Source organism: Eleginops maclovinus, chromosome 23 (assembly GCF_036324505.1).
Source record: "Eleginops maclovinus isolate JMC-PN-2008 ecotype Puerto Natales chromosome 23, JC_Emac_rtc_rv5, whole genome shotgun sequence".
Lineage (NCBI taxonomy): Eukaryota > Metazoa > Chordata > Actinopteri > Perciformes > Eleginopidae > Eleginops > Eleginops maclovinus.
In genome coordinates this window covers 19,523,606-19,763,876 of record NC_086371.1, presented here as the reverse complement: position 1 = coordinate 19,763,876, position 240,271 = coordinate 19,523,606, and the positions used below count along the sequence as shown (strand labels likewise).

Genomic DNA, 240,271 nt, shown 5'->3' with positions numbered 1-240,271 from the left:
TTATAGACGAGTACGCCTACAAATGATTATCCACGTACGTATGTTCGTATATCCCAAATCTACAACTGAATAATTAGATTTTTTTCATAACAATTTGTTGTTTTTGTTTAAATAAAATGTTTTCTTTTTTCAAGATTGTCATTTTTTTCTTTAGCAGCGAACTATGATTTACAACATGATTAGGCATGTAAAGGGTTTGCATGTTAATTGGTACATTTTTCATATTTTCTTTCTTTCCCACCATATTTTCCCCTCTTTTGTGAGGCCATAATGTGTTTCTACCTCGTCTACATGTGTATATATATATTTTTTTTTCTATTTACTTTGTCTCTGCCTGGCCTTTTTGAAAAACAATGCACAAATAAAAGTTAAAACATATTTAAGTTGTTTCAACTCCCTAACAAATTATCAATCTATTGGAAACCGACACAATTTCTGTGAACCAGGGACTTATTAGAGTCCGTTGTGTCTGGGGGCCCTGTGAACCTGTTTTGCCTTGCCCATAATAAACCACTGCACATCATGTACAATTGCTTTACATGTGGAACTGCAGTGACAGTTAAATCCTTTAAAATGTCTTTTAAAATGTTAATAAAAACGAAATGTGATATATTGCGTTTTAATTGCACAAACGTTTACAAAACAACATTCAAACCCATACTGTGAGTTTGAGAACACCAATGTGACCATGTCTGCTGGATGAGATCACTGGGGTACAGGGGCCTCTGATGCCCGGCAGGAGGCAGTAGTACCCGGGTTTTGGAGCTGCGTCTCAGCCTGCAGAAGAAGGAGGAACGCTGTCATGGCGGCCAAGGTGAATGCTTGACATATTCCTCTTCGTCAAAGTATATTTTGCAATACATTAGCAGGTGTTAGGTAAACGTTAACTGTCCCGGAGTCGTTAACGCAAGCTTGAGCTGAGTGTCACTTTAAAACCTTTAAAGCTGCGCTGCATGGACACATAGTTGCTAACTGTGCTAGCCTCGCTGAATGAGTCAATGCTAACTAGACAGCGTTTATTAACGTTAGCAGACACCAATTTGAGCAGTCACGCTATTTATATTACCTACGCATGTTTTACATCTAATATGTGTCAGCCGTGACTTTGTTTGCAATGTAAAAGGTGTTAACTAAGAACGAGAAACAAGTAACATCAGCTAGCTTAGTAGGACGCAGTTTGCAAGTTATCAGTGTTGTAATGTAACTTAGAATCAGAAGTACTCTATGTATCCCAAACTGGGAAATGTTTGCGTTGCAGCAGCGAAATACATAAAGACATTTGCTCAAGTACTGTACTTGAGTACAATTTTGAGAGACTTTTACTTTGTACTTTGAATTAATTCATGCTAAAATAAGATGTACCTTATTGATCCCAAATAGGGATTTTTTTTTAATGCAGCAGCATAAAAAAACAAGGCAGTGCACATAATTAGAAATGAAGAGTATAAATAAAAAATTCTAAAATAGAAATAGAAATAAATCAGCATTAGAGAGTAGAAAAGATGAAGATGACGTGAAGTTAAAAATCTATCTGACAAATAAAACACTATTGAAGGGCCAATTTTCAGTTAACACAATATAAAGCAGGATATTATTAACATTAAGGGTGTAAGAAATGGAATATGAAATTAAATATAAATATGAAATGTACAGGGAGAAGAGCGGAGCTGGAGCAGTCTGTTGGAGAAGGAACTCTGCTGTCTGTCCAGCTGCTGGTGGAGAGGGTGGGTGGGGTTACCTGGAGTAAAGTTCACAACCCACCCTACAGCATACAAAGTAGCTGTGTCTTTGCCAGCTTTGATAAACACATTAATGCAACACTACCTATAAATAAAACATATTATTTAGGTTAAACTAAGATGGTCCAATTTGCAAAACGAGTCTCCTACTTTTGTTACTTTAAGTATATTTTGATGCCAATACTTTTGTACTTTTACATGAGTAGCATTTTGAATTCAGGACTTTTACTCATAAAAGAGTATTCCTGAACTCTGATAGTTCTACTTTTACTTAGGTACGAAATCTGAGTCCTTCTTCCACCTCTGCAAGTTATCCACAATAATGTAGTTTAACTTGGGTGTAACGAAAGCTGTCATCTGCATCAAACTGGACAATTTTGAGGCTGTGGTGGAGAGGAGGACACTCAACAAACTGTTGTCCATCAAGGATAACCCCACCCACCCTCTCCACCTGCAGCTGGACAGACAGCGGAGCTCCTTCTCCAACAGACTGCTCCAGCTCCGTTGTTACATGGACAGATACAGGAGAACATTCCTGCCTACTGCCATAACCCTGTACAATAAATCACCTCTGGCTGACAGATAACTCTCTGCTCCATAGCCTCTCTTGTGAACTGGACTTAACATGCACACCTTCACACTTAACATTGTACATTTACATTATACTGATTTAATATTTTTGTTTCATTGCCCTATTTGTACATTTGTATGTTTCTCATTTTTATTTTTTAGTTCTAATTATTTGTAATTTGTTTTGCTTCTTTTGTATTTGGCTGCTGCAACAACAATTTATTTCCCAGTTTGGGATACATAAAGTATTTCTGATTCTGATTCCATTATACCCATGTTACCTTAACTCAAGTTAACTAAACACTGACTTTTAAAAGTATTGAATGCACGCAAGTAGTTCAAATGCATCTTACGCGTCAATGCTTCTAAAGTAATAGTCCTAAAATATGAAATCTGTGGTTTAACTATTTTAACACATGTGAATAATTCCTTCCACTTTTCTATATCAGTCATCTGTCAATGAGGGATTAGTGTCTGCCCGTTGTTTGTACGGCTCTGTTGAAATATTTTAAGGTTAGATGTAAACTTTCATTGTCCCCTAGGTGGTGATGCTGGCCGTCCCAACGGTGATGGGCATAGCCTCCATCCGTGTGTATACTGTAAGCGAAGCGCCCTCTGATGGACTGGTAACTCGAGAAAAGGTATGCTGTTGTAAAGAGAATCAGATGATTTGATACGAGACCGCTAAACTGTTGAAATTCACATTGAAATACTGACTGTTCCTCTTTCCCTAGCTGAACATCTACACCCCGCTGCCAACGTCTGCTCAGACCCTATTTGTCCCAGAGAGTCCTGGTGTTATACAGAATGGGTTAACTTCAGCAAGAGAGGGCATACAACCCTTTGTACAGGCTGTGAAGGTATTTCCATTTTGTTGTGTACAGCTACAGCCATACTTGAGAACATATTCCAATTCCTACACAACACCTGCAACTGAATGAACTCAAACTTTCACATCCTGTCTAACACTCAACACCCCAAAAAAGAACAACCCTTCGCAAATAAGTCTTTTATAAATGGAAAATCAGCTACAATACTTTGTAAAAGGCCTTATCTTGCACGTGCAGAGTTAGTCTCCTGATTTTTGCTCCTCTTGCGGTTACACAGCACAATCCCACATGCTGCAAGTGCTCTACGCACATACGACTCTGCAGGCAGCAAAGTTCAGGAGTCAGACAGGAAGTAGTGTTTGTGCAGTTAACTCAGCAGCAGCAAGTTCTACTTCAAAGAGATCTGGCTGTTTGATACTGTGGAAGATGGGGAAAAACCTCTTCACACTGACTCAGATGTAGTTTTGTTCTTCATGGCCTGTTGTAGTGGTTTATTTCAGCATTTTCCTTTGTTCCCTGCAGGGTGCCTGCATCTCTGTGAAAACAACAAGTGTAAATCTATACCATAAAGGAGAGGGTGAGTCAACAGGAAAACTTGATGGTGTCATATGTGATATACATTAAATAATATTCTCCCTTCCTGAAACTTAAAACATAACTTTTAGTGCCCTTAACTCATCTTTGGTTCTGACGCCCTTAGAACACAAATCCGACATTTCTAACTAACTATTTATGGCCTTATCAAATCAAATCTCTATTTATTGATGTCACAGTATATAATTTTACTTTTTTATTATCACACACAGCTTACTGTGATGGGACAGCACATGATTTTCTGTGGGATTCATACCAGTATGTATCTAACCTAAGAAAAGATACAGTATAGTAGGGGTGTAAACGGTATACGTATTCGTACCGAAAATATTTGGTCTGGGCCCTTCGGTTCAGTACACCGAACTAATATGTGTCGAAATCAGTCGGAAGTCGCAACAGCTCATTTCCAGATAGATGTGGATTTGAGAAAAAAACTTGGGTTCAGGTGTTTTGTCTGATTTTAAATAAACAAAGTCTTGGCTTTCAGAATATGAAACTTTTATTGCCAAATTCGCAGGATAAATACATTTTTGAAGCTTGTAAAGGGAAGATGACAAGCGTCTGTCAACTCGCAATCTGCTACTACTCAGCGCCGCTATAATTTGCCGCTACACCCCGTTGCCAAGCACTGTTTATTGTGTAGGTGTCCTTTGATAAGCAGGCACTCATACCATTAGCTATAACTAGTTAGATCTGATCGCTATGGACATAAACGCGAGTGAAGTTTAATCTGACGTGAGAGAGAGAGAGATCAGTGATCAGAATCAGCTGCTGCTGACGGAGAACACGCAGCTCTGCCCGGATCACCTGCAGCTCCACCCCGGTACGGACACTTCCAGTTAGAGCATACACATGTTGCTATTTTAGCTACCTCTCCAACAAAATGAACTAGTTATGAATACATTTATTCTTTGTTGTCTGTCGGGTCACTCAGTACTGGATTAGCGAGCTACATGACCGACAGTTATTTAACAGTAGCGGCGCACTACATTACACCCAACTGCCACTGGAACATGCAAAGCCACATCCTGCAAAACCCCCTCCCCATTTATGAACAGCACACAAGCATACATCTGGCAGAGGTACTGAAGGACGTAGTGTCAGAATGGAAGTTGGAGAGGCCAGGAAACACAATTCCAGTCACAACAGATATCTGCCCTTTTCTGCTAGCAATGTGGAAGTTAATTTTTCTGAAAAAAAATATGAAAATACAATGACTGTACAAGCTGACAAGCAAGTCCTCATGTCAAGCTGCTGATGTGAATAGTACAGTACAGATAATTTTCGAAATGCTGCACCTTAATGTTTATTTTGTTACATTTTGTATTTATTTGAGAGAATATTCACAGTTTATTAATAATTAAAAACCCCAAGAAATATTTTATGTTTTGTGATAATTTTTTCCGCTGTACCAAAAACGTACCGAACCGAAATGTTTGTGAACCGTTACACCCCTACTAGATATAAATATTACTGTTAATATTATTATTTATGTTGCAAATCACAATGTTACCACAGCTTGTATTATATTATACAAGCAGCGGTAACAGTGTCGCTCTTAAAAAAATATTTTAATCTCAATGAGACTTTTACCTGGTTAAATAAAGGATATATATATTATGCTATATTTTTTTATTATAATATGTTATATTAGAGTATATTTTAATATAATATCTTCTACTTATTTATTTAATATAATATTTTATTATATAATAGAACAATGTGCACATTTTATTTCTCATGTTTATATTCATCTTTTCATATTCTTTAATCTTTATATGAGCTTTTTACGTTACTTTCTTAAATACATTTCTTTATTCTGTTGTTTTTTTTTCTGTTGCGCATTCTTACTTTAACTTGTTATGTTCACATACATATATTCAGTTATTATTTTTCATATATCTATCATTCTTAAATGGAGCAACTGTCACAAAGTAGCAGTAAATCACACAGGCGTTCAGAATTGTGAAATCTAAGGAATGTTTATCCCCATGTTCACTGTCTTCTGTGTCTCCCAGATGCGTACTATTATTTGAAAGACCCTCCCCCGGAATTTCTTCCCAGATTTGGCACCATCACCATGGCCGGCGTGCTGGGCATGTTCTTGGCACGGAAAGGTAATACGACCCCGAGAGACTCTCAAAGAAATTCTTAAAGCCTACTCGGAACGATTGTTATGTAATCTATAAATCTGTCTGTGTATTAGTGGGTACTGAAATATTACATATAATAAACAAACCACAGTTACCACATTGTTTTCCTTTTGTAGGCAACCATGTGATATATTTATTATTTTGATATTTGTACCAAGATTAACTGGGAAACAATACCTGAGTCTGTAAGAATTTTCTTTACCAAAAATCTATACTGTTATTATGTAGCGTTTATATATTTCTTGTATTTGAAACTATTTTACATGGATAAAATAATATAACTGCCTTGCATTATAGAAGTTATTTGCAAGCTTAATGCCTCATAGCTTAGAATGAAATGTTCCCCATACAGCTGTGTGATGACGTAACAGCTTTACATAACAAATCATCAAAATTATCCACCATGCCATCCTGAATACGGACACGTGAATATAAGATTTTATAAATAATTATTACCTTGTTTATTTCGCTTACAAGTCTTGGATTTAATCTCAATCAATGTGAGAAAACATAACGCCTCTTTCATACAGCGGGTGCATCCATGACACAATCTTTACTTGATGCACATTGACCTTTGTTTGACTCGGCAGTTTATTTATTATATATATACATGACTCACATGAGCTCTGCCTGTGCTGCAGCACCTTCTTTCACCCTCCGTCTGAAACCAGAGCCTAAACTGCTTTGATTGGTCAACTGCAACTGTCAGATGTCCCGCCCCTTAGCCCTAGCACATACTATTTGTTAGCGCTAGCCAGTAGAAGCGCGAGTGTTACATAGTGATGTTACACTATGTGTAACATGTTATGTTATGGTAATAAACAAATGAGTTCAATGGAGGGGTTTCCAGCTAGGGGGAGTGTGTGGTAAAGAAACATGGCTTCTGCAGACCATTTAAATGCCAATGTTGTAGTCAAGTCACTATGCTTTGAGTCCAAGTCCAGCTTCAAGTCTCCATTGTTCAAGTCCAAGTCATTAAAAAAATGTCCAAGTCGAGTCCGAGTCGAGTCCACTACTTATCCAAGTCAAGTCCGAGTCGAGTCCCTATCGATCAGGAGGCGTAGAGCGAGGAGATCAATGTCCACTAGTTAGTCGATCGCGGATGGATAAAACTAAATGGGTCGCGAAATACACTTGGGCGGCCGTTGATATACGTGGGCGGCCCGCCCAAATAAAGTCTATGTGTGGGAAACCCTGTGTTGTTAAACTTAAAAAAAACACAACTGTGGTGTGCTTGTGTTTGTTTATTCCCGCAGCTCATAGGCGTGTTCTAATGGCGGGCGCTATGAGCTTTCATATGCATTGAAAGGGCGAATAAGAGAGCTTGACACACACATCATTCACAATGATGTGTGTGTCAAGCTCTATCTACTGGTTCCGCTAACATTTCTACGCTGTATTATGGCATAAATATGAATAGAAACACATCAAAAACGCGCCAGCGCGTTCGTTGACCTCAGGGTTTCAATGACAAAGTCGAGTCCTTTCGAGTCATCGCGAGTCCGAATGCACGAGTCCAAATCCGAGTTCAAGTCATTAGTGCTCAAGTCCAAGTCAAGTCACGAGTCTCTAAATTTAGCTCACGAGTCGGACTCGAGTACTACAACACTGTTACATGCATAAAAACATATATAATGCCCTACAGGAGAGAGGAAAACCCAAAAAGCATAATACTGCCTCTTTAAGTAAGTTGGGCCATGCTTTAAATTAAGTTAGGTTTTCCATGTGTTAAGTTACATTGATTGAATTGTTCACTGTATTTCAGGCTCTCAACTCAAGAAGGTAGCCGTTCCTCTGGGTCTGATGACTGCCGGAGCTTCAGTGTGTTACCCCGCTCAAACTGTGGCTGTTTTTAAGGTAACACTCAAGTTGCTCACACAGTGACGGCCAAACGGCATTACAAAAACTCATTGTTTCCTAAGTTTAACACAGTTGTTGTTGTGTTCTTGCTCTCAAGATCACGGGTAAGAAGGTATATTCTGCAGGTAGGTGGACCAGCGCTTCGGTGTCTTCACTGTTTGCCTCCCAGCCGACCTCGGAGCCTGTTGCCAAGGAGATTGCTGTTTCACAACCACAGGTTAGCAGTCATAAGGAGATATTTCACATGTTTTTTCTTTATATTATTGTGGTGGAAACATCTGAAGCAATGGAGACGAAACTCTGTTGGGTTTATTCGGAGTTACGGCCGGGGAATTGACAAGATATCTACTGTAGACACGAGTTGCCACAGCGGTTGCCAAACCAATTCTGAAGATCTCAGGGATAGGAAGTGGTTTTATCTAGTTCCAAACGGATAATCAACATTCTCAGAGCAGCAGACTAAACAATCTAGGACATTACGTCTAACTTAAACTGTCATCTAGGTCACAAATAAGGTGTTTACCGGAGCATAGTGGGCCAGATAAACTGGCGCTAGCTGTCCCTAAACAATAAAGCCGATCTTAGGTCAGGCTTGTACCCACTGTGGGATCAACAAGGCTTTGGAAGCCCAGGCTGCCCCTCCTTCATGAAGATAACAGCACCTGCAAGGCCTATGCCAGAGGAGCACAGAGAGAAGAGATGCAAATGAACTACAGATTTACAAGCTAGATAGATTTAAATAGTAAGTTCTTTAAAGCTGTTTTTAGTGTGTGGTTAAAACCAAAACCATATAATGGTATCTCTATATCTACTGATGTGAGTTCCGCTTTTCTTTACTTTTTCGGAAAATCCCTCATACCTGCTCAAAACGTTGTGTTTCGTTTCTCAGCACACTGTAATTAAGATAAAACTTATACTGCTATTAAAATGAATGCAAGTCAATCCTTGCTGTCAGCTGAATTCCTGGATTTTGAATGCTAATGTATTGAAGAAAAGTGCCTTATTCTGTTCATACTTTAACTGTGTTTCTGTCAGTAAAATCCAGTTCAAGTATAACCAATCAAATTGAGAAATTCATATGAATCATTTAATATTCATGAATCAATGCATGTCTTGGTGAAACAGATTAAAATGTTGCTCTTTATCCACATGTTAGACACCTACAGTGCCAAGTCCAGAGTCTGCAGCCCACAGCGCTTTGATCCCAGAGACAGAAGTGGAGTCAGTGGAGTCTGTTCCTCTCTCTGATGAGCCCGCTGCCTCTGTCATATCAGAGGAGGCGTCATCACTAACAATCACAGAGATTTCCCCCGACCAGACCCCCACAGAGACCAACACAGGTACCGTAGATATTGATCTGTCTACCTGTTTCTTTGTCGACATTGCTTCACACTTAATTAAACTGCTACTGAGGCTTTGCTGTGTATCCTCTCCTCTCCAGATCCAGTAGGGCATTCAGTGGCAGCAGAGACAGAGGTCACCACCACCTCTGAGGAAATACCTGCACCTTTTGAAAGTGAGGAAACAAAACAAGCAGCAAAGGAGGTGTCCACTGACGTAGCCAGCCCCGCCGAGCCCACACCAAGTTTAGAACCGACGCTTGAAGCCGCTCCAGTAGAGGTTGCCGAAGTAGAAGCCGCTCCTGTAGAAGCTACTCTGGTACAGGAGGCTCTAGAAGAAGCTGCTCCAGTAGAGGTTTCTCCTGTAGAAGCTGCTCCAGTGGAGGTTTCTCCAGTAGAAGCTGCTCCTGTAGAGGCTGCCATAGAAGAAGCTACTCCAGTAGAGGAAGCTCCAGTAGAAGCTGCTCTAGAAGAAGCTGTTCCAGTAGAGGTCGTTCCAGTAGAGGCTGTTCCAGTAGAGGCTGTTCCAGTAGAGGCTGTTCCAGTAGAGGCTGTTCCATTAAGACCTGTCCAGTAGAGGCCGTTCCAGTAGAGGCCGCTCCAGTAGAGGCCGCTCCAGTAGAGGCCGCTCCAGTAGAGGCTGCTCCAGTAGAAGCTGTTGCAGCCGAATCCGTCCCTTCCCCTGAAGAACCACCTGCTCCAATTCCCTTAGATGACCCCGCAGGTACCAACCACAGCTGTCACCAACAGTTTTCTGAGACCTTCTGAAAGTTATTACCATTAATCAAATTCATCAATCATTAAATTCATAAATGTGGAAACACATCAGTCCATGTCCCTGCTGCTTACATGTGTTGTATTTTGACTAATTCGCAGTGCTAGTTATCGAATCAGCTGAGCTCAAACTCGCTGCTGAGCCAGAGTTGGCCAATGCAACAGAAGATGCTGCTGTGGAGGAGACACTCACACCACCACCACTTCCTCAACAGCCTGAAGCAGAAATCAGCAAAGGTACTGTGAACACTACTGCACCACTGCCTGTTTGAAGGTTGGGCATCAAATCAAAACGAAGTCAAATCCAATTTTAGTTACATAGCTCAATATCACAAATTACACATTTGTCTTTGGGGGCTTCACTGTCAGAACAGATCCAAAAACATGAAGGACAGGAAGAAAAAACATAAAATAATAACTGAAATTACTTTAAAGATCATGTAAACGTATATAATTAAAGGATCAAGGCGGATGGTCATGTGAAGCTCGAGCCAGCCCTGACAATAAGCTTTATCGAAAAGGAACATCTTAGCTTACTCTCAAATGTCGAGAGGGTGTCTGACTCAACACAAACTGGTAGCTGATTCAACAGGAGAGGAGCTTAAAAGCTGGAGCCTCTGGTTATTAAACTTTGATCTTCTTTACTCAAACACATCGACTCACTCAAGCACACACAGCTTCTTTTCTGAGAATTACCTGAACTGAAAGCACATAATCTCTTTGGGCTTGACATGTGATCATGCTATTGTCTCTGTAGGACCCAAAATGCTGAGGTAGCGTATGTTTATAGCTATATTATCTTCCTTATTTGTTAACAAACTTGTAATTGGTTGTTTCCAATAATTGTCACATGGGTGTGTTTAATGGTATTTAGGGCACCTGGTGTATGTGGAGGTCTTGGTAGTAGTACAATGGGGGTGAGCTTAAGACCGTATCATTCTGTTTGTTTATTGTATTGATTTACAATATTAAACGGCTTTAAAACGTTTACCTCAGTACAGACATTATTATTTATACGCATCACATCAATTAGCAAAGTTTAGCCTCTTAGCGTCCGTGTTCAATGGGAATATAGCTGCCATTTTTAAATTTGAAAAGCAATCATGTTTGAGAAATTGAAGCTATAAAATAAACCAGTAATGCCATGAAGTCACTCTCAAACGTGTATTCCAGAGAGATCCAGAAAGCTTCATATATGCTGTTGACCTTCTCATTCTAAATCAACATTCAAATGCTGCACAGCTCGTTTTTTGGTCTGTCTTTTTTATGAGTTTTATACTGTTAATAGAATGAGATTCCAGTGCTGGCTGCGTAGGATTGTTTTCCCTGCGTGAGGAAAAACATTTCCAATTCCTCCAGAGCACTGTAAAGTTCAACAGTCAAAATGTATTGTGAAAATGTGGATGCTGTCTTTTCAAGACATGTTCTCATATTCAAACAAATCGACTTAAAGGTGCCATAGAATGGAAAACTGTATTTACCTTGGCATAGTTGAATAAGGAGAGTTCGGTACATTGAACTGACATACTGTGAACCTCAAACACCATTGTTTCCTCCTTCACGTGCAAATCATGAATATGCATATCACAGCGTTAAAACGGACGAATTACAACAATCCCTGTGTGTGATGTCACACACAGTAGTCCAGCCCCAACATTTGCATTCACCAGCTGCTGGAAACACTAACACTTACCACTCCATAACGTTGCTCTCCAATCTCCGACCAACTGGCTGTTCTTCAAATTCATCGGTTTCCTCCTCCGATAAAGGCTCAAACATGTAAGGTTGGAGGCCCATAGGCTCCATGGTTCATCTCTCACAGTTTTGTGAACTTCACTTACCTCTGTGGGCTCTGAGGCAGCCGTGGATTGATCCTTGTAAACCAGCCAATCAGAGCAGAGCTCGTCATAATTATTTAAATGAGCCCCCAAATAAGGCAATTCAGCTTGTTTCATTCTAGGACCAAAACATAGGGTTTAAAATGGGTCTGTAAAACCACATCTGGAGATGTTTTGGATCAATCAAAGTCATATACCTTCTTTGTAGACATCAGAGAACAATTTTAAAATACCAGATAGATGCTTTCTATGGCCCCTTTAAATATATGTTAGTTGGTATTTAACATTTAGTTTGCTCAGCCAGTTGCTGTGCAAAAAAGGACAAATGTGTATCACGTTTATATAACCACAATAACAATTTATATACTTGACTTACTCTTCCCTTCTTTTGAGTGTAAAAAAGTATGACAACAGACATTTGAAGCTTCAGTCAGAAAGGTATTAGTGGCATTGTACTTTTATCTTTTGTTGTTGGTTTGAATCTACTGATGGTTTTTTTGTCAGCCTGGACCAGTTTAATCACTTACATTTAAGCATCTAATATTTCTGTGCTGTTGACTGACTGATCTTTTTTTTGCATTTCTCCTGCTGCCCTCCAGGGGGCCCCAGCTTCAAGCCAGACCCTTCTCTATTGGACTTTGGCCAGTCCAGCTCGGAGGATGAAGACCTGTACACTACACGCAGCTGAGAGACAGCAGGAGAGAGTTCGATATCACACTGCCATCTCCTTGAGATTAACAGACTCTGTTTCAATATGCATTATGTAAAAAGTCCATTTTGCAAGCAACTGAGTGTTTAGTCATTTTCTTCCTTATTTCTCTGGGCTACATACATAGATACTTTATTATTGCAACACAGCATCATTTATATTATCACAGTAAATCCACAGTACATATGGTTTACGACAGCAAAACAGCAATTCCTTTACCCAAAACTGAGTCGTTTTGCATAGGAGAGAAGCATGGAAAAAATGCACCCACATAATTCTATTCATCCACAGATGGCAGATTGTGTTTCTCTCAGTATGTGTCATTTAACAATTATTTGCTTTTGTGCTACAGCTTTTACAATCATGAGTGTCACAGTAATTTATTTATTGTAATTTAGCCCACTGCATTGGTATGCTGGGAACACTGCACGTGTTCTGATGGGATTACAGAGGGACGTTTGCTGTTCATTTTCTTACATCAAAAAATGTCCTCAGTTTAAAACCAAAAATAAATCTATTTTCATGATGTGTTTTATCCACTTCTGAACACTTACTTGTCAATATAAGTTAGTGTTGTTATTTATTGTCATGCACAAACTGACAAACCTCAAGGTTCAATGTTAAATCTTGTCAGAGAAGCAGATTACTTCTTCTTTTCATATACAAGCCTGCAAATATAATCAGACACAGAAAAGGTGCATTCCTAAAACAATCTGTCCCTCACCCTAACCATATTTTTGAACTGTCCAACTCAAAATTAAATGAACTACTTAATGAAAGATATTTTCAAGTTTAAAAAAAGTATTTCTTAAGATATCGACACCTAAATCACATTAACGAAACTTGACTTCAGGAAATCCCACTTGTTTCGGCCACTAATGCTAACCACAACTTCACACACGCATTCATATCATCCTCCACTGTGGACTGGTTTGTGTTTAGTAGCATATATTAGCATGCTAACACTGAACTGAACACCGTAAACACAATACCTGCTAAACAATAGCATGTTAGCATTGTGAGCATGTTAGCTTTTAGCTAAAGAGCACCACTTAGCCTCTCAGTTTTGTAATATGATGCGCTACAGTTCACTCCTTGGGCTGAACCAAGTTGTGTCAAGTTTGAAATTGCGTCATGAGAACTGTTTCCTTGGTCAGTGGAATAGTCATTGTTTCCCGAAACAAAAGCTAGGACATTGAAATCAGTAAAGTTCACTTAACATCAGTACAGTTCAAAATGACAAATCATGAAAATTAAAAAAACGTATGTACTGTAATGAAAGCTGGGAATGCTACTTGAAAGCATTTTTCTTGCAATATGTTTTTCATTATTTGTGCGCTCATGCAGTTTGTAGTGGTAGACCATGATATCTGTTTACATCTTTATAGCTTCTATACTGCTCCTTAGAGGAACCGGAGCTCCCTGCCTGGACCTCATAAACTCTGCATGAGGTCGACCAGAGTCATGACCCTGGGGACTCTGTGTGTGTGTGTGTGTGTGTGTGTGTGTGTGTGTGTGTGTGTGTGTGTGTGTGTGTGTGTGTGTGTGAGAGTGGAAAAGGAGATGTCAGATCAATTACATGTCGATACTTTCTTATCCTTGTTCCTGTTATACATGGGAGAGAAACACATATGGTAACCAGGCTTCCTGTGGCATTGCAGCTACAATTTGTGCTTTGAGTCAAGGGGTTATGGGACTTGTGAGTTTTTTAAACACATGATTCTATAAAATAACACTCCGGAAAAAACTCTGTGTCCTGGCTTTAATAAAGCCACATGGAACATATTGACTCAAAATAGAACAGAGCAGACAGAGTGGGAAATGTGTGAAATGCTTTTTTCTCTCATGGCTGGCATAGGGGCCAGTGTTAGAGGCAGGATCTGATGCTAATTATATCATCTCACCTCTCGGGTCCCACTGCACATATGGGCCCCCGCTTCCCTTCCTTACAGTGTCCCACACAAGCAGTAGCTATGATTATGTTATGAGAACAAATGTTTGACTGGACTCTGTCATGTAGTCCAGAGCTTTCTCCACCAGTGGAGAGGAAGTAGGGCTCAAAACCTCGACCTCTCACCTTTCACCCCCCCATGAGCCAGATTTTCCACTTGGGACTTTGCGACAGTGTGCGGTGGTAATCTTCCCAGGATCTGGCCAGTGAGGCAGACACCCCATCTCAAATAAACACATAACACAGCGAAATACATACACATAAACATTGTGTAATTAATTTAAGGGTGTTTGTGGATACGGCAGCCTAAATGTTTACTTGTGCATGTCATCTTCTGTTTTATTTGTAAGGGTCAGTGTGTGTACACAGTCACGTGTGCGCATGATCTTTTGCACACAGCTTCAAATATTTGTATTAATGTATGGAGATAAAATCACATGTTGGCAGTTCATTCTGTGCAGCGGAAACACTGTGTCTGCATTATGTGCACACACACATATCAATGAATCTTTTGTTTGTTTGCAGACGGCTGCAGAACCTTTATTTACCGTATATTAAACAAATCTTGTTACTCAGAGCAGAAGCAAGAGAAAGCAACTTTTGACAAAGTTGAGTAGCACAGAAAAAAGAAAAAAAATCCAAGTCACGCTTTTTAACCGAGAAAAAATAAAAAGCGAAGAAATAATTGGCTGTTAGATTGATGTCCAGTCAGGGTAGTGATGTAAGTTGAGGTTTGATGCTCTCTGCTCCATTTCTCTCCTTATCTGCTGCCTGTACGGACACTGCCTTTTGGATGATCAGACAAAACCCCACAGACACACACTCCCACACATGTTCAGACTATAAAACACTTTGTGCAAACAATGTAATACAAAAAGACAAGATTGAATATTCAGAAACAGGCATTGTTGGCATTGTTCTCACACTTAGATTGACAAGATCTTTAAAAGTGTCATGATAATATCTTTGGAGACTTATACCTTTTGGAACATGTAGTATTTTTCTTTCTTCCTGAAACCTAAGAAAAAAAGCCAAAATAATGTTTTCACAGATTTTAATTTAACAATAAGAAGAAATCTTCTATTTGTTTTCATGAATAATGTTAGGCAATATTTGAAACTAGATGAAAGGCTATCAGGAAACCTAGATATATAATTTTGCTGTTTAATGTGTTATATTCCTCAACCCACTGTAGGCTGCTGAATCTGTATTATGCACAGACTTAAAGTAAACAGGTTTTTACATGCCATGAATGCAATAAAAAGTGAAACCTATTGACATGTGCACTATAGACCAACTAAATTGATTGTCTGAAGGTATAGGATAAAGTGATTGAGATTGTTCCTTAAAATGTTATCAACGGTCAAAGAATGTCAAATAGAAGCCAATATGAGATAAAATAAGTGAAAGTAAGATCAACTAAGCGTGTATGTGTCTAAAGAGCAGTACGAAAACGTATTTTAAATGTCTTAAATGTTGTATTCTGGAGGGATATACCTGTATCAGTGGTAGAACAAGTGCTATCCTCCTTTATTTCAGCAAATAGTAATATAATATCATAAAACATGTAATGCAATCTTTAATTGTCTATATATTATAATAAAATACTTAAAATGTGTCTTCAGCTATGCTAGCAGCTCTGTGAGGCTGTGCTTCGTGATAACACTAGTGTGCTAACATGCTCATGCTAACATGCTAATGTTAAAAGTAGGTAATATTTACTATATTTGTTATATAGTTATTTGTTAGTGCAGCTGATGTAGGGAATTTAATTAGTTTTCCAAGTATTTTTAAGTAGGTATTATTGTATTATCCAGGTACTTTTATATACTAGTATTGTATAGTATTTGTTGAGTTGTGTCTTTGCTGCTAGCATCACTTCAAATTTACTTCAGTCATTTCAAAATAGGCAAGTATCATAGTATTATCACCAAAATACTCTTAATGTGGAACTAACATGCAGAATAGCTTCTCTCAGAGTGGTACTTTGTTGTACTAAATAACTTGATTACTATCCTGGTACATGTCACTATTTTTTTAAATTCAAACTACTCCGTTTCATCTTGCATTACCTCTTAGCTTTATTTTATTATTTCTATTTTATTATTATTTTGTCTTATGTCCTTTTATAATATGTTGCATTGTTGGAGGAGCTCGAGACCTTTGATTTTATTTCCATAACTACACTATAGCTACTGTGCACATGATAATAAAAACCCTCGAACCTTGAACAAGGTGTATCTGGAGGAGGCTACTGCTATTCGGTGGTCGCTCCTTGATGGTGCATCATGTTTTATAAACTCTATATGTTTTTTTCTATTTAAATCCCTCTGAAATGTAGTGGAATTGAACCATGAAGAAGCAGTATACAGTCCAGTGAATGGGCTTTTCACCATTGCATAAGAGTGGAACTGCTGGGAGACATATTTCAGATTGTTTCTGTTAACTTCTATATTTCTGTTGGCCAGCATACCACCATAAATTTCAGTTTTCAGTTGTTCCATGTTATGACTAAGGACTCTTGGCTTCTCTGTGTGTATTTGTGAGAACAACTGTGCATACCCAGCATGCCACTGTAAGAACACTGCATTATTAAGTTTCCATTTTGGAAAGCCTTGTCGTAGCATACAGTGGATTCTCAATTTTTCATATCCTCCAAGAAGGCAACCACGAAGCTCTCCATTTGCGGCCCCCCGAAATCTTGCCTTCATCTGTCATTCTCACTGTCACCTTCCCACGGCTATTAGAACATGTCACATCCTAATAGATACTCAATGGAGCAGAGTGCACACATGCATCGCAACACGCATGTAAACAGCGGCGAGTGCATTGCGTCGATGCGTGCATGCCAGGCTAAGATTAAGTACATCCAGTTGCACAAGTATTGAAGCATAGACGCACACGTGCAAGTGTTAAATGCACGTGCATACATGGGGAGATGTACCCTCACACCGTTGATCAAAGGAATTGTGATGTAATCAGTCTCAGAGCTTTGCGAAGCATCCCTCATTAACTTTCACCAGAGGCTTTAATGAAAAACCACTGGAGGGAATCTCCGCTTTCTCTCCTTTTCCCACTCCTCTTCCTCCCTCTCTTCCCTTCTCATCTCCTTGTTCACTCCCTGCAGTATCTGCTCGTCCTCCTCCTCATTCATCTTCCAAACTGTGCCCCCCCCCCCACCCCCTCTGCCCCAGTGGCTGGCTTGACTTCCGCTGAGACAGAGTAAATATTTCCCATGGCTTATCTGACCGCTGGCAGGACGAATATGACACAAAGTGCGTGGCTCTGCTAATTAACACACAGCCTCCATTTCTCGGGTCAGAGGCCTCTGCAGGGACAGTGAGGGTTTTAAGTTTGACACCCCAAACACACTGGTGTCCTATTAATTATGATCAGGTATGACACACAAACGCGTGTCTGCAGTCACCGGAGACGCTGTCCTTACACAACCACATCTTGACTTGATTTTCTTATTTTTCTTTTAAAAAATCTGGAAGGGAGGAAAAGAAAGGAATTAAAAACAGACAGCATGATTCTGTAATGTTCTCCCTCTCTGCAGGCTGGCTTGTGTCCAGGTACAGTCCAGCCCCTTGGTAATGGTGAAGGTGTGACGTGTAAGCAACTTCCCTGTTGTGCAATCATCAAGAGGCTCTTGGGGGCTATAAGATCGCCAACCTCATCTGGTTTTCAGCACACATACAGAGACACACAAAAACACAGAGGCATGATATGGTCCGGGGTACTCAGCTGTGCAGATTTCTCTTAGGGAGGTTGAGGAGTACTTGTCAAGACGTGGACTTTAGTCAAAAGAGGCATTGAAAACTGCTTCACCGCTTGGACTGGACACTCTATCACTCACAGGTAACTTAACGTATTTAAATACATGCATAGAGTATGATTGGACTGGATATAACCTTAATTTGTATTTGATAATACTACTTTGAGTTTATTTCCATTTTTTCCAAGTGTCTAAACATAATTACCAGTTGTTGTTTTGTTATTGGACAAAGTTATTCAAATATGCAATCTCCTTATTTTACTGCATGCCTTCTTTAAACACTGTGTTGTTATTTTTGGTTGTTATTACTGCATTCCTCTGGTGAACCGGACCGTATTACTATCACTTTCAGTCGCTTTTAAGATTCCTGTAAGCCTATTAAATCTCAAATTAAGATGCCACTTTTCCATGAATGTTCCATAAAGAGATTAATACAAAATGACTGTTTCTGAGGAACCCATTAATCCGGCAGATTAATACAACCCCTTCATATGTATTTAATTACTGCCCAACATCAGGAGTGGTGTAATGTATTTTCCTTGTGATTAGTTATCAACTGGGACAGCTAATAAACACTGGAGCCAACTTAAAATGACTGTGTCTTACTGTGTCCATAAAAGGCGAATAGAATTTGAATGCCCTCTGTTTTGTTTTATTCCCAGCTGACCTTGGAAAACTAAAAGGGGAAAGAGGATTTTTTTATGCTGCATCCAGTTCAATGATGGCATTGCCAAATGACTTCACCCTTTTCAACTCCACCTCGTCCCCCTATTCGACGACAGAGATCTATTTGAACACCTCTGTAGTGCCCTCGGCTCTTCCCTGCACAGACTGGCCTCCTTTACCCACGACCACGATAATCCCTGCCATTTACAGCATCATCTGCGTGCTGGGCATCGTAGGCAACACCCTTGCAATTTGGGTGTTGGCCCATTCCAACACCTCAAGGAGAACTGTGGCTAACACCTTCATGCTGAACCTGTGTGTGTCCGACCTGCTGTTCCTGCTGTCCCTCCCAATGTGGGCCGTCTATTACTCCCATGGCTACAACTGGCCCTTTGGTAGCGCTGCCTGCAAAGTGTGCGGAGCACTCCTCATCCTCAACCTCTACGCGTCCATCTTTTTCATCACCTCCATGAGCGTGGACCGCTATCTTGCCATTGTGCGTCCGCTGCGCTCCCAGAGTTCACGGTACCCCAAACGTGCTCGGTTCACGTGCATCGTGGTGTGGGTGCTTGCGTGTGCTTGCTCAGCACCCACCTTTTATCTGAGGCGCACCCACTACATAGAGGAGGTTGGTGTGGAGGTCTGTGGGATTATCCATCCTGATCGTGCCTGGTACCTGACCCTGGCCTGGATGAAGATTGCTTTGGCCTTTCTGCTGCCACTGTTTGTCATCTCTTGCTGTTACTTGGCAATCGGCAGGCATCTGTTGGCTGATACGGGACTGGGAAGAATGCGGTCAACGTCGCAGCCCTTTAACATGCCCTCTTTTAAATCACTCGAGTCCAAGGAGAACTGCAATAAACCAGAGAGACCCCCGACCCCTTGCGTGAATCCCAGCTCCAGCGGGGGCAGACCCCTGGAGGGCAGGGGGCTGGAGCGGGTGTTGTGGACAGTAGCTGCGGTGGTCCTGGCCTTCTTCATCTGCTGGTTCCCCTTCCACTGTGTGACCTTCTTAGGAGTGCTGTATAACGAGGGCTGGTTGAAATGCTGCTGGGTGCAATGGACAATCGACAACCTCACCCCCCTCACCCTCTGCCTGGGATTCTCCAACTCGGCCATAAATCCTGTGCTCTACTGCTTCATCGGAAACCATTTCCGGGGCCGTCTCGGGGGGCTCTGCAAGGGCCTGTGTGCTTGTCTGGAGGCCCGCGGGGACGATCACAGCCAGAACAGAGGATCGTTCAGCACCAGGCTGAGCTCCTTCTCCCGAAAACTCAGTGACCTGAAAGACCTGCCGATTGTTGAGCATTCAGGTCACACCTAACAAACTGAAAGGGAGGAAGAGGCTCTCCACTTCCCTCCACTGGCTTCACACTAAAAGCAGTGAACCCAACTTCAAAAATGTAAATGACGGCTGAATTCCCAAAAATCATGGATGTGTTCCACAGGGCTGTTGCTACAAAGACAGAAAGAAGTCACGAAGCAAATGATAAAGCTGCGAAGAAGGGTTTAAAGTTTTAAAGCTAGTTAGCCAAGCTGTTCAACAACCCGATCAGTTATACATGTCATGCCTTTAATGCCAGCAGGTAGCTGTTATCAGCTAGAACATTTTTAAAAATACACTGAAGGCTACACAACTTGCTCAGGACCAAACTGCGGAGAGTTAGCAGCTAGCTTGTGATCATAATATAACGGCTAATGAAACAGATATTTACCTCAAGAGTAGGTAAAGACCAACAGATAGAGGGTTGTTGGACAAAAACAGACTCCAAATGATTGATTATGTTGCTCCATATCTGCTAGGTGTGTAAATATGCAACAGTTTGCTAACAACAGCTAGCTGTCGGCTTTCACAAAGTTTTCTCATTTGAGTGAAAAAATAATCTGTTACTACAAGTTTAAAGGTGTAAAAAAAACCTGTTCGGAGTCAGTATTTACATTAACTCTGCTAAGCTAAGTCTAACTCTATTTCTGCAACACAAGTTTAGTTTCTCTGTTTCAGATTGGTTGGATTTAGCTTCTGCCTCATCAATATGAAATTAAACACTAGATAAGTTGCTGTATACAAGGAAACAGGAAAGTATGAAAGAGGTAATGTATCATAGGCTTTTAACTGTGGTTATCTCAACAACTATCTCTCTAACAAGCTCTATTTTATAGTTCTGCTAACTATGAGGTTTTCTCTGAAATGATCCAATGGCTTAAAAATATTTTATACGGTAAATACATTTTGAGCAAATGTGTGGGTACTGTGTTGCATGGAAGGGCAGAAACATAATGAGATATGCCTACAGATGTATTGGTTAATTATTAAACCAGTCAAAATAAAGCTGTTTTTTTCTTTCTTTTTTTATCAAACCAAGATATTAAGTGTAATCATGTTGTATTGCTATAGTATTGTTCTGTAATGACAGTGTATGAAAATAACTTTATTGCATTAACTAAAAATTAAAGTGTCCAATATTTGCCAAAAATGTCATTTGTTGATTTGAATTCTCCAAAATACGGGTCTTTTACTAACATGGGATATTATCAGGGTAATTTCAGCCACTTATTACACATACACAGATTTAGTGAAAGTGCTTCTTTCGACTGTAATTTCTACTTTCTTTTACCCCAAATTGACCGTCCAACAGCTGCGACTCCAGAGACCCCCCTACCTGGGAATGAGAGTGGTGCGATTACTGTCGGCTGTGGCAGATGGACATTCAGGCTCCCCATTTTTTTCCCCTCTCCTCCCAGAATGCCTCACTCAGATTCCGTACATATCAAGGCCAGATATCATAATCTCATATGAATGTCCCTATGATGCATTCCAGTCCAGTCAGGGGGTTTGGTGGAGGGAGCTGATGGCTGATCAATGATAAATCTCTGTCTGCTATTTGTGTCCAGTATAGATCCAATACATTATGCATTGACCCTGGACTGCCTGTCTGTGAACTGAGAGCCAGGGGAAAGTGGTTAAATGTTGTTTTGTATTGAAGGACCGTGGGGTAACACACACATGAATGTTAAGTGGATAATGCTAGAAACATTTTTGTTAGAAGTGTTTTTGCTTTTTTTCTATTGTAGATTCACAACCAAGATAATCTTGACATTTTCACAGATTAATATGGCACCCAAAAAGAAAGAAAAGGCATTCATTCCTTACTCTGGCCGTACATGCAGTACATCATCCCTCATTAAACTCCCAAAGTTTGCCACTGGATGGCGTCAAAGTGCTGTAGAAGCATTCGATAACATGCCAGTGGCTGCTTACCCAGACAGAGCCCCAAAGTCCCAGCGCTCATGATCTTTCTGAGCCGAAGGGAAGATGGCTCTGACACAGACTGATGACTCATGTAGGATACAGTTCTGAATGCATGAAAACAACAAATACTGCATTTAAAGAGAGCTGCCAGGCTCAAAGCATGTAGTGAGTGGTACTGTTGACCTTTCTGAAGGGTCATTGGCTGGAGCATACAGGGAATAAAGACCATTAAAAACTGGAATAATACACATCTCAATGATGAGCTTATAAAACCAGATGCTGTGCTTTCAAACCGGTAAAATTAAGCTAGGCATGTTTAATATTTTAATCAACAGCATCTTTAATTTGACACAACAGAACTTTCCGAGTGACAGCACAGATTGCAAGAGGAGTTTGTCGCAGTATGTTCATGCACACAGCTCTGTGAGCTGATGGCTCACCACTCTGCGGAGCAGGTGTGAGTTTCCCCGACAAACGTCTTAAAGAAGACAGATCAGTGACATGTGACTGAGAATATGTGCCATACGCTATGGATGTTTCATGGGGAAATAGGAGGGGAGAAGTCTGCAAACAATATCTTATGTTATATTTGACATCTTTGTGAATTACTCTTAGCTTTACTACAAGTTTAAGAATTATGCCACTGGTAGAAAGTAACTAAATACATCTACTATCGAAAATGTCCCAGTTTGGGATTAAAAAAGTTATTATTTTACGCAAGCTGTACTTAAGAAAAGTTTTGAGGTACTTTCTATTTTTACTCCAGTTTTACTGTGTCAACTAGTAAACCGCCAACCAGTAGCCAAATATCATGAACACTATGTGAATAGGTCCAATTACATCACACTACATCAGAGGGAAATATTTCAATTTATATATTTTAATGTAAATCCATGAGGACAGCTGCCGTACTGTGACTAGCTACTTTCAGAGAGCCCTAAGTCCTGCAATTAGCAAAAGTACAAAAGTATAAGCATCAAATATATTTAAAGTACCAAACGTAGAAGTACTTATTGTGTGTAATGTCCCATTTTAGAATCATTTATATAAATATACTGGATTTTAATTATTGATACATTAAAGTGTCAAACCTAATGAATGTGCAGCTAATTTAAATTCATTTGTATACTGCAGGGTAGCTCCAGGTGCTACTGAAGTCTTATTTAAGTGTTGATTGTATTTTTCATCATTAATCCAAATCTGCAAAGTTAATACATCAATGTAGTGGTATAAAATAATATTATTTACCATTGAATTGTAGTTGAATAATAAAAAGGTAAATCAGTCAACAAATCATTCTTCAATCACATGGATAAATACTTGTTTTCCCCTTTTTGCAGATAATTATTTAGCATTAGTATGATTTTTAATGCAAAACCTTTACTTGTTTACCAGTATATATGTGAATATTTCCTGTTAATGTATTAATACACAAACTCAATGTAACTTCAAGATAAACATACTTGTTCCGCTTTTGAACTGAGATATACGCCACATCATTATTCTTAGAAACAGACAGGGAAAGCAAACTTCTGCTAATATGGAAACTAAGCAATGCCTCAAGATCGTTTTGCTGAAAACAGTAGAAGTCACAGAACACCACAGTACACCTTCTCTCATGTGCAAAGAGCTATGTTGCTTCTTTCTCATTCCTCTCTTGTGCTTTCTATTGTTGAGGAATTATTCAGTTAGAATCTTTAATGTTATTTCCTGTCGAGAAAAAAATACAATCATTTCCTGAGAGATAAACAAACCCACATCTCAGTGTGTGTGCACACATGTGTGGAGGAGGAGGCACTGCAACAAGCCATAAAGGTTAGAGGTTAGAAAGAGCTGCCATCAGTCTGGGTGAGACGCTGAAAAAAAACCCAGAAAGCTGCTTTTGCCAGAGCTCCCAAACGGACATTTTGAACCAACAAGAAGCAGGTATCAAATGAGAAGCTGGACAGCTGCCTTACCTGTGTTCCCGGTGCAGAGGAAACAACAAGAAGAGCAAAAAAGGCCTGCAGTGAAAAGTTAAAAGTGAGAAAGAGGGAGGGAGAGGAGAGCTGGCAATTGGGAGCAGGAATACAGAAGTAGATCGGGAGAGGAGATGGAAAACCTGTCTGTGTACCACGGGCCCATCGGAAAGGAGGAGGGGGAGAGGCGGCTGGGACAGGACGGCCGGGACGGATCCTACCTGTTGCGCAACAGTGACTCTGTGCCCGGCGTCTACTGCCTGTGTGTGCTGTGAGTACAGACAGAGGTTGATAAAGTACTAAGATCCTGTACTTATGTAAAAGTAGAAATGCTAGATAGAAAGTAATTATCCTAAATTCAAAATTCTACGTTATAAAAAGTACTGGTATCAAAATGTAATTTAAAGTACTCATTCTGCACTATGACCCGTTTCAGTTACATAAAGTACAGTATAATCAGACACGTATACTTAAAGTATCAATAATGAAAGTACGCATAATAGCTCTTTAGCTCTTTCTAATGAATATTTTCCCATTTTATCACTTGAACAAGTATTTTAATCTTCTAGTTTTTCAATTTAGACTTCGTAACACATGATTGATAAGTACTGCATCATGTCATATGAGCTGATTGTGTTGTTATTTACAAAAAGTATCTGAGTGTAGTAAAAAGTACAATACTGCCTCTGAAAATGTAGTTGAGTCGAAGTATAAAGTAGCAGAAAATAGAAATACAAGTAAAGTAAAAGTATGTCAATATAAGTACGGTACATAAGTTACGTACTTCATTACAATCCACCACTGAGTACAAAAACACAGCTCTGCTTCTTCACTGAGGAATCACACCGACACATAATCCAATCTTCTTCTATTATAGAGAGTATTGATCTCCTCACATTGAAGAAAACAGCAGTATCAACTGAAACAATGGAACAGGGTGGCCAATAATTGAGTGTGACCCTCTCATAAGAGAAATAATGAACACGATAATGAAAGTAAAGCAAATACTTGTTCTCAACAGGAGCTCACCTCAATGTACAAAAGTATTAGCAGTAAAATATACTTAAGTACCAAATCTTACTCCATCCAAAGTGATGCACTCAGGTGTCTATCATTTTTGATGTCGCAGCTGGTAAAGAAGGACATAACATTAACCTTTTGTGCTGCCAGCTATCTCCATCCATAATTAAATAGTATATGTTATGTACATGTTTGTATTTATATAATAAACCTGCAAATTTAACTAGAAGTTATGTCATGAAATAAATGTAGTGGACTAAAAAGTACACTATTTGCTGCCAAAATGTAATGAAGACGAAGTATAAAGTAGTATAAAATGAAAATTCTTAAACACAAGTACCTTAAACATGTACCTTAGTACAGTACTTGAGTAAATTTACTTTAACCTCTGATGATAAACAGTAGAAATACTAAGTTCCTGCATGAACAATTAAGTATCAGTAAGCAGAAACATATACTTAAAGACTTACTAAAAAGTAAAAGTATTCATATTGTAATAGGGCTCGTCTGAAAATCATATTAAAGCATGGTTTTGTATTTATTGATGCAATAATGTGTTCCTCACTCCACTGTTGCACTCAGTAAGGGTGGGGTTAATTTAATCACAATTCATGCGTTGGTTGTATTTAGTAATAACCCACATCTAGAAGATGCTAAGAACTAGCACTATGTAGAAAGTAAAAGTAACCTATGGAAATATTAATTATATTACAAGTTTATTGATGTTATTGGTATAAAATGTATTGGTGTACGAAGTTTGCCTACAAAATATAACAGTATAAAGCAGCAGGAGGTGAAACTGCTCTATTGAAGTTCAAGTATGTTAAGTTTTTACTAAATTGTATGAATGCAAAGGTTACATGTGTCAATGTGTGTGTGTGCAGGTGCAGTGGATTCGTGTACACGTACAGGCTCCACAAGGACGACGCGGGCTCCTGGGCTGCTGAAGTGAGACATTTTTATCTTCTTACTTCTCTTCCTTCCGCACAAAATAGCTGCACATCCGCCTCGCTCTGGTTGCTGTTTATTAGTTCTAGAGGTTGTTTTGGTGCCAGCCTAATTCCACAAGCTGTGAATTTGAGGCAAACACGAGCACGTGCTTCTTTTTTTTTGCGGAGTGACAGCGCTGAGAAAATTGGTTCTTCTTTTTCCTTTGGCAATAACCCCCCCCCCCCCCCCCACACACACACACACACACACACACCTCAACACACCCAACACCACAAATGTACGACGCCACAGCATCAGCATACATTCCAGAGATGGGGAAACGTAGAATTGCATTTGACAGGATTTCTGATGGGATATGTAATTGAGCGCTGAGAATTGAACCCAGAGATGTGATCGTATGGAAACATCTGAAGCCTGTGTCTCTGGCTGATGACTGAAAGCCACGTGCTGTTGTAACTACATTTTACCCCCCCCCCCCCCCCCCCCCCCCCACGGACAACATGAAGCCAACAGATAGGGGGGAGATAGGACTCAAATTAAACGGATTTCACTGCAAGCTCAATAACAGGTTTACATTATTCATGCACAATATCAGTCACTTTAATGAAATATCCCCGGGAACAGAGGTAACACTTGTGGCCGGAGACAGAAACAGCCAAAGTGCTTTGCGGGACAAAAGTGCTCCTCTGCGTTTGATTGATTTCCAAATGCATTCGAGGGGGTTTTCACCATTTGCTTACAGCATGATTGATTACACAAATATATTTCTTCTTTTAAAATCCTTACTTGACAAAATTACAATACTTTAAATGTTTTATAGTTTGGAGATACAAGTGACAGTTGTGTGCAAAGTGGAACCTTTATGGGGATTATCAGGAACTTGAATTTCACTAAAGCCAAATGAAACAGGTCATAAATGTAACACCTTTTGTTTTATTTTATTTATATCTAGTCATGTTGTGTTGTGTCAGTTTTATTCAGTAAAGCTTACGAGACACTCAGATGTCAAAATTAATGCTTTTTGTCGACTCACAAGATATGAAAAAAGCCCAGGGGGGTGAACGCTTGAAGCAGGAACTTCAACCGTAACGTTCTTAATTTAGCGTAAACCCTGTGAGTATCGTTTCCATGCTTCCAGAGCAGTTTTTGCAGCTATTACATATTTAATTTCTCTGGCATCATCTTATTTGTTTACTTTAAAGTGTGTATCAGATATTTGAGAATATAACTCCTGATTCTTTGCTCACATGTGTGTGTGCTTCGACCTCCAGCGTATTTGATGTGTTTGTGTAAAATGAATCAGTGTGAGCTCATTTCGAGTCGATCCCTTCCTATCCTTTCTCTGAAGTGGAGACACTGATTCCCCCCCCCCCCCGCCTCTTTGCCTCTCTCTTATGTTTTCAGACCACTCCCGGTGTGCAGAAGCGATATTTTCGGAAAATCAAGAACTTGATATCAGCTTTCGAGAAACCCGGACAAGGGATTGCCATTCCTCTGCTCTTCCCTGTCACAGCTCAGAGACGGGCACACACACACACGGGGGCGCAGACGGCCGGTAATAGCCTGTCGACGACACACAGCGGCCCAGACTCTTACCTCCAGCAGCAGCCGCCTCGCGCTGCTCAGGGACAAAAAAACAGGAACAAGAAGGAAGTGCAGCAAGCTTTGGGTTAGGGGTTAACCCACAGTTTACTGATTATAGCCTAAGCCAAAAATGGTCTTCCATGATGTCTTACTGTTGCATTTTGCACGCTGTTTGTGTGAAGTAAATGTCATTTCACCCCAATTAACCAGTTTGTTAAATCAGGTCATTCATCATCTGGCTGTGACTCAGATCTCAGCATCCTTCCTCTCCTTTTTATTTCTTCTTCTGCATATGTGGCACATCACACGGCTTTCAGGGATGTGATGTAAAATATTCAGCTGCTGAAACATTAATATCCATCACTGCATACGCAAGATGACAACAAATATTGTGCTGTGTTTTCTTAATGCAATTCGGTGATGTGGATGGCAAAGAAAATAAATGATATTGGTTGAAATAAACTTTGTTTAAATGAGGTAGTGCACAAAGCCACAGCCACACACACACATACACAGCCACACACACACACACACCTCCGAGTGACATATAATGCGGAACAAAAATTCAATTTGACATATTGAAGTACTGATTTCCTCCGTGGAGAGAATGCTGACTGCTGGAGAGAGGAGGGGGGAGGGATCTGTCATTCATCTGATTGACATTACTGACTTCCTATGAAAAAAAAAGAGAGCGAGAGAGAGAGCGAGAGCGAGAGAGGAACCATTCAGCCCAGGCGATTCTTCAATGCAGCAGTCTCCTAGCAACCGGACCCTCCATCTTTTCAGCAGCGAGATGAGGTTGGACAGTATCTATCGGAGCATATGGTGTAGAAAGAGAGGTGCATCGCAGCCGATCGGCGCGGTGCTAGTGAGGAACGTATATCACCTGCTCACAGTCACAACATATGCATTGTGGGGCTTTGTCATCCGCAGCCCAGGGAGAGAAACACAAACAATTAATGGTGGGCAGATGGTGGAGTGACGGCGTGGACGGGAGAGGCAGACGGACGGGGAGGTGGATTAGTGGTAGCTAGATTAAGAAGAAAAAAAAAAGGAAAGAAAAACAAACTTTCACTTTTTTTTGTTTTGTTGTGGCTTTGGAAGTGGTTCACATGCAGTCTGATTGGCATTTCCTAATGAGAGGAGACAAGCTGTAGAGAACGGCTCAGCCAACTCCAGGTCCTGCCCCTTCTGCACTCACCACCCACTCGCTGAGCTTCAGCTGTCACATTTCTTTTTCCCTTTCTCTGTTGCTTCCTCTGCTTCTTCATCCGGCAGACGCAGGTTTCTCATGCATATCTCGGTGTGAGCTGTAATGATGGGTGATAATGACAGCACAGATTTGAAAGTTACAAAGTCCCAGAAAAGAGAACAAAGAGCGCACAACGAATGTGTGGCGAGGAGGCAAGAGGAACCGCCAGCCAGAGGAAGAGATAATAAGCAACAATGCTGCGAGAAATCCCAGGATGCAATCTGGTAATTCACACATAATAACTTTAATCAGCATTGTAACCCAATAAAGTCAGATTTTTCAGCGAGAATATTTACTATAGCCATGTATAATTCTTTGCAAAAATGTAACTGTTTTTCTATTGATTAACAATACTGACACTTACTTATGAACAACAGAATTTCCAGTTGAGCACTTTTTTCCGTGTGAAAGCACTGGCTATGTACATTCTTGATTTTTAGTATACACACTCATACAAACTACTGTTGGAGCACACCAGAGGCAGGAAAACCGGGAGAGGTTTCCCTTCTCTAAAGGGGAGTGTCAGAGTTGACAAGGCCTCTCTTACACAATATGTAAACGATAGTATATCCGAGGTAAACCATGTGGGAACTCAAATGGCAACCGGAGAGCTCTTGATTTGGAGTCATGAAAAGGATTGTTCACTGGCAAATCCTAAAAAGTCTTCATCTCTACAGTTCAGTGAATCAGAGTCCAAGAAACGATGAACAGTGTTGAAACAGCAAGATGACAGACAGTCAGTCCGTCGGTCCGTCAGTGAGTTGGTCAGTCGGTCAGTCGGTCAGTCCCGGATACAAAAAGCAAAGCCACAGCCAAACCACACTGCTTGTGCCACTGTTAGAAATTGGAGAACTGGACGATAATAATAAAATACCATCATTTTGTCACAATTAAAGGCATTTGGAAACAATTTTTTCCCCCGATCTCTCTTCTTGTTCTTCTTTGTCGTCGTCTTCTTCCTTTTTTTTTGATACGGTATAGAAACATTAGAACAAATCAGAGTAGAGTAGAAACAGGCAGTCTTTGGTGGGGTGGGGGGCTGCTCACGTGTCTCTGTTACCTGCCCCCCACCTCGCTTAGTGTCATAAAGTGGATGTTGGCAGGGCAGTCGGACAGCTCCGGCTGCTGCTCTATAGGCAGGGAGTAGTAGCCGTCGTAACCCGGAACCAGTCCTGCAGACAGCAGCTGCTGCTTCTCTGCCTCGCTCCACGCCCTGCTCCCCACGTCCCCTGAATCCAACCTCTTCCTCTCCCGCTCCCACGCCCCCTCCACCGCTCTCTTCCTCGCCTCCTCCTTCACACGTGCCCTCTCCTCCTCCTCACTCCCACCGTAGCGCACGCACAGACACAGCGCCCCCTGCTGGAGGGTGATATCGGCAAATCGTCGAGTCCTGCCATTCACCGTGGCGCTCATCTGAGACACGCTCACGTTCACCCCGCTCTCCAGGACGCGCCCGCCGACGCCCAACCCCAGAGCGAGGTCTTCCTCGATGGGCCGAGACTGCAGGAAGTGGTGGGTGTCGCAGCCATGCACGGTGAAGCTCAGCCCACTCAGGTGGACAGCGCCGTTTAAAATGGCGGCCACGCGACGGCTGTCCTCGCTGGCGACGCCGATGACTTCAGCGCTGACACGGCCGTGGGAGACGGCAAAGCGGATGCTGGGTCCGAGAAGAGAGGGCCGTGAGCCAAAGGGGGGAGGGCGAGTGGGTCTGTGGCAGGAGGAGCCTACGGGCTCCGAGACCAGAGGCAGCCTTTGCAGGGAGATGAAGCTCCTCAGCTGTCGGCGCAGCTCACACTGGATCCCCAACACCACCTGGGACACAAGTATAACCGGTTAACACAACATACTACTATGAGGGGTCGTACAGGCCGCAATTCATACTGGTCCTCTAACACACATACATTTGCCTTTCACATATATATACATTTTCACTCTCACCTACATACATTTGCAATCTAATATTCATATATTTTGACTAACACATTCATACATTTTGCTCTCATAAAATACATTTTTCATTCACACATTCATACATTTTGCTCTCATATTCATATGCTGACGCACATATTTATACATTTTGCTCTCATGCACATTCATTCAATGTTTACATTTAATACTATAAATAATATACGCATGTCTGGAGACAATATATGTATGCAAGAGAAGAATGTATGTGTGAGAGAAAGTGTAGTGGAAAGGGAAGGAGTATAGTAGAAACCGAATCCAGGTCATTATCATGCGTTGGTTTATGGGGGTCCTCCCCCAGTAGATGTGATTTCCTGCATTCTGGTGCATTTTAGGGTGACCAGCTGGAGATCCCAAATCATTCACAATAATAAATTATCTAACACACACAGTCTCTGTCGCTCACTCACTCACTCACTCACCATGTTTCACACATATTTGCCATTAAAATAGTGATCTCAATAACTGCATGTAACTGTATGTTTACTTTGCTTTTTTTGTTGTTTCTAAATTCTGAGCTGGATTAATGTGTTTCATACTAGTTAAAATCATCTTTCTTCTCACACTTGGTGTTCACTTCAAGAATGTTGTCCCACCCTCTCTTCGAGAGCCTTCTCTCTCTGTCTTTCTCTAGTATCAACACAGACTGTTATCCATTATCTAATTGCCAATTTGTGTACAGTGAACTTTAATCAACCCCCAGCTGTTGACTACATATCTTTAAAGAACTAGATTGTTGTATTCCTTATTAAAATTGGCCGTTATGCATTTGCACTTTCTATCTGGACACGGAGCATAATAAACATGCAACTACCGCAGCATCCGGACCAAGACTACCAGACTCAGAGACAGTTTTATACCACAGGCTATAAGACTGCTGAACTCCTGAGCTGTGTGAATGTCTACTCACATCTTTTTATAGTACACACATACATATATATATATATATATATTATACACATCTGCCATACATATCTGTTTATAGTACACATATCTATATATCATACATATCTGCCATATACATCTGCTATACATAATATATGCATCTGCTCATACCTCCTCATTCAACAGTGTAAAGTGTTTAAATACTTTCAATGTATTCCACATATGTACAGTGGGGCAAAAAAGTATTTAGTCAGCCACCAATTGTGCAAGTTACAAGGCCTGTCATTTTTATCATAGGTATACCTCAACTATGAGAGACAGAATGGGGAAATAAATCCAGAAATCACATTGTAGGATTTTTAAAGAATTGATTTTCTAATGATTGTGGAAAATAAGTATTTGGTCAATAACAAAAGTTCATCTCAATACTTTGTTATATACCCTTTGTTGGCAATGACAGAGGTCAAACGTTTTCTGTAAGTCTTCACAAGGTTTTCACACACTGTTGCTGGTATTTTGGCCCATTCCTCCATGCAGATCTCCTCTAAAGCAGTGATGTTTTGGGGCTGTCGCTGGGCAACACGGACTTTCAACTCCCTCCAAAGATTTTCTATGGGGTTGAGATCTGGAGACTGGCTAGGCCACTCCAGGACCTTGAAATGCTTCTTACGAAGCCACTCCTTCGTTGCCCTGGCGGTGTGTTTGGGATCATTGTCATGCTGAAAGACCCAGCCACGCTTCATCTTCAGTGCCCTTGCTGATGGAAGGAGGTTTTCACTCAAAATCTCACGATACATGGCCCCATTCATTCTTTCATTTACACGGATCAGAGGTCCTGGTCCCTTTGCAGAAAAACAGCCCCAAAGCATGATGTTTCCACCCCCATGCTTCACAGTAGGTATGGTGTTCTTTGGATGCAACTCTGCATTCTTTCTCCTCCAAACACGACGAGTTGAGTTTTTACCAAAAAGTTCTATTTTGGTTTCATCTGACCATATGACATTCTCCCAATCCTCTTCTGGATCATCCAAATGCCCTCTAGCAAACTTCAGACGGGCCTGGACATGTACTGGCTTAAGCAGGGGGACGCGTCTGGAACTGCAGGATTTAAGTCCCTGGCGGCGTAGTGTGTTACTGATGGTAGCCTCTGTTACTTTGGTCCCAGCTCTCTGCTGGTCATTCACTAGGTCCCCCCGTGTGGTTCTGGGATTTTTGCTCACCGTCTTGTGATCATTTTGACCCCACGGGGTGAGATCTTGCGTGGAGCCCCAGATCGAGGGAGATTAGCAGTGGTCTTGTATGTCTTCCATTTTCTAATAATTGCTCCCACAGTTGATTTCTTCACACCAAGCTGCTTACCTATTGCAGGTTCAGTTTTCCCAGCCTGGTGCAGGTCTACAATCTGGTCTCTGGTCTCCTTTGACAGCTCTTTGGTCTTGGCCATAGTGGAGTTTGGAGTATGACTGTTTGAGGTTGTGGACAGGTGTCTTTTATACTGATAACGAGTTCAAAAAGGTGCCATTAATACAGGTAACGAGTGGAGGACAGAGGAGCCTCTTAAAGAAGAAGTTACAGGTCTGTGGGAGCCAGAAATCTTGCTTGTTTGTAGGTGACCAAATACTTATTTTACAGAGGAATTTACCAATTAATTCATTAAAAATCCTACAATGTGATTTCCTGGATTGTTTCCCCCATTCTGTCTCTCATAGTTGAAGTGTACCTATGATAAAAAATTACAGGCATCTCTCATCTTTTTAAATGGGAGAACGTGCACAATTGGTGGCTGACTAAATACTTTTTTGCCCCACTGTATGTATTTCACATCCTCAAATCTTTATTGTTGTTATTGTAAATATTCTTCTCTCTTTTTGCACTATTTTATTTATCTTATTTGCACCATGTATGTGGAGTTGTTGGAGGAGCACGCGACATAAGATTGTCATTGCCAACATATACGTTGTATCTGCTGTGCATATGACAAATAAAACCTTGAAACCTTGAAACTTGATCATTACGTGTGAAACGTGTAGGCCGAACTACCTGTGCGTCACCTGTCTGGCTGTCTGTTTTAAAACTGAGCAGCGCCCCTTTGCATCAACAGCTCACAACGTCTCGTTTTTAATTGATTGGCCTACATAAAATAGCGAACAACTAATATGAATATGTGTGAAACATTGAAATTTACCTCAAAATATGCCGATTCCTGTACACCTCGTTGTGCCTTCTTATGGCAATGCGGTGTCCCTCATCTAGCTGTGTGGCTATGCTAATTCGGCCTAGCATGGCTAGCTTCACACAGTTGTCCATACACTCTTGCCCGCTCATGTTTCTTAATGCATTCTGACATATGTTTCAGGTCTGTCACCCCTGTCTGTGTCTACGAAATATCACAAGCACTTGTTTTAAAAAGTAAGCAAGGGAAGCAAAAGATTGCATTAGCGTACCCACAGCTGGTTAGCCAAGGCTTTCGATCTAACCAACCTCTCGCAAAGCTTCTCTTGTAGGTTTTCTCCTTTTCCCGTGCCTGTTGGGTTATATTCACTTCTGGCTTGTCTAGTCCGAGTTCTTTTACAATTAGTTTTTCGCTAATGTTATTCTTTCGAAGGGATACAGGTGTAGAGATTTAACTGAATTTGAGGCAAGCTGAACTACATTAGTGCTACTAATGCCATGCTGCGCTAGCCTAGAAATCTAGACGCCCCTAGCGACCGCAAATTGAATTTGCTGCTGGGGCGGTCTAGTCAACCCTCGTCAGTTAGCAAGGCTGCTCGGGCCACGGTGGTTCGGACCAATCAAATCGTGAGGAGCGAGATCGGGGGCCGGGCTACCTAGTGACGACAGAGGTGCGACGTTTCAGTGTGTAGTTTTAGAGAGAGGTAAACTGGCTTATCCCAATGGCTAATCCTAGCGAATTCCTAGCGTCTTTCGATTTGGCTTTGGCAGCGACTCTTGAACATTTGAATATTCAATTTACTTTGCGAGACGAGCAGATAACGGCACTGAAGTGTTTTCTGGAGAAAAGGGACGTTTTCGGAGTTTTGCCCACTGGATACGGTAAAAGTTTGATTTACCAGCTTGCTCCGCTGGTGGGGCGACGCATGGACCTCGACAACCCGCTGGTGGTTGTCGTGTCACCCCTTTTGGCACTTATGGATGACCAGCTACAAGAGGCCGAAAAAGCACGCCAGATATTCTCAAGTTTTTTTTGCAAAAACGGCAACAATCACTCAGTTCCATGTTTCACAAAGTTCGGTTTACTAGTGACTACACTCCACCATGTACTTCCCGTCGCGCGGACTACGTAATCCTTCTTCATAGCTCTGATTGGTTGTTCGCCATCCTATTGCGTGGCGTTGAGTGCAGAGGCAACTTGACAGACAACCGTTGATCCCGCCCACACTGCCTTCGAGCTAGACTAGACCCCGGTACAGCTTTTTGCTGTAGGGGTTTAGCTTGCTAGGCTAATGCTGCGCCTCTCTGAGATAAATGTCCGTAACGTGCGGTGGTGCACTGCTCTAATCTTGGTACTACGGGCGATACCCCAAACCATAAAATTTGAAGACGCTGATTGGCGAAATATTTAGTTTTTTGCGTAGCAACCGGGGAACCATTGGCTTAAATTCCAGCACAGTAGTGCTGGAAGCCTTTTGGCTACCAAAATGATAAACGAACGGGGAAGTGAATGCAAAATATCATTCTGGAGAGTTCTAAACACATTCTAAAGTAAAATCATTATTAGCATGTAATTAACACAGATTATTTTTCAAAATGAAAAAGATTATAAAAAACTAAAATAAAAGCAGGCAGGTCGGCGGGAGGTCGGTCGGCGCCCCAGCGCCCTCTATGGGCGAGCCGCGGCTGCTCAGTGGGTCTCAAACGGTTTGGTCATCATCTATGTAGACAAGCATTTTCAAGGCACACCTTTATCTATATAATATAGTTGTAAAAAATAAAGTAAGGAATCATTTGAATGTGTACTATAGGGCAGTAAAAATAATTTAAAGAAAAGTTTAAAAGGGGAGTGGTAGTAAAATATGAAAAAAGGGAATGCTAACTAGGTAAAATAAGATTAAGATAAGAGAGTAGGGAGAGAGGAGTTTATAAAATGAACAAGTTTAAACAATTTGTTATTGTTTGAAGTCATATTCTAATGATTCTTTGATTAGTGAAATGTATACAGTTCTGTATCATATTGGTGTTGAGAGATGTATCCTCTCTTCATTTCGCTCCCAAAGTGCACCGGATTGATGCATTTAACTTCAACATTTAAACAAAATCTGCATTCCCCCAGAGCCCCTTAGAGGATGTCTGGTCCACACCCAAATAAAACTGGTTAATATGGATAGGATATTAGATACGTTTGCACCCTCACTATATACATTACAATTTGGTATTTGATTTTTTTTAACACCATAGTCCCTAAATGTTCGCAGAAATGCAGGAAATGGGATTCAAATCGATGACATTTTTCAGTTTTGTGTCCCCCCCCCCCACACACACACTTCTCAAACCAAAATTACACCCTAGGCAACTTGTCAGTGGATGAACGCCAAAGCTGCTGTCTGTGCCTGTAGAGAGTCCGACAGCGTACTCCTAAGCATGTTGCAATGCTTTTCCAGTTCATTCCAAGGGATACTAAATGAGAGATTTGCTCTCCTGAAATGGTGTATCAAGGTCTGCCTTGATGTCTAGTCATGACAGGTGGAGAGAACAGGGCTAAACCATTCGCAGACCTGGTTCTTTGTCTGATTTCATAAGCTGTCAGAGAAAATGACCACATCCATGCAGTGTTAATTTTGGCAGCTATTTTAGATTTAGCCTTAGTCTTTGGACAAAAATGGTTATTAGTTTTAGTCACATTTTAGTCCTTTTTATCCTTCATAGTTTTAGTCGACGACAACTCAAAACGTTTTAGCCCAGTTTTAGTCCATGAAAAATCATTACATTTTAGTCAACTTTTAGTCAAAAAAGGTTTCTCTCTATAAACTAATTCAGTTAGGCAAATAAAGGTATCTGAACTTGGAATCAAGGTGATAGTATTAAGTGTTGAAATTCGTAAAGCAACATTTCACTCTCTTAACACTTAGTGTAATTTCTGGTGTTCTGCTATAAGGGTCATACAGAGGCAGATCCCTTTAAGAGGAGAGAGAGAGGGGCGTGGCGATGCATGTGTGTGTGCATGGTAGAACGAGCGAGAGTGAGGGCGTGTATGTGTCTGGAGAAGTGAGCGGAACAGCAACAACAAAAGCATGTAACAGGTTTTAATGAATACAACGGCCTCCAAAAGAAGAGCTTGCCTGTCTACCAATTTGGACAAAGTGGGTTATTGAACCCGAAGCCGGAAGGGGAAAATAAAATATCCTTCATTTTGAATGTCCGACAGTCTACCATTAACACTTTAGTCTCGTCTCGTCTCGTCAACGAAAACAAAACATAGATTTCGTCATAGTTTTTATTATCAAAAATCTATTTTTATCTCGTCATCGTCTCGTCTTAGTCATGTAAAAAAGGTCGTTTACGAACATTTTTCCTCATAGTTACGAAATTAACACTGCATCCATGCAAGGACTCTAATGTATAGGCTACCTCTCTTGAGTCTTCAGCAAATCTTGAGATTGACAGAAATCTAGATTAGGTTTCAATGTGGTAACGAAGTTCTCCATACATCCTTTCATGAACAAAATAATCTGTAGCTTCTCTTTGTATTCAAACAAAATATTGTGTTCAATACAGTATGGCAGCCATCCCATTGTGTTTTGAATTTCAAAACAGAGAAAAAATGCCAGTGAAACCCGATAGAATCGGAAGGATGAAACCCTCTTTATTAGTCACATACATGCATGCAGCAGAGCACACACAGTGAAAGTGGTCCTCTGCATTTAACCCATTCTAGTACTAGGAGCAGTGGGCAGCTATTGTGCAGAGCCTGGGGAGCAATGGGGAGGGGGGATTGGAGGTGTCCGGTGCCTTGCTCAAGGGCACCACAGCAGGGCCTAGGAGGTGAACTGGGACCTCTCCAAGTAGCAGTCCACTTTCCATATTTCAAGTCTGTTCGGGGACTTGAACCGGCGACCCTACGATTCCCAGTCCAAGCCCCTACTTACTGGGCCACTGCTGGACAGTAGTTTATAGAATACAATAACAAAAGAAACAACAACATTTAACTCAAGAGACGTACCTATACAAAATAAAACAAGAGAAACTGATAATGCTGAAGTGGTCTCTTAATTTTTTCCGGGGCTGTATATGTAAAAATGAGAACTTATTTATGTGAGAGGAGAGAATACCTACTGTATATATGTGGAGGTGTATATATATTTAAGTAAGAGTGAAAATACATGTATGTGTTGAAATGTAAATTGTATATATATATGTGAGTAGAAATACATGCATGTGAAAGGAGAATGTATGTGTTTAGGAGTGAAGATATATACAGTGGGGCAAAAAAGTATTTAGTCAGCCACCAATTGTGCAAGTTCTCCCATTTAAAAAGATGAGAGAGGCCTGTAATTTTTATCATAGGTATACCTCAACTATGAGAGACAGAATGAGAAAAAAAAATCCAGAAAATCACATTGTAGGATTTTTAAAGAATTTATTTCAAATTATTGTGAAAAATAAGTATTTGGTCAATAACAAAAGTTCATCTCAATACTTTGTTATTTACCCTTTGTTGGCAATGACAGAGGTCAAACGTTTTCTGTAAGTCTTCACAAGGTTTTCACACACTGTTGCTGGTATTTTGGCCCATTCCTCCATGCAGATCTCCTCTAAAGCAGTGATGTTTTGGGGCTGTCGCTGGGCAACACGGACTTTCAACTCCCTCCAAAGATTTTCTATGGGGTTGAGATCTGGAGACTGGCTAGGCCACTCCAGGACCTTGAAATGCTTCTTACGAAGCCACTCCTTCGTTGCCCTGGCGGTGTGTTTGGGATCATTGTCATGCTGAAAGACCCAGCCACGCTTCATCTTCAGTGCCCTTGCTGATGGAAGGAGGTTTTCACTCAAAATCTCACGATACATGGCCCCATTCATTCTTTCCTTTACACGGATCAGTCATCCTGGTCCCTTTGCAGAAAAACAGCCCCAAAACATGATGTTTCCACCCCCATGCTTCACAGTAGGTATGGTGTTCTTTGGATGCAACTCTGCATTCTTTCTCCTCCAAACACGACGAGTTGAGTTTTTACCAAAAAGTTCTATTTTGGTTTCATCTGACCATATGACATTCTCCCAATCCTCTTCTGGATCATCCAAATGCCCTCTAGCAAACTTCAGACGGGCCTGGACATGTACTGGCTTAAGCAGGGGGACACGTCTGGAACTGCAGGATTTAAGTCCCTGGCGGCGTAGTGTGTTACTGATGGTAGCCTCTGTTACTTTGTTCCCAGCTCTCTGCAGGTCATTCACTAGGTCCCCCCGTGTGGTTCTGGGATTTTTGCTCACCGTTCTTGTGATCATTTTGACCCCACGGGGTGAGATCTTGCGTGGAGCCCCAGATCGAGGGAGATTAGCAGTGGTCTTGTATGTCTTCCATTTTCTAATAATTGCTCCCACAGTTGATTTCTTCACACCAAGCTGCTTACCTATTGCAGATTCAGTTTTCCCAGCCTGGTGCAGGTCTACAATTTTGTCTCTGGTCTCCTTTGACAGCTCTTTGGTCTTGGCCATAGTGGAGTTTGGAGTATGACTGTTTGAGGTTGTGGACAGGTGTCTTTTATACTGATAACGAGTTCAAAAAGGTGCCATTAATACAGGTAACGAGTGGAGGACAGAGGAGCCTCTTAAAGAAGAAGTTACAGGTCTGTGAGAGCCAGAAATCTTGCTTGTTTGTAGGTGACCAAATACTTATTTTACCGAGGAATTTACCAATTAATTCATTAAAAATCCTACAATGTGATTTCCTGGATTTTTTTTCTCATTCTGTCTCTCATAGTTGAGGTATACCTATGATAAAAATTACAGGCCTCTCTCATCTTTTTAAATGGGAGAACTTGCACAATTGGTGGCTGACTAAATACTTTTTTGCCCCACTGTATATGTGTGTAGGAGGCAAATTATATGTATGTCTTTAAGAGTGAAAATATATGTAAGTACAAGGAGAATGTACGTGTGTGAGAGGGCCAGAATGAATTACGGCCTTTACGCTCCCTCATATACTATAGAGGCCCGAATGCACCTACATACAGAAATCGTGATCCATTTTAAAAGTCTACATTTTTTCCCCTCTTGTGTCAGAATTCTGAGAAAGAACTCATCATAATCAGAATAAAAAATAATAAATCACCTGGCCAATAAAACCTAGTACTCAGATGATGAAACTTTTTTTTAATTGTTTTTCTTTTTTTTTAAGATTAAAACATATTTTGATTAGACTTTAAAGAAAAAAAAGGACCAGAATGTTTGTATTGCCTCTCAGGGCTTACATATACTGTATGTGTGACATCTGCAATAAAAGAATATTTCACAACACAAGTTTCTGAATTAACCACAAAAAGAAAATGAATAATGGCTGCATTTGTGTTGTAAAGTGTTAATGGACACATGCACAATGGCTCTTTTTCACAGCAGATATTTGACTTGTCACCGTGGGTGTATAAACCGACACTGGCATTGACAGAGTCATCATTAGCGTTATGAGCAACACCTGCTCCTTTCTTACTTTGACAAGTTAAAATGTGTGCTGTGGATAAAAGGTGTACAACGGGACCCTGAAAGCGGTAAAGCTAAGTGTAATGGAGCTAAAATGAATGTTATTCTTTCTCCTGACATCCCTTGTCAAACTGGCAATAGCTAAAATAAACACCTTTGAGGTTTGGACACTCGTACGCTGATAAAATGATCATGTTATGTCGTTAAAAAGTAAATAAACAAATTATTCAAGCCGAGCAAATAAGTAACACATTTACAAAATAAGTGATTGTTTTTCCTATTTGCAGATGTTATCCTCTGTAATGCAATAATGGAATAGATAGAACATTTATTTCTTTGATTTATAGGTGACTTTCAAATCAATCGCTCATGTTGTGATGCATATGGTTGCTACTAAAGAGCTTTTTAATAATCAATTAATGTGACAACATTCTTTAATTGATTAACAGTCCAATTTGTCAAGATACTACATTAAAAATGATGTGAAACGGATAAAAAACAGCAAATCTTCACATTGAAGAAGCTGGAACAAGGACTAAAGTGATTGAAATGAGAATGTATGAATCGTCAAGTGTTTATTTTCTGACTGTTGACTAAGTGGTTGTTTGACTAATGCCTCATGAATATAAACATATTTCTTGATATACTTGGCATGCATCGACAGATAACCATACTCTTAAAACATATGAAATGACTTTTAGATCTCACCTTGCTGGAATCCCAGTCCTGCGTCTTGGTCTGGGTCTTCATCAGTTCGTATGTTTGTTCCATTCTGCCCACTTCAGGCTTCGGAAAGCCAGGGACAACATTATGAAGCTGGAAACCAAATAGCTGCAGCCAGCTACCAATGTCTGCACACACACACACACACACACACACACACACACACACACACACACACACACACACACACACACACACACACACACACACACACACACACACACACACAAACAAAAGAAAGAGAGACAATTGCAAGGGGGGTTAGAATATAGTGTTTACCGTGGAGCCAACATAAAGTCATAAGGCCAGGTAAACAATACCTCGTACAGGAAATCACACAATATCTGAGCATAATATGTGGCAGGGACGTTCGCGCTGGTGTTTCCCTGACAAACAGATCCAGTAATAAACAATCCTGCTGCAGGGAAACGTGACAGGCCAAATGAATGTTCTATTAACCAGAAGGACATATGCACCCACCCACATCCCTTATTCATTCTCCTGCTCTGCTTTTCCATCTCTTTCCCTTGTGCGAGTTTTCTATTTGGTCTCTCGGGGAAACAGTGTGTTCTTGACAGACAGAGGGAACAGAACATAACAAGCCTGTGTTCAAAAAACGAGCTGATCAGAGGCATGGCTGTCCTTTCTGTTGCCAGTACATTGTGTCTGTCATATCCTTTCCTCCTGCCACACAACTCACCTGTGGTTAGCTATGTGCCCTGTTCACTCAGTCTGGATGGCAGATGTTTCCTATGTAGGTGTGTCTGTGCGGGAGTGGGTGCTACTATCAGAGATACCTTCCTGCCTATATCTGTGTGAGAGCAGGCAGGCTGATTGTGTGTCTTAGTGTGTGAAACTCACCTGTAGTAAACTCCGTCACCTCCTCCACTCTTCCGACTGGGCAGTTGTTCTTAAAGGCGTACACGTTGCATGGCTTCGGCTCTTTGCTCAGCTCCCCCCACAGTTCGTGATTGGGTGAGGTCCATCGCCCTGCTAGCGTGTCGTAGTCCCGCCTCCCCAGATGGACTAGCCGTGTGAGAGGATCGTACAAGCCACCGTGGAATCCGATGACGAGCTGGAAGTCGGGGTTGGTGTCCTGGTAGACCTCTCCGTATGGGGTGTACAGGATCTCCTTCACTAGTCGGCCCTTGTTTGAGAAAACTGCCCTGGGGGTCCCCACGCTGTCACAGGCGACGTAGTACTCCTCGCCGCTGCTCAGCTCCATGGCGATGAGATGGCCCTGCAGGTCGTAGTACAGCGACGTGATCAGGTTACTGCTGTGGTTGTACAGGTGGCTCACCCTGGTGGGGTGCGACAGGTCGGCGTAGAAGAACTGCAGCTGCTCGCCGCCGCTGCTCTTGGTGGCCACGCGCCGCCCCAGCCCATCGTAGCGGTACCACACGGTGCGCTCCGTCACTCGGTTGAAGACACGCGTCAGCAGGCCATTGGAGTTGTAGTCAAACAGATCGTTGGCTCGCTGGCGGAGGAAGCCATCGTCGTCCACGCTGTACTGTAACTCTCCGAGGTGTGTGATGCGGTCCCTCTGGTCGTAACGCAGCGGTGTCAGTCTAGAGTTAAACCCAACAGGTAGAGATATTAATGCCGGTGCACAGTAGAAAATGTCTAACATGAATACATCAACATACAGTCATGCTAGCTGTTTAGCGAGGCTGCACTTTATAATTTATCTATTGGCCAATCAATCAGGTGCCATTTTGATATCATCGCCTGAGGTTATGATGCAGATTATTTATTCATTACAGTATTTCACTGAGCCGGAGAAGGCCATTACACTGACATTGTTTATTATATTTTATTCAAGTAAGTTCATGCATTTTCATTGCCCCGAAGAAACAAGGAGATGCTGCTTCCTGCTGATTTTCTTTACAGTTTAGTTCATAACATTCAGATTCAGTTTATATATTTTTTTATTTTAAAATAGCTGCACTGCAGACAGAAAGCAGATCTAGTTAAACAAGAGAGAGACATTACAAACAGTTAAAAAAGTAATCATTAAAGTTTAACAATTTTCTTTTGTAATTTCTCATTATTAGACATTATAAGTGCCTATTAACCATTGAAAAACACACATTGGTGGACCTATAGCAAAACACAGTGCTAATGTTAGCATGCTATAATTCATGCATTTTAGCAGGTATAGTGTTTACCATCTTAGTTTAGCTATTTATTATGCACATATGATCACATAATACAGCTAAGGCTGATCACCACAGTAGTTAGAAGTCATCGTCTGGCCACCATGAGAATTTCGTAGCAATCCATCTAATAATTCTGGAGATAAAATGTCTAAACAATAGTTGGCTGGTTAAAATTGCTCTCTATATTGTTCGTTTTTACACACTAATGACACATGTACTGCTGTATAATATCCAGTGTACTGACTCACCTAGCGCTGGTGCCGTGGCTGAGCAGGTTGATGTTCCCGTTGAGGTCGTAGCTGTAGCGCCACTGAGGCCGCTCGTTAACAGAGGCACTTTGCAGCTGGCTGTCCGCGTCGTACTCGTAGGTGTAGCGCGTCACATTGTTGTCCACTCCCACCCTGATGTCACAGGTCGTCGTGCGGCCCGCAGAGTCATACTGGATGGTCATCCAGTAGGCAATAGATTTAAGGATCTCGTACTGGACTTCGACTACCTGGCCGTAGGAGTTGAATACCTTGGTGTGCTTCATCAAATGCGTAGTGATCACCTAGAGGATTGCAGATGAGATGCGTTAGCCATGCACCTGAAAACACACATGTAGGCTGAGGTGCTTTATGCAGCTGTACATCTTGTTTTAAAGCTGTATTAAACCTTACTAGTACACAAGTATTATGGTGAACAAGTGAGCAAACAGTTTTCAATGCATATCTAGCAGTCATGAAGAACCTTTTTTTTTTAACTGTACAAACGTATCTGTTTTGGTCACCACCACCTTTTGAGAGAAATATCTCTTTAGGCCTTTAGAACATAGGGTGAATACGTTTTTTGTCAATAAAATTCTCATGCCAATATATTTTTCTGATAATTGCTTTTATCATGAGCATCTTTACACAGCGCACTAGATTATATACTGAAAAAAATCAAAATGTTTTGGTTGTTCTTGTTCTTTGAGATTTGTGCTGAGTATAAAGTTGCCAAATCATTTTGCAGTTGGTTACTTCTGCGAGGACAACCTTGCCAAAAGCAGGGTATACTGTATTTACTCATTATAATCGTACCTTTCACGTTAAAAACCCTATTCTCAGGTTAGTATTTCACTTTTTTTTGTGTCCATTTGTCATGCTCATGTTGTTCAAGGCCTTGAAGCTGCTAACTGTCTGTTATTTTCACCAGTTAGTTGCAAAATTCATCTGTCTACGGTTTAATGCTTGTTAACCAAGTTTCCGGATAAGCATTTGAGTTTATTGCAGTTTTACCAAAACATGGAAGTTGTGGGCCATAAAACCAAAACAATGAGCTGAGAGACGCTAAACTGCCGGGATAATTTTCAGTCGTTTTTTACTTTTATATCACAACCTCATTTGATTCATAGCTAATGTTGATTAATACAGCCTTAAGACAACATAAAATCCACATTTGTTGCAAATGTATCCTTATTCATGATCTTAATAGCTTAGTTGACTGTTTTCCACCTACCTGGTTGAGGTCGTAAAAGATGACACTAAATTTGCCAAACTGTTCCACCCGTCCCGATACGTCTACGTAGCGGTACAGATCGATGGGAAGGGGGGTCTCATTGATGACGGCCTGCATGCTAGTCACTCTGAAGTTGTTGTAGCTATAGTCAAACCTGGCGTTGACCAAGCCTTCTTCGCTAAAGCGGAAGATCTGTCGACTTGTTAAGGGACCTGTGAAAGAAATCATAAGAGAAATGTACCCTTTAAGCTTTCAGATTAGCATGTGCGTAAACTATTCACACACCACATATGCATTTGCACACACGGCCCTCACAGCTGGCCATCACGCCTCCCTATAAAAGCCTTCCTAATTAATTCAAATCAAGGACTGATTCAACATCATTAACACAGACACACGCAGTGCAATCCATTCCATCTTAACTATCCCCACACCTCTATGGCATTTCCAGTGCTGACCTTTAATATGGGGGGATAATGAAATCTAAAGACAATAGCCATGATGTGCCAATGTGCTGCTTAATGTCAGAACATCAACTTTAACAACACCATTCTTCTCCTCCGCGGCTCGCTACCAAAGCTCTTCCTCAATTTTGAAAAAAACGGCCTGCTAATGAAACACCATTACGGTGCTATTGGCGATGACTCTAATTGCAGTTAAGATGACTAAGTGTCTAGCTTTGGCGAATGTAGAGAGCTGGATAAGCATTACATCTTCTATTTTTATTTTCCGTGGAATGTTGCTTCTAAACCTGCGCTAATGGGGAAATGGCAGAAGCTCTGAGAGAGAGGTGCAGGCTTTTTTTGCCGCCCTGGGGAACTCTCTCACAGTCTGCACGTCTCGCTTCTGTAGCTGTCACTTCCCCAAGCTGTCATGTTTCCTTGTTTTCAGTCCTTTTTTCTCAAAAAAAAAGAAGTAGTAGGCACCCGCCCCTCCTTGTCTCCTCTCAAAGGACAATTACCACTATCTCCCCTTTCGCCGAGGCTTCCGTTTTTTCTGCTGAAATGAGATCAGTTAAAGGAAGGTGAGAGTCTATTCACAGTGAGGGGCAAAGCGATAAACACACGCACACACACACAGCTGTGCCTCGCAGATACGTGACACCTGATCGCGAAGAGCAATCACAGAGTCACGTGAAGTGAACCGGGAGCAGAGATGTGAGCTCTCAATGACCCTGGGAAGACTCCGTAACTTGAGGGAATTGTTGAACTGCATTAACAACGAATGTGTGCGAACATATTTGCAGCTAAAGGGGCCGATTGGTGATAATACCATTTCTGAGGTAATAATACTGCAATTTCTGAAGTACAAATTCTTTATAGCTAATTTTCAGAATCAGAAGTGAATTGTCACGTTATTAGGGGTATAATGGATAGCTTCCGGTAAGATTTCCTGACCTAAATAGGAGTACAAAAAGCAACACATATGTATATTCTAGTTCACTTTGATGAGGCAGCTTGGTTTGCAGAGGTGGGGAAGAGATCGTGCTGCTGTGAGACCAGGGGGTGGTCTCGTATTTACATCTGTGGTAGACCACAGTCATTTCCACTCTCGCATGCTCGGCCCTATTCACACCTCTAACTGTCTCAGATGAAACGGCAACACGGCTGACTCAAACCCAGTCTCAAAGTTTGATGCCTCTCAACAAATTTCAAATCAGAATCGTAGCAGTGCACACGTGATCGATCCTTTTACATTATGATTCAGTACACATTGTATCAGGGTTTTCTCTAAACCCGGGTAACAGGGGCGCTGCTCCCTCTTACCTTCGGCATGCACCATCATACCAAAGTGCAGATTTTCCCCGTTTAATTTAAAGTGATGTCCAAATTGTATAATTACTCCCCAAATATGAAAACCAAGTCAAAGAGACCGTCAGACGGCATAGACAGCTTTTTTTTTACGGAGCTCAGAAGTTGCGTTCTCGCGAGAACTGATATATACAGTATACAGTATAAATATAAGATCAGCACCACAGTATTGCCCTATTTTCTAGAAAAACCCTGTTAATAATTCTAATTTGTGGCCATCGGTCCCCTTAAGTTCGATGTGCAGTGAGCGCTTGTGTATACGTACCGGTCTGTCTGTAGCGTATTGAGCTGACAAAGCCGTTATGGGTGAGATGAATGGTTTTGACAGTGCCGGAGGACTCGTCGTAAGTAAAGGTCACCAGGGTGGAGTCATAAACCACCTCCGCCAGCCGCGCTGCAGGTGTATATCTGGGAAAAAAACAAGTGCAATGAAGAAAAGAACAATTCAATGATTAGATCAGAAGTTGAAGTCCCATCAGACAAAACTTGGAAAAAGACGCCCCCTCACTCCTCCTTTGTTTTCTTGCTGAGTTGTTTTCTTGCCTATTGGAGTATGATCAAGATATTTGATCCCATAGACACTCAACTTTTGAGCCAAGACAGTAAATATTGCTGTTTGACAACTTCACACACCAAATATATAGAAACAAGTTCAGTCCTAAGGCATTTATGAATTTCTGATTGAGAAATGTTATCCTACAAACTACTGTTTCTCTGTCAACGGAATCATTTAGATTTAGGCTAGTCTATGTGATCCTTTTTTGATAACTAAAAACAAACGTAATATTTTTGCACTTCAAATCACTGAGCATCCCCTGAATCTGTTCGAGGCCCCCTTGGGAGGCCCTCTTTCCACTTCGAAAGCCACTTAAATAGATGGTAAATGACTGAGTTATGAATAGATAATTAAAATGTTCAGTTGAATCTGCACTAAAATGTAAGTAAACATGCTATATACCTCATGAATAATACAATGACCCTTGGGGCACATTAAGAAAAAAAGTTTCATCATCCGTTAACATTTCTTTAAAATCAAAACCAGCAGCAGCAGCATTTATGGCCTTTCAAATCTTGAAAAAAGGGCCGTTTATTATAGTCTCTACGTTTAGCACATGAGCATTAAAACAGTTAATGGCTGCACGAATCAATCCTCAAGAATTTTGTGGAAATCAGATCAGTGGGTCTGATCATCTGGTATGATGATAAAAAACAAGAAATGTAATCAGTCTCCGCATTAGTCCAATCAGGGTGATTTGTAACGATGGCTGATGGTAAGGCACGTGCTGTGTCAGCGAGACTCAGAGGATGTAATAAAGCTTTTAAACATCTGAGATTAGCCTTTAATTATGGGACCTTCATCAAGCCAATCAGTGTTATGTTTTACGTTGCGCCAAGATACATAATGCCTCATCAAAATCAAAGCGGCAGAGTTGTCAATGTCACCTCTTCAACACTGCGCTGCCTCCTCGAATTAAGCGATAAAACCAACAGCCATTTAACCCTTTAATGGGTATTTACATCAAAATGTGGGGAAATTAAATGATTGCTATTTTCTACATTTCACCCATATTACACATTAATACACCCTACTACACTCCTGTTATACAGTTATGACACCTGTAATATACCCATATTACTCTGTTATTCCAACCATCTTACACCATTGTTACACCCATATTACACCCTTGTTATACCCATGTTACATCCATATTACACTGTTACTAGTCCCATATTGCACCCAAGTAACAGCAATATAACACCCATATGACACCATTGTCTCTTCCCCTCACACCAATGTTACACTATACACACCCGTAATACGCCCATATCATACCCACATTACACCCAGGTTATTACAACTTTATTACACTGTTATTACACCCATTTTACACATGGACACATCATGTCAAATGTCTGTATCCTGAGGTAAACCATTTAAGGGTTATCGACATACCTGTAGATTACACTGCGTCCTGTTCCCAGGTACTGAGTCCTCAGCAGCCGCCCGTCCAGGGTGTAGTCCTGCATGAAGGAGGCCTGGCTGTCGGGAGGAGTGTATATGTTCCTGTAGTAGCCGATGGAAAGGAGCGACTGCAGGGTGTGCTTCACCATGCTGGGCATCGTCACGGCCACCAGACGGTCTGTTTGGTCGTACTCGAAGACGTAACGCCGCTGGCTGTGCAGCAACAGCATAATGGACTGCAGGAACACAGACAGATGCTGAGTTATCACACTGTCTCTCTGCAGTGGGATGAACATTTCCTTCATTTTTTATTTCAATGTCAGACAGAGAAAATGTCTGCACTTCAGAGGCAACCTTGGTTTAAGCTTGAGGAACATTTTTCATGAAGTCATTGAAGGCTTATTCTTAAAACAAAAAGGGGGGGGGGGGTTCAAAATCACCATAAAGCCTTGTTTTTTTATATAAATTGTGTTTACCTTTGAGGTTTTATTTTACTTTTCAGGCAAGCTTTAAAAACCCTGTGCCCTCAGCCCTGTGGATAACTGAACAATGCGAGCTCCACTAAAAACAATGTTGTGTAAAAATACTCATCTAATTTAACCGTGAGGTATAATATTAAGGTATTAATAATACATGCAGGTATTATTCATTTCTACATGGTTCTGTAATATAAGCTCATTTACGCTCTAATTTTGTCTTAGACCAGAAGCTGACAGAAAAATGTATTTCAGGCCGAATATCACTTCATTAAATATTTCAATTAATTCTCTAGGACGGAAATTATAGCTTCCGGTAGCTTTCAGTTCTGTCACACTTTTGAAGGAACATACATTTTTAGCATGTTTAATTTCATCAAAAATACGACATATGGCGCACATTATTTCTAACCCTTTTTCAAAGCTTTTTTTCTCTGTAAATCTCACTCTCTGGAAACCACAGGTTCAGTGAAGTTACAGAGCCTTGAAACTCGATTTATGTAACTCCTCACAATGAACAACTCGTCTGCCTTAGCAGCTCTCAAAGCTATAGCGCGGATATGTAGACATGAGGGCATCAAGTGCAGACTTCTTTTAAAAAATCTCCACAATTACTGAACTCTGACATAATCTTCTCTCTGCAAATTGATTTTCATAGTTAGGTGAAATGAATAGAACCCAATGGCTGCCTCAAAGGGAGGGGGAAAAAACGGTTGAAAGAACAGTCTTGACTGTATGTGTGAATTTGTTACTTTCATTTCACACCGAAGTACAAACAGAAGTACTTTTCATACAATTAGTGTTAGACCTGCTTTCAACTGCGACAGCCTTGAAGCGGCAAAGGAAAGTGAGAGCAGATGTGTTTGATTTCTGCAAAGAAAAAGAGGACTGAAGCTCAACCAATCTCAGCATGAAATATTAGAGGGGCACTGTTTTGCTAATTTTCAGGTACTATTTTTATTTTGTGCCTCTAATGTTCAAAAAGGTGTTTATTTTTCTTATGTCTGTGCTGCAGCACCTATTTTCAGCCCAGTCTGCTCTGATTGGTTAGCTGGCCAGCTTTGGTAACCCCCTAGCCTATCATGTACATTGTGTTGGACCACTAGCCAACAGAAGTGCAAATGTCACTATGTTACGGAAGGTACAGTAACAAAGGAGTTCAATGTTCGGAGTTCAGTTTTAGGCGGTGGGCAGGAGAGAAACTCCATCTGGAGGAAACAGGGATTTTAGCCTTTGCAGACCATTTACATGCACCACAACCTATACAAAACACTATAGGAAAGGGAAAACACCCAAAAGCATAATAGAAACTTTAAGAAACTGTTGATCACATCCACCCCCTGCCACACATGACTCTGTAGCATGCTCTCACTTTGTCTGCGTATGTGTAGCTCCAGATCTTGCCGTTGACCCAGGCTCTTGACACCACTCTTTCGTTTTCGTACTCCAGCCGCTCAGACCAGTCTCCGCGGTGAATGGATGACAGCAGCCCTCCGCCCGAGTAGCTGATGTTCACCTCAGTGTATTTGCTGCTGGGGGACCAGACCACGGGCCGCCCCAGCGAGTCATACTGTATGTGGAGGGTGAATTTCCTGTGGTCGTCATAGATCTTTCCCACTCTTGTGTTCTGATCAAAGTCTATAGACAGCAGGTTCCTGTTATGAGCCTGAGAAAATTAGTAAAGATGTCAGCCACACTGAGAACAAAATGTACCTTGTTTATACATTTTACTGCTTTATAATCATTATCAATTATAAATAGGGACATGGACATGCAAATATAAATGTAAAGGCACGTCTGGGACGAGCAGAGATTTCATTAGTTTGGAAAAATTAGTCGTGACATTTAGAACAAACTGGACCAGCATAATAACAATCAATTGGCTTGTGAACAAGTGAGGAACCGAGGCCTAGAGGGACTGCTAATTAATTAGTACACCTCAGATAAAATGTCCTTATGTAATATTCTGTTTGTGCTGTGTACTTTCTGCGGAAAAAGAGAAGAGGAGTTGCAGTCGGTGTGTGTTTCGAGTCAATCAATCTATCAGCTCCTGGTGATGAAATTAATCTCTCAGAACATCTATAGTGTTGTGGTTCGAGAAGTCGTAGCCCAGCTCAAACTGCTCCACAGTGTGGCTCTAAACAAATGAAAGAGTCACTGAGTGGATTGCACCTACAGGTGATATTTCTTTGTCATTTCTGAAGGGAGTGTGTAAAGGTCAGATTGCACAACTTTTGGTTCAATCAGCACTTCTAAAATGTGTGATGTTATTTGACCTATTCACTCAGTTTCCATGATATTTGGCTGGTGGTAGTGGTTAACTGGTTGACGCAGTGATGGATACTGTGTAGTAATGCATTTACGTATACCACAAGGGAATACAGTTAACTACCATTGCGTAAAGGGATAAACCTAGACTTATTTATTTATAGATCTGACATTTTTTAAGACATAGAATGTATAGCAATAACAAACTGCACAATAAACTAAAAGTTTGTGTAACTGACTATTTCCTCTTACTATTGTGTGCGTTATATTTAGTTTGCTTTTTAAAACTCTCTCTGTATGCATTATTATTAGGTTTTTTTCAGGTACAATAGGATTCTTTTTTCAATCCATTTATTGTTAGCTTCTGCTTGAAAACATCTGCAAATGTTTCTATTTTTGATTTTTAATAGGTGATTTCCTGTGACTGTTGTGTAAATGTTCCTGATCTATATTTAATTATGCAACAATACCCTGTCTGTATCACTATTATTTTTTTATACGGGAAAACAACATTTTAACAAATTCAGTGCAAACTAAGTGTTCTATAAGCTCTTCAGTACATTATCCTTAACAATAATCCAATCTATAATCCGTTACAGAAATGTATAAGCCCAAAAATGAAATAAAGTAGGATAAACTAAAGAAGGCATTTGAACCCATTATGAATCCTTAACGATCCCTACGTTGAGGTTGGGAACCAATGATTTAGAGGACTGGATTTTCTATATTAAGAATATGTTTGTGCTTTAGAATGTTTACCCTGAGCCTGCGTTCGTAAGTGCTGTAGTTGGTCTTGCTCTGCTCCTTCCTCTGCCTCCACTCAATCAGGCTGGGGGCATGGTCTCCGGGCAGGCTGATGTTACAGCGGCTGGCCGTTGGACTGACTCCGCCCCCTGCTCCTCCAGGGAGGAGGGGCTCCGTGATGAGTGACAGCTCCATCCCGCTGGCTAGGGTCACCAGGAAGGACCCGTCGGCACTGACTCTGTATGAACTCTGAGCATGATCTGGGGGTCCATGGCAAAGAGATACAGAGACACGCACACGAAAACACAACCAAGGATTAAAAAAAAGTGTTAACAACATCAGCAATGATGTGAGAAAAACCTATGAGACTGAGCAGCAGACCACATCAATGCACTGAATAGAAACCAAACTATTCATATGGCACTTTTATTTAAATTGATTGCAAAATCCTTCAAGTCTTTTTATAATTTTCACAGCAACTTTAGCTGTACTGTATCAGCTATTGTAGCTTTGGAAAAATGTAACCTATTCAAATAGAGAACAGTAGAAAGATATAGGCAGACAGAGAGAATAAAGGGAGAGAGAAAGTAAGAAAGAGAGAAAAGGGGGACGTAAGGTAAGGGTGAGAGCTGTGACAGTTTTTCACACATTGCAAAGGTTTCTCAGAAACTGTTTTTTCATTTTTATGTGCCCTGAGAAAGATTTCACACACATCAACATCACCTTGTCGCATGCCTTAACCATTTCTGAAACACACATTTCAAAAAAATTGCTAAAATAATCATAAAACGATATTTTTACTATTAAATTTAATGCAGCTATTAAACTGGGTAGTAACGTCAACTCCCTGTATCGCTATAAACCTCTTACTGTACATATGGTTATTGTTGCCTTAGAGGCAGGAAGACTCACCGTGAGAGTTTGTGGTTTGGAGTAAAGGGGGGGGGGGGGGCACTAAATTGGGGGTCATTTCAACGTATGCCTGGCAGCTCTGTCAAACTGTAGCACGGCGAACATGTCGTGTCTGCGCGTGTGTTTGTGTGTGTGGGAGCAGCTTTTCTTTCCCTGCAGTGCTGTCATTGTGACAACTGCTAGAAAGCAATTAAAGGAATGACATGAGAGGAAACTGCTCCCATGAGTGCCTTCTCCACTCCACTCTCATTTTCTCCCCCTCTCATCTCTGCCCTCTATCCATTTTATCCCGCGGACGTTAAGGCGTTAAGTAACCTTCTGGATCCGCCATATTTTTTTTGTGGTTAAGAGTTCATGTCGAATGCATATGTAAAAAATTAAGAGAGAGGGATGCATGTGTGAATCTCACGCGCACACATCCAGTGCAGTCGGTGGAGAAGGAGAAAAAAATAGTCAGGTCAGTGTGTCTGACATGACCAGAATATCAGCCACGTTATTACAGTTTGCCAGTCATACATTTTTAAACATCACTTTGACCTCATGTGTCGCCCTGCTTATACATCAGTGTATGTTGTCCCCTCTAGATGAGTCACAAATGGCCTTTCTTTATGTTGCTGGTGAGCTAGATTGGGGGTAGATACATTGTGGTGAATCTATAATGTTTCCTGCATCTCAACCAGTGACTACATGACAACATTACATCTGTGCCCCAGGATTATTGTAAACTCCTCTCTACCTTTAGCTTACTAATACTGACCTATGAGGAATAATAAGAACATTTAAAAAGTCCTCTCACCTTGTCTGAATGTGTAGATGGTGTCGCTGGCAGACAGGTTGGTACTGGTGACAAAGTTCTCCCGGTTAGACGCCTCGACCTCCACCCGAGACCAGCGTTCGAGGTTACCATGGAAACCACTCACCTCGCCGGTGGGGAGGGTAATGTTGGTCAAGCGACCTTCGCTGTTGTACCTTGGGAGAATAAACACAAAGGTGATGATGTACAAGTGGAAAAAAACACACATACACAGATAACTGTCGCACTTGGACAAATGAAGCACAGTCGTATGCACACACAAACGCACATACACACAATTTGCGTATTCACCATCACTCCATTCCCCGTGTCATCCGCAAACATCGGCACAGAGTAAGTGTCAACTGTGATTTATATGTGTAATTATCCAGCTGTGGAATTTGAGACAGAGACTCGGTCGGCAGTGGTGAATAATTCAGACGGATGTGTTTGTGTGTGTGTGTGTGTGTGTACTATCTGTGATACTAAACATGTGTGTGATGAAAGTGTTGCAGAGACGGCCTTCAGCTAATCAGTCACTTAAGCAAAGATGAAATGGGGAAAAAAAGCCTCTCCAGCTTTGTAAAGTGATGGCCGACCACCAGATGGCACTCATATTTCACACTGTAAACATAAGCTGTCTCATATTTAAACATATGCACATTCATGCAATCACCTCCATACACAACATTCATAGTCAAGCAACAGAGAGAGGGTGAAATAAAAGATAAAAACGGGATGGGGAGGAAGAGAAAAATGGAAAAGAAAAGAAAAATAAGGTAATAAAAAAAAGGCACAATAAGAGAGAAAAAGAAACATACTCATAAACAGTGGTCCAACTGTTTTCATCACTCTTGGTTGCTAGGAGACCGGTGTTGCCATGGTAAGTGATGTGGGCGATGTCATGGCCTTGGGCTGACACCTTCCGCAGTGTTCCACTGTTGCTAAGAGACAGCCAGTACACCTGTCCTCCAGGTAGGGCCAGCCAGAGTGGCACTCCGTGAGCGTCCCTCCGCACCTGCAGCCCGTGGCCGTCGCGGTTCGTCAGCCCCGACAGTTGGCCGTCCATGCCGTAAGAGAAGTTGTACAGGTAGTGGCCGGTGATCAGGTGTTTGGTGTGCATGTGGGAACCGTTCTGTCGGGACAAAGAAGAGATGCGCAGTCGTCAGGGTCGGGTTGCACCTTCTTTCATCACAGTTTAAAGCTGTCGGTTTTTAGTCACTAATAAGTAAAACAAAAGTTATTTGCCGAACTGCGTTATGTGATTGAAACTTCACCATTAAGTATAAGTAAGGACATTTTTAGTTATTATTTTCACTTGGTTAATGCACTTTGCATACATTTTTGCAAGGGCGTACGTTTTTCCCCCAAAGAACCTCAAGAACCTCAACTCCAATAATAAGTGTATAATACTGTGGCACCACAATACAGACACTCAGTCCCTTAAGGACAAAATGATCCCCATTGAAAGCCAATACAACCACAGTTTTTGATCCCACAGCCATTAAAGAACAAAACCCTGCATTCTATTGTATCACACTTTTTATCTAGAGCCGTGGCTTCAAAATAGTTTTTAGTAATGTCAGGTCAGATACAGTATGTGCAATATACTAATGTTACCTTTACTCTGGCTTAAATGCAGCTAGTTATTGTCAGTCAGTAGTATCCGAAAGGTTACTTAATGCGTTCTGTTTAATCTGTTATGATGTCAAACTCAGCAACCATAGTGGTCTCAGCACATAATAGTGAAGTACCCAGACTTTTAACAGTAACATCCTACACATTTATTCAATTCACATAAGAATAAAATGCAAGTGAGCATTATACCTGTAAAGTAGCTCTGGATACCAAAAGAAGTGACTCTTCCAGGCTGGCAGAGCTGTATAGGCTGCAGCTCTGATCGGATGTTGCCCAGTAAAAAATGTTACACAGTAAAAATGATAAATATTGTAATATCTTTTAACTTAGGCAAGGGGCTAAGGACAGCAATATACAGGGTGCCGTTTGGGGCCACGGCCAGAGAGGAAGGTGCTTTGAGACGAGCATCACGTGCGTAGCCTCCATCTCCTGATGAAAGAAAATAATACACTATTTAGACAAGGACCCACTCTTTGTCGACAAAATAGCAAGAATAAAAGTACCCTCAGATATTAGCACACTGAGCAATTCAGATTAATCTTCAGTGAAAGAGATCTTCGCAGCTTAAGCGTTTATCAGTTTAGCTCAGGACTTGGACTTGTTGTGATGCTGTAGCTTCCCAATGGAGTTGATATGACCACCTTGATAGTGACCTCAGCGTTATCAGAAGGTGGTTGTGGGTGACTGAATGCATTCAGAAGTCTTTGGTAGCACAGCGGGATAACAGCCGGGTGAGGCCCTTTAGATGGTGTCAGCAGTAGGCCCGGGGCCTCTGATGGGGCTGCAGGCGGCAGGATAGCAGTTTATCTTTTGACAGCATGCGCATTACTTGTGTTTGTGTCTGTGTGTGTGTGTGTGTGTGTGTGTGTGTGTGTGTGTGTGTGTGTGTGTGTGTGTGTGTGTGTGTGTGTGTGTGTGTGTGTGTGTGTTTGTGTGTGCGCATTCATGTCTGTTTGTATTTGTGCATTTGTTCTGTATGTGTGCATGTTCAAAGACACTGTGTGACAGTCTACGGTGACGGGATGGAAACGGAAAACCTCTGAAGAGAGTAATCATCTGTTAACAGCAAGACATGATTGAAAATATGCAAAGTACAACCCAAGAAAAAGGGATGGTTACAACCCATTGGCTTGTGGCATGGGAGAGACTCTTCCGCTCCCTTTTGAATCAAAAAAGAGACGGATTTTATGAGCAGAATTAAATGATAAAATCGCATACTCTGACACTTACAATGAAAGCATGGCCTAACTGTCAAAAGAACATCGTCTTATTTGTTTGGTCCTTTCCCTCTTCCGTTTATTTCATTTCAGGTGCCCTTACATGAGACACCCAGCAGTGAAAACCTTCAGCGGCTAGATGAGAGCTTTTCTCTTTCAGCAGCTGTAATTTGAATGGATTTAAAAGGTTTCTCTCAAGCTGGTTCCTGCTGAAAATTAGCTGGAGTCTCCCCATGAATACCAATACATTCCCTTCATACACACAAACACACACACATTCACAAAGTCAAATTACATTCACTTACTCTTCCATTATGTCATTATAGATAGTCATTGCTTTTGTGTGTATTGTCATTATTTACACACACATCATCATCATAATTTGTTCCTTTATTCTTTTGGAGGAGAGTCAAAACAGTGTTCTAAGATTGTGAAATATCTGAAATAAATAATTCAGACACATTCAAGTGTGCAGAGAACAGTGAGAGAGACAGTCATGAGAGATACAAGGTTCCTCTCAAGCTAATAAAATCATCAGGGACAAAGATGCAGTGAGATTTAATTACTCTGCATCAAGAAAATGACTGTTGCAATTTATTTATGTTACGTCATAGCTTTTAAAATGCTCGTATTGTTTCCCTCGATACCACGCCAGAACAAGGCCAAGTATGATATGATCTAATAAGCTTCTAAAGTGCAGTTACATGTTGTTTTTAGTACTGTGTAATCCTATAAGACGTGATCTAATAGTTTCACATTACTTAATTATACACATCTGCGTGCATGTGAGGACCCACCAGAGAAGCAGTCACAGTTGGGGTCTATCTTACAGTCACAGTCCGTCGGGGCTCCAGAGATAATCGATATCTCCCCGTTGGTTGACACCTGTGAAGTGTTCAAAAACGTCAGAAAGTATAAAATACAGGGAGATCACGGTTAAAAAACATGATAATGTTCACCAGTTTTTTTTTTCATGTCAAATTTCTCTGACAAACAAGATAATGATGGCATTTCATGAAAGCCTGAGCTGGAATGCAGATTAATGATTTGGAAATGGTGACGATGTATTTTCTCTGCAGGTGCTTCAACCAAACAATCTCAGATGATATCTCAGGTGCCTCTTTTTAATTTCCGAAAAAGAATTAGAATTGTATATCCTCGCTGTTCAGAATAAATGGGGCTTTGCTTGCTGACAGATTGATAAATCTTCGCAACTTGAAATCCAGCTCTCCAAACAAATACAATTAATTGTCTTGATGGAGAGTGCTGCTGAATATATAAGGGGGTACGGCGCTACACCAACAGATTGATTTTGATTCATCTTGTAGGGGTAATGTTTCTTAAGTAGTCCTCGGAGAGCATGCTAACTTATTTGGCTTATTCACTTTAGAGTTAAATGAGAATATCCCTCTCAGGTCTGTAGTACCTCTGAAGTTATTATCTTGGTTATTTGAAAAAAGTTAAATAGAGGACTTGTAGGTTGGTAGGCACATTGTGTTCCAGTTGCTAGCATAGCCGGCTAAGCTTAGCTAGCTGCTGCTGCAATTACACATGGAGGGACGATTCAAATAACGTTGTGAATTGAAACAAATCAAAACAAATTTAGGTTTTTAAATATTGTCATGGTTTGGCTTAAAAAAATATGTTCGTAACGTAATTTATACAGGTCAATTAAGATTTCATTGTTGTTGATTTCCGTCATTCGTGCTTTGCTAGATTTTTTATAAAACAGCATTATCTCACAGAAAGTATATCTAAAAAATTGATGGACGGTGCAGTTTTTTTGGTATGGGAAATACATTTTTAGGGGACCAGGATGTGAGAGAGATACATGAGAGATGTTGTAAGATGCAGAAAAATCATAAAAGTGTAATACCAAAAATGTTGAAATATTCCTTTAAATTTTGATGACATGATGAGTAGAAAATCAATCTTAACTAGGCTTAGTAAAGACCTAAAAGTGTCCTGCTCTAGAAATATAATTATATATATATATATGTATATAATTATATATATATATATATAATTATATATAATTATATACATATATATATATAATTATATATATATATATATAATATATATATGTATATAATTATATATAATTATATACATATATATATATATAATTATATATATATATATATATAATTATATACATATATATATATATATATAATTATATATATGTATATATATATATAATTATATATATATATATATATACACAGTAAATAGTACTGTATGTATAAAGAAGAGCTTGTGGATTAAAATAATGAACAACCTCTGGCATGAATTTCAAAGTCTTGTGACTGGTTCGCGAAAAAAACATCCAACTTCCAAACACCGGGCTTCACACAAAACAATTTCTTGCAATTTTTGATTGATTGAAAACAAACAAACACAGCCGCAACCAAGTTAATTTGGAATGCAATTTGATTTTAATGCACCTCAAAGCTCCAATATCATGCACATTCAACAACTCTCCTGCCTCTATTCAAGATTAAAAACAAAATTCACCACATATTGGTTGTGGATTTGAGGTCCTTGATGTTATGCCCAACAGTTCTGGGGGTGGCGTGAGACAGAATGACTCGCCTGGACCTTGAGAGCAGACCAGCAGTGGTGCCAAAGCCTTGCCCAAAGACTGGTGCCAAGCCACGTTCACATTTAATCAGGCTTATTATACTGAGGAAGAAATACTTGCTGGCTTAACAGTACAAGATGCAGCTGGTGTAGCCATTTAAGATGAAATGTAGCAGTTAATTTGCGTATCATTTTATTTAATCAGCTTTAAATATATTGTCAGTCAGTACCTGTACGCAGATAGTCTGTCTTACAAGTGACACAATTTTCTGGCTTTAATTGAGTTTTTCTTGCATCACAGTGTATCTGCGTCAGCCTGTCAGCTTCATGAATTTGTTGATTGTACATCACAACCGCTGCGAAAGTCTGCAACACATCATCGGTAATTTATTTCACGGTTCATTATGATAAATTTACTCTCAAAGGAGAACTTGTACTTGCTGCTAAGGCTCTGGGTAGGAACCTTCATAAATATGTGTGAAAGTTGGGATGCTTGCATAATATAGGCTTTTAGAAATAAGTCTACCATACATAATATAAGAGTGATAAATACAGTTAAAAATATTTCAAACGACTTGATTTCCCTATCCAACACGGCGGCCCAGTCTCGATCAAAAAGGGATCTGAGGCGTTTTAAGTTCCTGTCTGCCTTTACATGAACTCAGCGTGGTGCTGCTGACCACAAAGAGACTATTGATCGAGTCCAGCAGGCAATATCTTTGTGCTGCTGCTGCCCACATGCTGCGGGGCTCTTAAAGCATGCTGCTAGCTAATGGAGCTAATGGACAAAAAAGCATTATTTCCAAAAGTGAAAACAGGCTTTTGAGTTTGTTTGTTGGATGAGGTTTGGTATGTGCATTTTTAAAGAGGCGGATTCTGAACACTTTTCTTGCTGTGCAGCTTCTGCAAACACAGCAAACAGTGTGACCACAGTAATGCAACAAGTGTAACAAGTGTGTGGTTAAAAACGTGTCAAGAGGCCAGATGGATGGCTGGTTGTAACTGAGAAGTTTTCCTGTTTGACAGTTTGCCATGTAAACACATTGTTGCAGGAACCGTGCTCTGTGATCATCAACAGAGGCTTGCACGACACAAGAGGATAAATATATTTGTATTCTCTTCGTAAACTCATTTTCTATATTCTATATATAATTTGGTGTATTCCATAGATGCTTTTCATATATATAAATATCTTTCGACTGTCTGTATTTATGTATTTAATGTCTATGTTTATTTCATTCTTTCATTGTATTTTTTTTTTTTTAACATCAGGTGCAATGCCTATGCCGGCATGCTGCTATAAAAAACAAAATTCCCAATTTGGGATCAATAAAGAACATATAATCAAATGTAATCTAATGCAATCCAACCTAATCTAATTTAAAGGATGGCAATATTTTATTATGTTGAATAAGTGATAGGTGAATCTTCCGTAACCTGATAATTAACACATGGTAAACATCACTTTAACATGAGGAAAGTAAGGGCTTTAAGTTTGTATTATGAAACGCTATCTGTACAAATTGGAACCTTATGGCTAGCATCAGATCAGTAGATTTAACTGACATTATTATTAACAGGTGCCATTGCTCTGTGATTGCACAGAGGCTTGCATAGGTTTAAACTCTGCAAATAGTACACACAAGTTGGTAAAAATGGTAAGGCAATATGTTAAAAAGTTGGATTAGAATCCTCTGTAACTTGATGAAAATCACATGGGTGACCAAACTCCAACATGAATGAGGTAGTGGATTTAAAGGTGTCCTATTATGCTCATTCTCAGCTTCATGTGTGGGAGAGAACTATGGAATTTTAGCGTTTGCAGACCTTTTACATGCACACAAACCTGTACAACACTGCAGGAAAGAGAAACCCCCCTAAAGTATAATAGGGCCCCTTTAAGGATGTCTTGCGCATCCTCTTGGCGTGAAAATGTTTAAGAATTGGAAAGTGATGGCTGGTATTAGATAAGCAGATTTAACTGTCATGATGGTAGCTGCTCTATGATGACCAATCATAGCATCTCTAGCTTAAATAACATGAATGTATCGGTACTTTTAGCGACCTGTTGGATGCGGTTGATGCGCCTCTCGTCGGTCTCAGCGATGTACAGCGTGCCGAGGTGGGACAGGGCGATGGCCTTGGCTGCCTCCAGGGTCGCGCGCACCGCTGCCCATCTCACCAGGTGGTGGTCGATACCGGGAACTTGACAGTGGATGGGGCGGCCCGCCACAATACGCACCTGGAGATTTTCTGATACCTGACATGGAAGAAAAAAAATACACGTTTTGGCTTTGGACAGAAAGCTAATAGTCGCAGTAATTATTTTTTGGTTAATGATATCAAATGACATCATCTTTGTTGCAGCAATGGACAAAATCTCCACACCTGGATCTAGCACATCCGACAACTCATTAAGGTTTCACAAGATCTAAGGTAATAAGCTTAACCAGAGGGACATTTCCTCAAAAAGTATTTGTTTAATATTTATGGAGGTGATATTTTCCTTTCTTTCATGTTAGCTGACTCACACTTACCCTACATGCACCTTAAGTGACAACTGCAAATTGTGAGGATTATTTAATTATTCTTTCTTTACATGTATATTTGCCAATGTATACAAATATTTCAAATTCACTCTCTGGATAACTTTCAAAATGTAATGAATTTATTACGGTTGCAAATTCACTACTTTTATATCTTCCTATAGTTTAATTTATTCCCATTGATGTGTATTTGTTTGATTTTGCTTTATTTAAAACTAGAATAAAAACTAGAATTTGTCTTTCTGTCTCTTGGCTGTCACAATGTACATTTCTGAACATGTTGATTTTGTGTGTTTGGGTGGCTTTTCTACCTGCAGGACGATGTTGTTGTCCAGGATGTAGAGGGAGTTGTCCAGCGGGTTAATGGCGAGGTCTGTCGGCCACTCCAGACGCACCTGTAGAAAGACACACGTGGGTAAACACAGACTGAACATACAGTGAGGGTAATTCTAACAAAAATGGAGAACAAGGAAGCAGTGTTTGGCTATTGCCCACCAGAGTCAGCTACAGGTGGCTCCTTAATAACACAGCATTAGGCCTCCTGACCCTCCCTGTTCATGCAAAGGTCAGTGGCGGGCAGGGAGCCTTCCCCGTGTTTATTCAAGACTCGCCTCGGCACTGTCGCAAATGTCAGCCAATAACCATGATCGCCGCGGCTCAAATAGCACTCCCTGCCCGCCAACACTGTGGGGGTCAAAGACAGACAAACCTACACCCGCTCACTGTGCAGACGCCCACATCCCTGTCGATCCCCTCTCACACACACACACAAACACACACACACACACACACACACACACACACACACACACACACACACACACACACACACACACACACACACACACACACACACACACACACACACACACACACACACACACACACACACACACACACACACACACACACACTAAGACGGTGCATCTGCGGGATCAGCGAGGTGATTGATGACCCTGAGGATGAATTGGTAAATAAATGGATCATGTTAAATTGCCACTGACATGTCCAATTATAGGCACTGTCAAATGAGAGAGGAGAGGGTTCACTTTGAAATCCCATTTTAAGAGGTAGAGAGATTCATCAAGCAGGACTCGAGCTGTCCTTAGCTGAAGAAGAAACGCATCAAATCTGGTGGTATTGAACTTTGCGGTGCTGGCAGTCACTTTCACAAGTTGAGTTGAACTCCAGAGCTGGAGCCCCCTCAATTAAAATCAAACTGAAGCGAAAATAAAAACATTTGCTAGAAATCAATATTCCTTGTGTTTGTTTTTGATTTCTGCGTGATTGCGCATCGGGTGTTCTGGAGGAGTTTTTGGTGCGATATCTGTGTAGGCACGAAAAATAGTTCTGAATACAACAGCCACACATATAGTTAACCAGCAGGGAGTGGGGGGGTTTGATTAGTGAGTATTGTGTGTGATTTGGATCTAAATGAATACGGGACTCTGTACATTAGTGTTAAGATTGAGGTCTGGGTTTCACCCGAGTTTTGACAGGCTGGTCTTTTGCCATCACCACAACTGATCCATTACATTTGACTAACACTACTATAGTAGCTGCACAGGATGGAGTAGAAGTAGAAACAACACTAGAGAAAAAATATTTCACACTTATTTCATAACAATTGCTGTATTATTGTCTACTTTCCAAGGAGATTTCATATTGTTATAGCTACATTTCTTTGGTTAATTTTAATAAAAAAATGAATTTTATTTTGAATGTCTTGTAATATTTGATGTATTCCTTTTATGTTCTATCCTCATTATATAATGTGAGAATAATTCATATTACCTCTTCTTTTATTAATTGAAAGGAATAGGCTGAATAAAAAAACGAAAGTAAGAAAAAGTCCTGAGAGAAATGAGTGTTGAAAAAAAAGTTAGCTCAGCTTGCTAACTTCCATTTTCCCAGGGAATTGCAAACTTACCAGCACAGGGTGTGTGTGTGTGTGTTTGTGTGCGTGCGTGTGTGTGCGTGTGTGTGTGTGTGTGTGGGGGGGGGGGTCATGTATCAACAATCATAAGATATACAGCACTAGTCAGTAGTGCACCACAGGAGTTGGAACTTAGAAGCTGCCATCAAAAATATGTCCAAAAAGCTGCAGCATCAGTACAAATTATGCTTCCTTATACAGTGGGGCAAAAAAGTATTTAGTCAGCCACCAATTGTGCAAGTTCTCCCATTTAAAAAGATGAGAGAGGCCTGTAATTTTTATCATAGGTATACCTCAACTATGAGAGACAGAATGAGAAAAAAAATCCAGAAAATCACATTGTCTGATTTTTAAAGAATTTATTTCAAATTATTGTGGAAAATAAGTATTTGGTCAATAACAAAAGTTCATCTCAATACTTTGTTTTATACCCTTTGTTGGCAATGACAGAGGTCAAACGTTTTCTGTAAGTCTTCACAAGGTTTTCACACACTGTTGCTGGTATTTTGGCCCATTCCTCCATGCAGATCTCCTCTAAAGCAGTGATGTTTTGGGGCTGTCGCTGGGCAACACAGACTTTCAACTCCCTCCAAAGATTTTCTATGGGGTTGAGATCTGGAGACTGGCTAGGCCACTCCAGGACCTTGAAATGCTTCTTACGAAGCCACTCCTTCGTTGCCCTGGCGGTGTGTTTGGGATCATTGTCATGCTGAAAGACCCAGCCACGCTTCATCTTCAGTGCCCTTGCTGATGGAAGGAGGTTTTCACTCAAAATCTCACGATACATGGCCCCATTCATTCTTTCCTTTACACCAGGGGTCTCAAGCTCGCGGCCCGCGGGCCAACTGCGGCCCTCGAGATGATAGTTTGCGGCCCCCACCTCAATATGAAAGTTTAATGTTATTGCGGCCCGCGAGTTTGATATGAATGGCACTTTTCAGTGTTGTGTGCAGAGCTGAACGAACCTACCAATCACGGTGGGGTATATTGCTCTCGGGGGCGGGGCTCAGAAGCGGAGGCGGCCGCGGAAATTGCTGCTCAGCGGGACAGAAAAAGAAGCGGGAAAGACGTATCAGCTAAACACTGAAACTTCAACGCGACAGTGACACCAAGTGGAAATATATATTACACAGCCCCAAACATGTCTTTTTCAAAGCCTGCAGTGAAGAGAAAGGTTGGTGATGAGCACAGACAATTTCAGGAAAAGTGGGAAGTGCAATATTTCTTCGTTGAACACAGGGGCATCCCGACGTGTCTTATTTGCACAGAGAAAGTTGCAGTGCACAAAGAATACAATTTGAAACGTCATTACACAACTAGACATGCTGAGGAGTATGCAAAATACCAGGGAGATGAGAGAGCCAACCGGGTTGCTAATCTTAAAACATATCTACTGAGGCAACAAGATTTCTTTAAGAAAGCAACCAAAGAGAATGATGCAGCAGTCGAAGCTAGCTACGTGGTTAGTGAGATGATTGCTAAAGCAGGAAAGCCATTCACAGAAGGTGAATTTGTCAAAAAGTGCATATTACAGGCTGCAAGTATTGTCTGTCCAGAAAATAAAGGTCGGTTTAGCAACATCAGCCTTTCTGCCAACACCGTGGCAGAGCGCATTTCTGACCTGTCAAGTGACATTTATGATCAACTGTGTGAGAAAGCAAAATGTTTCAGTGTATACTCAGTCGCTCTTGATGAGACCACAGACATCACCGACACTGCCCAGCTCGCAATCTATGTCCGTGGTGTTGATGACAATTTTGAAGTCATAGAGGAGTTGCTCACAGTGATTCCAATGCATGGTCAGACCACCGCTCAGGAGATATTTCACCAGCTGTGTGATGCCATTGAGAATGCCGGTTTGCCATGGAAGAGGTTTGTTGGAATAACAACCGATGGAGCGCCATCAATGACAGGGAGGAAAAATGGACTGGTGGCACTTGTTAAAAAAAAACTGGAAGAGGAAGGTGTGGAGGAGGCCATTGCTCTGCACTGCATTATCCATCAGCAGGCTCTTTGCAGCAAATGCATGAAGTTTGACAATGTGATGTCTTTCGTTGTGAAATGCATCAACCAAATCAGATCCAGGGGCTTAAAGCACAGAAGGTTCCGTGCTTTTTTAGAGGAAATGGAATCAGAATATGGGGATGTGCTCTACTTCACCGAGGTACGTTGGCTCAGCAGGGGAAACATGTTGAAGAGATTTTTTGAGTTGAGAGCGGAAGTGAAAGCCTTCATGGAGAAAGATGGGGTTGCTGTTCCTGTGCTAAGTGATCCCAAATGGCTCATGGACTCACACATGAGCTTAATGTACTGAACAAGAAGTTACAAGGCCAGGGGCAACTTGTTAGTGCTGCCTATGACAATGTGAGAGCATTCTGTACAAAACTTATGTTATGGAAAGCCCAGCTTTCTCAGACAAACCTTTGCCATTTTCCAGCATGCAAGGCACTCATGGATGCAGGCACACCATTCAGTGGTGAGGAGTATGTGGATGTCATTTTGAAGCTACAGGAGGAATTTGATCACAGATTTGCAGACTTCAAGACGCACAGAGCCACATTTCAAATTTTTGCGGACCCCTTCTCCTTTGATGTGCAAGATGCCCCCCCTGTGCTTCAAATGCAACTCTGAACTCAAAGCCAAGTTCAGGGAGGTGAGTGGAAAAGCAGACAAGCTCGGGCAATTTTTGAGAGAATTGCCCCCCAGCTTCCCTGAGCTTTCACGAATGTTCAAGCGGACCATGTGTCTTTTTGGGAGCACATACTTGTGCGAAAAGCTGTTCTCTACGTTGAACTTCAATAAGTCCAAGTACAGGTCCAGACTTACTGATGAGCATCTTCAAGCCCTACTGAGGGTCTCAACTGCTTCATCCCTGCTTAAGCCAAATGTGGCTCGGCTATGCGAGAGGAAGCGCTGCCAGATCTCTAGCAGCAAGAAGTAGGCAGAAGAAGCCATGTTCAGAACAGTTTATGTTCAATGTTCCATTCATGTTCAGAAAGTTAAACGTTAAAGAACTGTTAATACAGATATTTGAATCTGAATAATAATAATTACATTTCTCTAGTCAGCAACTATATGTGGTTTCTTCAGTCTTCTATATCTGCTGTATTATTATTATTTTCATTTTATTTATTTATTACTGATTGATTTGTTTTTTCCTTATGAATTTGTTCATTTATTTTTTCATCTTATTTTGTGTTAAAAAATAAAAATAAAGACATTTGATAACATTGGAATGTTTTTTAGTACTTTTGTTGTGGGGAACCTGATGCGGCCCAGCCTCACCCAGACTCTACCTCTAACGGCCCCCGGGTAAATTGAGTTTGAGACCCCTGCTTTACACGGATCAGTCGTCCTGGTCCCTTTGCAGAAAAACAGCCCCAAAGCATGATGTTTCCACCCCCATGCTTCACAGTAGGTATGGTGTTCTTTGGATGCAACTCTGCATTCTTTCTCCTCCAAACACGACGAGTTGAGTTTTTACCAAAAAGTTCTATTTTGGTTTCATCTGACCATATGACATTCTCCCAATCCTCTTCTGGATCATCCAAATGCCCTCTGGCAAACTTCAGACGGGCCTGGACATGTACTGGCTTAAGCAGGGGGACACGTCTGGAACTGCAGGATTTAAGTCCCTGGCGGCGTAGTGTGTTACTGATGGTAGCCTCTCTTACTTTGGTCCCAGCTCTCTGCAGGTCATTCACTAGGTCCCCCCGTGTGGTTCTGGGATTTTTGCTCACCGTTCTTGTGATCATTTTGACCCCACGGGGTGAGATCTTGCGTGGAGCCCCAGATCGAGGGAGATTAGCAGTGGTCTTGTATGTCTTCCATTTTCTAATAATTGCTCCCACAGTTGATTTCTTCACACCAAGCTGCTTACCTATTGCAGATTCAGTTTTCCCAGCCTGATGCAGGTCTACAATTTTGTCTCTGGTCTCCTTTGACAGCTCTTTGGTCTTGGCCATAGTGGAGTTTGGAGTATGACTGTTTGAGGTTGTGGACAGGTGTCTTTTATACTGATAACGAGTTCAAAAAGGTGCCATTAATACAGGTAACGAGTGGAGGACAGAGGAGCCTCTTAAAGAAGAAGTTACAGGCCTGTGAGAGCCAGAAATCTTGCTTGTTTGTAGGTGACCAAATACTTATTTTACCGAGGAATTTACCAATTAATTCTTTAAAAATCCTACAATGTGATTTCCTGGATTTTATTTTCTCATTCTGTCTCTCATAGTTGAGGTATACCTATGATAAAAATTACAGGCCTCTCTCATCTTTTTAAATGGGAGAACTTGCACAATTGGTGGCTGACTAAATACTTTTTTGCCCCACTGTATATAAAGTGAGACTTCAACTTTCATTTGGACTTCAAGCTACAGCCAACTCTCGGCTTGTTTATTCTGCATAAATTACAGACGTGTTGTTTGTCTAGCCGAAGCTATAGAAGCCAGTTTCCATCAATACTGATGCCACACTGAGGTCACAGCGGTTTATGAGAACAAACACAGATGGAGGCTGAATGAGACTGGACGCGCTGCAGGGCCCGATAACCAACCAACAGAAGGATTGTGAGGTAACACGGGCCCCTTTAAAAGACATATAAGAGCACCTCTGGGAACTCACCCTGGTTGTTCACGCGTATTCACACACACACAGACACACACAGACACACACAGACACACACAGACACACACACACACACGCATTGACGCGCATTCACAGGCACTTGCCTCCCCTATGTGTGGGCAGAGATCCCTCTATAGAGCCAGCAGTTCATCTATAATTCATCTTCTGCTCTAATAGGCCTGATATAAGTCAGCAGTGTGATCTGAGGGCTGGCTGATCAAATCTGTGCAGTGGCTGTCTGCTCTCTATCTCACACAGACAAACACACACACACACACACACACACAAACACACACACCTTTAACAAGACAAACCAATTTAGGGTCGGTCAATTGAGATTGACAAAACAATCACTGACTGTAGGAGAACAACAAAAAAATAGCGGTAATCTATAACCTTTTTTTGGGTTAATTACTTTAATTAGGGGCCACAAAACACACAAATTAGTCTTATTTTTAAATGGATTAGAAGTTAATTCGGACAGAAAGACGCGGCTCTCGCTCTTCCCCAGTGAACTGGACAGCCCTTTTAGCTTACCTGGCTGATGTCCATGCGTGCATCACAGCTGAGCGGCTGCGTCGACATCAGTCCGTTTGAGCCAATCACGGTGGAGAGCAAACCCCTCTCATTAATCTTCTGAATGGTGGTGCCATCTACGAAGTAGACAACACCTCTTTTATCCACTGCAATACCTGGGCGGGTGAGAAAGAGAAAGGCAGAATGAGCTTTTTTGAAGCGCCAGGGTGGGAGAGCGTGGGGTTGAGAGAACAAAAAAAGAGAGTATAAGAGAGAGGGAGATTGAAGAGATGGAGAGGAGTGAGTCAGGGGGAAAAGTAAAGTGGAGAGGGCTTTGGAGAGGCGTCCAACTCGGTTAAACATTCAGCTCAGCAAGCGGCTGTCTTATCAAAGGCACTGCACCACGGAAATGTAATTATATTTCCATTCCGCAGCCCACTAAAGGGATTAGAACAATACAACCGGAGGAAGAAGTTATTTGTCACATTAGATGTGAGCAGGGTGCCGCAGTGAACTTTTGACATGATGCGCACGCAAATGTGCATTATAAATATGCATCCATGAATCAAACATGCAGGTGGACGTCCACATGTGTGCATACAATCCTGTGTGTTTGCACAGCGTGTTTTGACTATGAACGGCGTACATTTGAACTCTACTTGCATCAGAGGGAGTAAGCAGAAAGGTAAGTCCACTGGTATTAAAGGTCAGGGCAGACTGTGAATCATCTGTTATGGATGAGGAGCGACCTTCATCCCCGTCTCATCTCCATACAGACAATAGCCCTCAACTCCTTCAGCAATAATGTTCCTCAACCCTCAACTCTCGTACCTTATGCCGTCCAATTCTCTGTGATTGCTTTCACTTAGCGGCCACGACAATAAGCCATATTTCACTATTCCTACCTGCCATCTCCAATGCGTTTGGCTCACTGATGTGCCATTTAAATATACACTGTGTTTATGGTTTTTCATTAAGCCGTGTCAAGTTTATGTGTATATGCCTTTATCTCAAGCATGCCTCAAAGGATAATGGAGACAAAGCCTTCTTCTAGTGAATATAACCACAATCAATCACACAACTAAATGGCAATACAATATGCAACAAAGGAAACCATAAAAACAATCACATGGAGCAAAGTAGCATCTGTAAAAGATAAAAATAGGGATAGAATTCACTATTGTTGATTTATCGGTCTTTTTTTCACCCAATATTTCCCACAAAGGGGCTACATTCGTTTGAATTTGTGTCTCTGGCCGCTCTCTCTTTTGCTCAGTTTTTGGTCCCCACCAACTCTGGAGGGAAATATTTGTCTCTTTAGCCACTCATTTATCTACATTCTTCACCAGCTAGTTGTTAACTTTGTTCGTCTAACTAAAAACGCTGTTCTGCCGCTTGTGGTTGATGAGGGCTGGAAGTGTTAACCAAAATACTACAGTTGCAGGATATATATAAAAAAAAGACTTCCTACCTCTCAGGGAAACTTCAGAATCAAAGATCATTCTCAGTGGATTCATCACCACCATCACAGTTAGACAATAAGCCATTGTTTATATAAAAGTAATGATGAGTGCAGTTTCAAAATGTCAGAAAATGATAGACAAATCTAAATCTCACAGAGCAGAAGGTGATGTCTTCAGATTATGTTTGCTTTTATTATTACCCAAGCCAAGGAGTTTATGGTTTTGGGTTGGTATGTCTGAAGGAAAATGAAAAACATACTGGCTCAATTTTAATGAAACTTGGTGGAAGAGTGTAGCATGAGATTTGGACTAACCTCCTAAATGTTGTTGCGAATAAAACATTATTTTCACTCTATTTTCATTCTAAAACTATGATACCAGAGCAGAGGAGAGGAGAAAATAACCAGTATGATACTTTTTTTAAAACTACTTACTCAACTTACTTACTATTGATCATATTTCAGTCAATCAAGTAAACAATTTTGGGTCTAGATAGAGAGGACTAACATTCCCATTTAGCTGCCTTCCATGCAGCAACCCAGAGAGAATGAAACTTCTGAAAAAGGGTTCAAAGAGGGATCTGACCGCGCAGACAAGCCGGCACACCATAGTGAAAATGGACAATGAAGCGACACCATCAGTATGCAGCACGCCTCCAACTATCCTTTCTCATTCAGTCATCTTGGACCAATTTTCCCTTGATTTCCATTTGGGTTCTGTCAGTCTTTCTCCTCTCAAACTCTGTCATGTGGGATTGCGCGTGGATGTGCCTGTGCTCACTTTCTGAGCCCTAGATAAAAATCACTACTGCCCTTTTCCCCAGGCAGCACTAAGGTCTCATCCTCCTTGACATACAACGGCTTGCTTCACACAACGCGATTCCATTCACACACACACACACACACACACACACACACACACACACACACACACACACGCAAACACAGCGTACCGACACCACAACTAGATTCACAAATGTCCTTAAAGCGAGCAACCCTGGATCGACCCTGCCTGTCATAAATCGCGCAGGTGGAGGGGAGGTGGGAAGGGGGGAGAGCCAGGGTCAGTGTGTTTCCTCCAGGGGCCAGAAGGTGAACTACAGAGCTCTCCCTCCTGGCCCCCTTCATCATCCCTGTGACACAGATATATTACACCACCCACCTAGCCTCACCCTCCCCAACATCCACCTACACCTTTCTTCTCCTCTTCCAGCGTTCCGTCGCTCTCCATCCTCCCTAACTTGATCTTCATCTGCTCCCTCATCCCTCCACCTTCTTGTCCTTTGCTTTGTTTTCTGCAGCTCCGCTTCCCCTACCTTGACCTGTATGTTATAAGTGCTAATCAAATCAACGCCCTTTGCTCCTTCAATGATGTCTGGGCTCTGTTTCCCTCTGTTCGGCCCTTTTTTTCTATTTCTTCCTTTTGTTCCTCTCTGTCTTCCCATTTCTCCTCTTGTCACCTGGCATTACGCGGGAGCGACGTCTCAACCCACAGCGCGGTCTTAACCTACTTTAGCTGTGTAGATTTGCACATTCTCTCCGCTCTAACGCCATCCTTGGATCCTTCCTTGCTTTCCTTTCGCTTTTCCAAACGTTCATACAGCTAGCACCCTAAACCTGTCCCTGATCTTAGAGCCCATAAATCCTGCACAAGGACATGACGAGGTAGCAAGGACTATCTCACAATACTGATTCCTCCTCTCTCCCTCTCTGTCCCTGGATATTACTCTTTCTACTCGTCTCTTTTGGTTCTATTGACTTACGTCCTAAATTCCCTCCATTCTCTCTTCCTCCCCATTGTTTCTGCTTCTCAGACACCTTCAGTATGCATACTCAGACATGTCTTATGTTTCGACACGCAGCCTCTTAATTAGCTGCCAATCTATCATCAACAATGAATACAGGCCTTATTCATCCTCACACAAGAACAACAATAGTGAGCGATTGCTATTATAGCTCGGCATAGGCAAAAGGATTTACTCCAGTTTACGTGCTGTTTAAGGGTATTGCACCATGTTTATTGAAAAAGTGGCAGATTAGTCCACATTGTCCTTGTCAGGGGCTGGATTTCCTGCTGTCGTGGATAAAGCTGTTCAGCCGCGTTCAGGGAATTTACAGCCCGTCCGTATAGCCGATAGACGCTCACAAGACATCAAAAGATTTACCATGTCTCCCTAGGTGGACCTGGCACTCTGATGCTCATGTTTAAGAGCTGGCAGACACAGTGGTGGGGAAATAATTGAGATAAATCTCCAGAGGTAGACGGACATTTGGCTAAAGTTGGGAGTGGATTTTATCATGAAAGAAAAGTGAATTAGATGGAGTTGTATTGACCTTGGAAACGCAGAGGGAGGGGAGAGGAGTGAAGGACAGGATGATAAAGTATTGCTATTCGCATTCCACACAGATTTAGGGAGAAATTCAGCTAAGTACGAAAAAACAGACAGCACCAAAAAGGGGAGAGGTGGCGACGAGACAAAAGCACATGATGAGGAATAGCTGCAATTAACGATTACAGCCCAATCACTTTCAATCAAGGAATGTCTTTATTCTCTGTCCTTGTCAAAAGAATATCAGTTATAACGGCCCCCTGTGGCATTGCAATACAATACAATCTGATGAATGCCTTGGAGAGGGGTCTAACAGAGCATCAGCGCTGATTACAGATATTTGACGAGAATGAGCCACCGGGATTTTCCGAGCAGAGAGCGAAGAGCAGGTGATCAGATGTGTAAGGTGAGAAATATGAAGAAGTAAGAAGGGCATTATAACAGGAGTTGATAATGCATCATATTCAGCATTGAAAGTCAACAGCCCTGATGGCGTGGCCTACAATTACTCCAGGATGTGGTGTGGTTTTATGTGTGTGTGTGTGTGTGTGTGTGTGTGTGTGTGTGTGTGTGTGTGTGTGTGTTTGTGCTGCATACTGACTGCTAACACCTGAGCCCTCAAGAGTGCAGGAAGTCAGCCTTCTGGTGTTGTTCAAGTTTTCCTTCTACGGTACTTTCACCCTTCAAATGTTGACAGCAAAGCTGCCAAAAGAGCAGCCTCAGTGGATCAAAAACAGAGGAATTGTAAAATCGTATCGAAAACAAACACATCAGTGTCTGTCAGCTTCGGAACAACCACCTAAGTGCAAAATAAGCACATATTCTGCAAAGGGAACCTATTTCAAGGATCTGTTTATGGAGGGGAAACGCATAATGTGGGCATGTATGGGAGATGCATTCATTTTTGAAAACTTTTGTAGGGGTGAGTCACACACACACACACAAACACAAACACATACACACACACACATACTCACACCACCTAGCTCAGGGTGCCTTAGGAGTCAGTCATTCAATCTGCTCTCACGTATCCCCAGGCTCAGCAGGTGTTAATGATATGGACTGACACATTATTACAGCATCTAAATGATCCTAGCTGCAGCTGATTTCAGCCCTCGGCACCTCTGTACAAAGTAACTGTGTGTGACTGACAACTGAATGTAGACAGATGGACAGTTTCACCTGAACAACTGGCCCCAGTGAGGGACTCGGGCCATAAATAAAGACACCAAAATTAGCTGGGGAAAGCCTGGAGGGCTTCACTAACTGCTACAGTCCAACTGTAAGTGAAGCTGAAGAAGAACACACTGTTTCAGAGACTCTTTATCTTGCTCTGTGGCTAAATGTGCCTTTCCATCATTGATACTTTAAAAAGCACAATGCTGTTGGCCCACGAACATGTGCACACGTCGACCTGTGTGAGCTTGTGTGGCGGTGCGTGTGTGTGAGTGAATGTTTGCGTGTGGTGAAGTCGCTAGGCAAAAAGACAAGGCATGGTGGTTAATCATATTGTGCGCATATGCAAATACAGAGCGGATAAATCAAAGGGTCTGCAGATGAGAAATCCACACTCCCACACACACACACTCAAAAAAACTTTCTTGAGGTTACCCATGTGCACTAAAGGGCGGGAAATAAACCTGTTCATTCAATCTCATGACTGTGAAATGGCCGTGTGCACTATAATGATGTTGTGTGTGCACCATTTTCAGGAGTGTGTCTCATGATTACACACCTGTGTTACAAAAATGACCGTCACGACTAGTAATTGACTAGTAGGGATTCTGTATATATATATATATATATATATATATACAGAATCACTTAACACTTAAACACTGCTCTTTTATCTGTGACATTCACATCTATGAACTGCAGTGTTGTAGCACAAGAGTTTCTTTTATTTTCCTCAATCCAAAACGTGTCATCAATCAATAGATAGCACCACAAACAGGGACGGGTGTGCGTTTCTGCAGGATCTTTGGTAAGCACTAATAATTCATGCTTCTTATAATTAATTATTCATTAAAGCCCCACAGAACAGACAGTGGCTTAGTAATTAAGTCTGAATCAGACACTGTGGCTCATCTAATTATCAACCACTATAAGTTTGTTAACATATTAACCCGCATTAATTAATTATTGAAAGCTGCCATCTTTTTTTTAGCTGTTAGTTCCCGACTACACATTTATGACGAGGCGAGACATCACCGATATACCGAGAACTGGAAGGAGATTTTGAAATAGTTGCATGCTAATTTTGGGGTGTTTTGGGTTTTTTTAGGGGGAGAAAATACACGACTTGGGAGTAATTGCCTTGTTTGATAGCAAAATAGAGATCCAAAGCAATCACAGAGGCAGCAGACAAACTCAATTATAAAAGCAATTGAAATGCTTTGGACTAGAAAGCTTCTGAAAGGCTGAGGGGTTTGGATCAGAGCGGAGCGTCTGCAGATTATGTCACACTGTTTAGAACATCAAACAAACACAAGGAGGTCTATCAATAGAGGCTCTATTTTACCAAGCACACCAGCAACCCTGCATTGGTAGTGAAGGAAAAGGGATCAGAAGATAGGAAACAAATGTTTTCATGACTGAAAAAGTGGCGAAGAGGGACTAAACTACTATATTCAAATCTCTTCCCGCGCCCTCCACCCATAAAAAAATTCCAGCATACCATATGAAGACATCACAGTCACTCAACAGGAGGTAACTTCACTACAGTGTTCATCGCTCAGATGATTGTCAAATTTGTGATTTCAAATTCCATCCTTGAGAGGATTTCTGGCTACTGGTCTCTTGGATCGCTGCAGGTGATAATGGTCCACAGGTGCAAACATTTACTCCCTCCGTTTTCCCATCCTCCCCTTCCCCACACTCACACAGGCATGTTCAATGGGCCTGCCAAGCTGAACTGTGCCTGCTGCCATCAGTCCACTTATTCATCTTTGCCGTGCATTTCAGAGAGTAAAGGTAGAAACAACCTGATGGGCATGAGTTCTTTATTTTCTCCCTCATCAGAGGCCTTCTCACATCCCAGGCGGAGACAAACGCTTCCAAGAGAATGTCCGCGCGTGTATTGGTCATTCACGTCGAGTAAATGCAATTTTTTCCTCCACAGTGGCAAGGCTCCACTCCTCCTGACAGCTTGCCAGGTTCCCAGTGGAGGCTGACAGGCCGGCTGCCAGCAGTGGCCATCTCGACCAGTTAAAGTGACACGGATGTCACATTTCCCAAGATGGCGCCGATGTAGCCAACCTGACATACCTTTAACAAGGTATGGCCATAACAAACTCTGTGTCCCTTACAGGGAGAGGCAGATTAGTTCCAGGGACCAACTGGCTGTCAATCAAACGAGAGCATGCCCAGGCACACTGACACGCAGCAATGTTGCACCTTTGATGCACAGGCTCAGCCTTTGGCCTTAAGCCCGCATCTGTTATTGACTCAGGGCTTCATTACACACACAGTGAGCTTCAGTAATCTCTCTGAAGATACCCTACACACTCCGACTACAAACAAGGTAGCTGTCAGTCTGCATAGTGTTCTACATAATACATTACTTGAATAACCGGCGTTTTACAGGTAGAGCCTTGTTTTAAGTCAGCATAGATTTGACTCTACTAAGCCCATTGACTATATTTTCTTAGCAAATCTTGGCAGCAGGCTGACTATTTCCTCCCAGAATATCTAAGCGTCCTCCTATGACCCAAGCTGATTAGGATGTAGTACAGCTACTTGTTGAGATGGATCCCTGTTTTCCTAAGTAGCCCCAGACAAGTCTTATCCATTTATATGGACAATGAAAATCAAGCCACATGGCATTGCATGACATTGGGCTCAATTCAGTAATCAATCTAGCACAGCTTTCAGGCTGTCACTTTTTGGTTAGATAATAAAATCATTTCGGGTTTTTAGATTTTTGACTCAAAATGTTTAAATAAAGTCTGATCTATGTCCAATAAAATGCAACGGTTGACATTGGTCAGACTATGTTTAGTCCTCTCGAGCCAGTGAACGTTTGGTTATACATCAAGTAGATGAGTTGAGTGCCAGAAAGCAGCACTAGAAAAATCACTGCAATCAGCCAAATGTCATATGGCTAGAAATATGTATAAGTAATAAATCATCGTAGAAATATTTATTATATATAATATATATTGAATTGTTTATTTTACCAGGAAGTTTATTGCTTTTCCAAATCATTGTCAAAAATCTGAAGTACACAGTTTTAAAGATTTGATAGATTTCAACTAATCTTTTGAAATTATACTTAGTGCTGTGACAGAATCTGACCACAGCACAACAACAACACAACATCTAATGAGTCTGTAATGTAGGTCAACAGAAAGTCCAGTGTTGTTGTGTCCCTGACCCTTAAGAAGCAGCTGTCTTATATTTCAGACTTGATGTTTTTTGAAAGAAAACCAACAACATCTGTACCAATTCTGAAAAGATAGGATAACAAAGAAGTACTGTGACCTTGTTATAGAGCTGAACAGAACTTTTACAGAGCTTTCCCGAAAAAAAGTCTACAGCAGATATGATTTCATTTTTGGCGGACAGAGTAGCTTTGCTCTCCTGGCAAGCTGAGAAACCCAGGGATTTTAGTCTTAGCAGAACATTTACATGCACAAAAACACAATAACACACTACAGTAAAGCCCCTAATAGGGCCTCTTTAAGCCAAGGCTCTTTCACCTCAGCATCATCAGTAATGCAAACTTATTTTGGAAACCGAATTCAAAATATAAAAAAATCTTAAAGGGGACCTTCCACTTTTTCTGGTACTGTGACAACTGGTACGGCACAACAAGCGATGCCTTTTTTTTCAGTTTTTTTCAGGGGTGGAACATTTGACAAATCTCTAAACGGTTGACCAATCACAACAGAGTCGCCAGCTAACCAATCAAAGCAGAGTGCGCTTTTGCAAAGGTGGGGGCATGGGCTCTTCAGAGCATTTTCAGACGGAGCGAAAAGTAGTACTTTATGTACAGGCAGTGTGAGGAAAATAAAGCACTTTTTCAACATTGAAGCATGAAAACATGTCATAGTGGAGCAATAAAATACACATATGGACCTGAAAGGTAGCATGATAGGGGACCTTTAATTTATTGTGTGTTTAGAGAATATGGCACTTTTATCAGTTTTATAGATACAGTAACTTTACACAATCAAGAGCATGCATTAACAGAGCATTTTGAATATGAACGTTTCCACTAAACTGAGTGTACAGTATGCAATCTTTACCAAAAGTGACTTCCTGTGACAATGCAATACAGTCGAATAGGTTACCTATAGTAGGGAGTCAAATTATTGCAGTTCTGTCAGGAACTCTTACATCACATACTGCAGATGGTTTGGCTGTGACGGAGTCAGCAGTAAATATGCAAACAGGACATCGGCCACATCGCGGCAATTCTTTCTCCAATCACGTACAAATTGCTCACTGCCTGGACAAGTCGTGGATGTACCTGCGTGCTGTTTGCTGTGTTTAATTTTTTATTTTTTGCCCTGTGGGGTTTGCCACTGGCAGCTATATTCTCAGCATTAGTGTTGGAAGAAAATGAATCTCTGGCACAACTTCTTATTGTGGCTGCTCGGTGATGCATGCATGTCGCACGAAATGATTGCAGATCGTCTAATTATCATGGATGCTGCAGCGAGAAAACAAGCTGTGGTAGAAATAGCATGACCCAATGGCGTTGCTCTAATTTGCATTATCATAGAGTATGCTGCTGTTTGCCTTGCTGTGTGATTAATTCATGTGTGTATCATTAATGCAGGAATGTCCAGGGGCAAAGACAAAAGCTCGGTCAATGTGAAATGAAATACAGGAGCCGGCTGTTAAAAATGGTGCGCACATATGCACGGTGGCTCACACACAAACGGAATCTAAGAGCGTAAAAAACAACTGTGTGACTTATCTGATGCCCTTGTTTCGTGAGGCAGTGCTCTGTTTAAACCAACAGAAACAATGATAGTTGACCCTTTGAGAGAGAAGGCAGCCACGGGGCCAGTTTAATATGCAGATGAGGTGTGGGACTGCTACACACTGCAGGATTTAGAGGCAAAACACTGAGTTCTCTTTCTCACTCTATCTTTTTTCATTACATTTACTCTGTTGTCCCCTTTTTTCCTCCATTCTCTCCTTAAATTCCACATTATTTTGTTGCACTCCCTTTCTCTCTCTATCCTAGCACACTCTATTTCTCTATCAATTTAATCTGCTCTCCCTCCCTCTCTCCCTTCCTCACAATCATTCTGTGCTAAATGCTATGGGAGCCAGAGGTAGAATAACAATGGCGTATTCATTCCAAAGTTATAACACAGAGCAGCTGGCATCATGGCTACATAGCCCTAGGAGATCTTCCAACTTCACTGCAGCAGCCAGCGAATACATTTCTGGAAGTGGAAGATTCCAGAGAAAGTGAAACGCAGGCTGTGGTGATTAGAGCTGTGCAATTGCAGGACACCACCACTCATACGACTCCACTGCTGGAGTGGAAGCAGGGGACTGGTGTTTGCTGAGTTAATGGTTTGAGTACGGGCTTGCTGACAGCATCGAATGCTTGATTCACACTGATGAAACAAAACTGGGAAACGCTCCCCTGCACACTGCCATGTTTCCAGCCATTTCTGTAAATGAGACCGGCGCGCAATTTGTGTGAAGATATTCATCCGCATAAGCTGCTTAAATGTCAACCGCCGGCCAAGACAGATACAGTTCAGCATGAAGCCTGGCTGTTGTGGTCTGAGGTTGGTGATTTTGCCACGTGAAGCGTATTTATTTACCCCTGGCTGTGGCTTTTTTTCCCCCCCATAACTCCCTAGCTGTTCAACATGCTAATAACCGCAACCGGTTTAAACCCTGCTGCTTCATTCTGTGACCCGGGCCCTGCTATCTCGACTCAGATGGCATGCCTTACAGCTGCAGAGCTGAGTGAGATGGGGACAAATGTGTTGTGTTGGGTTTGTGTGAGGAAAAAGAGAGACGGGGAGAAAGAGGGTGTAAGAAAGAGGAGGAGGAGAGAAAGGCAGACGGGGGGAGAGAAAGTCAGACGGGGGCAAAAGGGAGGAATGTGGTGGCAGCATGTCAGCTTCTGATAAGGGCATTAGTCTGCCCCCTGTGGGTCGGAGGGAGAGACTGACAAGCACTCACACTGCCATGTGCGCACACATACATCCACACACACTTCTCTCTGTGGATATCAGCTTTACTGTGTGGGACTAGTCAACAAATAACAGATAAGACCTGCACATGGCAAACAAGACCACTCTCAATCACTGGAGTCTGAACTCTTCTGTCCAAACATTCACATGAAACACAGACGCGGTTATTTTTACATACACGCAACCATTGTTTACGGAAAGTACCCCTTCTAGTTGTGAACAGAAGAGGCCCGTAGATGTGAGCCAAGGCTGTCGGGTCCTTAGGGAGCGACGCCTCTTTCATGTCAGACATGGGATCCATCCTAAATGGAGCAAGGCCTTTTATTTACCAAGCTAATTGACTGCAGTAAGGCATGTGGAGCCAACTCTAAACAATGCCCTAGATCTTGTATTCATAAGTGACTGTTTGAAGGACACAAGATAATCCCTGCAGTTTACACTATGGAGTGACTATACATTTGGCAATGTGCTGCAACATCGCTCGCTGAATTACAATTATGGATTACTTGTTAACAACTGTTTGGTGTGGCGTACCGATATAGTGTGTTGCAGTGGGCTTACTGCTGAAAGAAAAAGGGACATCGAGGTTGGAAAAAAAAAAGAAGGAAGGAAGGCTCTAATTTGGAGCTACAGAAGAAGCTCACCAAAGGACATAACACAAGATCAATGGCAGAGAATCAGCTTCAAAAAAAAAGAAAAGAAGTAACCGAGAGATATTTCTCTGTGAAGTCTACCACTCATTATCATTGGTAAGAGGGTGAGGGGAGGAGGGAGAGTGTGGGCCTTGGCAGATGGATGACAGGGAGCTAGGGGCAGAAATCTCCAGGGCCATTGTAAGAGCTGGTTTTTCGGAGCACAATGACCACGGAAGAGTCTGTGAAGTGCAGCGAGTCAAAGAGTATAAAATACCTGAGCGGGCGGGAACAGGAGGAGTCTGGGGACAGAATATTCTATTACTGTACAAAGACAGAGATAGAGCATGTTCTGAGGTAGAAGGGGGCACGCAGCCTGAGAATAACAGTCTTCAGATCATCTGTCAGATTGAAGCAGGAATCAGCTCCAATCTGGTTTTTCTCTTATCATCTGCCTTTGCTTTTCATCATCCTTTCCCTCTCTTATCGGTATGAACTCAGGAAGTTAGGGGTAATAAAAAGTTCTGCTATGAAGTGTTGGAACCGATTTGTGTTTAAAAATCCGGTGGCATTTGAAGAACAGGGACACTCGTGCGCTATATTTGTTTACTCAGCTTCATATCGACTGGCTGTCTGACTTCCGACGTTGCAGGCACGCGCTGAGAGTGACAGACAGAAGAGGCCGCGCAGGACTGTGGGTGTAGCTTGATTGACAGCTCCACCGCTTAATGTCCCGTGTGACCCGGGGACTAAAGGTGGCCAGGTGTGTGGGTGTGATTGTTGAGGGCAGCGAGCAGATTATTTCTCCTTCCTGGCTGCACAAGCTGTTTGTGCAGAGGTAGCCCACACAAGACCAATCTACTGCTATTAAAGCCTTCCCAGCCCTCAATACATAAAATCCATATAATGACCTCAAGCAAAACCATCTGTCAAACATATTATTTTCATTATTACGTATCATTCAGCTGAAGCCTTTATCCAAAGAAACTTCAATGCCATATACATACCAAGGAAAATAATGTTATGGTTAACGTGCGCAAGGACGCTTCGACATGTTGTTTGAAAAGGATGGAGATGAAATCACTGACCCTGATTGATTAAAGGTCCATTTATCTCCTGAGCCACATACATCTAAGCATGTTTTTGTTCCATTGTTCGTGTGTGTGATAACTCTGGATGCAAGATTGATTGCATCTCTGGTGAGTTCGGTGACACATGGCAATCAGAGCTACGGACTTCATGTTTTTGTTCAGCCTAAGCAGTTGAAAAGTAGTTAAATTATGATTAATAGTAATTATCACTAACTCCTACCATAACTCACTACCCAATTTATAGACATCTGCAAGACATTGATGGATGATAGGTAATATTGCTCTCTCTTCCTCTGCATTGTGCTCAATTCGCCCCCCTTTTTTCTCATTGATATTCACTGGAATGAGTCAGATATTTACAGAATATTCTGTAAATTAAATGTTAAACCAAAAGGAATTATATCTACGATGAATTATAAGCATGAAACTTCACAACTATTACAAATATGAACGTGTGGTGATCCATTTTAAAAGTGTGATCTGGAAAAAAAAGTGATTTTCTTTGATTTGTAAACATGTGAAAAATGTTTCGCCAGAGTAATGGCGAAGTTCATTTTGTTCAGAAGTGAATTAGGAAAAGTAAGAAGTGCCAGGGGCAAGAAAACATTTTTTGTAGGTTTTATTTGCCTTTGTATTTTTATTTTTAATACTAATGTCAGCCACAAGGGGTTGAAGTTCACCACTACCCCATGCTCTAAATATAACTAAAGGAGTTAATGACATGGCAGTATTGTCGTCGTAGTATTGTTACATCACTAGCTAACAACATTTTATTTTTTTGACTCTTTTATAAATAAAGCTTCAAATAAATAAATTCAGAAAGCACTAAAAAATATATATTTATGATTATTTTAAGGTTGCAGCATATATACAGGAACAACAAAGTGTTCCTCTACTGTAACTGGAATATAGGATACCACACAAACAGAGAGACACAACAGAATGTTCTTTAAAAAACATTATCAAATGTATTCTTACCAGTTATGGGCAAAACATGAGCATGTATGGTACTAACTGGCTATATTACAAACATTGATTTTGGTGCTTACTGATATAAAATGAACAATACAATGCACAAGTTGCATCAAACTATTTTATATCATTATTTCCAATGAACCAATATATATTTGAAGTTGCGGTTGCAGTATTGGTGTCGTCAGGTAAAGAGTTGTTTGTAATTCAAACCATTACAAATCCGTGCAAAATTGTTGAATACACTGTATGTAAGGAAAATATCTAAATAATTAAGTATACAGCCGAATGAAACAGTGTCCATGTCTTGACAGTTTAGCCATGTTGCTGTTGGTGTCAGTTTCCAAACTGTTGCACTTTGAGTAGACCCAGTTTTATGCTAGTTCAGATGAGTGCAAAGGCAAAGAAAAACCCTCCCTAGCTCAATATTCTCTGTGGGTGACAGTGCTTTATTGATGACAGAAGTCACAAAAATCCAGTGAGACTTGTTCTGGCTAAAAGGCAGGGGGTGTCGAGAGGAAATTAAAATGTAGTACTGCAGCGAAGACAAATTGCTGGAATCCACTCCTGTCAGCTAATAACTAAGGGTACAGTGATTAACCGCTTTAAATCGACACTCTGGGCTTAATGTCTCAAATATATGTGCAATGATTCAAATAGCTTGAACTGGGCTTAAGCTGGAAGGGAATCAAAGCTGAATCTGCAGATTTCTCCCTTTTAGAGAAGTTTATTACGACAAGCAGATTTTGGTTGTAGTTTAGTGCCTACAAGTGCCATATTCTTCTGTAAATCAAAGTAAGCCATTCTTACAATATTAGTCAGGCTGTTAATGTTATTTTAAATCAAAGGTCAAGTGAAATTAGTACTGCATTTCTATCTTGTGGCCAGCTATTACCAATTTGTACTCACAGTTTCCTCAAATTACATCAACAAACATCATCCCTCTGGATTTCCAATGGTGCAATTCTTGGTCATTTTATAGGAGGAAGAAGTGTACTGAGCTGCTGCGGGCATTTATGCTTGTTAAAGTTGGGGGAAGTTGGCAGAACTGTGTGGGTGTGTGGACACTGCTTGACTGACATCTCCCTGACTGTTTTGTTACCTTTTTTGCATCAACCATAATGGGTCAAATTATATCCATCAGTCTTAACGGTAAAGTAAAGTAAACTTCGCTGTGTGAGAGGGAATGACAACATAGTGTTTTACTATTTGAATTTTAATACAGGCACGATATGAGGAGCCATGTCGATTTCAGATATATCGTAGCTTTTAGAAAAGGTTTTTTGTAACTATGAAGAAAAGAAAGGAGTGATAGGTGGAGAATATTCATTTGTGAGTTTGATTAAGAATGATTTTCTCATTTTGAGAAAGGCTGAGTCACAGAAGTATGTGGAAGCAAACGTAGGGAGGATGTCATTTTGAAACGAAAAACACATTTCGGGATTATATTGACCAGGAAGTGACAGGGTCAGAGTGAGCTTCCAGCAGCAACAGTTTTTTCCCGAGTAATTCAAGATAGCAGAGCAGCTGGGACCGAATCTCCGTCCATAAATCTAGAATTCGGTGACATTTCTGACAACAAAACGGGTTTTCAATGCACTGTGGAACTTTGTTTTCCCAAGCAAGAGTCCTCAAAGGGGCTTTGGACATTTTAGATAAGCTACTCCAGGAACTCAGCAGGTTTTCTTTGCTTTTGGTTTGCTCCAAAAACTTTGGAGTGCAGCATGCCCTCTTGTCCTGTATGTCATGTTTAAACACCTCCAGCTGCCCTCTGAAACGCATGCACCACAGACATGAGGTCACTGTGTTGTGTCTTCCCTGAAGCTTGACCTTAAAGTCCTAGAGTTGAGGTGTCATATCCGTCAGAAATGCAACAACAACCCTTTTCTTTTCATTTTTCAGGGAACACATTTTAAGTCTGCATTTTGTTGGTAATAGAGAATGGTTTAAAGCTCTGTGAGAATGGGCCGAAAAAGCTATCTGTCTCTGCTGAGCCTCCTGACATTGTTGTGTGGGAGAAAAATCATCAAAAGTTGCGCCGACCTTTGTCAGAAATGTGTCTCATCACAGAGTTGTCGTGACTTCTGAGTACATTTCCCCCAGAGGCGCACACAGAAACATTATACAGTGATATATCAAACCGTGGTGGTGAGTTTCTAAGCGCTGCACCACTCTCTCTCTCTGTCATAAAGGTGCTCCGTACATGCTGATTCATCCGTGACAAGTGAGATGAATTGTTCCTTTTTTATGCCATCACAAAGTTGCTGAAGCAAATCTTTAGCAAGGATCTCTTGTGCGTCTTGAAGCAGAGAAACCTGAGAGAAGTATCTGATTTATTTTCTCTTGCATTTCATCTATTTTGCTTTTCCTTCTGGCATGGCCTCTATCACGTCACTCACACACTGTTTCATTAGTTCAGAGTCCAAAAAGAGCTCCTTGTGGTTATCCAGGACTCATGCTTCTCTCAGTTAAGCCTCCGTTGCTCTTGCTTTATCATGGATTTTACACTTATTCTGCTGTGGCATTGATATGGCGACGTCAACTGGTTCCAGCTTTGTTGTACTTAACTCCGTTTTAGAAGATTGACTTGCTCAAGATGGGTGTTTGGCGTCGTATTCTATGTAACCACACTTCATTGTTGCTACTGTTTTATTCTTAAAAATCATACTGGACACGTTCGCCCCTAGAGCGGAACAAAAAAGTGTTTCCCTCAGTCTGCTCATCCTTAAATTCACACATTTTGGCTGTCAACCTTTCTTTCAGAGATTGAGCATGCCATTTTACCTCTAAAACCAGAGCTTCTTTCATGTGATCTGTCAACAACCCTGCTCACCGTGGCGACTAGCTGAAACGGCTGAATGATGACAGGTGAGCTGATGTGATGTGAGCGTCAATCAGAAGCTGTATGGATCAGATTCCAATTCATACGAGATCAAGCGCAGTGCAGCTTATACAAGGGGGTTATATGATCTTTTCCCCCCAGTTTTTGTCAAAACACGGGTCAATGGATGTCAAGGGATGCTTTGGGACATCATGATTATAGGAAATTGCAGTAATCCAGCCTTGAGCCAACAATTGAATGGACAAGTTTTACTGGAACATTTTAAGGCAGGATATGCCCGATGTTTGCGATGTTATGTAGATGAAATGATGCATTCCTAAAAATCTGTGTTACTTGGGAAATACCCCGAACAAAGATAAGTCAAGATTCCTGACGATGTTCCTTTAGTTTGTTCAGAAATCCTTTCCTACCGGCCTCAAATAAAATCTATTTCTGTCTGGATGTGGATTGGAGTCAGCCTGTTGAGTATTTTTTGTTATTGTAAGAATAGCACAGGTGCAGCTTGTAACACTAATGATGGCTTCATTCCAATACGGTGTCCCAGTAAATACTGCGAGTGTCCTGAAACTAGAACACCTGAATGGACTGCTGCCACATTTACAAGTTTACACCTGTGTTTTTCCAGCTGTGACTTGGCAAAATGTCTACTGTTGGAAAGCTTTAGCAGTGTTTTGGCACGTCACGCAGACCGTTCCTTTTTGTAAACAGCCATTTTCAAACAATTATTATTTTCATTATTAAGGTAAATCACATAAATAAAGTAATTGCCTTCAACCAACAATAATAATCGCTTAAATTGGATGACTAAAGAGTTGGAACATTAGCGTTGCCTTGTTTAATCAATTCAAATGTAAATAATGCTGGTGGCAGGGCACAACCAGCGTGAATCCATCAATCTGTCCTCGCTGGTGTTGACACTGCTCGTAGGGATGTGGGGCGGCGTTTTTGTGTTACAGCGCAGTAGGGCCTTTAAACCAATTAAGCATCATTTTTAATACCCAGCATATTTGAATATATGAGGGCTTACTGTGAAAGTGCCATTTCACAAATGTTATGAGAACCAGCGATTTTAATGATTTTCTCTTTAGTGAAAACATAACACAGAAACCAGTCATATCATTAAATTGTGTGCAGGGATTACGCTTCAGAAAACTGATGTCCTATATAAACATAGTTACATTTTACAGGGAAAGACAAATCAGCATTATAATTTAGTGAATAAATCTAATCACAATGGAGTTGTATGGCAATTATCTTTTGTCTGAGAAAATAAAACATTAGTTCACTCTGTCTGTTATCTGAAAATTAATCATTTATGCGCAGTTACAATGTGGGGAGTCAATTCAGAATTAAATAATTGTTCTGAACAAGGCCATCTACAGGTTTTTTAATTCATATAAAACAGCATCCACCCTGTGGCGACCGCCCCGAGGCATGTTAAAGTTGATTTCCTTCAGCTCTTTAGTTAACATCCAGATACACAGGCACATGTTTAGGCCCACTTTTTTTCCTAGATTGAGTGCATGCATTCAAGGTAAATTCAGTTAGGTGTTGATGTAAAGAGCTCACAACTTCCTGTCAGTGTCCTGTAGCCAATCTTCTTCTTGCTAAAGACTGAGCAGCTGCAGGAGATGGCCTGGGATAATTGGACTGCACCATTCTGCTACAGCCACACCTTTTTAAGAAGAATAATGTCTTCTCTCCCCTGCAATTTACCATCGGCTGGCCAGTGTAGCATATATAATCCTGCAGTAAGGTGATAAAGGCAGACAATATGTACACACTTTGCTATTAGTCTTTGCCAGTTCTGTGGGCTTGTTTCAGTTCTATTTATAGTACACTTAGTTTTATCAGTTTTTTGTTTTACTCTGATTTTGTGTGTATTTTTTATCATTAACAGCAAATAATTAAGGCATATTAGGGTCTATTCCAGGTTTCATATTTGCATTTCTTGCCTCTACTGTGACATGTTTACATGCTTCAAGGTTTGAAAAGGTCTTTATCAACGGATTGCAGATGTCCCGCCCCTTGGCATATTCCGTACAATGTGTCGCAAGTGTTACATAGTGATGTCACTATGTCAGTGAAGTAAACAAAGGCAGGGGGATTTGGGGATTTCAATCTATGTGTACCATTTACATGCACAAAAAACGATATACCAGAATACAGGAAAGGTAAAAACCCCAAAAATCATTTAAGCAGGGGTGTCCAAACTATGGCCCGGGGGCCAAATGAGGCCCGCAGGCCATTTTGAATCGGCCCTCTGCAAATTCTAAAGTATAATGCAATATGGCCCACAAATTAAACTTTTGCTTGTCTTATATTGTACTTCTCAAATCTATTAATGAGCCCAATTTCAAATAAATGTAGTCATTTAAAATGTAAAACATTTTCTAACTAATCTTAGTTGATAAAAAAAAAACAATCACTTATTTCTATAACAAGCTTGATATTGAACCTTCATATCTACTCTTATTATCAGCAATCTGAGGCTTCTGTTTTAAGGAATGAGCTGCCAACAAAATAAATGAAACCCAAAACACAGATGGGATGTAGGCTGTTTTTTTCTGAAAGCGTTTTCAGTATTGTGCATTATTCACTTACATTTGATTTGTTTTGCTAACTTATAACTTCACTTTCGAGACAATATTCACCTCTATAAGTGGCCCAGCTCTCCGTATATTTTTCTGTATGTGGCCCTCGGTGAAAAAAGTTTGGACACCCCTGCATTAAAGGGTCCCTTTAAAATAAAGATTGAACCTAGGGTTCACCATTGCCTTTGTCCATTGCTACCTCCATACCATTAGAGTGGGTCCCTTCGAAAAGCTTGGTATCAAATGATATAAGGATAGAAAAAAGCAAAGCATAATCACGACAATACAAGAAAAGAAACAAGTTGTAATATGAAAGTTGGAGTAACCCAATGACAAAAAGGCTAATAAAAGGAATCCTACCTTACCATAAAGACAGCAACATAAATACTACAGATACTGCTAACTAACTAATGAAGTGCTTCTTTGTCAGAGAAGAAAACACTATGTTTCTTGAACTATGTTTTTCTAAATGTATCCTTTTGGCTTGGAGTTTTATGCTTACACTGGTTCTTTATGGGTGCAGATATATCCTCTAGCATTATATATTTCATAACCAAGCATTCTGAAAAGCAAGGACTGATGGATGTGCTAATGAAACCAATTTAAATATATCACAATATTGCCGTGTGACACAAAAAATAAATCACCCTCCCATGCGGATTTTCATTTTTCAAATACTTCCAGGAGAAAGATAGATCTGGGATTATCAAAGTGACTTTTGATGAGATTGTGACAGCAGCTTGTGTGTGTCCCATGATGATTACAATACTGATTCTGAACATATTGCACGCCAAGTATGAAATGATTAGATGTGATGAAATACATGCTGACTGCCAGATTCTTTTCTCATGAAATAAGGATATAAATTCCAAATGTTGGTGGGATGAGCTGCTCTCAGAAAAATAGCCACAGACCAAGAATCAGTAAATGCTGATGTGTTGGAGGGGTGATTAATGCAATCTAAGCTCACAGCGACAGTGTGTAATAGCTGTGAGCTGTCAGAGAAAGCGTGTTTTTTTTACCGTAAATGTATAGGCTCCTACCTCGAGGGTTATTGAGTGCAGCGTCAGCGGCCTTCCTGCCCTCTCCACAGTGGCTCTGGTCAAAAGGTAGACACTGCTCCCCTGTCCCGGCCACCACCTCCAGGTTACGAGAGGGGTCTTTTGGCTGCCCCAGGTTCCTGACCCGGTACACTCTGCGGCTGCTCGTGTCCGACACGTAAAGAACCTCCCCCATCGGATCCATGGCCAGGTAATACTTATGAGCAGGGCTGGTGCTAGTAGAGAAAGAGTATGGAGTTAATGGAGATACATATTGCCAAAAACTCTAATATACTGTGTATTCCAAACTACACAGCTCTTACATTACACATGGATTGATTTCTAGAATTATTCTTATAAACTGTAATACTTATTTATTTAATTTCTTATAAAGATTTCATTTTTCTATATTTTACATAGTTTTTAATAATAATTCTAGAATTCTCTAACACGTTCTCTTCTTTCATTCTCTAATCTTGCACATCCACTTGTTTATTGTCCACATGTTTGTTCAGTATCATCGCTGTTAAAACTGCACAGCTCCCCCACCTTAAATGATGGTATAATATAAAAGTATTATTTTATAAATCATGTTTTTTAGTTTCTGGTTGAACTCACTTTATCTTTTGTATTGATACATTTAAACGGTGCTTCTAATAAAAAATAAATAATAAATAAATAATTTTAAATTGTTTTATAATAGTACTATTTGCTCCTAAACCTGATTCTGACTCATCTTTTGAAAGTGCAAGTATTTTTTCCAGTGGCATTCAAAAGAGCATTTAGTTTAGTTTTCACAAAAACATATTGTTTTCTTACTGAATAACCCAAAGTGACACAGTTTAGGAAATAATAACAGACATCATTCATCATGACTAGACAACAACATCGATTGAAGTAAAACATGTTTAGAGGCAATCAGGGCGTCCCAGTGAAAAGCATTCCTACGCGAGACTCTGGCAGTAAATGTGTGCCTGTGCTGGAAGACTAATGTCTTCCAATTTAAATGGCACAGATGCCCACAGAGATAATCCGATTTTCAGCATTTTGTATCAGCATGTTTGTTAAGAAAAAAAATGTAATGGGGCTATGAAGTATTCAGCCAAAGATTGATGTGTTCCTTGGATGTCACTGCTAACTAATAATCCAATTCAGCAGAGCCAACCTGAGCCAATTTTCAACACAAATTCAAAGTAATACGAGAAAAAAAACACGCATTTTGTCACATTTTGTTTGAGTAACAAAATACCCCCTAAAGCTAGGGATGATATGGATTTTTTTCATCTGATTACTGATAATCATCTGCTTATCATGGCCGATAATGATGATCGTTTCACTCTTTTTTATTTAAAAATAAGTTCATAACCTGTATTTTATGCAGAACCTAAACACAATTGTACATCACTACTGTTACAAACTAAACAACTCCCGCCTTTCAGACCCATATTCAACAACTGGTTGAAAAAATGCTTTTATTTCAAGGCCAGAGAGACAAAAGATTTGCTGCAACCTTTCTGTCTGTGCCAGACTAAGGTTAATGCATCTTCTACATTCCTACACTCTCTGGATACCGTCTACCACAAGGCACTGATGTTCAATACAAATCTTTAAACCCTTGAGCATCATTGTGCCTTGTTCATGCTCGGGTTGGAGGGTCTGGTCTGACCACCCATAAAAAAACCCAGTGGCACATCCTTATTCACAAGACTGTTCTTGGTGCTCTTCCATCATATTTGTCAGAAAAAGTAAGAGAACCTATCAGCTTCTGGCGTTTAGTTCGGGGCTTTTAGTTACGCTGCTCCATTTGCTTAGAACCAGTTGCAACATGAACTTAAACTCAGCAGGTCTCTCTGTACAGTTCGAAAGTGACTCGAATGATTAAATAAAATAAAAACAGTTCGGACTCAAACATGTTTTTTTCTAGTGAAGCACAACAACAAAAAATCATATGCAGTTTTGTTTTTTTAGCTCTTAAGCTATATATAAAATGTCCATAACATTTGACTGCTTCTTTGGCTTTCAGGTTTTTAGTGTGCTGTCTTCTTGTTTTTTTTGGCGGATCTCTCAAGGTGCATACAGTCCTACTTTACCAGGAGTATTTGTTCCACTTGTTTAGTCAATGAAAGCAATTTGGCTCCCAATTATCGGCCGTTCATTTATCGGCTGTAGTTGAATTAACGGAATAGTACATAATAACATTAAGTACCCAATATAAATCATGCATCTCTACCTTAACATCTCTAAAGCATCCTTTACAGAAGCAGTAACCTTGTAAAAAAGAAAAATAGTGCCCCTGGATCACAAAGCCTAATGTTGTTCTGGACCTTTTCTTCATTCCTCGTATACCCAAAGAACGGACTGTATACTGCACTGACTTAATGGCAGTTTTTAAGCAACCTTGAATATGAAGCCCTAGTCAAGGAGAACATTAACTTATCATTAGGGTGCATCTCTCTAACTCAGCCATAAAGCATCATGTATTCAAAATGAAATCCGTTTAACTTCCTACTTACATGACTTTTGTCTTGTGCTTTACGTGAGAATAGTGATGTCATAACTTGAAACTGTGAAGAAGTACACGTTTAATCTCATTTATAATGATTTTCTTTTATTTGATAAGGAAATAAAAGAGAGCTTAATGTCAGGGGAAGTTCAAGGTAGTGTGTGCCTCTGTAAATCTCCTCTTTAGTATTAGGACAAAAGCAGCGGTACTGTAGGGTAAGCTACAATGCTAATAGTAATGCCAGGAAAATGCTGTCGTTTGAGGTAGGATTTTAAAGTGCTGGTCACATGTTGGTCAGCACAGATAATTCCACATGTCTGGCAGAGATAAGGACCCTTGTGGATAAATGCATGTGCATACTATATAACAGCATAATTCATGCATTCATAAACCCTGTCAAAAGCTGCATCCTCATACAATATTTCTGTGACATGATACCACTGTCTGAGTCGAGAGATGCATACTGAGAATGGGTGCGGCGTATAAGTTGTACGTCTTTCCGTTTAAGATTTTCATGTTTTATTATATGTGCAGTGGTGGAACATAACTAAGAACATTTACTATGGTATTTTCCTTAAGTACCTTTTGGACGTATTTGTACTTTACTTAAGTAAAAATACGTTCTACTTCTACTCCACTACATTTCAGATGCAAACATAGGTGTTTTTACTTCACTCTCAGTTTCCAGGTCATTTGTACATATAAAAACAAATGATAGGCTGGTATGGTACAACGCAGTACTGTACTTCTAATCATCACAATATTTGAAGAATCTTAATTTGGTTCACATTGTCTAACTACAATATTACAATACTCTCATATCTATAAAACAGGATAAAATACAAAATATAATAATAAAATACTGCAATTACATCCATTCTGCATAACGAGTACTTTTAATACTTGAAATAAATGTAGCTGATAATACTTCTGTACTTCTGAATTGGATCTTTGTACAGAATAAGTACTTTTACTTTTCGTTCTTTGAGTACTATTCAATGCTAATGCTTTTTTTAACTTTTAAGTAACATCTTGCATTCAGAACTTTTACTGGTGGTGGAGTTTTTAAAAACCATGTATTTGTACTTCTACTGAAGTAAAGGACCTGATTACTTCTTCCAACACGGTATATGCCAGGGGTTTTCCTAGCGCTAACGCCCCTCAGGCCAAAATAATAGTTTCATCATGTCTTAAAGCTGCTGAGTCATATATTGCACCTCAAACAACAAATGCATCTTGAGTTACAGTTTCTTTACTTCCTCTACAGTAAAAAGGACAGTAAAATAAACGATCTGATTCAGAAATCAGTTTCAGTGTGAGCCTGCTGCCTGCCACTTGTCCACCGGCAGACTGACCGGACATCCATCCCCTATTTATTCAGAGCTCTGTAGAAACAAAGCTGTCCATGCCGTCTGTTGTCTATTTGATACAATTTTCATATTTTTGGAGTAATTATACCGTTTTTAACAAACATAAATATTGTTTTCTGGTATCACTTTAACATTTTTGGGGGGGGGGATCAGCATTTTAGTACGAGGGCAGAACCGCAGTTCCCCAGTTTAGACAAAACCCTGTGATTGTTTTAAATTGTTGACCCTAATGCTAAATCTTGTATCTTTTTCTACTACGGAACACAGTCCAGAAAAGTAATAGGCAAACTAAACTTGAGGAAACTGGAAGAGGCAATAACAGGAAGAGTGGAAAACATGCAACAAAAGGTCCAGAACCACAATGAAGCCCAGCAGTGTTCATGTATTTATAGTCGTCCTAAGCCAAATGAGGCACATGGACACACAATTGTCTATTGTTCTAGCTGCTATTGTTACTTTATGAGAGGTACGAGTGGACAAAAGATTTCAGCGTAAGGCTCCACAATACCGTATGTTGTGGTGAGAACAGGCCACAGTACTGTTCTTTTCATAATGCGTTAATAAAACTGTCTTTTGTCCTGAGTGTAAGCCTGAGGCTTTAGAAACACTATGAACAACTGACTTCATTTACCCTTCCATTGACCATGAACTGTATGTTGTACTGTGTAGGAGGAGCGGCAACTCGGTACGTATTGATTGCTGTTCATTTATCACAGAATAAACATGTTGATATTGTCAGGTTATTGTGGTGTATGATTGAGACCTAGAGAAGGCTGTCCTTGAAAAAAAACAAAAAAACATGCTCTCAATGGCCTCCTTTGTTTAAATACATGTTATACTTATAATAAATGAGTGAAACTTTGAGAATTTGTACTTTGTAACTAACCAAGATCCAAGGCATTACTTAACAGAGTGAAATCCAATATATGGTCTAAAGTTTTCTGCCGTTAAACTCAAAAACACTTTGCTTCTTTTTTCAATAAAACAAAGGTAAATTCTCTTGTGTCATGCTTCTGCGGACCTACAGACCTTTTTCATTGTAACTTAACATTTACCCGCTGGTTACAAATCGATTGTAGTCATTTTTTAAGGATGTATGATCAAATAATTTTTGCATATATCAGAGTTTCGTTTCCAACTCATTTTTTGCCGATGGCCAATTCTGATATAGGCACATGTTTTTTCCCGCCTACTTGCAGAGAGCATCAAGTTTCTCCAGAAGTAGAAATTAACATTCGCCCACTGGCAAATGCAGACTTAAAACACCACGCTTTTCAAAATCTTAAAATGTACTGGGCAAAATAAGAACAAGCCATCTTTATTTTTATGTAACATATTTAATGGAATGTTATTCTCTGGCAGCCTTATATTATTTGAAAGCCTTTATCAGCCCTAACCAATGACATGCTGATGTTTAAATACAGCCCTTATCATTATTAGGTTATAAGTTATTATTATTTATTTTATTTAAAGAACTTTTTGGGCAACCATTGCCTTTAATACAGTGACAGTGAGATGACACAAGGCAAAGGAACTCAGGCCGGCATCGAACCTGGAGAGCTTAAAAGAGAGCTCTTTTATCCACCGCATGGGGAGCAAATCCCAGTATATGGCCACCAGACAGTTATTAGTTTTTTTGTTTATGTCTTCTCTTTATTCCCTTTTTCTTTCTTCTATTTGTCTTATTTGTGGATTGTTATGTAGTTGTTTAATGTATCCAAGTGTTACATTTGTAATGTATGCTTTGTAACCAAATAATTTACTTAAAATGCAAATAAATGAATACAAAAATAAATACATTCCTTATCATTTTTTCATTCTCAGCAGTTGTACACTCTAAGACTCTTCTGCCCCCGCAACCCTAACTCCCAGAAGAGAAAACTCACTTTAGATTTTGTCCAGAACCTTCTCCTAACTGAGAAAAAAGAAAACACTGGCACATAGGCGAGGTTGCTGTCAGTCATCTAGTCCATTAAGTGCATAACTGTTTACAGAGCTCTGCACTGAACTGCACATACATAATTTAAACTCGATCCTAAGAGACTTGTTCACAGAGTTTCAAAGTGTGCCAATGCTCCGCGCAGAATATCATATTTGTTGGGCCTCTTGAAGCCGCCACGAGCAAATCATGGTGCATATAACCGATAACAAAAGATTTTACTTGTCTTTTGTTCTCAATTAGATGCTCACAGATCCAAAATACAGTCATCCAGTGGAAGGGAAATGAACAATAACAAATACGAAACCAAAATATATTTTTTTCCCCCACTTAAAATAACAAAAGAGTGATCGGAACTGATTTTGTTTCTGACTGTCTATCCGAATCAACCGTCTGGGCTCCCCCACTGTTTGCTCTACTCCTCGCTCCAGCTCTCAAAGAGGAAAAATAGACTGTGGTTTTTACAGTGAGTACATCCCATATTGTATCCACCAGGAGAACACCTTGTTTTGTAGCCCCGTAGGCTGATAGGCACTTTGCTGGAAAAGAATGTGGAGTGAAAAGCCTTGAATGCTGAATCTGGATGAATAATTAATGCATTTGACTTTAGAGAACAATAGTATAGAATAAAAAGAGGAACACTAACAGGCTGCTAAGAGTAAAAAGCTGGTGCGGCAAAAAAGAGGAAGCAGGAACTAAAGCAGAAAGCTCCAGGGTGAGAAAAGGGTATCTTAAGTGCCTTAAGAAGAATCTACTTCCTCGCCTAACATCTTTGTTTCCTAACCTTATCTGAGGAACACCCACTGCCGCACCCAGTACCTTCACTGACACCAGCTGTCATCTTCCAGGTGTGATCCTCCTTATATAAAAGGGATATAATAGTTGTTAAAATAACTTCTTCATTGAAGTGAGGATTTTACTTAAAGTGGCAGGATGTAGGTGTCTAGCCATTACTTGAGAATTCACGAGTAGAATTGAAAAAAATGACTAACCTCGTACAAAATAATGACTCTCAATCATCTTATAAGTGCCACTAACAGTGTGTGGAGGTGTCTAAGATCCTCAAAGCTTCTGTCTGAATTGTCTCTTTTTTCCCCCCACTTTTGCTCAGGAAGTTTCTGGGTGTCGATCTTGGTGGTAACGTAGAGACAAGGTGCCAGATCTTAAGAAAATATCCAATAGGATGAAATAAAATGCTTTGTTGGGTAAAGGTCTGGAAAATTGCAAATATAGCAAGGTGTAACTCAATAGCAAATCTAGGATTCCTTTCATTCGCTATGAGAACCTTAACCCTTGTAAAGTCCGGGAGGTCAGGCAAACTTCTACTCACTGTGCCTTTAATGAGCAGTTCACACATAACGATCAAACGCCGACTTCTGAGCGCCGATTTAGCGCCGATTCATCCCCGAGCTCCAAAATCCGTCTGGGAGCGGCCGATTGGTCTAACAATCGTGCAGTGTGAACTTGGCATAAGTTAACTACTGTATTTTCAACACTTTTACTTTTAAGCTGCGTTCACATGATATGCCGTAAAGCGTTGTCGTTGTGTTTCTATGGAGAGTGCTGCGCTCAAAGTTCAATTTATTTCAACTTTGACCTAGCTTCCGCTGACATTTTGATGCACAATCAATCAGATGACAGCTGTATGTAGCGGCGCAAGCTAACAGAGAAGGTAACCATAGTACAAAATGTAACTGGCTGTTCACCACACCACACGCAATGTTTGCTATTAACTATAATCCATGCATTCATATTCAATTGTTTATCCATATATTTAATCTTTTCTTTAACTGTTTACCTGAAAGATATCTATTTCAATAATGTATCCACACTTTAAGCTAACTGTTTAAACTGTTTTTAATATTAGCATTATTAGCTAACATCCGTCTATTACTTTTACCCAGCTGCTTCAAGTTGTTCAGGCATGCCAACCGGTTTTCATCCACTCAGAAAGACATTCAGTGTGTGTGTGTGTGTGTGTGTGTGTGTGTGTGTGTGTGTGTGTGTGTGTGTGTGTGTGTGTGTGTGTGTGTGTGTGTGTGTGTGTGTGTGTGTGTGTGTGTGTGTGTGTGTGTTGGAAAGCTTACCCTGGCTGGCTACATTTATCTAGCTTGGTTTCTATTTCATGTAATTAGTTGAGCTACTCCACAATCTCTGCACATCTTCCCCCCTGGCATCTGCTGAAGTACGCCCAGAGGTACAAGTAGCACTGGTTGGAAATCACTGGTTTAGGCTATACAGAAGACATTTTATCACGCCTTGTGCATCTCAGGCACATTTGCATTTTCACACTTGCAGACATATGTACACACCCACCCACAAAGCCAGGTTATCCTTTTTGCATGGTTTGAAACTTTGGCATGCTGGAGATATGGCATCTTGAAAAATCCTCTTGGATAAATCGTCTCTGTCTCCCTCTCACAAACACCCACATGCACACACACACGCTCAGCTTGATATAACCCCTGATAGTGACACACACACACACACACACACACACACACACACACAACCTATAACATCTGTCTAATCTCCTGTCGAACATGGTGTATAGAGCTCATACCACCATCAAGGCTCGGGGCCAGGGACGATGTCGAGGCCATGTGAGGCCCCGGGCTTTTATTCCGGCTCAGGAAGCGGGTGAATGCTGCATCCACCAAACGGAGTATCAGTAATCCTCTGGAACACGAAATCCTTGACATTTTGGCCGATTTCCAATTTATAAATGTAATATCGTGGTGAAATTTAAATGTGGATTTGATAGATCTGCCTGCAACATGCAGATGTTGGGTATGGTGTGTGTGTGTGTGTGTGTGAAAAGAGGGAAAGTCAGGTCAACGCAATTTTTGCAACATTAGACAAAGAAACCAAGGTTAAGTGCTGCGAGGCATTTTGCACCATGTCTTGTTCTTCACACATAATTTGTGTGTTTGTCAGTGTGTTATGAAAGGATATAAAAGGAGGTGTTAATCACTAGTTCTCACCTGTGTCTGGTGTCCCGGTTCCTGATAATAAGCCATAAAGAAGCATTTAACAAAAAAGGAGAGAAGAGAAGGTAAAAACAGCAGTCATTAATGATGCTAACCGAGTCACTTACAATTTCATAGGCTACAATCAGTCAATTTTCTCCCCATAAAGAGAGATTAGGGTTGATTTAGACGGCTGTATTGTTGCACATTAAATATTAACATAAACAGGACGCTATTTGGCATTTCCTCCCGGAGGATGGGGAAGTATCAAGTACAGACTCTCTGAAAACCTCCGTCTGAACCAGAAATATTAGTCGGAGATACAATAATAATAGAGAATGAGAGAGTAAAGTTACATAAGGAGAAGACTTTACAGGACAAATGACTGTGCAATCCCATTGAGATTCTACGCTTGAGAAAATACAGAAATAGAGAATGTAGTGCCTGAAGCTATGTAGTAGATATCATCGTCATAATCCACAGGAAAAAAAAAATCTTTGTTTCGCAGCAAAGAGCTTCTCTCAAATCCTTAAGAGGTAGATTAGTGTGTGTGATGTCTAAACCTCACACACACTGCTTTTGCATGAAAATAAACTTCAGAATGTTTTCTGTTGAGATCAAACAGATCACAGGCGCAGATGCCAACCAGAGCTAATGCCATGCTAACACATATCAGCCGAGCTAATTCTGGTCTAATTGTGTTCGACTCAATCCGATGCTGAGAATCCCACTGTGAGAGATCCCTATCAGGACCGCTACTCTTATCACACGCAACAAGATCATTTCTCTCACTTCAGTTCCAGTATGGTCCTGGTGTATCCGTCGGGGTGGACCCTGCGGATGAAGTTGAAGTCCCCCACGTAGAGGGAGCCGTCGGGGCCGCTGGCCAGAGCCACGGGGGCGAACAGCATCATGTCCCGGGCGGCGCCGCTACAGCTCGGGCTGCAGGGGACGCTCCGGTAAAAGCCGTTCCCCATCACGGTACCGATGACAGGAGGCTGCTGCGAGAGGAAGACGTTCTCGCCGTTTCCCTTGTGGAGGATTCCTGTGGAGGTAAATACATAAAAGGCTCTGGAAACACATTTTCTCAATCTGCTCCTGGTGGGATCCTGCAACATTTTTCTGCCAAAGTTTGAACAGTTTCTTAGCTATTTTATACAACAGATGTTCTGTATTGGTTATAAGTGTGCATGAGCAGTTTGGCAGAAGAATTAAAGCCTTGCGGTTGTATCCGCCAACCAGACATACTGCAGTTTATATTAGCATAATAATGATTGAGCTACATCTAAAAGCAAGTGTTATGATGTCACAGTGACTTCGGCCTGAGGCAGAACCCCTCTGCTGCTCAGTTTGATTTGAATATTAGGTGTATTGTTTCTCACCACTGCGTATGTTGAGGGCGTGGTGTTTGTCCAGAGACCAGCCCCCGAGGTTTGAGGGGACCAGTTCAAATCCCTGCATCAGAGCAGTCCTCCTCTCCCATTGGATGATGCCCGGACATGACTCATACTCGTAGCCGACGGATACTGAAATGCAAACACACAGACGTGATGTTATTCACTGTAATAGCTATGTGCTGTGGACCTGCTGCGTCTAACACTACAGTGTGTTCAGCGAAATGTGCTGATATTTGCACAGAAGTGACAGCCAGCCTTTAAGCAAAAGCGCTCCAACATTTCTCTCCAAACTATACTGCATTGAGTGTTGAGACAGATGAAAGGCCTGTGGCGAGACCTCATCAGCGTGTGTGTGTGTTTGAGAGGGATCAGGGAGAAGTGGAGGCGTAATCAGGAGGAGCCCGTCTTCATGAAGGAGCCCTAGAATTAGCTGCTGGCCTCTTAGTTGTAATGATACGCTGTGAAGCTTTCCACTAAGACTCACAATCGACGACAGCTTTTTTTTTTGGGCTTGGCATGATTAAACATGTTTCAACAGTAATTTGCCCACTCAGCGCTCGGATGCGTTTGAAGGTGACAAAGCCGGTAAGTTCAAGAATACATGTAAACACAAAAACACGCTTCCTAACATGTCATTCTGAAACACAAAATCACAAGTCCAAACACAAAGAAACATAGGCACCAAGTCATCAGGCTTTTTGAAGTAAAAAAAATAGTTCAAGTACAACTTTAAAAGATTTCTATTTTTACTTTACTTTGAGAGCTTCATTCATTTTGCAGTAGCAGATTTTGGAACCAATCAGAATTAGAAACAGGTTTATTGCCAAGTGGGTTAACACATACAAGGAATTTGACTTGGTGTTATGCTGCATACATATACACATATAAAAATAAAACAAAAATTTGGAATGTAATAAAAAACTATTATAAGATAACTATGATACCATTATAGCAATATTTACACTGAAATATGGGTGAAATTAAATTAAAATTGGAATGAAATAAGTGCATTTCCAATGTTTTGAAATCATATGTTGAGCACATGAAGTACTTTATGTTATTATAGATGAGATTAACCCACAACCAGTATTTAAATCAGCTCTACCTCAATCCCTCATGAATATCTTCCCAAAACACTTGCTTTTATTTGGCAAACTTTGAAAACGTTTTCTGTAGTATGTCATACTTTGATATAATGTATTATACCGGTGCATCATTTATTTATTTGAGACTTGTTGGCAAACAGTTGCTTACTAAAAGGGGTCTTAGATTGCTGATTTCCAGGTTCAAATTTGTATTTTGTGCCGCTACTGTGAAAGGTTTACCTGCTTTATTGTTCAAAAAGTGCACAGTCTGCTCTGATTGGTTAGCTGGCTGGCTCTGTTGGGATTGGTCAACCGCTTAGAGAAATCCCGCCTCTTGGCCTTATCATAGACAATTTGTTGGAGCTCTAGCCGTTGAAGCTTGCATTTTATGTAGTGATGTTACCGAAAAAAAAACTAAGGAGTGCAATGGAGGTGTTTCAGGCACAGGGGAGATTGTGGGAGAGAAACTCCCTCTGGAGGGAACACAGGGATATTAGCCTTTGAACACCATTTACATGCACTAAAACCTATGCAACACACTACAGGAGAGAGAAACCCCCACAATATAAGAGGGCCCTTTAAAATTAAAACAGACCCAGAGCAACCGTAGCATTTTTTATTCCTTTTGGAAACCAAAACAATGAGTTGAAAGACGCTAACACATTTCCATGACTGTTTTTGGAAATAAACCTGGTGTAAAGACAATTTTTTTATGGATGAAATATTGATAATACAGCTTTAGGTGAAGCATTTATTTTTATTACATGCAGTTTTATATTTACAGTGAGCAAGCCTTTAATTAAAAGTAACATCCACTGTAGGAGAGTCAACTTCAACTAAGAAGTCATTACAAATATCCTGAGGCTGTTCCTCATGTTTATGCATGTTTTCCAGATATTTGGGTGTAGACATGCTCATTTATTTGAAATACATTCTGTCCTTTCTTCCCTCTCTTTTGTTTTCAAGGTAAAGTATAAAAACGGTTGTTTAACATAGTGTTTAACTAAAGGAGTAGGAGTTTAATATTTAAGCTAAACAACATTGCTTAAATACAGATAATGATATACTGTACAGTGGAGGCAGCTTGCTGTGTTTGACACAGCTGTTGTGGAAGAAGTGTTGTAGCTGTCAATCACTGCTGGCAATGATCTCTCGTAGCTGTGCTTCACTGTAAACCAACATGGCTGTGAAGTGATGGGCACCCAAGGGAAACTGGAAAGCAAAGCCGGCAGAAAGAAAGGTAGAGATGGTGGAATACTTAAGTAGTGGCGTTCGTACAAAGTCAGGAGATTCACTTTGAGAGGAACTCTCTGCAGACACACAAGGCCAACTTAAATCTCCACCTCAATCGTGAAATCGATAGAGTGATTGGGGATGGAAAATAATGGGTCAGTTGGGACACTCGAGATTGTGAAAGAGAAAAGAATCCGTAAGGTGTTCAACAAAAGTTCCTAGTCCAGGAACAATCGCTTAAGTTCATTCAAGAGGTTCATTTGTTTCAATTTGTGTTTGTCATAAGCTCCGATAGGCTTGTGTTCTTGTTTTTAAGGACAAAAGTAGCACTGAGAGGCATTGGTTGTACATTTACAATTCAAGGTTTTAAATGGTTACATACTGTGCAATTCCCAGCCCTTAAAGTCACATTGCACCCCCCTTGAAGAAACTATTTCATGGCCTGGAAACCAATCCATCCTAATGAAAATGCATCAAAGGTTGCCATAAATACATTGCCTTCAGCAGGGACATTGTCCCTGTTTTTAGAAGAAGAAAAAAACTACAATAAAAGTGATTTCATTTGAGGAACAAGGCTTTCACAGGACAAAACGGGCAAAGCAATCTCAAAGGGAAAGTGTCAGTGTTTTGAGAACTGCTTCACAACCAATATTGCTGTACCTATATTACAAGCAACGACACACACACTCGCAAAAAAACAAGCTAGCACACTTTAGTACATAAAAAGCACACTCAATATCTCACAGGTGAAAGCTTTCATTCCCCTCTGCTGAGGCCTCGGGCAATGTGTTCACCCCGGCAAACAGAGCATGATCTCCCTTTCTGTTGTTCTCTCTGGCTATGTGTGAACTCATGGACGCACACACAGGGGGGCCGATGTGTGTGTTGTTGTGGGAGAAGGTCCTGTAGGAGCTTTTATACATAGTGAAAAAATACGGTAAACTTGAAGGAGATATTATGCGCAAGTATCCTCAGGTGACTGTGTGCCTTCGCTGAGCCTAAAGTTAAGAGGCATTGCTCAACATAAACTGGCCATTAGGAAATATCAGCGCAGGAAACACCATAAAAATGGCATATTTCTTCACCTGGACTAGGCTCTAAGGACAAACAGGGATAAAACATCCAGAAGTGGGACTGAGGCTGAGTTATATCTATATATTAGAGCTGCACACCAAGGCATATCTTTTTACAATCATCAACTTGCGTATCCTTGTGTGTATATTTGGTAATGACTTTTTTGGGTGAAGACACATCCATTAAATGTTCTCTTAAATGACACAATCTTTTTTTATGTTTTCTTTGTCTTTTTATACCAGCTGATGAGGTAAGATAGCAATAAAAAAGTGCTTTTAACAAACTCTATCATACAGTATTTGTTAGTGGCTTGTACTGAAGGCTTTTTCTTATAGTTCCGTTGCTCTCTTTGCAGCCATCCAGGGGCAGTAAGTATCTGTAGTCTCTAACTGGAGTCAGTGATTATGCCAAAATGTGCTTCAGACTGGTGCATAACAGCCATGGAAACTTCTTTGCTTAGGTTCACATTAAAACATTTTGTTTTGATTTAACTATTTTACAATCTCTGCAAAAAATCAACAGATGTACTGGAGTCAGAGGCTAACCCCAATGAAGTTCAAAGAACACTTGTGGATTACTTAAAAGATCTCAAAAACAAGGAAGATTTTTTTACAGATGTTTTGTATTATAATATTACAGGCCAACATGAAGCTATGATGAAATATGTGATACTAAGAGAATCTTTCATAGGAAAAGAGTGTGTTACTTTGAAAACTGATTTGAGGCTCATAACAAGAAACCAATAAAGTTTATGAGGCAATATGAAGATTAAAGAGAAAACAACCTGTTCCCAGTAATAATTTAACTTTCCAAAGCTCTTGGCAGTATAATTGAGCTGCTGGGGTCTAAAAGTCTGAATGACCCAGACAACAAAGGGATCCTCTGAGGAAAAGACTCCACAGGATTCCCAAACAGAAATTAGTCAATATTATTGCCAATGATTGTCGAAGCTTCCAATGCAGCGACCGATAATGTATGATAATGTATTCTTTCTGATCCGACCTCATGCCAAAGCGCACCACAGGTGTGCCGAGAAGCTTGGCCGAGAAATTAGCAAAAGGGCGTTTGGCATGCTCCCGATGGGCAGGGCGTATTCGACTGTGATCTGGGCACTGCTGGGTCCTAGAAAAACAAGTCCTCAGTGTACTGTATTTCAGACAGAACAACAACAAACCCACCATGAAAAAAAATTCAGATATTTATCCTGCCGTGATAATATTTCCTTGCGAACATCAGACTGTACCACAGAGAACGTACATCTGTCAGTAGTTTTGTTTAAACATTAATGCATAAGCTGTTGCGCAAATGCACGTATCCTGCATATGCCGGGAAGTATAAAGAGGGAAAGATCAGGGGGAAACACGGGCTGAGAAGAGAGAGAACAAGGGAGGGCAGGGGGAAGACAGGACAGGAGCAATGAGGGAGATCAGAGAGGATGGGGGATATAAGCAAGCAGGGAAGAGAAGTAAAGAGTTCAGTGGAGGACAGGAATCGCTGGGAGGAGAGAGGAAGATATGGAAGGGGGTAGGAGGGAGGGAGAGCAAAGCATGGTAAATAAAATAAAAAAACAGGATCATAAGAGTTGAGGAAAGGTAAAAGATCAGGCGACAGCCGGAGCAGATGAAGTGCAGCTCTAACAGATAAGGGGAGAGGAGGGGATGGATCAGGAGGAGAGAGAAAGGCGAGGGATGGAGAGATGCAATCTTTGCGCGAGTCCGTACACTCGAGTGGACAAAGCTTCTGGTATGCCGGCGATATCTCAGTGCTTATGAAAAAGCTCTCTCCCTCGCAGCTCCACTGTTTGTCTACAAGCCTCCACAAAAGACAGTTAAAGAATAACTTCGGCAGCAGAAGCATTATCTCTCAAATTACCTATAGAAAGATCGACGGTTTTAGCTTCTATGGCGCCTTGGAATGGCCATAATGAACATTTACAGTATATCTCTTTCTGCACAGGCGAAAAAGGACGTTAGGGAACAAAGCATGATGAGCCACGTGTTGAACGCCTTCCATGTATTTTGAAAAATGCACTTTTTTCCACAGAAGTCAAAGTTCTGTCAAAGAAGGCTATTTCCCTGGCACTGCCGAGGATGTCTTCACTCTGCAGTATATTCACCTCTCTCTTCTGAAAACAGCTCGAGTTTTCTCTGCTGTCTGAATGTCTTGGAAATGTGGTACTCACTCTGAAGTCCTCACTTTTTATCTATTCACAAGATCCACTTCCAAATGCAGTTATTACATAATGAGTGTTTAGTTGAAAGGAGTCATTATATTATATTTGTACTAATAAAAATAATGTACTGGTATTTATATGTTGATCCGTTTTTAGGTCTGAATGTATAAATGCTCATCTAATAAAGACTAGGTTATGGTTTGGGTGTTTTTGTTAAAAGTTATAAATCTTGCCAAAATCTTCTCTTCTCTTTTTGGGATCAATATATTGTATGCATCTTCATTTGATAAAGACATAAATAAATTAATAAATCCTGTCTAATGCAATATGAACATAGTGGACACGTTTGCCTTCTGCTAAATCTGCAGAGACCAAACTAAATTGTAGACATTGCTATAATTACATATTATAAAGCAATCTCAGATCTCTCCTTTCCCAGTGTGACACTGTCTATTAACAACTGGTTGATTACGCTCTGAATGGTTGATCATTTACAAGACGACTTCTAATGATCTTACGCAGGATGATATCTGCTCTGGAATTGTTGGATTTGAGCATTTGACACTGTACAACACGTCTTATATCGAAGGGTTTAAAAGTGGTACAGTAGACCGTCTTTTTTTTCATTTACTTAAAAACATTACCCTGTATCTCTCAGCAGTTAAATGCCTGGCGATACAATACCAATGAGACTAAGCTGTACAAATCCATTCTCATATAGAAACATAAGCCCTGCTTTAAAGGAGTAGTTCAATACTTGTGGGCTTATTTGGTGTTTCGTTGAATAGGGATGTCCCTGGGTAAGAATTTACATAGACAAATCTGATTGGTCAACTCTTGAATAGTCTTGTCGTGTTTTTTTGTTGTGTGTAAGGGCGGCACAGTCCATACTGAAACAGGAGGAGGCGATAGATTAAAAAAAAACAGACGGAAAGCCTAAAAGACATCTGAGCCTGCTTGCTTTTCGAGGTTATATTTTGTCTTTCATTCCGTTCTCCCCTATCTCGGCGTGAGTGAGATAGACGTGCTGCTTCTTGCTGATTTAATAGAGAATCACTCATAAATTCCAAATATATTTATTGCTCTGAAAGTATTATGTTCTTTCATGAGGGCTCTGATTAATAAATGTATTAACTGCTTTTGAAACAGCAGCCCTATGTTGTTGTTATTTAGCCTTCCTGAGGCTAGTGCCAAGAAGCTGCTCCTACAGTCCTGCAAATAATCATGGGGATTTATTCAAGCACAGTAAGGAGATTGCAAACGACAGCACATTAGCTATTTAAATGTATTAACAGTATTATTAATAGGCTGGTATTTACAAAAAAACGGGGTATACAATATGATTTATTGGGGGAACCAAGCAATTTGACAATTGATAAGGTCGGAATTTTGACTATTCAGTTTCCCCAATTGTTGGTCATTCGAAGAAGATTGACAACACTTCGTCTGTTCGTGCAATCAGCAAGCAGAACGTTAGCTTAGCTTAGCATGAAGATCGCAAACAAGGGGAAACAGCTAGACTGTCTCTTTTCAAAGTTTGCATATCTGCCTATTAGCTATTCTAAAAACTCAGCAATTAGTAATGAACACAGTACGTCCTGTTTGTTTAATGAGAAATATAAAAAGGAGAGACAGCAGAGAAAGTGTGGGTGGATAAAATGGGAACCGCAGACCTTTGACGCACATTGTTCATGTCTTAAACCCTCGGGACGCCCCAGATGTTTGCTTTTAGATTGGTGTAGTGATGACGTAATTTAATATTTTATCATTTAGCATCGCATGGGCACCATAATCACAAAGCAATGTGATTTTTCTATGTGATGTTATACAATAGCAGGAAAAAAAGCTTTGTGATAACACAAGATCATGATACTTACTCCTTCTGTTCAGCAAGATAATCTCCACATAGGAATTCCCCCTGTTATAATAGTTGTATAAAGTGTACTTTAAACAAACTCCATCACTTCTATTACTTCACCTCACCAACGCTAAGCTAAAGGCGGGTAACGTTTGACGTAATTACATTTTGTTGCCTAATTTAGTCAATTGTTAGAAACTGCCTTTTTTTAAATACATTTAAGTCATATTTCAGGCATCTGAACAAAATAGCATTCGAAAAACCACTGACTTCTAGACATGACATCACGTAAGTGCTATACGCCAACTCATTTCCGGGTTTAGGACTCATTCCTGCACCACTTTATGTCCCTCTTATTTGAAATAAAATAGCTTTTTAAAATGGTATATTCTACTCACCAGTAGCATGAGTGAGGCCCCACACTTCCTGTCCATAAACGTCAGTCTTGTTCCACACCAGCCTGTGGACCAGGCCGGGCCCCGCGGGATACCAGCGCTGGTACAACCTCCCCTGGACTGAGGCGCGGACATGCACCTTAGACAGACCGCCCAGCGGGGAGATGGGGGACAACAGGGAGGGCGGGGTGAGGAGGATTCTCAGCAGCGAGAGGTAGCCTGCGGCGCGGGTGCTCAAATAGTTCAGCTTCAAAAAGGCCCCGGGGATCGAAACTTCTTCCTGCACCGCCTGGGGAATACAAGATGGGGAACCGAGTTAGAAAAGAGACGGAAAGGGAAGAAACAAGAGTAAAATGAAAAGTGTATTTGTATTATGAGCTGACATAATGAGGGCTTTAAGCAGGTACAGGATGAGTTGCTCACACAGTCAGGAGCACAACGATCATGTGTTAGCTATGTTACGCAATAATCACAGAGCAGAACATAACGCCTTTGTTTTAGGTATTGTCGGATTTAAAAAGTTAAAATAAAAAAATAAAACTGATATTTATACCTTAGAGACTAACAAATAAAAAGCCAAGCTAATCTCTCAGATACACATTGAATCAGCTGCAGCAGCGCACAATTATTCATCTGCTCCAACATTTTTCTTGGCTTAATCAGATACTGTTTTAATCAGTGATTACCTTAAATCAAATTAACTCGGAGACGACTGCCTCGCACACATTTTCATCCCGAGTCTAAAAAGGCTTTGATTCCGTTTCTTAACAGAGGTGAACACAGTGGGTGTTTCTAAGCTCCCCTGGAATACTAAGTACTGTTCTTTCAATTTACTTTGTCGCCTCCTGTTTGTCCTGACTGAGGTGTTATTTGTCATGAGGATAAAATGTTCCTTCATTTTGACAATCTGTTCATCTCATCTGATTCTGTTAAATGAACTTGGGGGGGTGGCGTGTTGTGGACGTGAATGACAATATTTAGAAGCAAAAAACATCTTGTTCTCCTGCCTCAAAAGAATTGTGACCGTTGGATATGACATATTGCAATCTATCATGTGTCCAAAACAAACAAACAAACAACTCTCTTTGTACCAATATATTTCGGTTGAACTGAAATGAGGTCAGGATGAGGTTTTGGTTAAAAAAAAAAAAAATCACTGGAGTCACGTCGGAGGTTAAATGTATAATCACCAGTCTGACCTCCACACCGACTTTCATCCACCTAATTTGCCTATGTGGTGGGGAAGTATATGGATGGAGTAAACATTTGCATTTAGCTCATTTTCCTTATTTGCATGATGCAAATGGAGCTAAATTTGCAACATCCTGTGAGAGCAGGTTGGTTTGCTGCTCAGCTGTAACAAATTGAGTTCTTACTGCCTGTCATCCTTACACAGGAAGCAGTGCATTGTTATGTTTCATACCAGGGCCGCACAATAAATAACATTTCATTGAAATAGCAACAGTGTAATTTTGAAAAGCAGGAACATTTTAAAACGCTAAATATGTGTTGAAATTCCTTGCTCAGTGTTTTTTTTTGTGGAATTGAAGAGATACTTTGTGCAGTCAGTCTTTTCCTGTCGGGCAGCACTGTACCCACAGGAATAAGTAACATACAGAGGTGAACAAAGTATCCTACACTGCACTGTAACTTTTAGTCATGTATTTTATACCGTATATTTTATAGCTGCACTCGTCACCGGCTTGACTTTCAAAACAGGATACATGTATTTATTATCCTTGCAAGAATACGAAGCTCATTCAAAGCAGTATACAACGTTTTGTTCAGATAAACTGAGGCCAACGTCAGAAATGATCATGATCGACATATGCCTATCTCCATGGAGGCTGAATCATCGTTGTAGCTTATCATATGACCTAAAACAGTGTGTCGAGCTACTTCTAGGTAATCATACATCCTGCCATACACACTGTTATACACTCGGGCCTTCGTTATCATGTGCACCTCTGTCTTTGAGAGAGTACAGTATTTTCCAAACACTGAATGATTCTATATTTGCTTGTTTTCAATTGTTTTTAGATGTCATTTTATAATGTGATTCTGCTTTACTTTTTCTGAATGCTCCTAATGTTTTTTATTTTTGATAGCACTTTGAATTACCTTGTGTTGAAAGGTGCTATATAAATACATTTGCCTTGATACTTTATATAGTTTTTTATAATGATACTGTGAATAAAGATGCATACTAATCAATCTCTCTAATACGATATCACTATAGCAAAGTCCGTCAAAATAATAGCAATTAGCAATTTTTTCCAAGTCTTGTAGCTCTATTTCATACAGACTTTCTGATTCCATAGGCTTGTTGTAACTAATACATAATCGCCTTATGGCGATAATTTGAGCCGACAGCAGTCATTTTGCATAATTGTTAGATTCCATAATCAAGGAAATATAAAGCCAAAGGGAAGTAGTGAAGTAGTGCGTTTCCATTGGCTGGGTAAATAAAGTGTCTACCTGAGCACCAAAGATCCAACGGCAGGGACAAAAAAAGGAGTTTAGATCATACTGCTGCAATTTCTTCTCTTTCAGCTCATGTAAGAACGTGTTTGTTGCTTCTGAAGCGAGATGATGACAGAGAGGTGCTGATAATGGGTCTCTTTATTTTTAGCGGTGAGTCTCCCCTACGGCGGCAGCAATGTGTTTGACAGCTCTATAGAAACTTATGCTGAGGTTGTTGCTTCCAATCCAGCTTTCCTAATGAGATAATTCACATAAAAATGTTTGGATAGAAAGACGGTGTTAGGACATTGGTGTGGGCGGGTGGATGAACTCAGAGCAGACAGGTGTTGGTGATCCGAGCAGGGAGGAAATGAACAGCTAAAATCACTGGTGGTAGTAAATGTAAAGTGTAGCCTTCAGTTGATCCATTTATAAACGCTGCAGCTTTCCAAAACCCAGATGAAGATCCTGAATCCCCCGGCTGCTGTTTAAGTGGGATTGGTTAACACTGGCTTTGTGTTTCTTTGTTGCATTTTAACTGTTGAAAATAAGGCCATATAAATGCACAAAGGACCCCTACCCTACTTGTAACAAGCCTTTGCAATCTGTGAACTCTCATCCCCCCAGGTCATAACTCCACCTTACTGCTTCTGCCTATTTTATTCTCTCTAAATTCATTTCATCACATCTTGTTTTTTCACTAATGTAGACCTACAGTATGTATGATTGTTGTATGCTTGTCTGACTGTATTTAGAAAAGTGTTATATTTTAAACAAATATTATTATTATTATTAATAATAATAATGTCTAAAATGGCCTATTTATAAACCACATTTTGTTATATTATAGTATAAGATTTATTTATATTTAAACCTTAAACATTTAAAGTTTTTAAATGTGCTTGTATTAAACAGTTTTGTTACATAACATTTTGAGAACTTGCTTTTTTTCTTTTTCTTTTAAATATTAGAGATGAAACACAGAGTAGACAGTTAGCCGAGCCAGGAATGGAACCGGGCACTCAGGACTTTGGCTCCCATGTGGTATGTACCCTAACCACTAAGACATGGGACCGCCCTACAGCACGTTTTTTTAATAAATCTATTCAGCAGAGCGACAGGTAAAACTTGGTTTGCAAAAACTATTTCAGGATTGATTGACAAATTGAAATTATATGCATGGAAATGAGTCATCAACTATAATTTCATTTCCTGAGAGCCTTGTGATTGAAGTTTGATGGTAGCGTACCTGTAGCTCAGGTACTGCGGGCCCCTTCTCTGCACATGCTCCCATGTATCTGGGAAGCGGGTATGGCAGCACCAGCGGGTAGGGACTCAAAACGCTCCTGATGTCACATTTGGAAAGCGGAGCTTCCTCCCTGGACATGGTCACCTGATCCAGAACCAGGAAGTTGTTGTTTGGCGTCCATATGGTGCGTGTTTGTGGCAGGAAGGGTGGACGCTGGAACATCAGGGTCATGGACATGGCGCCCAAGGTCACCAGGTCAAAACTAAAGTTAGAAGACAGTAGGACAATACGTTTGGAGGATGACATGGAAAAACAAAAAGTGGATTTTGTAACTCAACTTCTGTACCTCCCATCCTGCCTGCTGATTGTGTAACCATACTCTGGATGCTGCGGGAAGGTGATGTTGACGCCGACCAGAGAAGAGCCGTCCTGCAATGCCACACTGCCTCGAATCACAGCTACCCGACTGGAAAAACAAAGGGGAGCAGAGTGGCAGCATGACATACACAATGAAAAGAGAAGACAGGACTGGTTTACAATGATGGAGAATGTAATGATTGTTTGCAGAGAGCCATATTGTGCTGGACGACCTTGTGCCTGAAGAGAAAAAAGCAACTGCATTTATTCCTCTCGCTACAGTTCCCTCCTTTACAGAGAAGTCTGCCAGAGATTGCCAGGATACAAGGGCCGTAAATATAGCTTCACCCACAGTAAAACCTTTCAACACCCTGTCATATAAAAAAACCCAACGTCCACATCATGTTTATATCACGGTGACAGTGTTACCTGCAGCAGAAGCGGCTGCTCTTTAAATAGACCCTAAACTATCAGTCACATCCACACTATTTTGAAATATTCATCTTGTTTTGCAGGGTGAAATACACTGCTTAAATCTGGAATAATGGCAGAACTGGTCAAAGGAAGACAGATGAGGACGGACACATGTGTTGCACGCACACATGCATTAATGGAGCCTATCTGTTACTCAGGGAAGAGGGATAAATGAAGGATGGCGAGGTTTCTCCGGGTGGCTGCATCTCCCCGTTTGTTACCGCTGTCCTGAAAAATGCCATAGATTTCCCCTCTGAAGAACCTGCCACATAATTAATGTATTTGTTTATTCGATAAGTGAACGGGAGAGGGGGAGAAAAATGCACTTAGCCATTTTTCACAGAGGCATCACTGCTTGTTTTTCAAACTTTCTAGGTCATCCTGTTGACGACGATATGTATTTCTTCTCTCAAATTGTAGCACTGAAACATTAATGGGGACACCTTTATGACTGGTGTAACTATATGGTACATTAATGTGCAACAAGCAAATGCAGTTGTGGTGGCTCGACAGTGAGACTTGGAGAACGATGCGCTGCCGTGTGACTGCTAATCTCCATGGGAACGCAATCGCTGAGTTGTGTGCACAGGCGTTTAAACACGGGAGGAAAAAAAGAAGCCTCATTTACATGCAAACACACACGCTGTCATTAAACAAATAACAGGGAAAAATGGATGATTCAATGCATTAACACGGATGTATTTTCTTCATTATCCACTTCTCATGGCTTTACATGCTATACAGGAGGATACCTGAAGGGCATGGAGAAAAACAAATACATGAAGGCATGCAAACGCAGGTCCAGGCAAACAAGAGCACATACCTGGTATCAAAGGGCACGTCACCGGGGAGAGTGTGTGTGGCCGATTTGCCGAGAAGGAAGCGTATGCGACGGTAAAAGCTGTGGGTGTGTGTACCGACGGGCGAGGGGGGCGCGGTGGCGGTCAGTGGGCTCTGCTGTAGCAGGGCCAAGGGGTCCGTGGAGCCGTGGCACAGTGGGTCGGAGCCGCAACTCAGCTGCTCGCAACAATCCGGGTCCACGCAGTCCATGAGGCCATCTGAAATTAACGGGAGGTTTAAAAAGTGCACTTAACACACTAATAGAATGTGAGGAGGTGGTGGTTTCGGGGGGGATTTACAGAGTCAATACAGGCGAGATCTCTATTGTGCGCACTTTATAAAAGGCTTTAATAGAATTAAGTGACCAAAGTGCTGAGAACACATTTCTACTCTAAAGGCCAATGTATGGTAGGCCTATATATCTGCAATGAAAACACATAAAAAACCATAAAACCTCAAACCCTGCCAAGAAATGATTCTGTTGGCCTGAGAGGAAGTAATCTACAACAATGAAGTGTGCATGTATCGCCATTATCACAAGTGTCAATCAAATACGATTCAATAGGGGCCCATCAGTGTACAATTATAGCATCTATTGTTATGAATCAGTCGGGTATTATTCCAATGTCATCCGAAAAAGTCTGGGGTAAACAATGAGCCGCGGATATAAACCAAGGCGGCAGGTAATAGGAGCTGGGATGGCATTTGTGTTTCCCATTTCAAGTGTGTTTCTGAAAAGGCAGGAAGCAGTGGTGACATTTAAATGCATCTGACCACGGAGCAGAGAGCGAAAGGCCAACAATATTCTATTATAGCCTCGTAGAAAGCTAGCCTACTACAATGGTTGATTTCCATAAGACTCCCTACTTCAACTTGAAAGAACGGCATTAATTGAAATTCTAATATCATTGTCATTACACACGTTTGTTGCCTATTATGCGGGCATTGTTGTTTACCCGTTACATACAGAGAAGCGCAGCGAATGTGGATTTTGAACATGTGTAATATAAATATGTATGATTTCTCTGTGTGTGGAGAAAGGATGTTTTTTTCCAAGTGGAAGAACAATAGGAGCGCTCGCCTCTCCCATCCAGGCGGAATAATTGGAACTCTCTCTTCAAAGTTCCTCTTTATTCTCTGATTACTTATGATAGCATCTTTCCATCTCTGTCTATCTTCAGAGACAAAAAGATTGCAGCCAGAGAAGGCTATGAGAGCCTACAGTATATCTGCCAATTAAGGGGAGATGGCTGAATTGTAGGGTACAAAATTATGGTCTCTCAAGCTGTGCAGAGAGGTGCAAGGATAGAAAGATAAGAGAAGTGTAAGTGGTCTCCATGAGGCTTTGTTAGTGAGTCTTTCTCCAGCGTAATCATTCTTAAACTCAACGGTTTGATACCTACAGTACAGGCGCCTCATCAATATTCATATGGCATTATAAAAACCGTTTAATGTCATATAGGGCGTTTTGCATATAGTGCAATTTATGGTAATGCAGTTAGAAACACGTCACTTCCTCCACCTAATCTCCACCTCCACCTCCCTGCTCATACAGAGAGAAAGAGAAGTCAAAACATATTGTTTTTATTCAACAGGACAGTCCAGCAATTTAGTTGCATAATGTGGAATGTGTGTGATAACAAAAATAAAGTAAAAGAAGCAGTAGAGGCTGAGCTATCCTGACTTTTAGTCCTAATTCGTGTCAAACTACATAAAAACAGGATCCTACATTTTACAAAATTCAACAAATATCACCTGACCATGCCTAAGACTTTCAAAGAAACAGCAGACATTTTGGGAAAATAAGCATATTGTTTTTTTGTGCAGATGTGTTTGAGAAGATCAGTATTGCCATCATATCTGTCCATTGAATCTAAGTCTACAGCTAGCAGTTAGCTTAGCACTTAAATCAGGGGGCAATGACTGATGCCTAGCTCTGTTCAAAGGTAATACAATCTCAAATAAGGATCTCCAAAGTGATTCAAATCCTTTTTGTTTCTATACAAAAACTGGGGCAATGACTTCCTACAAACCTCGCAGTCTCAGAATGACCACAAGACTTTACTTCTCCTCATACATAACCTTGATCGATTGTATCCCTGTTAATATTTAACTCCCAGCTAGTTTGTAACGCATAACCCAGAATTCCTCACCTAAATCTTGGTTCCAACTTAACTTTCGTGCTCTAAAAAAGGCAAAATGATTGAATTATTTGAGTCTAGTTGAGTCTAAAAGAACATATGTTGAACGACTGTCAGACTTGTTAATGTCAAAGTTAAGTCAGGAATCAGTTTTGAGACCATTTCCATTTTTTTTAATGGCAGCATGTCTATTGATTGAAGTAAAACACATATAATTAAATAAAACTATTTATATATATTTTTTGATGAACAAACAAGATTAAATAACCTGTTGACACAAAAACCTCAGAGACGAGTCAAAGTTGTCCCTTGTTTTTTACCCTATCATATGAAAGATCTTTTAATAACCAAATAAAATAGGAAAAAATGACGTAATCCATGAATTCAATACGAAAACCATCAGTGCCTACATTGTAAGCAGAACGCAGTCCTGCTGTGACTTGTTTCTTTTATTTAACCGCACTACAACACATTTCTTTTATATTGAGTTTATAATCCAGGCAGAGTGAAAACCTGTATTTCATGTTTGGAGCAGACATCTGACTGACTTTCTGAAGTCTTGACTCAGTCAGTCATGCAGCTTTGGTAAACAATGTGAAGGTTACATTGTTGCTTTTAGCTTCCGAAAACAGGAGCACAAAAAGTATGTTACGCGTTTGAGGTTCCCCACTGCTGTGCGCACTGACTCAACCCCCACTTCTGATAAAAAAACATGGAACCATGCACAAAACAACAACAACAACAACAGCAACCGGGAAGCTTTTCCTCCACACAAAAGAGACATTGCCTTGTTTGCAACGATGGATTACAATTACTTAAAAGGCATGTCCGGAATGGATATTTGATGTTTCAAAATGAACTGGCAAAGGTTAAAGGAATGTATACACTCAAAAAACATATTAAGAAGGGACTAAAATAGGGAGAAAATTATGGAATTGAGCAGAGATTGCGATTCTTCCTTTCCTGAATCCTTACCTGAGGCGAGAACAACACAGCTCTGAGGCTGAGTGACACACACCTCTCACCTGTCAACAAACACCCCCTAACCAGAGAGCTGTTTTCTGCATGGGTTGCTGTATTAGGACTTGAGAAAAAATTCTCTGAGAGCCTTTTTATCCCTGCAGGAGGTATGCATATTAGACATTTAGCTGTGATAAGACGAAAAACACACACACAATTTCATATTCAATGTAATAATGACCAGCGGGACTCTACAGGAGTCTCCGCAGGACTGGGACAGCGCAGAGGGGGAGGCAGGGGAGGAACAAAGATTTTCCATCTGGAGAAAAAGGAGTAAGTAAATGGGAGCGGACAATGTGCCTCAGAGACAGAAATGAAAGAGGTGAGAAAAGAGAAGAGATAGAAAATGATAGATGGAGTTAGAATGTCACCTCCGTCGTTGTCTGTTCCATCACTGCAGTCAGTTTCCATGACAACGCTGCATCCGGGCCCACTCCATCCCGCCTGGCAGACGCAGCGCCAGCCGCTCTGCTCCAGGGTGCAGCGCCCGTGCCCGCTGCACAACCCCGGGCAACCGTCTGAAAAAGGTGTGTCCCCACGTGCAGACACACACACACACACACACACACACAAAGAAAAAGAAGAGATTTCAGCATTTGTGAGTATGTTTGAGAAGCACAAAGTGATGTATTTTTCCCGGGGGGGAAATCAATTAAAAGTTAAATAGGGAAAATATAAAGAATATATTTATATCCACATAAGAAGTTAAAGTAAGAATTTGCAATAAAAAGATACAATTCAATCAATTAAAACAAATGATGTAAACATGTATAAAGACATTCAATTAAATCTAATAAAAAAATATGTATCCAAACGTGAAACGAAAGCAAAAATGTGCATTTGAAAGTGTAAAAATACGTATATAAACAAAGAATATGATTTAGGTAAAAATGTGGAAGAAATATCAAATTAAATAAAGTGAAATACTTTAAAAAAAGTAATTATTTGAAAAAAAGTGTAATAGAAAGCAAATATTTATATCAACCAAACATTTTTTTTAATGAAATAAAGTTAATTTAAATACAATAAAAACATGCAATATAAATTTAAATAAAACAGATAAAAAATATTCATAGAAACATAAAAAAATGAGTGTTAAAATAAGATCATTGTATTACAATATATTTATTTTAGATAAGAATATATTACCTTTCACAACAACGTCCAAATCATGAGTAACTGTAAGGAAGACAAGGTGACAATTGGATGAGAGAATGCAAATACAAACACTTTTTTTAGCTGTTAATCATACTCATCAAAATATCACAAGGAATAATTAAACACTCCCACACACACACACACACACACACACACACACACACACACACTGGGCTCACCGATGTTGCAGTGCTCTCCCTCCCAGCCCGGCTGGCAGATGCAGGTCCCGTCGTGGCACTGGCCGTGTTCCTCACAGCGGGGATGGCACGCTCTCTGGTCGCACGCAGCGCCGATCCAACCCTCCTCGCACTGGCACTGGCCCTCCGAGCAAACGCCATGGCTGCCACATGGCACCGGGCACAGCTCTGCAGAACAGGTGGGTGGGGGATAGGCGTGAGAAAAAAAGATGTGTGAGAAGGAGAGTGAATGAGAAGGAGGAAGCAGATGGAGGAACCAAGTGTTGGAAGGTAGGAAAAAACGTAAAAGAGGCACAAGGGAGACGAGGAGAGGAGAATAATTCTAAATTGGGGGTGAGCGTTCGGATAGGTGAGAGGATAACCTCAGAGACTCAAAAGTCTACTTTCTCACAATACGTAATCTTCCCACCTCTAATAGCTGAGCTCCCTGAAGGAGCTGAAGAGTGAATAGACTCATAATAACAGCCAAATGATTCCTATTTGCAGCGCATATTTAAACTACAGGGACTCCAATTCAGCCCTATTATTCTTCTCTGACATTTTGATCAGATTTGGAGGCTACGTTAATACCCTCTCCTTTCCCTCATCCCTCCATCTTAGTTTTTGTCAGCTTTCTGTTGCCAGTATCCCTTTCTCGCTTTTGCTACATCCCTAAAATGATTCTTTTTTTGTCTCTCTTCTCTCCTCACCATCTCACTTTCTCTCTCTCTTGCAGCAGGAGCTTCATCCATCAGTAAAGAGAGCAAAAGTGCTGGAGGCACACAAAGACTACTTATCCGGCTGCAGTAAAAACTTATTTCAATTTAAATATACATAGCATGGAGAGGGGAGTAAAGAAGTGGATTATAGTTGGAGAGTTTTTCAGCTCTCTATTAGAATTACATTAGCTTAGCTATGCTTCAACAAGACCAAGACGTAGAATCGCGGGGTCTTTTTTGATTAAAAGCCCGGCAGGTAGAGTGAGGTTGCTCATATCTTGGATACTCAGCCATGGTCTATCATTATCATCGACTATAATGAGGCCTGCACACACCTGAGAGCAGAAGCTAATGCCAATTGCCTTCAAATCACTCGTGTGCATGGTGGGACAGGTCCTTTCCAACCCTACAGTTAAGCTGGTGTTGTGGAAACAGAGGGAAGTCAGAGCTATAATAGCTTTTTTCCTCTCCCTCTGTCAGTTCAAACCTCAAGGACAAGGACTCTTTTCTCTCTGACTGCTGTGTTCTATAGAGTCCAGTGCTTGATTTGTCTCATGGCTTATTCCCTGGGTTTTCTTCACTCGCAGTGGTTGTTTAGTTAAGCAAGCTGAGAGCAGAGAAAGTTCAGGTGGGCGTAGATGTAAAGAATCTTTCACCAGGATATCTAACAACCGATGTAAACGGGTCTGCAATAAACCAGCTTTTTAAATGCCACACTGAGCGCTCCTCAGAGTCTCTCAAAGGCTTTCCAGCTAAACTAGAATCTTGTTTTTTCTCGCCTGCTTTTTATTTTACCTCAATTAGCTGAAGGGGAGTATGTGTGTGTAGGTGTGTGTGGGTAAGTATATGTACTGTACGTTTCACTGTAAGAGTGCTGTTGCAATAGGGGAGGGGGGGATGGGTAACCAGAGTGCTGCCGTCATAGTCATGATGGGAAATCTCATTTACGACCAGCATGAAGAGAGAGTGCGTAACACACACACACACACACACACACAAACACACACACACACACACACACACACACACACACACACACACACACACACGTTTCACAGAGTGACTCCAACCCATATTTCTCTATCATGTCTATACAAATCCCCAGAAAATAGTATCTGGCAAGACCCGCTTGCTTCAAGAACACCAGAGGAAACTAGAGATGTGTGCTTATAATTTTTAATGTTTTCCTTACATGGGTGGATATTATGAGTCCTCTCTCCTCTCCTCTTAGCTCAGGTGTTCAAGATGTGTTCTTATCTCCTAGATATAAGAAAGGCTGAAGAAGAAGAAAGCTTTCTCACACTTTTTTCTTTGCAGCGTGACTAAGGAGTCCTCAGTCGACTATTTCATTTTAGTTTGAGGATGGAGATAGTCCAGTTTTCAGGGCTTCGTATGCAGGTTTACTTTATGGGGGGGGGGGGAAGCTGTGGCTGGCCCCCAGGAAGTGACCTAGGCGCTGAAGCTAATTTCTGTAGTGGCCAAACTGCAGTACCACACCTAAGTCAATGACTCACTCAAAAACGTTTTCCCTCTGACTGTCATTGGAGAAGAGACGTCTTTAAATCAGCTTTTATCTTTCCAAGTCAATACACTTTACAGAATGAACATGAGGATAACATCGTTTAAAGCCAAATCTCAAGCTGAGTTTTTTACCTGCTCCATTCATTTGGCCGATTCCGGGTTATGAGGCGGCGGATTAGAGGCGGGGCTTTAGGAAAATGCAAGTGCACATGCTCTTTGAGCCCAAGTCCTCATATGATCCAGGTACTTTTTGTACTTACAGTCAGGCTGTTTGGCTGCAACTTAAATAGGAATGAACGAAGCCCTACCTTCAAAACTGTATCCAGTTCTCTTTTTATATTCAAGCTCTGTACAGCTCTACTTCTCATGGTGTTCTAACCTAAGAGTGCTACAGAGGTTCACTATCACCTCTTCATCTATATATATATCAAACTATGTGAGTCTGGAGGACGGTATGTATAAATATATATATATATATATATATATATATATATATACCGTCCTCCAGACTCACATAGTTTTATTTAAATGTTGTCATACTCTAAATAAAATAAGTATTTCCTGTAAATGTTCTTTTGGGTTTGGCAACTCAATTACGATTTGCGGATCACAAGTTGAGCCATGAAAGGTTGTATTTATTTTTTGGCCAGAAGCAGCTGACAATTATCCTCAGGTCTTACCGTTGTAGCAGTCAGGTCCCGTCCAGTTTGGCTGGCAGGCGCAGGTGTCTGACTCGGGGAGATAGGTGCCATGTCCCGAGCACTGCTCCTGACAGGCTGGCAGCGGGTCATCACAGCTCACTCCTGCCCAGCCCGCCGAGCAAACGCACTCGCCCCGCACGCACACGCCATGACCGCCACATTGAGGGTCCGCGCAGTCCACTGCAGAGCCGGGGGAGGACGGAAAGAGAAAAAACTGAATGAGTCAGAGGTTTCGTGGAGGGAGTGAAAGGGGGGGTTGGAGTGAATAGGGGGAGGGTTAGTTGGGGGGCGCCAGCCTCATTATAATCATCAGCTCACCGAGTATGAAAGCAGTGTTCTTTGCATCCCATCCAGGAGTTAACCACCCTCGCTACAATCCCTGTATCTGTTCCACAACATTACACTTCATAGGACACTTAGAACTGAGGCTTTGATAAGGGCCGCAATGGGCTGTGTGTGTGTGTGTGTGTGTGTGTGTGTGTGTGTGTGTGTGTGTGTGTGTGTGTGTGTGTGTGTGTGTGTGTGTGTGTGTGTGTGTGTGTCATGGTGTTCCTCACGACGCAGTGCTAGTGTGTGTAATTACAGCTCTGAGCACCAAGTCAAAGCTCAGCAGAGTCAGGCTCAAACTCAGCTCAGCCGCTCAAGGTCAAACTGCTGAATGGGTCTCCTCCAGGCGGAGGTTGTGGGGGCAGCAGCGGGGCGGGCTTTGGGACAGCTTTGTTGTCAGTTAATCATCAAGTGGACCATCATAATTTATTCGGAGAGCACGGCTGTGTTTGCTTGTTTTTGCTAATTTATTGGTTGGTTTTACAACGGTAGGGTGTAATTTGGGCCCTAGGGCTGGTTTCCTGTCTGACTGTAAGGTGACCCGGCTACCTATATCATTTGTAATCCTTTTATTTATCCATAGGGAATATTTTACTTTACTTTACTTATGGGTTTAATTGTCGGTTAGAATTGTTTAACATTATGTCATTCAGGCATTCAGGGGTACAAACCCATCTGGAATAAAAAAGGTCACAAAGATGCAAACCCCCTATGGATGTCTGGGCATGTTGAAGCAGTGTAACCTTTGCAATTTTTCAACCATGCAATACCAAGAACACTTAGGATTATTGCTGCATTTCACCGGCCATTGAGCAGAAATGTCCTTTTAATTATTAATATTTCTATTAATGCTTATACATCACATATTGTAACATACACATTTTTACATATTTATTGGTAAATGTTGTAGTTCAATGTGCAAATTGTTACTTAACCTCTTATGTTGGAATTAATACAAATGTATAATTATTTATGTTGTGACATTTTATTTAATATTATTTTTGCACATTTCTAACTTGAATCACCTGTGGTATTATTTATATATTTTTTAACATTTTATTTTTAATGATGTTTGTATTTGTAAAATAGAGCAGCTCTCACAAACCTAGTGTACCTCCAGAAAAAATCAAGTATTCCCAGTCATATGCTGGTTAAAAATAAATATAAGATGTAAAATGTGGATATACAGTTGACTTAATCAGGCGATGCTTTGGACCAAACATTATGGTATATTGTAGACATCAAAAGTAAATAGTTTTTCTTAAAGGGTTCTCCGGATGCTGTAAAGATGGATATGCTGACAACAATGACTCATATTGCGTTTGATACTGCAAAAAGAGTCTACATTTGATGTGTAAGGATTGTGGTAAGATCTGATGATATAAGAGGTGTGTTGAAGGAGAAACATCTCAAGATTCCAGTATGATTAATGTGCATTTTAGACAAACAATGTCAAAATATATCACTGACACGTAGATGATGTGCAATTTAAAGGAAATGGATGATTTTGTGAAGAAATCAGCACTAAAGCAGCATTAATTGGCCACTTGGGGCAAGGGATAAGTATGGAAACCTCTTATTAAATGGGCCCAGGGGAAATGTTTTCAAAGCCCTTAGTATTGACAAGCTCTTATGTAACCAGTCTGCCAGAAAAACTGATTTCCTATTATTTTAGGCTACATAAACGTTACTGTATATAGCAGCTATTGTCTTATCAACTACATGTATAATATATAATTGGACCAACCCAGGAAATCTTCAAACGTAAAGTAAAGTCAACTCAAAAAATCATTATAGAATGCTTTATAACAGGTAAACATTGCCATGAAGCATTATGATTCAATATAAGTGCTTATTACTGTAATTCAGTTCCATAAGCAGATTATAATGCATTAGAATTAAGTTTAGAATAAGTTTTACAGAGGGTTTTCCTGATTTGAATTGATGATTTAAGAATAGACAGCGTTGTACAGTATAGCCCTTTAAGGCTCATTTGTGATCACTTCACTTGATTCACACAGTCCTTAGAGCTGATGGAGTCTGCAGTAATTATCTGTGGGTCTGACACTAAGGGGGCCCCTTGTCAAATTACACACAGTCATTTGATCCATCGTCAATATCGAAATATCGATATGTGCTGCTTTGAATGAAATGCTTATCTAAAAAATAGCAAGGTCACTCATTTGAATATGTGGGGCCACCTTTGTTGTGACATAATACGTTGAGTATCTCGGCAGTTGAGAGGGTGACACATCTTACCTTGTTCACAGTTAACCCCCTTGTAGGCGGGGCTACAGATGCAGATTCCCTGGATGCAGGAGCCGTGGTTGGAGCAGGTGGGGTCAATGCACTGACCTTCCTCCACATTACACTCCGCCCCCTTCCACCCCGCCAGGCACACACACCTTCCTTTCTCGTACACGCCGTTACCGCTGCACAACACCGGGCACGAATCTGCAATGGGGGGGAGGGGGGAACAAACACAGATTACAGCCACGTACTTGGGGTTAGTACACACATGCACACACACACACACACACACACACACACACACACACACACACACACACACACACACACACACACACACACACACACACACACACACACACACACACACACACAGGCGGAGTGCTGCAGTATATTAGCCGGGAGACCGCAGTAACCTACCGTGAGTGGGGCTACGCTCTCTTATCTCGGCGAGTGCGCGGATTCAGCAAATCCTCAAGCATCCTCTGACTCCTCTCTTTCTCTTCCTTACACGCGCACATACACACACACATTACAGCTTATCCCTCACGCTGTTTCAATTTACTCAAGCACCACCTGAGCCCCGGCTACCGCAGCAACCCAGGAATTGTAGAAAATCCCCCCAAACGTCACCTCGCTCGCTCTGAACAGGCCGTGAAAACAATCGTGAAAGCGGCAGATTAGGAAGGAGAGCATTAGTCGGGGTTTATAGAATGAGGCTGGAGAAGTGGAGCTATGCAGAGAGGGAGAGCAGTGTGGTAATGACAGCCAGGTATAATAAGTTAGCGTGTGATGACGCATTGACAGTAACATCCCCCCCCCCCACGTCTCCTCGTTGCAGCTGCAGGATGTGTGGCAGCTCCTGACTTCAAATGGATTAGAATGACGATACAGAACCACCGTTGTAAAAAAAAATGTTCGGGATAATTTGCAGTGAAGGCCCCTGCGCGCTCTTTCGTGCGGGCATGTGTTACGTGTTTGTTTGATCCTTTTGTTAAATCTAACACGCTGTACCCCGCAGTAATACATTTCACACTTCACTTTTTTTACAACTCTTTGCCAAAACTCGCTGTCTAACTTTTCAAAAGGGGAGAATATTATAACGCCGGCAAATGAGCGAGGATGAGAGAGGGATGAATAAATGATGAGCGTAAATAAATCATAGAATGTGATATCATATCAGCTGTTTCTACACAATGAGACAGATACGACTACAATGATTTTACATAGAAGGACAGAGGAGGGGAATGAATGTGAAAAAGAATGGAGAGGAAAGACACAGAGACTGAAGGAGTAACTAATTCGCAATAAATACACTAATTTTTCTTTTACCGGATCTTATTTCTCTGTGCCATTAAAAAACTCCATTCCTTTTCCATCAGTTGCTGTCCAAAATAGTCAACACCTCCTGTAAATGTTTCAAATTAGCATCTGCAGTTGCATCCGAGTCCCGGAAGGCTTTTAATGGGTAACATATGTGCAAGAAGTGTTAGTTTTATTGACAGTGGCTTAACGGCACCTGAAAAACAACCCTAATGGAAGTGAAATGACGGGAAAAGTAGGTGGTGGATGAAAAAAGGAAGAAGATGAAGTCAGAGATGCAGAGTGGTGATTATACCTGATTTGGTAGGTGTGTTAATGGGAGTGGTGCAGTGGAAATGGGCATTATATTGAGTATACATCCACACTAATAGGTTTTATTTAACAGTACACAACTTGTGTTATGCTTAGTGTCCACACTTTTGAACAAGACTTTTTGTAAGCCCTGCAGAGCCACGTTTTAGTTGAAAAAGTGTCTTATGGAACTGAGACTTTTTGATGATGCTGACACCCACGTCAGGTTCCTAATTTGGTCACCTTCCCCTTGTTCCTCATGTCCCTATCATATACCTCTGTCTTTCTGGAAAAAATCCAACCACATCACCCTTAGTCCTGCTGTTCCCAACTCCTGCCAGTGCACTAAAGGCCTATACACCCCAGTCAATAGTGCTTCACAAATGCACTATTTACTCCGATTTGAGAAACCAGTGACAATAAAGTGTAGGGCTGCATGATGTTGAAAATTAAGAGGTGATTTAACCAATAAGTTATTGGAGGGATGGATCATATTTGTAACATAATTGTAATTATCCTTGATTGTTACATTTGTTTTAAAGGATCTTTCCCAAACAACTATGTTTTGTTAAAGAGGCCTTATAATGTTTTTGGGGAATTTTCTGTGGTGTGTTATATAGGCGTTTGTGCATGTTAATGGACTGAAATGCCTCGATTGGATTCGTTTATACTTCTTAACATAATGACATCACTGTGTAACACTTCTATTGGCTAGTGCTCCAACACATTGTATCTGATAGGCTGGGCTCTGGTTTTAGACAGAAGGCGAAAAGAGGTACAGGCAGGATCAGAAAAATAAAGAGCTTTTTGAACATTAAAACATGTAAACATGTCACAGGAGAGGAACAAAACACAAATATGAAATCTGGAAATGAGCAAAAAGGCCCCTTTAGTTCTTTATAATACTATTTGTAGGGCGGGATATCCTGCTGCTCTACAATACATCATTTAAAACTGTATTTCACAGCATATTTAGCCTTTAACAAATATTTAGCTTCCCTCAATTTGATTATTGCAACTAATCCATAATGCAATTTCAATTAAACATGCAGCCTTAGTTGAATGTCAGAAAGTATTGACAGCATAATGGGGAAGAGATGTTCATTTTCAGGTTTACCCTTGCACTTTGGGTTTCTAAAAGAACATGCTTACATGCTCAATTTTGACACTAGCCTGACTTGCTTGCGAGAAAAACTGCAAAGATAGTTCACAAGCTGAGGGTGGAGAAACTCAGATGGGTTGTGGTATATCCTAATGAGCCTTAATGTGGCATAAGAAGAGTAGTCAAATTGAATTACTTATTGGTAGGCACCCAAGATACTAAGAGAAGTTTGTGAACTGACAATGAAAAAGTGTGTATTACATAGTATGTCCCGTTTAATCCCTTATCAGAACTTATCTTACCTTTGGCACAGTCTGGACCCAGGAATCCAGCGAAGCAGTGACAGTGTCCGGCCACGCACTCTCCGTTTCCATTACAGTCTGTTGAGCAGCCATCCATCGAGTCTGCATGGCCAACACACAGTCACAGACACACAGTTACAAATCAGACACAAAAGGAAAAAGAAAAGAAAACTTGAATATATTCCTTTTATAACTCTGTGAGCTGGCATGGCTCGCTGTTATTGAATGAGAGATCTGATAAGCAATGGATGGCTCCCCAGACTCGGGGGCTATATTAGATTAGTCTGATCCAGCTGCTATCACTCTCTGGGGAATGGCCAAGCACTCACTTACACTCAGTAGCACTAAGCACATTATACTGCATTACAGGTTGGAAACACACAACGCGCAAATTTACGAACATCAAGGCTTAATCAACAAACTGTTTACAAGGGCGCAGTTTGGAACGAGATTGAAAAACATCGAATCTGACATCGTGAATGCACAAGTTAGTGGAGAATGGCTAATGCTGCGTCGCTACACTGGCGGCATGGCGAGATCAATGTGATGCTTGTTCCTTTTGTCTCATCTGGATGCGTGTTTCATCATATCCCTCTTTAAGATGTACGCATTTCATCATATTCCTCCATCGAACTTCAATTAGCCGCCTTCCTTTTTACCATTCCTCCTTTCCTCCCATTGATACGTCCGTCATGTCACATCTCATTCTCTGGGAACAGACAGAATGGCAAAGGATGATAAAGGGGGGTGAGCACTTGCTGTTAGAGCATTATATAAGACTGCTGACTCCCAGATGGAAGATTCTGCGGGAGAAGGGTCTTGCAACAAGACATTTAAACTGTGCTGCTGATTGTTGTGTGCCAGGCGAGCTCTATCTAAGCAAGATAGAGTAATTAAAGCGGGCGTCATTCTTTGTTTGACCCTGCTCTGCTCCTCTGAAAGGGGATCGACTCCAGAATCAAACCACTGCAGTCTCCTGGCACGACAAATCCTTCCGAGGCAGGGCTCGTGCACACGCACATTTACAACACACACGCGCAGTTATTACGTGACGCCCGCCTCGAGCCGCGTGTGACACATGCTAATGAGACGGTCCATGCCAGTACCCAGCAGCGTGGCGTTATCCTCCACGGCAGCGCATCACCAAAGAAAGCAAAGTCATTTTCACCTCTGTCATCGTCAGTGTGATGGAGAGAAGGAATGGCAATCATGGTTTTCTCCCACACAGTCACAAACCTTTTTCCCCATGTGTTTCTTTCTCTCTCTTACAAAAAAGCTTTGCATACAAATTCTGTTGGAAGATGAGGAGTCCTCATCTGGGCCAGTTTTAAGTAAGGATCTCTTTATCTTTTATTTGTGGTTATCCCAGGTTTAAAAAAAAAAAAACTGGAGATTGTCTAAGTATTCAAAAAGGATGTTTATTTTTTTTGAAAGACAAAAGGGAACACAAGCCCTGTTAATATCCTGTTTATATACTATAGAACCGCTTTCCTGTCCAAGTAACATATATCACATTTTGACATTGTTGACTCGAGTTTCGTAGATTCAAGTGGTGTTACAGATACTCTACTGCTTTCATTCCAGCCTCAGCTGTTTCCTTACCATCCTCGGGCCTCATATGGGAACACTTACGTCCTTTACTTGACCCTACACACACATTTTCCTTGCTCATCCTAGTGTATATCTGAAGCACTCTGGGCAGGCACAATACATCTTGACACTGCATTTATTTTTTACTGAATAGAGAGGTGCAGTGATGACGTATTTATGAAGGCCAATCCCGAAGTTAGCATCGCAATGGCTCCCTTTGCAAGTTTTTAAATTGTATTTTTGACTATTATTTGTGGGTAACACACATTTATGATATGTAAACAGTTTGTTCAGCAGAATAACTCCAAATATTAACATCCATCCATCCATCCATCCATCCATCCATCCATCCATCCATCCATCCATCCATCCATCCATCCATCCATCCATTCATCCATCCAAAAGCTAACCGAATGCTATAAACAGACTATATAGCGGTTGAAGGGCTCCGCATCAACGCCACTAAGCTATAGGCTGTCTCGTGTCGGCATGATGACGTCTCATTTAGTCACTTGTTTTTTATGGCACATACAGGCTTTGGACTTTTTATTTGTTTACCACAGACCTTATTTCAGGCTCTTTGACATACACAAAAACATTTCATTTCCGGACAAGGGAACCTGAAGTGCTAATATGCTAAGTAATTTCCAGGTTTTAGGATTCATTACTGCACCACTCTTTTTAGTCAGTTGTTAGCAATTGTTGTGTTTATGACACATAAACACTTCAGACATTCACAAGTGGGGTAATTACTGGCATATTTTATGTTGTAGAACAAAATGTGAAAATCTCTTAAACTTGTTTTAGGCTTCTAACAACAAACATGTTAAAAAAAAAACGTAGAATGCAAGAAGAGGGAATTGCTGGGTTTTAGGAGTCGTTTCTGCACTGCCTTATACAGTGGATTTTATTATGAAAAGCACTTCTATGAAAAAGTATTGTACTCAAATTCCAAATGTCGTGTCAAGCACCTTGACATGTAATGAAAAAAAACTCCTCTGCAGGGCACGGAGTTCCTTCCGACCAGCGGGAGATGATTGATCCGTCAGTACGCTCACAAGGATGCAAGCTGTTAGAGCTGTAACAATTATATAACCGCGATGTCTTTCAGGTCAATGCTTCAACTATAAAAATCTGCAGGCAATTAACAGGTAATGTATGGAGAGCCATGTCTTTATTTGTTATAGTATATATATTCTGCGTGCATGTGTGTGGGCATCCGTGAGACAACCACTCTGATCTTTCCACCCGCTAAACCCTTCCCAGTTAGAAATCACTCAGGCCATAAGTTATTGCAGTTAAATGCTATTATAAAATGGGTGCTCCCATCCAAGTGATCTGATTGGTCAAATAAGCATTGCAATTGTGCTTTATGAGCCTGTAAACTTTCAGCCATTCTTTACGACCTTTGGGCTTTATGAATTTATGAAGAAAAATGGCTGCTCAGCTAAGTAGAAGCAACCAGCCGTAAGCCGATCACTTTTGTTTTGCTTTTAATCTTATTTTGCTAAAAGTTCCGGGTATCTAACATGAAACTTTTTATTTTATTTTGTCGGTCATTGTCTAAAAGATATAATATTCAAGAGGTTGTGTGATGACAGCTGAAGTGGAGCAATTATGCATAATTAATAGCCCTGCAGGAGGAAGCTCCACTCTCTGCCTTTGTGCGGGCTGAAGAGAATTAAAAGAGAGGAAAATAGAAGAAGACGGGGCAGGAGTGGAGGTGGCGAAATGGCAGATATCATTACGCCGGAGAACAGTGGGTCACATGTAAATGTCAATAACGGTGGAGAAGGAAAAAAAAAATAAAAATGAGGAAACGATTTTCTCTTCAGCTGTTTTTCGGCACCGAGTGGAGAAAAACCCACTTGACAATTCCATTTGAATCCGCATAATGAAGCCTATTTTCAAATCAGCAGGTGTTCTTCACACCTTTTTATTATTTCTTTCTACAATTTATACGTGAGGCGTTTATACATTATGGTCCAGATCAATGAGACATGACTGTAGAGTATAGTGTATACGCATATCAGCATATATTATTGTTCATGTTTAGACATACACAGCAGCGTGCGTGCCGGCAATTTCATATTTTGCATCCTCCTCTGCAGTGGCACCTGGATGTGTGTGTGTGTGTGTGTGTGTGTGTGTGTGTGTGTGTGTGTGTGTGTGTGTGTGTGTGTGTGTGTGTGTGTGTGTGCGTGCGTGCGTGCGTGCGTGTGTGTGTCAGTGCACAGATCACAGACAATGTAATGTCTTCTCACTGATACAGGTCAACTGACCAAACGCATGCAGCTTTGATTGTTCTCCCACAAGCTACTTCTTTTAAACTTAATGGAAATGATGATTATAGTGATTATCTATAAAAGCCCCATTACTCTTTTAAGCAAGCTTTATTTCCAGCAGCATGCTTACATAAAACATGTCCCTTTTTTGTGAGAACAAGCATCCTTTGGCATCATTTTATGTATTGTTTTGCCATTCTTTATGATCTCATATTTCCCTTCTCGTCATACACTCAATTGATTAGATTTTTTTTTAAGATGGTCTATTCTCTTATTTATACTCTGTTTCTTTGTTGTATCCGGTTACTTTTCACTGCGGAAAAGCTCGATTTCCCGACAGAGATCATTTAATTTCTCCCTCGTCGTTTCCCCATAAAGCTCCACTGTGAGCTACGGCATACTGTGTTTCTTATTAGAATTTATTGTGCTGTAGCTCAATGGTTTTGATTTTCTGCCTCCAAAGCAACACAGTGTTTGTAGCCCTCGTTAGAGGTGTAAATGGCCAGTGAAATGAACTTTGACATCAATCCATTAATATTATTTTCCTCTTACAAGCCAAATCACTTGATTAATTATTTGGAAAACCTAAGTGGACGAAAAAAGGGCTGCTATTCTGAGTCCATCTGTCGTGTCTATATTTGTTTTGATTATCCGAGAGGAAAGAGGAAACCGTTTGTAAACGTTTTTTTTCCTGCTTAGCTCGAAATGTGGGGCTGAAAGTAGGTCTGGTATATTCCACACTTTTTAGATGCCACACGTGTCGACAAATGTTTGACAGCACTGAAATAAAATCTGTGTTTAGCAGTGGCATGCTGTCAATCATTAGATAAAGGACTGTGTCAATATGAAGATGAAAGATGTTGATAGTGCAATGTTTTTGCATAATCATGCTGTTTAATGATTGGCTTACAGCTTTTTAAAGGTAGCTGATATATATATATATTTATCTTATAGGCATTGAGAAAGCTCTGTGTTGTGTTCTTGATTGTGATCTGAATAACATAAATACTAACGAAAATATAGCCATTTACAAAAATCCCAAAATAGAATCCGAAAGAGACTTTCTCATAACATCTGTTCATGGAATTCTACGTAATGTAATCTCACCTGTGTGACACATTTAAATAACCAAGTCCCCCCACAATGTTAATGTGCTAAAAGATGTCCCAACACCTTTTTTTGTTATTTCAACACTGTATTCTCTTAAGGACTACTGGACAAAGTGGGAGTGAAGAAAACTGCCCTGGTAATTATCCACTTGTCTATATTCAGCCACGTACTCTTGCATTATTCACATCCTTCAATTTACTCTGGCATCCGTGTGTGTCATAGCAATGAGCTGCAGTTAGCCAGCCCTGTCATTACCACAGGAGCTGTCCTCCCTTTTCCAACGACTGTTTTTGCCATGCCAAGCTCCCTCTTATAATAGGAAAAAGTTCCCTTCAAATGTCAATGACTCTCGAACTACTCTTGGCCATGTCCTGTCTGTCTGCAGATGAAAGGCAAGGAAGGACAAGAGTGAAGTAACCCTGAGACACAAGCGTGAAAAACATTGCAATTATATAACCCACTCAGGTTCAATGTAAAGAAAAAGGAGTGTGTGCAGGATGTGTTTTTTTTCCACAAAAGGAACCTGATAAAGTACTTTTATTTGGTTTAAAGGGATGTTTTTTTTCATCTGAGCTTACAGTATATGAGGGACTTATACAAAGTCAGTGTGTCACCTACAGTTGATGTAGGTCTAAACTGTGTTAACTAAAGGCAGTGGAAGGCGGGCAAGTTGTTCTGCGAGTCATATCCTTTTATTTTTAAGTTTCTTTTTACTTTTTAAATTGAGTCTGGTTGCTTTGAAGAGAGTATAGATATATATTTCATAGATTCAGTTCCCTGTCGCAAAGGGTTGTCTGACAGCAAGATAAAATATTATAGCCAATAGAATCACGCCTGCTGCACAGTGATGTCACCATGTCACGGAAGTAAACAAAGGAGTCCAATGGAGGTGTTTCAGACTGAGGTGGAGAGAAATTCCCTCTTGAGGGCCCTTCAAGCTTCTGTGCTGGTACTGCTGTCAAAAAAAGGGATTGGCGGACTATGGATAAGTACCTCATACAAATCGAACTTAAAAGAACAAACTATTCTCTTAAGCAGCACAGATGAGAGGTCATATTGTAGATTTAGGAAAATAAAGGATAAATAATGAGAATTATAGTGTATATCATTTATATAAAACATAAAGAGGCTTATGTGTCCAGCCAACAGATGAATGTGGATAATGTGCTGTTTGACGGATATAGAAAATGGGCTTCACTTTATTTCTCCTGACCTTTTATAAAGGAATGTGCAATATTTTGTTTAGTAAGCTAAAAACAGATATTGATTGTGTCAATATGGATGATGCACATATCTGGTTGGCTGTTCACATGAAATATTTAGATTAGTTACTTGGACAAAGCCTTGGAGATGAGGACACAATCCAATCCATTTCAGTTCACAGTTCATTTGAAACACATTATTTCAAAAACACTATTTGAAAGGATATCATCTTCTTTTATAATATAGTGATGTAGTTCAGCTCTTATATTTCTTAGCAGAAGATGTAAATTGAAGTTGTCTTACATCTGTTAAACAGCTTAAGCTATCATTATTTCATTTAAATACAAAATTAGAGTCATGTCATTTTATAATATGTGGAGTAAAAGTATAAACTAGCATAACATAATCAAGTCAAGTATAGCACCTCAAAATGTAAGTTTCAGAAAAGTGGTCAGGTTCTTTCCAACATTGCTAACTATAAGGAAAACATATAGTATCAATGCCATCAATGCAATAGTGAATGACTCATGGCCAATTCAAAATTAAAATACAATGATGAAAAAAACTAATAAATAATTGCATTTTAAACGCTTCTCCTAATGTGCATAGCGCCGTTATAAATAGCTAATATATTTCTTGCTTTTTAAAGTTTGTATCTCCATGTTTGAATGCACTTATTGTAGGTCTCTTGGAATTAAAGCATCAGCTAAATGAGGCTTAATTATGTAGAAGAGGAATGGGAAGAAAGGCTACCAACTTAGGTGAATCCGTAATAATGACATAATCATGATAACTCTCCTCACCTATGGGAGTGCTGTGCAGCAACACTTGCTCCAGGTTGCGTCCGTCGTTGTAGAGCGCCAGGTGCCAGGTGCCGGGGTCCATGTACTCTATGAAGCCCGTTTCTTGGAGGCCGCTCAGCAGCAGGCCTTTGGGAGCTTTGGCAGTCAGGAAGGGATCAGTCAAAGACCTGGGCAGTGCCTTCCCGTCCAACAGCTTCACAAAGTCGAACTGGAACACAATACACATAGAACAAAATCAGAATATTGGAATTGGAGCAAGATGGGAAATCACCAAACCCGCATAAATGCAACCGAAATTTGCAAGCCAAACGTTGTCCAGCGATGTGGGGCGATGTGGGTGTGTGAGCTTTGAGAAAACTGCCAATTGAATGCTATGTGGAAATGGCATGAATACGAGAATCTGGGGAAAAGCATTACATGTGGATATCAGATGTGAAAAGGGAATCCGAAAAAAAGGAGGATGAAATCATCGTCCATGGCAACTCGGTCCTCCACCAGACGTGTTCCCCAGCAGTCGCTTCGACAACTTGACATGCTGCTAATAGCGTGGGCAGACTTTACCACACAAGCTTTCAAATGGAACAGACTATTATTTCATTTGTCTAAACCTCCCCGTGCTTCTTTCTCACCCTCTTTAACTTTACAACCACCCTCGTCGCTACCTCCCCTTCCTCTCCATCCTTAAACCTCCTTGAACTCGCGATCTCTCGCTGAGTCTTATTCCCCCTGAGGGCTGTGTGTCACACTAGTGTCAAAAACAGCTAATTAGACCTCTTCATGCAGGCGAGAGCAGGGGCGCAGTGATGTTAAAGAGCAGAGGACTCAGTGTGTGTTGTATTCTTGTCCGTATACGTGCCTCTCGCATGGAAAATGATGCTCTACAGGGTGTACAACAAGCGTGTGTGTGTGTATTTTGTTTCTGGAAATGTGTCTGAGACGCCACACAAAGCTAAATAGATCAGCAATTGTTGTTTCTTTGACGTGTCCACACTTTCCATTTTTTTTAAAGATCTCTGTGTAGGAAAAACAGCAACATGACTTCTCCCTCTTCTGGTTTTGACATGAAATTTGACATCGCAGTGAACATTTAGATGAAGCCAGATTATATTGTGACTCAGTTTTCCATCGTCTTGTCCGCTGTGTTTCACTAAAACATAACTTCCATTTGATTTGTCTTCATTTACATATTGTTCTGTTCATGTTTTCAGAATGAGAGTAAAAACAGTGATTTGTTACCTGGCTCATAAATGCTACCTGTTACACAGACAGACAGCCCTTCCTGCTCTGCTGATCTCAATCGTTATTTTGTCTGACAAAACAAGCGTAAACACAGTTTATTGACACCCGTGCTGTGTGATTGGCTTTACTGGTGCTTAAAATGGGTGATCACGGTTGGAGTGGCAACAAGGTTAGATGTGACAGGAAGTTGTCACTCTTCCTTACTTCTTGTTGCTACACAACCCCTGACCTGTCTGAGCAGGCATATTTATATGGAATTAAATGTGATGGCAAAGGTACCTACCAAGACAACAGCGGGGGGGGCTGTTTGCTATTCAGCCATCATTGCATCCCCACTTCTAGACGTGTCCAGTACATTTAATATTTAATATTTAGGCAAGGGGAGGGTGCCTTGCATTTTGTCTTTGCTATTATGTTTAATTTGTTTATCTGTATGTTTTGTGCCACGTTGGGAGGATGGCGTGGAATATTTAAAAACAAGTTGTTCTCAAAATGAATAACAAATGTTTAACACTAAATCTGACAATACCGAATCTAGTGTCAGTGACTAAAATCAGTATTCCCTCATTATTTTATAATGATATAGTATGTACATTTGTGTAGCCCTAGTTTTTTAAACTGAACTCAATGTAACAGCTTTAAAGCAACATTAGCAACTCACGGCTGAACTGAAGAAGAAGAGAATCGCTGAACGTGACTGCGTCGCCATGCGTTAACTTTCTCTTGTATGTACCGATGTATACTTTATAGAGGCCCTTAAATGCTTGCTTTGGTTTTCCCTGTGTGTTATATCATTTAGTGTGCATGTAAATTGTCTGCAAAACCAAGTTATCCCAAGAGGCCTTTTGTCTCCCACACAATCCCCCGCTGCCTGAAACTCCTCCATTGGACTCCTTTGTTTACTTCTGTAACATAGTGACATCACAATGTAACAGATGCATTCTTATTGGCTACACCCCAACACATTGTACGTGATAGGTTAAGGGGCGGGACATTTACAAAAAATCTCAGCCAACTAACCGATCATAGCAGACTGGGCTGCGGTTTCAGAAAGAAAGAAAAACAGAAAACACTTTTTGAACTAAAATGATCCCAAAAATGAGCATATGTCCTCTTTGAAGGTGGATCAATCACTTGTGTTTGAAAAAAAAAAAAAAAAAAATGGAATTTTTTAACAAAACTAATTTGATCAGCAAAGTGATTTGCAATTACTACCCGTTTACAGATTCTAATAAAGGCAATCTCAGTAATGAAAAAAAAACAGCCAATCAAAAATGATCTTCTACGATCTTCATATTTGCTGTAATTTTGGGCACCATAATAAGTATGCAAGGAAAGTAATTACAACTAAGATTCTGGGCACATAATATATTTATTTGCCCCTAATTAATGAATTTTTACATGATAAGATTTTCTCTTCAAAATACAAAGCCTGTACATAATTGTCTTTAGCGAAGCACTTAACGTGAGGCCAGACATTTCGAGAGTAATCCGATTTTTTGTGAAGCCTGCTCATTTATAAAGCTTTGATGACAGACCAGAGGGACAAATGTGCTATAGTGTATATGGGTTACTTCAGCGAGAAAAAGCCCATCTGGGGGACCAGCAGGCTACAACAGAAGCCTCCTTTACCTGAGTGTGTGTAGGCGGTATGTTCCTGCGTCCGTAGACCCCCAGCAGTGCATTGTGGGAGAGGGACAGGTTGAACTTGATGTAGGTCGGATGGTGCACCGTCATATGAAATCTCCAGAAAAGTCCCGGTGGGATCGCCTGGCTCTGCATGGTTCCGACGTCGACCTCGCCACGGTCGATGGCCCGGCCTCGCACCCATTTCTCTGCAGGTAAAAAACAGACAGGTGATACTGTGAGATTTATCAAAGGAGACAGGGAGTTCTATTCAGTATCCGAGGCAGCAATTTATAACAAGCTTGATGTGATACAACATCAGTGTGATCAGCCGCCCTGGTAATAAAGTGAGACTGAAGAGACTTCAGGAATGACTGAGCGCTGGTGAAAATCCTGCTTTTCAACAGAATCCTGCTTTGGCAATCCTTTGGATAGGCTGTGCATAAAGATGAACTGCTTAAGAAAGGAAGTGTTTTTGTTTAAGAGCTGTCTTGTGGGGCTTTGTCATGTGCTGTATTAGCATCTCCAAACAAGAAAGAAAGAAAGAGTGTGTGAAAAGAGAAAGGCAGACAGGCGGATGAGGGGAAAGTGAAGAGGGCAGGGGCACGCACACATTCACAAACAGCGTCACGGCGCACAGATAGTGTCTTGAGTGAGAGCTTGTCTTTGTGTGTGAAGAGAATAGGTCTTTCCAACAGTCCCCTGGCCATCAGCTCCTCTCCTCGCCATAAGCCTTTATCAACCACCAGGCCCGGCTCTTTTGTGTAGGGGAGCGGGCGAGCCTCTCCAGCCCTCTTTGTGTCGCTCTTTATGGCAAGATATATCTCTGCTTCTAAACTAAGATGGAGAAAATATGGTGACAGAGGGGAGCCAGCCGATCGTTACGGCAACAAAGGCAGAAGAACAGTTAGGGGCAGATTCATGGACCAGGCCGCTCGCTCTCAATCTATAATGCCGGCAGCTTTACCACTCCATTATGGCGACACTATGCCCACCCACAGACGTATATCACATATACCGTCACACAGATAGGAAGGTAGATAGCGCTAGTAAGTAGCCCCCGTTTCCTCATCCTTTTTAACGATGGAAATGTCTGTTGTTGTTTCAGTACATCACTTCGGCCCAGACTGAAATGTCTGTACAACAATTTGATGGCTTCCAGAGGGCCTTTGAACAGTGCATTGACATTCATGCTAACGAAAAGAATAATCCGAATTACTTTGGTGATCTAACTGACTTTTTATCCAGCACAACCATGAGGTCGTTGTTTGTAGTTTCGAATCAAAGGTCTTCACAAATATCAGAAGGATTGTCATTAAATTTGGTACTGGCATTACATTTCCCCTCAGGATATATTGTTATTACTTTGGGGATCCATTAACTTTTACTTCACGTGCAATCATCAGGTCAGAATTTATAGGAACTCTCTCTGGAGGGAACTTTGGGATTCAAGCCGTTGAAGACCATTTACATGCAAAAAAACCCTAAGTAACACACTTTAGGAAAGAGGAAAGCCCGACAAAGCATAAAACGGACTCATTAATGTATTTTTAGAACATATAAAGATGCTAACATAGGAGAGTTAACATCAGCTGCTCTACAGCAGCATGTCAGCACACATATAGTTTTAACGCTGGATGAAGCTAATTGCATATTTACATCCTCACATAGATGCTAGCATGGCTCTAAACTCTTGATGTTGTCTAACCACAATTATTACTTCTGAGAGCTTCGCTCACAAAATGTCAAATATCATGGTAATATATATCTCAAAGCTTTGGATTTTCATACATCTCATATCCCCTTTTTCTTCCTCCATGGACTACGGAATTGGGAAAATAAGGAAATTGACTAATTGGTTAATTGATTGAACTAGACTGATCTGGGACAAGAGAGCTTGATAGAGGAAAGGGGAATAAGACAAAGGGAGGGAAACATGAGAGGGGGAAGGGAACAAAAAGAGAGTTTAAAAAGGTTTATAATGAAAGAAAACACGAGACAGGTGTCCTGTGTGAGGCATAAATTGTTCCAGTACTAAAAAGCTCTACTGAAACAGAATATAAGCAGCTTGGCAGAACTGAGGTATATGCACTGGTGCATTCCTGCCGAGTCTACCTCAGCAGTCTATTCCTTTTAATGCTAATCCTCGCTCCTGTGCCTCCCCACAAAAAAAATAATAAAAAGGCCAGCAGAGGGATGGATGTCCCGAGGAAAGCAGCCTTTTATTCAACAATAGATGAATGGGACATGAATAGGGCATGGCAGTTGGCAGAACACTGGCAGGCATACAGGCGTGAAGGCGAGCCGACGAGCGGGCTGACTGGCAAGCTGGCGGGCAGATGAGCAGGCAGGTCCCTCTGATGCTTATTACTGTGCAGCGGCCCTCATACTGATGCAACACGGGGACAGAAAGTAACGCTCAGGGTAGGGAATGGGGGCGTTGTAGAGACGGGTGCTGTAAAAGTAAAGAGGAGGGCAAAGAGAGGAGACGGGTGGACGATGTCCAAACAGGAGTTGGCCGTGTCAAGTTACAGCTGCTGACGCAAGAAAGAAGAAACAGCTTTCTTGCGTTTCTTTTTCTGTCTCAGCAGCAGAGCGTACGGCTGCTCCAGTAAAAGGAGGGGGGAGGTTCGAGGCATTTTGGGAGTCCCGCTGAAACTAGACGGATCACAGGGATCCTCTAGGCCTCCCCAGCTGCTCAGATTACTGCTGTCAATCAACGTACTCCACTGGCACCGCAGCCGCGTGTTTCTCACCACCTAACCTGAGACCATTCTTTGAGAATATCTTTTAAAATAGAGCGTAACCGTTTGAGTTTACTTGGCAGGCAAAATGTGTGCTTAAATGGAAGGAGAAGCCACTCAATTATCCCACAAGAGGAATTCAGATTTTTCCCTCTGTTAGTGCACATACTTCAGGGTTTTGTCCATCCGGGGCACAGGGGCGCTGCACCCTCTTTTACTTTTGGAGTATTCGATCATAAGAAAATGCAGATTTTCTCCTTTAAATCTTAAATTGATGCCAGAAAACATTAGTTCTCCTCATCATAAACGGTATAATTACTCAGAAATTATGAAATCGTGTCGAATAGACTGTCAGACGGCAGAGACCGCTTTGTTTCTAAGGAGTTCTGAATAAATAGGGGATCGATGTCCAGACGGTCTGCCGGGGAACAAGCGGCAGGCAGCAGGCTTACACTAGACTGTGATTTCTGAATTACACAGTAGCACCCTCATACTACATTTTTCTAGAAAACCCCCTGTACTGTATATGTCCAAATACATACATTGAACATTAAAGCATGTAAACATGTCACAGTAGAGGCACAAATTACAAAAATGATCCTGAAAATTAGCATATGTCCTCTTTAATGCTGGATCAATCACTTCTGTTTGAAAAAAAAAACTAAAACATTAGTGACTTTAAATGTTTGAACAAAATGTATTTGATCAGCAAAGTGATTTGCAATTACTACCTGTTTACAGATAATAATAATAATAATAATAATAATAATAATAATAATAATAATAATAATAATAATAATAATAATAATAATAATAAAGGAAATCTCAGTAATGAAAATAAAACATATGTCTTCATATGTTTTTGTCCCCCCCATGTGACCTGACCACGGATGATCATGAGCCAAGGACATCACTTTAGAAGGATGGGCTGTTGGCACAACAACCTGATAAGTTGCGGGGGTGTCTGAATCCTCACAGGCATCACTAACCCAGCGACGCATCAATAGGCCATGTTCCATAATGAGAAATGATCTTTTATGATCTTCTTATTTACTGTAATTTTGGGCACCATAATAAGTATGCAAGCAAAGTAATTACAACTAATATTATGGGTACATAATACATTTATTTGCCCCTAATTAATGAATTTTTACATGATAATATTTTCTCTTCAAAATACAAAGCCTGTACATAATTGTCTTTACGTACATGCACAGGGCCTTTAGGTCTGAACACACACATGGTTTAATAGTGTCAGAGCAATAGGCTGTCATGTTTTACAGCGGCAGGGATCAGTTGGGGGCTGGTGACTTGATCAACTGTATGTATTCTGGTCTGATTGGGACTTTTACATTTCCCCTCTGTGGGACGAATAAAGGGATTCTGATTCTGAACCAGTGAACATTTGGTTCTTATGCAAAGTCTCTACCACTGCTACCGTCAACTTGCATGCACATAGTTAAATTCCTTGACACCATGCTATCTTGTGGCTTTAATAAGCAAGAAACTGCTTGAAATTCATTGGTTTCTTATAATAAACAATAAAAATAAATGGCACCACATAAATCTTCTCTTGTGCTTTTCATCATTAGTTGGCAGCAGAAGTAAGTTGTAAGCAAAACAAAAAATGTGTTAAGGTTTGTTTAAGCACAAAAAATGTTGAGCTTTAAAGGGCTGATGAAAGTGTTATTCATGTCTGCCATCATGCACAGCGTACCCTTGATGGGTACGCTGTTGATGATTGAGGGTTAGTGGGCAGGTCTTCTTAGAAGCAACATACTGCATGGTATAATAATGATGCTGCCTCAGCCAATTATAGTGGTAGCACAGGCATGGTGTGCACATAACACAGCTAATGCCCTCGTTGACACCGCTCACCCGCAATGTTCGACACATACTGCACAGACATCTGCAATCATCCCCCCTAAATGAGCCATCGAAAGTCCCCCATGTTACAGGACATCTGGTTGTAGATTGGAAGCTCTCACGTTTCTAATGACCAGCTTACATCTTTATATTGTCATCCATCATCCTTCATTTAAAGTGCTGGAATCTCAAAGTCAGTCAATCTGTGTCCCGTGTGTGTGACTAGTGTGTGTGTGTGTGCCAGGCCAGTGAAAGAAATTAGCTACATTAGGACTTTGGACACAAGGTCTAATTAATTTCTCTTGCCTACGGGTTATTCAGGTAAAACAATTACACCTGTAATCTATTTTCTAAGGAACTAAACTGTCTTTGCAATTAATGTTATTATCCCTCAGATTCTAATGAAGCAGGAACAGACTCAAAAGTGCAGCAGGGGTCTTGGTGATGGGACATGTCTTGGGGGAGCGGAACTGTGTGGGTATCTGTGTCGAGTGTGTGGCAGTGTTAGTCGATGCTGAGGTGCGGGCCTGTGTGTGAATCTCACACACATTGGCGCAGACAACATTAATAGTGTTCCGAATGCAAGAGAGATTGAGTTTGCCGCAGGATGAATAAAAATATCACAATGGGCAAGGTCTCTATAATTACTTGGATTCAATTAAGGGCCTTTTGAGCAGTTGGTTTAATAAGCTTTCAGCCTCCTCTCTACACTGTGCAGCCTAATGAGTGTCAGTCAGAGTCAGGCGGAGATAATGCTGTTGGCCTCAGGCCCTTCCATTACTCTCTCGTCCTCACCTTCTACCGTCAGGCCTCGGGCTACGTCTTTGACAGACGAGTTAGCCTGTTCACAAACTTATCCCCTTCATAACACTCTGAGTGCACTTACATCGTAACACCGGTAATGCGTGTTGTACGAAATGACACATGGAGAAAGCACAAGTTTTTATAGCCTGTAACTTGTACTAATCTGGTGAAGGTAAGGACCTGAAGGGAGCAAATGCTGCTAATAATTTTGCCCTCTGCTAACCGTAGGGAAAGGCTCATGGCTACGGTTAGCAGAAGGGTAAACTATTAGCAAGAAACTGCTCCAATTTTGCAGCTGAAGCATCAAATAAGAGTTAGTAATCTCAAAAAGCTTTACATGACCACAAGTTTGCCAAGTAACTCTCATCTTTAACAAGGTCAAAATCTCATTCACGATCCAGATAAAGTTCTATTTTAAGTAGTTGTTGCCTTTCCAGAAAACTTTCCAGCATGGGGTAACAATAAAAGTACAATATGTACAAATATTTATATGGAATTTTTCCCATATGATGCCAAAAATCTCTGTCTATCCCAGCTTCAAGGGCCTTAAAAAGTTATCTCAAGTAGTCGGATCAAAAATGAATGCTCAGAGTTCAATATAAAAAATGTTCAACTTTCTTTCTCTTTAATCTTCTTACTAGTGTTAAGTGGGCTGGTCTTGTTAGAATAAAGGTAACATTTATATGATAAATTATGCCTTATTGCCTTGACCTGAGAGCATTTTTACCACAGAATGTTCTAACTCGTAGACTGTTTTATTTCATGGATTTTTAAAAGATGGGCTCTTCTCAAAATAAGACGTTATTGAAAAGTCATACACCATCTTGTGACTACTTAACTAATATTGGGACTCCACAAATAAGTTAAGGATAACTGTCCAAAGGAAATAATTGTAAAAAATAAACTAAAACACATGCAATTCAAATCCATCTCAAGTACACGTACAGTATTATCAGTAAAATGTCTGATAAAGAGGGATATTAGGATGAGCTTCATAATGACATAGTGTAATACTGATGTGAACATAACACATTTCATCTACTTGATGTCCTATCAGATGGTTCAATCCAAAACAATCTGTTGTGTTGTCTGTACTTATGTGATTGTATGGAAAACATTCATAGTATTAATGTAACGAGGAACTACAGCTGCAAGTATTGGAGAAAGACATTTTTAAGAGAGTATCATAATGTAGAAGCATAAAATGAAAAAAATCCCAAATATATTGCAAATGTCCTAAAACGCTGTGAAACCCCTTTGGCAAAACTGTGGCAAACGTAAAGTACATTTGAATCAAACTGAAAGTCTAGTTTGTTTACTAAGAAACACTTAAAAGTGACTTTGATTTATTTTCGTTTTTTTTGCCTTTTACATCAGAGCCTGAGACATCAATGTATTACTCTCAAATGCCAACAGTGAGCACTACAAAGCCCCCTGCCCGCCACAAAATGTGTCATCTAAACTGTAAATACTGACTGCCGCTTGAAAAAATGTTTAATTTCTTCAGCTGGAGAGATCTTTTGAATGCAGGCTGAGTAAGACACAGACAGAAATGCTGCTGCTTTCTCAACTTGAGGAGCTCGAGCAGGGGGTTCACTGAATGATCTATACTTTCACTGCCTGCCTGCGTGCTTGCATGTCTATGTGTGTGGCTGAGTGTGTTACATCCCGAGACTGTATCCCAGCGTGAGAAAATCAATGAGACCTGTGTAACAGGGAGCAGTCCATCAGCATTTGCACACATGCGCTAGCGCGTACGCACACATTCATCTCACCCGCAGACATGTCTCCTTTTCCCACATACATGCATGCGATATGCACACTGCGCGGCCTCTCTCTCCCCTGCGCTCTCTCCGCACGCAGGCTAGAATATTGATGTGCTCTTTAAGAGCCCTCCTCTCTGTCTGTGTCACATTCCATCCATCCACACACCATTCCCAACCACACCGTCGGATGGAGTGAAAACAATTCGCCGCTAACTCTCGTTTCATAAACAGGCTTTATATACATCTCATAGGCTCAGATGGCAATCCCAAAGCCCGACGTTTCATCATCTCCTCATTATAATGAGGCAATATGCCGCTCTACTGTATGTCAGTTTGTATCATTTCATATCATTAATACATCCGGCGTTTCCACGTTGAGTGAAATATTATTCTCAGACTTCAATGTACTTCATTAAGGCAGGGGAATCCACTGACAGAAAAAAAAAAAAAAAACTGTACTCTGGGCACTTTTGCTTTCATCTGCACAGGAGGAGTTTCTATATGTGTGGGCATGTGAATGCATGTTGGATATAGAAGAGAAGCACGTGCACCTTAGCGCATGCACGCCAGCCTGAGGTTGATTATCATGGGGTGAGTGGCAATTAATGTAGCACTAATTAGAGAGGCTTTTATGTGTGGAGGACTAAGAAGTGGCTCCTGGTGATCTCTGTAACTGCAGGAGAGATAGCCCCAAGAAGATAAAACACAGCACGCACTGCTTGGCAAGACACTAGCCATACGCGGATGACACAACATGTCAATTAGCATCTAGCGCCGTGCCGCAGGCTGAAAGGTAGATTACAATTCTGCTGATCCGGTAGTGATGTCGGCATCGGGTCAACAAATCAAACAGAGAGCCTCTATCTTTATGGCATTGAAGTTGACATAAAAACAACAACACTAAAAATACATGAACGGGAATACAAGCAGATTACTAGCTTCCAATCATTCTGCCGAGCTCGTTTCATCTCTCCCCTCTGTGTCATCGGTTTATATCAAAACAAGCAGGAACTGATAACTATCCTACAATCAATCTCCTCGGGTATCTTTATGCTCCCACTGCTGTGTTGTAATTTATGTTTATAGCAGCGCATCAGAAATAAAACCATTTATTAGTGATTTTTAAAAAAGGAACATGTCGCGACCTGGTTTTTTCCGTTGTTGACAAATAATGCAAATGATATTTAATGTCATTTTGAGCCACTTTGATGATCAATATCTCAAACATCCTTAAAGCAGATTGTCAGATTTTCCTCTCCTGCCGTCACCCTCCCTGTATCCTCTCCCTTCCTAGTCTTATTTTTCTATCATTCCCATTCCCTGCAGCCTCCTCTCACCATCCTTCCCCGTGTAATCTAGGGGATTGTGTGGTCTCTTGGTGTGAGAGGTGATGGGTACAGCGGGATGAGCGTGATAATCTGCCACACTGGATTACAGCCTAATCTCTAATCTCTGTGGCCCTCCTCTGCCCGGGGACCACCTCCACCGTGCCAATTTTATTAATCTGAGCCCCCTGCATCAACGGCTTAGCTTTGCCCATTTTGATTTCCCAGCTTCCATCAGGCATTTAGAGCAATAGGAGTTGAAACAATAGATTGTTGTGACGCAACACTCATGGAAGCGAATTCCATGACCCCTGCATGCTCTATTGGAGGATTTAGCTACTGATGAGAGCGTTAATCCTCCGAATGTGAGGATTCATCAAGAATAGTTGCTTAAGGGATGTCCCAGGTTGCCTAAATTGCAACGGGTAGCAGTTTGGCTCGCACAGTCTCCGTAAGTGCTGAACATGGAATCTGACGGCATCCGATGTAATATCCATCAGAGTCTGTCCGAGCGTGAAGGTTGCTGTGTCCTGCCTGACTTCATGACCTGGAACACTCACAATTAATGTCCCATGTCACAGGGTTAAATTGGTGTTAGTAATTCCTCTGGCTAGTTGAGAGATGGGCAAGTGGAGGGTGTTTATTCCAGTCACGTAGCGGCTAAGAGGGAACATGATTAACCAATTACCTTGCCTTTCTAATAAATGAGTAATCAGTTCAAGGCTGATCTCTGGACTGATGTGTCTCCATCGTATTGGAACAATCATCGTGCCGAATGTGACACCTATGCAACCCAGTGGGGGCTAATGCAATACAAGCTAAATGGTATTCATGCCAACAGCTGTAAAGTTAGCCTAAAGATGTTTCAATCATTATGTTGAAATGCTATGGAATACGTTTCAATACAAAAATTCATCCTTTAATTCCAATAATCTGTTAAATCCTTTTGCAAAAATAATTATTGTCCTAGTAGGATTGTATAATGTGTGCAGATAGAGAAAGAACTGAAGAACAATGAGATTAATATTCTGGGAAATGTACAGAAATGAATGTAGCATGTACCCTGTGTCTAAGCCTTTCTGAGTGAGTTGATTTGGGGTTGGGGTGTTTACTAATGGTGGCTCAGAATAGCAGAGCTTGTTGTGAAAAGTATATTTAATACAGCCTACTTGTAGAGAAAGTGAGCAGACAACTTCTGGTTTATTTAATGCCTTCGGAAAGCAGACCTTTGATATCAACACTGATCATATTGTTCACAGCAAACAAATCACAATCCTTAAGTTCATCCTGAGTGACACATACTGTATTAATTGGTGTACATGGGACATAACAGCCGCCATGGAGGGAAATAAATGTTGTCGGTTAGCAGAATGAATGGCTGTCTGACCCAGTTGTGTTTTTTTAGGTATTCGTTGTGATTTGCCTATATATTGTGTAGAAAAATAGGATTTATAAATAAAAAGCATTCCTTTCACTTTAATTAAAGGGGATTTAAAGAAGATGAGAAATTGTAAACATATTGGCTACCGGTGTGTGTGAACTTTATTGGTTTTCTGTACATAAACTGCTCTTATTTCAATGCAGCACTTGCTTTGCAATCTAAGAGCATTTTCAGCAGACGAATTAAAAGAACGAAAAAAGACTTCACGTAAACCAGTAACAACAATCTTTTTTGTTCCCACATATTTCTCCGTTGTAAAAACCTTGAACCTATATTACTCACAATGCAACTCAACTCAGAGGTGCCTGTTAACACACTTCAATATATAAGGAAACCCTTTAAGTCGGATATGTCCTTGGATTTAAATTAAAGTAAAAAAAACAAATGTCAGCCTGCCTGCGGGTACAATCTCCAGGGAAAACGACAGCTAAATTTACCGGACCAAAGAAGTGCGTGAACCATTGCATAACCACAACAGGAAGATTATAACTGCATGTACGTTCTTTGTCAGCCAGTTTAACCAGTAGAGGGAAATGGGTGTAATAAAACTGAAAATTGTTATAACTGAGTTTGCAGCAAACTGTCTACTCCCATTTTGTGTGTGATACATTTGAGGTGTACTACATAAAGTCTGACGTAATGCTAAGCATTAAAACAATGCAGAACCAGGACCAAGCTACTCTAAAGGGCTGAGTTACCATTGAGGTTGGACTTATTTAAACCTCCCTTGTTTTAACAGATTGTCCTAAATACACGCCTGACTTACTATAAGCAGCCTGGTTTAGCAGTTAATCTTGCTTTATAAAACACTGCACTGGTTCCTTTTAAAATGTCACATAAATACAGAAAAGCAGTTAAAGTTTGTGGATCGCTTTAAGCCAGTGTTCATTCAATACAATTACAAAGCTGCAGTTGGCTGTATCACATTGGCTTGGTTGCTACTGACGGGCAAATCCTGTCAATAGTTGAGTGTGGAACATCTGTTATGGTGGTGTAATACTGAACGCATGTCAGCTTACCTCTGTCTCCTGCGTGAGCGTTCTCGGGGTTGAGTGTGTCCAGCAGGTGGATGGAGCTGGTGGGTCGGGTTTTGCTGCGGTCCTCCTGTTGATGATCCGCCGAGCTCACGCCGTTCTCATACAGCTGGCTCTCGCCGTGCCGCAGATGCCAGGTCAGACCTAACAGGTGGACCGCTATGCGCACACCCACATACACAGTGACAGGAAAAGGGAGAGGAGAAGCAGATAGAAAAGATCATTAGTCAAGGCATACAGAGAGGTGTGTCTGAATCTTCTTTAGTGCCCGTCTTAGAGTTCTCACTCAGTTTATGTGCTTATTAGTTTCTGGCAAGGCAGTGGACAATTAGCGATAAACACAAAGAACACACTGACATAAACGCTCGCACACACGCACATATGCGTTAAAAAGACGCAGACTGTGGCAGGGGTGGGCAATTAAGACAGATCTTCAGAGCCGGAGCCCTGGGCTGGTATTAAAGCGCTAATACAGTCTTTTATGCATGACTAATGATGCTTTGAAAGCTGCTGCCGATTCACAATCCATATGGGCCTTTTAAACAACAAAGGGGTATGGGAGGATGGGAGGATACCAGATTCCTCCTCCCACTTATAAAACAGTTTACTAGGACAACAATCCTGCATGCTGTTAAATAAAAAACACAACTAACACCTGGCCATTAAGGAAATTAATTAGCGCCTTGCAAGGCTGTCAATAAAACGTTCAGTAAAACATCCACCTTCCGCTGACCATCATCAGGTACCATTCATGTGAGATTGTACTCCCAACACCGCTTTGGTTTTTGACTTTAAAAAAGGTAATGTCCCTTTGCTGATGTGAAGAACAAAGCAAACAAAATAAATCACTGCAGTTTTTTTTGGTTTTTTTTCCTCCTTTGACACATTCCAAACATCAAACAAAAGCAAAGACTCAAATCACAAAGTTACTATGCAGCGGTGGCAGTCGGAGGATGGCTGCTGAATGCAGATCAAGGTAAGGAACTTCTAACGACTTCAAACGTCTTCGCTGTCTGTCTTCTGTCGGGATGATTTGCCGACACCCAGAAAAAGCACTTGACACACGCTCTCTAACTCTCGCACAAAATGGCTGCTTAGAAAGACAAATCCACAATTACACGGCGTGACCAACACAATCGCACAGGTACCACACAAATGTTCTTGCTAGTTTCATGTGTGCACGCTCACACCTACATGCTTCCCCACACTTGATCCCCAGCTGATGAGGAATACCTAATTAAAACTCCAGATAGTTCAAAGCCATTAGCAGTCAGATAGGAACTATTTTTTCTCTGCAAAGCAAATTCATGATGAGCTCTGAGAGTTGAAGCCGATTCGGTCCCATGCTCCACTCTGGCATCTAAAGGGGATCGGCAAATAATACATTTCAACTTCCTTGACTAGCCCCGGCCACTGTTGGTTTAGCTATCTACTCATGCACAATATGAGCTCCTTTGAGCAGAACACTGACGATTACCAGGGCCGTGAGGGATACGTCATGCATCATTTAATTCAGACTAATTGAACTGTCAGCCTGTGACGGGACCAGACACGGACGCGTGCAGATTATTTACGTCAGTGCGGGTACCATTTGAAAAACATCTTCTTCTCCTCTTTTCTGTATTTTATTTCAATAAAGACGCAGTGTGGGGGATTTTCTCACTAACACATCGCTGTGAAATTAATGTGATGACTCATTCTGATGATGGGGAGAAATACAAAAGTATGACAGTGACCCAAGTGATCTGCGCAGTACATTCAATTTCATGGGTTTAGTCTTAAGCAAATTCATTTCAGGTTGTCAAGTACTTTATCTTTAAACAGACAGGTTGTGGAGAAACACACAGAAAAAACATGTTGATGATGGTCTGAATTACATTTTGTCTAACAACGATAGATAAAGAGACAATTCCTCAGAGATTCTCACCCCATTGTCAAGACTGTTCTATTAGAAATAAACATGAAATATGGCGTTGTGCTAACAAATGTAGGTTTGTATGCATCACCACTGTTTGCACTGCATTATATTACGCAGTGGAGTGGAACAACCTATCACAGTTTCATAAATTAGTCTGTACGAGTGCTCAGTGAAGGATGACGAGTCACTCCCAAACCGAAACATTTAGCATTTCCACCGTTCAATCTCGCGTGCTTTTCTTTCTCCTTGTTCTTAGGTGCCCCACCCACCTACCCATCCATCTACACACACACCTCTGTTTGCCAAGTGTTTCCCACTCCAGTAATGACTCTGCAGCAACAGTCCTCACCGACTCTTCTATCTTATCCTCCTCACCACTCCATTCCTCCTCGAAAGGCCCTCAGACCCCTACTTCTCATGCTCTTTCTCATCAGCCTCTCTCCGTTTTCTTTTCCCTCACCCTCTTGCTTTATGGCTGTTGACCTTTTGCTAGAACACTTAGCATCTAGGGCCACAGAGCACGCACACACACATACACACTGAAGCGAGGAGGGATAAGGACCTAGGAATGTGATGAGAGTTGTGTGTGAATGCTCTTGTACTTTTGAGGACCTGATGTCTTCACGGCAATATTAAGACTGGTGATAACATGTTTGTTGTTCTGCACTTGACCAGGTTAATTCTGGGCTCTTAAAAATGTAGCACTCGAGGCGCGACATGCAAGGACAGGACTAAGTCTGAAAGAGTAATTGTTTTTTTAAACTATTTTCCCATGTTTTTAAGTTGAAGTGACTAATGGCAACAATTTATTTCAGGGAGAATGTGCAATTTAATTTTACGAGGCAACTTAAACTTAATGTTTTTCTTGGCTAAGATTGTTTGTATGGGTGCTAAAAAATAAGAAAGGAGTTTGATCCTTTCAAACACTAAATCTAAATATAAGAATTGATTTTCTTTCAAGTCAAATAATTGTTGCAGCTTTACTGAAGGGTCATTTTTGCATGACAACATTATAAAAAACGATGGAAGGGTAGTCATGGCCAAAATGTTAGACTATCGCTTTAAGTCAAATTTCTGTCAGCACTTATGCCACACAGTGCTTTGTTCCAAATTGCAAAAACAAAGTGTGTGTAAATTTGCCACAGCTCTGTTTCTTGCTACAGACTAGCTTCTTTTCCCCATAGCAATGGTGGCTGAGGCTCATGGGTATGGTAGTATTTAAAGCCATCTGTTATACCAAAACAACAGAGGAAATGTGATTTTCAATCGAAACTAATTTGGATATTGCAGAAGGGTGTTCTTAAAATATCCAGGGGGTTCTGTTGTTTATATGTTTTGTTTGTTACCATAAATTATTTATTGGTCATCTGATTTTATAGAAACAGACAGGAAACTAGCGGAGAAAGAGGGTATTACTAAGTCCCCGGATGAAGTCAAACTGGGGGCGTTTCAGTTAAGTGACTTGTGTTGAGCCTTAAAATCATGTGTGTTGCTATGTTTAGGAACATTCAGGACTTTAGACGAAAATTGTGAGTAAAACAGAGAATATTTAGTATTAAAAAGATCCAGCGGTTCTAACCACTTCTTAACTCTTTTGCTTATAGGGTTTTAAACATTTTTGATCCTTGGTGTTGGCAAAAAAGTACATACACACTCACACAGACACACACTCCGACACAGTATGCAGTCGGTTATGTGAGCAGCATGTGCTCAGCGTGAACTTTCACTCTGACTCCCTTTTCCCCCTGTCTGTCTATCCATCTCTCCCTCTCTCTTTGTCCATCTTTCTCTCCTGGGCTCTTCATAAAACGCACATAACCGTCACAAGTTAGAGAGAGTTTTCCGGGCGAGTCCAGTCATTATAATGGGAGCGACGGCAGCAGAGTGGCGACGGCGAGCAGCAGCGCGGTGAGCTAACAGGCCGAGGCCCTCGCACACATGAATCATTGATCAGTGTGACAGTGAGACGACTGCCAGAGGTAATAGGACAACGCAGCTGTGAGGGGGTTTCTGCGCTGTACCCTCGCTGTCGGCTACCCCGCCGAGATGCATGCCGAAGATGTGGCAGGCTGAGGAGAGCGGGGTGTTGGGAGACAGTTAAGTAGTAGGAGGAAGAGAAGCTTGATGTAGCTTTCTTTCAGAGTTACTCAAAACTACCGTGGAGAGAAACACGTTGGTGGAAGAGTGAGGATAAAGTTAGCAATGCTGCTGAGATAACAACCTCTCCATTACGGGCCTTGCACACAAACAGCTGGAATTGCAAATATGTACGGATATTGTGATCGTAAAAACTGGCAACCTTGACCTACTAAATTCTCCCCTCCATTATTTTCCAGAGTTTATATGAAGCAGCAGTGTGTGCGCTGCTAGGAGCAGAGATAGTGCTAGCTTGCTGCTGCAGTTCCTGCTATTGTTGTTGTCAGGCATGTGTGTCTCTCCAGATTAGATAGAAATGATTGTGGGCTCCAGTGATGATTAGATTTCACACTCCTGGTGGGAGGATGGTAGAGAGAAAATTGTGTGCGTTAGTGTGTGAGCATTCCTATTTAATGCCTGTGTTACACGCATGCAGTTATCAGGCGTTAGTAACAGTGCCAGCTTGGGCAGAGAGACACAATGGGTAAGATTGACTGTGAATATACTGCCTTATCGATAACCATTAGGGCCAAGGTAGCACTGCAGTCAGTTAAAAATGATTTATCAATATTCTCGCACAAGCAGAAACACACCCTGGCTTTATTGCCAAGTTGTTTTGCACTCATACGCGGAGCAAACCACCAACCATATTCCGACTGACAACCCCAAAGACTACAGCCGGCTCTGCCCGGCAGCAAACACTTTCAAGAGCATCAGTCATTCGATTTAGCGTGTAGTTTAGCATGTACAGTAAAAGCAATTCTTCATCCGAGTTCTGCATGGTTGTGTCAGCCTCTAGCTAAGCCACAACTTCTGAGGGATGGGAAGAAAAATGCAGGGAGGGAAAAGAAGGGCAGAGAGGGAGATAAAAGACACAGGGGAGGTGGAGAGAGGGTAGTACGGAAGAAGGAGAGAAGACAAATGGGGAAAACAAGTGTGAAGGAGAGTGAAGGAGAGCGACTTCAGAGCCAATAAAACAAATCTGTGTCTAAGACGACGTTAGAGTTGAGAGAATGGGAGCCCGGGGGTCCGCCTGCCCTCCCGCCTTCTCGCATGTCGGCCCTCGCTCCTCTTTGACAGACAAGAGCTGCTAAAGTGTTTTTCTTACTCCCCTCCACCAACCCCTTAAAAGCGACTAATACCACTGTCATGAGAGTTTAACTGTGTATGTTTGCTCCTGCTGACATTTGCGTGTGTGTGTGTGTGTGTGTGGTGTGTGTGTGTGTGTGTGTCCTCGCTCCGCCGTGTGTTGTCTGGTGTGACCCTGGCAGACTCATCAGCGGCATGACCTCTGGAATGGGAAGTCCTGTTTGGATAAAGGGATGAAATGTTGGATAAATGAAGAGTGGAGGTGGGCGACACACTCCTTGCATCTTGAATGATGAGATTTGCCGTGTATCTTGGTGTTTATTTACCAGTAAAACTTGCTGTCACTGTCATCTGGTTAGTCACGGTACAGCGAGTCCAACAGATCAAAGCTTTACCGCGTCTCTGTTTTCCATTCTTTCGTATCTAATCATGCCTCCTCTCTGCCTTTCTGTCAGCGTGCCCCCACTCTCCCTGTCTGTCTCCCACTTGCTGTCTTACTGATCTGGTCCCTTTTTTTCTGAAAGCTGAGTCATGTTACAACAGACAGAATAGTGTTGAATGAGCAGTGGGATCGGCGCCATGTTAAGATTCCCCTCCGGCAGTCGCCACCAACTGCCACTGAGAAATAAAACACTGCAGACAAACAGCGGCTCACAACTCCGTCACATCAATCCCTGAGTGTTTGTGCGTGGGCGTGTGACTGCATTTGTGTGTGTGTCACAGAGAGGATGAGAAAGTAAAGTGAGTCAGTGGTTGTGCACGTCAGTGGTCGTGCACGTCCGTGTGCGACGCGCGTGAGCCTGCAGTTGCCTGTTGAACTATTGGAGCTATTGAGGCTATTGCATTGCAGCCTTGCTGACCTTCTGGAGACATTTTACCAAAGGGCTCTCTCGCCATTCAGAGCTTTCAGACCGGAGTCTGTCTGGCCATTTAAAGCAATTTTACCGAAGGCTCCTGTAGCTGTTAGGGCAGTTTTAGCAAAGGCCAGCGGGTTTCTTAGAGCTGCATCAGATGACCAAAATAGAGGGCCGAAAACAAAGAGAAACTGGACCAATCAATACAGACCCCAATGAGGCATGAAGCAGCTGGCTGAAAGATGCTGGGAGTGAGGAGTACACAAACACAAACACACACACACACACACACACACACACACACACACACACACACACACACACACACACACACACACACACAATGGCAAAAACCATCCCAATAACAAAGTGGTGCCTGCACACACTGACACAGGTATGCAAGGCTTCCTGTTTGTTTGTTTTTTAAAGATTTTGTAAAAAGAGCAGAACAGTTCAAACCAATGTTCTGTCCTGTTGCATCAAAAACATGTTGTTGTCTTGCTGCAAGAACAACATTACAGTTTACAGTAAAAAAGATCAGCAAATACTTTCATGAATAAAAAACTGAGGGACGAACACAAATGTGTTGCTGGTTGCGAACCAAAATCAACAAACAAAACATTATTTATTTATTCTATCTGGTGTTCCAATTTAAAGACACCAAAAAATCATCGAATTGTGTTTTTGTTTGTGAAAAACCACAAAACTGAACCCTTAGTATATAATACATAAACACACATACAGTACCCTTAAAACCAGTGTTGGGAAGTTACATTAGAAAAGCAATAGGGCATAGATTACTAAATACCCTTTAAAGGTAAAGTTATAATTGTATACATATTATTTTATTTATTTTTATTTAAATACATAATGTTAGTCTGTGTGAAATAAATGTAGGCTTGACTATTGGAGCTTTCACATAGTATATACTCAATAAAAAGTTCTATAAATAATCATTATTTTTGTGGATATGATATTACGATATCAGAAATCTAAGACAATATCTAGTCTCTTGTCAGGATATCAATAAAATATTGAAATACAGCCCTGGATGTAAGGAGATACAAAACAAAGAAAGACAACTAGACCCATGTGACACAAAGGTAAGCTACCTCTGTTTGAGCTATGATTATGGAACAGATTGAAAACATCTGTCGAGACGTAGAGAAAACGGCAGTACACAATGCAGAAAGCAGCAGCAATGCTGTACTGTGATTGAGTCACTGCGTGTGACAGCGTTTCTGTGTCCAACTGAACTGTGCTGAGCCATTGCACTCCTGATAGAATGGGTTGTACAGTAGTTTCCAGGCCCTACTGGAAACAAGTTGTAGAAGCCAATCTTTCCCACTCAGCATTGCTGAGTAGATAATTGGTTGCCAGTTGCCCTCCTTGACAGAGCTGCACAATGAAGAGGACTGCTGCTGATCCCAGACAAACTGGGGACCACCTGTTCAAAAACCAGACTCTGTGAGAAGGTAACACTTAATTTGGACTAGCCCGACACAAAACCTCAACAGCTTCGATCTGACAGCCGTCATTGGATAGAGCTGCCCCCCTGACTTTACCTCTGCACACAACCTATGGCCTCCTGCCCACCACCTGCTATCAGAACAGACTGCAGCTCCACTGTTACTGTTCTCTCCACCGAGGCCATCATCATCTCAGTCTGTTAGTTTCCACAATTTGCATTCAGCACATTATGCTCCACACCACCCACCTTAAACTTCAGAAAAAAGGATGGCCTTTAATGATTATTTTGTGGAGGTTCTTCTGAGTGTAGCCATCACAATGTGCATTACTGTGCATGTGCGATGGTCTGCAGATTGGGCTGTCTGCCGGCACAGCCCAGACTGAATAAAAGTAGCACATCTTCAGCAGAGTGAATCAGCACATTTAAGCTTTTCCAATTTAGACTTGGACTATCCTTTTATGTTGGGCATGTCTTTCACACAGATTCTTTCAAAGTCTTTGCTGCTTGGTTCTGCTCAAAATTCTAGCCAAGCAGTGGATATATTTTCCTAATTACTTTTCACATAAAAAGACTGAGTCTCACTTGAAAAAAATGTGTTTAATAAAAAATACAACACAACAATGTACTAAATCTGATGCTACTTCTTTACCAAGTTACTGTAATTGCAATGTTCCTCATAGCAACAGCACATAAATCCTGATTTGCTGTCAGTGCCTTTAGCTGAAAAGAAAAAAACCCACTATTCCGAAGAAAGTTTTATTGCTGTAGTATGTGTGTTTACTAAAACACTATAATGAGAGCTGGGAGCACTGGTGCTGAAGATGGACAGAGCTAGGGGGCTATTTGGGAAGTGAGAAGCAGTGCTGGATCACCACCAACCGCAGACCATGGAAGGCAATATCCCCTTATGCCTGACAAAAGGGATGAGGAATATGACAATATATACAGCGAGACAAAATATATTTGTCCACAGTAAGAGAGATGGCAAAGTACACTATGAAAGCAACTCCCTATTGCAATACTGCGTTGTTATTGTAAATCAATGCGCACGTTTCTTGAAAACACTGGAGTCTTATGAATATTTTGAACGTGAGTTACTAAGATTTATCAGGTATTTAATTGTCTACAATAGCAAAAACACATAACCTGTCATTTATATGAATGTATATCCATGCATATTTAAAACCAAGGATGAAGGATTTTGGTTGACACCCTAAATCTGTGGTTCGGACTGTATCAAATAAAAAGTGCGTTTCTTCTGTCTAAAAATGTCCAAAAACGACTGTTTCTCTGAACTATCTCCAACCAAATCACACACATCACACTGTTCTATATGATCCTCTTTGCAGAACTCATGTTATATTTTTTCCCACTTCTATTCACTGAGTCTTCCCTGAAACTTTGGGAAGCCCTCCTGGGGAGGCCCGCCTCTCACTTTGAAAACCTCTGTGATAAGTGATGCTTACTCTTTGTTCGCCTGTCACAAAGACAGTAGGCATTTTTTTTTTTTTTACTGTATGTTAGCAGACATTTTGACATCCCATGAAAGAAAATTAGAGTGGTTACTAATAGTGGTTAAAAAATGAATAAGTATCGAGCTAGCACTCAGCCCCAGCATCCGGAAACAGAAGCAGATAAAAGCTATTTTATATGTTCAACTGTTTTTTCTATTAGTCAAAATATCTTATGAGAAAAAGGTCTCTTACACAATTGCTGAATTGTTATCTCCAGTTATTTTGATGCTTTTTAATCTGATGCTAAACTCTGCTAAGGACAATGAGTCAACTACATCAGGATGTAAGCTTATTTTGTTAGCTTATAAAAGGTCATCTACTTAATCAAAATAGTCAAAGTCACACTTGTAATGGATTAAAAGGAGCCATTAGGCTGTATCCATATGTCTTATGTTGGTACCAGTACTCATATATGTGGTAATGTATCACATTTTCTCACATTATACATTTAGTCTAAGGTAGACATTTCACAACATCACTTTTTGTAAAAATGTGTACCACAAAATATATTCAGCTTATTTTCCAGACAAGCTCAGCTCAGCTCTCTGCTCTTCTCTGGTGTTTACAACTTTGTTGCTAGATTTAAAAAGTTTCCCGTTTTCCAGGGGCCCTGAGCACTCTATTTTCAAAGAGGAGCCTGTGCATCGTATCTAGCAGCCCTTAAAGCAGGCATCAGCTACTTTCCTCAGGTGCTTTCATCAGCTAACAGCTCTCCATTTCACATAACAGCTGCTACCTCCTCCACCCCCACACAACAGCGATTCAAGGGCTTTCTTAGCTATATTTAGAAGTAATTAAAAGCTAATTGTTTGTGTTTTCACTCCTTTTTTGGTTTCTAAAACAGCTTACTGGGCTTCCTTACTGGGTTTCCACTGTTAACAAAACGAGCACACAACAACTGTTAAGTACTACTGCTAGCTTAAAGAACATGGAAATAGGATGTAGCTAGCTTAGCTAGTGAATCACCTTTCTTCTGACAAAAAAAGTCCCTCCGTTGCTTTTTGTTTCTCTCTTACTTTAGCTCTTTGCCTGCTAACTAGCCATCTTTAATGTAGGGTAAGTCTAATGTAATATGCTGTGTGGTTAACACTAGCTAACACGCAAAAATATGCACAGCAGTTTAAAGTGAAATTAAACCTTAGCGCAGGTGTGGACTGACCCATTTGCACTATTGGGGGTACCGTTATGTGCCGGCAGCCAAAACACACATATATAGTCTACATTGGCCACTCATTTAGTTTGTCACCTATTTATATTTTCAGCTGATGTATGCTTATTAAATACAATAACTACTCGTGAATCTGAAAGTACTGAGAAAACTAGCATAGGTATTTAAGGTCATCCTACACCTTGGAAGCAGTGCCACAAACATGTTTCCAGTAAAAATCATTGTTGGGCCATTGAGATTGTAACTCAAACCTATGGAAGCCAATTTCTGCCACTGACAGGGAAAATAATGCATCATGAAAGACATTATTATGACTTACTATCTTATTATTATGACTTACTACACTATTCCATTTTCATACTGATCAACTGAACTTAGAAGCTAAGCAGGGTCAGGCTGGGTCAGAACTTCAATGGGAGACCGCCTGTGAAGACCTGGCGCTGTAAGCTTTTACTTTATTTAGTAGCAAGTGTAAGCTTTTTATTTTGTTTAGTAAGTCATGATAGCGAAACAGTAAGTCATGATACTGACTCTATGGAACAGCTTACTGGGACCCTTAATTTAACTGAGCCATTGCTAATGGTATAAATTGAATCTGTTCTTATCCTACTACACTATGACAAGTCAATATGTCTGCTCTGAAAAAGGTCTATTGATATAAATTTAGAATTGAGAGTAAAAGTCTGTTGCTCCTGTCCTTAGTTGTAAGACAAGATCTTACTTAATAGTCTTTTTTCACATTACACATGTTAAATATCAGGCTATTATAAATCATCCGTCCTCCTCACAACTTATTAATTATAGTCAAGATGATTTTAAATCCATCACTGCCAATAGCCAGTAGGCTAACTCTGGCTCACATTAGCGCTGCAATAGTGACAGCAGGCTCTAGCAAACGTGGAAACACCAGTGTTTACACCATAACCTCTAGTGTGACAGCAGCAGAAAGAGTTCAAAGTTACACTTCCCATCATGTTGCAAAGGTGCTGTCTGTGGTCAAACATTTTTGATTCTCTTGGAAAAAGAATACAACAGCTAACGGTGGCTTACAGGTTTTTTTATCTTTAGCATTGGACTTGTTGAGTTACTGTCTGGATGTTTTGGTTTATTGCCAATGAACACAACATTAGACACATAGCTCTATTATTCTGTTTCTATCAATGTAACTATTCTTAGAGCTCCTGAATGGAAATGGAAAGCTAAGTAAAAGGAGGAATCCTTTGTAATAATGATGCTCCAAGGTCTCCGCAGCTCGTTACAGGCATATAGCAACATAACGTTTTCAGATGTAAGTGTATGACTCAAAGTAAATGACTTCTTGCTGTAATGTATGGTTGGCATTATGTGCTTCGGAGCTATCAGTAGTATATTTTTGCCACTTGCTTGCCATGGTGGTCAACAGCATTGAATAGAACAAGCACTTTATTCATGATAAGCTATAATCAGCCTGGTGCTTTGAGACAGACCAGGCCAGCGAGGACGTTTGGAGGAGAAACACAGATCAAGAGGGAGTGACTTACAGTAAGTACTCTTAGCATTCAAGCATATAGTTGGTTATAAGTAGGGCTGCAATTAAAAACATATTTCGATAATCAATCATTTTAGATCATTTCTAAAATGCTGAAAAAAATCCTTCTTCAAAACATTTCCTTGCTTGTTTTGTCCAACAGACATAACAGTGAAAAGTAGTTCATTAAAACCAACACAATTAGCCGATTAGTGACAAAATGTGTCCAAAGAAATATAAATGCAATTATCTTGATAATCCATTAGTGTTTTGTGTGCTTTACTATTTTATGAAAACTCACTATCTTTGGCTCATGTTGGACAAAACAGGGCATTTGAAGGCATCACCTCAGGCTCTGAGAAACCAAATCAAGGCAATAATCTTCACATTGATTGATAATGGAAATAAAGTTGTAGCTTCAATAAACACAGAGACTTTTTTTCTGGAGACTGCTCCCTGTTTGACCCCTGTTAATAATGGCTAACTTTAAGGGAAATGCTCTAAATTGCCATCAAACTGTGAAAGCAGATTTACTGAAAGAAATAGCATGAAAGTAATGAACTTAGAGCCACTAACGACTCATTTGGTTCTTTATGGAACCGCCAGGACCCCTGAAGCAGCACGTATTGCACAACAGAACTATAAAGAAGATCTCAGCTTAACACTGTCTGTGTCCCTGTGTGTGTGTGACTGAAATGTGATTTGGAGGTGATTATTTGATTGCCAGTTGCTTCCATTTTGCTCATTTCAATTGCATCAGAGGCTTCTCCCTGTTGCCATGGAAATTATTATCTTTCATAACTGACACATCCCGCCTCCTCCTCATATTTGATTCAACAACTAGGGCTTGTAACTGTTTAAAACAGCAAGACATTCATTAATGCAGAAAATACTCTAATTAGCTTTTTTTTTGACAGCATGATAGAGCAATAGTCGGTAGGTTTTTTTACGGAGGCAGAACTTAGAATAGGAAATGAGTTACTGGTGCCGTTGTCGGTAGCAATATTCTTCAAGATGCAATCTTTATCTGTCCTCTATCTCTCCTTAAATGCCCCGTTTGCTATCATAATGCCTGTTTCTCATATCTGATGGCCGTGTTGTGCTTAATAACAAGCTACGACTGCAGGAGGGAGGGGTACGTTGGGAGATAAACAAATTAACAAAGCTATTCGCAGCCCCTGCAACACCAGGGGGCATGGGAGGGGAGGAGAGAGGGCAGTGAAGAAAGAGAAGAGGACTGCCTTAGCTAATCACAACAGGGGGCATACAGTACGCTGCAATCACTTAGGCACAGCATTATCTCCACAATCATGCATCCTCCTATTATACTGCTAATTGGAAACCTTAATTTCACACATAATATTATGGCCTCATTATTTGCCAGACTTACTCTTACCCAATGTAATAAGAACGAGTCGGTGAGGTGATAACTGGATCCAAACTGTCAAAAGGAATTGCTACAAATCATCAATGTATTTTTTGAGTTATTACAGCAAGAGTTCTGCTGCAAGGACCCCACTGTTACACTACCGTCACACAGACCCTCCACTTAGCACGTAAGATCAGCACCGTTACCTGCTGAGCCACGGATGACTGCAGCAAGGAGTGTAAAGTTTGGCTGAGCGTCATGAAAAGAGGTGAAGATTCAGCCAAATGTAACAGCTGCGCGAAGATGATTTACAACAAGGAGGAGAAGCATCTCCAGCAATCTGAAATGTTTGGCTCCAGCCTGGCAAGACTGTAAAGGAATATGTCATTTCAATTTTGTATGTTGCCAAATATGTCTTAATTTATTCAGCAATATATGCAGTATCATGCAGTACAATACAGGGAGAAAGGGATAAGGGTTGTGGCTTTAATGGGAGTATTGCCTTGGTTCATCATTTGAATCTACTAACCTATCTATAATTGATTTAATCATTCATCATTTGGTCTTTTAATGTATAGATATGTAAAAAAAATGGCCATTACCAAAAAAATGCAATCATTTATTTTTTTGTCTGGCCAAAGACAAAGGAAAATAACACATTCTCATAATTGAGGTTCTGGAAACAAGGTCATAATTGGTATTTTTGCCTGAAAATGAATCATTTCTTTTGATTTTCTATTCTATTTTTACCTTTAATGTAAATTCAGGGTCAATCACATGAAAAATGTATAAGAAACATGAACAATGATATAAGAGAAACAGTATCATTAAAAATATAATATTAAATATGTACACTATAACAACTGCTTGAGTAAGTACAATAGAATTCCAGGAGCAGGAGCTGATTATATTTGGAATAAAGAGTCCTTTATTATCATATTCATTATCATATTTTAAAGACTTTAAATATGATAATTAATTCAGGGTCTTATTATACTTTTTATGATAATAGGAATTAATATTCAAAAGGAACCAGATTTAATGAGAGACGGACTCAAATCAATAAATATCAGCATGGTTATAATTTGTTGAAGAGATGGAAAAGCGCAAAACTATTGGGGAAGATTCTTTTTTCCCTCGCTCCTCCTATGTGAGAGTGGGTTAATTAATTTCTTAAAATGACTGAATCATTATGTAATGAGAGGACCTAATCATTTGGTGGCCTGTCTCAACCTCTCCCACCAGACAAAGACATTAAGTCCATGACCGCTTTAATCTTTAAATTTGAATATCTTTGATTTACAGGCGAACATATCATCCGTGCTTACATCCCATACGTCTTGGCCCCGTTACCATGGTGATGTCAACACGGAGATCGATCATTGCCAAGCAGGAGTGGAGCATGACACCAATTAAAAGGTGATGTCGTCTCCGAGTCATCACTCACACTCCTCACTAATGCACTAATTACCGGGGCCGGGACATTAATGGAATAGCATGGTTCAGCCTGGGGATTAATCTGCATGGATTCGCCAGTGTGTGCCGGTGTGTGTGATGTCTGCCTGTGATGAGTGTGTATGTGTGTGTATGTGATTAATGCGAAACCCCGCCTGCTCCGCCGTGACCTTGAGCACCACCATGGGAGGGAAATGAAGCGGCTGGGTGGAGGGTTGGGATATCTGCTCTTGGGGCAGAGGAGGGAAAACGATGTGCCGAGGTGGAGGGCCCGGCCAAGGTTGAGGGTGGAAAGGAAATTCTAAGGGGATCGATGAATAAATTTGGGGCTTGACATTGACAGACTCAGCTGATGATCTTTCAGATAACTCTAGAAATGTTCTAGATTTTCAAGATCTACGTTAATTCACAAATTAGTTTGACCCGTAAGAACTGATCAGAGGATTTACTTGAGTAAAAGTATCAATACAGCTAGCAATAAAATTTAAAGTGTTAAACAAACTAGTTTTTAATAAAAGATCAAAAAATAAGCTCATTAACTTGGAAAAACCTGGATGAAAAATCATGAAAAACATGAATAATTAAATATAAAAAAGGCTAAAAAAGTTAGAAAAAGTAATAAAGAGTGAGCTTGTGTAGCCGTGGGGGTGTGACATAAAAACCCTGCATGACTTAGGACTTACTGGATGTGGGTATTCATCATGGAATAATTACCATTTTTGTGCGCTTTAGTCCAGGACAGCTCATTTAAAATGTGGACTGTATACATACAGTGGTACACATTTAGAATACATAGCCTGCTTTGTTTTAAAGCCAACAACTTCAGAGTAAGAGTGTTATATTTACAGCAGTCCTGCTCAGATCCATATCGATTTTCTTTTCTGTTTTTGTTTTTACTTTATTACCCTTTGAAGCCTGGAACATTTTGAATTTGTAAAAATCCCTGAGTTTTTGTTCTTTTTCTTTTCTTATTGATTCCTTTTTTGGTTTAATTAGGCAGTGTCTTGACAAGCCTCCCAAATTCCGAGCCCCTCTAGCGATCTGTTTTGAAAATGTTGATTTCAGAGCAAACAAAAAGCATATCTCCCTGTTCAGCTATGCACGGAGACAATCTTGAGGACTCGATGGTTGATATGTGCGCTGTAACTCACCGATGACGTATGTGAGCAGCAGGGCCAGGGTGAGGGTGAGGAGCGACGCAGACAGGGCTGTGCACTTCCAGTTGCAGCAGCGGTGAGGCTTGTTGAAGGTAAACAGTGGTCTGGTCACGCTGCTGCGAGGGAGGGGCCTGGGTGGGGGGGAGTACACAGTCCCAGAGGTCAGGGGGTAACCCTGCCCCGCCCCGGACAGTAGAGCTGAAGAACCAGAGCCCTGCTTGAACAGGAAGTGTCTGTGGGAGAAAAACAAAAAAGAAATGTCATTCTTCTCTATACAACTGTCCAGAAAATAGGAGAAATGCCACTGTGTGGAAGAATATGACTGGGTCTATTTAAAGATCATCCAACACAAGATACACTGAGACCCTGTTGGAACAAGAAGCGAAGAGGAACAAAAAGTACTGCATTGAATGCTTAGCAGAAAGCAATATAACCATACATAAAAATAAGTTACCATTCTCAGGAAAAGCATAGATACTTCCGGAACCTTTTGCATAATTCTCAATGTGTGTGGTAAGGATTCATATATGCTATACATTTTCTTGCATGTGTTATGTGTTTTCATGCACAATAATCACTTATGCAGCATAGATTATTTTAAATGTATGCAAATGCATTACTCTTTACTTACCACCAACAATGAAAGGTTATGAAGAAGCAGCAGTAGGAACTTCACTTTACTTATCACATACAATGGTAACTTAAAAAAAGGGACCTCATTTCTTTGTACAGGTAATGGCGTGTAAACCCCATCAGAAAACCTTTACTTTATAACTAGTCAAAAGCATCCATAAGATACATTTATTTCATGGGTCAATTATTGTTTTATAGTGTTGTATGACTCTTGATATATATTGATATAGTCAGAAAGCATTCTGTGTTTTCATGAACGGTGTCATGAATGCATGATACTTCAATATGAATGCCCTTAAAAATACACAACAGATGTGAGATTTATAGATATAGATTTATAGATTTATATTTTGTTTTGTCAAAGATATTGTACTGTGTCACCAGCCAGCTAATATAAAAGTTAAAACATTATTTTTTTTTAATTTAGTTTCTGTTGAAATGTATATTAACACAAATTTCTATATTTCCTTGCAAGATTATATTTTAGTGGCCAGTAACATTTACGTAAACATTTTAAATGACATGTCTATTTTCACTTAGAAATGTAAATAAAAGACTGAGATGAAAATAATCGGAAGCTCTGCTTGGGGAAAGGAAGAATAGAAAAGAGGACACAGTGAAAAAAAGACAGAAAGATGGTGATGAAGATGGGAGGGAGAGCAGCTGCTGCTCGACCTGCTTTTCAACACAAATTAAACCCAACCAGATTTAATCTAAACAATATAATTAGATGTTAACAGTGGGTCCCCACTAAATAAAAAACAAACACTTAACATAATTACGATGTAAGGATATTGTAATAATGTATCAATATACTATTGTAGAAAACACATTTTGGGTTTCTATACTATTTCATACACATTTCTAGCAGGCAAATGTGATGCAAACTCATACAAAAGGATGAAATACAGATACAGAAGGTGCAAATCATTTACTGAACTGTCTTTCTCAAGTGAGGATTCAGAGAGAGAAGACAGGCAGGGAATACAGAGAAAGAACAAAGAGTAGAGAGACGAACAAAAAGAATGTAATGTTAAAGGAGTGACAGAGGATATGAGGGAGAGGGAGCAGGTTGTGGAAAAGTAATGCAATCTTTTATTACAGTGTAGTGCTGCTGTCTTATATATAAGGAAAAAAAGTGTACGATTGTTATTTCGCTCCCTGCCTGGGTGTTTGGCTTAGGTTTTCAAAAAGCATGCTTTGGCTTTTAACGGTACAAGAGAAAAGGCTCAGATGATGATGTGTTTGGCAAACGTAACACTATCTGGGGGTGTTGGCCGGGCTTTTTGGAGAACAAACTTCCCCCGATCCAATATAAAGCAGGATAAAGCAGCTAATTATACCCTAACTCTGTAATACTACAAAGTGGATTTGCTAGATCGGGAGAGTGCTTTTAACTCATTTAATAATGACACCATGCTTGTTACTCCCAAAGTTCCTTGGTAGCAGCACTGTTGCTAGTTAGCATGCTAGCATGCAACTGATATTCAAGCATCAACACACATTAATGAACTCCATAAAATGTTTTTCCAGCATTATATGTTGACACTACACTAAAGTACTAAAGTATAGGCTCTTAATTATTTGATTGCCAAGTATGACTCAGATAGCATACAGATTACAGCACGTGCCAACCACTGTTGCTGTTCGATATAGAAATACAATTAATTTAGTTTACTACCATGATGTGTATCAGCGCTCAGTTTTATCAAATAAATACACTATAATAAGTGTGTTATAGGCTACTTCGTCGGACAGATGCCAGGAAATGCTAGGAAACTGAATATGTCCGCTCCTTACAGCGAGTTTCACAAATATTACAGGACGTAAATACTGACAAAATAATGGCAGAGGATTTGGTTTAAAAGCGTGTCGGATTCAAACAACATGATTATTACACTTGACAGATAATGAGGCATTCTGTTGACCTCTGCTGTGAATCCATGCACAGCTTGTCATTACAGAATAAGTTCTTGTGTAATTGATAACACTGTTGTAACAACTTGATATACCTGTTGGGAATTCTCCTCATTGTAGCTTCCATAATGTGTAGGAATCCAAACACTTTCAATCAGCAAACTATGATTAGTCTATCACTATTTAAGGCCGGGGTTGAGTGAGAGGCCAGTTAATTGCTGTCCTAATCCTATGAGGAGGAAGCCGCTTCGTATTGTGTGTCCTACAAACTACCTGCCACCAGTGGGACCCCTGTTATTGTCTTTTTAAGTAGATTAGAGTGTGAATTCGGAAACAATATCTGGGACAGTGGTTCAATCTTTCACCAATTAGCTTAGCACAGCACGGACATCCTCTTTTCTCAGCTATCTAGTATCTTACTCTGATTCTATTTATAATAATCTGCACTCAGTGGGATTCAGCCTCACGCTGCAGCACGCCTGGCTGAAACTCATTTAACGGGCCCCCGAGGTGGGGGATTTTAAAGGAGACCCCTCTCCTGCTAGTTTCTAAATGACACACTCAGCTTGGCTCAGGATTGAAATGTGACTCAGGACAGAGTGTTACTTTGCCTCTGTGTGAAAATACAGTCCTCTCAAAACTAACCTGTTGCAAAAAGCTCTCAGTACCGTCTAAAACCACGCAACTCAGTAAAGCCTTTAATATCCCACATGTGTTGCTGCATTTGTGTGCTTTTAATTTAAGTGGTCTCCTAAAGTTGCGAGTAATGCATCATCAAAGATTAATCCGGAAAGCTAAAATCGAGGAAGAAAAGTAGCCCAAGAAAATCCCTAAGTGCTACGACTCTTTCAATTTATTTTTACGCTCGACCATAAATTCTTCTTGTGGGTAAGCAATATATGTGACAAATGTAAAACACGGACATTATTCACACAGTGAAGTGTAACCAGTTAAACAATAGAAGGCAACCTTGCCACAAACTGCTTTGTGTATGCCCACAGCACACTATAAGACTCAGAATATGAAATTAAAAGCCCTTATCCAATCCGAGTCCTTCATCAGAGAGCACGCCCAAATTTGTGCCTCTCTGGTGCAACATTATGAGCAGCTACTGTAATGCAGCGCAGCGCTGATATGAAAGAGAATAAAAAAGCCCTGGCTGCCAAGGATCAATGACTTACCTAGTTCTTTTTTGACTCATCAAAGTGACTACTTTAGTTCTATGGCTCTATTAGTTAACAGAAGAGGAGGTTCATTTTCATTATGAAAAAGAGCATGCTAGATGGAAGACGATGATAGCCAAAGTAAGCTGAAGGGCAATTAATCTAGGTAGCATTTCATCTATATTGTGTTTGGATAATGGAGGGCGAGGGGTGTCAAATGAGGAAGGAGAAATATTGGGGTTAGGAAATCAAGCAATTTGGAAAAGTGGATCTAGGCAGGCAATTATAAGCGGTTGCAGCTTGTTCTGGCTGCTGGTGTGGGGAGACAAAGAACAGGCTTCATATTGGATAAAAACATCAGAGGCAAAAAACAACCAGTCTGTTTTATTTTACTCTGCACTGTCTGTGTATTTCCACGAGAAAATATATCCTGGAGCCTGTAATTCTCAGACAAGCTATGATTGCCCCAGGTGCTCTCCGAAGGTTAATACCGGCAGAAAGTGCGATGTTTCGGGGCAGACGCGAAGCCTTGCCAGAGTGTTATTCTATATGTGCACCAAAGGGTGTAAGGTCACAGGCTGCTGCTAGAAGTGTGGTCTCTGAAGGGCCCTCAGAGGACAGGCCATTAAAGTGGGGCCAGACAGCAGACTGACAGTGTCGCTGGACAACAGACTACATCCAGCCCGCACCTCAGCCATTCGCCCTCACACACGGCAGAAACACATCCATCTTCTGACGTCTTTGACTCTCCTATGCAGGCTTGAAGATGGATTTTACTTTAAGAACAAGGGCAAAAGTCTGCCGGTGGGGTGAATGTTTTTAGAAATGAGTTTCCCTATCATGCTGCATGACAGAATAAAGCAGAGCACAGCCCTTGTGTCATGCAAATTACAAGAACATTCTTTAAACATAATGATTTGCCTATAGGAACTGCTGGAACTATCTCAAGGCAGGGCGAGACAGAGTTATTTCTATAGGAGTGTAGACGCTAATTAAGGTGCTTTACATAAGGGAAAACATGCATTAGAGCATCACAAAAAGAGGAAAATGTATTAAATCAAAGTACATATAACAAAAGCAGGGAAAAAGATAGACATTGAGGAATGTTTCAGCGCATTAAAAACATCTCACATTTTTTCTGCATTCTGATAATGACCGCAAAATGTAGAGAATAACGTTCCATACCATTTCGAGAAAGTCAGAATAAATCAACATATTTGCTAGTGAAAGTTTAACACTATTCTTAACATTTAAACTTTTTGGAATGACGATATAAAATAAAATCAACCCCCTCTCCTTTTCGTTTCCATATTCCTTACTGAAATAATCTATTTGTTCATATATCAAGCCATTCAGTCTCTATCTTTCTATTTCTTCCCATGTGTCTATAATGCGACCCTTTAACTTGAGTCAGATGACATCCATCCTTCACTGTCCACCCCCTCCCTCCGCCCACCCATCAAGCGTCTGCTCAAAGCGGTGAGTCAGATGGGGGACACAGCAGGATGCACATGGAGCAACAACACACCTAAGGGTCAATGGCAGTTCAACTCTGTAAAGGCCAGAGATAAACTTAGGACACAACACGCACACACATAGAGGAAAATAGCTTGGCTCAGAGTTTGCCCACACAAGACACACGCATACACGCAAAGATGTCAAATACGGGTGAGCATTTTCACATTTGTGAGGCCAGTACACAGGTTGGGTCCACTGAGGTGCTTTTATTGCTCTGCTGAAGGCGGATCCGAGCAAAAGGGATCAGAATCCAGCTGAAGAAATTGTATTTGTCAACGCGTGTGGAACTCCATTCTTCTTGTGTGATGCTTTTTAAAAATGCTTCACTGTTCTTCCTGGCTGCCTGCCTTTGATCTTCTCAGACAATATCCAGGGGCGACACCCAGGAAGCTCTGATTTCATATCAGAGGGCAGATTTCCCCCGAGACAGGAAGAAAATGAGAGTTCCCTCTCTCCGGGAGGTCGAAGTCTACGGCCCAGAGGCTGTCTCTACCTGGATATGTGTTTGTGTGTGTTCAGGTGGAGGCCTACGTGCACAGGAAACAGGGGAATGCAGATATTCCGTACTTGTGTGTATAGACGTTTATTTTAGATGTGTAGCAGCACCAATGGTGGAAAAAGTACCCCACTTTTATACTTAAGTATCAGTAGCGATACTTAATGGTAAAAAACTGTAATTTGCATTCTGTGAATAAAAGCTAAATGTTGAGTAGTAGCAATACTACAATGTAAAACTACTCTTACAAGTAAAAAGTCCTGCATTCAATTCTTACTTAAGTGAAAGTAAGTAGTCATTAAGCGTAACGGCCCAGTTCAGAGAAATAAATGGCTAGATTATAACTACTGATGTATCTATATGTGTCTATCACAGCTGGTAAAGTATTTATGCATCATATTTTGTATTAGCTTTTCTAAATGTGTAAAGTGAATAAAGTTGTCAGATGAAGCAGCAGAGTAAAAAGTACAATATTGGCTTACAAAATATATTGAAGAAATGTATGAAGTGAAAAACTAATATGTACATCAAGTACAAGTACCTCAAAGTTGTACTTAAGTTCAATATTTGAATAAATGTACTTTATACATTACATTCTACAACTGAGTGTGGTTCAAATATTCTCCCTTCTAAGCAATAGGAGGAAGGGGAACAAGGCTGTTCTCCGGTCAATTTATTACAGTCCCAAACATTTGTTACGCCTCTTAACACACCCAGTATGCGACCCGGTTAGATATATTGAATATCCATATCTGCATCCTTCCCCTCACACAGGCTGGCCTCTCCAGAAACATAACAGATATGCAGCTGAAAAGGAAATCCATGCACACTTCAAACAATCTTAATCTCTGCTGACGCATCGTCAATACGTTTCAATACGGATTTATCAAATGCGCTTCGAGGAAAATAGAAGTGCGCTTGACAACGAGAGATGTTGTACACATTTTCTTTGAGGTCACAGAATCACTTGTAATTCCATGCGCACGATCCCCCGTGTCAAGTTTGTAAATACATGATAAATCTTTAATCTCACACGCCTGAGATTGAGCTGATAGCAGCAGCAGCATCATGGTGAGAGCAAAAAATATGAATCATTAGATTAATAGTGTATCTGGGAATGTGACAGAGGAGAGAGGAGGGCGCATGCATATTAAATACTACCCAAAACAGTTAAGCCATGAAGACTTAGTCATTTTTGGTGTGTTCCCCACTGCCAGAAGCTAGATAGAAAAGAGCCAATAATGTCTGAATTATAGTATGAGGGGACAATTATTCTATTGACTATGAATGTGATTACATTTCTTGTTTCAGAACTAATAGCACACTATCAAACGAAACCTATTTGTCTTTAAAGTCCCAATCGCAGATATGTATTACTTCAAGCAACTGCGGAAATTATGTTTTATAATCACATCTCTCTTTGACTGAGACTTCTTTATTTTTTGCCACATTTTGGCAGTTCTTTTGCTTGCTGGCTTGATCAAAAAACATGGCATTAAACGCCCTTCCTTGGATACATGCATGCTAATTATAATATACTTAACATCTGAACATCGCCCCCCATTAGATACCTATGCTTTGGTGCACCATATTTTCCATGCTAGCCAATTAGAGCAGACTTTGCTTTTTAATATTAGCTTGGTTAAATACAAGTATATTCAAACAGAAAGTATGAGAACATTCAAAGGTCCCCTATTATGCAAAATGTACTTTTTAATGTATTGAATATATATATTCTAGTCTACCCTATGTGTTAAGAGACTCAAAAAGTGTCAGCAAAATATGTTATATCTCTTTCCCTCCTGATCCAAATATGTGAAAGCTGCTCAAAAACATGTTGAGTTAGGTTTTCGGGTTCATACGTTACAAAAATTCATCTTTGAGGTCCTTTGTGGGTTGTACCACATTAGCAACAAACCAAGCACGGTAAGCCCCTGCCCACCCTCTTACCTGATTCCCCTCCCGCAGCACCTGTGTGTGTCTATGTATTTTTGGCCACCGGTTTCAGCAGGATGTCTCAGAAGACTAGTCGGAGACATTGAGCTGCATGCGCAAAGTTCTAACTTCAGCCTCTGGCTTTTGCTGTTGCTCAGGGTCGGATTCAGGATCATAAATTAACCCTTGCACCGCTAAGTTTCTAACGGTGGACATTGTGAAACAAGAGCCAGAAACAATTCTGCAAAGGGGCGTGGCCCGCAGCAGCACATTAGCATTTAAAGCTACAGACACTGAATCAGTACTTCTGGAGAAGGGCTGAAACAGAGGGGTTTATGGCATGCTATAATTCATGATCTGTTTGGTATTTTGAGCGAAAAACTTCAGAGATATTTTGTATATATCTGAGACCTATGATATATTCTTGAAATACAGTATAAGACGTGACCTTTAGGTGTTAAGGAAACCTGACTATATGTATGAATAATAAGCATGATATGTTCGTGAACACACTTCCTCTCTGAGCAATATAATGCAACTGTAGAAATTCTGTTTTATAATCACATCTCTCTTTCGTGACACTTCTGTACAGTATGTTTGGCAAATTTTGTTTTGAAACGTGTGAATTGCATTTAAAGCAAATATAACACATAGATTTTCTCTGTAATTACGACACACTTCTGACAGGTCGCTTACATTGATAGTCATGTCTGGTCAGTGATGAATTTAAATTGTCACTGAATCTAATTTTATTCTTCCTTTCCTTTAAATGAGGTAAGATCTAATTATGGCCTAATGCATAACTTATTAAATCCTCTTCTTCTGGTGTGGCAGCCTGCCAATCTCATAACCACTCATAATACCAGAATTCAGCTGGCACACCGAGATCTCATTAAACATGCAAACTTATTCTTTTGCACCTTGCTGCTTCCTCTCCAAATCAGCCTCACAAATGAGGATCTCCTAAATAATTCTCTGATCAATTATTACTTATGCAGCAAGCAGATGCTTAATTCAGTTTGATAGGGATGAAATTCCAGCAGCTCTTCGCCAAGCATTTAGAGGGGGAAAAAACAACTCTTGGGTACAACAACTGGAAGTGGAGTCTCAAGGTGTTCCTGAAAAGAGGATTTCAGCTAACTTATATTCTAGGTAGTAGAAACTCAGATACTGGTCCTTTGGTAAATCAGCTGGCAGTGGGTGGTTAGAAAAATGAGAGGAATAAAAAAAACCTGAGGGATGCGTTACGACTTTGATGGTTTGCAAAGTCCTGTAATAATACCCCAGAGGCCTTTGTGGTGTTCCACTTTCTGCTCTCTAACAGAAAAACACGTCCACAATATCAAATCCTTTAGTTAAACATTCATTCCTCAACATTAAGCTCAGATTTTCTAAAAACATTTTGAAAGTGTGCCAGCTCCTGCAGAAATTATTTGATTTAATCTAATGAGCCTCATAATGTCACTTGATTAAAGACATTTCTTTAATCAAGTGACATTATGTTGCATTATGCCTTGAAGATATTTTTTGTTTGAAGGGTTTTCTTTGCAAAATCCCACAGCTTGAGCTGAAAGCTTTTGGAATGAAGCCCTATTTGTTGCTAACTCGTTTTAAAAGAAACTGAAAAATAACCTTTACGGGACATGTGTTGCATTCTCTTACCTGGTCTCTAGGGGAATGTTGCTGTTGAGCACCCAGCTGTTGTGAAGCTGTGCCTGATCTGTGCCCGAGCTTGTGTCTGCCCCCTGGCCACCCTGACTGGCCTGGCAGCGCGTCGGCATGGTCTTCCTCTGCAGGCTGACTTGAGTGTATGGCGCCGGGCGGGCACAAGTGCAGGCGTGGGGCGGGGGTGGAGGCGGGGGCAGCGGGCGAAATGTGAACTGACCACCTGGACTGTTGGGCAGCTCTGCGCGGAGACAAGAAGACAAGAAGGAGGAGGGAGGAGAGGAGGGAAGGGAAGGGAGGCGACAGGGGAGAAATAAACACAGCTTTATTAGGAGAGCCATACCATAAATTACAAATAAAAGTGGCGTGTTAGTTGACAGTTTATTGTTATTACACTGATTGAGGGACATAAATCAGCTTGAAAACTGTTCCTGTCCAGTGCCTTCCCTTCCTACCTGCTTTGATACACTTCCAGCAGCCCTATAAATAGGCTCTTGGCTGTCTGCAACACTGAGCAGTCTTTAAAGAGCTAACAGCTCCGGCTTAATCTGCAGCCGCCAGCCCAAACTACCCATGTGATGTTTATTATGAGATCTGTAGCTCCACGAAATGAGCTAGCCAGCTGTAACTCCCTCACACTGCTAACCTCGGGGTCTAGCTGGAGCTCTCTCGATCCATCATTTATCATTCCCTTCCCCTATAACTCTCCCTTGCCCCTTCTCCTCCTCCCTCCTGCTATCTCTCTCCGTTCAGAGAGTATTCCAACAGCGAGAACGGGCTAATTACAGTTTTGCCGACTGCAATGAGCGTGCATATGTTTGTTTGATGTGTGAATGTGCGTCTGTGTGTGTGACTGCAGATTCAGCTGCTTTATTGCATTTATTTCCATGCATCCGTATACATCCATGAGTGTACATCAAAGATCCTGGGACATCAGTTATCAGTGCTTAGGCGGGCAGCCCACGCCATATGTTTGCAGCGCGGTTCTACCAGCGCGGTAAATCCTGTCGTCCCCAAAGACCAACTGCCCAGCTGTATTGACAATGAATGTAACGTTAGCCTTGAACCTTTTGTAAGGGAATCCAGAATATGGTAGACAGACAGTATTGGCCCACAAGTCTATTTGCTGCCAAAATGTCAGCAATAATTTAGCATCTTGAAATGCAACCCACCTGGGAGATTACCACACTCTTCCCAATTCAAGTGTAAGTCTTACTGAGACAAAACCAGAGAACACATTTCATGTTTCTTGCCAAAATTGAGGAAAAATAAGGAATTAAATAATAGCTCTCTACAGTGTCTTCTGCCAGCATAACACCTGCATGCTCCTGCACTTCAATTACCATTACAACTAAAATTGAGGCAACATCTTTTCTAAATACTGACGGGAAACAGTTATAGAACTTGTTATCACCAACATATTCATAATACTAAATCTGCGCACATGCAGTGACATTTTAAGCAATGTTCAAAGTCATATTCCTTTGAGCTCTTCACACTCAATTATTGTCGCTATTTGCACACAGACATGTGAGCAACTGCACTATGTATCATATCCGCCAATGTTTCATTGACATACCACATAGCACATCAGGTTTTATGACTCTCAGTTGTTGGAAATTCACATTTACAAGATGTATATTGTGGCGGTGTTGTAGGAAAGCTTCGGCAGGGCAGGAATAGTTCTGTAAATAGGCCTATAAACATTTCCACAGTAATTTATCCATGATGCCATCTGTCCGGCTCAAATGGCCTTCTGAACAATTTTAAAGTAGCAGTTATGACGTTTCCTCTGCGTGTGTGTCTGTGTTTATATATCTGCATATTTGACAGTAGTATTTCCAAAATGACTGTGTAAACCCTGTCAAAATGCTCTTTGAGCAAATGACACGTTTTTCATCTTCCAAGAACACATTGCCGCTTATTGATCTTCCAACATGGCTAAATTGTCTTTGTCACATTCCCATAGTATGTAATAAAAATATATTTGCCTCCTTCTCTGCATGCTGACACAATGAAATTATCTCTTCTTTACTCGTGACAAGCCATTACTCACAACATCATATATTTATTTTATGATTCCAAAGAAACATGCAGGGAGTTCCAACTAAATGTACTCCTCCTGCCATTGGTGTTTATTGTTCTGGGACTCCTGCAAAGATGCACATTTCCCACTTGCGCATAAGTGTGATATGTTTAAGCACAGTCATGATGTTTCTGTTAAAGAATAACTGAAACGTGTTGTTTGTGGATGTGTCAAATTTATACTCTGCGTTAAATACGTCTTAAAGGGGACATTTAATGAAAAACTCACTCTTCCAGTGCATGTGCATATACATTTTGAGCGCCTAATAATCCAGAAACTGGGACATACGCATGCTAATGATAATATACTGAACATCTTCCCCCACGGTTTGAGAAATACCTTTGCTTTGTTGCACCATATTTTTCCCGCTAGCCCTTAAAGAGACATGTGCTAAAACTGAGTGTTTTGGACAAACGTTGACTACAAGTATACACACACAGAAAGTATGTTAAAAATAACGTGTTTATTTCACAGTGAAGCATGTAAACATGTTCTAACAGAAACACAGACTTCAGGCATGAACCTTAAAATAAGCACGATATGTCCCCTTTAATAAGTGACTTCCCCCCTGAGAGATATAATGCATTGTAATATAGAGAAACACAACCTGTCTCCGCCACACAGCATCAAACGGCTTTCACAGCACATCAGTGTGCTGTTGCTGCCTACATAAAGACCTAGTAAAATGACAGGAAATGTATTGGTGTCATCACCTGGAGGTGCTATTTAGTCTAAACTAATGGATGTAGAGTTATAATTATATTATTAAGTTATTTTTGTCTTAACCACCTCTGAGTTAAAAATTACATGCTTAGGGATAACTGACAGAACATATTTAGAGCACTACTACATCGTGTGTCATTGAATCGCACCAGGAGCTTTAAGTGGCGCTTCCCCTTTTTCGCAGTCTGATTCATCAGTAGCCGAACTGGGAGTCCTCAGAGTCCAAACAGAAATCCCTTGCTTACAGCATTTTTTTCCTAGACACTGCAAGTGTATGTTTTTAGCATTTGTTACAAAAGACATGTTCTTTTTCATCTAAAAAACTACCATGCAGTGCATCCCCAGAGCCAGGCACTCAACTTGGAAACTTTCACTTTGCGCTTGAGGCATGAAATCAACTTTAGACTTGTACTGAATGCAACTTTGTTGACCTCAACTTGACTCCGTTTCTTTTATTTAAAAAATTGTAAATGACTGTGAACATTTCTGCAAAAGCATTTTTTTGTTTCTACAACGCTGACAAATTCTCTTGTCACACCACAGCGTTCACCTGCCAGCCTGAGGTGTGTCATTTAATCAAAACACATCAACATTATTGAAAACTCATTTTAGATATTAATGGCAACACTCAGCACATTTTTCTTTCATAAAAGTTTCAATATCACCATTAAAAAACGTTTGAGTCAGTATAGGTGAGGCCACACACCTGCAATTTTGGTAATGGAGTCAAAATAACCCAAATGACATCATTAGGGTTAGTTTCTGAAATGGTTTATAACAATGTTTTCACATGAGCATGTTGAAAACAGTTTTGTTATAAATTAGGATGTTATTAATGTGTCTGGAGAAATGTACAAATATAGCTATAAATCTATTTGAACGTCTCTGCATTCCAAAAACTCATACAATGCGAAGAGATTGGGAAAAATAAGAAATGCATTTTAACCTCGCAATTGTATTTAGTCCAAAATAATAACTCCAAAGTATTTCTACCTGTAGTTCCTTTTAATTCTGACTTTTTAAGTTAACCGGAAATCTTACAGCTCTAGGGATACAATCCCCGCAACTTTACTTGCTAAGTTTGTGTTTCCTGGCGACGGAAAAAGTGGAGAGAGCATAAAGTGGACAGGTTGGGAGGGAAAAAGACAGGGATCGAGTGCCAGGGGAGAATGTAATCTTGGTGAGTAGGGTGACACAGGGGCCCGGGCTGCCAGATGGTGCTTTAGAAGGCTTAGCTGAGGCAGCTTTGGGTCTCCGGCACTCCCAAAGATCCACAAACTGACTCAATTGCTCTCATCTCGCACAAACGCACAATTGGCAGAGAAACACTTGCTAACTCTCTCTTCCTCTCTCATTTTCGCACAAAGTCACATCACAACACGCAAGTTGTGATGTTGTGTTAAATAGTAGATGTAACCCAAATAGGCATGGCAATGTAGGGCAGGGGCCGTGCAAAATTTGGCGAGCCAGCCAGGAGTTCAAAACATCAAATCAACTCTGTGGGGGGTAGATAGGGGCCAGGGAAGGGGCCATTACAGCTCCAGGTGACATCCTCTGTCCTGAAATTCCTCCAGGACTTAGCTCTCGAAAAAAGACACATTTGGAAAGTCGCTTATGAGATATTTTTCCTGGAATCGTCAGCTTTTGGTTACATAATCGAAATAAGATGAAAAGCGTTTTGCAGCCAGCGGAAGGGAGATCTGGGGGGATTTAATGGGAAATGTAAAAGGTAACCGGTATAAGGGCCAAGTATTAAAAATGCATTACTATAGGTGAGATGGAACCAAATATAGCACAGATATGAAGTATTTATAGCAATTTAGACATTTAAAGCCAAGTCATACTAATGCAATAAGAGAAGAAAAAATGACTCATCACACACACACACACACACACACACACACACACACACACACACACACACACACACACACACACACACACACACACACACACACACTCGCAAACACACACAAACACACACACACACACACACTCACAAACACACACAAACACACACAAACACACACACACACACACACACACACACACACACACACACACACACACACCCCCACAAATGACTGAGCTGTCTTCATGGTGGGACTCTCTCAAAAAGGGATATTAACAAGCATGAAGCTGTAAAAATGAATCATGTTGGTAAAATAGTCGTGTTCATGAACGCCCGTCACGCTTGTCATTAAATTGTTCTACTTTCAGTCTGGATGTGCCTGCCAGATGTTCGGCATTACCTGCAAATGTCCTTGAAGTTGAAAATGCAAGAAATATAAAGTGATAAAGTTTAGTAATGATGGATAATAAGGGACAGTATGAAAGGTGCAAGGGGTGAGAAAAGGAGAGAGGAGTCTTTGTTTTTGGGAGTTCTTTCCGGAGAACGTGTATGTTTATTAAAAAAGATATACGACACAAATGGGACATATTTTGTGTGCTACTGCTATATTCTTTGGCCATGTGCAGAAGACAGCCATCCACATTTCCAGGGTTTATTTTCTCATCAAAATCAGCCTGTTTCTCTCTGCAGTCACCTGATGGCTGTAATTACTGTTTTTAGCAACGAAAGTAGCTGTATTTTCACAATTCTGTCATATTTGTTATTCATTTTTATATCGTTTTGGATGTTTATGTGAGAGTTTTCTTGACTTTAGGGGAGGGTCCAATAAAAATATGTGTAATCCTGCAAAGGGACTATAACATAACAAGTTCTCTGCAATCCTCAATACTTTTTGTCCGGTTCGTAAAGTGTGAAAGCTGCAACAATGCAATGTATAGCTCCTTTAATAAGAACAGACCTTTACATTAGCTGTGTACTAGACCACAAAAAGATGAGCCCCAATAATATGAAAGCCTAATATTTACCAGGCCTTCTCCTATTGTTCACTCCCTGTGTGTTTCCTAACACACACTTCCCCTCTCTTTGTTATTGTGCCCCGCGCTCTAGTGCAGAGTTAATTTCTTATTACAGGGAAGCCGTATAAAATCCATAGAGCCTGACCTCGACAATATCAAACCTGCCTGTCTGACAGAGGAATGTGATCGCTTTAGAAAACATTTAACAGTATTGTTGGACAGGTCCCAGCGAAAAAAAAAACCCACATCATCCACCCCACTCTAAAAATAAAAGCTTAATAATTTCCCCCAGGATAGCTTTTCATCTATCTCGCTTCTTAATTGACTTGCATTAAATTGCCACAAAGTTTATTCCACTGTGCTTCGATGAAATAAATAATTAACCCCATAAAAAGGTCAGACAACTGAAATTAGAACTCACTGGGTTTTGTTCTTCTTTTCTGCAGTAATGAGATGGGATCCTTACCCTAGCTGACCATCTGTCTTTGTCTTAACAGAGTTCCTGTCCAGGAGATAACACATTATCTTCATCAGACATAATAAGTTCTAATATGACTCCTTTCATTGGCTGGCCGCTAATGAATTTGGTGCGAAGGATGGTAATACCGATAATAACAATAGTGAATGTACGATAACGGGGAGTAATATTGCTAATGATCCTGGCCCCTCACGATGACATGAATAAAAAGTTACTGATAATAGCGCCGGTGGGGATGAAAATAACAAAGATAATGGCGATAGCATCGGTAATAACTGTGGTAACAATGATGATGAAAATAGCAGCGATGGCAGCAGAAATGCTGATAATCACGTTGATGACACCGGACCCTGAGACAGCAATTAGAATTTTAAAAAGCCAATGATTCATCTCTTCAGACACAGGGATAAACGGTAGGTTCTCCTTTTGACAAAGTAACACAATCATGTTATACAATTGAAGCAAAAGAAAAGTACAAATGAAGAAACCAAGGCTTTAAAAGCTTTTCCCTATCATAATGTCGATTTTCAGAGCCTAATAATTAGCAGCCATGCATCATTGGGCTTCTTCATACCGCAGGACTCTCTGAATGTGTATTGGCATGTGCGTCTATATCGAGTGTATATCTATGTGCATATTTGTGTAATTGCTTGTTTGTTTCCACATCTTCAAAAACAACTCCGGAGCAACTCCACAATCATGTTTAGGCTGCAGGTGATTCTGAAAGTAGCATTTCCCTGGAGATGGCGTGAAACCTCCTGAGCTCTACAGCGAGAGGCTTACCAACACTTCACTGCAGGGGCCCGCGCTCAAATTACATTTTCAGAAGAGCACCCTCCTTCGGTTCTGCGCTACAAATGATCTGTTAAAAACGTGTAATTAATCCGCAGATGTCTCACAGACAGGAGGTACCACAGCAAAGTTTTGGAATCTAAATGAGTTTTGGATGCTTTGCAAAAGACTGCTGCAGTGATGAAGTGTAGGCTGACCTGGAAATACTCATAACAACCTGCACTGTGATGACACAGTTAGACTCGCACTTTCACACTTACAAGTATATATTTAACATTTCATAGTTATTTATATAATATTTATATAATTTATGTAAATATGCAGAATTGGAAGAAGTACTCAGATCTTGTACTTGAATAACAGTAGAAGTACCAGAGTAAGTAAAGTCCTGCTTTCAAAATGTTAGTTAAATAAAAGTAAAAAAGCATTGGCACCAAAATCTACTTAAATTACCAAAAGTATAACTACCCATTATGCAGATTGGCCCATTTCAGAATAATATATATGATTTTATTTATTGATGCATTACAAATCAATGGGATCTTTCCATTGTTTTAGGACTATATGATGGCGTTTAGTATTATAATTCTGTTATTGTAGAGAACATGAGTATGACACATATAAGCCTTAGACATTCACAAGTGGGTGTTCATTGATGTTTCTGATGTCCTTGAACAAAATGTGAAAATCTCTTCAGCTTATTAACCACAGATCCTAGTTTAGGAGTCTGACTAAAAACACCTTTAAAAACATGTTGACTCTGAGAGAACCAGAAGATGTAAAAGGTTCATTCTTTTTGGAGTTTTAGGACTCAATCCTGCACCACTTTATGAGACCGATGCAGGTTTGCTGTATATGTAGTGAAACAGCAGCTAGCTGAGCTCAGCTCATCTCTTGTGAGAGCACAGCAGTGTCCTGATCCTTCCTGACCTTGTCACTGCTGCAGGGTGCCCGGTCATTGCCACCTACCATGGAGCTCTGCAGGTGTTGGTGAGTGTGCGTTGGTGCATGTCATATCTCCATGTGTGCACATGAGTAGATGGAAAAGCTTTGGAGCATGCCCAAGCGTGGCGGTGTGATGTCATGTGAGTTATTAGTCCTGGTAAGAATTTGCATTACCAGGAAGAAGGCGTGACAAGGTGTTAGAGACTCAGGAGGTGAAGCACCACAACGGCCATTACGGAGATTAGTGCGCACATTCATCTTCTACAAGAGCTGTGATTCTTTTCCACTTTGCTTCCTTGCTCTCTCTCCTCCACAGTATGCAAGTCCCTCAACCCCGAAACAATCACAACAAGCACACACAGAATATGTAGGTTTTTCGCTTGCCCACACATGCATGCACTATATTTCCTGCGACTCCGTCACTAAAACAGGAGAAAGTGCCTGGGCTTGACAGCAAGCAAAGCAACATGAAGAGATTCCTGGCAGGCTAAAGAGAGACTAGTATCAAAGCTACAGGAATGCACCACCAGCAGCCCATTTTTTCACCCAGGGAGAGAGAGGGAGAGTATGCGCAGTGTTGTAGCAGACCTGAGCTGCTGGTAATTAGAATGGGCTCTGAGGAGAGACAGGCGCTGGAATGAATGCAAATGAATTCACTGACTCCGGCACTGGGCTTCTCAACCTCACTTTTCATATAGCATGCCTTACAGACATGGCGCTACTGACATAAACAGAGCAGGTCCACACAGTAAACACTGAGTGACATGACTGTGGAAATGCACGTGCCAACACACACACACACACACACACACACACACACACACACACACACACACACACACACACACACACACACACACACACACACACACACACACACATATAAGTGTGCAAATAAACGCAAATCCGCAGGCGCCAGACAAATACGAACCCCGCAGTGCACGAGGAAGCACACACAGATACACATTATCCTAATCCCTGCCACAGTGTTGCTCGTGAGAAGAAGAAAAAAAGGGGTGAAAATGCTTGTTCCCATCCACAGCATGTCCCACAGCGGAATAAACAAACCCTTCTTAATTGGTGTCGATTTGGAACAGAATGATGATTCATCATGCAGAACTCCCCAGTAGAGTATTGGAAACCCAATCATTTCTAATCCATATGACCTTGACAGAGGGCCAGAGTCAGCCTCCAACTCCTGCCACGTGCATTGTCCGACAGACAAAGTCAAGGCATGGCAACTGACTTTGCAACTCGTTGAGAACTGTAATCCACCAAAGTCAGATCACTTCACTGATTACTCCATCTCAGCCAGCGGCAAATCTTTATGAAGCACTCATTTCTCCGCAGCAGTCATAAATCAGGGTACTATAAGCTTTCCATCATGATGATGGCACACCAGAGACACTATTTCAATACCACGCTCGCTCCCATTCCCATTACATCTACCAGCGCTGCTCTGGATTTAAAGAAGTCCACCGGTACCACCTCACTCACCTCTCAATGTCTCTGGTGGTTATGTGTGGCCATGTGAGACTTTGATCAGTAACTCCATGGCCCTTCTCAAGGAGAAGCAGGTCATCTGTGAAGGGGTCCTGCTCTTTACTAGCTGCTGCTGTAAATGAGTCTAATTAACACATCTCCCTTCCTTTCTTTAACCAGGCATCCGGGGCCAACTAGAGCCTTATTATGAAGTAGATTATGCATGTAATGTCCCCATTGAGAGAACTGTATGGAGAGCAAGGCATTCAGTCATATACAGTGTGTATGCACCAGGAGGACAGGTACGTATGTGCGAATACGGGACGGGAGGGATAGCAGAAAGGATGAGGGGCTGCTTGGTATTCCGACAGGAATGTATAATAGATGGTTGAGAGAGATAAAGGTACAAAGAGAGCGCGGGAAGAGAGGGAGGGAATAAGAGGAAAGATATGTGCCTCCAGCACCACCTGCGGACTCGGCTGGCGGCCATCTTGCGGTCAATGAGGTGAGTGCAGCCACCGCCCCGGGTCAGCATTAACACAGACCAATGACAAGTCGGCACTTGCCCTCTATTGCAACAACACCTTGCCGTTCCACTCCACCGACCGCACCTATCACACCGATCACGACGTGCGCACACGCTCCGCACTCTTCCAACGTCTGTCTCTTTCTATCTCTCTGTTAAAACGACGCACACACAGCAGGGGAAGTTTAACAAATGTGGGAACAGATGCCCCGCATCAGACTGCAGTTGCCCTCTGCTCCCTGCGTGCCTCCAGAGAGACAGAGGGATACCGTTAACCAAGATAAGACCTCTGCTGTCTGCCTACGGTGAACACACACACATACACACACATTTTTCAAGCGCTGGTTTTCATCCATGTTCGTATAAAGGTGTAAATGCAATCAGAATATCTCCTTTAAAGCTACAGTATGTGCTCACCTCTCCTTTTGACCAACACTTTTTCATTCTGTCTTTTGGAGGACATGATTTCTCTTTAAGCAGGCTGCCGTAGACGTCTCCTCCACTTATTAAACTCAAGTAGCTTCTTTGATGAATGAAGAAGAAAACAAGACATTTAGTGACCCTCTTACTGAAGCTGAAAGCACAACTCCGTTTTGCCAAAAGCCTTCTAAAAAGTGTGTATCTCCCTCGCAGACGGTTAGTGATCCATCCAATGCATGACACAGATAAACGCAATGCAAACCTCATTCGATACGATCCGTTTCAGCTGTGATTCATTATTGATTCGCTTCAGTTTCAGGATTCAATAACTTCTTCATTTTTAGTAACTCACAACAAAAAAAAGAAATCAATATTTCCTCATTTTAAGTCAAGTATCGAATTAGGAATTAAGTTTTCTGCCACACTAACATACTGTAATAACCATAGGAAGTACTACACTGTATAACTTTTTATGTAATCCAAAGGAGAGATGGGTTTTTCACTTAAACGCTGTCGACTGGGTGTTGTTTACCTCATTTTCCACCTCAGATCCAAATCAGATACACTTAACTTTTTAGGAAAAGGCAGCTCGTTAATATTGATACGCAACTGTGGTGAGCAAATTCTAATTGAGATAAAGCTTCATAAGTGTGTGATTTGAAACACAGAGTGGTAAGCATGGTTTAAAAGTCAGTGACATTTAGAGATAACTATATGTAGAGAGCGCAGTGTATTGAGGAGCACTGGCTGGCAGCCGGGTCATCCAGGAGATCAGACTGAATAAACATCAGCCAGACAGACAAAGAAACACTCACAGACAAATAAACAGGAAGTGGTATTTCATGGTGTTTTTTGGCCACAAATTAAGTTGCAGCTTTTCATCAGATCGTTGTGTGGATCAGACATAATCACTTCGCTCTCCAGACGCCACACTCAGAGGGGGACCGAGATGGCGGATATGGAGATGGATCAAAGGTTTAGGGTAGACACTTTATGTGTTGATCTCGCTGGCATCAATATATCATCCCTTATGGTGTCTACTTCCTTTCTGACTTGGCCTGGATGTCCCCCTGGTTAGCTGAATTACATGATTAAAGATCTGTCAGCATATAAAAACCAAACTCATGGGTTGACAGGACTGCAAGCTGACCATTGATCCTAGGACTACGGTCTCATTTTAGACAGGTCAATTTTATTTTTGAAGCCCAATTTCACAAATCCAAAATATGCCTCAGGGTGCTTTACAATCAGTGCAGGAGAAGACACCTTCAGTTATTAGACCCTCAGAGCAGATATGAGAAAAAAAATCCCACAAAAGTTTTAATGAGGAAAAAATATATAATATATCTCAACAGGACACAAACGAGATGCATACAGTTTTAGGGGCCCAATTATGCTAATTTATGTGCCTGTACTGTGACATGTTTCTTTGCTTCAACATTCAGAAAGGTCTTTATTTTTCTCATACTGCCTGTGCTGCAGCACCTCTTTTCACCCTCTGTCTGAAACCAGATCCCAGTCTGCTCTGATTGGTTAGCTGGCCGGCTCTGTTGTGATTCGTCAACTGCTTAGAGAGGTCCCGCCCCTTACCCTATCACGTACAATGTGTTGGGGAGCTAGACAATAGAAGCGGGGTTTTACATAGTGATGTCATTATGTTACAGAAGCAAACAAAATAGTCCAATGGAGGCGTTTCAGGTAGGAAGCGGGGGGGGGGGGGGTTAGTCTTTGCAGACAATATACATGCACAAAAATATATATAACACACTACAGGAAAGGGAAACACCCAAAAGCATAATAGCCCTCCTTTAAAACGTATAGATTGTCCCAATTTTTGGAGATCATGCAAGTGTGACAATAGTACGCTTATTATTTAAATTTGACAGACTTTATAGTATTATTCATTATAAGGCACATCATGTCAAGATATTCCGCACACTGAGTGTATATTCTAGGGAAAACTTTGCCGGTAACCATACCGTGTTAGTAGATACAATTTTCGCAGAAATTATGTTGGGCATCTGGTTCTCTCAGCTTGGAAACTGAAGCACTTTACAAAAATCAAGTGGATGGATTTTAAGTGGAAAATATACCGAAGTCTCATCAAAAACCCTCAAAACCTTTCAGAATGTAGATAAGAGTCCTTTTATTTGCAAAAACACGTTGAATATGCTTTTCAATGGTTGTGAATCTTTTTGTGACATCATAATATCTGTTGTTTTTAAGTATTATTTGAATAATATTTTCTGTATGTCGGCTTTAAAGTGCTGATCAGAAAAAAACCTATGTGCCGCACAAATACCCAACTCTGCAAACTTGTCAAGAATATGCAGACATGCATAATCAAATGCAAGATGAATCTCAAAATTAGAAGATGAGTCAATAAGCTATTACAGAGAGACAGCTAAGTGTGCACTTAAATATAGCCAGGTAGAGGGATGTTTAGATAGCCATTAGCTAACAACACTTTATGACTATTCAGAAGCCACTTACAGGACACACACTTCCAAACACTTATTGCTATTAGCATCCATTAACATTTGTGTATAATCATGTGGGCTGATGTGCGAGGGAGCCTCATCTGCAGCAGCACAGGGAAAATTACAGCAAAATCCATCTAGAAGATGATGACAATTCTGCAACAGTGGGGCAGAGGGCGCAATACAGATGTGAACACAGCGCATCAAGCACCTATGTATCTTATAAACAGCCACAAAAACCAACAATCCACACCAGGGGAAGAACATAAAAAGCCTACGCATCCACTCTTCATTTTTATACCAACCACCAATAGTGAAAATGTGACACTACTGCCCTCAACCTCACCAATCTTTTTTTCTATCCACAACTGTGACTAAAAGGGCCACTAACCTTGGACACAATCACATAAAAAAACGCACAACAACGAGAAAAGACTGTGAGCGACCTCTTCTAAGAGGGTCAGTTTCTCCAGGCTATAAAATCTTAAAAAGCAAAAAGATAATATTCCACCTCAGCCATGACCGAGGAGACAACGACGAATGGCTAGAGAGGGGGGCGGGGGGGGGGGCTGAGACAGGACCCCAGCCTTAATGTAGTTTGTAATTGTAAGTGTTGGTCTTTAATAAAAGCCCAGAGTATTTGGTCAGGCTAATAGACTGGGCTCTCTAAATCCTGCCCGCCATGCATTATTCAACAGCCATTAGCTATCGCCTCATCTGGGAGGCTTTATGAGTCCCATCATCAGCTGGGACCCGGGCAAGGCACAGCAGAGGTGTGTGGGGAAGGGAAAAAGGAGGTGATTATCAGGGGAGAGAAAAGGAAAGAGGAGGCGATGGAAATACAGGTATGGGAGGGACAAGGAGGGAAGTTAAAGAGGATTCACAAGTGGAGGATCAAAGAGGAAAAGCTGACGAAAGAAGGGCGTGATGTGGCATAGGTGAGGGCCTGTGATATGGAAATGACTACAGGGAGATGAAGAAATAGCTGGATGAAAGCCAGAGGTCATGAGGTAGACATATGAAAAACGCAAAGACGTTGATGCAGGGAAATGAGAGGAGTGCAGACCGGTGGAAGGTGGCGCGAGTGGGGCGAAAGGCGTGGAACTCGGTGTGGGAGGCAAAGCCACGGGTCAGAGGGAGGCAGGACTCAGCGACAGCGAATGAAAGAGAGATGCCAGCCTGAACTGGCATTTTCTGCTGGCCAGGAACATAAATGTCAGATACTTCCTCCCTCTCCCCTCTCAACCTTTTCTTCTTTCAATTCCCCTCACCTCCCTCTCAACCTCCCCCTGCTCCTTCCACTCCACCTCCTGCTGCCCTTCTCAATCTGCCCACCTCTCTCCTGTCTCCCAAGAGCAGTGCCATTGGTAATTTTGCTTTCAGAATCGAGGGAAGGCCATGGAACACATGGAGATGCAGGCTGCTCAGTTACCATGGTATCGCTGGCCAACAGGAATGGCGCCAACACCGGGACGCGTATGTGCGTCCGTGTGTGCACGGGTGTGTACCGGTGTGGGCATGATGCACGCGCTCTTGAGTGCATCTACACGTCTGGGTAATGGGTGTTTAGCAAGCCTGCCAGACTTGTCCCAGCCACCGTTCTCCCAGACTACCAGGTTCTCCTGACCCTCTGCGGCAGCCCAAGGACACACTCCTGTCTCTCTAATTAAAACACAACCCTGACACGCACACCACACACTCACACACCGCATACACCCTGCAGGTCTGCGGCTTAAAATAACCTTAAAAGGAACAGGCAGAGCCATCATCCCCTGCACTCAACACCTCTTCAAAATCCACTCGGTGTTTTCTCACCATGCAGCTCCAAGGCAGACTCAATCCTGCAGGAAGATTCGCAACAACAAACAGCATCTTCAAAATGCAGCACTCGTTTATTCCAGGAGTCATCAAAGGAGCTGCATTTATTATTGCATGGCCTTCCTGCAACAATAGCACCGCTGTCCTTGAAGATAATTGTCTGCAGAACTATTTGCAATCGTCAGAAAGTCACAAAGGGGAGAGCTGTCAGAGTGGCTGTGGTCTGAGAAACATTTCTAAAGCTTTTCAGAACTGTCCAATGCATAAAATATTACTGCACATGCATAAGTCTTCACATTTTCTCAGGTGCCAACTATCTTGCCAGAGAGAGTCTGCAGTTTCTAACCACAGTAAAGGCTCGTGTTTGTGTTTCCAAATGTTCCATCCCAGGATAGTGTGTTTGTTGGCTTAAAAAACTTTAACATTAATGGTGTCTGTTCTCATAAACACATGCTAAGGCAGGTTTTTTTTTCATCTAAGGAACAAAGATGGCTCTTAGCCGTGCATTCTCGCTGTGTAATTGCTTCAAACTGAGATGTGTGGACATGGCACGTGACACGCAACATCGAGACAGCCTCTTCACTTCATCTCCAACAGACAATTTAGCATGTTTACTTCCTCGTTAAGCGCATGAGAGCCCCTGATGAAGGAATCCCAGGGAGGCGATGGCGTCCTGTCACTGCGGGTTACCACTGCAGCATGATTTAATGGAACTGTCTGTCAGGAGGCCGAACAACAGCCTGTCATCCCACATACACACACACACACACACACACACACACACACACACACACACACACACACACACACACACACACACACACACACACAGTCAGAAATCACAATGGAGACAGAATGTCAAAAACTCTCCTCTCTGCCTCGAAAAACTCGCTCAAAAATCTAAAAGCGAAAGTACATATGTCCAAGAAGGTTCTGGATAGAGCTGAGACAGGCGGGGATGAACACAGAAGCACTCAGAGCACATTCAGAGAAATCAACGGTTAGAAAAATACACATCACCGGCAGGCCCCCCTACCAAGAGAGGAGATGAGTGCCAGGAATACTCTCGCTGCATCAAGCGGCGCAGGTGTTATCAAAGCGCTTTGCTGGAGATCTCACCAAACAAAGTCCTACTGTCATCATTATAGAAGTAGCAGAGTGTGAATCAACCCAAACAAATGTAATGAATGGTTCACAAAGTATTTAGCAGATTAGGGGGAAAACTCCATGCATGATGGGGACCCAAATCCAAAGCTCATTACATGTAACACACAAGCCAGTATGCAAGCCCTTTCCCCTGACTCGAGGCTGATTTTTCTATCCCCTGCTACCCAATGAATGAGGTAGAGAGCAATTACCAAGACCAGGCACTGGGCATCTGCCATAAAACCTTTCTTCTATTGTATATTTCCGCCATCATCCCGAACTGGCAGGACAGAGAGCTCTGATTAGCATCAAAGCCTTTGATTGCCCCCACTCAACAATCAGTGATGCTCTCCTGTATGATGCCTGCGTGCATTTGTGTGTGTGAGTTCAGTGGAAGGAGGAATGATCAGAAATCACCCAAGCCGAATCCAAATGATTCCTGCATATAAGACCTTTTGCGGTGTCCTTGTGTAAGCCAACACAGAACACTTTGAAGGCCCTAATGTTTCGAGATGAACCTAAATGGTCTCCTAATATGCCAGCCTCTGAAGCCCACCCTTTGATGTTGCACAGCCTCATCACCCAATTCACCCTGAAAATTGGCTTCTTCTTTAAAGATACCTCTCTCTGTGGCTAAATATGATTAGCTGCAGAGGACATTGTAGCTCTCTCCGCAGCTAATACGTTTAGTATGGATTGTCTGAGGGGTAAGGATACAGCGAGCAGTGAGATCAATATTCTAAGTCAGAGTCTGTCTGGAGAAGAGGAACCATGCTGGGAGATGGTTAACTGTTGTAAGGCAGCAAATGCTGTCTGGAAGTACCCAGTGCCAGGAATCCCGCAATATTGAACAGCTTTGAAAAGGTTATGTTTAATGCTCAAGCTGTACCATGCGTTATGTTGAGTGTGTGAGGAGCTTGTTGAAGATTTGCTGTGGATATGTCTAAGGAAGAGAGATTATCTAAATCAAATGTGGATGATTTTTTACAGTCCACAGTGCACCACTTATGACCAAAGCCCCATAGGGCCTTGCCTCCATAGGGCTGATGTCAAAGTGGTGCTCTAAATAGAGAATAGGGTGTCCTTTGAGATAGAGGGAGAGAAGGACCGAGATTTAAGTGGCTTCATTTGCATGCGCGAATCCCTCACTTAAGCCCATTTGAATCGCACACACAAGCAGCCGCAGACACAAACGGACATGCGCGCGCCCCTAACACACAAATTCCCAGGGACACAAACACACACACACTAAGGGCAGACACATTCTTTCCCCTTTTCCTAGAGTCAGAGGACATTAGCACTGCATCTATTTCTGGAGGCCCATTAAGGCCGTTAAACATTTAAGATTCACACAGAGTGATTCCGACTGTCAGAATGACCCGTTCCTTCCCCATTTCTCCTGCTCATGTAAAAAAGCTGACACGAAGCTTGTGACAGAAACATGTATTTGGTGCCGTTCCCGATTCGGCTGAGTGGCCTGGCACGCCGGCTGGATGGGTGGGGTGGTTGGGAGTGGGGCTTGAGAAGAGTAAGGTGGTGGGGGGTGCAGTCGTTCGCCCGCCAAATGGGTCCATTTTGCTGAAATGTGAAGCCTGCACTTTCCTGACACGCTATAATAAATCTATCAATTGTGTGTGGGTGTGTGTTATGTGTGTGTGCAGCATGCATGAAGAGGAAATTGGTGGCATCTAAACAGGAAATATCCCCTTCCTCTCCCCTCTATAGATGTGACAGTCACAGTAGCAGCCAACAGCTCAGCTCAACATAACACAAGGTGGCATGTGCCTTATAATGGAAATGCATTGTACCAGTGAGGCACAAACAAGGGCTCACGTATATGCGTACGCACACACACACACACACACACACACACACACACACACACATATAAAAGCTAATGTGGGATGGGAAGACAACCCTGTCTGCCTTCCATCTCAAATCTATACATAAATATATCATTGGCTGTCCAGTGAGAACTAAATCCATGAAAGCAGTAATGCTAGGCTACTTTAATGTGAAATGACAGGCTTCCAGGCAGCTCTTAGAAGCCTATAACAAGCCTGAATAGTCTCTATTTCCAGAGGGGGAGAGCAGAATGCTAGCAGAATGTTAGCTTGGGTATATATATTATTTCACACAACCCCTTAACACCCTCAGTCGGTTTTTCATCCACCTCCTCGCACATCCATAACATGTGGAGGAGCATTTGCTTTGGCAGTTGCTTTGTGTCCTTTGCAACGCAATTACTAGTTGCTTTAATGTGTCTGTACACCCATCATATCATTTTGTTTTACATACCGTGACCTTGGAGCCCTGATATGCTAAATGCGTTGTGATAAAGGTTGGCTGAGTTTCTCTGACATAAGTCATAATACTTAACTTCTACAAGAAGGAAAAAAATCAATGTAAATACAAACAAAATGTTTGTAAAACAAACTTGTAACTACAATGCTGTCTTCGTTGGAAATGTTCAACTTGCAAACAACCTCAACCCCCTGCCTGAGGTCTCCATTGGACTACTTTGTTTACTGACGCAACAAAGTGACATAACCTTTTAACACTCACGCTTATACCGGCTAGCGCTCCAACACATTGTACGTGATAGGCTAAGGGGCGGGACATCTCTAAGCGGGTGACCATTCACAACAGAGCCGGCCAGCTAACCAATCAGAAAAGACTGCGCTCTGGTTTCAGACAGAGGGTGAAAAGTAGTATGAGAAAAATAAAGACAAAATAAAATAATGAACCTTAAAATGAGCATAAAAGGACCCCTCTAATATTTCAGGAATGTTTTTTCTGCACACTGTCCATTAATAGCAAGAATGACTTTATAATTAAGTTTCTACTGTTGAGACATGTTTACTAATGAAAGTTTGAAATGATATGAGGATATAAGAAAAAAACAATCTAAAAATATTTATTATTTAACATAATCCCTTACAATTTAATAACATAAAGAATAAAATAACAATTGTTGCTCTTGTTAAACCTATATGTTGGAATGTGGAGCTAACAACTAGGAGATTTTAGACAGTTACTTTTTTTTTTAACTCTCAGATTTCATCATCAATATATCCAAATCAAACCCAGAGTGAAAACTATAGCTGTATCACCATGTTCCTGACACGCTCTATTGGGGAAGACTTCAGACTGAGACATCGGCTGGACAGTTAAACTAGACTTAAATTATTTTGGGGGATTTATAGAAGCATTAAGATTTAAATGATCCAGAGAATGAGTCTTTTGGTTAATGCTTGATTTGGCTGAACTATAAATGCCCTTTGTGGTTCTCCTTTCATCTGCACTCTTTTACACTTTAATTAAGACAGTCAAGAATAAAGTATTCTTACCTTAAGTGGAGCCATAATTTGTATCTCTTATATATGAGTTCATATTTCCCAATTAAACTTTTCAAGACTCTATTTATAAGGTATTTTCTGCTGTGGACAACGAGTTACCTCCAAGGATTGGTCTATGCTTTGACCAACATTGATCCACAGCCTCAGTTTTTCCCTCATTTCTTTCCATAACTTCTCTTCAGTCAGAGAAAAAAGAACCAGAAAACAAAAGCTTTTCCCTGGGGCAATACCCTATACAGTTACACCACAGTACTATTTCATGTAAGTCATTTTTGTACCTTCAAATGTACAATTGTGTACCCAAGAGACTGAAATAAACTTTTCAGAAAATGTGTCACAAAATGGAGAAAACAGTGTGATACTGTTTGGACTTTCTCTATACTCCAGCTCCTATGTACTGTTATTTTTTTTAAAAGGCAGCAAGAAAAGCATCCCTTCCAGACTCCTACCACCAGAACACAGGTGACCCAACATCCAATAGTTGCTGACGAGACCACAATCCCACACTGGCTTCCCACCAACAAACACCATCCACTGTAGTTGGATGGTGTGTTCAGCCAAGCCAGAATCCTTAGCAGCATTTATGGGAAATTGCATGATCCCCCAGTACCGCCACATACAGCGTGGCACTTTATCCTAGTTACTATTGATTTCTGTAGGCGACACAATTAAAAATCTATTTATACATAACTTGTTTAAAGGTGGCTGGTCAGCAGTAGCACATTCGGGAATCTGAGCTGTACACACTCTTAAAGGTAGCAGTCAACACACTTCAGCAAAATGAAATGTAGAAAAACTCAATGAATCCTCATGCATCACATTGATAAGCTGCTATACGGTATGAAATAGTTGACTACTAATACTACACTTTATTTGCTATTTGTTAAAGTAATTATTTTATGCAACATGGCCTCTCAAATATTTTTTTCTTTACAAGCACGAATGCCTCAGTCTGTTGGGACTTTGCTTGGGAACCGAAGGGCAGCCAGTTTAAGTCCTGGTCGGACCAAATATGGAGAGTTGACTCGTAGTTGAAAAGGTGCCATTTCACCTCCTGGACACTACCAACCCCCCCGTGGATCCCTGGTGCCAGAACACTCGCAGCCACTTTGCTCTGAGCTATATGTTTTTTTCTTTGTGTGTAATGTAAAATATAAAGACAGTGAAGAACTGGATTTTTTCAGTTATAATAAAAGTATGTCTGTCTTTCTTTTTTTGAACATGGGTGCTAGGGTGGACCTTTGAGACATTTTTTTCCTGTATTTTCTTGACCAAAAGATTTATCTATAATTGAGAAAAATAATTGGCAAATTAATCAATAGTGGGGGAAAAAATCTTTTGATGGAGCAAAATCCCTTCTGGATGATTTAATTAGGCGGAAAATGCCATTTTAACCTTTAATCAGAAATGCCTCTCTGGCAGGTCAGAAGGAATGTATCAAGGCTCTTGAGAGCCAATTACAGTTCACCTGTTAAATGTGTTGTTTGTGATACCAACATGAATGCTTCCTGTAAATCTCCATCAGAGTGTTTGCTGTTTTCATGTATTGACTGCAATAACGAATTTCCGCTACAAGGATAATAAAGTATCTTTCCACTTTACTGAGGTGCTGGGTTGAACCGCCTCTGTCAATAATACTCGTGTAGATGTGTTTTCTCAGCGCGACCACTGCTGCAACGGGGACTAGTCAATATCCCACAATGTACCTTTGACCTGTGGGCAAACCTGCCTCACTCTTCCTTTCAACTTCTGATGGACATGGATTTTCTAGCATCTCCCACTCATATATAAATGTTTCAATTGAGGAAATGGAACAGGGATGAATTTTAAGTATGGATAAGGGGTTTTCAAGAAAAAGGAAAGGAGAAATATAGCGGCTGACTCGCAAACCTGTGAGTCTTAAAAGCAATGTAGCATCTTATAGAAAGCCAAGAAGAGAAATCTGTAGCCGTTGTTATTGTTCCCCTGATCACAAAGTACAGAGTGTAAGTGTGAAGAGTGTTACACCATGGATGTATGATATGTGAGGTGCTATTCTAGGGTGAAAAAGTGTGTGTGGGTGTGTGTGTGTATTAGTGGGAGAAGGCAGTATCTAGGTCCTTGTGATGAATCTGTTTCAGTGGCAAGCAAGGTGCTGTGAGCAGCATGCCGTCTGTTAATTCACATTCACCGCGGGTGGTTAGAGTCTGTGGCTGATGATACCGGGAGGTGTTGAGAAATGGATGGACAGAAGAAAGAGAGGCTTGACAAATGAACAAAAGCTATGTGCACACATGATGTCGGATGTTAGAAACTAAAGGTAAAAACTGTAACTCGTCACTCCGGCCGCTCCCAGTCAATACCCGAAAAAATAAGCTCTAAAATTGCAGTGTACACTGCGGTGGAGTGTAAAGCCACTCAGTGCTTGCAGAAGTAAAATTAGCGGGAGCAGCAATCTCAGCTGGAGAGGTTTTGATCTCCGAAGCCATCATGTCATGTCATTAAAGTATTAAGCGATGATTGCAGCAACACCAACCAGGCGTGTTTATTTCAGCAGCAATTAGAAACTGTTACATCCACGCAATCATAACCTCACAATGTGATAAACCTTCCCACACAGAGTTGCCTCTTATGGCCACACATTGGTCATAAGTACATTAATCTATAGATATCTCTCTCTCTCCTCGTCTTCCTGCTCTGCCTCTGGCCAAACATTACCATCCATCATAGATCATCCTGCATTCAATCCACTAATGTAGCACACAAATGAAGATATACGTTTGATATATCACACTTCTCTCCCGCTAGCCCCCGCCCCTCGCTAATTCTTTATCTCCCTCTGCCTGAGATATCAGGGGATATCTATTCAGATAAGACGGTTAAAATGTAAATAACTCTTGCATAAGCCCGGCCCACTCAAGATCACACCACAGGAAGAATGAGTAGCATTGCCCAGGGCTATGAGTAAAATAACTGAATGCAGTAAGTCCAAACCAAGAAGATTGATAATGAGATGCTATTTGGATAGCATTTTGAAATACAGCTCCAACATTTCTTATAGTTTATAGTTGTTGCAACCCCTCTGTTTCCTGCCTTGTGAAGCAGAAAGAAAAGATACTGCTACATCAGCCACTTCACATAAATCAGGCGTGAAAGCATAATGGTGAGGATTTGACTGAGGGCAACCGGTGGCAAGGACAGACATATGCGATATATCTCTCGTTCATTCTTTCTGCCTCTGTTTCCTCCACTCTGTTGGTGTGCTGACCCATCTCCGTTGCTGACCCAAAAAGACTTGAAAAAGAAGAACCGCATCTACCTATTGCCAACCTTATAACCGATTATCTCTCTGTAGCTCTCGGCTACGAGGGGGCAGGGCCCACGCTTCCCTTAGGTGATCATCACTCAACAAATCTCACAGGGCAGACTCAAAATCTTACAGGGATCGTCCCTTGCTGAGGCAGAGCTGCAGTCATTTCTTCTATTCCACTGCAGAAAGAAAAACAATGTATGAATGTACCTTGAATATAACACCAGCTCCTCCTGGGAGAAAGGGAGACCTTAAGTATTGGTGGAGCATATCCACTCGGTCTAACAGCTACCGATCTGTAGATCCTTGAGGATATTGTAATGTACCCCGAGGCTCCAGATGGACAAAAGGGGAATGGGATAACAGTGTCAGTTGAGTGTTGCTCACCTTCATGCATCAGCGTGTATGCTGCCTATTATTTTTACTCAAAATGAGCTAATTAAATTAAACGAGGACTATTCGCTTAACCTCTGCCACAGAAGAGAGTGTCAAAGTTTAGCATCAGTATCTATTCCGGTCAGGCATGAAGCTGTATTTAAAGTGATACTCAGTAATGTCAGGCCTTTTGTTGGCTGTTCTGAAACCAAAAACAGAAGGAAAAAGGATAAAGAAAGATTTAAATAGTGTGTCTCATCAGCTTCAAACGTTAGCATGTTTTGCTATCTAACTTCCTACTATAGCAGCATAACTTACCTACCAATTACTACAGTACCAATGGATTTAAGCGAATGTTAAAGCTCACTCCTGGTCAGTATGTACTTGACATCCTCCTAAATTCATCTTTTATGAACGCTCACATTCAATGTAGAATTTGTCATATAGTGTAGCTTTTCTATATTGTAATCCTACTATATCGGTCTTGTCACACAACATCTATTACCAGCTGTCCTTCCAGGAAGAGCAATAACTCCTCAGCTTCCTTTTCACTCTTTTGGGTTGGGAGATTTTCCTTATGCAAAGCGAGGGTAGACAAGGACTGGGTAGTATGCTGTACAGATTGTAAAATCCCCTTAACCCTTGTGTGGTGTTCGGGTCTGTGGGACCCGTTTTCATTTTTTATTAAAAGAAAAATTATACAATTAATTAATTTTTCAAACTCAGACTCACTGGCTTTGGCTCATTTTCTGTGAAGAACATACTGTATATCAGAATACATTTTTAATGACCACACACCGTACACCCCCCCTACACATTTCTATTACATAAGATCTCCGGGTCCACTGGACCCAGGGCTAATAGAAGTGTGGAAATTGATGTTCTGTGTACCTGTGTGTGTGTGTGTGTGTGTGTGTGTGTGTGTGTGTGTGTGTGTGTGTGTGTGTGTGTGTGTGTGTGTGTGTGTGAGTGAGAGAGAGTGACAGAGAGAGAGAGAGAGAGTGACTGTAAATGTTAGGGTTCCCACACAAGGTTGCAATATCGTTGCAAAATTCAAGCATCAACACTGTCTTCTCTTGTTTTCCCGCACATTTGACCCTCTTTCTTGCGAGAATCTTTATTTTCTCACACTCTATCTGCTACAAATTGGATGCGGGACACTATAAATATAGCTTTGCCAGTGTGGTTTCTTATCCCAACCGATCAAGATGGCCAAAAGGAGGGCCCTGGAAATGATTTTGGAAGAGAGAGAAGTTTTTGATGATGATGTAGAGGCAGAGGATTCAGAAGAAGAGGTTTCAGAATTTGAGGATCACATTTCTGAAAATTCAGAGTCTGACAGTGACTCTGAAGAAGATGATGAGATTGAGCATCAGCCAGTTCCAAAACGAAGACGAGCCACAGGACCAGGCCGTCAGCAGCCGGCCACAGGACCAGGCCGTGAGCAGCCAGCCACAGGACGAGGCCGTCAGAAGCCAGCCCCAGGACCAGGCCGTCAGCAGCCAGCCACAGGACCAGGCCGTCAGCAGCCAGCCACAGGACCAGGCCGTCAGCAGCCAGCCACAGGACCAAGCTGTCAGCAGCCAGCGCCAGGACCAAGCCTTCAGCAGCCAGCCCCAGGACCAGAACAAGACAGTCAGCATGGAGCAAGTGAGGAAATATGGATGTCAAAAAATTCAGAAATTGAATGGTCTTCTCGCCCAAGAAAAGAGCCACCCCGCAAGGCTGCCAATGTGATAAGGATGCAACCAGGGCCAACACGGATGGCAGTTACTCACACACAGGACATCAAGTCTTCTTTTGAGCTTTTCACAGATTCCATCCAGAAAATTATTCTTGACTGCACTAATTTAGAAGGAAGATGTGTTTTTGGAGAGAGGTGGAAGGAAATGGACCAAACCCATTTACATGCCTACTTCGGGGTTCTTATCCTTGCTGGAGTTTTCAGGTCCAAAGGGGAATCCGCAGAATCCCTGTGGGATGCAGAAACTGGCCGAGAAATTTTCCGTGCAACAATGTCTCTGGAAAACTTTCACATAATTTCCAGGATTATCCGCTTTGACAACCGAGATGACAGACCAGCTCGACGGCAGAGAGACAAACTAGCTGCCATCAGGACAGTGTGGGACAAGTGGGTGTGCTGCCCCCCCCTGCTGTACAACCCTGGGCCAAATGTCACCATTGATGAACAGCTGATGCCATTTAGGGGCCGCTGCCCCTTTCGGCAGTATATACCATCTAAACCTGCAAAGTATGGTATAAAGATCTGGGCTGCCTGTGATGCCACTTCCTCATATGCTTGGAACTTACAAGTCTACACAGGGAAAGCTGATGGAGGAGCCCCGAGAAAAACCAAGGAATGAGAGTTGTCCTGGACATGTCTCAGGGACTCAGTGGACACAACATCACATGCGACAATTTTTTTACCTCGCACAAGCTGGGACAGGAGCTCCTAAAGAGGAAGCTGACCATGGTGGGAACAATACGGAAAAACAAGTCAGAGCTCCCACCTCAACTGCTGACTTCAAAGAACAGGCCTGTCAAGTCTTCCAAGTTTGCCTACACGGCTGACACATCCCTGGTATCCTATGTGCCAAAGAAAGGCAGGAATGTGGTACTCATGAGTACACTGCACGGGGATGGAAGAATCTGTGACCAGGAACATCACAAACCAGAGATCATCGTGGATTATAATGCCACAATAGGAGGGGTAGACAACATGGACAAGCTGGTGACGGCCTACAGCTGCAAACGGAGGACTCTACGCTGGCCACTGGTGATATTCTTTGACATGTTGGACATCTCAGCAAACAACGCCTTTGTCATTTGGATGGCACTGAACCCAGAGTGGAACAGAGGGAAGCTCCAGAAGAGACGCCTCTTTCTTGAGGATCTGGGAAAGGCATTGGTGAGACCACAAATCGAGGAAAGACAACATGTCCCCAGAACCCCAGCCTCTGCAGCCATCGTGAGGAGGATTCAGGAGGAGAATGCTGGTGCCCTATCCACCCAACCTACAGAACCACAATCTGCATAAGCTGAAGTAAGTGTGTGATGCTGTTGCAGTACATGTCTGGCACTCATGTCTTGTGAGAGAGAGAGAGATGTTCCTGATCTTTTCATTATTCTAGGTTGTGAACACCAGCAACAAGAAGAAGCGGTGCGAAGTGTGCGGACCCAGGATGGACAGAAAAACACAATATACATGCATCAAGTGCATAAGGTATATCTGCAACACACACACAGTAAAACTCTGCCCCTCATGTGTTGTATAGGCTAGTGGCTAAAGGCCATGTGTTCAATGGGGCTGATGTGTTGTCTTGACTGATATGTTTACTCTATGTGTTCATGTGTTCAGCTTGTGTTGTGCACCTGAATGGGTTAAATTTCTTGAGTTCAAAGAAATAAAAGTCAATTGTTTTGAAAAACCTTGCTTCACTTGTAAATTTGTTTCCACTCATATCTTGATTTTAATTGATTTTCTTTATTACGTTTTAAATAATAAGTTATAAATGTGATCTAACAAAGGTAAAGGGCAAATATTAACCATATATACTGTTTATACTGCTTGTTATTGGGATTAAGTAAACATCTGTTGAGTATTTTAACATAAAAGTGCTTGATTGTGAGGCATTAAAAACCACAAAATGCTACGGGTCCACCAGACCCACAAACACTGGCTGAGTAACAACAATATGAACACCACACAAGGGTTGAGTAAATTTGAGATTTGTAATATTGGACTTTATGAATAAAATTGACCTGACCTGACTTGGAAGTTCAAATGTGAGTTAACGTATTAACCAAGATAGCTAAAATGTTCACAAAACACATTGGTATTCACATAGTTTTTAACATTCAAATGTGTATATGCTGTTTGAATGTATCAACAAATACACATTCATCTAGCCTCTGTCTTACCTCGCCAAGTATGGAAGCAGAACAAAATCATTTCTGTCATATAGGTAGGAGTAACTAGCTCTAGACTGCAACACAAAACCAATTCTACATTATTCATCAACTGGTGAGGATTCTAAATGTTTTGCCTCGGCTATGTAGCTTAAGCTTCAACATTAGCTTCAGCTTCAATCCCTAACCATGATGTCATGTGGACATCAAGTATGTATTTGAGAGTAAGGGTTTTCAAAACAAGGAAGTCAAAGTCAGCCGGTGACAGGGTTTCAAACCAACTCTGGGTGCTAACGTTAGCTACATATGATAACATTTATGACAGTTTGCATTTCCGTGAGAAAAATCAACGGTTAGCCTCAAGGCAAGTCAGGTCAATTTATTCATATGGAATTAAATCAAAACTGAAGTTATGACAAAACGCTTTTCATGTAAATCATGATCTGGACAGTATGTTTAAGCATGATCAAACAGTACAACGCCAGCAGGGACCATTTCATTTTAAGAAACCTCAGATCCCTGGAGGTGTCTACCAATATTTCGAAAAATACTTACAATTTTGATCATAAATCTGCCACCGTTATTATTATATAAACAATTACGTTTCATACATGAATGAAAGCTTGATGGATCTACTAAGGTTTTTCCTCTAAAGCAAAAGTGCAGCATTACTTAAAAGAAGGCTATTACAGAAGCTACAGTACATAAACACAGGCCCGCCCCTTGAGTGATATTAAGTCCATTCATTCGCGATCTACTGCACTTCCACCACCTTTTTTATTAACTTGATTTTGATTATGCTCATTGCTGCTTTCTTTTTTTAATGATTGCTTACAATTTCTTTTTAACGGCACCACTTGCAATCATGATGATTTATTTTGTAATCATTCACTGTTTGCACTTAATCCAAGGAGTCCGTTTTTAAGTTGTAAAGGTTTGCCTGCAAGTGCTTTTTTTTAGCTTTTTGCTCTACCTTGTCTCTTTAATGTTGTGTGTGTGTGTGTGTGTGTGTGTGTGTGTGTGTGTGTGTGTGTGTGTGTGTGTGTGTGTGTGTGTGTGTGTAGTATTGGCCACAGCGTGCGCTGAATATTATCCACATTGGCCAGATTCACTGCACCGGCCGGTATCGATCTGATTCAGCTTGTAGCCTACACACACATTGGGAAAAAACATCTGTTTGGAACAAAATACACTCATATACAGACATGCATACAGAGTGCACGCTTACTTGGAAGCACAGGGACACACACAGGCTGTGCACATCCATTCACATATAAACTCCTGTCCATCGCATATGCACCACACGCACGTAGACACTATCTGGAAATGGCATCGAGCATCTGTTTGGAAACCGTTACGCATTCAGTTTTTGTGAAACACTGGCAAGACTCCTGCATTGGCCATGAGAAGCTTTTTCTACTGCAGCAGGGTGACCGAGTGACCGAGCAGCCGTCCAATTGTCTGCTCGCTTCATCCACACACACACACACACACACACACACACACACACACACACACACACACACACACACACACACACACACACACACACACACACACACACACACACACACACACACACACACACACACACACACACACTTCCAACCACAGACACCAAAATGCAAATTCAGTACCACCCCCTCCCCCTGACACCACCACTCTCTTGTCCCGAGTCACCCATAAAAATGCTCATGCTTTTAGCGGCATTCAGAGGCATTTTAAGAAGCTATTTATTTAGCAGCATGATTATCTATGTGGTGTTGGGTGATCTATCTAGCTAAGTGATTGGGTGCGCTATTAACACCCTCTCCTCTGGCACAGGTTGCAGATGTTTAGAGGACATGAATGAAATAGGAATAAGACTCTTATGTTTGTGATATGTTTCATGCGCACATCGCAGTCTCTGCTGCAGTGTGACATTATATAAATGAATCTTGAAAGTGGTCAGTCCAACAATGTACCCATCGCTGCTCATCATAAAAACCAACATCCTCCTCAAATGCTATTTATACAGTAAACGCAGCCTTCTTGAATGTTGACGGCCATAGGATAATTCCATGTATTGTAAATATGAAGGTGATGTCTTGAGCCAACCTGTCAGGTTTCATCTTTACAAATGTATCTCTTCAGGGAACACCAGTTTAGAATTTAGCATCACATCAATGTCACTTGACAAAAGCATCCAATTTGTATTGGCGACAGCTGGGCCAAGGTGTGTGAGTCAGTGGTGTGTTTGTGTGCATGTATGCATAGGGTGACAGTGGCAGAATCAGAGGAAAATAAACAGAGCGACAGAAACACAGAGAGGACTCTATAGACGAGCCAAGGCCTAGAGGAGTTTTTAGTTATTTACATATGCAGATTCTGGTCACCCCAGATCCCTACCCTCATCAAAAGAAACCAATTAAAACTCTCTTCATTTAATGTTTACCTTAATTAACCATAACAATTAATGGCTTTTCAATGTCCTAATGTGGCTTTTTCAATTAAAGCTGTCTGTGACAGAGGTTGCATTCCATTTCTATGAATCACACAGATAATTCTCACGAGTAGAATAAGTTCATCCCAGGACAAAGTGAATGAGAAGAAAAGCAACATAGTGTATATCACAGTTGTTTTTTTTATTGTTGCTTTATGCTATAACCCACACGTCACAGTGGACAACAGTTTTGAAGACTTTGTTTTTTTGCCATTTTGGCTGTTGGGTGAAGCTAAATACAACTGTGCAGACATTTTTAGCCATCCAAAATGGTACAAGGACTTTTCATGAACTGCAAACAAACTGAAAGGGTTAAATACAACACCAAAACTGGCCAACACCATGTGGTAGTGACCTGTCAATCACTAACTAGCCACGCCCTAACAAAGGGTGGTGCGGTATGGAGAAACTCAAACACTTACAATATTTTTAAACAAATGTCTTGCTATCTATATCCTATATTGTGTGGCTGACCATTGGTGCTTTAACAAGTTAGTGATGTAAATATAGAGAGGGTAAAGTCCAATCATAAAACAGTGTGGTTTTCATAAATCTACATCCCTTTACTTAAATGCAGTCTTTAAAATCAGACAATGAAAACAGTTATGCCATAATTTGATAAAGCAAACCCTGCTTTATCCTATATTTAATCATAATTATCATAATTAAAAAAAGAACATAATGCTGTTCAAAATACGTTTTTTAACTAGTGAGACCCTGGAGGCAATAAATTAGGTTACAAATAGGGTGATTTTTGTATAGACTTCTATACATCGGTCTAACATGATAATCTTTTAATCCATAAACTATATTAAATCTATTGTCTTTTTGCAACCAGTGGAGTCATACCCCTTGCTGGCTATTTTAAATAATTCAGGTTTAAGAGACTCCTACATAATTATTTAATATAAATGCAAACAGCTTGTACAGTGCAGAAGTCTGTACACCACGCAGCACTCTGTGTGTTCACGTACATGTGTTTGCGCACACACAGGCATGTGTTCCCGCAGGTGTCCAGCCGTCCCACCAGCAGCACTCGAACTGGTCAGCAGATTGTTGGGTGAGACCCAGTGGACCATTAGCTGTCCACGACTGCCAGGTCTGAGAGCTGATAATGACAGGTGGTGTACACACCCTGGAGGTCTGACAGGCTCAGGGCACCATGCCATGTAACAACAGCCTTTACTACTGGCACCACGGCTGTGAAGGCAGCCTTTAACACTGGCACCGATGCAGCCGTGGCAGAAGTATCCCTGGCAGTTTCACGACGGCTGCGTCGGAGGAGCAGCTATTACTACAAGCAGTTAAACTAAAATGGCAGCAACTGTTAATGGCAGGGAAACCATGAAGCTGCCATTACGATCGCTGACTTCCTCTTGGCAAACGCATTAAAAATCCCCATGCAGGCTCAGATGACAATTCTGATTATTAGAATAACAATGAACCTGTAGGTTTGCTATTCAGACAACCTCTTTTTCGCTAAGCAGAAGCCTGCTATGCGACAGGTCCCATTCATCCACACAGAGGATGGTATTGTGCGGAATAGAAAGCCCCTGATTTGCTTACTTTTCTCTTCCTACATAATTGTTCATTTGGGTGTTCTAGGTGCCTTTATCATAGTAGCGGATGTATTTTCTCTCAGCCTGTTTCAGACCTCTCAGGTGAACATACTAAGAGAATATTCCGATTTTGAATAAATGCGATTTCCTCCTCCCATCATAGCAACCATGTCCTTGTCAATCAAATTGTGTTGTTTCTGCCACCCCTTCAAAATAATATACCCCACTGACCCTTCACAAACAGAGAACACAAAACAGCAGGCGCATGTGTGGGCATCTGAGTGTGTGTGTGTCCATACAGCACAGGCACCTCTGTGTCCTCCGCCCCCTCTCAGCTTCTTTCCCCCAGTGCAGAACACTCTGATTTGCACTAATCTCTCGGTACACTCTCAGGGCTATTGTTCCTTTCTGCTGTGAGCTTATTCATGTGCCACTCACCATGCTCTCCTCTCATTTTAATACTCAAACAGCGCTTGGAGCTAAAAAACAGTTTTAAGCCAGCCTATTCAACTGTTTGTTAAAAAAATATGCTCTCCTCTCACCTCCTCTGCAGTGTAGGTGATGGTGGAGTTGTGTGCAGCATGTGGCCGCTTATTAAAATGGCACGTAGCGGTTGGACCCTGTGATGTTTCCATCACACAGTTTATGTATACAGACAGCCTCTAGGCAGCCGGTGGACAACGCGAGTTGAAAGCCACGGCTGATGTTTCTGATTTGATGACTGTTGCCATGGCAGCGAGATGAGGATAAAGGAGGGGCGTTTAGCATTCCCAGAGAGAGAGAGAGACGTAACAGAGAATTATCTCTCTCTCACACACACACACACACACACACACACACACACACACACACACACACACACACACACACACACACACACACACACACACACACACACACACACACACACACACACACACACACACACACACACACACACACACACACACACACACACACACACACACACACACACACACACACACACACACACACACACACACACACACACGTATACCCCCATCAACCCGCAGCACAGTCCAGTAGGTCTTCCTGTGGATCAGTGAGCTGTAAAGGTCCATCATTAGTACAACAGGGTGGGGTCCAACATTCTGACAGCTTGTCATGAACACGAGCCCGCATGGCTAACTATGTGATGAGACGGCTATTAAAGATAGGAAATCTACACCATTGCCCTGTTGCTACAACAAGGCACATGGCGGATTCATGGTAGCCTCTCCTCGATTGGCTGAACGGGCGGTTCAATAAAAACGGTTTCTGGCTCCGGCGGACGTGTTTATAGCGTTTCCTCTGGCCAAGTGCGGCACCAGGGTTAAGTTGATCATCTCTCACTCTGGTAAAATAGCCAGGGGAGTCCGTGTACCACTAGATCAACTCTACAACTTAAAGACCCTAAACGTTACAGCTCGGATGATCGATATGGCACTGAGCAATGTTCTTTACGAGCTAATAGACAAATCCATTCCTGCAAAACCCCCAGGGCCTTGGGAAGGCAAGAGGGAAGTTAGAGTACACCGCTGTGTAGCTGGTGTTGCCACTTAGACCGCTGCTATCACGCACACACACAACACATCGGGGAAGTTAGATGAGACACTAAGATGCTGCTTTTGTTCATGTCCATATGTGTGGCTGTGTTGTAACATCTGCAGACGTCTCTATCTCTCAGGGTATTGTACTCTCCTGATTCCGCTGAGGTTACCACGGCTGCAGAGCTGCCAAAAGCAGATTTGTGTCTTCAAACTGAAAAACTAAAAAAAGCGGAGAAACATTAAGCATTGCTTAAATGCTCTTGTCTGACACTTTTGGGTAAGGCAGCTTTCAAGAAACATCTTTAATTCCCTCACTATCTAATTAACCATCCAGGTTGCCTAATACATGTCAGGATTTCATCAGAAAGTAGAGAAATCCTGAATCCCATCTGAAATCTAATTCTGGGTAACACCTGTTGCTATTTCACCAGATTCCATCAGTTCATCAATATGATATTACATCGCCCTAAAACGTATCAAATTTGTGCTAGTTTAAACTAAAATCCCTATTCCAGCTTAAGCTCGCCGAAAGGTTTTGGGAGGATGACTCTAATATTCTGTGCAATGTCTTTGCTCGCCGACGAGCCTCTCTGTCTTCCCATCTTCTCGCCGCTCTCTTTGTCTTTGTCCGCGCCGTATGCTTGCTCATTAAACCGTAAGGTCAGTTCCTCACTCCACTCTCCCAGCCTTTGTCTCAACGCCCTTTCTAACCTTGTGCAACACTTACTTGAACACAGCTTGGCCAAACTCCACTGCAAAACTTTGGCACATCATTATAAAAATAATGGGCCGTGTTTATAAAAGATATGAGGGCCCTCTATGACATTGTGCGGTCCCCCAGGCCCCCGAACTACCTTGTTTATGGCCGCCCCGTAACATTTATGTTTAAGGTAACATTCATGCTTGTCTTATTCCAAGGCAAGGGCAACAGCTATGAGAAATTTATTCTAAATGACTTTATTTGAAGGTCTAATGGCAGCAATCTATTTTGGGGCAATATGCCTCATTTATTGTTGGTAAGTACAGACCTGGCAGGCATCTGCTGTACTCTTTTACTTTCTGTCAAACTTTTATTCAAGGCAGGGAACATTTTGTTTTGCTTGTCCCTCATTCACTCTTATATTTGTGATTTTGTCGCAAAAAAATAAGTATCAGAACCCTCTGAGCTTTTTGCAATTCTTCAGAGTCTGCCCAACAACAAACAGTCCAAATCCCAACTGTTTTCAATTTAAAAAGTTGTGAAAGAGGAGTAAATTTGATTTTGAGAAGCAAAAACTAGCAAGTTTTTGGCAGGTCTGCCATCCATCTTGGACAATTCGACTGATGAAAAATGCATTTCTGTACACAAGAACAAAGGAATTAATATTTGGACGAAGCTTTGGGTTGAGAAATGAGTGTGCTCAAATTGAATTCAAGAGGCACAAGCTGTCAAGTGTAAATAGATTCATGTGTGTTGACAATTAGCGAGGAAGGCCTTTGCATTTCTGTTCGAATTACTTTTGTCTCCATTTAGTGTTAGATCAGATCGCAGGGTTTTAATATTCATTTAGCAACATCCTGCTTTGAAATATTCATCAAATATCAGCCTGCTGATCAGAAAAGGAGGATAATACCAAATAAAAATGAACACAAAAGAATGTTTTTGTGTCTTTTAGGTATATTTTAAAGCGGTTTTATGTCTTTGAGTCCTGTTGTTCTGCTTATTTGCACTTAGCAATAACACAATGTCACAGCCCGGTCAGCTCGACAGATGTGGGCTAATCTTGATGCAGAGGGATTACATCCCCATGTGTTTCAGCACTACTACTTTAAAAGGGCTGATTGCTAACACGGGAACTATAAATGTTTGAGGCAATTTGAAAACCCATTTTCTTCAAACCATTATCTGCAGTGTTGGGCGGAAATGGAACACTCAAACCTTTCTAGTGTATTAATTTAGCGATGTGATCAGACAGTTAAGGGAGTTGTCAAAAAAAGAAAAAAAAAATTGACATCCCGCGGCCAATCAGAGTCAAGTGCTTACTCAGGCCGGGGCAATTACACAGATATTTGCATTCTAGCAGGGAAAGTTATCTACCATAATGAGTGATGAAGCCTTTCATTGGACTGATGTTTGCAGTTGCCTTAAAACCATTTTCAGCTCGCAGGACGATGTATTAAAAAGGGCAGTCATGTAAAACCAGGAGGCTGTCTGCTACATGCCAATGTGTCAATCCCAAAAGTTGAGTAATGAAAGGGAAAAGCAAAAAGATAGACAAAAGCCTAGAGTAAATCTGCAACCGATAAAACTAATGAAAAAGTGGCCAATTAATTAGTATCTCATTATAGGACTCGTGTTGTAACCCAGATAATAAAGTTAATGCAGATTTTTTAAATTATTCCACGCTGTAGGAAGTCAGAAGACACAACCCAAAACTGTGTGCTTTCTCTCTCCCATTTCAATTTAAATTGAAGAATTTCATTATGGGAATAGTTGGATATTTTTCGAGTTACGCCCTTTTTTTGCTTTTTTTTATAAAGTTTATCAATACCACTTAAAGGCCAGAGGGAAAGCTAGCCTGGTTCAGGATTTTAAATCATTATTATTTGCATATACCTTCTTCCCTTTTCTGTTTCTAATTGGTCAGTCAGTACACACTCCAAGAAATATAAACACGGCAAATCATAACCCCCTTCAAAAACAACTGGTTTGGATTCTCACAACAACAATAAGCATAAAAAAACGATGTATTTTTTTTATTTCTGAAGTATTTTTTTAATGTAATTTCTTCAATTTTTTAGTGAGCTATTTGCATCTGTATATCAACAGTTTATTTTATTATCAGCCTGTGATGATGGTGAAGTCCCTGGAGAGCTATAAGATAGGATATCTATGTCAGGGCAATATACAGTATGTTAAAAATCCATTCACTCAAGGAAGGTTGTTTGTTGTCAATTCCAAAAAGGTTGGGGATGTATGTTCATTTTGGGATATACTTCTGAGCTAGTACACATCATGGTGTGCTATATGAATGTCAATATTTTGGGTTGAACTGCAACATTGTTATAATGAATGCTTATATTTTGTAAAATGTCAAACTATTCCTTCAGCATTGCAATAGTAGCAGTATTTGTTTGTATTTTGGGTGCTAAAAATGAAAGTATGCTTCCATCTTTCTGACAACAGTTTTTAAATATATTCAAATATGACACAAATGGTTGTCCGAATACTTCTGGCCATAACGTGTATCTGTGTGTGCGTGTGTGTGTGTGTGTGTGTGTGTGTGTGTGTGTGTGTCAGCAGTAAACTCCAGCTGAACTACACTGTGTCTTTCTTCTGCCAATCTCCTCCGCTCTTACAGCGTACTGTCGTCAATTCAGGGTGTTGATGTTCCCTTCATTTTGTCAGCAGGTCTGACGGGCGCTCCACACGCCTACAGCCTTCCTCAAGGGACGTGTCACAGTTGGACATGCCCCCCCCCCCACCATGCATCAACCCATCTCAAACACATATTAAAAGACAGCTAAATGGACGTTACACACACATACTGAATATCTCACCTCTTTACTCTCTCTTAATCTGCAGCTCCCTTCTCACACTCAACTCCACACACACACACACACACACACACACACACACACACACACACACACACACACACACACACACACCCCACACAGACACACACTGACTAAATTGACTTGTCAGCTTCAATCAGACCAGGAACAAAAGGATTCCTGCCAGTTTGAAGCTGACATCATTAATGTGTTTGGGAGGGGGCGAGCTCTGAAGACAAAGGGAGTGCAAGGTCGGCCCAACTTAAAATGCACTTTGATTTTGGCAGGGGATGTCTTTTTTTTATTTCGGCCCCTTTTCACTGACATCTTTTTTTTTTTTTTCACGAATGGCTCTAACTTTCATTATCACCGGGAACAGAGGGGCGTGCAAGACTTTGTTGTGCTGATGGAGAGAAATGTGACATCCATAATGCATTTCCTATTAAAGGATGCCACGCATGGACACCCCTGGCCACGTGTCGGCGCGAGATGGACAGCGAGAGGATGAGCATAAATGTGGTGTTGGGGAGGAGGAGGGGGGAGAAAAAAAAGGTTGCAAAGTTAAGATAACACGTAGAGAGGGCCGCAACTTGAGCGAAATGAAGAACGGAGGGAGATTGTGTCAAGGTTTGAAGAGTACAGCTCTTCATGTGACATATGAAATCCGCACATACACCGGCTTTCCTGGTGCATCGTAGCAGTAAAGCCGAATGCTTTGAACATTTAAATCCTCTCATCTCACTCCTATGACTTCATCCGTCCTCATTTGCTTCTGTTTCCCTTTTTGCTGCATCTGCCCCACCCCCCCCCCTCTCCCTTTTCCAGCTTTCATTCTGACCCTGGATAAAGATGGAGGCCTCATCTCAAATGGTAATAACTTTGGACCATATGCACACAGCCATCACAAATTGATTACTGTGTAATGCTGCGAGCACTCCCCCTCCCTCACTTTAGCTCGCGCCTCTTCCATCTTGAAATTTTGCACCAGGCTGACTCCATGTCCAATCCGGCTGCCATTAAACAGCACCCCTGGGTGCATCCCAAACATAAACAAGCGCATCCTAAACTCTCTGATTCCCCCGGCTCACTGATCCTTCCATTCCAGCGACTCATCCCTCACCCTCTCTCTCCATCTTTGTCTAGCACTTGCCTTGAAACCAGCTTCTCCTTCACCTGTTTTACCCTCAACCACTCATTCCCTTTTATTCTCATTCTAATTATACCATTACATTACCATTTCTATTCTCTCATTAGCATTTTTTAGCACAGCTCTCCCTGTCTCTCACGCTTCCTTTTTCATGCTTCTTTTTTTTTTTACTCCCCTCTCTGTCTTTCACTATCACCCATCTTTTTTCCTCAGCCTCTGAATATGTTCCCCCTTTTTTTGCGGCACATAAACAGACAGTGCCCTTGGGGATGGGTTGGAGAGCTCTGTCTTTGTTTGTGTGTACCTCTAACTAACTCTCCATCTGCGGGGAGCCAAGCCAAGCCCAGCAGTGCAAGACAGATAGCTGGCACCATCCCAGACTCTTCTCTAGTTGGCCTCATGTCTTCGCCCCCGCCTATAGCTATAGCTATAGTCTTCCCACAGAGGCAGTTGTCAGCTACCCTCAGGCAGCCCAGTCAGGTACCGCAGAAAGCCCGACCCCTACGATTCCTCCTTCCACCAAGCCTTAAACCGAAATCTGCCTCAGCCTCATACGGATATTCAATCCTTTCCAACCCATATTCTGTGGAAGCTCGCCATCGGACTTTCCGCTGGCTCTATCCCCAGTCGACCCCGGCTTCACCTCCAATACGAGCTCCAATACGAGCTCACTTCAGAGACTAAATAACCAATAGCCGTTTTTTTGTATTAAGCCACTTCAAAGAGCTTTCAAAGAGAGAGGAACTTAAGCATTAGCATTTGTTCAAAAACTGAGAGTTTCGAGCACGTAATAGCCTGGGGCTGTATTGTAAACCTTGCATTTTTGTAATAACGGTATATGTTGTTTTTGTTGCATTTTACTGTGAGGAATGTCCATTCTCGCTAAAGGGAATCACGTCCATTTTCTGAATTCATACACCTTATTCTTATGGTCTAAAACAATCCAAAGATATAATTAACACTAACCATACTGGAACAATTTGGGGTTCAGAGTACTGTCCAAGAACACTTGACTTCTTATTGATAGATGCCCCTTGTGCCAAAGACTTGTATTCATAAACGAGAACAGCTGTCCCAATCCCAAAGAGTTAAACCTGAATTTTGTGATGTCATCAAGTACAAGATTACATGATGTTTATTGTTGCTTTATTTGGTGAGAAATGTCTTCTCTGTGAATTTGAACGACAACCATTTTCAAAAGTCATATAGCTTGGTCTAAGACAAACCAAAAATATAAATTATTACATCAAATCTCATTTAGACACTATTGAAAGCAACTTACATACACTTTAGAGCCATAGTCCTAAGGGAGAAAATTGGGGAAGTTTTCAAAGAAACGTTGTCATGTTGACTGCATGAGCTGTGGGTCGAACTGATTGGAAGGCATCAATTTCTCCTCTGAGCTCCAGCTCACCTCCTGAATTACAAGACTCAAAATGATATAATGTTATATCTTGTTTTTCATTGCGTTATTTGGTAAAAAAAAAAAAAAAAAGGTCCTTTCTTTGAAGGGGAGCTACAGCCATTTTCAAACTGTATGTTTGTCGTATGGTCCAAAACAATCCAAAAGTATTAGTTATTGCATTACTGTCATTTAGCTGATACGTTCAACCAAAGTGAAATTAACACTTCAATACCTACGGGAGAACTTTGGGGTTCAGGATCTTGCCCGTAGACATTTTGACATGTTGACTGCAAGGGCTGGGGATCAAACAACTGACGGTCTAATTGGGATATGCCCAATAACCCCAAAAGCCATAGCCTTATAGTTGAAAAAAAACAACTCTCATAAATCCAAAAGTGCTAAAACTCAATTTTGTGACGTCATCGAGTATTAAGTCTGAAAGTGCTCCATAGAGAGTGGAAATGAATCATCAAAGGTGCGCTAGATTATCCGCCAAGCTTAAATCTCCCCTGGGCGCTTTGCATAGTGATGGGCAATCAATCCCCTTGTGGAGTTAGAAGAGAAATATTCCACTCACCATTGTCAGGCTCGGACTTCCTGTCATGCTCGGTGTCGGTGAGAGACAGGGCGGAGTTGGCGCGGCTCGTCAGGCAGGAGCTCTGCTCGGACTTCAGACCGCGCAACCACATGTGCTGCAGGCCGTGATTCGGAGAGGGGTCTACCTCCGGCTCCGTGTCCACGTCGGAGCCCACGCCCAGGGAGTAGCGGCTGTGAACGTGAGCGGCCGGTCCGGAGCACAGCGCTTCCTCCTCCTCCTCCTGATGCTGCTGCTGCTGCTGCTGCTGTGGGTGGATGTGGTAGTCTGGGCTTCTCATCTGCCCGGCCTTGCAGAAATCTAAATCTAGAAGAGGAGGACAGACATGCAGATTGGGATCATCCTACAGACGTTAGAGCTGTAAAGCCCCTAATTCCGGCATGTGTTTTTATTTGCTTCACAACTAAGCTGACCAGGTGTTTGTCATTTACAAGCCAAAGAACGAGCACCTCCCAAATTATGTCAAGAGACACGCTGCTATTTGAGCAAGCATTTATTGAAAGTTTTTTTTTTTTGGCTGCAGAAGCCCCAATCAAAATGCCACCCTCGATTTTTCTTAACCATTTGCAGTGAAGCTATATCCTGCTCGGGCTGCCTGATGTGTGTTATCGAGCTGGAGACGTATTGAACTGCTGCTCAAACAGAGCACTGATCTCATCTATATTCTCCTTGGTGGGGTGAAGAGATCAGATAAAGATCAAACCTTATTAATATTGACTCAGACTGAGGGAAGAATTGAACTTCATATGCTTTCAGGTATTAGAACGCCCTCCAATCCCAAGCATCAAACTGATATCTGAGAACATCAGATATACTGTGTTAGTCCTCTGGTTACACTTCAATTCAATTCAATTCAATTGACTTTTTTTTTATTCCTGCAGAAGCAGTTGAGTAAATTTTCTTCCTCACCACCTCAGTTTTCTGTTTAGAATGTATAAGTGGAAGTGATGGAACTGATGGAATTTTAAAAGGCGAGGCCCTAAATTGAAATCTATACAGACACTCCTGGAGCCCTGCAGGATGGACTCCACGGAGAACACAGGAAAGAAAGACTTCTTCTGCTCACTTAGTGCAGTTAATATGTGCGTTAGGTCGGCTCCTTTGAACACGGGCCGCAGTGTTTCAATAAGAGCCACAGTCCTGTTGACCACTCCATTGACCGGCGTTGTGTCCTGCTGTGCCTGTTTGATGGGGTCAGGACCAACTGTGGCTCACACACTGTTCTGCTGGAATTAAACTGGCACAACATTGGTCACCACTACACACTACTGTTTAGCTCAAATTGGCTGCAAGAGGGCAATTTAGGAACAAATAGGCTATTTCCCTGTAGCACTGTAGCAAAAAACATGGATTGAGTGTAAACTGAAAAACAGCCAAATCATTTTCTATTGAAACACATGCAATATACAAGAGGACATTTTAGCAGCTGATTAGAGGGGAAATCATGTTTTGAATAACTTCCTTTTTCCTGCCATTACAGTAAACTGTTTCCTACTGAATTTAGAGAAAAAAACTAACTTTATATATTTATATTTAATAGTATTTTCATCCAATGCTGTAAGTACTTTTAAAAAGATCAGAAAAGAAATGGGGTCATAATTTTATGTTTCTCAGTGCTGGATGTAATGCAAGTCAAATATATACAGAAAAAATTAAGAGACCAGTTTAGCATTATCATTTTCTCTGGTTGAAATTCAACAAACACTGGAATAGCAGCCATACATGTAGAGGTAAAGAGTTAAGAAAAATGTGGAGTGGTCTCTTAATTTCTTCTGGAGCTGTATACATTCTGAATACTAAATGGTATCATTTTCACAAAGACTTGATTAAAAGTGAGCAAAGCAAGCGACTGATCCCAAGGGCTCCAAACTTATAGGGGCTGTGTGCCAAATGACGAAGTGAAGTGAGATCTTTTATTACTTTTGTACTCACATATGTTGAATATTCCAAATATTTTAGTTTGATTACTGTTTAGCTGATCTGGGGCCATGTAGTAGTCCTACAAATAAAAATTAAATGACTACATTTGAGGTTAATGAAGGCTAACATTTTTATCATCACAGCAATTTACTTTATGTACAAGTTTTGCGGTTTGTCTCTCAGGCTATGTTAAGTCTACTATATCCTGCGATTGGCAAAAGTGGGGCCATATTCATCCTAAGAGGAAATACTGACACAAATCTGGGTTTTAAAAAATACTTCAACTTCCTCTGCCTGTTTACCAGGTAAAATAAAAACAACAAAAAGCATCTTTATAAACAGCTTACATAACTTTAAGAAGACACATTAAAGGGGCCCTAGTATTTACATTTTTTGGTTCACATTTGTATTTTATTCTTTATTCGTCTCATACTGCATGTACTCCAGCACCCCTTTCCCAAATTTGCCAAATGAAACATCCGGCAAACGCAACGAGTACATGAGAAGGCTGAATGTGTGTAGCAGCTTAGATAAAAGCTTAGAGGAATACGGCAGCATCATTTGAAGTTTGACATTTACAAAGCAGGCAATTAATACAAATCAATGTTAAGAACACCATCAACACAGACTGTTAAAACGTGAAAACATGAAATCACATTACATTAGGGAAGACAGGTAAAACCAATTAATCATCTGCTAATTAAAGATTTAATGGGATTTATTTTATCAGTCTATTAATAATGCAAGAATAACATAAAGTGTATTGTTTTTTGATGGATAACCGTTATTTATAAAGACATCATAATTAATTAAATCATATGATGTTGTTGCCTGGATACATATAAACAGCATTCTACTTTATCCTCATGTTGAAGCATACCTTATGTTTACCCATGTGTTAGGATTCATGCAATTTGATGAAATATAAAAAATCTATTTTTGCATGTAAATAAAAAATAGTCAGATTATACACTGGGGTTATTTCTAAATACACATTCATACAGTACTAGCACTGCATTGTAAACAAAGTGTTAAAAAAAATGCATTTAAATAATTTATTTTATTTTATTGGGCTAAACAAAAATCTAATAATTGTGAGAAGCTCTCTAAATTGCTATACAATAATTATCTATATGAATAGTATCTTTTAATTTAAAAGGGCCATGGGTAAAGAAAGGGGCAATAAGGGCAAATGGGGAATTTAATCCACTAAGAAAATGTGTAATATCAAGGAAAATGATGAATAGAGGGAAGGAAAAGAAGGGAAGAGATGGCAAGATGTGGCAGTTTGAAAGATGAGGCAAGATATGAAAAAGTTGGGCGGGGAATTAGAAGAAAAAAATGTGGCTGATTTTTGTCAGGAACACTGTAATCCATTAAAAACGTCACTGGAGGCAAAATCCCCCCTTAACAGTTGGTTACTTAGGTAGGCTACGCTATATATAACTCGGTTGCCCAAAGATGAACAGATGTGTTTCTCAGAACCGGCTGCCATTGACATTTCAAAGTCTGCTTTGGGGGGTCTATCGCACCTTACCATATGACACTGATGGCAGGGGATGTTGTTTGTTATGGAAACAGAAAGGGCGCAAATGTTGAAAAAGCCAAGTGCTCTTTGACTCTACAGTGTTGCGGAAGACATGATGATGAGTAATGGCCATTGACGGGTCCCTGCATGGAGAACAATATCATAAAATCCATAGAAGGTGGCATTCAAACCACGCTATCCCCGCAGCGGCTCGATGACAGGAGTTGTAACTGCTGTGAATGGCTAATGCTGCTTGTTAGCATGGTGGGTAGGTCTTGCAGAGAAGCAGGAGGTTGGAGTAGGAGAAAGAGTATCTATTGATCACAATGAACCCTGCACAGCGGCATTGTCCTGATGAGGTGCTGCTGCTCTCTTAACACCACACATGACCTGCATAAAGGCCATCCATCACGGCACGCATTGGCCCATTTCTCCTCCTGTCACCGGCAGGGAAGAATTTTTCAGGTGTGTATGTGTCAAAGTGCACCTGCGTGTGTGCCTATGTCCACACGTGTGTGTATGTGGGAGTGTGTGTGTAATGAAGGGGGGTGTTCCACCCCAGGTGAGGCCATGGAGGTTTAGGGTTGACCTAGTTTAGCTGTGGGAGAGAAATATCACCTCCGTGGAGAAGAGGTAATTGGCTGCCTCCGACTGTCCTCCTGTCTCATTGTGGAATGTAATAGGTAATTCACAAAGGTCCTTTTAAAGACCTCAGTGTGAGTCTTTGTGTGTGCGTCTTCACCTTGTGTGCCAGAATCCATTTATGTGCACATACAGTATCTATGGATTTATATTTTTAGATGAACACATAAGCCTGAAGGACCTGACAAACCAAGACGATTATTGGGCGTCGGACAAATTGGAAACGTCGGTTAATATCTGTCGGCCATTTTTTTTAGCTATGTCCCAGACTGTTAGCACTTTTTGCCACAGCCGACATCCTGAAGGAAACTGTCGGAAAATAAATCCAAAGGATTGGCCGTTCAGCTTAAATGTATCAGTGTGCAGAAAGAGAAATGGTATCCATCTTCATCTCATCTTATCATTGTAATACTCATATATTTTTACAATGACATGGCCGTCAAAATGAAAAGGGTGAAGGAGAGTCTTGTGAAAATGGTTGGTAACTGTGCTTTGATTTAGGGTTTGTGTCATTGTTGTACCTGGTTGGGGTTGGCTGTAGTTGTTCTGTCTTTCCCGGTGAGATCCGAGGGTGAGGCGCAGCTCGTGTGTGTAGTCGGGGAGGGTTTCGCGTGAGGTGTAAGAGCGGTGGTGGGCGCGGCCATCCTCGCTTTCATCAGACGAGCTGGTGTAGGACATCTCCATCTCATGGCGCCCCTTAGATAAAGGTTGGTAGGGTTTACTGTCCATTTCCTCCATGGCTTGTAGAAGCTCTGCTTAGTCACTCAGCACAGCCACGGGACAGAGCACAGAGTCTGGAGTTGAGAAAAGATGGGAGATGAAGGTAAAGTGAAAGAGGCAGGAAAAGGACAGCAGGAAGGAGGAATGATGTGCCAGTGGGGGAAAATGAAGGGAAACAGGGGATTGAACAGACAGGGCAGAGGAGAAAAATAGCACCAGAAGCCTGTTATTGAACACAGTGGAACAATATTGCAACATCTGCTCATTCCAATTACAGCAGACATTCATAAACAGTATTTGGCTTCTTTCATATTTCACACCAAAGGTTAGTTCCAAATCAATATGCTCAGAAGGGACAGCAATGGAGGCCATTATGTCCGGACGTGTTTGAAGAGAAATTGGCCATAATCAAGAACGGCTCTCCATTCTATCACTTGTTGTTTGTGTTTTATCCCACTACTGTGGGCTTTATCTCTATTTAACAGACAACCATTGACAAGTTGGAGAAAAAAATCAACTAATTTGCAGCTCGAGCCCCACGTCTGTCACTCTCTTTAAACACTGTTACTCACCAGCTTCCCAAGTAGTGACGAAAAACTGTTACACACCAGGCTTTGCAGTGTCTATGCCCTTCCAAATGGAGAAATGATAAATCAGCTCTATTCAGCTCAGACTCTCTTGTTCTTCTCTCAAGCACATCAAAATCTATTTTTGATAACGTCCGGCACAATATGCTTATACCGCCATAACTGGTGATTGATTAGGACGTCGATTAGGGCACAGAAAGAAGTGATTAGAAAACACTTCATTCATATTAGTTCTCTTTCACCGTGCCCTGCCTGAGGCCTTTCCAGCCTATTTCCTGCAGATATAAAGCTTCTAAATGGAGCTTGAGAGGGTCATTGCTCATAGAGACAAAGTGCTATGGTATTGACCTCTTCAGGGAGTCCTGTAGTCCATATATCAAAGCCATTAGAGCGTGCCTGCTCAATACCTCAGAGATCTGCAGCACAGGGTGATCACCACTAGTCTGATACAAGTTTACAGCTGACCTTTCACCACTGCAGTAATGCTTTTATTCCACCTGAAAGACTCCTTCCCTTGGCCTCGCACTCAACTGTCCTCATGCACATATGCGCACACACGGATCACTTTGCATGCACACACAGACCACCCACCGACCCCTGACAGTCAAAAATATGGAACGGCACATTCATCCCACACACACACACACACACCATCGCCTTGTGAAGACATTATCATGAAGAAAAGGATCAGTTAAAATCCTTTCTTCCATCTGTTGAGTTTCTGCTTTAATCAAAGAACAAGAAGGCCTTTAAAACCACATTTTGCATCCTATTAGAGTGCTACTGTAGCATACTGTACGTCTCACACACCACACACACATACACTTGTGGTTCCCCGGCAATCACGATGCCTTTCATTTTGATTGGCAGGAGTTATTGCCTGGAATCAAAGCCGGCTATTATCTCAGCTGCCCTGTCAGAATGGGATTGACTGGTGTCACCTTCTCTCTGGTACGACGAGGAGCGAGTATACATTACCCTGTGAGCTCTGAGCTTGCTGCAGGCACTGACTGCTGCCTGTCTCTACAGAGGCTCTCTGTCCCTTTATGTCTGTCAGACGCTAACATGCAACAATGAAAAGCATGCAATCCCGGGCACACCATCTTGTGTCCCCATAGATTGAATGTGCGCATACACGGACCAATCTGGTAAACATGTTGCTTGGTGCGTGTATTCATGCTTGTAAATTGGGAAAGCTAGTCTTGTTTCCTTTAAGAAAACACATCTCTACTTGTTAATTCCCCTCTTTCACCCTCACTCTTTCTTGTACCAGTCCATCTCTCCTCCTTGCCTCTCATCTTTGCCCTACCTTACACGCTCTCCACCCTCCATCTCATCCTCCGAGGCCCCTGCGTTTAGAGAAGTAAGCCTGCTAGCGGGGGTTATTCTCGCTAATTCTAGCCCACAGTGGGGTGCCCATTAGGGGGTTTGATTCTTGGTTTTGATGTAAAAACCTGGAGGTTGTTTCATAGAGCCCAGCTCACTTCAAACAAGACACATGGGCTTTCTGTAGGACAAGTCAGCATGTGCCACCTGAGCACAACACTAGCCTAGATTTGCAGTCGAGGAAGAAACCACCTTGGGGCGTGTACAGCGGGCGCCGTTTGCTCGCTCTTCATAGAGAAACTCAAACAAGGGGAGCAACGGCAAGGTCTAATAATGATGTCGAAATAATAATCATCATGCTAAAGTTAATGTTTAATACCTCAATCTTCAAAAACCTTCACTACACCGCTTGTATGATCTCGCTCGTCATTTTTTCATGCGCATGTAGAGCGGGGATCCCCCAGTGAAGCAAAGTAAGTGCTTGAATGATTGCATCACTATGCTGCCAGTGACGAACAACTGATCTTAATCAACTCCATACAAGACTAAAGTATGTAAAATTCATAGGCTTCAATGATTTATGAATTGCAGCATACTGCGTTAACTACAACACAGAACTGCATTTAATGTATCGTCACTGAATACACAAAGAAATAAAAATGAGAAACACGTGAAAATATGCGAAGTCCAGAGAGTTTGTTTGCTCTACAGATAGATTAACAGTGAGCACTTGTTTTCAGTGACAATATATGTGTATGTTTTTGTGTGATTTTATTCGTACTTTAATTCTAATCTATAATTCATCAGTGTGTAATGGACTATTCACTGCACGGTTTACAATTAATACAAAGTGACAACACTGAGTGAAACACATGCATCGCATTAAATTGTCACCCCCTCCCCTCAACTCCTAACCCTTCTCTTTCATATCACGCTCTCTCTTGCCACAAACTCACACGAGAGTGATAATCCATGGCTACACAGTTGCAATATTATTAAATGAGACTCTTCGCCCGCTTGATCCCCTCCTATCCATCCAATTGTTCAAACAGTGCAACCATAGAGCAGTGGGCTTTCTTTCTGGGCGCGAATCTGCTTAGAGAAGTGATAGAGGCTCACATACACAGTTGCTTTTAAGCAGGATTTACGCTCCAAGTCATCTCCGGAGGGGCGGGGGCCCTTAGATGTCCGACAATAATAACAAAAAACAGGACGGCGGAAATGGCTGTGCGAGAAGGGAGGAAAGCCAAAACTGATTTACACTTTTCCAATCTCAAATGAATGGACTGGAATCATGACGAACGGTAAGAGTGAAGACATGCAAAATGGGAAAAAAAGAGAGAAAGAGAGAGTGTATCCGGGCCAGGCGGTGGGAGAGAAATTGAGTTTCACATCAGTAAATAAACAAGTAGGACGGGGAGAGCAGAGTGCCATCCAACAATATTAACTCCTCTGATTATTGATACAGTATAGTTCCAGGATTACAAACACATCTCCGCCATGCAGAGAAGGTCTTATTTTCATAACAGCCTGGCGACCCCCAGCGAGTGGGGAGCTACTATCTTTGTTAGCTCTGGCCTTTACACATTTTCCGAGAAGCTTGTTTGCACAGAGGCGAGCTAATCCCACTCACTAAACAGGCCTCGCAAGCCACGGGAATGACGATGAGATGAAACCTCCCGAAATATATATTCATGCTAGAGCTGTCGTTGCTGCAGATGCCGCAAAGTGAAGTCATGACAATCCCGCTGTTGTTTTGCAGGTTTGCATTTTGTCTACCATTTTGATGGCTTAATCATCAGAACGCGCACTCTCTGTAGCAGAGAATGCAGATCCAGGCTACAGGTCCTGCGGGAGTAAACAATGAGCTGCCAGAGAAAGATGCCTCTCCTGGAGTGTGGGGGGGGGGGGGGGGGGGGGGGGGGGGGGGCGGGGGGGGCTGTTGAACACTATTTTATTCGTTAGCACCGCCATAGCTCCTCAGGCATATGACAGGGACACCTCAGACGAGAAGCTCTGCAGGACCCTCAGGACCCTGTTATACCTAAACCTCCCCGAAACAAAACAAAACAGTACACCGCCCACTGGGAGGGCTCCGCAGATGCCGAAAGGATGGAGGGGAGAGATGCATGAAGAGCGGGGATAAAGAGAGTGATGGATAGATAATGAGAGATGGAGAGATTTCACAGTGAAAATGGGGGGGAATTGAAGGATGGAAAGATTGCCAAGTGAGACATGGAGTGATAGAGGGTTTTAATTAGTGGATAAGGGCTAGCTATCTGTGGGCAGCGGCAGCACTTTCGTCACGTAGCCGTGCTTTCATAGCTGACCAAGCCTGAAATCTCTAGCTGCTAATGCTGAGTTTACCAGCAGAAGAGCACACACACACACACACACACACACACACACACACACACACACACACACACACACACACACATACACACACACGGTCCTTTCTGCACAGTATCCTCGAAGATGAAACACACTGACAATCAGCCACAGACGCGCACACGCTCAGTGCCTTCCCCACACCCACACTCACTTGTAGCATTTCACGCTAACCAGCAAACAACACACTTGAACACCCACACGCCATACACAATAAACACTGGCCTTTTCAGTGAGGAATGCATTGTGAATACCCCTTGCCCGCCATTTCTCGCATTGTCTTTGCCATTTACTCTCCATTGAAATGCCTTCCTCCATTCTTCCTCAGAATGCAGCGCCCAAGGTTAACGTGCAAATGAAAGAAGAAAAGTCTGTAGTTCACGGTAGGTAACACAATAGCCCTTACAGTCTGTGCCCACCGGTGTCGGAATGAGAGCATGACCAAGAAGCCGGAGAAAGAGGCGAGAGCGTGTCCATTCGCAGAGCAGATTGGTTATTGTGAGGAGCTAAGAAACCATCTTGGGCCATTTGACTATTTATATCCTACATGAGTCAAATCCCACATCGCCACTGCATGGCTGAGCGGTGTGGAGAAATCCATAAGGTCCTACACTATTCATGCCCTCTGAATGTGGCCTAGAGCGGGGGAGTAGCTAAGCTTTTTCAAAGGCCTTTTTCATACATCGCATATGACTAAACTTTTTCTTCTTTCTTTTAGATCTTAACCAAGGTATAGCTTTTTTCTCTTTCCATTGCTTTAATCCAGACTTTCTTTTCAAAATATCCACTTCTCTCTGATCTAAAACTCTCCGCTGATTCTTCACAAAAACCTGAGGCGCAAACAGCAAAAATGGATGAGAATATGCAACGGCACACTCTCGCATGCACTACACCACATTCCCCACACAGGCATTCGAACCACAAACACACGAAGCAACAGACACCACCCAAAACCACTTAATCAATATTCCTGACAAGACAAAGCCTTATTCAACACGTTTGATATTCCTCCTCTCTCGCAAGATAAATACATGTCACTGTCCTCCTAGCAGGACTAAAAGTCTGCTCCCACTAACTCGCTTTGCAAATAAAGCTTTACATCAAGACTGACACCCTCCTAAGCTCTCTGCATCTGCCACTGCTTGGTAAAAAGCCTCTTTCAATAATGCATTTGACCGCTGAAACCTCCAACACCCAAAGCTCTGCAAAGTGGCAGCATTACAGATGCAGGATTAATTGATAAATCAATGGCATTGAGTCCAGAAATTGGATTTGGCGATTAGCAATTTAGACAGTATTTCCTGTGAATCTCCTTTATTAAGTTGTTGATTACAGAGGAATGAGTATTAGCCCTGCAGAGGAGCAGATCTACTGCTAGCTGTTGAGAAGCCATTGCAGATTGATTTCTGAATGCTAAGTGGGCTAATCTTCCATCTACACTCCTGCAATGTGACGCTTGTCATCCGGCAAAGCCCAGGAGTGCGCGACAGGAGGAGGATTTTTGTTCCGAAAAGTAGAGTGCCTCCCTGCATAAATCCCTCCTCCTCCCTGGCTTTTCAGATCTGTTCTAAACCTTCACCTCCTCTCTGATTCTCCAGGCCTTTTCGGAGGCTGAGGTCACTCAGGGTTTTCAGCAGCCTTGCTCAAGAAAAAAAAAATCTCGACAAAGAGAGGAGAAAGCTCACAAAGGACACAAGACTGTGCTCGAAAACAAACTGCGGCCATGGCGGTGCTCTTTTGTACGCTGCTGATGAGATCGGGTGTGCGGGGGATGAATACTTTCGCTCCATGAGCCGGCTCTGTGTATTGCAGACATAAAATGCACCTCAAGGTTATGCTACAAGGTTTGGTTGTCCACCTTTACATTGGAAAGTCGAATGGTCTCTAAAGCAATGTTTTCAGCCTTGGAAGTTTCACCTGACTGTGTCAGTCACACGTCAGTGAAAAGAAATGTTAGACGACAAATAAAATAACCACAGGAAATACAGTAAAATGTTAGGAAATGGTGAGGAAGTTCTTTTCATCTTGCTTTTTATGCTTTTCATCACTCCTGTTTCCTTTATTTCATTGTAGACTTTTCTAAATTTGATAGTCAAAACGAGTTCCTGAATAATTTGAATTTCTCATTTTGTTGCTTGTCAGATGAATCACTGTGTCGTCTGAGCAAAAATAAAGAGAACAAAATGTGTATTCTCCAAACAATTCCTTTTCCAGGTCGGGCTGACATGCACTGCTAGCTGTAAAATGTAGGATTTGAGGATTGTTACATCTGTATTAGGTCTGCTGTACTTGAAACTGCTGCCTGATTTTTCTTGGAGTAGATATTGGGCAATTTTTTCTGCTCAAATCTTTTCTGCTCGTGCAGTTTGGCTTGGCGTGTTGGCTGGCAATCAGCTGAGAGAATACGCGTCTCCTCCATAAGAAGTCAATTCGGGGTGATGATACAAATACTTGAAACGCATCCCAGAGTTCACAGTGGATGGAGACGCAGTCTGAAATTAAACCTCTACCACAAAACAACATGTCAAAGAACACATTGAACCTGATTGTACTGTACTGTACTTGTATTGTATAAAAACGGCTTCCAGCTGAGAGGCATCAAGCACCGTTTTGGGGCTATTCATCTTTTCTATGAGTTAATAATTCATGATCATCTAGAAAGTAGAGCTATGAATATTACTGATGATACACATGAGGCTATTTACCAGTCAGCAGGAAATAGATGAACTCGTTTAGACGAGAGATGTACAGTAAACCATCACCGTGTTTTATGTTGCTAAATAAATCTTTGAATAGGCTGCAGATGCAACGTTGGGGTGCAGATGTAGTTGTATGCACCTGAAGTCTGACACCTGACACCTTGATGTTAATTGTCCTGTATCGATGTGACTGAAGGTGAAATGCTGCTGTATATCTGGGGAGTATCAACGCTGGCCAGCAGCCGACTCCCCTTTTGTCCCCCCTCCATGTCAACAAAAGAGGGATAAAATCAACGCAAATATAATGGATTTTAACTTAATTATTGTGACACCGATAGCTCGACGAGCACTCTGAAGTGAAGGACAATTTGTGTGGTAATAAATTGGGGAAGAAACAGAAATTGATTTTTCTTCTCCTGAAGTTGTCCACTGACTTGATTAATAAAAAAATTCACAGTGAGAAATGTGTCCCTGTAGGTGTGCATCGACTTTCTGTATACGTGTGTGTGTGTGTGTGTGTGTGTGTGTGTGTGTGTGTGTGTGTGTGTGTGTGTGTGTGTGTGTGTGTGTGTGTGCGCATGCCTGCTTAGAAATTAATAGGCACAGTGTTTGTGAATATACTGTACACACAAGAGGTGGACAAAACAAAATGAACAGTACAGCTTTATGAGGTTTAAGATGTTACCAATAGGGTGGACAAAATAAAAGGAACAGCCTTGCTATAAAGGTGATTTGAGCTGCAGTGTTTAATCCTTCTACAGTAAATTCATTAGTAAGTATTGTAAGTAAAAAACAGCATTGATTCCATTTCCAGTTTTTCAAATGTGAATATCTTGTTTTTCTAAATCTCCCTAATTGCGTATCTTTGTGCTCTTTGTCAAACAAATCCAGACATTTGAATAGTGCTGCATCTAACAATGATTTGCATTATGTCTTAAACTCTTCTTTCGTCATTCCAGACCCAAAGATGTTATGTTTGTTATGATTAAAAATAGAGAAAGTCTAAATCCCTCATATTTAAGAGCCTTTTCTGAAGCATTTTCTGCCATTTTTGCACAAAATATTACTTTTAAACGATTTAGAAGACAATTTCTGTTTTGTTGACTAATCATTGCAGCCCCTTTTGAATACATAACCTTGGAGCACAGGACCATACTGACAGATATATTACGTAAATCAATCAATAATGAAAAATAATACTTAGTTGCAGCCTTATATATAAATATAACACAATCCAATACAGCAACGCAAATGAAGTCCCCAAAAAATTAGCATACGCTTAAATCAGCTCTTCTGTCTCAGCCTTCTAGCTAGGTGGGTTCAATCAGCACTCCTCTCCACAAGCGCACACACACACACACACACACACACACATACACACACACACACACACACACACACACACACACACACACACACACACACACACACACAAACACACACACACACACACACATACACACACACACACACACACACACACACACACACACACACAAACACACACACACACACACACACACACACACACACACACACATACACACTTCTCTTGACAAATTAATCTCATATTTTAAAGACAAGTAGAGTGGGCTTGGCCAGTAAGCCTATCTCTCTGATCCTTCTTTCTTCTGACTGGATTTTGAAAGAAGAGAGGTCGAGGGGGGGGGGGATAGTGAACGTACTGTAAAGGAGAGTGAAGGTACGCTATGATTGCATTTTCACAAAACAAATGTAACATAACACTCAGCTTCTTATCAAACTGTATAGTTCCTGACTCTTGCCCATAGCCCAATGGAAGGAGACAAGAGAGAATAGAAGGCTGGAGATGTCTGTGGAGACATAGCCAAAAACTTAAAAGAAAAACGCCTCGGGCATATACAGTGTGTGTGTGTGTGTGTGTGTGTGTGTGTGTGTGTGTGTGTGTGTGTGTGTGTGTGTGTGTGTGTGTGTGTGTGTGTGTGTGTGTGTGTCTGTGCAGCAAGGTGATTTTTTTTTTGTTGATACTATTTCTGTCCCTTTCTCTGTTGCTGTTGCTCCCGCTTTTGGTTTCAGCTCTAAAATAAACAGTATTGTATTTGGATATTTGAGCATATGGAGAGAATAAAAGCAACAAAAGAGACAAAAGACCTTGCCGACGGAGGAATATTTTTTTTATCATAGTGTGAGAAAGGATGCCAAAAAAAGAGATAGAAAACAGGAGACATCTTGCTTCCAGACTATGATGTCTTTTACGCAGATTTTTATCCTAATTTTGAAAGAAAAGCCCTTTATTATGAAACAGGATGCACAAAATAAAGGTTGTGAAAGAGTTAATCCTCTGAGAAACTGTGCTTCATAATTTGCTGTCAATCACTTTGTAAGAAAAATAACCATAATGATGCATCAAAGCTTTCCATATTCACTAATTATTTTTTTCAATTATTAAACATGTTATGCTGACAAAAATGCTCTGCTGTGTTAAGTGCATTCATTTTAAAACACAACTGTAAACACTGTGGCTATATGAGATTTTTATAGGGTCATTTGGCGATATTATATTGCTTTTTTTTTCTTTCATTTTAATCGCAGTGCCGGCAATTTCCTGAGTGCAGAGGCCGACCACAGCCAAACGAATAGAACAAACCCTAATTAGCACTGCAGGATTTGTTAAACAATTCCTCTTGAGGATGGAGCAGTATTGCAGCAAGAAGGTAAATATTTGACGTTGTACAATGGCTACATCTTTAAGTGTGTTTGTGAAAGCCTCGTGGTCCAGCAGTCTGATTACCCTGAACTGGTTCTCTCACTTTGAAATTATCAGCGGGTGGCGAACACTGTGACACTTTTTATGCTATTCCAGCAATTATTCCTACCATGTCATGAGCACACAGAGGAAAAGGGGGAGAGAAAAGGGGGATACAAACTCCCACTGGGCCTTGTATTGCCTGCGAGTTTCAACTCCGACTGCAGTTCTAACTGTTGTACTCAATATAATAAACAACCTCTGATGCTTTCCACGTTGTCCTCTCACTTATTCATGACCCCAATTTTATTAAGGAAATTCAGTTTCACAGCAAACTTGCATGGGACAAGGAGGGGAAAGTGTGTGAGCGATTCCATGGGAGAAAAGGAGCATTACAGTGCCAGGGGCTACTGCATTCCTGGAATGAAAATTCATAAATAATGCAGGGCTGGATAACAAAAAAGAACTCCCCCGCTGTCTCGCAGAGCAACGCGCTAACCAAAGGCCATGTAATATCACTCAAATCTCAGAAAAACACAAATTATTAGACACAAGGAAAGATTATTTCTCTGTGGTTTCTTGACTCAGGACAATTTATGGAATCTGCTGACAGTATTTAACAATCCGAGCCTGGATTGTCAGGAAGTTACTTTGGAATTATAACTAGGCTCAAAGCCAAGGAGCTGGGAAGCTTATTTAGCACCGGCCGCTTAACAACAAGATGAAAATTAAAAGTGAATGTGCAACCGCTGAGAAATTACCGTAGAGCTGACCACTAACTGCTGCTGAGTGGGCTGCATGGAGTTAATATGCGGGACAGTAACTAAGTACATTTACTTAAGTAATGAACTTAATCACAACTTTTGGGTAATTAGGTTTCCTGATACTTTAGACTCGTGCTTCACCTCATGTGCAACTGGTGTACTTTTTTTTTTTATACTGTACCCACATATTGAACTTAAAATTGGGATATAGTTTACATTACATAAGAAGTTACTGTGCACTTTGTTTTAATGTATAACACACTTTGTTTTATTTATCAATATCAATCTAGCTGTCTTTCTTTACTCCACTTCATGTATGTGTAAGTTATTGTGACTATTCAAATTAAGATGAATTTTTCACAATTTATAAAAATGTCTGATGGTTAAAACTTAAATGATCCCTTTGTGAAATTCCAAAGCTTTACCCTACAGTATATAAAGTAATCCTACTACACCAACTGCTTATCAAAGTGATGAACTCATTAATGCATCACTAATTATAATCCAATAATATGATATAATCCTAAAAATGGCCACCATGTAGAATGGGTGCTTCCATTTTTGCCCAATGACATTTAGATGCAACTTTTAAACTTAACTTGAGGATCAACTTAAATGTTACTTTACACTTTTTTACCACTTGATGAGTTGAAATGTAACAGCCTGAATATCTGACTGATTGATTAATCACGTGGTTGGTTGACTGACACAAATGCCAATGCCTTATCAGTGGCATGTGCGCAGCATATAATTGGTGGAGTGACATTTCAATTCAAAGAGCTGTCCTCTAATTGTGAAAGGCGTCGCCATAATGGGTGTGCCATTTAAAATATGCACTTAATCACTGCTCATCACCACCTCCAACGCAGCAGAGCTGCAGGGCCCAACAAAATCCACATGTGGACGACAGGCTTAAACACACACACACCCACAGACACACACACACTTCACCAGTCAATAGCATGATGAGCAGCCGGCAGCTACAGCTCATCAAACCTACAGTACAGTGGGAGAAATGAATGCTGAATTACAATCATCTCCAGACCCCATGCATCATCTTCTGCAGTGTGTATGTGACAAAGACACAAAAAGATTGTGTGTGTGTATTATCTGACCTCCACAAACAGATGCTCTCTATTAATCCCAAAGAGCAAAGACAGACTGCCTCATTTTTATCATCACTATCAATAATAACGTGCGTGCCGAGGAAGAATTAAGCATCAGTGTGTGAGCAGCGTCAGGTGACACACAATGCAACACGGGCACAACATGCTGCATTCAAGTGTTTTTTTGGGGGGATTTTATGACAATACAGTACGCATTATGGGTGAAACAATCCAAATATCAATAATAAAAGATTTCCACAGAGGCTGGAGGGGTAGTGCATCAGATACCATGTATTTATTGACAAATTATAGTTTCTGATTACAATGCATTTGCAAATGCATGATTTATGGCATTTTTATCCCCTAAAGCAATATTAACAAACCAAAAAAGTGTGTCTGAGAGTTTTCTCGTTAATGGGAGAATATATTTTGACAATTACTCAGGCATTATTTGCTGTGTGTTTATTTGTTTTTCATACATAATTATTTATTTATTGGAAATATGCCTTCAGTGGTTTACTCCGAGCAATTATTTATAATCTACTGTGAAGGAGAGGAGTGAGGGAGGTCTAATTTAAATCTATCGGAGCATATCCATCCTGGTGCAATTTTCCCCTGCCTTCACAATAATTATGATTTATCAGAATGCATTCGCTCCCTGTTCATTATTTATTCGGCTTTTCACTATTTTAAACACATGGGGGGGGGGGGGGGGAATAATCATAGAGGTCAATAATTTAGTCAAGGGATGGCTTCACCAGCTGCTGCATCATCCAGAAAGGTATAGAAGTTCATGTGATAGAAAAATAAACATGTCACAGAGCTGAAACGTGCCAAAGTTGGACTCATGGAGATGTCTAGCGCGGTATAAGCCGCGATGGAACACAGAAGACACACGTCAGAGAGATCTATACCCCCTGGATCTCCGGTGGCCCTGCTGGCATCATTAGGCTACACCTTAGTACTGATGGAGATGGAGTGGACAAGCCAGAAGTGGAGCAAAACAACTCAAGGCTGTAAGTGTCGCTGAACCAAAACGACACTTTGCACACATGACAGGCTGCTGATCCAACTGCCATCATCCAGACTGCTGTCAAACATACATGCTGGTAGAAGTCTGCACTTCAAAAACAGGCGCACTGATTTTCATAAAAACTGCACCACACACACGTACACTGCCCCTCTCTTTTTCCCTACACACATGGGCCACATAGCCCATTCTGAACAGCTGATAAGATTCCCTGTGAACTCACGCTGTCTCAGCCTCGTTTAGCACAGCAACATTGCAGCCCCCCCTTCTCAATGAGCCTACTAAAAGGCCAGAACTGCTTACCTTTCCGACGTAGAGCCATTCCTTTAGTACCGATTCCACGCTATGAGAAGCCTGCAAAATGCTGAAGACTGCGCAATCCCCCCCGGTAGAAATTTGAATTGAGACGCGGTGCTCCTGCTCCAAAGAAAAAAAAATGTGGTTGAGACACCTCTCTCTCCCTGCTGGTCTGGTTTCGAGGCGGCGGTGCTGATGCTGATGATGCTCGGTTCTCAAATGCCGATGGAGGACGACGAACCAATTCGTGCAGGAGAGGGAAGGGATCTCCTTGCAGGGGCTGTGCGCGATGCTGCTCCGCCGCGCAGTGTGACAGGGAGCCCGGCGCGGTGCGATTAGCTGCAGTTGAACCCGGAGGAAGCTGACGGGGTGATGCTGTTGCTACTGGTGAGGCTCGGTGCCGCTATAACAGCAGCGCTCCCCCGGATCATACCACCGCACCGAGGAGAAGGGGGTGTGGCACGGAGCGGCTACAGACACAACCAGGCTCTCTCTCCCCGTCAGGAGGTCGTCTGGATCACGAGTTAGACTCATTCAGGCGATGCCATATGACGTTCATTGCTGTCCTGCACTGGAATGCTGACTCATAATAATTATTATGATATGGTGGAGGTTTGGTATTTCCTGCCGAGGATTTTTTTTTGCTAACCTTTCAGCAGATTTTTTCCAAATATCAAAAAAGGTGTCATTCCCATGAGCAACAGGCCAACATCAACATTTCCATAATTATAAAAGTGTACAAAAACTGCTTGTTAAGGAGTAAACAATTGGGTTCAGGCAAAGGGCTTAGGCTTAATGCATTAAAAGCAGGTGTCTGGGTCCTCCGCATGCATAGTCATGCTTTTATAGCATCAACAATGTCCTTTCCTGCCATCAGGGGATTTTCTATGTACACATTTTGGATGGAATTGTCTTTATTTATTACATTATATTTGTTATAATATATGTTTTTACTTTGATCTGAAGTTACTTACATACACCTTTGCATTGGGACATGGCAATTTGGAGTTAAGTATCTTAACCAAAGACACCTCAACATGTTTACTGCAGGGGCAGGGGATTTAAACCGGGGACCCTCTGTTTGGTATCCAACATATCAATTTTCTTTTTTGTGATGCAGTATTTGAGAAAAAAAAACAATTTTATAATATTGAAGTCCTTTTGTCTTTTTTTAAAATCATGATCAGTATCTGCTAACCGTTAGTGATCCACAAAGTGTCACTGAGGACATTATATTTTATATTTGTGATCAAAATTATTCCTATGGACAATTCAGAAGTCACTTGGTCCCTTACAAATTCTATGCCTTTGACTCAGATGATAAAAAGCAAAGCAGAAAGTGGTATTTACTGCTTGACTTATAACAGAAGATAGAATCTCTAATTTATTGCTGCAGTGGGCCTGGTTTATGATAACACCTGCACATCTTCTCATAATATCTTCTCTTCTAAATGATGCTCTTAATGGTTCTGACCTGTGCTCTATATGTGCGAAGCATTGGTGTAAGTATTCACAGCCAGTGTGTGGCTGGTACAAACAACTTGTGAATGACAGGGGTTCTAATGATGCAGTTTATTATTTCCCCAAAGCACGGTACGCACGGGGCTACAAACAACCATTTTGACAGCTGCTTCAGTCTATGGGCCTTCCTGCCTGTCTCGCTGTATCCCCACCACAACACAGCAGTGTGCATCTTTTTATCAACAATAGGTTTTGGCACTTTCCATCAGTTTCATCACTGGTTCTCTCTAAATGGAGGCTGCAGGTTCCCCAACAGTGGCAAGCAGAGATTGAAATGATCCAAGGGAGCTTTAGAAAGAGAAAAAAGCTTTAGGTCCACTTTTGTTTGATAAAAGTGTGTTCCTGTGACAAGGAGATCACCAGTGAGTTTGTCATCTGGTCGTGGGTTGTCGATATGAGGCTGCCAGGCCACAGCGAGAGGCTGCCTAGCGGAACAATGGCTGCAGATTGTAATGGATTTTGATCAGAAGACCAGAGGACCTCCACAGTTCCTGAGAGCATGGCCTGGCATTGGAGCGCTGTGTGTTTCTGAGACTCCGTGTTTGCCTGCAGAGTCGTAATGGCAGGCATATTACACCTCCAGTGGTGGCTGGGTAAACGCTCTTTTAAAAAGAGCATTTCCTCTTCTGGCGCCCTGACACATCTCGCTGAGACATCTCCTTGACAACCGGCTCAATGAAGGGATTTGAAATGTCACTGTCTTTACTGTGATTCTTTTTTTATTATTATCGTCTATAGAGGAGAGATAATAGATATGGAGAAGGGAATAGGGATGGCCTTGCTACAAGACAGACACAAATGTCACTTATATTCTAAAAAAAAAGCCAAATAAGAAATGAAAGTAACATTTTGCAGGCACTTTGGAGAGGAGATGTATGTAACATTTATCTAATACATGAATGGAAGTAGACCCAGTCGACATATTATTGGGATAATAAGCATCATTAGCGCCACAGATGCTCTATTAGAGTGCATTTCAGACATAATGTCAGTTGCATTATGTCATCAGATTATAATGTAAATTGCATTCAAATGATATAACCTAATTAAATAGTATCTCGTCTTGCAAAAAAAAAAAAAAAAAGAGGAAATCTCAATGTAAACAAATAGGAAGCCCCATCTCAATAAGACCATGTTTGCTAATCCAATTATTCCTGCCCTATTTGGACGGTGTGGAAGCACAGCTGAGCATATAGGGAGGGAAGGGGAGCACAGAGGTGGATTTAGAGCTGGTACTCCATAAAAGCGATGTGAGAGTGAAAAAAAAAAGAGAAAGCTACTGTTGCTGTGGTGAATGCTAAGATGGAGTCTTGTGAGAATAACTTGGATGGGAATCTGTCCGTAGCCCCTCTTTTCAACATGATAAGAAGCAACTCACGCTTATTAAGTGTTGTGACACATGTCTTAGGGTGAAACACCCCAGGACAAAACATAATTTTTATCATGCACTGGTCAATTTGGAGAGTCCTTAGCTTCCCTGACATGTGATTGTTAAAGACTGTATTGTAAAAGAAAACACAAAAAATACATATTTAGGTGCTTATTTTAATAACATTGTCTATTTGTGATTGTCGATTTCCCCTAAATTCACCAAAAGTTAGAATTACATAATGCCTCATTAGCATATTTAAACATAAAAATGACTTGAAGTCTAAAAATGGAACTATTTTGCTTATTATCAGGTTCATAATTGTATTGTATGCCTCTTCTGAGACATGTTTCCATGCTTTAAAGTTCAAAAAGCTCTTTCTTTTTTTACAGCACCTCTTTTCACCCTCTGTCTGAAACCAGAGTCCAGTCTGCCCTGATTGGTTGGCTCGCCGGCTTTGTTGCGATCGGTCAACCGCTTAGATGTGTCCCGCCCCTTTCCTATCACGTACAGTGTGTTGGAGAGCTATAGACAATAGAAGCGGGGTGTTACATAGTGATGTCATTATCACTGGGAGACAAACTTAGTGATTTTAGCCTTTGCAGACCATTTACATGCACAAAACTCTATATAAGGAAAGTGAAAAACACAAAAGTCTAATAGGGTCTCTTTAAGTAAGTAATCAACTTGGAAAGTTTCAGTTATATTTATACGTTTATGACGTATGATCGTACGACTATTTCTACTGTCCTGTAAAATGTATTAGTGTTTTACTACTGCTGTTGTTTTTTTTATTCTGCATACTTATAGCCAGATTTCTTTACTTCAGTAACACTCACATTTATGAAACTTTTCATTTTTATTCCCATCTATATTCTGAAGGTTTTTACAGAGCTGTTTGTTCATATATAAGTCATTGTCTTATTATAGATCATTTTATTCCTGAAAAAAGTATGGATTTTTGTATGCCTTTTATGAGTATTTTATGTTTTATGGAACCACACATTGCCCTATGTTAAAATACTTGACTCAATATATAATGTGTCAAAAAACTATACTAATAGAACTTATGTATTAAGATAATGTTTGCCTATTTAAACGTATAATCAAATCGGAAAACTTGTATTAATGAAAAAATCAAAAAGGTTTCATGATGATATCTACGTTTACATTTGTACTCTAATAACCTGTAGTGTCTCCCCTTAAGTCCTGATTTACTGGGATATATATTACAGGCAAGTGGCAAGAGAAAAGAGATAGATCTGTAATGCATCCTTACCTTAATGCTCCTTCAAGCCCTAGCAGTGATATCGGCTTTGAGAATCCCTGCACTACTTCACTTCACAGCTGGAGGCTGTTCCACTGAGCATTATTTAGGCTTGTACATGCATACTGCAAAGCCAACACAGTTTTTTCCTCAGAATTCTATGTTCCTCGTAGGCTGCGATCAATTGGCTGGTGATCAATCCTTCCACTATAGTACACAAGGTGAATGTTGCATGCTGTAAGTAGAAACTAACAATTACCCTCTAATTTCTACTGCTGAAATCCTCCTTAGTGATTTTCCCGCTATCCTCCTCTTAGTTTCCTCCTCCGTCCCTTGCCTTCTCCTGCCCGTGTATTCTTGTGATATCTTCTCCCGTTCCTTTTTTGTTTCAAGTCCTTTCTTCACACCCTCTCGGCCCAATCCCCCTGCCTGTAGCTCCATCCCTCTCTGGGTTGTGTTGCTGAAGGGAGTTTCTCCTTTTCTGTAATGAGGGATCTTGGATCAATGCTGTCAACAATGTTCACCGGCTGCACCAGTATTATTCTGGCCTTGAGGTGGAATCCTGATCTCCAGAGGTGTTAAGAGTTAACTAGGGTATTCTTTCACAGCAAAGGGTGTAAGGGACGTGCTCCTTCACTCTCTATCTCTCCTCTGTTCTCCACCAGCGCTCCAGCTCCACCCATCCAGCCGTACAGTTTGAGTGCCTCACAGGACACAGAGCCGACCATTTATTGAAATCTTCTTTTAAATGACAGAGCTATGACCTTTCCAGGTGATGCGCTCCAGGACCATAAATTCTCACAGATTTCATTTTACATTTCCCTCCGAGCATTTCACAACCAAATTACACCTGCAAAGCCTTCAACCTATGGGCAGGGATCCAGTGTTTTTACCCACAATTATTACTTTTTTTAAGTTTCAAATCTTCCTTTAGCACTTTTTGGACGGGTATTTCGGAAGTTCTGAAAAAGGGCAGTATAATCTGTCCTGAAAAACACACACATTTTGACAGCAGTTTCAAAGGCTGTCCTCTTTCTAGGCCTGTCATCAATTTCCCATCCGAAAAAGGGAAAGGGGAGAACAGAGGCGAGCATGGAGAGGTATCTATTGATTAATCACCGACGGTAAGAGCCCCGATGTGTGAGCAATGTGCACCAGTTTCAAAGTGTTGACAGATGAAACAGCTATATAACCTCACCTCCGCGACACATTCTCCTTCAAGCCTTTCTCTCATAATTAGTCACATCCCTGAAAGGGCATGACATTAATAAATTCTACATTAAACCCACATGTATAAACTGAGGGGGATTTGAAAGAAAGCAATATTTTTAACCAGCGCTGCTGTGACATTCAATAGCAGGTGAAAGGCGGGTGGAGAGATTGCACTATGGAGGACACACAGTGATACGAGGCGGAGGACATCACTGCAGCAAAGACAGGCACGTGACGCAGGAATTATTGATTTATAAGGCATATCTTTATCCTTACAGTATGCATGAAAGTGAAGAGAACATCAAGAGCATCTCTCGATCACCTTGAACAATGGAACCAAGTCTTTGTTGTGGGGCTTAAACAAAGCTCCAACACACCCTTTGGTCCCAAAAAAAAGCTTTTTACTTTGGACCCCTAAAATCTGAGGAGTGTTTCCATAAGGATCAAAGTGTGTGTGTATGTTCCAGGGGCTTTTGTATCTAAGTGTGTTGAGTGCTCTCCTCAGCCTGTGCAAAAAGCCCCTCAGATACCGAATGCCACCCTAAAGCATGGGCACTTCTCCTCTTCTCCTTTTATCACCGTACACTCCTTCCTTTTGCTCCCCTGCTTACCTATGACAGGAGCGCCTTTCAAACGCACCTCATTGCATTTCAAACGCCAGCGACTCCCACTCCCAATTTCCAAGACTCCCACACAGACGTACACGCACGCAGCTGTCAGCTGCCCAAATATTGTACATCCCCTGGCCTTCTCTCCCTCCCCTTCCTGAACTAACTCCCCCACTACCTCGAGTTGTTGAGAAAATAATATTTTATGCATGCCACAGCAGCCCACACACAGATACAGCTTATGAAAGACATACCAAACCGACTTTGCTGCCAACATTCGAGTGCGTGTCGTGCATCTCTCTCCCTCTTTCTGTTTTCACGTATATTTGTGTGCAGTGTTTTTTAAATGCTAAATTAAGATTGGCTTAAATAATCTTCTTGTATTTCAATGCAGGAACACGTCGCTTGTTTTGCAGTGTCTCAGGGATCAATATGCATTATGTAAATACTTTCTCTATGAAACTTAAGGGTGCAAAAGGCCACAAGAGTAGAGTTTTGGTGCAGGCATCCGGCTCTTGGGAGAATTAATCACAGCAACAGATTCGGATGGAGTCTGCCTACATACCTTAGCATTTGTCAGAGCAGAAGAGGACACAGTACAACGAATTTGCATCTGTTTGAAGTGCTATTATTAATTCATGCCAATGAGAATTTGCATAATGGAGTAAAAATTTGAAAGAGAAAAAAAAAGTCCCAGTAAGCACAGGGACTGTTTGATCTTGGTATGTCTCCCCGCTCTTGTTCTGCTTTGTGGAAACTATTGTTGTCCATTGGTATCTTTATGTTTAGGTGTCCCCGTATTGATTGAGCCCTTTGGTGAACAACAGGCTTCCATAAGCATGGGCCTATCTTATTTAATCAGCATGTGTTGAGCTAAATGACGAGCTATTATCATGGGCCACCCATCGACTGCTGCTCAGCTCCTCAAACAGCCAAAGCGAAAGGTCAAACACTGATAATGACTAAACCGAAAAAGCTATTCCTAATTAGACATGAATGCAAAATTTGAACGGGAAATTAGGCTGGCATGTGCAAGCAAAGCCTCCACCACGTCCATCTGGCAAATTCAATCCAGCTGTACTCTGTATTGACTCTTCTCTCTTGTTTTTCTGTTTCTCAACAGGTGTTCATGTGTGCGTGCATTGTGTGTCTACATTCATATTTTAGCATCCATGGGGTGTTGATGTACCTGCATGTGTATGAGGCTGCCACTACACATGATGCACTGGTGCCCATTGTTAGCATTGTGCATATGCTGGCACAGCAATTTCCCCTCGGAGGAGGAAAGCGGGTAGTGTCGGAGGGCGAGTATACTTGTGGCACATTATCAGCAGCAACACAAACACAGGCTGGCAGTATCCCAGCTGTTAAAAGGGAGTCTTTATTTGTGCATGTGTGTGACTCTTTGCGTTTGAATCAAGGGAAGAGAAAAGCAGAAGGGTATTGCCAAGTCGGCAACCCCTCAGGGACACGGGTAATTACATAGAGGATAAAGAAATATTAATGGTTTTAATGGTCAGAGGGTGGATGTCCTTGGGGCTTCCTGGAGAGACATATCAAGCATGTTCTGGTAATAGTGTTGATTTTGATTTTTCAACAATTACTGCACATTTTTTTCTGGTTTCAATCATCTAATAATAATTGCATACTGCAAAGGAAGCATCTTTCAAGCAAAGTGCATACGCTCACATTCAAAAGTAGGAAGCTTTATCCTGGCTAAAGTTACCTTTAGTTATTTTCTTAAAGAGGCCCTACTACACTTTGTGGTATTCCCTTTCCTGTAGTGTATATGTTTTGGTGCATGTAAATGGTTTGCAAAAGCTAAACTCCCCAAGTTCCCTCCAGAGGAATTTTCTCTCCCACACACGCCCCCCCACCTGAAACTTCACAATTGGATGCCTTTTCTTCTGTAACACACACCTGCACTTGTATTGGCTAGAGCTCCAACATCTCTATGCAGTTGACCAATCAAAAAAGACCCGGTCAGCTAACCAATCAGAGCAGACTGTGCTCTGGTTTCAGACAGAGGGTTACAAGAAGTGATGCAGCAGACAAGATAAGAAAAATAAAGACATTTTTAAACATTAATGCATATCAACATGACACAGTAAAGGCGCAAAATACAAATATGAACCTGCAAATTAGCATAATTGGGCCTCTTGAATACACACCTTCTCCAAGGGCGCTGTTGGGGGGCCACCCTGTGCTCTCTGCGGAGGCGAGTGGAACATGAATGTACCCTTCTGGAAGCAGAGCTCCTTTACTGTGATGGCTCTGTCCATGGTGCTGAAATCCAGCAGTAAAAATCTCCCTGAAATGTGCTGCATCCCACTTCTATAATACATACTAATTGCAAACGGTTTTCAGTATGCAGAGCAGTCCTACTCGGAAAGTGCTGAAATTAAGCATACTCCAAGATAACAGTGTGCATACGGAATTCACTTGCGTTCGAGTGTGCTGTTGATGGACGCCATTATCCGGCAATGCAATGCACAAATGAAACGGAGGAGTAGTTTACAGCTGGAAGGAATTAAAATGGGGATTGTGGTACAGCTTCAAGAGGATCACAGAAAACAGTTTTTTCACAAGGGGAATATCAACTATTTTACACATGCAGTTATGTCATGAAGGGTGTGACTCAGCACGTGCAAACAGTCGAACAAAACCCATTGTGGCTCTGGGGGAAGCTTGTGATGTTAGATCTCTTACAGTACTCCATGGAGTTGTGGGCATTTAGAAGACAGGAAGGGTGCTATTGAATTGCATTATGGAACACGGATCCACCGTTTTGGAGATTGATTCATAAGTTTCAAGTCAGGACTTTGCTGCCTCATCTTTTTATTATTCTCTCCCTCTCAGGTACTGGTTCTTAACTTTAGTAACAAAAATAATCACAGGTTGTCCTTTTTTCAAGTATAAAATAACTGGAGATAAATGTTACTCTTGCGTCAAATAATTCTCAACATGACTGATGTTTTTCAGTAAAAAACGGACAACATCAAACAATTTACTTTACAGTTAAGATAGTAGATGCCTTTGAAACTATTTGATTTCAAATATATAGTATGTTCAGGTATAAAAAGTCAGAAAACAAACCCAGAATACTGAGCTGTCATGATCTTGGTTTTGTGTTTCCGGTTTTATTTTGAAAAGGTTTCCATCTGCCTAATGCATTTTTTGACTTCCTGACTTTCTGTCCTGACCTTATTGGTTTCACCTGTTCCCCATCAGCCCTGCAATCACCTGACCTCCTGCACACCTGCTCTTTATCCCCTCATTAGTTTCAGCCTGTATTTAAGTCATTGTTTCCTGTTAGCCTGGTTGGATCCTTGTATGCTGTTATAGATAGAATCGGAGGATGAAACCCTCTTTATTAGTCACATACATGCACACAGCAGAGCACACACAGTGAATTTAACCCATCCTAGTACTAGGAGCAGCGGGCAGCTATCGTGCAGCGCCCGGGGAGCAATGGGGAGGGGGGATTGGAGGTGTCCGGTGCCTTGCTCAAGGGCACCACATCAGGGCCTAGGAGGTGAACTGGGACCTCTCCAAGTAGCAGTCCACTTTCCATATTTCAAGTCTGTTCGGGAACTTGAACCGGCGACCCTACGATTCCCAGTCCAAGCCCCTACTGGCTGAGCCACTGCTGGACTTTTTGCGTGATACATGTTGTCGTCGTACATCGGTAAGTTCTGTTCTATTTTACCTTACTTTACCTGGGACCACGCCTTTACAAAAACATATATCCTGTTATATTTTCTTGTCTCCTGCATTTGGTTCCACCCTGCTCCACTATCCGTGACACAAGCAAGAGTATGTAGCAAAATCAAAATGACAAAATCATAGTCTCAGTTCATTTTACTTGTTTTTTTACAAGCCAGTTCATCTGCAGGTAATTTTTAAAAGAGAAAGCAAACGTTGAAAAGAGCGTGATTAAAAATGGTGTTCAGTTACATAAATGAACAACAACATGTTAGCTATTCGAAGACCATAAATGTGGAACACATTTATAGAGAAATTATGTGACCAGAGTTGAAATAACACAAAGACGTAAGGATTTAAATCTAAGGAAAACCTAACAGTAACTGGTAATGTTATCTCCAACCTTTTAGTTCCTCCAAAGTATGTCATAGCTGTGGTGTTAAAATATAGCACTAGCAATTTCATGTATATGGGATTTTCAGTGATATCAGAGGAGACAATATTTTTAAGAAAGAGCTCCATGAATCAAAATGAAGTGTCTTCATGATTCTTCTTTCCAGGGATGATAATCATTTTACCAGATTAATAATGTATCACGCAAAAACTCACAATTTATGTAGCTTCATAAAATTCTACCTATGCTTTGGGTCTCTTGGCCTGAAACCCATAAATATAACCAGACTCTTGATAAGTTCTTTTTTGCACACATTTTGTATTTCAATGTATCACAATGAGAACTCAGCTGTGACTGCCCTTGGCCCTAAATTACTCTGAGGCAGTGTGCAGTACGTGGATGGGTTAGAGAATAACAACAGTGTGACTTATCAATCTGCCTCTGAATGATCATTTTGCTGCTACTTACAAAGCAGAGACGGAGGTTTCTCTTCCTCTTTCTGTTTAAACGTCTCCATATTTATATATTAAAGATAAACACTTGCAGAATTAGCATTTATCGGTCAAATGTTTTCATCCCTTTGACAAAGATTGGCTTTGACCCAATAGAGTGATCTTAAAAACCCTGAAGGCATTTGAAGGTGTTTGTGCTTTCTTTCATGAACACATTGGTTGTTTTTTTTGCCACATTCGGAACAGATTGGGTTATTTTATATTGAGAGATGTCTGTACTTTGTTTGTTCTCTTATCTCTGGAATGAAGTGGAATCAGTTGGAAAGATGTGGTGTTGGGCAGTTCAGCAACATTTGAATCAGAGTTTCAATCTTATGGTTGGGGGGGTTAGATTGTTTTTTGATTTCTTGTAATGTACTTTGTGTTCCTTTTTGTATATGAAAAGTGCTCTGTAAATATAGTGTGATTGATTGAAAGTGTTAGTAGTTTGCTGATGTTGCCAGGCCACTGTCAAACTAATCTGAAGAGACAACATCCACACATACAATAATTTCAGAGGCAAAAATTGCCTTTATACAGTGGAGGAAATACATATTTGATCCCCTGCCAATTTAGTTAGTTTACCCACTTACAAAGACATGAACAGTCTGTCATTTTTTTTTTTGTCCAGAAATGTAGATTGAAAAAATATATAAAATAATTGCATTTAATTGTGGGAAATACGTATTTGATCCCCTTGCAAAACATGCCATAGGGGAAGGAGGTTATCAGCCAATATTCTACGATACATGGCCCCCTCCATCATCCCCTCGATGCAGTGAATCGCCCTGTCCCCTTAGCAGAGAAACCCCCCCAAAGCATCATGTTTCCACCTCCGTGCTTGACGCTGGGGATGGTGTTTTTTGGGTCATAGTCAGCATTTCTCTTCCTCCAAACACGACATGTCGCATTGATGCCAAAGATCTTGATTTGGGTCTCATCTGACCTCATCACCTTCTCATAAGCCTTCTCTGAATCATTCAGAGGATCACTGGCAGACTTCAGACGGCCTGTACATGTGCCTTCTTGAGCAGGGGCGCCCCAGGATTTTAATCCACTACGGAGCAGTGTGTTACCAATAGTTTTCTTAGTGACTGTGGTCCCAGCTGCCTTCAGATCATTAACAAGACCCTCCTGTGTAGTTCTTGGCTGATCCCTCACCTTTCTCATGATCATTGATCGTGGAGCCCCAGACTGAGGGCGATTGATGGTCATTTTGTGCTTCTTCCATCTTCTCATATTTAAACCAGTTGTCTCTTTCTCACCAAGCTGCTTGCTGGTGGTCTTGTCTTCTATTCCAGTCTTGTGCTGGTCTACAATCTTGTCGCTGATGTCCTTAGACATTAGTTCCACCATGACCACAAGATGTCTCTGGTCTTCCCATTGTGGAGAGGTTGTAATCTGATTTATTGACTGTGGACAGGTGTCTTTTATCCAGGTAACGAGTTGACATCAGCAGTACTTTCTTAAGGCGAGAGGACTTATTTAACCGGTCTGTGGGAGCCAGAATTCTTGTTGGTTGCAAGGGGATCAAATACTTATTTCCCCCAATTAAACGCAAATCAATTTATTTCTTTTTTTTAATGTGCATTTCTGGATTTGTTTTTTGGTTGATATTCTGTATCTCACTGTTAAAATAACCTACCCTTAAAAAACTACAGACTGTTCATTTCGTTGTAAGTGGTTAAACTAACTAAATTGGCAGGGGATCAAATACTTTCCTCCACTGTATATAGATGGACATCGCAATTCACCTCCCCCCGCTGTACAAAAGTGAGGCCAACCTATCCCAGCTTGTTAACGTTATAGAATCATAGCTGTCAATCATAACATCACACCATGTATTGATAGCCTCAGTACCTAACAATAACCACATAAGAAAACTTCAACATACTACTTTCTTGATTAGAACTACTTAAAATGAAAGAATGGCGCATGCCCCA

General features: G+C 41.2%; 4 protein-coding genes across 5 annotated transcripts; 3 read left to right on the top strand and 1 right to left on the bottom strand.

Annotated features, from left to right (window-relative positions):
• The first annotated feature begins 677 nt into the window (after nucleotides 1-677).
• On the top strand, nucleotides 678-12,942 carry apool (apolipoprotein O-like). Of its 2 annotated transcripts, none has more exons than XM_063877076.1 (12): nucleotides 678-814; nucleotides 2,852-2,950; nucleotides 3,044-3,169; nucleotides 3,662-3,716; nucleotides 5,752-5,850; nucleotides 7,652-7,743; nucleotides 7,844-7,963; nucleotides 8,903-9,086; nucleotides 9,188-9,621; nucleotides 9,666-9,810; nucleotides 9,963-10,097; nucleotides 12,298-12,942. In XM_063877076.1, exons 1-12 carry the CDS (start codon nucleotides 803-805, stop codon nucleotides 12,384-12,386), a joined length of 1,590 nt encoding a protein of 529 aa, XP_063733146.1. In that variant the 5' UTR covers nucleotides 678-802; the 3' UTR covers nucleotides 12,387-12,942. The 2 variants fall into 2 exon arrangements, with proteins under 2 accessions (XP_063733146.1, XP_063733147.1); XM_063877077.1 differs by having other exon boundaries at nucleotides 9,188-9,636; nucleotides 9,681-9,810.
• Nucleotides 12,943-18,057: 5,115 nt separating this feature from the next.
• Nucleotides 18,058-21,276, top strand: LOC134859435 (type-2 angiotensin II receptor-like). Its single transcript, XM_063875918.1, has 2 exons — nucleotides 18,058-18,219; nucleotides 18,799-21,276. The coding sequence occupies exon 2, from the start codon at nucleotides 18,855-18,857 to the stop codon at nucleotides 20,124-20,126; it is 1,272 nt and encodes a 423-aa protein (XP_063731988.1). The 5' UTR covers nucleotides 18,058-18,219; nucleotides 18,799-18,854; the 3' UTR covers nucleotides 20,127-21,276.
• A 2,438-nt stretch (nucleotides 21,277-23,714) lies between these two features.
• sh2d1ab (SH2 domain containing 1A duplicate b) lies at nucleotides 23,715-28,027 on the top strand. Its single transcript, XM_063876354.1, has 3 exons — nucleotides 23,715-24,281; nucleotides 25,915-25,978; nucleotides 27,386-28,027. Exons 1-3 carry the CDS (start codon nucleotides 24,145-24,147, stop codon nucleotides 27,653-27,655), a joined length of 471 nt encoding a protein of 156 aa, XP_063732424.1. The 5' UTR covers nucleotides 23,715-24,144; the 3' UTR covers nucleotides 27,656-28,027.
• Nucleotides 28,028-28,823: 796 nt separating this feature from the next.
• tenm1 (teneurin transmembrane protein 1) lies at nucleotides 28,824-227,898 on the bottom strand. Its single transcript, XM_063876353.1, is given in 39 exon segments — nucleotides 28,824-30,629; nucleotides 41,028-41,170; nucleotides 41,904-42,610; nucleotides 43,450-43,751; nucleotides 44,681-44,892; nucleotides 46,757-46,899; nucleotides 48,446-48,690; nucleotides 50,303-50,596; nucleotides 51,958-52,202; nucleotides 53,651-53,823; nucleotides 54,469-54,832; nucleotides 55,259-55,274; nucleotides 55,632-55,714; nucleotides 57,300-57,387; nucleotides 61,154-61,348; nucleotides 61,946-62,029; nucleotides 68,731-68,885; nucleotides 88,848-89,080; nucleotides 97,641-97,661; nucleotides 98,418-98,670; nucleotides 99,008-99,151; nucleotides 106,844-107,129; nucleotides 110,553-110,814; nucleotides 110,899-111,018; nucleotides 112,207-112,441; nucleotides 115,756-115,902; nucleotides 116,534-116,563; nucleotides 116,722-116,907; nucleotides 119,639-119,839; nucleotides 122,246-122,440; nucleotides 125,255-125,356; nucleotides 132,246-132,453; nucleotides 135,117-135,319; nucleotides 146,076-146,249; nucleotides 161,723-161,961; nucleotides 171,053-171,296; nucleotides 210,009-210,332; nucleotides 214,638-214,910; nucleotides 227,768-227,898. Coding segments are annotated over 38 exon segments (8,229 nt in total). The 5' UTR covers nucleotides 214,855-214,910; nucleotides 227,768-227,898; the 3' UTR covers nucleotides 28,824-29,873.
• Between the last annotated feature and the right edge of the window lie 12,373 nt (nucleotides 227,899-240,271).

Excerpts from the sequence above, each read along its gene's own strand:
- apool (XM_063877076.1), top strand. Across the intron at positions 3,717-5,751 it reads TCTATACCATAAAGGAGAGG|ATGCGTACTATTATTTGAAA; the intron begins GTGAGTCAACAG and ends TGTGTCTCCCAG. Across the intron at positions 5,851-7,651 it reads CATGTTCTTGGCACGGAAAG|GCTCTCAACTCAAGAAGGTA; the intron begins GTAATACGACCC and ends ACTGTATTTCAG.
- LOC134859435 (XM_063875918.1), top strand. The coding sequence starts at position 18,855 with ATGATGGCATTGCCAAATGACTTCACCCTTTTCAACTCCACCTCGTCC.
- sh2d1ab (XM_063876354.1), top strand. The coding sequence starts at position 24,145 with ATGGAAAACCTGTCTGTGTACCACGGGCCCATCGGAAAGGAGGAGGGG. Across the intron at positions 24,282-25,914 it reads GTCTACTGCCTGTGTGTGCT|GTGCAGTGGATTCGTGTACA; the intron begins GTGAGTACAGAC and ends GTGTGTGTGCAG. Across the intron at positions 25,979-27,385 it reads CGGGCTCCTGGGCTGCTGAA|ACCACTCCCGGTGTGCAGAA; the intron begins GTGAGACATTTT and ends TTATGTTTTCAG.